Source organism: Carassius carassius, chromosome 40 (genome assembly GCF_963082965.1).
Source record: "Carassius carassius chromosome 40, fCarCar2.1, whole genome shotgun sequence".
Taxonomy (NCBI): Eukaryota; Metazoa; Chordata; class Actinopteri; order Cypriniformes; family Cyprinidae; genus Carassius; species Carassius carassius.
In genome coordinates, this window is record NC_081794.1 from 20,833,558 (window position 1) to 21,121,915 (window position 288,358).

Consider the following 288,358-nt stretch of genomic DNA (forward strand, 5'->3'; position numbering starts at 1 on the left):
TTGATTTGTAAATATAAACTGCCACAGCTTGCAATAGGCAGACAATGAGTGATGGGAAAAGGCATGGCAACCTCAGCGGTAGCTACTTACTCTGAATACTGATGCCAGCTGATGTGGCTGACTCAGAAAATGGCCTGATCTGTGGCTGTCCTGGAGTCACCTGATCAAATTTGCTGATGAGAACACAGTATTAACAAAAACATAAATTAATTTGAACTAGATCTGTACTTTGTACATGTGCAAAACCCTTTCCTAGAAGGTTTCTTCACAGTCAAAAGTTAAAACGTGAAAAGGGCCTAGATAAAGAATCTAAGATATGGTTTCTGGATATGACTTGGAAACCTCCTCCAGAATAACTTTGCAGGATTTCATGGGAAGAAATTCCTGTAGGTATTTGTAAGAGAGAATTCCACTGGAGATACCACATGAGCATCTTGTGTCTTTGAAGCCTAACCTTCCCCTTTTCCAAAGACTATGAAACAAGGATAAATGTTGTTATACACACTAGCATAATTAAAGAGGAACGTGTCCAGAATATGTATGCAAATGTTCTTGTTCCTTTGTGAATACACAATTAAGACCCAGCAGGATGTCTGGACAAGACTTAAAAAGATCTTGCTTGGAGACATCAACTGCATTCAGATTAGTGAGCTGAATTAAATGCAAATAGTTTTCTTTAGTAGTTCTACCATGGAGCTAAATCTTTATCCAAAGATCAAGCACATGTAGTGATCATCTGCTAGGAAATGTAGTCATATAATCTGTATTGCAGACTTAGAAGCATTATGCTCCTTATGGGATAAAGTTTTGTTACGTTGTTTCAAGCTGTTTATCTATACAGATAGCATTAATTTAGCAACAAATCAACTAAATGAATAAACAAACCTTCCTGTAACCCAACATTTATTTTTGTCAACTTATTTTTACTAATATCTCCGAAACCTTACATGGAACTGGTTTACAAACGGCATTGTAAAGAACTCTAGCCATTTTGCGTCAAACTCACGCTCTCACTCTAAACCCCTCCTTCTTATTTCATCTCATCCAATGAGATGTCACCAAACTGGACGGTGAAAATGATTGACAAGGCAGAGAGCATTTATGATTGGCTACTTCTCTGACTGGCTAAAAGCGACAATTACTATTTTACTACCACTTTAAATACAGAGTCAATCTATGATAAGTCATTATTACGATAAGTTATCATTATTATTATTATTATTACATAGAGGAAAAATGTAATTACAATGAGATTTTATTATAAGGAGACGAAAGTCACGAAGTTTCATATTTTTGTGATTATAATTAGATAAGATGTTGAGAAAATTACAGAATCACGTTTTCAACTCAACTGTGGTGGAAACAGATCCCATACAAACGTTATTTTTTATGTATTATTGTTGTTATTATTTTTTATTATTATTATTTTGCAAGGTGCTCGATAAAATCTGTACTTAACAATTTACATAGCAACTTCACAATTCCCGTTTGAGGTATGATTAAATTTATGTTAATGTCTCTTCAAGTACATTAACCTCACTATCACAACCTGACCCCTAGTGGCTCTATCCAGAGTTACAGCACTGCCGTGACAGCGTTGGGCAGCTCAGCTGTCATACATCTTTCCCCTCAAGTGCAGTGCTGGTGTTGTGGGCAGTTTCAAGGACGAGTTCTGGTTTCCAGTAACGTTACGCAAAAGACGTCAATTTCATCAGTGATGGCGCAACAAAGGCATTTTATTGAGGTAAAAATTTCCACGTTGTATACCACGTTTTATCCCAGGATTCCGTTTCGTTTTGATGCACGGTGAAGGTGGGCGCATGGTTTGGTTAGCAAGCTAGCATAGGAGAAAGGGGCAGCTCAATGAGCCCAAAGCAGCCAACCGGCGAAACCATATGACTTTAAATCTAAATTAAAATGTATGATTTTGGGGGGATTAACCGCTTACAGTCAGTAGTGTTGTTATCGGTCTTAAACTAATTTCACATAAAACCTTAAATAACGTTAACTGTTTAACGTTAACCCCGTGTTTAATTAAACACACGTTTCTCTAAAGTGTTTGCCAATGCAGTGCTTTCAGGGCGAAACGTCCTGACTCTGCATGCGGCTCAAGAGATAAAACTGATCTTGGCAGTTTGCTCGAGCTCAACGTGGTTGAGTTGACAAAGACTCAAAGACTCAGTCAGTCAGACTAGCATGCAGCTACATTGGCGAGAGAAAGGACATCCGTGGAGACGCGTGCATTCAGAAACTGCGCTCAAGTCGCGAATACGGTACAACGTAAGGCCTGCAACTCTTACATCTTAAGTATTTTTTAACAAATGTTCCGTGAAAGGTGCTTAACCTTCAGAAGATGGCGATGACCGACCTTTAGGAGGTCAGACAGAAAAGAATGTGAGCTGTTTTATCTATTAATTTTTCATAGGTTTTGCCATTTACTACCATCCTGTGTTTTTTTCCTGTAGTTAACATTAAATACACATCAAAATTAAATATACATAATGTATACTTTAAAAAGTTATATTAATGCAACCTGAAAAAATGAACTCAATAATAAAATCTGTGCCTGAATGGTAGTAGAGTCTAACAGATCCAGAAGCTTTCACTTAGATTAATGAAACTGATGTCACAACAGTTTGACATTTGTCAAATTTGTCTCGGATCTTTAAAAGGGGACACACATATTGCATATTGACACAGTACCTTTGAAGTTTGGTCTTACCAGTTTTATTTGATGATTTGTACATGCTTGATAAAACTATTAATATAGCCCTTGTCCATAGTGCATTCAGTTGAAATGTACAGTTTCTAGTCGCTCTCATGGAAGGAAACAAATCTATACAACCAATAAATGCTAAATAACATTTAAATAGCAAATTTGGTATGTATACTACTTTAAATGAATTAGGTCTGCAACTGACGATTATTTTTATAATCGATTAATCTGTCGATTATTTTTACGATTAATCGATTAATCTTTATGTACTTATATTTTAGTTTTGCCCATTTTTCCAAATTAACTTATTAACAAAGGGTCTTTATCATTCAATACTTTTAGAGATTTTAACCATTTTGCATTGTCATATCCTCATCAAAAACATACCTGGAGTTTTGTTTTATTATGTGTTAGTAATCCTTTGTCAAACTCTTCTGCAATCAAAACACTGACCCATACTCTAGCAAATTTCACAAGGAGATTTCAAATAATGTTTTCACAATGGCAGTCCTTAGGGCTCCTAAAGTAGTTTAACATCCTGAACAAAGCTTATTAAGGAATATTTCAGAAAATATTTTCACGAAGAATAAGAATAAAACAGAATAAATTTGCAATATATTGCATTTTATTATTTTTTTCCTGTAAGCACACAACTTATACCTGGGAAACAGCTTTATAGCTTATGCTGTGAAATTGTAAACAATCCTTCGAATAAAGTGCCACATTTTAAAATAAAATCCATCAGAAGGTTGTACAGAAAAAAAATAAAATTTGACACACACAAAAAACCTGCTGTGTGAAAAAGAGCAGTGAATACTTCAAAAGTAGAAAAATATGCTATAATAGGTTTTGAGATTCTAAGCTACTTTAGTGATAAATCACAGGACAGGGCTGATAAATAGTTTTTACATTCCTCTGTGCGCGCGATCTTCACAGCTACTGTTTATATGAGTGTTCGTGCCGCAATGCAGCTGTGCAAACATGGTAGCTCGATATAATAATACACATCCGATCATCTAATCGCTTAAATGTCCAAACCATAAAACAAATACAACTGACAAAGTTTAGTGAAGATGCAAGGCTCTCCGCTCGCGCCATCACTATGTGTTGAACCGACGTTCACCTCCGTGTTTTGCTTTTATGCCACTGACTGGAGAGCGGAGTCATGTGGTTACACATGCGGTAGTATGCTTTTAAGGGGGAAGTATTAGGATTAAAAAACCGAAATAACCGACATGGGAAAATTAAGTCGGTTATAGGTTCTAAATTTCGGTTTCGATTACTTTTCGATTAATCATCCAGCCCTAAAATGAATGCACATTAACTAAACATTATGAAGCTTATACTATTGAAACTTAGACTAATAATGTTATTATGGATTCTATTTTTTTATTTGTACTTTATTTGGACAAATTTCTAAATTCATCTGTTTAATTTAAGTGTGACACTTAAAGCATGAAATGAAAAAAAAATATCCTATCGATTTTCTAAATGCATGTTCTAGATCTTGGGACCAATAAAAAAATGTGTTGACCTTGTTATGTTCAATCAGAATGTCATAACTGGATCTTAACTTCATAACTTCTCTCTCGTGACGAATGCTGGACGTCTCATTTAGTCTGCTTAAACCTGCCCCGTCAAGTTCACGTTTATCGTGGATCATCATTGCCTTTGTGTGTGTGCACATTCTTGGTCTTTTTTTTCCCCTTGTTTTATAGTTCAGATGAGCAGATTGCGAGACAGATTAACCCACTGCCCTGCATTGCTGCTGGATTTACTCATCAGATTCGATTATGTTTTAAAGCTAGTGGCAGCAACTCTGGCTTACAGCACCATTGACATGGAGTGTGTGTGTGTGTATGTGTATGTGTGTGTTTGTTGGAAGTATAGATGGCGTTTTATTACTCCATAACCAACTGTAAGGAAAAATGCTCGAATCCACAATAAAAACAGTAAGATGCAAAGCTCTAGTATGGTACAGTAGGTAACCTAATTTGGCAAATATGATTTATAGGGTCAGTTTGACATTTGAAAGTAGTGAAGGATTGCTTTAAAATTGTAGATAATACAGCATTATTTTCAGAAAGGGCTCATTCAGCAACTTTAAAAAGTTTCACAGTCCAGGGCAATTTTTTACTTTGTCTCTTTGAGCAGGTCTCCTCTCTGTGGGCTTTGACCTCCAGCCACGCTTTCTCAGAAAACATTGTCGTCTTTTCTCCTTTCTCATCAGTGTTGTGTTCTGGTTGCCTATTGGTCTAGACCACATCAGGCAATGCAGGCAGGGCTTCCTGAGTTCAATGAACTCTCGTTTAGCAGCTGCATTGTTGCTCGCCGTACACCTCTCTCTTTCTCTTTTTCCCCAGGCTCGTTCAGCATGTGCTCTGCGTCTTGCTTGGGATTGTAATTCATTTGTGAAAGAGATTAGCCCATCTTTTCCTCCCTCCCTCCTGCCAGCTTGGTTTGCTCCAGTCATTCATTCAAAGACCCACTCTTCTGCTGACCCACTTCCACTCTAATGAGAGAATGTGATTGAGTCATCTTAATTACATTACTGTCAACCAAGAACTATAGACAAAAGTGATTAAAGTATATTATGATTGGAATATTAAACAATGAGTTTTCAAGCAGTTGGTAACCACTTTTTTGGGGGGGGGCAATCATTTATTTTTGGGGGGGGGGGGTCATTTATCTTTTGGAGCTGAATATGTTTAAGGCATGGTTATGTCCAGACATGCACAGTTACAGGCTGATATTGTAATTTTCTAAAAGTTTATTGGTGTTATTTTTAACAGTCTATTGGATAATCAACTGTGCATTCTATATTTATACTTGGATTACTTTGCTGTCATCTAATGCTCACTTAAAATTAATATAACAAACACTTGTAATTTAGTAGTTAAATGATTGTTGAATCTATGAATGTGAAAATCTAGATGCATATTCTGTTAGATGCCAAATTAAGATCTGCATATGCACATAATGAAGTAGAGCATGCATATAATTTCTATTGTAGCCATTGTCATTTTGACCTATTGCAATATAGAAATAATCAAAACCTTAAAATCTTAATCCATTTTTTCTACCCATGATACATAAAAGATTCAAGAAAGATTCTCAGTGTGTTCTAGAAATATACTAAACTGTCCCACTGCGCTTTCTGTAATGCCCTTGTGTGCTGCTGATGGAGTGTTTTGAAGAAGTGCAGTCACAGAGGAAATAAGAAGAGCCCATAATAATAGAGACAACAGTAAACTGTGTTAGACCACAAGAGGAAATGAAAGTCAGAGCCTTTAAACGTCATGTCTAATTTATTGATAATTTATGAAGTTCCTCCATCTCGCCTTGGGCTTTTATGCCACAACCAATTGTTAGTTAAAAGACAGACATATGTAAGTTTCAAATAGCTTTCTTATGCATGTGCAGATCTCTCATGTGGTTTTCAAAGGGTACATTCTGCACCCTTGATTTAGCACAAGCTTTTTTTCCACCGCTCATCTTCCATAAATATACTGCTTTGCAGGAGCACAAGCACCGTTTGGTTTTGCTGTGACTACCACCCTTCCAGTTTACCTCTGACCTGAACAGCTGCAATATATTGTGTGCTTCATCAGCCGATTTTTATTTCAGCATGTTTTCTGCAGGCGGGAGGCCTTAGCGGTGCCTTTAACATGACACCGGAGAGTACACACTCTCATTCACGGGTCAGCAAATCAGCAGATAAAAACAAGAGATTATGTAGCCGCAGGTCACCCAGGACATTATGATAGAGATGCAGAGGTAAGAAGAGCAACCGTGTCTTCTTACTTCACACGTGCGCTCGGTTTTGGCAACTGTGAGGTTAGCTGATGGTGTCTCATGTGTTTTGAGCTGTTGTCAAGCCTGATAGTTTTCTTTCAGGATCGTAGACTGCCATTATGCGCTGATCTTCGAACAAGCTCTGCTCGTTTTGTTGCCTTTCTTCCTGAAATCTTTGTCAGGATGATCAGCTCACCTGAAACCACCGCAGCAGGTTTGGCCAACCTTATTTATTTGCTGTGATTGGCTGAAACGCATCGTCTGACATTCCTGGTATTCATCTGCAGCTGAGCTGGAGGTGCCGTGTCGAATAGAAGACACAATGGTTTCACATTCTAGCTTTCTGTGGAATATTTTGCTGGCTGCGGTGATCTATTGTGAAAAAAGCTGTAACCAGAGCTTGTCCTGCTTTGAGCTACATCACAGAGGGCGGCAATGGACCTCTGCTTATTCTCTGTTTTTCTTTCCTTCCCACAGTTTTGTTGTTGATGTGTGCTTTGAAGAGAGGTGATGGATGTCCACATGGTTCTGGGGGGTCCAGATAACATTCTTCTGGCCAATAATCCCGACGCAGGAAGTGATTGTCTGAAGCATCCCTGTGAGGACCAGGTGAGTATGGAGAAACTAGGGCATACTAAAGAAAGCATCACTGTTGTTGCTTATGCTTAAAAGATTTTAACAAACCCTTAACCTTAAGTATTAAATCTTGTCCTGTGCTGTTTGTGCTAAAGACTTGAATGATACCTCAAATAATGAGGCCTGTTGAGGGTAGTTTGTAATCTTGTGAACATGCCTACGTTTATAACCTCATTGACAATAAAAAAATCCAAAATCCCATAGACTTGCAGTAAAGGAGGGATTTGAAACATGCCAAGGATTAAAATGTTATTGAGATTTAAGTGGTGTGGGTTATTTTGACTTGGGCCAGTAAGGAACCACTCAGAAAAAAAAAAAAAAAAGATTTCATTTGAAAAACGGGCATTCGTTCTTTCTTTCCTCCTATGTATTTGTTTACTTAGTTCACGGAAGTAATTTTTACGGCTGCAATTTTTATTTATTTCCTACAGTCTTGGAAAACCTGAATAAATGAGGGAATAATTAAAAAAAAACATTTTTTTAAAATAATAACTGGAACTCTACAATTGCAGATTTTTATTACTTTCATTATATAAAATATCTGATTCAATTTTTCAATGCATTACTCTGTTGAATAATATAAAGTAAAAAAAAAACAAAAACAAGCAGATTTGTCATAACTGTAGAAGTACCAGAAATGTCAATTGAAAAAGAAAAGAATTTGAAAGACCATATATTACACCTTTTATTTATGTAGGTTATTATTATTTTTACAATTAAAGTTGTTTAAATTAATAATGACATGTATAAAGAAATAGCAGTAACTAAGATTGATACTTGCTGTAAAAATTATATTAATCGTTAGTTTCATGATAACTAATACATAACTAATGTCAACAAATGGAACGTTTTTGGAAGGTTAGGTTGCTGTGATCTTTTGTACAATACATATTGTATTTGTCATGTAGGACAGAAGCTCCAGCCCGTCTGTCCTTCGTTCTGTGACCACCACGTGGAAGGAGGGTCTGTTGAACAGGAAGAGACCGTTTGTTGGAAGATGCTGTCACTCTTGCACACCCCTGAGTCAGGTTAGTTTGTTGAAGCTTTGGCATATTGAACGAATGCACGTGTAGGAAACATCTGTAGTTACTACAGTTATGTGTTCCAGGAGAGGCTGTTCAATCCCAGCATCCCTTCACTAGGGCTCCGTAATGTGATTTACATCAATGAAACGCACACAAGGTAAACCTCAACCTCCTTTGGCTATAGACCTGACGGCTATGAATACATTACTCATTATTTATCATAAGAATACTCCCATTGCTTAGTTGCTTGCTGTATAGTATAATTCATTAACCTAATTTAGTTTGCGATACGCCATTAATACCATAGTTGGGCAGATGTAATTTCCCCACCAAATGACCCGCCATGTGTTTACATTCAAATGTCAAATAGAAGGTTGTTAGGTTCCTGTGAGGAGTGGAAAGTCAGGAAATAAATTATTAACACTGTTTGTCAGGGGATATTATGTACCTAGATCACATGTCAAGGACCAAAGGTGGTCTGAGCTGGTACTGCCACTCAGGGGAGGAAGTGGACTGTGCGTAATACAGCAAGAATAATTTGATATTGCCTATCAGCATGAAGAACTCTACCAAATCGCTAAAAAAATTGGACAAAAAAAATGAACTGTTGAATAATAATAATTGAGTCAATGAAATCAGTCTGATTCAGAAACAAATCATTAAGGTTTTTCCATGATTTTATCTAATTTCATGTTCTGTAGAAGGAGCAACATGAGAATGAGTTGGTAAATAATGACAGAATTCTTAATTTTTTGTTGAAATATTATTTTAAGTTAAATATACTATACATCCTATACATTAATACTCTTTAACACGTTCCATATTTGGCTGTCTTTTATTTTGTATACTGCAGGCACCGAGGTTGGCTTGCACGGAGACTGAGTTATGTGCTGTTTGTCTTGGAGAGAGATGTCCGTAAAGACATGTTTGCTCGCAATGTGGTGGAGAATGTGCTTAACAATAGCAGGTACCACGTGTTTAAAAGCAACAAGGAACAAGTGCAATGTAAAAAATCTGTTTTTAAGCAGCAGGAATGCATCACAGCATCTGGATTGACTGTGAGTGTTGTTGCTGTAGGCTGGAAGGTGCTATCATGGAGGTCGCGTCCGAGGGTGCTAGCGCAGATGCAGATTCTGGAGTGGATTCCAAAGCTGTCAGTAAAGTTAGACGGAAGGCTAGAGGATTCCTGCAGGATATGGTTGCCAACATCTCACCTGCCTTCATCAGGTACAGTTTTCATGTAATGAAAAGCTACTATTTTTAAAAGGACAACTACAACTGATGAATCTAAATGCAAAGAAACAGCATACAACCGCTGAGGGCGGAAACTAAACTTCAGCAATCCAGGGCTGTCAGTCAGTCTCTGTGGCCCTGCCCGATGCAATGTGCATTGCGTTAGCAGTGCAAAAGGTTTTGGGTTCGATTCCCAGGGAACACGCTAGGTAAAAAATGTTAGCCTGAATGCACTGTAAGTCGCTTTGGATAAAAGTGTCTGCTAAATGCATAAATTTAATGTGATACCACACTGCGTGAGAATCAAAACGGCAGGCCTAGTGAGAATGACTTGGTTTAAAGGGGATATAAATATAAGCAGTCGGTGGATTGTATCATGGTAGGGTGGTTGTGTTCACACACTGACAACACACATTTATCCAAACACCATGTAAAAGTGGATTTTGCATAATGGGTGCCCTTAATACAGATTTGTATATTATATATTAGAAAAAAATCCTAAATTTTCTCTTTCTCTTTGTCTCTATCAGATTAACAGGATGGGTGTTGTTGAAATTATTTAATGGATTCTTCTGGAGCATTCAGATCCATAAAGGTCAGCTGGAGATGGTGAAGAAAGCTGCATCTGAGGTCAGACATCTACATCCAACCCAATTTGGGCATTTCTTCTCATCTGCACTACCACATATATTGTAGCTACTCCCAAAACAGCCATAGATAAGACCATCAGTTGTCAAACTCACTTATTACAAGAAGATAAATGGTTAAATAACAAGCAATGTCTATCCACCACTTTTTCTTTTGGTATATTTAATGTTATATAATGGGTGGACAATAACAGGTGAGAGAGAGAGAGCGAGCGAGCCCCAGCCGCACACTCACCGTCTTCAAACAACATGAGCGCTGTCTTGCTCTCTCTCCCTCGCGCATATTAATCAATTGACACGATGGTGTCTATGTTTAAATCATTTAAAATGAGAATGTAAGTATGCTCACCCCATTTTTGTTTGTAAGAAAAAATTTGATTAGATTTCATATCGCAATATATATCGCAGAAAAATTAAATATCGCAATGTCATTTTTTTCCAATATCGTGCAGCCCTATAACAAACATTTTATTGTGTGTCTTCCAGTACAATGTTCCCCTGGTCTTCCTTCCTGTTCACAAGTCCCACATAGACTACCTGCTCATCACCTTCATTCTGTTTTGTCACAACATCAAAGCCCCTCACATCGCAGCTGGCAACAACCTTAGCATCCCCATCTTAAGGTACAAAGTCATGATGATCTTGTCATAAATTTTTATATATATATATATATATATATATATATATATATATATATATATATATATATATATATATATATAGTATAGGCAAACTGATAAATGAATATATCACAGGTATTTATACATTGTACTTCCTCAGCACACTGATACGGAAACTTGGAGGATTTTTCATTCGTCGGAAACTGGATGAGACTTCAGACGGAAAGAAGGATGTGTTATACAGAACACTGTTACATGCAGTAAGTTCACAGAGATTTCAGATCAGCGTGTTTGTATAGTGGTGTTAATAGGGTTGTAACGATATACCGGTATGACGATAAACCGTAATATAAATTGTACTATTTAATGATAATGTACGATTATCATACCATGTACATTTGCTTATCTAAGGTATTGAGAGAAAATAACAAACACAGAATCTTACCTGCGCCTAGCCAACAACGTTCCACCTAAGGGGCCGTTCACATATCGCGCCTAAAACACGTGGAAAACGTTAGAGGAGCTGCTTTCTGATTTTTTCCCAAAGCCTTCTGGCACTTGCGCTCTTGAGGCGTCTGCCGTTGCTAAGCAACAATGACCCACTCTCTCCATGAAGACGCGGAAATTTCAGCAATGGATAAATTAATTTGCAGCTCTAAAAATTGCTTGCAGTAGCTCTGCTACTTGATTTATTTAAAAATGGCAATCCATATACAGCTATGATCAGCTGTTCCTTCATCTTGGCTGAGCTTTCAACGTTGTTACGGGAAAGGTGAGGAAGCTACATGACCTGCGGTGCGCTTGCGGCATTATGAAAAGTTGAGATATTTTTAAGTCGATGTGGTGCAGAGGCGCCTGGAAAAAACGAGCACGTTTGCTACATTTGAAATAACGAACTTGAGCGTGCAAAGGACGCGATATGTGAATGGCCACTAACTGTTCTCTTGCTTCACCTACACGTACAGCGCAGACAACATCAGAGACAGAGGCCGTTATTTCTAATCTCTATCCCACTTCAAAATATGAGTTAAAATTGGCACTAGTAGGTCTATGGGAATACTTTTTGTATAGAAAAGACGAATGCTTATTTGTCCTTGAAGGTAGACACAGTTTGCAAAAACTGTGGTCGGAAAGCAGCTGCAAAATGAGGAAACGCATCAAACATGTTTACCTATTCAGAACATCATCATCCCGTGCAGATACAGCTATGTCCCATTTATAATTTAAGGTTAATGCATTATGATTTCTGTGATGCGGAGTGAAGCTCAGATTACAGTCATGACAATGAATTTACAGTAGCTAGCTAATTATTATTTTATTTAATTATTAATGATAAATATAAGTTATTAAACTAATAAATAATCAATGGTAAAATTTTCTTGTTTTTGATTAATGAAATTTTTATAAAAACATGCTTTCAAATAATTGTCGATAAGAGATTGATCGATTAAGGCTGATAAAGGTTAACTGATGTAATGTTGGGCTGCGTGCGGCTCATGCGCAGAACACGTGCGAGCGGCTGTGAGTTACATTGACCGTATCATCATTCATTCACAGTGTACTAATTAAGCTTTTAATGTGATTTAAACTTTAAAAGTACATAAAATAGAAACAGCACAAAAGTCCTTCAACATGAAAAGCAATAGAAATGTAGTAGGCTAACTAAGTCATTTCATCAGATAACTGCACTCTGCAGGGCTGCGGGACACAGGACAGATAGACTATTCATTCCCTTCCCATGTTTACCACACACAGTAAGAGATGCGATTAAAAGTGAAAGATAATAAAATAAACCTGCGAAATTAGAAGACTTGAGAAAAGAAACCGGTAAACCAGAACAAATTAAGCCACATTAATGAATGCTATATCCCGAACGGCATCCAGAGGCACGGTCCCGATCTAACATTTTCCTAACCATGTGTTTTTTTTCTCTCTCTCACTGTCTCAGCTGTTTCGATCGCGTCGGAGCCTGGAGCACACGTATATTCTTGCGATTCAAACTTACATCGCAGTCTGTTCATTATCAAAATAAAATACAGTCAACTAAACATTTAAAAGGTTACACTGGTCAGTTTAAATAGACCGTATACCGGTCCTCTCTGCTGTTCCAAGGATGTTTTTGCTCATATGAAGAGGATCATCTTTTCTGTGTATGTGCAAATGTGTAAGTAGTTTACATTATAAATAATAGTTAAACATTCAGATACATTGCGAATATGGAATATGGAACATGAGCAGTAATCTCCAAATAAATGTAGTCAAAGCCGCGCTCGCTTGTCCTCATCTGCACGCACGCGCTGTCATGACCTAATGCACTGTATGCTGGATTTTTAAAAACAAATAGGCTAGGCCTACCGGAACGCAAAAATTCTAAATCTGACATTTTCTAGAACAGAATCCAGCAGGATCAAATTAATGTGAGCAACAGTGTTTTGCTGCAACAGCGCCGATGGATGCGGTTCACTGAATGCATAGCGCAGTCACATGCGCGCCACAGTTACATTTGGGATCATTTTATTTTAAATGCCATAATGTCAGTTGAAAACATTGCAATTGTGTTTTAAAATACAACAACGAGCACCACAAAACCATTTAAAGAGGCGCGTTCAGCGGTCTCCGTGCGGGATAGGAAAGTCAACAAAGTAAATTGATCTCAAATGTATGGCGCTCTCTCTTCATTTGATAAAATAATCCTAATCACATCTATTCATTTTATAATCCTTCTACTAGCATTTTATTCAGACTAAAACCCCCTTTAAGTCAAGTGAGAAAGCGTTTTGTGTGAGTGGCTTTTGCACATCCTGTCATGCCAGTGACTGCTGCCTGCAATAGATCCACTTTGCAGCATTATGGTTAACGATTCATAGATATATTGATTGTTAATTTAAACCACAATCGATTATGGAATTAATCAATATTTTGCATCCCTACTTTCAAACATTTGTTCAACACCCCCCCCCCCCCCAAAAACAGTTTTGATTGTTTAATACCGTATAACCGCGGTATTTTCTGAGACGATTATCATACCGTGAAAATCTCATACCGTTACAACCCTAGGTGTTACGTTTCGAAGCAGATTCACAGAAAGTTGTACTTTAACATCCTAAAGCCCACAGTGAAAACATGGCAAGGAAATTACCGAAATTTTAGGTAGTGAAGGGTAAAAAACCTTCCTCTGCAAATCCTCCTCTGCTATTACCATAAGTGCGCATACATTACTGTTCAAAAGTTTTGGGTCAAACCTTTGTTGCTTGCTCTTTATTTCAGAGAAAATGGCTTGGAGTTTTAGTTTGGTTCCTTTGCAAACATAAACTGTGCATGTAGTAGCTGTGTGTGGTAAAGATTAGGGCTGCCCCTTAATAGTCGAACAGAAGACCTTAGTCGATCAAAATTTCACTTAATTACAGAAAAAAATATTCCACAGGAAGTGGCAAATTCATGCAGTATGAGAAGGACAGATTACTAACAGCTGGTCTGTGTGGTGATAACAGTACATTGGTCAGGAAACACAAACTTTCGTTACGATCATTATCCTCAAATGTGGATTATCATCTGAAATATGTAAGTAGCAACAGAGTGTGGAAGATGAACACTTTTGAATTCCATAACTTTTGCTCATAGAGATAAGAGTAATACAGCTTTCAAATCTGTAGAAGGTATACAGATTTTTATTTGTGTGCACTCACAACAAGCATAACAAAACTTTGTGCTTTTGTAAAATAATAAAAGCAAGAGGGCACTTTCTGCCGTCTAGGTCTCTGTGAATGGAGCACATACTAAAAAAAATAAATAACCGTAAGCCTCCCAGATATGAAAAATATATCTATAGACGGTTTCATCGGGCGCACCCGCCTGGACCTTAGTTAACTTCCGGTCTGTGTTGTGTATATCGGTCTGGCTGCAGTGCCTTCTACAAACGCAGTTAAAGTCAAGGCGATGAGTAGACTGAGGGCTCAGGTGGTTGTGCTGCGGGATGTGTTTCCCATACATTTATTTATTTTTGGAAACTCACCACAATTTTAAAACTGATCGATTTTCAAAAAGGCTTCGCTGAATAAACATGAGTAACGTTATGTACTGCACGTTTAGTAATAATAATCCCTTACATTTATATGTTTAAATATCAAAACGAGGCACAGGTGTTTTTTTATATCGCTGTATTTCTGAAGGAAGACTTGCATGTTATATGCCTGATAAAGCAGCGTGTGAGCGTGCCACCTCTGCTTTGTTTACAGCTGTTACTGGGGAAACCTCCATTTCTCGCGCTTTATGTCTATGCTTTAAAACATCTCTTGCTGGCAAAGAATGGATTTGCATTTTCATTAAGTCCGCCTGATCCATGCAGCAAACATATTTTGTTTGTTATCAAAAAATATCTACTGTAGAGGGACTTGGCTGTTGTTATTGATTCTATTTGGAAGTCTACCGGAAGTTAAGTTAGGTCCGCAAAAGCGCGCATGTTTATGTTGTTGCCGTTGAAACCGTCTATAGAAAATGTCTACTTTTAAAAGAACTAATTCAAATGGAAAACAAATACTTTCACGTCCACTGCAGAAAATACAGAAGACACTTATCAATGGATTTATTATTAAGCTTATTAGTCGCTTGCATTTTTTTTTTTCTGACGCATTCATAATCATTATTTTTGCTAGTGTTCTTTACGTGTGCGATTGAGTAATGATAGGCTAAAGGCAATTAAAGGCTCCTTAATTATATGTTTTTTTTAATATAATATAAACGTGCCCTTAGTTGACTAATCGCTTAAAATGAATGTCTACTAGTCGACCAGAAAAATCTTTATTTGATGGGTAGCCCTTGGTTAGGATATTATCTTGTGAGCGACAGGTCTGCTGTAGTGCTTTAGTTAAAATGACATATTGATTGTCATTGCAGCGACTATAGAGAGGCTTGTGATTAGAGGTGGCTGTCACAGGAAGCTGATGGATTTCTCCTGCATTATTCATGCTGTCTCCTGTTGAAAACCACATTACCACAATGGGCTGCTTTAATTACAGGGAATTTACAAAGGGAGGGAGATGGATCTTAAGGATTGTAATATTCGTTGTGGGTTATTCTTCTGTTTTCCTCTCAATTTCAGTACACGGAAGAGTTGTTGCGGCAGCAGCAGTTTTTGGAGGTGTATTTAGAGGGCACACGCTCTCGCAGTGGGAAGCCATCTCCAGCACATGCCGGCATGCTATCAATCGTAGTTGACGCACTCTGTGCCAACAGCATCCCTGATGTTCTGATCGTGCCTGTAGGCATCTCTTACGACCGCATTATAGAGGGAAACTACAACAGTGAGCAGCTGGTATGTGGTGATATCCAACAGAAAGTCAATATTAAGTTCACTCATATTGGCACTCATAGTTTCTTGAATCAAAAACAGACACAAAATGTGTATGTGTGTGTGTTATATATTATATATATTTTTTATATATATAACCATTATAGGTTCCATTATAGATTATGGTATTTTTATTTTAGTGCAATTTCTTTCTTTTTTTATAAAAAAATAAAATCTAAAAGATTTTTTAAAATATATATATTTTATGGAACATACACAGGTTTTTTTTTATTATTATCTTGCATTTTTTACATAATAATAATATTAATGATAGTCATTATTGTTTTTATTGTTACTAATATAGTATTGGTAAAGTAGTGTTCACAACTAAATATCCCAATATAACTGATATAATTGTGATTTTTTTTTTTTTTGTGCAACTCTGTTCATAAGCCGATGTTTAATGCTATGCACCTTTTAAAAAAACTGTTATATTTGTGTTCACTGCCAAATGTTCTTGGTCACATTTTATTTTGAGCTCCAGTTCTCTCTATTAACAAACCATTAACTACAACTTTTGTATCAATAACCTTCTAATTTGCTGCTTATTAATAGTTCATAATGCAGTTGTTAAGGTATTGGGTAGGGTTAGAGATGTAGAATATGGTCATGCAGTATATGGCTTTATAAGTACTAATAAACAGCCAATATTTAATAATAGGCATGCTAATAAGAATCTAGTTAATAGTGAGAATTGATCTCTATAGTAAAGTGTTACCAAGTTTTTTTTATTTTTATTATTCAAATTCTGTCATCAGTCTTTGTTTAATGTTCCCGCTGTTCTCCTCACTTCAGGGCAAACCTAAGAAGAATGAGAGTCTTTGGGGAATAGCCTGTGGTGTGTTTAGGATGCTCCGGAAGAATTACGGCTGTGTGCGTGTGGATTTCACACAGCCCTTCTCCCTGAAGGTCAGAGGAGCTCATCTGTTCTTAGATTGACTGAATACATAGCGGATCTCTCCCCTAGTGTCTGGCTTTTCCTTATCCATTGCTTTAGGAGTACCTGGACTCACAGCACAGTCGCCATCTCCAGGCGTCTCTCACGCTGGAGCAGATCCTTCTCCCCACCATCATCGCTGAACAGTACGGCCTTTAGACTGCCAGCAACCAACATAATCATGTGGACTGCTGTTCATTGGTATGTAGAAAGATGTACGCAGCTAATGGGATTATGTTCAATTATGTTTTTTCTTTGCAGACCTGATCAGGCTGTTTTTAATGGAGGAAATGAGGATCATCTGAATTCTAGAGACCTGTCAGATGAGGCCTGGAGGAGGCAGGTCATCGCTAACCTGGCCAAGCACGTTCTTTTCAGTAAGGACACTTAAACGGCCATGATACATGAATACTTTCTTAGGCACTGGGGAATTATGAAGCCAGAATTATGAATTATGGGGGTGTTAGATTGGGGAAAATCGCTGTTTATATGTGGTCAGCAATTGTATAATGAAAAATGACTGCTCATTTATCATCTGCCTGGACAACTTGCTTATATATCATGGCCTACAGAATCGCTGACATACAAAATAAAAATCTGAATGATGGGCTAATTTTTTTAAAGTTATCTTGGGTCAGATATGTTCCAGTCATTTTCTAAGTGTTTGAATGGCCTGTTTGTGCTGATTTATGAGGACAGGAGGTGAGAGGATCGGCAGTCTGAGGTGGAATTGCAGCTTGCTTTTAAATGTTTAATATAGACACTGTCATGAACCCGGTTTTCTGCTCCAAAGTCACCTTTTTCCTTCATACAGCACAGGCTATTTCAGATACTTTCAGATATTTTTCAGCTCACAGACAATGTCTTTGAGTTTTTAGATCATGCAGTTATGAATTTAAATAGTGTCCTTTCATTTCCCTTCATCAGAGAATATAAGGGGGAAGCGTTTTAGCCACAGGTTTATAATTCTATCTAAGGTCCTCTCCCAAATGGTTGTTTATGTGTGTCTCTACATATTAAGACTGTATTTTGACATTGAAAAATGGCAACTTCATCCATGAAGGTCAGATTTTTGGCATCACTTGCAGCTTTGGCTCAGTTAAACCACTTCCATGGTCCGTCAGTCTGATTACTGCCTTCTGTGTTTCCTGTAGCCGCCAGCAAGTCATCTGCAATCATGTCCACTCATATCGTAGCCTGCCTCCTCCTGTATCGGCACAGACAGGTAAGAACCGTCCTCACTTCTTATGCTGGACACATCATGGCAGCCCTTCTTTCTTTGGTCCATTTTATTGGTTTATAATCATTCTAACACATGCTTGTGATGGGACAGGGTGTACTGCTGTCTAAACTGGTGGAGGATTTCTTCAATATGAAAGAAGAGATCTTGTCCCGGGACTTCGACCTGGGTTTTTCTGGGAACTCAGAGGACGTGGTCATGCATGCGCTCAGCCTTCTGGGAAACTGTGTGAATGTCACCAGCACCAACAGAAACACGGAGTTCATCATAGCCCCTAGCAACACTGTACCTGCACTCTTTGAGCTCAATTTCTACAGCAACGGCCTTTTCCACGTCTTCATTGCTGATGCCATTATAGGTATAAGATCTAAGATTCCACAAGTCATAATTAAAAATCTTTAATTTAACTACTAATTTATACAAGTATGTTTGTATTTGAAATGTCAATTCAATTCTGTCTAAAAATAGTTTCACTGGTATTGGTATCAGCTATCGAGGTATTGGTATTGGGACCCTAAAACACACACACACATAGACATTTAAGTTGAGGTGGGCTATATGACCAAAATCTTATGTCACTATGAGTAATTTTGTTTCACGCTAACGATATAACTCACAGTATTGTTGTTTTGTGCCTTTACGATTTCACATTTTTGATACCATAGAAATTTCATAATTCTTGTCACCTTAAAAAAAAAAAAAAGTCTAGCTCACTGAAGACAAGTAAAAATTAAACGATTAAATAAGAATAAGAAACTAATTATAAGCAATAGGACAAAAAACTACGTTAGAACAAATAAGAATGCTACATATATTGTATAAAGTAATCAAATAAATAAGAGCACTGCATATTCTTCACTGTGTAAATTAAATATATATTTCTTCTTTTTAAAGTTTTTTTTTTTTAAGCAAAAGTTATTTAGTGTGTTTAGAGCTGTAAAAGGCTTCCTCTCTTTTGTTGTTTGATTAACATGAATAACAGACAACGGGAATATAAAAACTGCGGTCAATTTAAGAGCTGCCCAGATCCATTATACAGTTACACATGTTTTCTTTCTTAGCTGTTTGCTTTCACTTAAGACCTTAATTACTATGTTTATGAGGATACTTGCAAAGACAGGCATTTTGACACAAGTGTGTGTATTTATCTTTTCAAGTGGCGAAAAATAACTTGCTACGCCGTGCTTTATGAGACCCTTCTTCACTTCTCTGACAGCACTCAGACATTGTGCATCTAACGAAATGAGTTCTGTTTTGCTGCTGATTGCATTTCAACGGTTTAAAATCACTTGTCTACCGGTTAATCTTGTCGCCCACCCCTAATACCCCCCCCCCCCCACCACCACACACACACACATACACACATTGGATGCATACATTTTTTTTTACATAGACTGATTACTGTTAATGATTACATATTTCTTGTCAAAAATTGCACTTAGTAATGTAATTTGAACTATATAAGAATGAGATTCTGTATGTGCCCTGTAACTATGTATGTGTGCTAGCTTGCAGCTCGCTGGCCCTGTTGAAAGAGCAATCTGCAGCTTCAGTGAGTGAGCAGAATTCTTCATCTACGCTGCTCAGCCAGGAGAGACTGATCCGCAGAGCTGCAGGCCTCTCCCACTTTCTGTCCAATGAGGTGGCAGTAGCGCTGGTACGCCCCCACACCACTGTCCCATAAGCAGCACCACCATCTAGTGGATTATTATAATATCAAGCAAAACTTGCTGACATGCAACTTTTGACGACAATTGTAGCAATCCCTTGGATTCAAAAGCCTCGACTGCTGAGCAAGTTTCCCTTAAATTCATCACGACAGTGCGATGTATTCAAACAGCATCTTTACTGAAGCGACTCACAACACCCCACTGCACCGTGAAAACTCTATTAACACATACAAATGACAAAGTTAATAATTCAAGCATAAACTCATAAACGTTGAATTGCATGAATAAGCATCAAAACGTGTATTCATACCTGTATTACAATCAACATACGCTCACCAAGAAATGCGAATCAGATATAATAATCCTTTCGTCATAATCAGACATGTCTCAAGTTCACTTCAAAATGATGCAAAGTATTAAACCCACATTAAAACCATGTAGGCTCAAACAGTGAGTGTCTCACATTCATGTCTGCCCGCCATCTTATCAGGTTTACAATATCAGCACAAGTATTTGCAATTTCCCTGAAAGGCTTTTCATATGTCTGCACAGGAATCACTCCAATGCATATTTTAGAACAACTTTACTAAGCTGATTAAGAACAGTTTGATCTCTTGAAGTGAATATTTATCACATAGCTAATCGCATTTTACTTGCATTTCCTTATGTATATATAAATACTAATTTATATATATTTATATATATATATATATATATATATATATATATATATATATATATATATATAAAATATCAGGGCTTGACATTAACGCTTGTCTGCTTGCCCAGGACAAGTGGATTTTGTGGAGGGGCAAGTGTAAGTGAATTTTACTTGCCCGACCAGACAAGTTAACCTGATCAAAATTTTAATGAACAATATTAAATACAATAACAGCACCGAAACTTTGGTGAGAATGATTCTAGTTTTATTACTTTCAGTGTAAACAGTGACTAAAGTTTTGATAGAATCAAGGTCTCGTCAGATGAGGCTCGTGCTGCCTGACTGATTCGCGGCGAAATCAAAACTAGATGTGCAACAGACCACACAGGGCTCAACTCATGGTGGTGTGATGTTGCATATATTATATAGAATATACATTTTTTTCTACCGCAGTATGTTTGTTCATGTTTTTTTCTTTGTGTGTGTGCTGTCTCATCTGACGAGACCTCAATACTGTCAAAACATTAGTCACCATTTCTTTTTAAAGCATAGTTTGTTATTCACGTTATTTTATGTTATTCTTGGTCTTCTTTGATAAAGTGTGTGGATATGTGAATATTTTGTTAATCCTTAAAATAAATATTATAGGCAAAATGGCAAATGTTAAAAATATGCTGATTAAAGTAATACGTGAATGAATTTTTTGTTAATTGTCCTGAAAATAATGTCACATAAAAAAAAATATATATATAAATGTTAAAAATGTCACATAAAAAATATTTAGGGTCCTAATAGTTAACAAACCAACAACCATAGATAAATAAATGAATAAATATTTGTTTATTTAGTTATTTCCTATTAATGTAATTTAACAAAAACTGTGTAAAAGAAATTCATTCGAGTGTATTTGTTGTCTTTATTCTCTATAGCCTTGTCAGACGCTGTACCAAGTCTTCCATGATGCTATCACCAGGTTAATCGAGTACGGTGTGCTCATTGTTGCTGAGGTAAGCTGTGTCCGCTCTTATTTGACTTATTTCTCATTTGAGACTTTTGCGGTTAGCATGATTGGGTTTTAGGTAAATTCCTGGAGAACTGTGATCTCATTATTGCCAATTCATTACTGACTTTCTGATTGAAAGTGAGTACTGTAGTGTAGGAGTGTTAAATAATTTGATGCGGACGTGGATGATTCTACATCGATTATAGCCTTCTGACATCATTCACATTAGTTGCTGCTACATTTCTCACTGCACTTGATTATGGTGATCTGCTCTATAGAAATGCGCCTGATAAATGTTTATCTTTATTGGATACTGTCTTTCATAGTGCACTAAGATTTGTGACTGGATGTAAAGCATCAACACATCATTGTACTTTGTATAAAATGACAAATTGGCCTTCATTATCAATGAGGAGGCACATTCATTGGCTTATGTTTATTTATAAGTCTATGTTGGATATGCTCCCTTCTTATCTTTGCACTTATATGTCTCGCAGCAGCTGTTCCTACAATTTGCGCTCAATTTAAACACTACATGAAATCTTTAGAAATGGATGCTATAAATCGTTGTCACTGCTTTTAATATGTATTTTTAAGTAGTCTAATGTTGTCTAATTTTTAAGTAGTGTAATGCACACTGTTTATTTTTATGTATGTGTGTTGGTTGTTCATATTTGTTACTGTGCGCTGTCAATGCACTGTCATCTTGGCCAGGTCTCTCTTGGAAAAGAGGTTTTAAATCTCAATGAGATCCCCTGGTTAAATAAAGGTTAAATTAAAAAAAAAAAAAAAAATTTTGATTATGCAAACTATATACAGGCAAGCAAATGAGGTCAAAAGAATGCAACGCGCTGCATTTTCTTTATAATTGATTTCCATTACCACTGATCTATAAAGTCGACAGTCCCACAAAGATATCAATACCATGATTAGTTTTAACAATATGCAACCACTTTATATTAACATTAAAAAATGAGTTAAAAACAATATAGGTATGTTAATTCTGAAAATTTAAACTGAAGAAATTATTGACGTGCTACCGCACATCAAGCGACCATCTGACAATTCCACTGACTTGGTTAAAAGGTCCAATGTGTTGTAATTAAAACGGTCAATACATTTCTTTAAAAAAAACTTTTTTCATGTTTCACAGGTTGTAGTACGTTGTTAGTTATGTAGTTCATACACTGTTTTAGTGTATGTGCCATTCACAATTATAAAAAAAAAAAAATCTGTAACACCCCAAAAGGGATTTTTCATGTTCCAAAGGTTGTATCATAAAATAATGATGTACTTTATGTACAGCAAGGAAGGTATTAACAGAAAAGTACTGATAGTATTGTCAATTTAGTCACTAGGAAAGTACTACAACCTTTGGAAAAAAATGGTTATAAAATTAAAAAATAATTATGTGAATTACAGTAATTTCTTATGAATTATTATATACTGTATTTACAGTGAGGCAGATATTGGCAAAATGTAAACTGTAGCAAGTCCGTCTGGTCACTAGTAACATACTAGTATCATATAACATTTTGAATCAAGTTTTTTAAGTATTGTAATTTTTTCTTTAAAAATATTTGTGTAGTGTCCATACATAGGGAAATGAATGTCTAAGGCGAGTTATTGGCCATATATATTTAGTCAGTTTGAGTAAATGATTAATTTACTGTAAACTGATTCATTTTAATAAATTATTGTACTTAGTTTCGTTTTGAGGTAAATTTGCAGACAGTCCCTAAAGCATCTTAGGTGAATATGCAGCAAATATCAAACATAAAACTACTGCGCTTGGTTTTCTTTTTACGAAAAAATGGTTTGGTGAAACTTTGTGGGTTGTGGAGCTCATATTCTGGGCTCATCTGCTTAAATGTACATAATATAAAGTAATGTATTAATTAGATGCCAAATTTAATATCTTAAGGCTATAAAAGACGTTAATGTTTATATATTTAACATGCAGTTTTTCTTGTTCCGTGACTTGTGTTCATATCCTCATCTGTCTGTTTATAGTTTGCATCATCAGTAAGATCTGAGTTTGATCTTTTAATCGCTGTCATTGCGTTCTTTAACAGTTTTCTGAGGGAAACTGCATGAAACCTTGAGCGTTCATTCATATTTTACATCTGCTAAACTGTCTATATAGTTTGCATAGTAAAAAATAAAGTGTATTCTGAGATCTGAGGTATGGAAGCATATGGGTTGCAATATTCAATTTGGGATGTAATATGCAAAATGGAAATGCAATTTGTAAAATGGCAATGCATTTCTGTATTTACATTTACATTTTCCAATAAATTTGTGCAACGTTTGGTGCAAAATGAAAATGAAAATTAAATGACATAATTTTCATTTGCCATTTCACACACCAGTTTTAATATGTAAAATGAATACTAATTTGAACGCTTTATAAGTTCCAAAATGAAAATGAAAATGTATTACAGAAATGATTAGATATGTATAACATGTTCAAGCAAAAACTGTGGCAAAATGATCATTTAAATGCTATTTTTCTTAAATGCATTAACACTCACAGTCAAGCACTTACGATTGCATTTTCATTCAACGTCCCGCAATGAATGTAGCAAAATTCAATGTGCACATTGAAAATGCATTCCGAGCCGATCACGTGTCCGCCCCCTCTCGCCATGTCAATCACTGCGTGAACAAGGCGGGGCTTGCAAAAGGTCAGAGACTCAAATGTCAAGAAGAGGATTCAAGTGAGAGAACATGGACAAGACAGTTGGCCCGTGTACGTTTTGATCATTTCGGTTTATGGCTTCAATATTTCATTCTCACTTGTGGGCGGAGCTGAAACGCTGCTTTCATCTGATTGGTCGAATTGCTCCACCTTCAGCTTGGTCTTTTCATTCTTTCAGACAGAGTCAGTGCGAGTGAAGCACTGTAATGTCTGAAACTACACTCACTGTTAATTAGCATAATATTTAAACCAGATGTAGCTGGGCACATAATTCGTGCTGCTGAGACCTGCAAATTATTTCTAGATTGTAGTATTGTATAAATATTGTCCCACTGATAAATACAGTGCAAATAGTTCTGTGCCCTTGGATAACAGTGAAGTGGAAATAAATAGTTATATTTATTAAATAAAATTAAATAGGATTTTTTGGGAAGGTAAGTCTGGCCAGTTATACAGCAACACGAGTCAGACGAGTCTGAAGATCTGAGCTGAATTTGGTGAAACATTAAAGTTCTAGTCTGTGTCAATTACTCTCATAATAAATAATAATAAAAATATTACCTGTATTTTTCGGTGTTAGTTGCATCATTCCAAAAATACGTCATGACGAGGAAAAAAAAACATATAAGTCGCACTGGACTATAAGTCGCATTTATTCAGAACCAAGAGAAAACATTACTGTCTACAGCCGCGAGAGGGCGCTCTGGGGTAGGCTACAGGAGCACTGAACAGCATAGAGCTAATTTTACTATTTTTATTTCAGAAATGTAACTATATTAATTTATACAATTATTTATTAATGTCACACACACATACCTAGTGCCTTATGACTTAAAAGATGAGAGTGGTAAATGTTACAGACATGGAACTGTTCAGTCTATTATTGATTTTTATTTCCACTTCACTGTTATCCAAAGAGACAGAACTATTTGCACTGTATTTATCAGTGGGACAATATTCATACAATACTACAACCTAGAAATAATTTGCAGGTCTCGGCAGCACGAATTATGTGCCCAGCTACATCTGATTCAAATATTATGCTAATTAACAGTGAGTGTAGTTTCAGACATTACAGTGCTTCACTCGCACTGACTCTTATTCTGCCTGAAAGAATGAAAAGACCAAGCTGAAGGTGGAGCGATTCGACCAATCAGATGAAAGCAGCGTTTCAGCTCCGCCCACAAGTGCGAATGAAATATTGAAACCATAAACCGAAATGATCAAAGCGTACACGGGCCAACTGTATTGTCCATGTTCTCTCACTTGAATCCTCTTCTTGAGATTTGAGTCTCTTGACCTTCTGCAAGCCCTGCCTTGTTCACGCAGTGATTGACATGGCGAGAGGGGGCGGACACGTGATCGGCTCGGAATGCATTTTCAAAGTGCACATTGAATTTTGCTACATTCATTGCGGGACATTGAATGAAAATGCAATCATAAGTGCTTGACTGTGAGTGTTAATGCATTTAAGAAAAATAGCATTTAAATGATCATTTTGCCACAGTTTTTGCTTGAACATGTTATACATATCTAATCATTTCTGTAATACATTTTCATTTTCATTTTGCAACTTATAAAGCGTTCAAATTAGTATTCATTTTACATATTAAAACTGGTGTATGAAATGGCAAATGAAAATTGTCATTTCATTTTCATTTTGCACCAAACGTTGCACAAATGTATTGGAAAATGTAAATGTAAATACAGAAATGCATTGTCATTTTACATATTGCATTGCCATTTTGCATATTACATCCCAAATTGAATATTGCAACCCATATGCTTCCATACTGAGGTCTTTTATCACAGTATTAATTGATTGAGGAGAAATTTGCCTGTCGAATATTATACATCGTATTTTTAAAACGGTTGAATATTTTGGAAGTGAATTCTGGAATATGAATATGAATTATTGATTTTTTTTAATTATGAAAAGGTGTGTGAAATATTTTGAATTGAAATATTTCACAGCTTAAATGAACAACTATGTTAAATTTCAGAACCTAAAAATGCAAGCCCTGGAAATATAAGGCATTAAAATGCAAGTACTGTTAATGCGATGCATTATTTTTTCAGTTAGTGCTATTCAGCATGCTTTTTTGTTTCAAAGACATATGTCATTATTTTACTTCCATAGTAGCCTGTTTGTATAATTTACTAAAAATGCACAAAATAAATAGTTTGAAATAAAACCGTGATGCACCGGGTAATCGAATCGTTGACATGATGATCATGATTCGAATCGTGAAACCTGTGACGGTTCACACCCCTACTGTACATACCTGTACAGCTTTGCTTTATTGAAAAATGCACTACACATTAAAAAATGATTGTGCCTAATCTTTTATTGTTTGTAGGTCAGTCATTAATTAACCATAATAATCAATAGTAATTATTTTAGAAAAGTATTTTAATGAAAAATGTTTCTTGTTTTCAGGAGGACCAGGAGGAGTTGAGCCCTTCTGAGGAGCCTTGGCCCAAGAAGTTTCCAGAGGCTCTTGCTTGGCGAAGTGATGAAGAAGACGAAGACAGTGACTTTGGAGATGAACAAAGAGACCGTTACCTGAAGGTCTAAAACTTATCAATCTATAAAAGCATGACAAAAAAAACATTCCTTTGTAGAATGATGTTCCAGCAGCCCACTACAGAACTGATGCAGAGTTTCCCCACTATTTTTAAACCCCCTACATCAAACGTCCCAGTAGAAATATTGCCATTACATGTTATTAAATCCTAATGTACTTTTTAATTTAATTTTTATTTTAGGTGAGCCCATCAGCTGAGCACCAGGAATTTTATACTTTTCTGCAGAGGATTCTCACTCCGGTGATGGAGGCATACAGTGGTGCAGCTATCTTTGTACACAGCCTGGGTTCGCCCATGTCAGAACGAGAATATACACACAAGCTTTTCAAGTATCTTCTGACACGTACAGAAAGAGGAGTGGCTGCATATGGTGAGCCACAGGCACTTTCCGTTTCTCTGTTAAAGCGTGTTTTTCCTCTACCACCATAACGAAAACCCAAAACAAAGTATTCCCCTCAACTATTCTTTCCTCTTAGTGTCACCTTTATCTTTTAATCAATGTTATTTTTATCCAATTTGCCATTACTCATTCTTGTCCTGTATTAATGGTTATTTTAAAGTTCTGTTTATATGAATGTATTTATATTGATGACACTGATTATGTGCTTTTTTTGTTTTTCTTAGGAGAGAGTGCCACACACTACCTTGTAAAGAATACAGTGAGAACATTTAAAGAGTTGGGGGTGAGAGAGCACTCTAAACTTTAATAAGAACGCCTACAAGTGGGCGTTAATTCAAAAGTCGTCTTCAGATGTGACATTGCACGTGTTTCTCATCCTCCATTTATTGCATCATCAATGCAGTCATCACTTATTATCAGTGAATAACAAATTGAAATTTAAATCTGTTCATATGACTTCAGAAATTGCTGTATGGTGTTTTTGGCATACTTTTAGGGAGTTTTCTAAAGTTCTAAACTATATCCTTTTTTCCTTTGGGTTTCATAGATTAAAACAATTACAGTAAACAACATATGAGAGTCAGTGTGTTGTAATTATGTTGAACTAACCCTTGTAAAGCAATATTGCAGTTCATTTTATTAATTTATCTTAAAATATTTTAAAGCCATTTTCTATTTTTAAAATGCTTATGTACTTCAGAGATTACAGAACAATGTTGACATGCAATGCTCTTTCCTTTTTTACTCATTTTCTATTTTTAATAAGTGAAAATGAAACTGCAAAACTTTAAGACATTTTTGAAAACTAGAAGCATTGGTGTAAATGATTAAAAAGACAAAAACATTAATTGAATGTGCACATACTATTCTTTCCTCTCCTTTTTTCTTTCTGAAGAACTTTCTGTGCAAGTACTGACAGAAGCATGTTTTATGTGTTTCCCAGGTGCTTAAAGAGAGACGAGAGGGTGGTGTGTGCCGTCTGGAGCTGAGCAGCACTTTCTTACCTCAGGCCAACAGGAACAAACTCCTGCAGTACATTCTGGGTTTCAGTCTGCTGTGATACATAAGGACCACCTTCACGGCTGTGCGGCTTTCCACCCCACTCAAGGGCTTTTTACTGGCTAATCATGACTGTCAAAGGTGCTATACTAAGTAAAGCTTTACCTGGAAGTGCCTTCACCAAACGCCTCATACTAGACTTTAGTTCGTCTTCCTTTCACTGTAAACCTTCCACTTCCACACTACTCAATGCTCAAGTAGTTCTCTCAGCCCTTTCTTTTACTAAAAGCTTCCATTCACACAAAACCGTACACGTTCCGCCAGTGAAAGCCCTTGGTTTATATGCCGTTTTTAACTCTGATCAGTATATGAGGTCAGTTTCAGTTTTAACAAACACATCACTGGGATGACATTTAAAAAAGGGCATTTGACTTTCTTTTTAACCACTATCACGGTCATGTAATAGACATGTAATAGACAATACTGAGCATGTACAGAAGTTCTCTACATTTTCCTTGTGAGAAAAAGAGATTAGAATGATAAAGATGATTGTGTGGAGCATCTTTTGATAATAAGTGAATGACATAATGGAAATATTGACTCATTTTTGAAAACCGTGCAGCAAGTATTTACTGAGAAATTTGAGCCTTTAATGTTCGAATCATGTAGTTTAGGTCATGTTTATTAACTTAGTCACGACACTTGGGTGCAATTGGATGTCCATGAATGATAGTTACAACAATAATATTGTGTAATGCAGCAAACAGTAGATACATGTAATGGTTTTAGCAGGCCTTGAGGATCATGTGGGGGAAACATGAGCTTGAATGCTTCTTCTCTGCTGACCCTTACAAGATATGTTTGTAATATTTGGAGGAGGTTCTCTTGCTGCCAAGCACTTTAATTCCCTCCTCAGTTACTTATATATTTTATTTTGGAGTTAAGATCGTTGGCAGCGAGTCATCTGTACTGTGAGCGTGTGTGCATGTGTGCAATATGTCTGTAGTATGTGAATTAAACTGTATGTATGCCACAAATCTGTCTCAAAGCACAATATAACCAGAAAGGCATGTTGCCTTCATAACCTCTGGAATATTGTGTATGTTGTGGAATATATCAAGAGCCTGTGAGCAGGGAAAGTTAAGGATACGTTGTAATGTCCCAAAACTACAATTTACCTAATTTTCATTCCATTTTTATCATCTGCTCATTAGAAGCCTCTTCTGCTGATTTATCATTTCCAACTTTGTTTGTAATGTGTTTTGCATTGTCCCGGCCCATGCTTGTTTTGACAAGTTGTTAAAGAAAACTCCTTTGTGTGTCAGCGATTGACCTGTTTTTACTGTGCAAGAATGTAGTTGGAAGGCATTTACACTTTGCGTAGGCTACTGGGAGACTTTGATTAAAAAGAATACAGGGTGTTCCCATGATCACGGAAACATTTGAAAGGATCCAGGTATTCCAAGGCTGCAAGTTCCAGGGTTTGGGAAGTTGTGGAAATTCTCTTCATTGCATATCGATTTAGTTATGCTCCACTCTAAACTTAAAAAAAAAAAAAAGAAATCTTTTCCAGTAGTCTTAGGCTGCGTTCCAGTTCGTTTATTTTTTATTATGCCTTGCACAGTCCCAAACTTCCCTCTGCCTCATTTACTCGGATTTACGTCATTGATTATGTTGCATGAGTGCCCACTTCTGGCAGAATCCTTGCAATGGGCTGAATTTGTTTGCTGCAGCATTCTATATGTATATAGGTATGCTTAGACTTATAAATTGTGTAGCATTGTGGTCTTTGGAGTGGCCTGATGGGTGCATATAAAGCAGACTCGATCCCTCAAAATTGAGGGGTCGAGGCTCTGTCCGTATAAATTTCTCTCGTCCACTTCAATAATTAAAACGCACTTCAAAATTGCAGCAGGTTTTATCCCGAGGGGAAGTTCTTAGGAAAGTTTGCGAGTGCGTGTCTAAATGTGGAGAGGAACGCAGCCTTGAACTACAGGAAAAGTGGAGGAAATTCATTGGTCAAAACATGTGGGAGCCTTGGTAGAATATATAAGCTTATTTATGTCACGACTTACGATAGCAGCTCAAATTGCTAAATTGTATATTAGATTAGAAGCGAGTGTTTTTGCGACTGAATAAAAGCTGTTAAGGTTTGTAAAGTTACACACAAGAAATATTTTTGCAGTTTGCACAAAATAGTTCTCTTTGTGTCAATAAGGCCGCAAATATTCAGGTTTAAATGGCAATAAAACCTCTGTTTTGCTACTTAATAAATGCTGTTCAGTAAACACATACTTCCTGTAATTTGAATCGCTTGGGATTATTCCACATTTTAAAAATATGTTGCATTATGAACTGATTTTTTTTCTCAAATAATGAATTAATAAATATTAAAAAGCTGATATTATTTGTTATTCATTTGACATTAGTAACGCAAGTTCAAGCGCATTGCATCGTGAGATGCAGTGCTTCATGCCGAATAAGCTTTCTCAATGCTTATTTACATAGCTGAATTAATGCTGCTCTGTGGCTGCTCATAATTCTGTATAAAGATGTAATGCAGAATAAAAGTCAGATTATGCCTGCTTTGACCCACCTCAGTTGTATACAATTGTCATTTTTGTGTAAATGCATTTATGCCACCTATGAGTGGCATTAGACAGTCTGTGTAAAGACACCTAAATGTCACTACAGAAACACTTCAATGCTGCCTCTGCAATGTAAATTTGGCATGTGGTATAATTAAATTTTTTGCAAATAGCTCATCTGTGTATTCTATGTGTATATCATATGTGCACATTATACCTTGGTCAAATATAATGGAGCAATAGTATGCCATTCTAAGAATAGCCAACGTTTTTGAGTCTACGGAGGCAGAATAATAGACAAAATGTGATTCCTCACTCTTCTCTACATGTGTGAATGTGTTCAATCAGCACTGAAGATTGTATGTTTGAAATTCTCTTGAATATAAATAGCCATATGCATTTCTCTCTCCCAGCAGACAGCAATATGTTTTGTTTTTTTATTAGTTACCTGTCCATTAATGCAGTCATGTACTCTCATCCCAAATGAAGTGGGGTCAGCAATCGATCAGTAGCTCTTTTATGAACAATATATATTTGAGGTGTTACTTTAAACCATTCTCAGAAGTCAAAGATTAAGGCAGTCACATTTTATGTTCTCATATCAAAATAGTGTATGTTTTCCTCAACATTTTTTAATTTACCTTGTGTATATAAATTGAGATCCTACAATTGTCTTGTGGGATTGTGAAGTTTACTATATTATATTCTGTTCACTTATCTGAAAGCTGTAATTCTATAAGAAAGACTTTATGCTGGTGAACAATAATCAGAGGTTATGGTTAGCAATGTGAAATATGCTATTCCAATCGTGTTTACCTAGCCCCCTATAATTAATCTAATTATATAACAACTTGAATATAGTTAGTCAATAACCAGAGGTTATGGCTAGTAGTATAGAATATGCCCAAACAATGCTAATACTCCAATAGTATTTTATCTAGCCCCCCATTGTTAATGCAACTGCATAACAACTCAACTAAAGTCAAGCAGTTAGTCTATAATCTATAATCTCACTTGATGTGCCTCGTGCTACATCTAACCTGAGATTTACTAATCCTGTATGCAGATTTGTGGTAAAATATGCCTTCATTAATCTCCTTGAGAAAATAATTTCAGAGTAATTCAGAATAAATCAAATTTAACTGTCATTTATTATCAGTCAGGTAAGTATTACACCAATTGCACAGCCAATTCAAAGATATCAAATCAATGCAAGACATCAACTTCTCAAAAGATGATAAGAGTAAAAGATGCATACCATATCCTGTATGCTTTCTGGCTACAGAATTGCCTAGATCCTCTTGCAACATTTCCTTAAGTACTTCATACCAAGACAAACATCCCCCGATATAGAGACAGGAACTAACAATTGAATTTGCATTTGCATTGATCATGTAGAGTTATCACCTCTTGAGATAAAAGGCATTTTGCATGAAATACACCGGCACAGCCTCTACAGTGAAGAAAATTTCTCTTAACTCTTAGGATCTTTATCACATTTTAGTCTTCTTGTAAAATTGAGACCATTGTACCAGAGAAAATTCAAATGACACCAAACATGACTGTAAATATTACTTGCATTCATGTATAACATACTGTTGATCATTCTGAGTGGGATGCGTGAGGGGAAGAAAGGTGATGAGGGGGAAACCAGTGCAAATGTGAGAGATGTTTTTTGTATGTCTCAGATCAAAGTTTCTGAGGTTATTTCATCCTTTTTTCTTTTTTTTTTGTTGATCTTTTTGGCATGTCTAAGTGATGTGTCATATAGTGCAAGGTTTCCGAAACTGTGTTTTGTGAGATGATGGAAAGTGAATAATTCAAAACTCAAACTTAACAGTAATGGGGAAAATTGGGGAATACCGGTTTTATTACAGTAATTATGAAAGGCGAATGACAGTGAGGTAATTTTTTTCTTTGAAGTGGTTTTATGCAATGTTTCAGATAGGAAATAAATGAATGTTGACAAACAGTGGACTTAATATTCTAAGTCTAAGCAATGCTATTTTCTATTATTTAATATACCAAAATTCAGACTTGAACGTAACTAAATGTGATCACACAATATTGTGTACATCTATTATCTTTATTGTTATTATATTTATTATCCCCACAATAGTCTAGCTGTCAGGTCTCCCAGTGTGAACAGCTTCCAAGACATCCTCTAAACTCAGCAAGGCTGTAAGAACAGCTAATATTGGCAGCCATTTGGGCTGGCTTAAGCCGTTTTTTTTCCAGCAGGGAATATAAACATGCAGAGTTTCAAAGGGAGGGCATTAAAAAAGAGACGCAAACTCTGTTCACAACGATAGCAGCAGTTTAAAAAGAGGGCACTGAAGAAGAGGACCTCAAAGAGAACACTTCCACAATGAAGAACCAAAGCAGACGTCTGTGTGTTATTCTGCCCAATAACAAAGAACTGAGTTTGACTGTTGGGGTGAGTAAAATAGATTTATACTTCATAATATCACAATATTTGAATATCTGACATGGAGTGCCACTTTAAGAGTTACAGCCTCTTTTGATTTTGTTAAAAAGTTATATTAAGTATGAATGATGTTGGATGTTATAAAATCAATATATTTTGCCTTTGTAATGAACGTTTATTGAGATTTCCAGCAATGTATAAAACAGCCTAAACTGGCTTTCTGGTTCATTTCTTTTATACGTTGCTTGCCTTACTGTTTAGCATCTCTGTATTACAGCTTAAAGACAGAGGTCAAGACGTGTTCGAACAGCTGTTTGAGCTACTCGGCACCTCAGATCTTACCTTCTTTGGTCTGAGTGTGGTAAAGGGTCTGTGGTTTCCTTTTTTTGTTTTTGTATGTAAAACTGCTGACTAAGCCCCCTTTTTTTTTTATAACGATTAAACTAAAGGCTGAGCTTTGCAAAAAAACAAGATTGAAGGGAGTACCAGCTCTGTTGGTCTAAACAAAGGTAGCCTTTACAACTTATCTTGTTCATTCCATTTCATTTAGACAATCAACCCCTGTTTTTGGATTTGGGGCAAAAATTGTCATTGTACCTCCCAAAGTCCTGGAGAAAGAATACATCAAAGGTAAAATCAAGCACAAATAAAACTGTCATGTGAAAAATTTGGACACCCTATTGAATCCCATGGTTTTCTGTATCAGCACAATATAATGAAAAACAATTCTGACAATGCTTTTCATACTTTCTTCATTTCTATTTCCAATTAGATAACCAATTTTTAGCAAAAAATCACTCATCGTAAAGCAAAAGTTAGACACGAAGGCCCTGATTTTAGAGACCTCGTCACAAAGTTTTTTTTTAATTTCTATTACTTTTGATACTTTTGAGTAGAGAAATAAGTCTCCTGGCGAATTTCTCTCAGGTGGTTCCATTGCTGCCAGGCATTAAGTCTGAGAATAATTCAAAGAAAGGAATTATTTGAATTAACAAAGATGCATTAAATTGATAAATATGGCACTTATTCACTTGCATAATAAAATAGAAAAAAATACAACAATTTACATAACAGTACTGTAAGAATTAGATCAAAACAAAATAAATATTAAAAAATAATTGAAAAGTGTTATTGTGCTGGATCACTTTAAAATAAACACATGCAAATGTGAAAAAATCAGCTAGAAAAAATCTGTAGGTGTTGGGATTTTTTCTGGTTTTGATTCAGTAAGTATTACTGTAAATTGGTTGTGGGTTTTTTTTTATATATATAATCCCATATGACATGATTGCATAACACGAGATGTGATGTCATCCTAATGCAGTGATTTGATTGTGCATATGTTTTCATTTTATAGGAGAAAGTGATTCTTTCCCTTAAAGTGCAGTACTTTGTAGAAAATGTTCAACTAATTTTGTAAGTACAATGTTTGTTCCGTTTCCTCTTCTTTTGTTTTGTGTTTTTGGGAAATTGTGAAAATGTTTGGGGGTGGGGGTGGTGTTAGCGCAGTGGATAAGACGCATGCCTGTGGTGTGGGAGACCCGGGTTCGAATCCACTGTGAACCGCCAGTGTGTCCCTGAGCAAGACACTTAACCCCTAGTTGCTCCAGAGGCGTGCGACCTCTGACATATATAGCAATTGTAAGTCGCTTTGGATAAAAGCGTCAGCTAAATGAATAAATGTAAATGTAAATGTTTGTCACCTCACTTTTTGTCAGTGTCCTCGATCGCTCTGGCTTATTTGATTTAACCCCATTAAGCCTGATATATAATAGTCCGAATATTTTCAATGAATAATCAAGTAAACCTAAGTTGATTCGATCCAGTAAGTGTTCATCTTGAAATATCCTAGTTAACATCATGGTTAATGTTCATTTCCAGTTAATGTTAATTCTAACATTTCAGAATGTTAGAACTAAATTAATTAATATAAGGTAATGTATTATGAATTACAAATTAATGATAGTTAATATATAAGATGGAATTAATCATGATCAATAAATGCTATTAAAATGGTGGTTCATTGTTAGTTAATGATAACCAAATGTATAAACCAATATTAACAAACTGAACCTTATGAAAAAGCATTACTGAAATAATGAGTTTATTTCATTGAATGCAGGAAATGGGTTGCCTGGAAAACGGTCCGTTATATAGTTTGAGACATTTACAAAAATACTTGACCACAAAATTCTGTGATTGACCAATCAGAATCAAGTGAGCCATAGTAAGTCAGTTTAATAAAGCAGTTTCCGAGACCTAAATATTAGTATTGGGGATTGTTTTTTTTTTTCATTGTAGATAATTTAAGTAAAAAAAAATGTTTAAGCATCATTTGATCTGCTAATTTCATTCTCAAAGAAACAGTGATACCCGTCAGCTGTATTATGCTGAGGTGAAGGGGAGAGTTTTGAGATCTGAGTGCTTTGAGCAGGAAGGACTGTACTTCCAGCTGGCTGCCTACGCCCTTCAAGCTGATCTTGGAGATTGCGAAGAAAACTTAGCATACTTTAGCCCACAGGGATTTTTCCCTTTTTGGGTAAGTGTTCTGCTATTTTTCTATTTGCTTTTTGCTGGTTTTCTCCTTCAGACTGCAAAAGTAAAAATTAAAACACCTGTTCACCTGTTCTTACCATTCACTATGGTGTTATACATCTAATGGTGTTTTCATTGTGGTATTGTACAGATTGTACAGAAGCATGGGAATGATTATATCCTGAAGCACACCCCAGCCCTGCACAGGGAGCTTAAAGGAATGTCATCCAGCGAGGCTGCCTTGCTTTTCATTCAGGAAGCGTTTACCTTGAGTGATGTGCCTCTCACCATCTATAGATTGTCCAAAGTTAGTGTTGTTGTTGTTGTTGTTTTTTGCGCTCCAGTTCAGAAGTGCAGTAATCAAGGCCAGTCAAGCTCTGTTTCAGAGTTAAGTCTGAGTCCAAGTCAAGATCACATTTTATGTAGCATTTAGTTTTGTCTGGTCGTAGTATATATGTTCTTGGACTGGAGACAGACTTTTGTCCAAACTGGACTAATACAACACTAGTATTCAGTCAAACCAGAGTTGTGAATTATTCAGAAGTGAACTGAGAATGCCTTTTACATTTGAATTCAATTCCTGAAAATTGATTATTTTACGCAATAATCCAAGAGCCAATGGAATATTCCTGTTGGGTTTTTGTTGAGGGTGATGCTAACTTGCAGGTTGCCCTATAAAATATATAATCTCTGCTGCCAATTCTTCAGTTCAGAATTTTGCTCAAACATCCATTTTTACCAATATTTGTCACATTTCACTAATACAATTCTCTGTCTCTTTCCATTCCTGGCCTCTTCTGTATCCCTGCTGTCTCAGGAAAAGAAAAAAACACAAGGTTGTGTCCTCGTGGGTGTGACATCTACAGGACTGCAGATCTTTGAGGTAACTCCAAAATCATGGCCAATAACATCATCCATGCCATATGTCAAAACCCAGCACGAAACCAGCTTTATTCATATTGGTTCAATCTAGTCATTTCGCTCATAGCAATGTCACACGTACGGTTATATGTGTCTCATTTCTCTCTCCAGGTGCTGAATGGGGAACAGCAATCTGTGTCTGATTTTCCATGGCCCTCCATTCATTCCATTACTTTTCAGGTTCTATTGATTTTAACGTTTACAAATTCACCCAGTCAACTTATGATTTAATAGCATCATTTTAAGAAACTACCTGTTGTTCTCAGCATGTTTAACGCTCTGTTTAGTGCTTTCAGTTATGGTCTTGGTTTCACTACAGGGCAGGAAGTTTGACATTCGTGCTGACTGTTTTTTTGAGAAAAAGCTGGTGCTTTATAGTCTGTCCGTCCTTCATGCCAAAAACCTGCTGCAGCACATAAGCAACAGTCACCGACTGCATCTCAACACAAAGCCCTTGGTCATGAAGCTCAAGGAAAAAAACGGTCAGAGTCCAAAATATCAATAATTCTGTGGAAGAATGTAGTGCATCTGTTGTGGTATCTTTAGTGGTCTATCAATCTTCCTGTTTTCCACCTTAACATTTTAGATTTATTTTGAAAGACGTCTTGCATTTGCATTTGTTTGATGATAGATACAGGAAAAACGGCAATATTCTGAAATTTACACACACACACACACACACACATACATATACAGTGTGTATATATATATATATATATATATATATATATATATATATATATATATATATATATATATAATATTTTTTTTTCATTGGTGCTGTATGCAAGTTTTTGACTCTATATTATATATTATACTAAAGCATATATATATATATATATATTATATATATATTATACTAAAGCATATACTATACTAAAGCATAACAATACCATACGTTTGCAGATATTTAAGAAACATGCTAGGTTAACATACTTGTTTATCTGAAAAACAATGCTACAGTCAGTTATTCTCCCTTGAAAATGTGCGTTCCGGGCCAGAATGTCGGTCTCTCTTTTAGTTTGTGTAACCCACCCACTGCAAGTTTACCAGTTTGTATTTCTGCACCCAGGTTGCCAGAAGGCAGAAAATATAATGCAATTCATTTCATTCATTGTCATGTGCGCTTTGTTTCTGCTGGTGTCGTAGATCTGGCAAACTGCGTGTGCGTCAAGTCTGAGGAGGGGGGGCTGGGTGAAAAAAAAACCCTCTCTGAAATTTTTACTGCAATCCTGCGTACAGCACCTTTAAAGTAATTTATTCCTGTGATGGTAAAGCTGAATTTTCAGTTGTTTTTCAAGAAATCCTCCAGAAATCAATTTAATATACTATTAACGAAGTTGAAAACCGTTTTGTTGCTTAATATTTTTTTGGAACCCATGATATATCATTTAAACGACTAGGGCAAAATAAAAGCGAGAGAGAGAGAGAGAGAGAGAGAGAGAGAGAGAATTTAGAATTTTAACCAAACATTTATTTCACAGCTTCAAAACTATTCTAATACAATAATGACTCAAACAAAATTGACATTGGGATCAATGTAACGAACAAGAAAAATATAAAAGTTCATCAACAACAGAGCAAATTGCATCATTGTAACACCACTGAACCAAAAAGAACATCAAATCTTTCATCATCTTATAAAATTTTAAATCAACCCACACTCTTGCTTTTATCCGATTTTTACAAATAGATACAACTTCACATCCTTCTGACCCTTGAATTTTATTCCTCCTGCTTTTATATACTGCCATTTTTGCTTCTCCCACAATGAAATTTAAAAGTTGACATTTTATCTCGTTTTTTGCTGAATATCAATATCCAAGAATAAAACTCTAAACAGTAAAGATATAATCTAACTTACCAAACAAAAATGTAAGAAAATCAAATAAATAGCACAACCTTGTACACTCCATAAATTTTTTTTAAATTGTCTCTTTCTTTTTTTTACACAGAAAGGACATAGATTACAAACATTAGGGTTAATAACATGTACAAAAGAATTAACAGCAACAGCGCCATGTAAAATTCTCCATTGGAGATCCCCCACCCTTTTTTCCAAAGGGGGTTTATAAAACACTCTCCACACAGGTTTTATATTCTGGTAAAAACGTCTGTTTTAAAAGATCTAGTAATTTCCCTGCTAATCTTACTGATCTAACTCCAATGCAAGAAGCAACCTTTTGTGAGTTATCTAACTCGGGCCCCCAAGCAGCACACAATTTAACTTTTCTTGTTCTGCACATTGCATTTTCAAAACCCCATGCAGCTTCACTTGAAACATCAAATCTAGCTCCAAACTATGGAATGATATTCCAGAAATTATTCAAAAGGAATTGCAAATTGTATTTGCAATTGCGTTTTCAATTTGTGGACGCATAAAATGTGACATAATCCAAACGCAAATGCAAATCGCTCATTACTGTTTGCATTTTCATTTAAGCGAACGCACAGTTTCTGCCAAATTAAAAATGGAAATGCAAAGTCCATTCGCAATTGTGTTTCCCTTATCTTACGAGCTATGAGTCTGTCATATTTAAATAGCAATATTAATTACCACATTTGCCTTTTCACTCTCTCTGCACTATGCATGTAAACTGCCAAAACTCAAATGGAATCGCAATTCCTTTTGCATTTGAGTTTCCAACGTCTGCACGGAAACCTGTCAAGTGACAGGGGTGGGGCCTTTTTATTGGGCGTGTTTGCATTGGGAAGTGACGTCACTCACAGTTATTTAAAATCATGTAAAATTGTCTACGCAAAGTAACTACCTGCCTAAGTTGTGCAGATTTACAGTTTAAAGTAATCTTTCTAATCTGCGATACAACTTTGCCATGCCTTCTCTTTCAATCAATTCGTCTATGATATATGGTGGCACATTTGACAATAGGATTTTTTTTGGGCTGCATCAAAGGCATGCATATGACTCATTTATGACGATTCCACTCACAACGATCTCATTAACTTTATTCACGTCATCTAAGAACAAGAATGCTGACAGAATGCTTTTGTGGCCAACAACCTGTGCGGCTGCTAAAATACCCTTTTCCACAAAGCGGCTGTGACGAGTGGGGCGGGGCCGAGAGAAGTGGGAACAGAGCGAGGCCGGTGGAGTGATTGGAGATGAGCGACCCCTGCTCGACCCACCTGTCTCGAGTCCCACGGAGGAGATGGAGGGATATAAAACCGGAGCGACTACAGTGACGGACGAGAGAGGACCAGGCCTGGGTTTTAGTTTGTTTTGATTTTTATTTGTGCGCGTCAGTCGTCCGTGAGGGGCTGACGTGCTGTTTTGTGTTTATTTCTCAGAGAGAGAGTGAAGTGAAGTGACATTCAGCCAAGTATGGTGACCCAAACTCAGAATTCGTGGTCTGCATTTAACCCATCCAAAGTGCACACACACACATACACACACACACGGAGCAGCCATTTTTGTTTTTAGAGGGAGAGAGGGAGAGAAAGACTTCAATTCAGTAAAGATACATTAAATTTATCAAAAGTAACAGTAAAGACATCTACAATGTTACAATATTTCTTAAGGATCATGTGACACTGAAAACTGGAGTAATGGCTACTAAATTTTCAGCTTTGTCATAACAGGAATAAATAAAATTTATAAATGTATATGGAAAACAGTTATTTACATGATAATAATATTTCACAATATCACTGTTCATGTTTGATAAAGCTCGAAAGATAAAAGATTATATATATATATATATATATATATATATATATATATATATATATATATATATATATATATATATATATATATATAAAACGTAATTATTTTATTTTGACCTTTTGAGCTTCTAACCTTTGACTGATCATGCATTATTTTTATTATTTTTACGATTAATAAATAGTAAAAGTAATAATCATGTAAGTGTGTGTTAATAGTGAAAATGTACACAATCATACTGTAAGGTGTTTATAATTTCTTATTTGCTTTGTTTAAATATCTTTAACTAGACATTATCTGTTTGAATAAAGGTAGACACAGAGAGATGTACATCACAGATGGAGCTGATCTGGTCTTTGAGGACAGTGATGATGATGAGCTTCCACCAATGAAGTTCCTCTTAGACAACATCCAGAAGCAAACCACTGGCACCACTGACTGTAGAACTGTCATGGGTAAACAAGACTGAAGTGTGTAACTTCACCTGCATTAGCGGCACCACACTAAATCAAAATCACATACTTACCTACAGTATTTAACAAAAGAAGTATGTCCAGCTTTTTAGTATTCATAAAAGACTAAATGATATGATCGGGCCTGACTCCATTGCTTAGTCTGACACAGGTGACACACACCTTTAATTTAACCTCCTTAATTATTACCTGATAAATAAGTACTATTAAGGCCACTTCACCTTTTTAAATAAGGCACTGATGTTTTTGACTCGAAGATGTCTCATAGATTTAGATTGACAATTATTCAGTCATTAATTATTCCTTATTTGTTCATTTATGTGCAGGTAGTGATGCTTCAAATGGCGCTTGCTGTTTAGAGATGAGTGTTGATGAGCCTGAAGAAATGTTGGTAGATGATCCTGAAGATGTTCTGCGTTTAATTGAGCTGGTGGAGGGTGTATCTGTGGATGGTCCTTTATTGTTGCCAATTTCTCACTGGGAAGGTGAGAATAGGAAAGTTTGGGTCAGCAAGATACACATTCTGTACACACACACACACACACACACACACACACACACACACACAGAGGTGACAAACAAGTATAGCTATCTTTGTGAGGACATTGATTGACATAATGCAGTCTCTAGCTCCTTACCCTTAAGTGCCTCTACCAAACCCTTATCCTAACCCTACCCTTTACCCAGTTATAACCCCTAAACCAAGTCTTGACCCTCAAACAGACCTTTAAAGGAGGTCTCATAAAGTGAGGACCGGCCAAAATATCCTCACTTTTTTGTCCTCATTCCGAAGGTCTAAAGCTCAAACCGGCCCTCACAATAAAAGACGTACAAGTTCACACACACACACACATATGTATGTATATATTAGTGCTGGACAACGATGAAAGTTTTTAATCGCGATTAATCTCATGATTGTCTGCAATTAATTGTTTGTTTTCATGACTATGAAAATTGTAGAGTCACACTGAAGGCATCAAGGGCTATTTGACCAAGAAGGAGAGTGATGGGGTGCTGCGCCAGATGACCTGGCCTGAACCCAATCGAGATGGTTTTAGGGGTGAGCTGGACCGCAGACAGAAGGCAAAAGGGCCAACAAGTGCTAAGCATCTCTCGGGGAACTCCTTCAAGACTGTTGGAAGACCATTTCAGGTGACTACCTCTTGAAGCTCATCAAGAGAATGCCAAGAGTGTGCAAAGCAGTAATCAAAGCTAAAGGTGGCTACTTTGAAGAACCTAGAATGACATATTTTCAGTTGTTTCACACTTTTTTGTTATGTATATAATTCCATATATAATTCCACATGTGTTAATTCATAGTTTTGATGCCTTCATTGTGAATCTACAATTTTCATAGTCATGAAAATAAAGAAAACTCTTTGAATGAGAAGGTGTGTCCAAACTTTTGGTCTGTACTGTGTATATATATACACAGCACAGACCAAAAGTTTGGAAACATTACTATTTTTAATGTTTTTGAAAGAAGTTTCTTCTGCTCATCAAGCCTGCATTTATTTTATCAAAAATACAGGAAAAACAATAATATTGTGAAATATTATTACTGCTAGAAAACACACACATATATATATATATATATATATATATATATATATATATATATATATATATATATATATATATATATATGTGTGTGTGTGTTTTCTAGCAGTAATAATAGTATATATATATATATATATATATATATATATATATATATATATATATACATACGTATACATTTATATATGTGTGTGTGTATATATATATATATATATATATATATATATAATATATATATAATATAGTCTTAGTGAAGAGAATAAATATAAATCTTACCAACTATAAACTTTTGAACACTAGTGTACACTTGTTGCTTTGAAATCACTCCTGTAGTTAATTTTTTTTTTTTTTTTTACGTATTTCCATCAAGGTGAAACAAATCAAATCAGTTAATTTCCACTACTCTCCACCCTGCTAGAAAAACCGCTTGAAGCATCTCTATCTCCATTGTGGGTGTTAACCTGGAAGTGACAAGCAACCACAAGCCATGGAGGCTTTAGAATGTGCATTTGTACTTTGAATGAACTAACTTTTTTTCACATTATGTCCCTAAATATGCAACATATAAATGAACAGAAATTGTTTGCAAAGCATGCTGAAGTTATTTTTACATGCGAAGACACCATATAATGTTTTTTTGTCGAACTTTGATCTTTACCAAAAAACCTACGGAAACCACTGTGTACAAACATAAGTATTGTGAAATATGTGGTGGAAAAATGCCACATAATAGACCGTGAGGACATGGAAATGATGACATGCTAACTTTGGACATTATTTGACATATTGTGCCATGCTGTCATGGTTTAAAATTCTGAGTCATCAGTAATATGCATTTTACCCCCCCTTTAAGGAAGACCATTACAACGAAAAGAAGGGGTGGGTAGGCAGGCATAAATAAGGTGGGCTGGCTTTACGTGGTTTACCAAGTTTCATTCAGTATCACATCATGAATGCGTTCGGATTGGTGAGTTTGCTTGCTGTGTTCATTAGATATTTTTAACACCCAAAAGGGGTTTTCATTTATGTTAATGTATGTTTTTTTAATGTAAGTTTGAGTCTTTAATATGGTACTGATGATAATGTAACAGAGATGGAAAGCTATGATTACATCTTCATATGCAAATATTATATTTGCACATTTAAGTCTTGGGTGATGTTGAGTCAGACATATAACAGATAATAGATAAATAGCGATACGTGCCAGTATACAGTAATTTTGGAAGAATTCGTTTTAGTTTTGTTCATCAAATCTTCTTCCCAGTATGAATACTGGTCTTAGAAGTCATTTTAGTCTAAAAGTATCACTTTCTTTCTTCTGTGGACACACCAGGACGAAGAAACACTTTACAGTATTTTCAGTTTTGTTCCACAGAAGAATAGTCTCGCAGGTTTAAGAGCAAAGAAGTGAGTAAGAAAAGTTGTTGCAGTCATTATGACCATTCAGCTATGATTTTTTTTCTTTCACTATTGATTTAACAAACAAGTAAAAATGTCCTATTATATTTTCCATTTCTTTTAATTTATTAATAGAAACCATGAAAATTTGAATCTAGTAAAAGTTGTGGGGATGATGCAACGCACAATGCATAGAAAAGTTTTTGTCTCTCTCTCTTTGTCTTCTTTAACCTCAAACTTAAAGATAATTATAATACATTACAATCATATTTACAAGCTTTTGTATCATGCTGTCCTTTATTTTTATGTGCATGTTTTTTTGTTTGTCCTTTTTCGCAGACCTGGAGCTATTCATACCTAATTATTCAAATTCATATAAAACCGATCAATAATACAAAAGTATGATCATCTAAACTGAGTGAAATAATCATGAACCAATTTCAAGATTTATTTTATTTTTAATTACATGAGGTGTCATTCAGATTATAACCAACTATTTTTTCAATGTACTGTTTAAAATGTTGGGATATGAACGATGTTTCAGTCTTTTTAAAATAAGTGACTTGTGCAAAAAAAATAGTTAAATACAGTAAAAACAGTATTGTTGTGGAATAATAAAATTTTACATAATGGCTTTCTATTTAATTTGTAAAATCTTAATTATTGCTTTTTTCTGTGATGGCAAAGCTAAATTTTCAGCATCATTACTCCAATCTTCAGTGCCACATGATCCTTCAGAATTAATTTTTAAGATTTATATTTCAGGATTCTTTGATTTTTATATATACAGTATATATACATATATATATATATATATATATATATATATATATATAGAGAGAGAGAGAGAGAGAGAGAGAGAGAGAGAGCGAGAGAGAGATTAAAAACACCCTTTATTTAGTCACTTTTGATTAAATGCATTTTGCTGAATAAACAAAATAAACATATTTCTCTTTACAGCATATAAATAAATAGGAATTAAGCATCAATAGAAACCTTTATCTTGTTACCAGTTGTTGGACATGTCCTGGCATGCCCACTACCAATGTATATGTATTTCCTGATAATGCTAAAAATGCTCAACACATTAACACTTCGCTTCACTTTAAAATTCCAGACCACAAGAGGAACTAGTAACATCATTTTTTTATTTTCTTTCATCTGCAAAATGATTGCATTAAGTTAGTTACACATTTCAGGGCAGCTTCAAAATGCACAAACCATGTTATATGGTATAAGTGTCGTGAGGTCAAAACATAGTATTGTGCAAAGAACTGTGCAAAAATAAAACATTGATTCATATTAATTGATAATCTGCCATGTAATCATAATTTTAGGGGAAAGGAACAAAAGTTGGTAGCTATGTGTGTGCATGTTTGCAGTTTTTCAGAAATGTTGTCTGAGTTGTGTATTTCCAATGAGCCTTGGTTTGTAAAATAAATTTTCCAAATCCTTTGTAATATTATAACTTTTTTTTTTTTTGGATTTTTGTTTTTTTACTTTTTCAATTAAATGCATTTTTGCTTAAGTATTAATTTCTTTCCCACAAAATGCAAATAAAAAATTAAGTATTAGGAAGATCTTGTGTGTGTGTGTGCGCGCGCATGTACATATGTATGTGTGTGTGTGTGTGTTTAAAGTCTTTTGTATATTTGTTTACAGATTCTGATTGTTTGCCTGCACCTTTGCTGCAATGCACTACAAAATGGTAATTTCCTTGTGCTTTTTTTTTATTGGCCTATGTAATTGTCATTAATAACACATTCAATAATTAATAATAATCAAAAACCCAAGACAATTTGTGTTTCATTGCAATTAACATTCTCAGAAAAAAAAGAAGAAAAAAAAACACTGGGGCAGTACCAGCACTATTATGTACTTTTAAAGTACTGATATATATAATTTAGGGGTAAATAAGGTACAGATATTTAGATTTGTACCTGAGGAAACTGCCCCAGTGACAGGTGTTTTTTTTAGGCTGGGTTTTACTGTTTACAGAAAAACATCATAACCCCTGAGGGGCATCCCCTGATAATGAATGGGGTATTATATTAACAGACTATACAAATGTTAATAAAACAATAGGCCTATACCTTTAAAATCACAGAAGTGTTTGTCACTTTAAAGCTATGGTTCACCCAAAAATTACAGTTTTGTCAATTTAACTTTTTGCTGTTAAATTGCATTAGCAATGTCAAATTCTGTTTTGTTTTTGTAGGAACGTGCAACAACTTCACAGTGGCATTTATAGAGACTGCAGAAAAAGTGTCTTGCTTTAAGGTGATGGATGGACATGGTGCTATTTGTTGGACTGGCCATCCAACCCAGTCATGTCAGATAGACTATAGAGATGGCAAGACATGCATCAAGTGGCCAGTAGACACTGCAATCTCATGTGTGAAGGAGTCTAATGAGATGCTTAATACAGGTAATAATTGTCCATTTTTTTCCAACAGCACTGACAATAAATATATCTGATTTTGGACTTGTATATCAGAATACCTTTTTCTCTTCTAGAAGAAGAAAAGAAGTGTGCCCGTGACCAAGAAAGTGAGTCAAAATCAGTCATTTTTAATTAATTTATCATTTAGTAGGTATTTATTAAATATTTATTAAATTGATTTTTTTTGTTCTTTTTTAAGATATCAGTTGCAATGGAGAGTACAAACTTGGTAAGTTTATTTAATTCAAGGTTTAATTATTATTATTATTATTGGTAAATGAAAACAAATCAATGGCTGCTCCCTAAAGTCAAGTCTTTGTGTTTATCCCAGACTCAGTCTCAGAGCCTGGAGATTCTGCATCAACTCCATCATTGAGTAAGAATGCAAAACTAAACCATTAGCTGCTACATGTTTGCATCCATCATTAAATAATTCCACATATTTATGTTTTTAAATTACTGTTTTTCTTTTTTGTTGTTTTTTTTGCAGGCATTCAACTAATTATGGCTGCTATTACCATTGTCTACTGGATGTTTCTATGACACTACTAATAGTGTTCTGAACTGCATTAACGCTCAAACAAAATCCATTGAATTTATATATATAAGTACATTGGATGCACATGTTTATATTATTTTCTCAATATTACTTACCTCTGTTTATGCAACCTAACATTTTTCCAATTAATTATTTTTTTATGTTTTGTATGATTTAACATGATTTTTGTTTACATGAACTTTGAGTTATAACCACTATATGCAGTGGTGTTTCAAATAATTATATAAGCTGCTTTTGTAAATGAATAGTGTTTTAACAATCTTTATATTGTAGATTTTTAAGGCAATGTAAACAAAACAAAAATTATTGGAAAATGTTTGCAACAGTACACAACAGTCCATACAGATTAAAAATATAGAGATGCATGTTACACACAAAGCTCAGTTTGAAGTGCATCAATTAAAATATAACATAATCCCAAATAAAAGCAAAATCCAAAACTAAAAATCTGATCATATTTCATCTCCATTCCACCCCCAACGCCCCCCCCCCCCCATTTATTTTTAAAGCATGACCTGAGACTAACTGCAGTGTTTCAGCATTGTGCCCCCTAGTGGTCAGGAGATATGAAATGCATATTTCTGTTCATAACTTCTGAATGCTTTGGCCAAATATAACAAAACTGGTATCTTTAGATTTGGTGGGTCATGTTGAGTCGAATGAAATCTAATTAGCGTTTCGTTACAAAAGTAATTAGAAAAATCTTCAGCTCCATGCCCTGATATACTCAAAAACTTTTGGGGGCAGCGCCACCTTAGGTTTTGATGAAATTTAGAAAAATGCTAATAACTTTTGCTTACATTAACCTATTGTAATTGGACTGATGTTAATAGATTCCTTGCATCACGCCGACAACATCGATACCAATTTTGCCATAATTGACTGAACTTCCTGTCCGCCATTTTGATTCATGTTAAAAACATACTTTTTCAAACTCCTCCTAGATTGTTTGTCCAATTTTCACCAAATTTGTCTCTGATCATCTTCAAACCTAGCTGGCAAAAAGTTATGGATTTCGTGTCGATATACGAAACGGTTTTCATTTAGCATATGAACGAACTTGCTGGAAAGATGCCAAACTGAATCTGAGGGCTGTATCTCTGCAAAGGTTTGACATATTTATCCCAAACTTTGTATGTGCCATTGTCACCTCACACTGACCATGGCACATCAATTTGGTAAGAGTAATAAACCAATCATTAACCTTTAATTATGACATTTCCAAAAATGCTAATAACCTTTGATTGCATTAGGCTTTTGCAATGAAACTAGTCTCAAAATATTCCTTGGGTCATGTCGACAACAGCCATACCAATTTTTTTATAGTAGGAAATCTGAACTGCCTGTCCGCCGTTTTGATTTATGTTAAAAATTGACTTTTTCTAACTACTCCTCAACTGTTGTTCAGATTTTCACCAAAATCGAGTCAGATCATCTTGCAATTTGTATCGACTGAAAAAACTGTTTTCATACAGCACCATTACAAATTTTAGGCACAGTGCCAAAATGATTCCGAGGCTTTATCTCTGCAAAGCTTTACATGTTTGCACCAAACTTTGTATGTGTCATTGTCACCTCACACTGACCATGCCACATCAATTTGGTAACAGCGCCACTTATTGGTCGAGTAATAAACCATTCATTAACCATTAATAATTACATTTTTATAAAAATGTTAATAACTTTTTATTGCAATGAAACTGGTCTCAAAATATTTTGTGGCTTATGTCAACAACATGCATACCAAATATGCCAGAGTAAGCTGAACTTCCTGTCCACCATTTTGATTGATGTTGAAAACCTACTTTGTTGAAAACAAATTTTTTTTGAACTCCTCATCAGCCGTTGGTCCGATTTTCACCAAAACCGAATCAGATGATCTTCAGACTGTGCTAACAAAAAGCTATGGATTTTGTGTCAATATACAAAACCGTTTTTGTGACGAATTTGAGGCATGATGCAAAAATGGCACTTGTAGCTAAATCTCTGCAATGCTTTGGCACATTGACACCAAACTTTGTGTGTCATTGTCAGCTCACACAGAACACACCGATTTGATCGTGTAAATTAATCAATAAATCATGCTACTAGAGGTTGTATTTATGATTTTTCAGCCATTTTAATTAAAATCATCCTAAAATTGCTTTTATTGCTCATTGTTGCATTTGGTCTGATGCTCAATGCCATGCTTAGCTCCTCATCTTGCCGCTGGAGTAATTGGCCCCGTAATTGCTGTTTGCAGTTATAATTTATATATATATATATGTAACCCTTTTCGTCTGTGTGCTCCCCCAAAAGGCTCTGCGTTGTGATTGGGTGATGATTGAATGAGGAGGACACAAAGATCGTTGTCGTCACAGCGGTGAAGCTTATTTATTGGGCTCTTTATCTGCATCAGCCACTTTTCACAAGGAAAATAGAACTGTTAGTTACTAATATCAAAACTAAAAATGTATATAAAATCATAAAACAAGACAATATAGTTTTAGCTGTTGTTATATTAAACCTTAAATCAGGGGGGTTCCCAAAGACTGGAAAAATAACTTTCCACATATGACAAGTGATGTTGAATACCACATGCATCCCAAATACAAAGAATAAAACTCAAAATACTCAGATAAACGTTAAACACAATACAATATAAAGAAAAATATACCCCACCACATGGAAGGTACAACCCATGCAATAATATCAGAAATACAAAACCATCTTTTACCAGTAAGTGCACATATATGTTAGTTAACATATTTAACAGCAATATATATCTTCAAATAACATGGATGGCCAATATAATTAAAGAAATATAATGGATGTAACAGAGAACAGTGAAAACCATCCTTACCTTTTCACAAGGAAAATAGAACTGAATTAAACAACAGCTCCACCCATGTGAAGAAGGGCTCACTTACACAATGATATACTCCTAAAACACAGCTCCCCCCTAAGGCTGGGAGAAACATATTACATCTTGCCTACATCCACCCCCTCTTTCAATGATGCCGTCCCAGTCATCACTAAAAAAACGAAATTAAGTCAGTTTAAATCTTAATATTAACTTTGAAGTGTCTGTGTGGGGTGTGTGTCTGTATAGGTATTGCTAAAGTAGAGCTGCTTCTTCGCCTTAGCCTTTTCCCACACTTTCCTTCCTCTCTCTACCTTCTCCTTATCAATCTCGCTTTGGAGGCCATGTATCTCCAAGGAGAGTCTTTTTGGTGGGCGCCTTTTTCGCTCAGGATATCTCCTCTCTGGCCTCTCAGGATTGGAGACTTCCAATGACGTCTGCTCCCCATTCTTCTCCTCTTCGCTCACAGTCTCTTTTAATTGACTTCCATCCTGTCCATGCTCTTCGTCCACCACATCCTGCCATTCCACACTTGTACACTGTGTAATAGTGCCACTGTCTACACTTTCAATTGGCTCCACTATTTCCTCTTCTTCCTCTGAAACGCCTGAGTCCATTCCAGACACTTCCTCCATGTCAGGCTCTTCTCCGGCAAGGTACTTGGAACTTACCGGGAAAAACATGCACTGGGACAGAAGATTTCGGTGGATGACTCTTTCCCTGTCACCATCTTCTGGACGAACCACATACACTGGAATCCCTGGCTGTTTCTTCACCACAACATATGGACGTGGTTCCCACCTATCAGCCAGCTTCTGTTTCCCCTCGACATAACACACTTTCACCATCACTCTGTCACCAGGTTGGAACATGTGGCTTTTGGCTTTCTTGTCATAGTGCTTTTTCTGAAGATCCTTAGCATGCCTTGACATTCGATCTGCCTCATTATAAGCATAGGACAAGCATTCATGCAGAGTCTGGACATATTCACTGTACTCACATGGCTCTTTTGCTGTTGACAGGCCAAACATGAGATCAACAGGCAGTCGTGGATGTCTGCCATACATCAAGAAGTATGGGGAAAAACCAGTCGAATCGTGTTGAGTGCAGTTGTAAGCATGTGTCAGTGCGTCAATGTATTCATGCCACCTGGGTTTTTATCAGGATCAAGAGTGCCCAACATATTCATAAGAGTTCTGTTAAATCTCTCTGTGGTCCCATTTCCCTGCGGATGGTAGGGGCTAGTATGAGTCCTTGTAATTCCCGTTAACTTACACAACTCCCTCACTACTGTACTCTCAAAATTTCTGCCTTGATCTGCATGGAGTCTTGCTGGAAAACCAAATCGACAGAAGAAATTCTTCCACAGCACCCTTGCCACAGTGACAGCCTTCTGGTCTTTTGTGGGGTAAGCCTGGGCGAATCTTGAGAAATGATCGGTGACAACCAGGACATTCTCTATTCCTCCCTTAGACTTCTCCAGGACAAGAAAATCCATGCATATGAGTTCCATAGGGGCATTAGTGTGAACGCTCACCAGCGGAGCCCTATTTCCAGTGGAAGTTTTCCTCAGACAACATCTTTCACACTGCTCACACCATGACTTTATTTCACACTGCATTCTCGGCCAAAAGAATCGTTCCCGGAACAGATTCAAAGTACGCTCAAATCCCAAATGACCAGAGTCGTCATGAAGACTTGTTTTAGCCAAAAGTCGCATTTTCTCTGGCAAGACCAGCTGAGCAATGGACCGTCCCTGAACATCCTTAACTTGCCTGTAAAGAATTCCATTTTTGACCACCAGCCTCCTCCACTCTTTTAAGAGAAACCGTGTATCTTTCCCCTTTTCCAATCTTTCTCCACGTCTTGGCTTTTTGTTTAGTGTCTTGTAATGTAGGACTGGCCCAATGACAGGGTCCTCCTTTTGACATCCCCTGATCTCCAGCTTTGTCATTGCAGGCAGTGCATCAGTACCCGCTCCATCAAATGAATTGGCTAGCCCGTCAACCTGGTCCAGAAACTCTCCCTCTGTGCATACAACAGTTCTCTCTGCTTGCTCACTAACGTCTTCCTTCCTCCCTGAGACATCTCCACAGGAGTGGTCTTGCAGCGTGGAGGAAATGCACTGTGGGCAGGACTGAAGAGTTTCTATGACCTCTTGATTAGACATCCTTGAGAGTGCATCAGCATTAGAGTTGGACTTCCCTTGCCTGTACTCAATTCCAAAGTCAAACATGGCCAGCTGTGACACCCAACGCTGACCTGTGGCGTCCAACTTCGCTGTACTCATCACGTATTTAAGTGGGTTGTTGTCAGTCAGCACAGAAAACGTATGTCCATAAAGGTGATCATAAAACTTATCTGTAACAGCCCACTTTAGAGCCAAAAACTCTAACTTATGTGCAGGGTAGCGGGTCTCAGGTGGTCTCAAACCTCGGCTTGCATACGCTATTACTTTTTCCACACCATCTTGAACTTGTGCAAGGACTGCCCCAAGACCCTCACCAGAAGCATCCGTTTGCAGTACAAATGGTAAGCTGAAGTCAGGGTAGCCCAGAACTGGTGCTGTAGTCAGTCTCTCCTTCAATGCTTCAAATGCTCTCTCACATTCATCTGTCCACACAAACGGTTTAGAAGTTACAGAAGTTCCTTTCACCCCTCTTTTCTTCTTCTTTGGGTCACCAGAGGTAAGTCTATACAGAGGTGCCGCCAATGTTGCATATCCCTTGATGAACCGTCTGTAGTACCCAGCGAAACCAACGAACCCCAGCACTTCCTTCACACTTGACGGTCGCTTCCAGTCTCTGATTCTGCTTATCTTCTCAGGATCTGTATGAATACCCTCTGCAGATACTACATGGCCCAGATACTGAACTTCTTTCCTCAGTAGACTACACTTTTGAGGCTTCAGCTTCAAACCATGTTTGCGGAGTCGGCTGAACACTGCTTCCAACCGCTCAAGATGCTCTTCAAAAGTGCTAGAGAAGATAATTAAGTCGTCAAGGTAGATAAGGAGGCTCTCAAAGTTCAGATCACCAAAGCAGCAGGTCATCAATCTTTGGAAGGTTGAGGGGGCATTCTGCAGACCAAACGGCATCCTGTTGGCCTCATATAACCCCATGGGGGTGCTAAAAGCAGTTTTGAGCTTGTCGTGTTCAGCCACCTCAACTTGCCAGTAACCAGAGGTAAGATCAAGAGTCGAGAAGAACCTTGCCTGTCCCAGTGCCTCCAATGCTTCCTCTATTCTTGGAAGTGGAAAAGCGTCTCTGGTACTGCAGGAATTCAGTTTCCTGTAGTCCACACAGATCCTCAGGGAGCCATCTTTTTTAGAAACAACAACGATGGGGGATGCATACGGGCTTTTGCTTGGACGAATGACTCCAGCTTCTTCCATCTCTGATATGGCCTTCCGCACTTCTTGGTACTGAGACGGGGGTATTTTGCGATAAGGTAGGCGGAAAGGTTTTGAGTCTACCAGAGGTATCTCATGTCGCACAGTGGTGGTATGTCCGTAGTCCATAGAGTGTTTGGAGAAGACGTCAGTATTTCTCCTCAGCAAATCCTGAAGCAACCCCAACTGCTCCTCTCCTTCTACTGCTGCAGCACTAAGATCAACTCCACATGTTACACCATCAACCGACTCAACACTGGTAGTCTGCTGTTGACTCTGACAAGACGCTGTCACTGAATTCTCACACTGACTCTGACACAAGAACTGGTTTTGGCACAGCATTTGGCACTTTTCTTCCCCTTCAATGACATTCTGAACCAGGAAAGCATCTGCAATCAGGGTCCTTGGGTTGACAATAACATCCTTTCCAGACATATTTAAGAGTCGAATGGGAACACAACCTTTTTTAACATTAACAAGCAGCCTGGCAACCATAAGGCCTTCTGGAACCCTTTTGGAGGACTGGCTCTCCACTAGAACTGTATAGTGTGTTCTCTTCGGTCCACCCATCACTCTGCCAATAACATCCTGCTCCTTACCAGCTGGTATTCTTATCCTGTGACCAGCATACTGTACTTGACCAACTTTACCTGCAGCTCCACCAGGTTCACTTTTACTCACAGCAACCATTGCAGAGTGCCACTCAGGATTGGTCAACTTCAATTTGGCCAGATATCTTCTGCCATATGATGCTTGAAGGTCATTTCTGGAAACCCTTATTACATTAGTTCCAATGAGCAATGGAACACTGGATCGGTACTCAGTAACAGGGACAACAAAAGCAGGAACATTTGAGTAGACCCTTCCCAAAAACTTAAGGTTGATACAAAGCACACCAACATAAGATACGGGTTGGCCTGCGGCACCTTCAATGGGGATGTCTGATGGCTGCAATTCCTGAGTACATAAGAGAGGATGTTGTCGCCAGAACTCATCAGTAATTGTAGTTACTTGAGAGCCAGAGTCAATGAGAGCCTTACACATTTCTCCATTCACTCCAACCACCCCTTCATTACAGGGACCTACCAGCCAGTGCATACGTCTTTTTGGCCTTTGGCTGTGTCTGAAACTTCCTTGTCTCACGAGCAAGGTTACGAAGTTCTGCTTGAAGTTCACGAAAACTTAGAAGTCTAGGCTTCATCGTTGCTATCCTGTGAAAAACCTCTTCGTCACTCAATCCTCTCATGAACTGACGAGTCAGTTTGCTGTCCCGGTCTGGAAAAGGCTGACCTTCATATTGAGCATCTTCCACTGAACGTAAAGTAGCCTCCAGAGCAATGGCGTATGAGCATGCTGATTCGCCAGGGCGCTGGTATCTCTCATAGAAATCAGCTAATGGATCCAGGGACGTCTGCATATCACTATACTCAGCTCGTAGTTCTTCAAAAGCTCTGCCGGCCGTCTGCTCATTAGGAGGGAGATTCAGAACTAGCCTCCTGGCTTCACCACTCAAATGTCGCACTACTGTAGCAAAGGACAGATTTTCAGGCATTCCTCCAGCCTCAAGGAGGTACTGCATATCTCTTATCCAGTCTTCAATAAGTATCCTGCAATCAGGACCACCACTGAACACTTGTACATTACGAACTTGATGTGTCTGTGTAAAGCTGGGCTGTGGCATGGTCATTCTAGAAGCAGGGATGTATGCATCTTGGTGATGAGCCACGGTCTGAGGTCTTTGCACTGAAATGGGTTGTTGTGCATACATATGTGAACCATGAGACACCGGCACCGTCATAGGAACATACACAGGTGGTGAGAAGGATGACACAACAGCACAATGCGAATGTAAGGTGCGCTGTCGATCATTGGAATTTCTGTGTGTTTGAACGGAGTCTGTTTTCTGCAAAAAGTTGGTTCCAGACAAAACAGGAGGTGCAGGCGTGTCAGGTGGTTTTGAATACATGGAATTTGGCACACTATAACAGAAAGGAGAAGGAACCTGAGCGGCCGTTGGATGACCTGGCAAGTTGGCTTGGGGTGAACCAGCCATTGCAGCAGGAGAGTGCAGGCCATATGGAGAAGTGTACATATTGGGTGTCTGGATCATACCTGGATAAGTAGAAATATAAGTTTTAGGTGGCACAGTCAATGCTGGGGGCAGGTATGGGTCATTTGGAGAAGGGGACACATCAGTTGGCATTTTGTTGGCCATGCTTGGTGAAGCCTGTATGGTAGTGACATTGTCATGCATGTTAGTTTGAGAGAAAACAGTGGGCACATTAGATGCATGTGGGCTAACTGAAGACATGTGCATGGTGGTTGGAAGTTCATTGAATGGGTTATCTGGGCCTTGGGCATCAGCTGAGGGCTGATGTTGCACAAAAGTGCTGGGGCAGGTGCCCAACTGGTGCCAGCTCACTGCAGAGGTGGGCAGATTCTCTGTATGTGCAGCTAGCTGCCTTGTCTTTGGCCTGACAGACTGTTGGGGGTTATCATTTGGCTGGGAAACAGTTTCAGTACTCACATCGACCGGCATGCTTATTTCATACTGTTGGATTTTGTCCTGCTTTACTGGTAACCATGGGGTGGCCTGGAAGGGCTGCCTTAGTGGTACTTGGGGATGAGGAGGTGGTCGATGAGGGGTGGTTTCATGGAGCCCCTGCATTTCTCTTCCACTTGGTCAATTCTCTCGTCTGTGCAATACACAATGTGTAGGCTGTTGTGTTTGAAATTTTAGAAATATGAAAAGTGTAGTAAAGTGAAAATTACTGCTGTTAGTGAATGTGTTGTATATATCTAATATATATCAAATAATCATAAATTAAGGTAAATGGGGGAGAAAAAAAAACAAAATTACCCACTTCAAGAGATTTAAATACACTCGAATGCACAAAAAAAGGGATATTGCTTTAAAAAAAAAACCACACTGCAATTCACAAATTTGTTACTCAAATCAACAAATTAAGACTCCTATAGCACAATATCAAGAGTTCAGAGACAGAAAAAAAAACAAATCTTTCTTAAGCAAAGCTCAATTCAGTCCAACAATATATTTAACACTGTCACATTAAGACAAATTAAAGTAGGTGAAATAATGTTGCTGGGTTTTTTTTTTCCTTCTTCTTTTGATTTTTTTTTTTCTTCTTTTTTTTTCACTCTACTCACACTTCATATTTGTCAGATTGCTTCTGTTGACGTAAAAACCAACGATCCGGGTCACGGCACCAAAGATGTAACCCTTTTCGTCTGTGTGCTCCCCCAAAAGGCTCTGCGTTGTGTTTGGGTGATGATTGAATGAGGAGGACACAAAGATCGTTGTCGTCACAGCGGTGAAGCTTATTTATTGGGCTCTTTATCTGCATCAGCCACTTTTCACAAGGAAAATAGAACTGTTAGTTACTAATATCAAAACTAAAAATGTATATAAAATCATAAAACAAGACAATATAGTTTTAGCTGTTGTTATATTAAACCTTAAATCAGGGGGGTTCCCAAAGACTGGAAAAATAACTTTCCACATATGACAAGTGATGTTGAATACCACATGCATCCCAAATACAAAGAATAAAACTCAAAATACTCAGATAAACGTTAAACACAATACAATATAAAGAAAAATATACCCCACCACATGGAAGGTACAACCCATGAAATAATATCAGAAATACAAAACCATCTTTTACCAATAAGTGCACATATATGTTAGTTAACATCTTTAACAGCAATATATATCTTCAAATAACATGGATGGCCAATATAATTAAAGAAATATAATGGATGTAACAGAGAACAGTGAAAACCATCCTTACCTTTTCACAAGGAAAATAGAACTGAATTAAACAACAGCTCCACCCATGTGAAGAAGGGCTCACTTACACAATGATATACTCCTAAAACACAGCTCCCCCCTAAGGCTGGGAGAAACATATTACATCTTGCCTACATATACATTTACTAGCAGGTACAGGGCACTATCATTTATTTATGTAAGTGAAGATAGCAAAATAAATTATAATTTTACATATTATACACACAAACTTTTTCATACAGTGGACTACCAGTGAAATTTATTCAAATTTGGGATCAAAAATGTGATTTGACACTTTGACCAGACCATGTTTTGTTCCATACCTTTCTATCAAAGTTATCTGACAATATCAAGCTGAATTTATGACACCGTTTAACTCGTGAGTTTTTTTGCCATATGTTATTAACATTTTTTAAACTACAGTATAGCAAATAAACTTTAATAATGTGAGAAATATTGAGGGCGTCTGAATAACTTTGTTTAACTGTATATGACTGAACATCTACAGAATAAATACATGGTACATGATTCAAACGAGTTTAGATGAGAAGCATAAATGAATCATGTTCGAAATGCATATTTAAAAATTCAACAAGTTCCCCATTTTATTCAGTGTACTTATACTTAAAAAAAAATGATGTTCAAATAAATCATTCATAATTAAAATGGCAAAATTCAGCAAAAATGTAGGGCCTATGCATCTATACTGCTGTTTAAAAGTTTGGGATCAGATTAATTTTTTTTAAAAAAATGTAAAAGAAGTTAGTATTTATTTGATAAAAAATACAGAAACACAATTTTGTACAAACAAACTGTAATGATAAAACCTTTCATATTCATCCGGAAGAAGGAGGCGGGAACCGGCGGACAATCAAATAACATTTAATTATTCAAAATAAACACAAAACAGCGCACCAGCCCCTCACGGACGACTGGTGCGCACAAAATAAAACCCAAAACACAACTAAAAGCCCAGGCCTGGTCCTCTCTCGTCCTTCACTGTCGTCGCTCCAGTTTTATATCCTTCCATCTCCTCCGTGGGCCTCGAGACCGGTGGGTCGAACAGGTGTAGCTCATCTCCAATCACTCCACCGGCCTCGCTCCCATGTCCCTCGGCCCCGCCCCACTTGTCACATACCCCCATCGCCCCTCGCAGGCCGGGGGGTACTCCCGAGACGCTCTACAACCCCCCCCCCCTCCCTCCGGGGGGGACCGCTCACGGGGACCTGCGGGAACCTGGGGGTAGGACAGGCGAGGCGAGAGAAAAGGAGATGGAAGGAGGAGCGACAGAGACGAGAGAGGAGAAAAAAAAAAAAAAAAAATCCGGTTCCCAGACGCACCGCTGCTCGGCCCTCCACCAGCTGGGTGATCTCCTCCGCGGTGCCTGGCGGTGGCACTGGACGGCCCTCGGCGGACGGCACGACACTCCTCCGCCGCCCGGTAGACGGCGACGGCTCCTCCGGTTTTGGGCAGCCGGCAGGAGTCCCCCGTTCCCTGCTCCTCCCCGTTCCGGCGGATGGCAGCAGGCTCCGGCCACCTGGCGAACGGCGCCGACTCCTCCGCTCCCTCACGGACGGCAGCCGTCTCTCCACATCGTGGGCGGCCGGTAGCGAGCTCGCCCGTCCCCGGCAACTCGCTCCAGCCCACCGCCTCGAGCGTCCATGGTGGCACACTCCTCGCCTGCTCGTTGGCACCGCGGATTCACCACAGCGGTGAGGGATCTTCAGCAGCGCGTCCCTCCTTCTCCCGGGCTTCAGCACCACTGTAATGATACAAGACTTCCTAGTCATCGGGAAGAAGGAGGCGGAACCGGCGGACAATCAAACAACATTTTAATAAAGCAAAATAAACACAAAACAGCGCACCAGCCCCTCACGGACGACTGGTGCGCGCAAATAAAAACCAAAACACAACTAAAAGCCCAGGCCTGGTCCTCTCTCGTCCTTCACTGTCGTCGCTCCAGTTTTATATCCTTCCATATCCTTCCATCTCCTCCGTGGGCCTCGAGACCGGCGGGTCGAACAGGTGTAGCTCATCTCCAATCACTCCACCGGCCTCGCTCCCATGTCCCTCGGCCCCGCCCCACTCGTCACACAAACTAATACAAACTAAATACAAACTAATTTTGTGAGATATTATTGCAATTTAAAATATCAGTTTTCTATTTTAATATACTTTAAAATATAATTTATTCCTGTGAAGCAGCTGAATTTTCAGCATTATTACTCCAGTTGTCACTGTTACATGATCCTTCAGAAATCATAATGCTGATCAATGTTGAAAACAGTTTGATTATTATTTTTGGGACCTATAATTTTATTCAGGATATATGTTAGTGTGTGTTGATGGTGAAAATGTACACAATCATACTGTAAGGTGGTAACTATTATAATTACGTATCTATTATAATTATATGTATGGCATTTTTATGTCTACGGTCAAAAGCAAAATTGTAAAAGACAATAAGATTGTTTACATAGAATACATCCACAATATGCTTATTCCATAAATGCTGTATCCAAATATGTATACAGATTTTATAGCATATTTCCTTTTCTTTTACTGGAGTTTCTATTACATTGTCTTGAATTCATTTTTTTTTTTTTTCTGTCCTTTAAGTCCGTTGTAAAGCCTAAGTTTCTCATTGGGGTAAATATTTTCATATATGAACTTTCCTACGTTTACTTAATTTTTTCCACTACATTTTATGATATTTATACTTGAAACAAAAAACTAAAAAAACTAACTAAAAAAACTAAAGAACACATTCCTTTCCAAACACTTATGTCAGTTTTTAACAGACCTGATTCTTTTGTTTAGTTTACAGGTTTTTTTTTTTTTTACTTTAATTTAACCTCCTTAATTATTATCGAATGAGATTTAAATACAATTAGAGTTACTCTAGATTCTAATTCAGTTTTGCTTCTCAAATAAATTGATCTTGATACAAGACAGAAAAATATTAATAAGACCGCTTTACCTTTCAAATAAGTCACTGGTGTTTTTGACTCAAAGATAATGTCTCATAGATTTAGACACATATTCATGTATTTTTTTTTTTAAGAAATTAAATAATTCAGCAAGGATTCATTTAAAAAGTTATAAAAATGACAGTAAATACATCAATAATATAAAAAAAAATTAAATACCACGGCACTTAAGCATAGTATCGATAATTAGAAATGCTGTGCTGTATAAGCACCAAATCAACATATTATAATGATTTCTGAAGAATCAACTGAAGTAATGATGCTGAAAATCACAGGAAACGGAAATAAATAGGAAAGTTATTTTAAAATTGTAAAATATTTCACGCTATAACTGTTTTACTGTATTTTTTATAAAGTAAATGCTGCTTTAGTGAAGAGAAAATACTTCTTTCAAAACATTTAACAATCTTACGTGTAATTTGAACATTCACTTTTTTCTATCTGCGGATTGCTAGTAGAGACTGACATCATGGCTTCTTAACCAGTCACATGTCAACAAGGAAGTGGCAAGCAGTCCCGGGCAAACAGCTTTGAAATGTAATGTTTAGAATGAACTAGGATTATGTAACTTCTTAAAACTCATTGCGAAACTTTTGTCAAAAAAATGACACATACAGTACATATCTGAATGGTTAACCTTTTGGTCAAGTTTTAGGTATTTACCAGTGATTCCTATAGAGAAGTTGCATAGACCATGAGCATGGGAATGCTGATTAAACATTGATAACTTTTAACATTCGAACAGAAGGATATAAACACCTTTTATACTAGCAGAATTGTTATGATGCATGTCACTGCATTCTATCTTAAGAAAAAAGCTTGGGCTCACCGATGAGGAAGCTCTTCACGGTCTTCACGTCCTCTGCACACCTTCTTTCATTACTTCATTCATAAATCATGCAGCCTCCGCTCTCTTCTGCATTGGTGAGTTTTTTATCTTTCTTTGCATGCTCTGTTCATCAGTTATCTCTCAACACCCAAAGAGAATGTAATTTTACAGCATTAATCTAAGTTTGAGTGGAAGGTTCATGTTGAGACAAAAGCTTTAATTACATCTACTCACAACGAAGTCTATTTACATGTGCATTTTTATGATTATTTTGAATATGGTTTCTATTCTCAATTCTCAAGTGTCCAAAAAGTGTGGTTTTGGTCTTGAGTCAGAGATGATATAATAGACAATAGCGATCTGTGGTTTAAAGTCATTTTAGGGGATGGGGGATGGGGGCTAAGAAAAAAGCACGTGTTTGTAGCAGAATATGTCAAGAATGCAGTCTTCAAAATTTCTAATTTTCTAGTCTAATTGCTATTTCTTCAAAAGCATCTGCTTTGTTCCACAGAAGTAAAAGAAAATCATACAGATTTTGGAACACAAGAGTGAATTCTAAAACAGGTTGCAGCCATTAAAGGAAATAAGCCACTACTTCCTGTTAAATTTTCTTAAATCATTTAGTTGAAAACCCTAAGCATTAAATCCAGTGAATGTAATCATTCTTTCTTGATCTGTCATCCCTGTCGTTGTGATTTGGGTAATAACCAAAACGTAGTCTACACGTCCATCTGCCTCTTTCATTTTGAATCAACTTTCATGTACAGCTTCTGTAATCTAGTAATAATATAGCGATTGACATATATTTGATTGATTACAGCATATAGATATATAAAGATAGACATCTTTCTTTTGATACCATTCGTGTGACATGCCCTAACATGTCCACTACTATACTGTGATGCTAGTACAGTAATGCTCAACACAACTATTCTCTAAACAATCAAATGACAAATGCATGCTTGCTTTAAAGTCTAATAAATTTGAACAACTAATTTTGTACTTCACACACTTTAATTTTAATAAAGTATATTGATGAAGTATAACTTGAGATATACTGAGGTATATTTGATTGCGCTAAAAGGGGAACTTCAAAAGTGGTACACTTAAAAAAATAAAATAAAATCTTGTATTTAAAGACATTAATAGTGACATTAAAATACATTTAGGCTTAATACTGAGAAATGTGCATTGTACACCCACAGTATTCCGGATAAAGTTTAATTACAATTCTTATATCAGTAAGTATCAGGTGATATATCGGTAAATAGACAATAAATAAAGTAAATAAAATATTAATAGGTTTGAACTAGTATGAATATGTGTCATAAAGAACGTTTCAGGTGGCATTGTGAATTTTACTTGAAATAGTAGGCTACTCTGACTGGGTGACTTGAAAAGCTCGGTAGAAGTCAACATGAGACTGTTTTACTCACTGCATTTCTTGTATCGTTTCCTCAGTCATCTCCTTTGTCTATGTCTGTCTGTCTGGAGTACTACATGTGCACTATGCCCATTTCTCAACATTAAGACTAAAATGTGTTTTAATGTCACATTGATGAGGATTGTTAGATCTATTAATAATATTGTTTCTTTAAATGCAAGATATTTAAATTGTACCTGAAGTATATACTTGCAATAGTTCCCCTTAACCACGATCAGATATACTTCAGTATTTCTTCAGTTGGACTTCAGCACTATTTTCTTACAATGCATTAAGCACAACATGTAAAATTAGTTCCAATTCAGCAGACTTTACGTATACCAGTTTACTATATCTATATACTATATAACATTCAATTGCATTGCACATTTTTTTTAAGCACATAAATATGTAAATGTATTTTTAGTATACTCAGCATGAAATAAATTTCCAAATACATTTTAAAATATTTATTTTTCATTAAGGACATACCATCAGAATGTACTTTACTGGTTATAACCCACTAGCTAGACCTCACTGACTATGAATTCTGGATATATTTTATTTTCTCCCCCATCATCCAGCTCTGCCAAAAAATAGGATTATAATAATAATAATAATACATCTTCTAATACATCTTTGACTTAAGTGCTATCCACAAGCTTTACCCACAAAACATTTCTTATTGCTAAGGAGACATAAGTGCAGTTATGTCCTTTTGGCACCAACTGGCTTAGTATGTACGTATTACGTATTAGTATGTATGTTTTTTATCAGGTTACTTGTCCGGTTGGGCAAGTAAAATTATCTTTCCCTTGCCCCTTCACAAAATCCACTTGTCCCTGACAATCAGACAAGCGTTAATGTTGAGCGTGTAATGTTTAAAGTGTTTTGTATATCTATTCACAGATGCTGATTTTTTCCCTGCATCCTTGCTGTAAAGCAATACAAGATGGTAATTTCATTTTACTGTCATAAAAAAAGACACTTTGTGTTTCACTGCATAGAACCAGCTGGAATGTGCGAAAGCGTTATTCTATAGCTCACATTTTCTGTGATTCTGTAATGAAGTGTCTGTATGTTTTTCCACTTGAAAGCCATCTCTGCATCGCATAATGGTTAATTTTACATCATCTAATGTCTGATCTGAACAGACTGCACTGTAAAAATAAACAGTAAGCTACTGTATATAGTAAATTGAGGGCTTTATGATAGTGTGACTTTCGTACAAGCTACAGTTTTGAAAACCTTTTGCTGTTAAATTGCTTTTGTACTTGAGGGAACTGCCCCAGTGACAGGTGTTTTGTTGTTTGTAGGCATGAAGGTAAGAGGTTTTATAGACCGCTGGATTAGCATTAGCAACTCTCAAATTCTGTTTTGTTTTTGTAGGAACGTGCAACAACTTCACAGTGGCATTTATAGAGACTGCAGAAAAAGTGTCTTGCTTTAAGGTGATGGATGGACATGGTGCTATTTGTTGGACTGGCCATCCAACCCAGTCATGTCAGATAGACTATAGAGATGGCAAGACATGCATCAAGTGGCCAGTAGACACTGCAATCTCATGTGTGAAGGAGTCTAATGAGATGCTTAATACAGGTAATAATTGTCCATTTTTTACCACCAGCACTGACAATAAATATATCTGATTTTTGACTTATATATCAGAATACCTGTTTCTCTTCTAGAAGAAGAAAAGAAGTGTGCCCGTGACCAAGAAAGTGAGTCAAAATCAGTCATTTTTAATTAATTTATCATTTAGTAGGTATTTATTAAATATTTATTAAATTTATTTTTTTGTTCTTTTTTAAGATATCAGTTGCAATGGAGAGTACAAACTTGGTAAGTTTATTTAATTCAAGTTTTTTTTTTTTATTATTATTATTGGTAAATGAAAACAAATCAATGGCTGCTCCCTAAAGTCAAGTCTTTGTGTTTATCCCAGACTCAGTCTCAGAGCCTGGAGATTCTGCATCAACTCCATCATTGAGTAAGAATGCAAAACTAAACCATTAGCTGCTACATGTTTGCATCCATCATTAAATAATTCCACATATTTATGTTTTTAAATTACTGTTTTTATCTTTTTTGTTGTTTTTTTTTGCAGGCATTCAACTAATTATGGCTGCTATTACCATTGTCTACTGGATGTTTCTATGACACTACTAATAGTGTTCTGAACTGCATTAACGCTCAAACAAAATCCATTGAATTTATATATATAAGTACATTGGATGCACATGTTTATATTATTTTCTCAATATTACTTACCTCTGTTTATGCAACCTAACATTTTTCCAATTAATTATTTTTTTATGTTTTGTATGATTTAATATGATTTTTGTTTACATGAACTTTGAGTTATAACCACTATATGCAGTGGTGTTTCAAATAATTATATAAGCTGCTTTTGTAAATGAATAGTGTTTAAACAATCTTTATATTGTAGATTTTTAAGGCAATGTAAACAAAACAAAAATTATTGGAAAATGTTTGCAACAGTACACAACAGTCCATACAGATTAAAAATATAGAGATGCATGTTACACACAAAGCTCAGTTTGAAGTGCATCAATTAAAATATAACATAATCCCAAATAAAAGCAAAATCCAAAACTAAAAATCTGATCATATTTCATCTCCATTCCACCCCCAACGCCCCCCCCCCCCCCCACATTTATTTTTAAAGCATGACCTGAGACTAACTGCAGTGTTTCAGCATTGTGCCCCCTAGTGGTCAGGAGATATGAAATGCATATTTCTGTTCATAACTTCTGAATGCTTTGGCCAAATATAATAAAACTGGTGTCTTTAGATTTGGTGGGTCATGTTGAGTCGAATGAAATCTAATTAGCGTTTCGTTACAAAAGTAATTACAAAAATCTTCAGCTCCATGCCCTGATATACTCAAAAACTTTGGGGGCAGCGCCACCTTAGGTTTTGATGAAATTTAGAAAAATGCTAATAACTTTTGCTTACATTAACCTATTGTAATTGGACTGATGTTAATAGATTCCTTGCATCACGCCGACAACATCGATACCAATTTTGCCATAATTGACTGAACTTCCTGTCCGCCATTTTGATTCATGTTGAAAACATACTTTTTCAAACTCCTCCTAGATTGTTTGTCCAATTTTCACCAAATTTGTCTCTGATCATCTTCAAACCTAGCTGGCAAAAATTTATGGATTTCATGTCGATATACGAAACGGTTTTCATTTAGCATATGAACGAACTTGCTGGAAAGATGCCAAACTGAATCTGAGGGCTGTATCTCTGCAAAGGTTTGACATATTTATCCCAAACTTTGTATGTGCCATTGTCACCTCACACTGACCATGGCACATCAATTTGGTAAGAGTAATAAACCAATCATTAACCTTTAATTATGACATTTCCAAAAATGCTAATAACCTTTGATTGCATTAGGCTTTTGCAATGAAACTAGTCTCAAAATATTCCTTGGGTCATGTCAACAACAGCCATACCAATTTTTTTATAGTAGGAAATCTGAACTGCCTGTCCGCCGTTTTGATTTATGTTAAAAATTGACTTTTTCTAACTACTCCTCAACTGTTGTTCAGATTTTCACCAAAATCGAGTCAGATCATCTTGCAATTTGTGTCGACTGAAAAAACTGTTTTCGTACAGCACCATTACAAATTTTAGGCACAGTGCCAAAATGATTCCGAGGCTTTATCTCTGCAAAGCTTTACATGTTTGCACCAAACTTTGTATGTGTCATTGTCACCTCACACTGACCATGCCACATCAATTTGGTAACAGCGCCACTTATTGGTCGAGTAATAAACCATTCATTAACCATTAATAATTACATTTTTATAAAAATGTTAATAACTTTTAATTGCAATGAAACTGGTCTCAAAATATTTTGTGGCTTATGTCAACAACATGCATACCAAATATGCCAGAGTAAGCTGAACTTCCTGTCCACCATTTTGATTGATGTTGAAAACCTACTTTGTTGAAAACAAATTTTTTTTGAACTCCTCATCAGCCGTTGGTCCGATTTTCACCAAAACCGAATCAGATGATCTTCAGACTGTGCTAACAAAAAGCTATGGATTTTGTGTCAATATACAAAACCGTTTTTGTGACGAATTTGAGGCATGATGCAAAAATGGCACTTGTAGCTAAATCTCTGCAATGCTTTGGCACATTGACACCAAACTTTGTGTGTCATTGTCAGCTCACACAGAACACACCGATTTGATCGTGTAAATTAATCAATAAATCATGCTACTAGAGGTTGTATTTATGATTTTTCAGCCATTTTAATTAAAATCATCCTAAAATTGCTTTTATTGCTCATTGTTGCATTTGGTCTGATGCTCAATGCCATGCTTAGCTCCTCATCTTGCCGCTGGAGTAATTGGCCCCGTAATTGCTGTTTGCAGTTATAATTTATATATATATATACATTTACTAGCAGGTACAGGGCACTATCATTTATTTATGTAAGTGTAGATAGCAAAATAAAGTATAATTTTACATATTATACACACAAACTTTTTCATACAGTGGACTACCAGTGAAATTTATTCAAATTTGGGATCAAAAATGTGATTTGACACTTTGACCAGACCATGTTTTGTTCCATACCTTTCTATCAAAGTTATCTGACAATATCAAGCTGAATTTATGACACCGTTTAACTCGTGAGTTTTTTGCCATATGTTATTAACATTTTCTAAACTACAGTATAGCAAATAAACTTTAATAATGTGAGAAATATTGAAGGCGTCTGAATAACTTTGTTTAACTGTATATGACTGAACATCTACAGAATAAATACATGGTACATGATTCAAACGAGTTTAGATGAGAAGCATAAATGAATCATGTTCGAAATGCATATTTAAAAATTCAACAAGTTCCCCATTTTATTCAGTGTACTTATACTTAAAAAAAAATGATGTTCAAATAAATCATTCATAATTAAAATGGCAAAATTCAGCAAAAATGTATGGCCTATGCATCTATACTGCTGTTCAAAAGTTTGGGATCAGATTGATTTTTTAAAAAAAAATGTAAAAGAAGTAAGTATTTATTTGATAAAAACTACAGAGAAAAACTAATTTTGTGAGATATTATTGCAATTTAAAATATCAGTTTTCTATTTTAATATACTTTAAAATATAATTTATTCCTGTGAAGCAGCTGAATTTTCAGCATTATTACTCCAGTTGTCACTGTTACATGATCCTTCAGAAATCATAATGCTGATCAATGTTGAAAACAGTTGTGATTATTATTTTTGGGACCTATAATTTTATTCAGGATATATGTTAGTGTGTGTTGATGGTGAAAATGTACACAATCATACTGTAAGGTGGTAACTATTATAATTACGTATCTATTATAATTATATGTAGGCCTATGGCATTTTTATGTCTACGGTCAAAAGCAAAATTGTAAAAGACAATAAGATTGTTTACATAGAATACATCCACAATATGCTTATTCCGTAAATGCTGTATCCAAATATGTATACAGATTTTATAGCATATTTCCTTTTCTTTTACTGGAGTTTCTATTACATTGTCTTGAATTCATTTTTTTTTTTTTTTTAAATTGTCTGTCCTTTAAAGTCCGTTGTAAAGCCTAAGTTTCTCATTGGGGTAAAAATGTTCATATATGAACTTTCCTACGTTTACTTAATTTTTTCCACTACATTTTATGATATTTATACTTGAAACAAAAACTAACTTTGCAAATATGGTAAGAAACCAAACCGTAATTCAGTTTATTCTCTGAAAACACATCTGAGAGTGGAATAGCCATTTCACAAGCCATGAGAAGCACTGCATTCTATCTTAAGAAAAAAGCTTGGGCTCACCGATGAGGAAGCTCTTCACGGTCTTCACGTCCTCTGCACACCTTCTTTCATTACTTCATTCATAAATCATGCAGCCTCCGCTCTCTTCTGCATTGGTGAGTTTTTTATCTTTCTTTGCATGCTCTGTTCATCAGTTATCTATCAACACCCAAAGAGAATGTAATTTTACAGCATTAATCTAAGTTTGAGTGGAAGGTTCATGTTGAGACAAAAGCTTTAATTACATCTACTCACAACGAAGTCTATTTACATGTGCATTTTTATGATTATTTTGAATATGGTTTCTATTCTCAATTCTCAAGTGTCCAAAAAGTGTGGTTTTGGTCTTGAGTCAGAGATGATATAATAGACAATAGCGATCTGTGGTTTAAAGTCATTTTAGGGGATGGGGGATGGGGGCTAAGAAAAAAGCACGTGTTTGTAGCAGAATATGTCAAGAATGCAGTCTTCAAAATTTCTAATTTTCTAGTCTAATTGCTATTTCTTCAAAAGCATCTGCTTTGTTCCACAGAAGTAAAAGAAAATCATACAGATTTTGGAACACAAGAGTGAATTCTAAAACAGGTTGCAGCCATTAAAGGAAATAAGCCACTACTTCCTGTTAAATTTTCTTAAATCATTTAGTTGAAAACCCTAAGCATTAAATCCAGTGAATGTAATCATTCTTTCTTGATCTGTCATCCCTGTCGTTGTGATTTGGGTAATAACCAAAACGTAGTCTACACGTCCATCTGCCTCTTTCATTTTGAATCAACTTTCATGTACAGCTTCTGTACTCTAGTAATAATATAGCGATTGACATATATTTGATTGATTACAGCATATAGATATATAAAGATAGACATCTTTCTTTTGATACCATTCGTGTGACATGCCCTAACATGTCCACTACTATACTGTGATGCTAGTACAGTAATGCTCAACACAACTATTCTCTAAACAATCAAATGACAAATGCATGCTTGCTTTAAAGTCTAATAAATTTGAACAACTAATTTTGTACTTCACACACTTTAATTTTAATGAAGTATATTGATGAAGTATAACTTGAGATATACTGAGGTATATTTGATTGTGCTAAAAGGGGAACTTCAAAAGTGGTACACTTAAAAAAACAAAATAAAATCTTGTATTTAAAGACATTAATAGTGACATTAAAATACATTTAGGCTTAATACTGAGAAATGTGCATTGTACACCCACAGTATTCCGGATAAAGTTTAATTACAATTCTTATATCAGTAAGTATCAGGTGATATATCGGTAAATAGACAATAAATAAAGTAAATAAAATATTAATAGGTTTGAACTAGTATGAATATGTGTCATAAAGAACGTTTCAGGTGGCATTGTGAATTTTACTTGAAATAGTAGGCTCCTCTGACTGGGTGACTTGAAAAGCTCGGTAGAAGTCAACATGAGACTGTTTTACTCACTGCATTTCTTGTATCGTTTCCTCAGTCATCTCCTTTGTCTATGTCTGTCTGTCTGGAGTACTACATGTGCACTATGCCCATTTCTCAACATTAAGACTAAAATGTGTTTTAATGTCACATTGATGAGGATTGTTAGATCTATTAATAATATTGTTTCTTTAAATGCAAGATATTTAAATTGTACCTGAAGTATATACTTGCAATAGTTCCCCTTAACCACGATCAGATATACTTCAGTATTTCTTCAGTTGGACTTCAGCACTATTTTCTTACAATGCATTAAGCACAACATGTAAAATTAGTTCCAATTCAGCAGACTTTACGTATACCAGTTTACTATATCTATATACTATATAACATTCAATTGCATTGCACATTTTTTTTAAGCACATAAATATGTAAATGTATTTTTAGTATACTCAGCATGAAATAAATTTCCAAATACATTTTAAAATATTTATTTTTCATTAAGGACATACCATCAGAATGTACTTTACTGGTTATAACCCACTAGCTAGACCTCACTGACTATGAATTCTGGATATATTTTATTTTCTCCCCCATCATCCAGCTCTGCCAAAAAATAGGATTATAATAATAATAATACATCTTCTAATACATCTTTGACTTAAGTGCTATCCACAAGCTTTACCCACAAAACATTTCTTATTGCTAAGGAGACATAAGTGCAGTTATGTCCTTTTGGCACCAACTGGCTTAGTATGTACGTATTACGTATTAGTATGTATGTTTTTTATCAGGTTACTTGTCCGGTTGGGCAAGTAAAATTATCTTTCCCTTGCCCCTTCACAAAATCCACTTGTCCCTGACAATCAGACAAGCGTTAATGTTGAGCGTGTAATGTTTAAAGTGTTTTGTATATCTATTCACAGATGCTGATTTTTTCCCTGCATCCTTGCTGTAAAGCAATACAAGATGGTAATTTCATTTTACTGTCATAAAAAAAGACACTTTGTGTTTCACTGCATAGAACCAGCTGGAATGTGCGAAAGCGTTATTCTATAGCTCACATTTTCTGTGATTCTGTAATGAAGTGTCTGTATGTTTTTCCACTTGAAAGCCATCTCTGCATCGCATAATGGTTAATTTTACATCATCTAATGTCTGATCTGAACAGACTGCACTGTAAAAATAAACAGTAAGCTACTGTATATAGTAAATTGAGGGCTTTATGATAGTGTGACTTTCGTACAAGCTACAGTTTTGAAAACCTTTTGCTGTTAAATTGCTTTTGTACTTGAGGGAACTGCCCCAGTGACAGGTGTTTTGTTGTTTGTAGGCATGAAGGTAAGAGGTTTTATAGACCGCTGGATTAGCATTAGCAACTCTCAAATTCTGTTTTGTTTTTGTAGGAACGTGCAACAACTTCACAGTGGCATTTATAGAGACTGCAGAAAAAGTGTCTTGCTTTAAGGTGATGGATGGACATGGTGCTATTTGTTGGACTGGCCATCCAACCCAGTCATGTCAGATAGACTATAGAGATGGCAAGACATGCATCAAGTGGCCAGTAGACACTGCAATCTCATGTGTGAAGGAGTCTAATGAGATGCTTAATACAGGTAATAATTGTCCATTTTTTACCACCAGCACTGACAATAAATATATCTGATTTTTGACTTATATATCAGAATACCTGTTTCTCTTCTAGAAGAAGAAAAGAAGTGTGCCGGTGACCAAGAAAGTGAGTCAAAATCAGTCATTTTTAATTAATTTATCATTTAGTAGGTATTTATTAAATATTTATTAAATTTATTTTTTTGTTCTTTTTTAAGATATCAGTTGCAATGGAGAGTACAAACTTGGTAAGTTTATTTAATTCAAGTTTTTTTTTTTTATTATTATTATTGGTAAATGAAAACAAATCAATGGCTGCTCCCTAAAGTCAAGTCTTTGTGTTTATCCCAGACTCAGTCTCAGAGCCTGGAGATTCTGCATCAACTCCATCATTGAGTAAGAATGCAAAACTAAACCATTAGCTGCTACATGTTTGCATCCATCATTAAATAATTCCACATATTTATGTTTTTAAATTACTGTTTTTATCTTTTTTGTTGTTTTTTTTTGCAGGCATTCAACTAATTATGGCTGCTATTACCATTGTCTACTGGATGTTTCTATGACACTACTAATAGTGTTCTGAACTGCATTAACGCTCAAACAAAATCCATTGAATTTATAGATATAAGTACATTGGATGCACATGTTTATATTATTTTCTCAATATTACTTACCTCTGTTTATGCAACCTAACATTTTTCCAATTAATTATTTTTTTATGTTTTGTATGATTTAACATGATTTTTGTTTACATGAACTTTGAGTTATAACCACTATATGCAGTGGTGTTTCAAATAATTATATAAGCTGCTTTTGTAAATGAATAGTGTTTAAACAATCTTTATATTGTAGATTTTTAAGGCAATGTAAACAAAACAAAAATTATTGGAAAATGTTTGCAACAGTACACAACAGTCCATACAGATTAAAAATATAGAGATGCATGTTACACACAAAGCTCAGTTTGAAGTGCATCAATTAAAATATAACATAATCCCAAATAAAAGCAAAATCCAAAACTAAAAATCTGATCATATTTCATCTCCATTCCACCCCCAACGCCCCCCCCCCCACATTTATTTTTAAAGCATGACCTGAGACTAACTGCAGTGTTTCAGCATTGTGCCCCCTAGTGGTCAGGAGATATGAAATGCATATTTCTGTTCATAACTTCTGAATGCTTTGGCCAAATATAATAAAACTGGTGTCTTTAGATTTGGTGGGTCATGTTGAGTCGAATGAAATCTAATTAGCGTTTCGTTACAAAAGTAATTACAAAAATCTTCAGCTCCATGCCCTGATATACTCAAAAACTTTGGGGGCAGCGCCACCTTAGGTTTTGATGAAATTTAGAAAAATGCTAATAACTTTTGCTTACATTAACCTATTGTAATTGGACTGATGTTAATAGATTCCTTGCATCACGCCGACAACATCGATACCAATTTTGCCATAATTGACTGAACTTCCTGTCCGCCATTTTGATTCATGTTGAAAACATACTTTTTCAAACTCCTCCTAGATTGTTTGTCCAATTTTCACCAAATTTGTCTCTGATCATCTTCAAACCTAGCTGGCAAAAAGTTGTGGATTTCGTGTCGATATACGAAACGGTTTTCATTTAGCATATGAACGAACTTGCTGGAAAGATGCCAAACTGAATCTGAGGGCTGTATCTCTGCAAAGGTTTGACATATTTATCCCAAACTTTGTATGTGCCATTGTCACCTCACACTGACCATGGCACATCAATTTGGTAAGAGTAATAAACCAATCATTAACCTTTAATTATGACATTTCCAAAAATGCTAATAACCTTTGATTGCATTAGGCTTTTGCAATGAAACTAGTCTCAAAATATTCCTTGGGTCATGTCGACAACAGCCATACCAATTTTTTTATAGTAGGAAATCTGAACTGCCTGTCCGCCGTTTTGATTTATGTTAAAAATTGACTTTTTCTAACTACTCCTCAACTGTTGTTCAGATTTTCACCAAAATCGAGTCAGATCATCTTGCAATTTGTATCGACTGAAAAAACTGTTTTCATACAGCACCATTACAAATTTTAGGCACAGTGCCAAAATGATTCCGAGGCTTTATCTCTGCAAAGCTTTACATGTTTGCACCAAACTTTGTATGTGTCATTGTCACCTCACACTGACCATGCCACATCAATTTGGTAACAGCGCCACTTATTGGTCAAGTAATAAACCATTCATTAACCATTAATAATTACATTTTTATAAAAATGTTAATAACTTTTTATTGCAATGAAACTGGTCTCAAAATATTTTGTGGCTTATGTCAACAACATGCATACCAAATATGCCAGAGTAAGCTGAACTTCCTGTCCACCATTTTGATTGATGTTGAAAACCTACTTTGTTGAAAACAAATTTTTTTTGAACTCCTCATCAGCCGTTGGTCCGATTTTCACCAAAACCGAATCAGATGATCTTCAGACTGTGCTAACAAAAAGCTATGGATTTTGTGTCAATATACAAAACCGTTTTTGTGACGAATTTGAGGCATGATGCAAAAATGGCACTTGTAGCTAAATCTCTGCAATGCTTTGGCACATTGACACCAAACTTTGTGTGTCATTGTCAGCTCACACAGAACACACCGATTTGATCGTGTAAATTAATCAATAAATCATGCTACTAGAGGTTGTATTTATGATTTTTCAGCCATTTTAATTAAAATCATCCTAAAATTGCTTTTATTGCTCATTGTTGCATTTGGTCTGATGCTCAATGCCATGCTTAGCTCCTCATCTTGCCGCTGGAGTAATTGGCCCCGTAATTGCTGTTTGCAGTTATAATTTATATATATATATATGTAACCCTTTTCGTCTGTGTGCTCCCCCAAAAGGCTCTGCGTTGTGATTGGGTGATGATTGAATGAGGAGGACACAAAGATCGTTGTCGTCACAGCGGTGAAGCTTATTTATTGGGCTCTTTATCTGCATCAGCCACTTTTCACAAGGAAAATAGAACTGTTAGTTACTAATATCAAAACTAAAAATGTATATAAAATCATAAAACAAGACAATATAGTTTTAGCTGTTGTTATATTAAACCTTAAATCAGGGGGGTTCCCAAAGACTGGAAAAATAACTTTCCACATATGACAAGTGATGTTGAATACCACATGCATCCCAAATACAAAGAATAAAACTCAAAATACTCGGATAAACGTTAAACACAATACAATATAAAGAAAAATATACCCCACCACATGGAAGGTACAACCCATGCAATAATATCAGAAATACAAAACCATCTTTTACCAGTAAGTGCACATATATGTTAGTTAACATATTTAACAGCAATATATATCTTCAAATAACATGGATGGCCAATATAATTAAAGAAATATAATGGATGTAACAGAGAACAGTGAAAACCATCCTTACCTTTTCACAAGGAAAATAGAACTGAATTAAACAACAGCTCCACCCATGTGAAGAAGGGCTCACTTACACAATGATATACTCCTAAAACACAGCTCCCCCCTAAGGCTGGGAGAAACATATTACATCTTGCCTACATCCACCCCCTCTTTCAATGATGCCGTCCCAGTCATCACTAAAAAAACGAAATTAAGTCAGTTTAAATCTTAATATTAACTTTGAAGTGTCTGTGTGGGGTGTGTGTCTGTATAGGTATTGCTAAAGTAGAGCTGCTTCTTCGCCTTAGCCTTTTCCCACACTTTCCTTCCTCTCTCTACCTTCTCCTTATCAATCTCGCTTTGGAGGCCATGTATCTCCAAGGAGAGTCTTTTTGGTGGGCGCCTTTTTCGCTCAGGATATCTCCTCTCTGGCCTCTCAGGATTGGAGACTTCCAATGACGTCTGCTCCCCATTCTTCTCCTCTTCGCTCACAGTCTCTTTTAATTGACTTCCATCCTGTCCATGCTCTTCGTCCACCACATCCTGCCATTCCACACTTGTACACTGTGTAATAGTGCCACTGTCTACACTTTCAATTGGCTCCACTATTTCCTCTTCTTCCTCTGAAACGCCTGAGTCCATTCCAGACACTTCCTCCATGTCAGGCTCTTCTCCGGCAAGGTACTTGGAACTTACCGGGAAAAACATGCACTGGGACAGAAGATTTCGGTGGATGACTCTTTCCCTGTCACCATCTTCTGGACGAACCACATACACTGGAATCCCTGGCTGTTTCTTCACCACAACATATGGACGTGGTTCCCACCTATCAGCCAGCTTCTGTTTCCCCTCGACATAACACACTTTCACCATCACTCTGTCACCAGGTTGGAACATGTGGCTTTTGGCTTTCTTGTCATAGTGCTTTTTCTGAAGATCCTTAGCATGCCTTGACATTCGATCTGCCTCATTATAAGCATAGGACAAGCATTCATGCAGAGTCTGGACATATTCACTGTACTCACATGGCTCTTTTGCTGTTGACAGGCCAAACATGAGATCAACAGGCAGTCGTGGATGTCTGCCATACATCAAGAAGTATGGGGAAAAACCAGTCGAATCGTGTTGAGTGCAGTTGTAAGCATGTGTCAGTGCGTCAATGTATTCATGCCACCTGGGTTTTTATCAGGATCAAGAGTGCCCAACATATTCATAAGAGTTCTGTTAAATCTCTCTGTGGTCCCATTTCCCTGCGGATGGTAGGGGCTAGTATGAGTCCTTGTAATTCCCGTTAACTTACACAACTCCCTCACTACTGTACTCTCAAAATTTCTGCCTTGATCTGCATGGAGTCTTGCTGGAAAACCAAATCGACAGAAGAAATTCTTCCACAGCACCCTTGCCACAGTGACAGCCTTCTGGTCTTTTGTGGGGTAAGCCTGGGCGAATCTTGAGAAATGATCGGTGACAACCAGGACATTCTCTATTCCTCCCTTAGACTTCTCCAGGACAAGAAAATCCATGCATATGAGTTCCATAGGGGCATTAGTGTGAACGCTCACCAGCGGAGCCCTATTTCCAGTGGAAGTTTTCCTCAGACAACATCTTTCACACTGCTCACACCATGACTTTATTTCACACTGCATTCTCGGCCAAAAGAATCGTTCCCGGAACAGATTCAAAGTACGCTCAAATCCCAAATGACCAGAGTCGTCATGAAGACTTGTTTTAGCCAAAAGTCGCATTTTCTCTGGCAAGACCAGCTGAGCAATGGACCGTCCCTGAACATCCTTAACTTGCCTGTAAAGAATTCCATTTTTGACCACCAGCCTCCTCCACTCTTTTAAGAGAAACCGTGTATCTTTCCCCTTTTCCAATCTTTCTCCACGTCTTGGCTTTTTGTTTAGTGTCTTGTAATGTAGGACTGGCCCAATGACAGGGTCCTCCTTTTGACATCCCCTGATCTCCAGCTTTGTCATTGCAGGCAGTGCATCAGTACCCGCTCCATCAAATGAATTGGCTAGCCCGTCAACCTGGTCCAGAAACTCTCCCTCTGTGCATACAACAGTTCTCTCTGCTTGCTCACTAACGTCTTCCTTCCTCCCTGAGACATCTCCACAGGAGTGGTCTTGCAGCGTGGAGGAAATGCACTGTGGGCAGGACTGAAGAGTTTCTATGACCTCTTGATTAGACATCCTTGAGAGTGCATCAGCATTAGAGTTGGACTTCCCTTGCCTGTACTCAATTCCAAAGTCAAACATGGCCAGCTGTGACACCCAACGCTGACCTGTGGCGTCCAACTTCGCTGTACTCATCACGTATTTAAGTGGGTTGTTGTCAGTCAGCACAGAAAACGTATGTCCATAAAGGTGATCATAAAACTTATCTGTAACAGCCCACTTTAGAGCCAAAAACTCTAACTTATGTGCAGGGTAGCGGGTCTCAGGTGGTCTCAAACCTCGGCTTGCATACGCTATTACTTTTTCCACACCATCTTGAACTTGTGCAAGGACTGCCCCAAGACCCTCACCAGAAGCATCCGTTTGCAGTACAAATGGTAAGCTGAAGTCAGGGTAGCCCAGAACTGGTGCTGTAGTCAGTCTCTCCTTCAATGCTTCAAATGCTCTCTCACATTCATCTGTCCACACAAACGGTTTAGAAGTTACAGAAGTTCCTTTCACCCCTCTTTTCTTCTTCTTTGGGTCACCAGAGGTAAGTCTATACAGAGGTGCCGCCAATGTTGCATATCCCTTGATGAACCGTCTGTAGTACCCAGCGAAACCAACGAACCCCAGCACTTCCTTCACACTTGACGGTCGCTTCCAGTCTCTGATTCTGCTTATCTTCTCAGGATCTGTATGAATACCCTCTGCAGATACTACATGGCCCAGATACTGAACTTCTTTCCTCAGTAGACTACACTTTTGAGGCTTCAGCTTCAAACCATGTTTGCGGAGTCGGCTGAACACTGCTTCCAACCGCTCAAGATGCTCTTCAAAAGTGCTAGAGAAGATAATTAAGTCGTCAAGGTAGATAAGGAGGCTCTCAAAGTTCAGATCACCAAAGCAGCAGGTCATCAATCTTTGGAAGGTTGAGGGGGCATTCTGCAGACCAAACGGCATCCTGTTGGCCTCATATAACCCCATGGGGGTGCTAAAAGCAGTTTTGAGCTTGTCGTGTTCAGCCACCTCAACTTGCCAGTAACCAGAGGTAAGATCAAGAGTCGAGAAGAACCTTGCCTGTCCCAGTGCCTCCAATGCTTCCTCTATTCTTGGAAGTGGAAAAGCGTCTCTGGTACTGCAGGAATTCAGTTTCCTGTAGTCCACACAGATCCTCAGGGAGCCATCTTTTTTAGAAACAACAACGATGGGGGATGCATACGGGCTTTTGCTTGGACGAATGACTCCAGCTTCTTCCATCTCTGATATGGCCTTCCGCACTTCTTGGTACTGAGACGGGGGTATTTTGCGATAAGGTAGGCGGAAAGGTTTTGAGTCTACCAGAGGTATCTCATGTCGCACAGTGGTGGTATGTCCGTAGTCCATAGAGTGTTTGGAGAAGACGTCAGTATTTCTCCTCAGCAAATCCTGAAGCAACCCCAACTGCTCCTCTCCTTCTACTGCTGCAGCACTAAGATCAACTCCACATGTTACACCATCAACCGACTCAACACTGGTAGTCTGCTGTTGACTCTGACAAGACGCTGTCACTGAATTCTCACACTGACTCTGACACAAGAACTGGTTTTGGCACAGCATTTGGCACTTTTCTTCCCCTTCAATGACATTCTGAACCAGGAAAGCATCTGCAATCAGGGTCCTTGGGTTGACAATAACATCCTTTCCAGACATATTTAAGAGTCGAATGGGAACACAACCTTTTTTAACATTAACAAGCAGCCTGGCAACCATAAGGCCTTCTGGAACCCTTTTGGAGGACTGGCTCTCCACTAGAACTGTATAGTGTGTTCTCTTCGGTCCACCCATCACTCTGCCAATAACATCCTGCTCCTTACCAGCTGGTATTCTTATCCTGTGACCAGCATACTGTACTTGACCAACTTTACCTGCAGCTCCACCAGGTTCACTTTTACTCACAGCAACCATTGCAGAGTGCCACTCAGGATTGGTCAACTTCAATTTGGCCAGATATCTTCTGCCATATGATGCTTGAAGGTCATTTCTGGAAACCCTTATTACATTAGTTCCAATGAGCAATGGAACACTGGATCGGTACTCAGTAACAGGGACAACAAAAGCAGGAACATTTGAGTAGACCCTTCCCAAAAACTTAAGGTTGATACAAAGCACACCAACATAAGATACGGGTTGGCCTGCGGCACCTTCAATGGGGATGTCTGATGGCTGCAATTCCTGAGTACATAAGAGAGGATGTTGTCGCCAGAACTCATCAGTAATTGTAGTTACTTGAGAGCCAGAGTCAATGAGAGCCTTACACATTTCTCCATTCACTCCAACCACCCCTTCATTACAGGGACCTACCAGCCAGTGCATACGTCTTTTTGGCCTTTGGCTGTGTCTGAAACTTCCTTGTCTCACGAGCAAGGTTACGAAGTTCTGCTTGAAGTTCACGAAAACTTAGAAGTCTAGGCTTCATCGTTGCTATCCTGTGAAAAACCTCTTCGTCACTCAATCCTCTCATGAACTGACGAGTCAGTTTGCTGTCCCGGTCTGGAAAAGGCTGACCTTCATATTGAGCATCTTCCACTGAACGTAAAGTAGCCTCCAGAGCAATGGCGTATGAGCATGCTGATTCGCCAGGGCGCTGGTATCTCTCATAGAAATCAGCTAATGGATCCAGGGACGTCTGCATATCACTATACTCAGCTCGTAGTTCTTCAAAAGCTCTGCCGGCCGTCTGCTCATTAGGAGGGAGATTCAGAACTAGCCTCCTGGCTTCACCACTCAAATGTCGCACTACTGTAGCAAAGGACAGATTTTCAGGCATTCCTCCAGCCTCAAGGAGGTACTGCATATCTCTTATCCAGTCTTCAATAAGTATCCTGCAATCAGGACCACCACTGAACACTTGTACATTACGAACTTGATGTGTCTGTGTAAAGCTGGGCTGTGGCATGGTCATTCTAGAAGCAGGGATGTATGCATCTTGGTGATGAGCCACGGTCTGAGGTCTTTGCACTGAAATGGGTTGTTGTGCATACATATGTGAACCATGAGACACCGGCACCGTCATAGGAACATACACAGGTGGTGAGAAGGATGACACAACAGCACAATGCGAATGTAAGGTGCGCTGTCGATCATTGGAATTTCTGTGTGTTTGAACGGAGTCTGTTTTCTGCAAAAAGTTGGTTCCAGACAAAACAGGAGGTGCAGGCGTGTCAGGTGGTTTTGAATACATGGAATTTGGCACACTATAACAGAAAGGAGAAGGAACCTGAGCGGCCGTTGGATGACCTGGCAAGTTGGCTTGGGGTGAACCAGCCATTGCAGCAGGAGAGTGCAGGCCATATGGAGAAGTGTACATATTGGGTGTCTGGATCATACCTGGATAAGTAGAAATATAAGTTTTAGGTGGCACAGTCAATGCTGGGGGCAGGTATGGGTCATTTGGAGAAGGGGACACATCAGTTGGCATTTTGTTGGCCATGCTTGGTGAAGCCTGTATGGTAGTGACATTGTCATGCATGTTAGTTTGAGAGAAAACAGTGGGCACATTAGATGCATGTGGGCTAACTGAAGACATGTGCATGGTGGTTGGAAGTTCATTGAATGGGTTATCTGGGCCTTGGGCATCAGCTGAGGGCTGATGTTGCACAAAAGTGCTGGGGCAGGTGCCCAACTGGTGCCAGCTCACTGCAGAGGTGGGCAGATTCTCTGTATGTGCAGCTAGCTGCCTTGTCTTTGGCCTGACAGACTGTTGGGGGTTATCATTTGGCTGGGAAACAGTTTCAGTACTCACATCGACCGGCATGCTTATTTCATACTGTTGGATTTTGTCCTGCTTTACTGGTAACCATGGGGTGGCCTGGAAGGGCTGCCTTAGTGGTACTTGGGGATGAGGAGGTGGTCGATGAGGGGTGGTTTCATGGAGCCCCTGCATTTCTCTTCCACTTGGTCAATTCTCTCGTCTGTGCAATACACAATGTGTAGGCTGTTGTGTTTGAAATTTTAGAAATATGAAAAGTGTAGTAAAGTGAAAATTACTGCTGTTAGTGAATGTGTTGTATATATCTAATATATATCAAATAATCATAAATTAAGGTAAATGGGGGAGAAAAAAAAACAAAATTACCCACTTCAAGAGATTTAAATACACTCGAATGCACAAAAAAAGGGATATTGCTTTAAAAAAAAAACCACACTGCAATTCACAAATTTGTTACTCAAATCAACAAATTAAGACTCCTATAGCACAATATCAAGAGTTCAGAGACAGAAAAAAAAACAAATCTTTCTTAAGCAAAGCTCAATTCAGTCCAACAATATATTTAACACTGTCACATTAAGACAAATTAAAGTAGGTGAAATAATGTTGCTGGGTTTTTTTTTTCCTTCTTCTTTTGATTTTTTTTTTTCTTCTTTTTTTTTCACTCTACTCACACTTCATATTTGTCAGATTGCTTCTGTTGACGTAAAAACCAACGATCCGGGTCACGGCACCAAAGATGTAACCCTTTTCGTCTGTGTGCTCCCCCAAAAGGCTCTGCGTTGTGTTTGGGTGATGATTGAATGAGGAGGACACAAAGATCGTTGTCGTCACAGCGGTGAAGCTTATTTATTGGGCTCTTTATCTGCATCAGCCACTTTTCACAAGGAAAATAGAACTGTTAGTTACTAATATCAAAACTAAAAATGTATATAAAATCATAAAACAAGACAATATAGTTTTAGCTGTTGTTATATTAAACCTTAAATCAGGGGGGTTCCCAAAGACTGGAAAAATAACTTTCCACATATGACAAGTGATGTTGAATACCACATGCATCCCAAATACAAAGAATAAAACTCAAAATACTCAGATAAACGTTAAACACAATACAATATAAAGAAAAATATACCCCACCACATGGAAGGTACAACCCATGAAATAATATCAGAAATACAAAACCATCTTTTACCAATAAGTGCACATATATGTTAGTTAACATCTTTAACAGCAATATATATCTTCAAATAACATGGATGGCCAATATAATTAAAGAAATATAATGGATGTAACAGAGAACAGTGAAAACCATCCTTACCTTTTCACAAGGAAAATAGAACTGAATTAAACAACAGCTCCACCCATGTGAAGAAGGGCTCACTTACACAATGATATACTCCTAAAACACAGCTCCCCCCTAAGGCTGGGAGAAACATATTACATCTTGCCTACATATACATTTACTAGCAGGTACAGGGCACTATCATTTATTTATGTAAGTGAAGATAGCAAAATAAATTATAATTTTACATATTATACACACAAACTTTTTCATACAGTGGACTACCAGTGAAATTTATTCAAATTTGGGATCAAAAATGTGATTTGACACTTTGACCAGACCATGTTTTGTTCCATACCTTTCTATCAAAGTTATCTGACAATATCAAGCTGAATTTATGACACCGTTTAACTCGTGAGTTTTTTTGCCATATGTTATTAACATTTTTTAAACTACAGTATAGCAAATAAACTTTAATAATGTGAGAAATATTGAGGGCGTCTGAATAACTTTGTTTAACTGTATATGACTGAACATCTACAGAATAAATACATGGTACATGATTCAAACGAGTTTAGATGAGAAGCATAAATGAATCATGTTCGAAATGCATATTTAAAAATTCAACAAGTTCCCCATTTTATTCAGTGTACTTATACTTAAAAAAAAATGATGTTCAAATAAATCATTCATAATTAAAATGGCAAAATTCAGCAAAAATGTAGGGCCTATGCATCTATACTGCTGTTTAAAAGTTTGGGATCAGATTAATTTTTTTTAAAAAAATGTAAAAGAAGTTAGTATTTATTTGATAAAAAATACAGAAACACAATTTTGTACAAACAAACTGTAATGATAAAACCTTTCATATTCATCCGGAAGAAGGAGGCGGGAACCGGCGGACAATCAAATAACATTTAATTATTCAAAATAAACACAAAACAGCGCACCAGCCCCTCACGGACGACTGGTGCGCACAAAATAAAACCCAAAACACAACTAAAAGCCCAGGCCTGGTCCTCTCTCGTCCTTCACTGTCGTCGCTCCAGTTTTATATCCTTCCATCTCCTCCGTGGGCCTCGAGACCGGTGGGTCGAACAGGTGTAGCTCATCTCCAATCACTCCACCGGCCTCGCTCCCATGTCCCTCGGCCCCGCCCCACTTGTCACATACCCCCATCGCCCCTCGCAGGCCGGGGGGTACTCCCGAGACGCTCTACAACCCCCCCCCCCTCCCTCCGGGGGGGACCGCTCACGGGGACCTGCGGGAACCTGGGGGTAGGACAGGCGAGGCGAGAGAAAAGGAGATGGAAGGAGGAGCGACAGAGACGAGAGAGGAGAAAAAAAAAAAAAAAAAATCCGGTTCCCAGACGCACCGCTGCTCGGCCCTCCACCAGCTGGGTGATCTCCTCCGCGGTGCCTGGCGGTGGCACTGGACGGCCCTCGGCGGACGGCACGACACTCCTCCGCCGCCCGGTAGACGGCGACGGCTCCTCCGGTTTTGGGCAGCCGGCAGGAGTCCCCCGTTCCCTGCTCCTCCCCGTTCCGGCGGATGGCAGCAGGCTCCGGCCACCTGGCGAACGGCGCCGACTCCTCCGCTCCCTCACGGACGGCAGCCGTCTCTCCACATCGTGGGCGGCCGGTAGCGAGCTCGCCCGTCCCCGGCAACTCGCTCCAGCCCACCGCCTCGAGCGTCCATGGTGGCACACTCCTCGCCTGCTCGTTGGCACCGCGGATTCACCACAGCGGTGAGGGATCTTCAGCAGCGCGTCCCTCCTTCTCCCGGGCTTCAGCACCACTGTAATGATACAAGACTTCCTAGTCATCGGGAAGAAGGAGGCGGAACCGGCGGACAATCAAACAACATTTTAATAAAGCAAAATAAACACAAAACAGCGCACCAGCCCCTCACGGACGACTGGTGCGCGCAAATAAAAACCAAAACACAACTAAAAGCCCAGGCCTGGTCCTCTCTCGTCCTTCACTGTCGTCGCTCCAGTTTTATATCCTTCCATATCCTTCCATCTCCTCCGTGGGCCTCGAGACCGGCGGGTCGAACAGGTGTAGCTCATCTCCAATCACTCCACCGGCCTCGCTCCCATGTCCCTCGGCCCCGCCCCACTCGTCACACAAACTAATACAAACTAAATACAAACTAATTTTGTGAGATATTATTGCAATTTAAAATATCAGTTTTCTATTTTAATATACTTTAAAATATAATTTATTCCTGTGAAGCAGCTGAATTTTCAGCATTATTACTCCAGTTGTCACTGTTACATGATCCTTCAGAAATCATAATGCTGATCAATGTTGAAAACAGTTTGATTATTATTTTTGGGACCTATAATTTTATTCAGGATATATGTTAGTGTGTGTTGATGGTGAAAATGTACACAATCATACTGTAAGGTGGTAACTATTATAATTACGTATCTATTATAATTATATGTATGGCATTTTTATGTCTACGGTCAAAAGCAAAATTGTAAAAGACAATAAGATTGTTTACATAGAATACATCCACAATATGCTTATTCCATAAATGCTGTATCCAAATATGTATACAGATTTTATAGCATATTTCCTTTTCTTTTACTGGAGTTTCTATTACATTGTCTTGAATTCATTTTTTTTTTTTTTCTGTCCTTTAAGTCCGTTGTAAAGCCTAAGTTTCTCATTGGGGTAAATATTTTCATATATGAACTTTCCTACGTTTACTTAATTTTTTCCACTACATTTTATGATATTTATACTTGAAACAAAAAACTAAAAAAACTAACTAAAAAAACTAAAGAACACATTCCTTTCCAAACACTTATGTCAGTTTTTAACAGACCTGATTCTTTTGTTTAGTTTACAGGTTTTTTTTTTTTTTACTTTAATTTAACCTCCTTAATTATTATCGAATGAGATTTAAATACAATTAGAGTTACTCTAGATTCTAATTCAGTTTTGCTTCTCAAATAAATTGATCTTGATACAAGACAGAAAAATATTAATAAGACCGCTTTACCTTTCAAATAAGTCACTGGTGTTTTTGACTCAAAGATAATGTCTCATAGATTTAGACACATATTCATGTATTTTTTTTTTTAAGAAATTAAATAATTCAGCAAGGATTCATTTAAAAAGTTATAAAAATGACAGTAAATACATCAATAATATAAAAAAAAATTAAATACCACGGCACTTAAGCATAGTATCGATAATTAGAAATGCTGTGCTGTATAAGCACCAAATCAACATATTATAATGATTTCTGAAGAATCAACTGAAGTAATGATGCTGAAAATCACAGGAAACGGAAATAAATAGGAAAGTTATTTTAAAATTGTAAAATATTTCACGCTATAACTGTTTTACTGTATTTTTTATAAAGTAAATGCTGCTTTAGTGAAGAGAAAATACTTCTTTCAAAACATTTAACAATCTTACGTGTAATTTGAACATTCACTTTTTTCTATCTGCGGATTGCTAGTAGAGACTGACATCATGGCTTCTTAACCAGTCACATGTCAACAAGGAAGTGGCAAGCAGTCCCGGGCAAACAGCTTTGAAATGTAATGTTTAGAATGAACTAGGATTATGTAACTTCTTAAAACTCATTGCGAAACTTTTGTCAAAAAAATGACACATACAGTACATATCTGAATGGTTAACCTTTTGGTCAAGTTTTAGGTATTTACCAGTGATTCCTATAGAGAAGTTGCATAGACCATGAGCATGGGAATGCTGATTAAACATTGATAACTTTTAACATTCGAACAGAAGGATATAAACACCTTTTATACTAGCAGAATTGTTATGATGCATGTCACTGCATTCTATCTTAAGAAAAAAGCTTGGGCTCACCGATGAGGAAGCTCTTCACGGTCTTCACGTCCTCTGCACACCTTCTTTCATTACTTCATTCATAAATCATGCAGCCTCCGCTCTCTTCTGCATTGGTGAGTTTTTTATCTTTCTTTGCATGCTCTGTTCATCAGTTATCTCTCAACACCCAAAGAGAATGTAATTTTACAGCATTAATCTAAGTTTGAGTGGAAGGTTCATGTTGAGACAAAAGCTTTAATTACATCTACTCACAACGAAGTCTATTTACATGTGCATTTTTATGATTATTTTGAATATGGTTTCTATTCTCAATTCTCAAGTGTCCAAAAAGTGTGGTTTTGGTCTTGAGTCAGAGATGATATAATAGACAATAGCGATCTGTGGTTTAAAGTCATTTTAGGGGATGGGGGATGGGGGCTAAGAAAAAAGCACGTGTTTGTAGCAGAATATGTCAAGAATGCAGTCTTCAAAATTTCTAATTTTCTAGTCTAATTGCTATTTCTTCAAAAGCATCTGCTTTGTTCCACAGAAGTAAAAGAAAATCATACAGATTTTGGAACACAAGAGTGAATTCTAAAACAGGTTGCAGCCATTAAAGGAAATAAGCCACTACTTCCTGTTAAATTTTCTTAAATCATTTAGTTGAAAACCCTAAGCATTAAATCCAGTGAATGTAATCATTCTTTCTTGATCTGTCATCCCTGTCGTTGTGATTTGGGTAATAACCAAAACGTAGTCTACACGTCCATCTGCCTCTTTCATTTTGAATCAACTTTCATGTACAGCTTCTGTAATCTAGTAATAATATAGCGATTGACATATATTTGATTGATTACAGCATATAGATATATAAAGATAGACATCTTTCTTTTGATACCATTCGTGTGACATGCCCTAACATGTCCACTACTATACTGTGATGCTAGTACAGTAATGCTCAACACAACTATTCTCTAAACAATCAAATGACAAATGCATGCTTGCTTTAAAGTCTAATAAATTTGAACAACTAATTTTGTACTTCACACACTTTAATTTTAATAAAGTATATTGATGAAGTATAACTTGAGATATACTGAGGTATATTTGATTGCGCTAAAAGGGGAACTTCAAAAGTGGTACACTTAAAAAAATAAAATAAAATCTTGTATTTAAAGACATTAATAGTGACATTAAAATACATTTAGGCTTAATACTGAGAAATGTGCATTGTACACCCACAGTATTCCGGATAAAGTTTAATTACAATTCTTATATCAGTAAGTATCAGGTGATATATCGGTAAATAGACAATAAATAAAGTAAATAAAATATTAATAGGTTTGAACTAGTATGAATATGTGTCATAAAGAACGTTTCAGGTGGCATTGTGAATTTTACTTGAAATAGTAGGCTACTCTGACTGGGTGACTTGAAAAGCTCGGTAGAAGTCAACATGAGACTGTTTTACTCACTGCATTTCTTGTATCGTTTCCTCAGTCATCTCCTTTGTCTATGTCTGTCTGTCTGGAGTACTACATGTGCACTATGCCCATTTCTCAACATTAAGACTAAAATGTGTTTTAATGTCACATTGATGAGGATTGTTAGATCTATTAATAATATTGTTTCTTTAAATGCAAGATATTTAAATTGTACCTGAAGTATATACTTGCAATAGTTCCCCTTAACCACGATCAGATATACTTCAGTATTTCTTCAGTTGGACTTCAGCACTATTTTCTTACAATGCATTAAGCACAACATGTAAAATTAGTTCCAATTCAGCAGACTTTACGTATACCAGTTTACTATATCTATATACTATATAACATTCAATTGCATTGCACATTTTTTTTAAGCACATAAATATGTAAATGTATTTTTAGTATACTCAGCATGAAATAAATTTCCAAATACATTTTAAAATATTTATTTTTCATTAAGGACATACCATCAGAATGTACTTTACTGGTTATAACCCACTAGCTAGACCTCACTGACTATGAATTCTGGATATATTTTATTTTCTCCCCCATCATCCAGCTCTGCCAAAAAATAGGATTATAATAATAATAATAATACATCTTCTAATACATCTTTGACTTAAGTGCTATCCACAAGCTTTACCCACAAAACATTTCTTATTGCTAAGGAGACATAAGTGCAGTTATGTCCTTTTGGCACCAACTGGCTTAGTATGTACGTATTACGTATTAGTATGTATGTTTTTTATCAGGTTACTTGTCCGGTTGGGCAAGTAAAATTATCTTTCCCTTGCCCCTTCACAAAATCCACTTGTCCCTGACAATCAGACAAGCGTTAATGTTGAGCGTGTAATGTTTAAAGTGTTTTGTATATCTATTCACAGATGCTGATTTTTTCCCTGCATCCTTGCTGTAAAGCAATACAAGATGGTAATTTCATTTTACTGTCATAAAAAAAGACACTTTGTGTTTCACTGCATAGAACCAGCTGGAATGTGCGAAAGCGTTATTCTATAGCTCACATTTTCTGTGATTCTGTAATGAAGTGTCTGTATGTTTTTCCACTTGAAAGCCATCTCTGCATCGCATAATGGTTAATTTTACATCATCTAATGTCTGATCTGAACAGACTGCACTGTAAAAATAAACAGTAAGCTACTGTATATAGTAAATTGAGGGCTTTATGATAGTGTGACTTTCGTACAAGCTACAGTTTTGAAAACCTTTTGCTGTTAAATTGCTTTTGTACTTGAGGGAACTGCCCCAGTGACAGGTGTTTTGTTGTTTGTAGGCATGAAGGTAAGAGGTTTTATAGACCGCTGGATTAGCATTAGCAACTCTCAAATTCTGTTTTGTTTTTGTAGGAACGTGCAACAACTTCACAGTGGCATTTATAGAGACTGCAGAAAAAGTGTCTTGCTTTAAGGTGATGGATGGACATGGTGCTATTTGTTGGACTGGCCATCCAACCCAGTCATGTCAGATAGACTATAGAGATGGCAAGACATGCATCAAGTGGCCAGTAGACACTGCAATCTCATGTGTGAAGGAGTCTAATGAGATGCTTAATACAGGTAATAATTGTCCATTTTTTACCACCAGCACTGACAATAAATATATCTGATTTTTGACTTATATATCAGAATACCTGTTTCTCTTCTAGAAGAAGAAAAGAAGTGTGCCCGTGACCAAGAAAGTGAGTCAAAATCAGTCATTTTTAATTAATTTATCATTTAGTAGGTATTTATTAAATATTTATTAAATTTATTTTTTTGTTCTTTTTTAAGATATCAGTTGCAATGGAGAGTACAAACTTGGTAAGTTTATTTAATTCAAGTTTTTTTTTTTTATTATTATTATTGGTAAATGAAAACAAATCAATGGCTGCTCCCTAAAGTCAAGTCTTTGTGTTTATCCCAGACTCAGTCTCAGAGCCTGGAGATTCTGCATCAACTCCATCATTGAGTAAGAATGCAAAACTAAACCATTAGCTGCTACATGTTTGCATCCATCATTAAATAATTCCACATATTTATGTTTTTAAATTACTGTTTTTATCTTTTTTGTTGTTTTTTTTTGCAGGCATTCAACTAATTATGGCTGCTATTACCATTGTCTACTGGATGTTTCTATGACACTACTAATAGTGTTCTGAACTGCATTAACGCTCAAACAAAATCCATTGAATTTATATATATAAGTACATTGGATGCACATGTTTATATTATTTTCTCAATATTACTTACCTCTGTTTATGCAACCTAACATTTTTCCAATTAATTATTTTTTTATGTTTTGTATGATTTAATATGATTTTTGTTTACATGAACTTTGAGTTATAACCACTATATGCAGTGGTGTTTCAAATAATTATATAAGCTGCTTTTGTAAATGAATAGTGTTTAAACAATCTTTATATTGTAGATTTTTAAGGCAATGTAAACAAAACAAAAATTATTGGAAAATGTTTGCAACAGTACACAACAGTCCATACAGATTAAAAATATAGAGATGCATGTTACACACAAAGCTCAGTTTGAAGTGCATCAATTAAAATATAACATAATCCCAAATAAAAGCAAAATCCAAAACTAAAAATCTGATCATATTTCATCTCCATTCCACCCCCAACGCCCCCCCCCCCCCCCACATTTATTTTTAAAGCATGACCTGAGACTAACTGCAGTGTTTCAGCATTGTGCCCCCTAGTGGTCAGGAGATATGAAATGCATATTTCTGTTCATAACTTCTGAATGCTTTGGCCAAATATAATAAAACTGGTGTCTTTAGATTTGGTGGGTCATGTTGAGTCGAATGAAATCTAATTAGCGTTTCGTTACAAAAGTAATTACAAAAATCTTCAGCTCCATGCCCTGATATACTCAAAAACTTTGGGGGCAGCGCCACCTTAGGTTTTGATGAAATTTAGAAAAATGCTAATAACTTTTGCTTACATTAACCTATTGTAATTGGACTGATGTTAATAGATTCCTTGCATCACGCCGACAACATCGATACCAATTTTGCCATAATTGACTGAACTTCCTGTCCGCCATTTTGATTCATGTTGAAAACATACTTTTTCAAACTCCTCCTAGATTGTTTGTCCAATTTTCACCAAATTTGTCTCTGATCATCTTCAAACCTAGCTGGCAAAAATTTATGGATTTCATGTCGATATACGAAACGGTTTTCATTTAGCATATGAACGAACTTGCTGGAAAGATGCCAAACTGAATCTGAGGGCTGTATCTCTGCAAAGGTTTGACATATTTATCCCAAACTTTGTATGTGCCATTGTCACCTCACACTGACCATGGCACATCAATTTGGTAAGAGTAATAAACCAATCATTAACCTTTAATTATGACATTTCCAAAAATGCTAATAACCTTTGATTGCATTAGGCTTTTGCAATGAAACTAGTCTCAAAATATTCCTTGGGTCATGTCAACAACAGCCATACCAATTTTTTTATAGTAGGAAATCTGAACTGCCTGTCCGCCGTTTTGATTTATGTTAAAAATTGACTTTTTCTAACTACTCCTCAACTGTTGTTCAGATTTTCACCAAAATCGAGTCAGATCATCTTGCAATTTGTGTCGACTGAAAAAACTGTTTTCGTACAGCACCATTACAAATTTTAGGCACAGTGCCAAAATGATTCCGAGGCTTTATCTCTGCAAAGCTTTACATGTTTGCACCAAACTTTGTATGTGTCATTGTCACCTCACACTGACCATGCCACATCAATTTGGTAACAGCGCCACTTATTGGTCGAGTAATAAACCATTCATTAACCATTAATAATTACATTTTTATAAAAATGTTAATAACTTTTAATTGCAATGAAACTGGTCTCAAAATATTTTGTGGCTTATGTCAACAACATGCATACCAAATATGCCAGAGTAAGCTGAACTTCCTGTCCACCATTTTGATTGATGTTGAAAACCTACTTTGTTGAAAACAAATTTTTTTTGAACTCCTCATCAGCCGTTGGTCCGATTTTCACCAAAACCGAATCAGATGATCTTCAGACTGTGCTAACAAAAAGCTATGGATTTTGTGTCAATATACAAAACCGTTTTTGTGACGAATTTGAGGCATGATGCAAAAATGGCACTTGTAGCTAAATCTCTGCAATGCTTTGGCACATTGACACCAAACTTTGTGTGTCATTGTCAGCTCACACAGAACACACCGATTTGATCGTGTAAATTAATCAATAAATCATGCTACTAGAGGTTGTATTTATGATTTTTCAGCCATTTTAATTAAAATCATCCTAAAATTGCTTTTATTGCTCATTGTTGCATTTGGTCTGATGCTCAATGCCATGCTTAGCTCCTCATCTTGCCGCTGGAGTAATTGGCCCCGTAATTGCTGTTTGCAGTTATAATTTATATATATATATACATTTACTAGCAGGTACAGGGCACTATCATTTATTTATGTAAGTGTAGATAGCAAAATAAAGTATAATTTTACATATTATACACACAAACTTTTTCATACAGTGGACTACCAGTGAAATTTATTCAAATTTGGGATCAAAAATGTGATTTGACACTTTGACCAGACCATGTTTTGTTCCATACCTTTCTATCAAAGTTATCTGACAATATCAAGCTGAATTTATGACACCGTTTAACTCGTGAGTTTTTTGCCATATGTTATTAACATTTTCTAAACTACAGTATAGCAAATAAACTTTAATAATGTGAGAAATATTGAAGGCGTCTGAATAACTTTGTTTAACTGTATATGACTGAACATCTACAGAATAAATACATGGTACATGATTCAAACGAGTTTAGATGAGAAGCATAAATGAATCATGTTCGAAATGCATATTTAAAAATTCAACAAGTTCCCCATTTTATTCAGTGTACTTATACTTAAAAAAAAATGATGTTCAAATAAATCATTCATAATTAAAATGGCAAAATTCAGCAAAAATGTATGGCCTATGCATCTATACTGCTGTTCAAAAGTTTGGGATCAGATTGATTTTTTAAAAAAAAATGTAAAAGAAGTAAGTATTTATTTGATAAAAACTACAGAGAAAAACTAATTTTGTGAGATATTATTGCAATTTAAAATATCAGTTTTCTATTTTAATATACTTTAAAATATAATTTATTCCTGTGAAGCAGCTGAATTTTCAGCATTATTACTCCAGTTGTCACTGTTACATGATCCTTCAGAAATCATAATACTGATCAATGTTGAAAACAGTTGTGATTATTATTTTTGGGACCTATAATTTTATTCAGGATATATGTTAGTGTGTGTTGATGGTGAAAATGTACACAATCATACTGTAAGGTGGTAACTATTATAATTACGTATCTATTATAATTATATGTAGGCCTATGGCATTTTTATGTCTACGGTCAAAAGCAAAATTGTAAAAGACAATAAGATTGTTTACATAGAATACATCCACAATATGCTTATTCCGTAAATGCTGTATCCAAATATGTATACAGATTTTATAGCATATTTCCTTTTCTTTTACTGGAGTTTCTATTACATTGTCTTGAATTCATTTTTTTTTTTTTTTTAAATTGTCTGTCCTTTAAAGTCCGTTGTAAAGCCTAAGTTTCTCATTGGGGTAAAAATGTTCATATATGAACTTTCCTACGTTTACTTAATTTTTTCCACTACATTTTATGATATTTATACTTGAAACAAAAACTAACTTTGCAAATATGGTAAGAAACCAAACCGTAATTCAGTTTATTCTCTGAAAACACATCTGAGAGTGGAATAGCCATTTCACAAGCCATGAGAAGCACTGCATTCTATCTTAAGAAAAAAGCTTGGGCTCACCGATGAGGAAGCTCTTCACGGTCTTCACGTCCTCTGCACACCTTCTTTCATTACTTCATTCATAAATCATGCAGCCTCCGCTCTCTTCTGCATTGGTGAGTTTTTTATCTTTCTTTGCATGCTCTGTTCATCAGTTATCTATCAACACCCAAAGAGAATGTAATTTTACAGCATTAATCTAAGTTTGAGTGGAAGGTTCATGTTGAGACAAAAGCTTTAATTACATCTACTCACAACGAAGTCTATTTACATGTGCATTTTTATGATTATTTTGAATATGGTTTCTATTCTCAATTCTCAAGTGTCCAAAAAGTGTGGTTTTGGTCTTGAGTCAGAGATGATATAATAGACAATAGCGATCTGTGGTTTAAAGTCATTTTAGGGGATGGGGGATGGGGGCTAAGAAAAAAGCACGTGTTTGTAGCAGAATATGTCAAGAATGCAGTCTTCAAAATTTCTAATTTTCTAGTCTAATTGCTATTTCTTCAAAAGCATCTGCTTTGTTCCACAGAAGTAAAAGAAAATCATACAGATTTTGGAACACAAGAGTGAATTCTAAAACAGGTTGCAGCCATTAAAGGAAATAAGCCACTACTTCCTGTTAAATTTTCTTAAATCATTTAGTTGAAAACCCTAAGCATTAAATCCAGTGAATGTAATCATTCTTTCTTGATCTGTCATCCCTGTCGTTGTGATTTGGGTAATAACCAAAACGTAGTCTACACGTCCATCTGCCTCTTTCATTTTGAATCAACTTTCATGTACAGCTTCTGTACTCTAGTAATAATATAGCGATTGACATATATTTGATTGATTACAGCATATAGATATATAAAGATAGACATCTTTCTTTTGATACCATTCGTGTGACATGCCCTAACATGTCCACTACTATACTGTGATGCTAGTACAGTAATGCTCAACACAACTATTCTCTAAACAATCAAATGACAAATGCATGCTTGCTTTAAAGTCTAATAAATTTGAACAACTAATTTTGTACTTCACACACTTTAATTTTAATGAAGTATATTGATGAAGTATAACTTGAGATATACTGAGGTATATTTGATTGCGCTAAAAGGGGAACTTCAAAAGTGGTACACTTAAAAAAATAAAATAAAATCTTGTATTTAAAGACATTAATAGTGACATTAAAATACATTTAGGCTTAATACTGAGAAATGTGCATTGTACACCCACAGTATTCCGGATAAAGTTTAATTACAATTCTTATCAGTAAGTATCAGGTGATATATCAGTAAATAGACAATAAATAAAGTAAATAAAATATTAATAGGTTTGAACTAGTATGAATATGTGTCATAAAGAACGTTTCAGGTGGCATTGTGAATTTTACTTGAAATAGTAGGCTCCTCTGACTGGGTGACTTGAAAAGCTCGGTAGAAGTCAACATGAGACTGTTTTACTCACTGCATTTCTTGTATCGTTTCCTCAGTCATCTCCTTTGTCTATGTCTGTCTGTCTGGAGTACTACATGTGCACTATGCCCATTTCTCAACATTAAGACTAAAATGTGTTTTAATGTCACATTGATGAGGATTGTTAGATCTATTAATAATATTGTTTCTTTAAATGCAAGATATTTAAATTGTACCTGAAGTATATACTTGCAATAGTTCCCCTTAACCACGATCAGATATACTTCAGTATTTCTTCAGTTGGACTTCAGCACTATTTTCTTACAGTGCATTAAGCACAACATGTAAAATTAGTTCCAATTCAGCAGACTTTACGTATACCAGTTTACTATATCTATATACTATATAACATTCAATTGCATTGCATATTTTTTTTAAGCACATAAATATGTAAATGTATTTTTAGTATACTCAGCATGAAATAAATTTCCAAATACATTTTAAAATATTTATTTTTCATTAAGGACATACCATCAGAATTTACGTTACTGGTTATAATCCACTAGCTAGACCTCACTGACTATGAATTCTGGATATATTTTTTTTTCTCCCCCATCATCCAGCTCTGCCAAAAAATAGGATTATAATAATAATAATACATCTTCTAATACATCTTTGACTTAAGTGCTATCCACAAGCTTTACCCACAAAACATTTCTTATTGCTAAGGAGACATAAGTGCAGTTATGTCCTTTTGGCACCAACTGGCTTAGTATGTACGTATTACGTATTAGTATGTATGTTTTTTATCAGGTTACTTGTCCGGTTGGGCAAGTAAAATTATCTTTCCCTTGCCCCTTCACAAAATCCACTTGTCCCGGACAATCGGACAAGCGTTAATGTTGAGCGTATAATGTTTAAAGTGTTTTGTATATCTATTCACAGATGCTGATTTTTTCCCTGCATCCTTGCTGTAAAGCAATACAAGATGGTAATTTCATTTTACTGTCATAAAAAAAGACACTTTGTGTTTCACTGCATAGAACCAGCTGGAATGTGCGAAAGCGTTATTCTATAGCTCACATTTTCTGTGATTCTGTAATGAAGTGTCTGTATGTTTTTCCACTTGAAAGCCATCTCTGCATCGCATAATGGTTAATTTTACATCATCTAATGTCTGATCTGAACAGACTGCACTGTAAAAATAAACAGTAAGCTACTGTATATAGTAAATTGAGGGCTTTATGATAGTGTGACTCTCGTACAAGCTACAGTTTTGAAAACCTTTTGCTGTTAAATTGCTTTTGTACTTGAGGGAACTGCCCCAGTGACAGGTGTTTTGTTGTTTGTAGGCATGAAGGTAAGAGGTTTTATAGACCGCTGGATTAGCATTAGCAACTCTCAAATTCTGTTTTGTTTTTGTAGGAACGTGCAACAACTTCACAGTGGCATTTATAGAGACTGCAGAAAAAGTGTCTTGCTTTAAGGTGATGGATGGACATGGTGCTATTTGTTGGACTGGCCATCCAACCCAGTCATGTCAGATAGACTATAGAGATGGCAAGACATGCATCAAGTGGCCAGTAGACACTGCAATCTCATGTGTGAAGGAGTCTAATGAGATGCTTAATACAGGTAATAATTGTCCATTTTTTACAATAATATTCAGTATATGATTTTTGATTAATATATCAGAATACCTGTTTCTCTTCTAGAAGAAGAAAAGAAGTGTGCCTGTGACCAAGAAAATGAGTCAAAATCAGTCATTTTTAATTAATTTATCATTTAGTAGGTATTTATTAAATATTTATTAAATTTATTTTTTTGTTCTTTTTTAAGATATCAGTTGCAATGGAGAGTACAAACTTGGTAAGTTTATTTAATTCAAGGTTTTTGTATTATTATTATTATTGTTATATGAAAACAAATCAATGGCTGCTCCCTAAAGTCAAGTCTTTGTGTTTATCCCAGACTCAGTCTCAGAGCCTGGAGATTCTGCATCAACTCTATCATTGAGTAAGAATGCAAAACTAAACCATTAGCTGCTACATGTTTGCATCCATCATTAAATAATTCCACATATTCATGTTTCTAAATTATTGATTATTAATATTGTTTTTGTTTTTTTTCAGGCATTCTGGCTCTAATTACAGCTGCTATTACCGTTGTCCACTGGGTGTCACTATGACACTACTAATAGTTTATGATAGTGCTGTAAGGGTGAACAGTTTTTTAGCCTTGTTCTCATAACGGCACCTGGAGATTTGGTTTGGTCTTCACACTTCACATAGTGTGTGACCCATTAAATATAACTATTAAAAATAGTTAATAATAGCAATGATAATATTATTCCTTTTTATTTTGTTTAGTTTTTTAAAGCAAAATATTAATAAAAATAATAATACTATAATGTGATAATACTATAATGTTTTAAATCTTTATTTTTTATACTAAACATCAAATAAATACTAATATTTAAATTTATAAATATTCATTTTCATCATTTTCGAAATTCAAATCAACAAGCTTTTATGGATTGAAGCACGTCAGTGAATGACTCATTGTGCTTTGAGAATGGCATTGAATATGAATATAAATCTTACACATGTACAGTATTACAGTTTGTCTAACTGTGCATTAACAGTTGTCAACCATGTCTGTACGCATATTACTATACTATGAAAATTGTCGAGTCACACTGAAGGCATCAAGGGCTATTTGACCAAGAAGGAGAGTGATGGGGTGCTGCGCCAGATGACCTGGCCTCCACAGTCACTGGACCTGAACCCAATCGAGATGGTTTAGGGGTGAGCTGGACCGCAGACAGAAGGCAAAAGGGCCAACAAGTGCTAAGCATCTCTCGGGGAACTCCTTCAAGACTGTTGGAAGACCATTTCAGGTGACTACCTCTTGAAGCTCATCAAGAGAATGCCAAGAGTGTGCAAAGCAGTAATCAAAGCTAAAGGTGGCTACTTTGAAGAACCTAGAATATGACATATGTTCAGTTGTTTCACACTTTTTTGTTATGTGTATAATTCCATATATAATTTAATTCATAGTTTTGATGCCTTCAATGTGAATCTACAATTTTCATATTCATGAAAATAAAGAAAACTCTTTGAATGAGAAGGTGTGTCCAAACTTTTTGTCTGTACTGTATGTATATATATATATATATATATATATATATATATATATATACACAGTACAGACCAAAAGTTTGGAAACATTACTATTTTTAATGTTTTTGAAAGAAGTTTCTTCTGCTCATCAAGCCTGCATTTATTTTATCAAAAATACAGAAAAAACAATAATATTGTGAAATATTATTACTGCTAGAAAACACACACATATATATATATATATATAATATATGTGTGTGTGTGTGTGTGTGTGTGTGTGTGTGTGTGTGTGTGTATGTCTGTAGTGCTGTCTCAAATCATTGACTCAAATGATTAATCGAGATTAATCGCATCCAAAATAAGTTTTTCTTTACATAATATTTCTATGTATATGTATTATGTATATATGAATACACATACATGCATGTATATATTTCAGAATTTTTTTTTTATATCAAATATACTTATTTATAATATAAATTATATGAATATAAAAATAAACATGTAAATGCATATAAATATTTTTACATTTTATGTTTTTTTATATATTCATAATAAATAAACACCGAACACACACATTTAGTATAGTAATGAGTAGGGACACAAACACATGGGCAGTTGATTAAACATCCTGCTTGTTTGGTCGATGCAATAGGTGTTATATTTCCATCGGTGGTGCTATTGAGAACAGAGATAAATTCAGTAACAAAGCAACCTACTCACATGCAGGTTTTAGTGAGTGTGACTGACAGCAGCTCCTGGGGTTTATAGTAGAGGTGACTGGGGGAGAGGGCCTCAGGGGGACAGTTCCACAACCCTCATTCGAAACGTTTGGTCCCCCATGGTCTGTTTTCCCAGAATGCCCTGTAGTACCTCTAACCTCTCGGGCTCCGAGTGTGTTTACTTTAAGTTAATGAATGAGCTAGTGTTGGACTGAAAGTAGGTGAATAAATGCTAATCACATCCCTTTCCCCCAAATTAAAACCTCCATTTCGCCCCTTTCCTGTTTGCTTTTATTCCCCTTTAGTTAAATCACCAGAAAGCATACTTTTAAAAGCTAGACAGAGACAAACCACAGATCAGTAATGAAATGCTCAACTAGAACTGCCAGAAAAACAAGAGAGGGGGAGGTTTAGTGTGCAAGAAGCGTAAAGCCAAAGTTGAGGTGTCATATGTGATGTCAAACTCTCACTTCTCTAACAATGCCAATTGAGTAAACACACACAAATGGTACGAGTGAGGGAATCAAGAGAGAGAGAGAAAGGAGGGGCCGTCCTTACTTGCTTTTCTAAGCGGGAGTGAGAGGAGGTCCAGAGGGAGGAGGCAAACGGGGAGAGCAGGATCAAGAAAGAGAGTGAGGGAAAAGAAGTGGCGCTCTGTTTGCAGAGCAGTCTGGGACCATGCTGTCAGGCAGCTCTCTGATCTGGATTGGGGCACTGCTTCTGGGGCTCGAGGCTTCGCTGACCAGGGCGTCAGACTTCCAGCACCATGGTTATGAGGAGATGGTAAGGGCTCTTTTTGCCGTCCAAAGTGATTGCCCCTACATCACTCGCATCTACAGCATCGGTCGCAGCATAGAGGGACGGCATCTATATGTCCTGGAGTTCAGTGATAACCCTGGCATCCATGAAGCACGTGAGTCTTTTCTTTACTTTTGTACCAAGGCATTAAATTCCTCACCCATATAGCTCAAGCAAACTCTATAGCATGGTCCTATTCCTATAAGCTGTAGGACTGCCAGAACCGATTGGTGAAGTAATAATTTGGGTTTGATTACATAATTTGGGTGTTTGCTGAGAACAGCACTTAACAGAATAGTTGATACAAAGCTTTGGCCGGATATTCACTGGGTTGTCTGGCCAGGTAATGTTGACCGTCAACTTGATTTATCTCGTTGCTCCTAAAAACGCTTGCATACGGTAAATTGCATGTAGGAATGGACAGTAATGGGTTTAAGTGGGGAGTACGTGCCTGGAGATGTGGTGAGTGTTATATGTAACTGTTGCAGGCTGGAGCAAACATCAGTCTTATCATTGATCTAAAACAAGAACATTCCCACAGGATAGACTCTTTAATAGCTCAATTGTTTCTTCTAGAAACGGAGACACTTCTGGACACTTCTGCTTCTTCTCAGATGATTCTATTGAGAACAAGACCCCATTAATCTTGCATGTGTCTCTTCTAGAGTTCCAGAGGAGAGCAATCGCTCAAACTATTCTCAGATTGACCAAAGTTTGGAATTAAAAGTCTTAACATAATCTTAAACATTTCTGATCAAGCTCTCAAAGAAACCAAGTTATCTAGGCTATTCTATTTATATAAATGTTTTATGTTGACCATTGTACTTATTTTCACAAATTTTTAGAAGACTCATCTGACACTTCATAAAAGATATCTCAGAATTCCAATATATCTTACAAGATATGAAAAAGCAACTGCTGCATTAAAATTTTTTCTTTTTGTTCTTGCCTCTAGACCTGTGCCTTTGTACACTCAAATTTAAAACACATTCCACGCTCAGCTACTGGAAGTAGTTAAGATCCATCAACAAAAGGAGTTAATAAATCAGCTTACGAAAGCAAATGAATCTTTGCCATCAGATGTAAAGATCTGCTTCTCTTGGCAATATGAGTACAAAGGTAAAACCTCTGAGAGAATTGCAGGATGTATACATGTTCCTCACAGAGTACAAAAACAGGAACCGGTACAGCAGAGTGGGCAAAGTCGTTGTGACCTGACCCTTTAGATCCCAAAAAATGTTTGCGCTTCATGCATTCATGTCAAGGTCACTCGTTTAGTGAATCTTTGAGCAGAGGCACAGCACTGTTAATTGAATTATTTGATGATTAATGGGAAGACCGTGATGAGTTTGCCTGCACACAGTGGCTAATTAGATTTGCGATCTTGTCGTCACTCACTTCCGCATCAAAAAAGAACAAGATGAAATCTGCTGGTACTTGTTAGAAGAGATAATGGTGAATAATGAGCTGACAACTGGCTGTGAGACAGGAATTTCGATGAGCGTGGCCTGCTGCGCTGTTAAACACTCAGAAAGCTTTTGTGGGAGAAAAAATTATGAATTTGAATTCATTCATATTTGATACTAGCATTTATGGGGTCATCTTACTCAAACACTTGCACATTGTAGAATGATTCTGTCAATATTCTGCCATGATTTACTCACTCTCATGTCGTTCCATACTTTTCTGTGAATAAGTAAGGTCTTTTCCTAAAAAACAAAACAAAAGAATGTACTGTAATGTTTAAGTTGCATGAACTACTTCTATGGTGCTTTCTGGAGACCATCTCCATTTGCTTTCAGTTTATATAAAAAAAAGTCAATTTCTTGTGTTGCATTCCACCAAAGGAAGTCATACAGGTTTGGAACAAAACAAAACAAAATTATGACAAACACTCTTTATATTTTTAGTAGGCATCACATTGAGCTCAATATGCTATGCTGGCTCTCAATTTATGCCATTGTTGCTCTTGAACTGCTTCATATGCATGCACAGAACTTGTTTGCCTTCATGCTATTCACGGATGTGACCCTATGACCTCATGACTTCCTGACTGGTGGTCACCTGACCTATGTTTTTTAGTGGAGCCCGAGTTCAAGTACGTAGGGAACATGCATGGGAACGAGGTGCTCGGCAAGGAGCTGCTCATCTACTTGGCCCAGTTCCTGTGCGAGGAATACCGGGCAGGAAACGAGCGAATCACGCACCTCATCCATGACACACGGATCCACATCCTTCCTTCGATGAACCCGGATGGATATGAGGTTGCAGCCAGGCAGGTATACAGCACTTAGTAGCTTATCTACATTGAAAAACAAGTGTACTAAAAATGGCACATGGTGAGACGGGACCATGCATATGTATACACTTATTTATTCAGTATGGCAGCTGTTGCGTGGGAGTGTTGTAAGTCTCTAATGGCACCCAGTTTGTTATGAAGGAATCAGCCATATCCCATAGTGCATTGCTGACTTTCTTCTGAGACTAATTACACCAGAAGAACTCACAAAAATAACATCCAAACATAAAACAATGCTCACAAAAATACACACAAATTTCTTTTTTTTTCTTGAACAAAGCATCCATACACCTACTGTACAACATTCACACATCTAGAATGCAAAATTACAGTAATACAGACTCCTCCTTGATCTCAAAGGCTAATTATATGTCCAGCAGTAAATGGTGGTTGAATGTGGCCACACACACCCTGTTATCAAGTGTCTCACCAGACATGAACTAGCAGAGAAAAACCACCTCAGCATCAGACAGGATTTTTTTAACATCGCCTAGCTCGCTTACGCAATACACACAAGCACAATAAACCACTTTAGGTATAAGTTTCAAACCTGACATATTGAGAATGTTAAAAGATAATATCTCTCCCCAAAGGTTACTTAGAGGATAGGAAATGATTTACTGTTTTCTTTGATTTACAGGGTCCAGAGTTCAACGGCTACTTAGTGGGACGTGGAAACGCAAAAGAGGTGGACCTGAACCGCAACTTCCCAGACCTGAATGGTCTTATGTATTACTACGAGAAGCACAACGGCCAAAACCACCACCTGCCACTGCCTGACAACTGGGAACTACAGGTGGGCATCAGTGTCACATTCACTGCTATTGCTGTCTGCTCAGAATGAGAAGAGTGGGAGAGAACAGTCAATTAATTTAGTCATAGAGCTTGTGTAGCAATTTGAAAGTGTGGAAAGATGTTTAGACAATGTAAAATACACTTTGCAAGTTACTATAAAACAGAATGTTTGTATATATTAAAGGACATATACTAACCATTTATGTACACTACTGGTCAAACATTTGTGGTCAGTGTGATTTTTATTCTGAAGTAAAATACAGGATAAAGCCAGTATCCTGCATTTTTGAAGAAAAACTTTTTTGTTTTTACAGTTGGGCAGCAGAATTAAGTTCTCCATTAATCTGTCAGTAACCCACCCAGCTCTCGTTCTGCTATCTATCAACCGCCAACAGGTCCACCTTTCACAAAACCGAGAGCTTTGGCCTTTCTAAATGACTTTTTTAGCCTGCAATGCTGTTAGTCTTCATGAGCTCTGGATATTTTGTTAAGCCTTTCACAACTTGCTGAGTAATATAAAGTCTGGGAGGATCCATGCTATCCATCATGACTTAAGAATGTTACAAAGAAAATCTTGTGGTTCAGGGAAACGGAAGCATTTGACTTTTAGCACAAATTGGTTCTCAAATATGCTTATTTGAAATATAGTACAGAATTTGAGTTTATGTAATAACTGCCAGACTTTTGGAGCCCATCAGATTATACAAACCATTTAAACAGCTCTTTCCAGGAACAGCTCTTTATTTTCCTCAGTCTAGAATGAGAACTCCAGCTTTGGAGAAGTAAGTATGTTCACTGGCTGCCAGACATCCCTCAGGACAACAACAGAAGAACTGTAGTTGGAAGATTACGACACGTTCCAATCATTTCTCTTTGAGTCAAGTGCTGTCACTCTCACATCAAACCCCGCTCGTGACCCTCTGACCTCAGCATGGGCTTCACACTACACAGAGCTAAGCAGGGAGAAAAAACATCTGTGTGAGTTCACAGCATGAAACCAGACTCCTCAATGACAGCTGAAGCCAAAGGGACCCTTGGATGTTTATACTGTATATACAGATCCATGCATAATAAATACAAGGTCTCCTAAAAACTGGATCAATACCCAGCAGCCATCTCTAAGGAGCTGGCCAGACTGATCTTACTTAATACAACAGGGCCAGGTGAATGTTTATTATCCCTTCAACTCTTGTGGGATACATTACCACAGGATATCAGATTTCTCAGATAGCAGCTTTGAAGGAATATTCCAGAACGCTGTGTCATGGCACAAAAACTTAAATCAAAGCCTGAAATAATGCACACAGCATGCACGTTTTCTAATCTTTTTTTATTTTTTTATCTGTATTCTTGCTTCTTGCAGGTTGAGCCGGAGACCTTAGCGGTGATAAAATGGATGCAAAATTACAACTTTGTTCTGTCGGCTAACCTCCATGGTGGTGCTGTAGTTGCTAACTACCCCTTTGATAAGTCTCGCGAACCCCGGATAAGAGGCAAAACATCATACTCTGCTTCCCCCGATGATAAAATATTCAAAAAGGTATGCTGTTGTTTTTTTTTCTTTCTAAAAAGTTGAATATACAGAAACAGTTAGGAAAAGCAGGGTATTTATACGTTCATTTTCTTTCAAAAATGTAATCACTGTAATTCTGTGGCACTATCAAACCATTTCAGAGGCAACACTCAATCAGTGGTGTGTTATCTGGGGTTATCTGTTAGCCTAACCGATAGCAAATGGAGGGAGTGTTTGTGAAACCTGTTTGAAATCAGTCATTATTTTTGCAACTACATTTCATGGTGCTGGTTTAGGATGTCTTATCAGCTCCCAGAAATACCAGCCAAATTAGATCAATTTAGACAAACTGCACAGCTTAGACTGTTTTAAGATGATTTTTTTTCCAGCAGAGTAATTGCACAGAAATCATACACTTTAACTAATAAAGAGTTGGTTGTTGTTTTTCCCCAATTTTCTGGTGAATATTTATAGATTTTTGTGTTTATGCACTATGTGTGAATAGTTGGCAAAGACATACTCCTACGCCCACAGCTGGATGCATAAGGGCTGGAACTGCGGCGATTACTTTGATGAAGGAATCACAAATGGAGCCAGCTGGTACTCTCTGTCTAAGGGTGGGTAATATACCACAGTTCTCGTTCAATTACTTTGGGAATTACAGGCACTTTTATCTTAAAAGAAACAAGATTGTTTTCTAGTTTAGAACTATATGCCAGTCATGAAATAATTTCTTCTTGGGGCAACATTCCAATTGATTTTAAAATGAATTTATAGGGAGTAGTTTTCTTTCATTTTTACATCAAAAAGATCATATTACAAAACTTAAATTAATATTAAAGGAAACAGACTTTTGCATAAAAAAATGAGCATGTGAACAGTACTCTCATATTTTGTGTACACAGTGGAGGTTTTTTTGTATATGAGTGATCGTTTTTCTTTAAAATATAAATTTAGGAGCATAATACAAATATTATGAAATATTTGATTTAAAAAAACAGTGAATACTTAAGATATGTGCATCTTTTTCATATTTTGTAGCATTTTTGACTCCAACACTGGTTAATTTCTAGCCCTGGCCAACACTGAAGAATGTAATGTATATTTAATGTGTGATTTAAAGGGATACTCCACCCCAAAATCAAAATTTTGTAATTAATAAAAGCTTCATTCGTCTTCAGAAAACAATTTAAGATATTTTGGATGGAAAACTGGGAGGCTTGTGACTGTCCCACTTACTGCCAAGTAAGTTACACTGTCAAGGTCCAGAAAAGTATGAAAGATATTGTCAGAATAGTCCATCTGCCATCAGTGGTTCAACCGTAATATAAGGTGATGAGAATACTTTTGGTATTCTCTCCACATCACTCAAACTGCCTACGCTCTTCTGTGTCAGCCGCGCCACAAGGATGCGCTGTTTTCTTTCAAATCAAAGCACAAATACATGTAGAAACAGCGCATCCTTGTGGTGCGGCTGACACAGAAGAGCGTAGGCAGTTCGAGTGATGTGGAGAGACACAGAGGAGACTATTCAACAATTCCTTGGTTAACAGAGTCGTTATTTTTGTTTTATTCACGCACCAAAAGTATTCTCATCACTTCATAACTTTACGGTTGAAACACTGATGGCAGATGGACTATTTTGATGATGCTTTTCATACTTTTCTACGGTGCCTGTAAGGTGACTTGTTCGGTTTACTTAGTTTTGTCGTGGTCACGAAATAATAACTCGTGGGAACGTGATAATATGTCGAGGCCACAAGATATTAATATGTGGGAACGTCATATTAACTCGTGGGATCATCATATTATGTCGTGGCCACGAGATCATTTTGTCGAGGTAACGACATCCTTATGTCGTGGCCTCGAGATGCTATGTTGAGGGAACAACATCCATTTCTCGTGGCCACGACTTCTTATGTTGAAGGAACGACATGTTTTTCTCGTGGCCACGAGTTTAATGCGTAAACAAACCTGCGTGCCCATAACAACCCGGGATTATCCCATCAGAGATGGATTCATTCATATTTTATCTTGAATTAAGTAATTATTATATTAACCGTATGCTTTGGCTACCAGGCTGTATTACATGCGATTGTCAGCATTCAAATTAAGTTTATCATAAATAAATATTACATGAAGTGCATAATAAAATATAAAAACTTTTTTTATCCATCCTACAGTCTTGTAAGTCCATTAACTTATAGTCTTTCCCCCGTAATATGTGTACATTATTATTATTATTAGCCTATTATTATTGTTTTTTTTTGCTTCAACTTCGATCTCTTTACTTAACATTCTGAATACTTTTGTAAATAATAGCTTACTGTAAATGCTCGACATTAACATAAAATGTCATAATGTAAATGCTTAAATTTTATATGTATAAATAATAAAATAATTTCGTAATTCAAAATAAAATATGAATGAATCCATCTCTGATAATCCCGGGTTGTTATGGGCACGCAGGTTTGTTTACGCATTAAACTCGTGGCCACGTGAAAAACATGTCGTTCCTTCAACATAAGAAGTCGTGGCCACGAGAAATGGATGTTGTTCCCTCAACATAGCATCTCGAGGCCACGACATAAGGATGTCGTTACCTCGACAAAATGATCTTGTGGCCACGACATGATATGACGTTCCCACGAGTTAATATGACGTTCCCACAAATTAATATCTCGTGGCCACGACATATTATCACATTCCCACGAGTTATTATGTCGTGGCCACGACAAAACTAAGTAAACCGAACAAGTCACTTTACGGGCACCGTACTTTTCTGGACCTTGACAGTGTAACTTACTTGGCAGTCTATGGGACAGTCACAAGCTTCCTGGTATTCATCCGAAATATCTTAAATTGTTTTCTGAACACTAACTAAGCTTTTACGGGTTTGGAATGACACGGGGGAGTAAGTGATTAATGACAAAAAAAGACGAATTATCGCTTAATGTCTCTGAAGGGATGCAGGACTTCAACTACCTCTACACAAACTGCTTTGAGATTACTCTGGAGCTCAGCTGTGATAAGTTTCCTCCAGTGACGGCTCTTGCCAGTGAGTGGCTGGCCAACAGAGAGGCTTTGGTGTCCTACATGGAGCAGGTGAGGTACTCCTCTTCTCACATTTGACTGTTTCACTGCTCTAGTCTCAGGTCTGTCTGCCTGTAATGAAACAAGTAGAAGTTCAAACTCCATTTCTGCATTCAAACCATTGAACAAATTGAGAAAGAGCCTTGTATTCAAAAGCAAACAAGAAGGAGGCCAGTATTCTAGCAAATACAAGTAAGAAGGACAAATTGGTTCTCCATGGCACTAACAGGTAATGAACCTGTCCCTAGATACTTATATTGTGAAACTGATATAGTGCTTCAGGGGTCTTGTTGTGAGTTCAAGTAACTCTACACCTCTCAGCAGCACATTTAAAGTAATGGATGGAATCGGTTTACCACTTTGAGTGCAGTGCCTGACCACAACCGAAAGCTAAATTGACACATATCTGGACTGTCTCCTGTCCTCCAGGTGCACCATGGGATTAAAGGCATGGTCTATGATGAGAACAACAACCGAATTAGCAATGCCTTGATCTCTGTGGCTAGCATAAACCATGATATCACCAGCGGTAAGAGTTGTTCTACTTTTAAAAGCTGATTTTGTAGAGAGCTTTAATACTTTATTTAATGTATCTGATGCCGTTTCAGGAACGGATGGAGACTATTTCCGTCTGCTCTTGCCGGGTACCTACACAGTGACCGTTTCTGCACTAGGTTACCAACCTTGCACCAAAACCGTAACAGTGGGACCAGCTGAAGCTGTACAGGTGATAAACAATACACTATTCATTACTGACTTTTTTCAGTAATAGACTAAGATTTTTTGTTCTTCTTTACAGTTGGATTTCTATTTGAAAGTTCAACCAAAAGGGTCAAACTCGACCGTTAAACCATATCCCAACAAGAAAGGTTCACCAACAGCTAAAATTCCTCCAACCAACCTTGGTCCAAGATAAAGAGAAAGAACTACATAGACAAAACAAGTCGTTGCTTTTTAAACCGAAGAACAATGAAGGGAAACATGGACACTCACTGTGTGCACACAAACCTCACTTTACTATGTCATGTAGATTATCTGTTGTTTGTATAAATGCATAAAAGTGTTTTCATTGTGAAATCCATATACTGCTCTCAAATTCTTGTGGAGCTTAAATATAAATGTCTTATTATGGCTTGGATTATAAAGGAATCAGGAAAAAGTAGTTAAAATACTGTAAACAGATATTTCTCTTTCTATGAGAAATAAATCATAGATTAATGGAGGCATTTAGATGGACAAAATTGGAAATTGTCTGAATATGATAAGTGTTTGATCAGTATAAGTTTAATTATCTCATGTGGATAATAATTAAAAATAAACATTTTATCAAATATACTACGGTTGGTCTTTTTATCTACTCTTTGGACAATTTGTTTTTAGGAATATGAACAAGTTTACTGTAATGGGCATGTGTGTATATTTCTAAAAAATGTATTAAAATTTTCATTAAGATACTCAATACACACTGTGATTAAAAAAAAAGTCTAAGGCATATACATTTTCTTCACATGATCTTTAAATTTGAATGCGTTTCATTAAACAAGGCAAATTTTAGTTCACCATTTTCATGCAAAGTACAATATATTGAAATGATCCATGTACTTCCTAAACTCTAATTTGAAGTGAATACTATTAAGCAGTTCAGGTGAAGTTCTTTGCTTAAATTTGAACAGCAATATATATGGTTACTCATCTGCTAACTTGAGCACATCCCTGTCTAAAAATAAAAGACACTAGTACTTTTTCTACAGCTATGCAAAGTGCTGATTGGCAGACTCATTCATAGACTGAGCAACTATCCTATGAATAATATGAAAAGCATATACTTTTAGGTGGATGGATGGATAGATGGATGTGATTATTAAAAAAAAAAATAAAGCTAAACGTCTACATTCGTCTCGATTATGCAAGCTCTTGTTGAGAAGCTTGCATAAAGTGTTTTAAATCAGCTATCATTTGTGTTTTCCAATGAATATACTGTATTCAATGCATATTTAAGAAAAAAATCTCTTTCTTATTAAATCCTAAACTGTAAGCATATTTATGTTTATTGGAGCTACAGGAACACTAGGGGTCAGTGCTGTAGTGGTTCGGTCAGGCCACTGCCAGTACTCTGCTGAAAAGTGTTGAATACACCAAAAAACATGGTAACAAAAGAGGTGGAGCTAAAATTCACTTCAGATATTTTTTACTCTAATTTCCAGTTTCCACAGGAAAAACATCGAAATAAAGAAAATGTGCTCATCAAACAATTTCTTTTAAAACCTGCATCTTACAAAACTATAATTTAATATTTTAATACTAAAAAATGTACTTTTTAGTATTTAGTATGATCTTCTTGAATGGTGCAAGAACAACAAGACCGACAGACTGAATATGTATAATAACCGATCATTCTGCGTTTTAATTCTACAGTGAATGTTTCAATAAACTGGTTCATCAAAAATACATTTGCTTTAGATGCAAATATTTATGTTAAGTAAACAGTGCTAATATTTTCCTGTGTTCCTCCTGGTTATCAACAGAATAACAGTGCCCTCTGAATAACAGGAAAAAGGAAAATGTACTGTTGCGCACACGTATTAGAAGTCTCTGCAGCTGGAAAATATGAGCAACACTTCATCTCTCATAACCAAGAATAATAATAATTATAATGGATAATAATAATAATAATAATAATTATTATTATTATGTTTGGAGAGCTGTGCTGTCAATGAGATTGAAAATAAAGGAAATTTTATGTAAAAAAAAAAAAAGTGCCAGGAAAAATAATGATTCATACCACCTATAAGTGGTTTGCTTCAAATCAGAAGATCAACAATCAAGTGACAGGATTTCATTGTACATGAGAATGCTTCAGTGACACAAAGTTCATGAATACATCAACAAGAATGAATGGCAACAAAAAGCTCAAGCTCACATGATCTTTCTCAATGAAAATGTCACAGTAGGAAAGGACAACAGAAGCTTTTCATGCTTCCAGGATATGACAGATCTGGCATTTTCTCATAGATGCTATAGACATGTTGTGTCAGAGCGGCTTATAACACAGAGCTGAATACGACAATGAAACCCACACAGCAACTTTTACTCTCTGCCCTCACTCTAGTCTAGTGGATGCCCACTTGGCTTGAGATTTGCAACTGAATTTATAAGGGAATCCGAGTCAAGTGACAGGTATTGGTGATGACTGGATTGTGCACAGAATGATGTGTGTGTTATCTAGAGGTTAAAATCTGACATAACTATTCTGCACTACCTCACAAACAAAGGCCTCACAGACAGCTTCCTTTTATTGTTTCTATATATAAGGAAGTCATGGTTAATGCAGACACCGCAAAAAGAACCTTACTTCTGGCAGTGTCTTAAAACATTATGTTCCCTTGTTGCAATAATACTGACAATGATGAGTCTACACAAAGCAATAAAGCTGTCCTTTTCACAAAATATCAAATACATAGTATCTCAGAAAGCCTTGAAACCATAATCAAACAGCATTAGCCTCTGTATCTGAGCAGTAGACAATATAATGGTGTTTTTCTTCAATTTTGGGTACTTTAATGTTCCAAGGACTGATTTAGTTAGAACTGGTAAAACATTTTTTTTCTTTTTGTTATATCATGGTCATATGAAACGTTTTATCTCTACTTTTTGCATGGCTTTTGTCAAATACCCATGTCCCCAGGCATTTAATATTAAAATATAAGTCAGTCACAAATTTTTTTTAAATTAAATAATAAATTGACATAGTATAAAATATACATAAACCATTTCTATATTTGTTAAAATAATTTTCCCCAAGCAAAAGTCATTTACAATGCAACAAGCAATTTTGCCCCATTAAAGTGTTTCCAAGTTTCAAGTTTATTTGTTCATTTTTACCAAATTACTTCCTTAAAAATTAAATAAATTATCATGTGGGGCATGTATGTCCACTATTAGTAGAAAATAGTTTTTTTATTTTGTTATTTTTAAGTTTTTGTCAGTATGAAAAGTGTGTTTTAAGTATTTTAGTTTTTTGTTTTTCTAAAAGTCTACATGCCATGAGTTCCCAGAGATGAACAAATACTTATAATCTTTTGTTCTTTTTAAAGTTCTTGTAACCTACATCATTTTAAAAATCACAAATACTGTAACATAATGTAACAAACCGTTTGACTTCACGTTGCCCTTATATGACGTAGTGTCACTACAGAACAGTAAAATAAAATATGACGATATCCATTTGTTTCAGATTACAGACTGTAATGTCACTGGACTATTTCCCTCATTTCAAAACGCCGAGGAGTCAACGGACACGTAATACCTTGTGTTATTAGGAATTTCCTTCAGGCATGTTGAAGGCAGCCCTGCGCTCGGGGGTGGTGTGTTGATGTTGATGTCAGCATGGAGGGAGTCGAGGATCAGCCTGCTGCTGGGACTTACATTGGGATGACAGCTGATCCCGCCGTGGCGTAGATAACCATCGGGATCGGATCAACTGCAACGTGTGAGCCAAGTAATGACAGGCGGGAGAAACGCCTGTTGCCTTCATCTGATGTTTGATTTCTAAGCAACGTTGAACGATACAAAGTTAATGGCAAAATGGAAACGAGCACGAGCATCTAACGTTACTGAACGTTCCCTTGCTGTCGGTTTTCAGTGGAGCCTTTTCAGCAACGCAGTCTAATCGCATTGAGGGCATTTGTGATCACACAGGTAAATGAAACGTTGAATTTAATCCTGTATGAAGCTCATGGTCTTGCACTGGTTTTAATAGTAGCCTCGGTCACATCCTGAACTGAAGATAAACCGCGAAGTGGTTCACTTATAACATTGTGTCTTTTGTTATACTGCTGTATTTTGCATAAATAACGGTGCTGAGGGAATTTTGTGCCATATATATGTCCAGCATCGACTAGCATGCACATCTATTTAATTTTTTCCATTATAAAACACGCTAGTGTAATCTGCTAGTGTTCTAGTTTCGATTCTTTTTTAGTGATTCGAATCTTCTGAATTGATTCGTTCTGTTGCTCGTTCGTCAGATCACACTGTTACAGTCAATGAGTCTCTTTTGTGATTTATAAGTGAGTCACTAATTGAATCTTCGCTCTAACCGACTCGTTAAAAGTTATTAATAATCAAAGAGCTTAGAGTTATATGCAAAACTTTGAGTAGGTTCAGTTATTAGTTCAGGAAGTCAATTCAGTGAGCTAAATATACAAAAATAAAAAGGAAAAACGTAAACCATCATTAGATATTTTGCTGGTTTACGATGGTGGTCTCACATCCTGGCCAGGCTGAAGGTAAACTTGTTTTATGAGTCTTAATTGGTTGACAACACAGTCTCCTGACCAGCTGAAATAGCTAAAATCAGCAAACAGACAGACCGGATTAAGCTTGGAGGCCAGCAAACCAGCTTAGACAGGGATGTGATTTTAAGCAGGGCTAGGTGTACTTACATTTGCAGGAAAGCATGAATCATTTATTCAAATATGGTGATTCTGTGGCAACTATGGTAAACCATAAATATCCATATCAGTCAAACTGAACAGTAACAGTATATTTTTTGAAGGACCACAAGCCAATTGAAACGGCATGTAGATTTGATGATCTTGTCACCTGTCAAATAGCAACTGTTCAGTCAGTTGTCGCTCTTGCCGTGAGAGCAGTAGTGTGTCAGACTTTGGGACACCATTCATTCACCTAAATCAAACTATGTGTGCTATTCATCAGCGCAGAATACACTTGTATAGGTGTTGGCCAGCATAACGGTGCTGTATTTACCAAAAGATTAACGGAACACTCTTTATTTGTCTGTTTTGAAACCCGATGTACTCAAACATTGTTGTGTTGTTTGTCATTCAGACCTCACTCATACAGTTAGCACCTGTGAAACCGGTTTAGGCCTTTTTCTTTAGAGCTATCAGTAGACAATGAGGTTAAAATATACTTTAACAAGACAAGCAGGATACAAAACTGACTTGCTTTTTTAAATTTCTCACCTTTCACTCACTATGGGCTAGCATCATCAGATACAAAATAATGTTTCAGTTATTTACTATTGTATTTAAAAATAAGTGTTGACAAACATTTCTCAGTGAAAAAATTAAGACTACTGGACGGTTTCAAACTGGTATTAAGCTAAATGTATTGAATTATTATCATAACAATACAGAAACATAAAATAAAACACAAACAAAGTCTTATACTGCAGACAAAATAACCATATTTTTCATATCACACAGAAATTAAATGTTGTACCCATTTTCCTGGTATCGCAAGCTGTTATTTGGACCTAGAATGGCATGTAAAATATTTAAAATATTATTACATACAAAAATATTGTTTGTAACTTTACAAAAAGTAGCTATATTATGATTAGAAAATAATATATATACAATGTTACATACATAACATTTTAATTATAAAGAAAAATAATAAATAGAGAAAGTGTTTTACTGTTAGTGCTCCTTTGAATATATTTGAATACATTATATTTAAAATACCTTAGTGTTTAGGTGTTGATGTAGAGAACTATGTGTAGACTACGTTCCTTGTTGCATGTGCAGGGTATGAATTATTAATTTGGACAGCAGTAGTATTCCCTGTCTATGCTTTGTCATTCGAGCCATGTTATGTTGATATTATAAGAAGAAGCGTGTATATGAAACATGACAGCAGCTAATGCATTAATGCACTGCAGCTGTCTTGCAAAACATCACCTGCCTCTCAAAATTGTATTTGTGATTTTACAGAGGCCGCTGTTGACCTGCCTCCATTACAAGATGTCATTTTGATTATATTCGCTGTAGAGTGCAGGTTATGTTCATAACATGTAGAGACATCACTCCACTGTAGCCCAAAGAAAAGAATTTTGGGAACATTCCTGGCATTCTTTTCCAGCCACAACTGACACTGGAAAAATTACATCTTAATTAATCAGGGAATAGAGATTTGGCATTGTCTGTATGAGAGAGCATTATTATCCCTTGAGACTCTTTGACTCAACAGTAAGCTTACATTGCATCTCTCAGCCCATGTACTGTAATTGATATCAGTTTGTTTTGTCATGTGCACCATTCAGATTCAGTGGATACTACTATTCGTGCAACAACTGATGGCTGCCATTTGTCTAGAACACCAGCTGTGTTCTTGGGACCTTGTGTTGCTCGTATTGCACATGGATCTAAATGACACCTCTCTCAATGAGTCAGTTATAACATGACTTTGTGTTGTCTAATTGACAAAGTCAGTCAAAACATTATTACATGTGGTAAATTGTAAAGTTGTGTATTTTGGTCTCTATAGAGTTGTTTCTGTTTGCTAAACGAAATTTTCAGAAAACTTTCCAGTTACAAATTCTGTTGATTCATATTGGTGTTCATCATGATGGAAACTTGGGTTTAAAATGCTATCATCATTAGATAATGTTTCATTTGTTATTTAAAAATATAACAAATAAAGTAATGACAGAATATGCAGATTAATGCAAACAGTGAGCATCTTTATGCTCTCACAGTTCTCAAAAATAGGCTGTATGGCATCGGAATATTTTTATATGTATAAAGAGTCAAATCATTAATCAAAATCAAATTTCATTTAATTGCAAACATAATCAAATAATTCTGAATTAGCAAAATCTTTCTTGAGTACAACCAAAAACCTACAGTATGACTCGTGAAAAAAATGGAATCAAAATAAATTCCATTGTTGAATCAAGTTTAATTTGAATCAAAGCAAAAAACTGCAAATTTTAATTAAATCCAATCTAATTGAGGAATAGCAATAGACAAAATATTGAATCAAATAAAAAACCTGTTGAATTTCATTGCAAATAGAATCAAATAATTCTCAATTTGCAAAATCGTTATGGAATCCAATTAGGGATGTTCATTGCAGTTATTTTTCCTAACTGACAACCGATGCTCATTAACTGATTATTAATCATTAACAGACAAGATTAGAATTGAATTAAATTAGAAAGGATAAGTGTGTCTGTGACCCATTAAAAATACTAACATTTGTTTCCTGAGAATTATTTTTATATGGGCAAAAATCAGCAAACAATAGAAAATGAGGATTCACATGTTCATCATATCACATCACCCACCTGCATCAGTTCTGCGACCGGAGAAAAACATAATAAAACTAGGCTATATATATATATATATATATATGAATAAATAGGCCTATACGATATATTTTTACTTTACTTGGATATTGAAACACGAGTGAAGTAGCTACATAATAAATAATAATTTGGCATTCAGATATATCGCAAATACGGAAACATTTGATCTTGTGTCGAATGAGAGACCCAACGTTGGTTTCAGTTTTGTTTTAGCCTAAATCAATTTGTTTTGGCTTGTTGTTTATATTGCTATATCTTATATTTTTAATTCTTATTCTTTTATATACTGTTAATTGAAAGGATTGTTGTGGAGTAAGGGGATCTAAAATAGCCTATCTATGTTTACAGTGTTTATTATAATGTTTGTAAAACAAAATTTTGCATCGGCATTATATAATTAGATTGATTTTGAATGAGATCAGAAACCTGTGAATCAAAATTAATCTCAGTTAATCAGGAAATAAAATTGTTCTCTGTTTGCATAAAGCATTATTGAATTGAAAACTTGTAAATCAAACTGGGGTGCATTTCCCAAAATCATCGTAAGCTAACTATGGTCGTTTGTTCCATTGAACTCTGTTGGTAATGAGGGAACTTGCGACCATACTTGCTTTTTGGAAACACACTCCAAAGCTGTTCGCTGTTTATCCAAGGTACACACCTATGGCCAACTAAACATCTTTTATACTTCTGAGTATTTTTAATTGATGTCAAACGATGGCCTAGTCACCATGTAAAGTAATAATAAACTTGTTTCAGATCCTTATTTCACTAATGCAAATTGCTCTGAACTTCATAAACGGTAACAGGAACCATCGCTGTCCTAAAAGGGGCTTCCTCGTGGTATTTTAGGTGTTTCACATTCTCATAGATAAATATTTGATAGTGTTGTCTTTGTTTTTCTTAAATGTTCTGTGGAACAACATTCCTCTTTGCAAATCATTTGAGCTTCTTTAATCCTCAGCGGTAGGCCGTAGTCCAGTAGCCTCATTAGATACGATAGCCTCATTCTTTAGAAGATTGTTTTCTACATAGCCTGTAAATAAAGAATAGCCAGCCCCTCAAGGTTGTGTTTTTGGGGGAAGTGTGTCTGGGAGAATGTGACATTTCAGAAAGTCCTATCTCACACAGGCTTGTGAACCTCTTGGTCTCCACAGTTACCGTGTCCATCTGGGTTGTGCTTCTCAAGACAGTGTTTGTACAGGGAAAGTTCCCAATGCATGGTCTCTTGTGAACCTTGGATTTCCCCGTAAAACTCCATTCGGACCTGCCAAAGATACACCTCCCATCCTCTTTTTTGAGAAGCCAGCTTAGAAACATTGCAACCAGAGAAAGCAATGGAATAAGGAAGTGTGGGTGCTTTGAGAAGTAAAGTAAGAGCCGTGCGAGAGTGTTTATAGATAGAGAAAGCTATTGGTGTCATTTACGTTCTTCCGTAGAACACTGAAGTTGTCATAATCTTCTCCTTAGTGGGCTATTACCACTGTGAAAAAGTTGCTTAGTCATTGTGTTCAACTCGAGGAGAATCAAATCAGATTCAAAACAAATGATTCATATAGTTTTGTAAACTATATCACCCATTTCCTAAAAATAGTGCTACTTCTATTATGTCAAAGCTTCCTGAATTAAAACTTAAATTATGTCTGTTCAGCTTTTGTATCACGTCAGAAGAATATACTGTACAGGTGTCTTATGGACCATTTTTATGATTTTTCATGGTGCTTTTTTTATGCTTGAAAGCTTTATTCCTGTTCATTGCAATTGTATGGAAAAAAGCAGTCTTGAATGATGTCATTTTTGGGCTACTTCTTTAATTTAGAGAATAGAATCATTGTAGAACTAACGTAGGATTTGATCATGTCTTCACCTTGAAAGAATCTGTTTTCTTACATTGTGTCTCATAATTATGTGAGTATGAGTTTGTGTCAAGCTTAACAAATTGATGTTGAATTGAATTGATGTTTTAGTGTCTCAAAAGCCTTGTAAGCGACTTTTAGTAGGTACTGTTATACCAAAAACCCTTTCTATTAAGTAATTGACTGACAGGCAGTTTCGCACACAGCCCACATCCTGTAATAGATTTCCTCTTTCATTGGAGTTGTATTAGCCTTATTGCTTCTTGTTGTTATTACAAGATTACTTCCCACAACCCTGATCCTTTCAAAATCTATTGCATTTTCTCCCATGCTGAGACAGTTTGAGTTAATCTAGAATGATCCTCATTTAGGGCTGTTTTGAAATGAATGCATTTAAATGCATGCAACACACACGTGCCTGACTGTGGGCACACACAATGCCAGTGCTGTAAACACCCAACAGTAATATAAAAAGCAGCAGACCTGTGCCACAATATGGAAGCTTCCAGTCCTGAATGTGTGTTGCAATAGCAGAAAAGGGCAGGGCACGACCCACCTCCCCATATAACTCCCACTATTGTTGGCATGAAATCGGACCTGTTTAATAAATAAAAGCAGTTCCAGAGAGGGAACACTGCAGGAGAACCGGAAAAAGAGGAAAGGGATGGTTTTTAAAGGGAGTGTCTTGGATCAGGAGAGGGATGAGGAAGACGGTTGACGTGTATATATAAAAAAAGGATGTTTTTATTTAGACTCCATCCAGGGTTGGATCACATCTATTCATGACAGTGAATCATACAGAAAGCGAAAGGACAGCGACGTCCACATTTTTATTCGAGTTTGGAAAGGGATGAAGGATATGTACACTTAAAATGTTTATTCCTATACACCAGGACAGAGACAGATATGTGGGTGGGCTTTAGCTGGTGTTTTAAACTGTGCCCTTACTATAATTCATGCAACCGGTTTCCATCACAACAAAGAAAGTACAAATTCTGTGACAACTAAATGAGACAACTCAGTTAGAATATATTGGAAGTTTAAAGTCAACATGAAATGAAAATTGACGCTGTTTTCATCTGAAAATGTATCATTCCATGTTATTCTGAGGTAGGGTTTTCCAAACTTAAGTTTGCAAACCCTTCTAGGTTCATGAGGGAACTGCAGGGGAACTGCAAAATTACAATAAATCAATGAAAATAAAACATAAAATATTCTTAAAGATTAAATATTTTATTTATTAACCTGCATGTAATGTGACATTAATTGTCAATGAGAGATTTATTTATTTTATTTTTTTTATTAAAATTAAAGTAAATTTCATTGGTAAATATTTTAAGTCAAAGTTGTTCAGCTTACAAAAAGTTTGGGATACCCTATTCTGAAGGATATAAAAGTCTTTGGAATCTTAAATCAAAAATGCCTCTATTTTTCAACATCTGTCCTCTATCACTTCAGATGGTCTTCAAAAAGTCCTGCCCTATGTTTTTTCTATCTTTTACATTTGCATTCAGATGAGTTATCTGTTAGTGTTTTTGTTCAGACTTATTCTGACTCACAAATTCTCTCATCACAAGCAACAAAGTGCAGATGTACGTGCAATGTAAGTATAAGAGATTCATTCATGGTAGCACTTTATTTTACAGTCCTGTTCCCCATGTACATACTATGTACTTATTATAGTAATTTCAATAACTATGTAATAACTAGGTACTTACCCTGAACCTACCCCTAAACCTAACCCTACCCCATGTAGTTACCTTGTATTACCAGAACTTTCTTAGATAAATACACTGTAAGTACACTATAAGTACATGTAAGTACACGTACTGTAAAATAAAGTGCAACCTCATTCATCATACAATGTAGATAGCTTCACTAATTAAAATAGGAGTGTTTTTTCAGGCGTATTTACACCTGTCTTGTTTGGTTGGTTCAATTGAATCGAACTCAAGTTAGTTTCCTCTCTTGGTGCAGACATTTTTGGCAGGTGTGAATATAGCAGGTGCGGACCAAACAACTGTACCGAGACCCAACTGAAAAGGTGGTCTCGGTCCGCTTCCAAACGAACTCTGGTACGGTTCGTTTAAGGTTTGAATATGACCCAACCTCAATCTGTACCAATTGCAGAAATCACGCTCAGAAACAGACAGCTTGTGCATATGCTGTTATTTGCATTTCAATGGATTAAATCACTTGTTTTTAAACCACAATGCTTAAAAACATATGCAAATTATGAGTTTTCGTCCCAATGAAGTTGATGATCCTGACTTACCATCTCATCATTGGACTCACCTTTAGAAAGAAATGCATCTTTATAGATTATATAATAATAATAAGAGTTTTTGTTTGGGATTTGAATTAATTTGTTTTGTAGTCATTTAAAGCTTTCAATAGATATATTCATCATGTCTGTAAGGAAAATATTCGGTGGAAAATATGTTTCAGTGCATTTTTGTGGAGCGCTCCTGCTCCAGACCGAGACGGCAGGCGCATCCTATTTATTTTCTTTATTTTAAACACACAACATTTTCTTGATATTGTGAATGCACACAAATAAAAATAGCCTCTTTACAGTTCCGTTACAATGTATTATTCTTACCTTTATGAGCAAAAATGATGGCGTATTTAATTTGTTTCCACTGATGTCCTTAAACACTTTTCAGCTTCAACTCTCCACATTACCCTAAAAACCTTAGCATAACAGTAAAATTTGACACATCATGTCATTATTAATATACAGTTTTGTGGAGCAGGATTTTGAAACAGTGAGATTTAACTCTGATGTCGTCTTGTTGGGGTCACAGGTAGAGGTCGACCGATATTTGTCATTTTTTAAATATATCGGTATTGGCCGATATCCGTGTTTAGTAGCGCCAAAGAATGCCTAATATGGCGAGAAGTTTCACTCTCACTACACTTCCGGCTTCTGAACTGGTTGCAGTTCCAATTTGATTCCATATGAGGGCGCTCACAGGACGAGTGCAGAATGAATGGAGGTCAATGGCGGTATACCCCTCAAAATCCACTTTTCTCAATATAATTTTTTGTCTAGTAATTTGAATGCTGTATTCGAAAGGAGATGCAAAGAAATTACACATTGCTACGTGTTAGATTTTTTAGAGTCACTTATTTGCTTTAAAAAGTCTTTTAAAATGTCAATGACGTCATACACATTCACATTCATTAGCAGAATGCTAGCGTGTTAGGGGCAACAACAACTCAACCTGTAAGAAATCGAAAGGACATAAGTACTCGTTCATTCAACTTTCGACCTATAACCCATGTTGAACTTGCAAAACCTTTAATCAGATCTGAGATTTCTCAACAGCAATCGGGTGAAAGGGACAAATTTAGCCGTATAGCCCTCATTTACATTTAGGTTTGTCATTATTCGATAATTTCTATGATCGATCGTTGTTTAAATTAATGATCAATTAATAGCCTTAAAGGGATAGTTCACCCAAAAATGAAAATTATGACATTAATGACTCACCCTCATGTCGTTCCAAATCCGTAAGACCTCCGTTCATCTTCGGAACACAGTTTAAGATATTTTAGATTTAGTCCGAGAGCTTTCTGTCCCTCCATTGAAAGTGTGTTTACGGTATACTGTCCATGTCCAGAAAGATAATAAAAACATCTACAAATTAGTCCATGTGACATCGGAGGGTCATCGAAAATACATTTTGGTCCAAAAATAGCAAAAACTACAACTTTATTCAGCATTGTCTTCTCTTCCGTGTCTGTTGTGAGAGAGTTCAAAACACAACAGTTCAGTTATATCCGGTTCGCGAACGAATCATTTGATGTAACCGGATCTTCTTGAACCAGTTCACCAAATCGAACTGAATCGTTTGAAACGGTTCACGTCTGCAATAAGCATTAATCCACAAATGACTTAAGCTGTTAACTTTTTTAAATGTGGCTGACACTCCCTCTGAGTTAAAACAAACCAATATCCCGGAGTAATTCATTTACTCAAACAGTACACTGACTGAACTGCTGTGAAGAGAGAACTGAAGATGAACACCGAGCCGAGCCAGATAACGAACAAGAGATTGTATTTGGAGGTTATTGCTTACGTCTCGTTCTGCACATATCCAAATGTTTCCATATTCGCAATGTATATGAATGTCAAACTATAAACTTTTTTATTTTTTTAATGTAAACTAGACAGAAAAGATCATCCTCTTCACATGAGCAAAAACGTCCTTGGCATAACATAAATTTTATATAGAATGCACTTTAGATGTTCTGTGTCATTTATACCAAACACAAATGTTGCTGGTTGCTAGTTTGTTTGCAGCACTACTATTATTTATTTTTTATATATTTTATTTTTTTATATTTTTCAGTTTAATTGATTTTTATTTGTAAAATTGTATTTATTTTATTTAAATGTATATTTAACTTTTCATTTATGTTAGAACAAACATGAAAAATTCTGCTTGATAAATGCTCTAAAACTTTTATGTAGATGATTGACTTTTTAATATATATATATATATATATATATATAATTTTTTATTTTGATACCGTGCAGTGCACAAAATTAAGATTCAAGAGATGGTTCAATTCAGTGCTCAATAAATGATGATAAGTTTAGAAATGTTGTGCATCCACTTATTATTAGTGTGACATTTTAGCATGCAAATGAACGGGGAAAATCGGCAGCACATATCGGCCATCGACTGACCCTGATCTCTAAACATCGGCATCGGCTATAGAAAAACCCATATTGGTCGATCTCTAGTCACAGGTGGTTGGGAGATAAACCTTATCATGGAAAAAGAGGTTTTCTGCCAACAATTTATACCGAAGTCAGCTGATTCAGAGATGAGCAGGCAGCAAAGAGAAATACATTGTATTAGTAGTTGTGATCTAGTGTGAGGGCGGCACGTGACCTGCACAAACAGAGATAAACAATAGCAATGTTACGTCACATTAATCCTCAATACTGAATCTTTCGTCTGATGCACAGTTGCTTCTTTGTCTTAATGCCAGCTGTTTGCGTGTGTGTGTGAGAGAGTGTGTGACCCCTTTGAAAGACTGCAGAGTGAGTGTTTACAAAGCTGTCTGTCGTTATACCACCACTGTCACTCCAGTGCCAAGTGTCTCATTCACACACAAATAAAGAGACCCTCTCTTTCTTTCACTAGTTTGCTTTGTTCATTCATCTTTATTTATTAGCCTGAGATTTGCTCATCATTTCTGTTTCATGTTTTCGATGACCTTAAAATTCAAATGAACTTTTCTTAGCATTGGCATTTGATTGTGTCATTAAAACAATTTCAGCATTGATTCAGCAGGGCATGGTTTCTTATTATTCACGGTTTTAGAATTATAATGAGCTTTTATTTGGGAGATGGACTGAATGGATTGCTGTAGGAAAGTAGAGTTTTGTTCGTTTGTTTGTTTTATCGTATCAGTCAGTACTCAGTAGTATTGTATTTGTTATTGTGCATGTTCATTTCCCATTTTTACATTTAGATTAACTTTTTAAAAATAACATTTTTATACTGTACATTATAATGTGTTCCCTAATTTTTTTTTGTGATAAATCAGGCCTGATCGATCTAATCTGGTCAAGGCAGAAAAAGGGGGAGTCTCATAAGAGAAGATTTTTGTCTGACTAACTGCTCAAATATTAGTTGTGTTTTAGTACAGAATGCATGTAGCCATAATAAACATGCAATGATTGAGTAAGCATTATTGGATTCAGCTGAATTCTGTTGACCAGATTTGTTTTGGAATTGTTGAATAACAAATGAATTTATGAGAAATTATTAAAGTTGAGGGTCCATTAAATTTTTTGTAAACACTGCACAGACTTGTTGTTCTCTCGTAATCCAGTGCAAGCCTTTATTTTGTTTGTGTTTGAGGTGTGTGTCTGCAGATACCTTCCTTCCCCCTCCTGCCTGGACAATGAGTGATCTTTACTAGAGTACTAATCTGGTTTAGTGACCTCCTCACATCGCAGCAGGACCATATGTCTGCTTGTTTCTGTTTTATTGAATGCTCTGTGTGACAGTGGCCAAGAAGCAGAGTGTCCTTCAGTCTTGACTTCTGATCACAGATTCATATTTAAAAAAAAAATCATATTTAGCCTGAAATTATAAATGTTACATACAAGGAGATGATGTAGAGATGTTCTCATCTTCATTAAATGGTCTGTAAGCATATTGGTGATTTTGTTGTATGCATTATTTGCAATATGAGCTTCAGATACACTTGATCATGTCCTGTTTCTGCACTAATTCCTAAAAATGGGTGGGGTGATTTGAGTATGAAGTTCTGCTTCAACCTAGCTGGATTATCACTAGTTAACACCACATAGAATGTAGAAGTTAGTTAAAAAAAACAGGCCATCTGCCACTTTTCTTAGGATTTTTGGGAGCATTCTGGATTGCCCTGTTAGTTATGAAAGTGTTGAGCAAGGAATAACTTGTCACATTTGCCAAATGTGTTAAAAAAAGGCAACCACTGCTTCTATTACTACATTTCCACTCATCTGTACGTAATCATCTGTCTCAGAGGAACTGAGTTTGACAAACTGGGGGAAACCAAGAAGCAACACAATGCTTCTGGATTCAGAAAGCCTTAACAGCATTTTTTTTCTTTCATAATATACTGTAACTAATGCATAAATACAAATACATAAATATATGTATACAAATACACAATTTTATAAAAATGTAAATTTTATATATATATATATATATATATATATATATATATATATATATATATTATTTTTTATACATTATTTTATTATATATTTTTAATTAATATTAAAATATATAGTAAAATAGTTTACTAGTAAATGTTTTGATTAAACTGCAAAGTCAAGACATGATTATTTTTGCGTATTGGATGTTAAATAGTTGTCATAAAATTTCACAATAATCCTGGAGGATTGTTAAATGTCTAGCTGCAGGTAGGCTGTAATGACATGTCAGTTCTCTGCCTGAAGTTCCTACATGATGACTCACATGAACTGACTCGTCAGCTGGAAATATCCAGCTCTCATTGGAATCTTGCTCCGGGATCCCCCCCCCCCACCCCCTCAAAAATAAAGTAAAGAGACATACTGTTACTCATCCACTCATACAAACACAGCCAGTGTTTCTGTGGGTTTGCCCTCATGTCTAAACATGTTCATGTTTGTTCTTCCTTCATTGACAGCAGCTTATTTAGCCTGTTTATTGAAGTGGCATGCAGAGAGTGTGCCGATGACTGGAATCAATTTCTGAGTCAACAAGTTTCTAATTTTCCATTGTTTCAGAGTGTTGATCAGAACAGCAAAATGCCTGAAATAATTTTACCCAGTTAGTTTTCTGGTTTCACTTATTTCCTCTGGTCAAAGCAACAAATACTCTGAATCTTTTGGAGAAACAACGTATGCATGTTTGTATGACCCAACAGTTTTTAGCTGATTATAATGGTTATTTAAATAACCTCAGTAATGTTAAGGATATATTTAAGGTTCACCCTCTCTCGTGAGGCTTAAAGCTTTGATACTTCCTCGTATTCTTGAGTTACGTCAGTGCATTCTTTCTGTAACTGACACACATTGGCTGTGTCCAAAATCAAAAGCAGCTGCCTGTCTTCCTAGTCCATCAGTCACTTAATAGGCAGCATTTTAATATGAAGGGCTTTTAAGGTTTTAGACTTATTTGCATTTTAGACTGGTCTAGTGCTGTCAAACTATTAATCACGATCAATTGCATCCAATATAAAAGTTTTTGTTTACATAATATATGTGTGTGTGCTGTGTATATTTATTATGTGTAAATAAATAAATACACATGCATGTATACATTTAAGAAAAATATTATTTGTATATTAACTTTATTTATATAAATATATACATGTAAATATTTTAAAAAATATACTTGTTTGATTTATCTATACATAGCAAATATACACTAGGGCTGCAACTAACGATTATTTTGATAATTTAGTTGGCCGATTATTTTTTTTGATTAATCGGATTAAAACCCCTATTTTCTTTATTTTAATTTTACTGACAAAAACACACTATTCCACATTCTGCCCAGTGTCCTTGAAGAAAATGTGCCAACTGAATGCTATGAAAACATACAGTGCTTAATTTATTAGACCACCTGTCATAAGACAAAACACAAATCTTTTAGGAATCTGTAAAAAAAAAAAAAATTCTTAAAATGTTATGGTAATTTTTGGACAAATAACAAACTGAAACAACTAAATTGTATTTATTCACATAATTTTTGATAACAGCTTGCATGCTTGCTGGCATTGTTTATGTAATTTTTGACTAATTGGGTATCTGAATAAAAAAAACACTATAAAGCACTTGACAGTTTTTTTTCTGCCTTTAACATATAGCAGCAATAATTATATTATAGCATTAAAAATAGCACTACTGGTACTAAAAAGCTTACACATATTGGAGGTCTAACCAATACAGAAAGCTTAAAAATTCTTTTTTTATCGCACTTGGATCACAATCAGTCTCTTCTTACTGTCATTTCTCTATCCTGTAAAAGCGTCTTATATTTATATTCAGACAATTACACGCTGCTGTCCTCTCAAAGTTCCTACTATTATAAATTACTCACACTGCTTGTTGACTTTTAAACCTAAATATAAATGTTAAAACAGATATTTCAGCACAATGAATGTTTTTGCACTGAATTTGGTCTTCCTTGCCTCACTTTACTCTTTCAGTAAAGATTTAAAACTTAACGCAGATTGTCATTTATGCAAAATTAAAAAGGCTTGCGTGAATTGGTGACATTTACAGATAAGGATATATCAATTTTTCACTCTTTGTTATATTGCAGACATTTGCTAAAATCATTTAAGTTCTTTTTTTTTCTCATTAATGTACACACAGCACCCCATATTGACAGAAAACCACAGAATTGTTGACATTTTTGCAGATTAAAAAAGAACAACTGAAATATCACATGGTCCTAATTATTCAGACCCTTTGCTGTGACACTCATATATTTAACTCAGGTGCTGTCCATTTCTTCTGATCATCCTTGAGATGGTTCTGAACCTTCAGTTGAGTCCAGCTGTGTTTGATTATACTGATTGGACTTGATTAGGAAAGCCAAACATCTGTCTATATAAGACCTTACAGCTCACAGTGCATGTCAGAGCAAATGAGAATCATAAGGTCAAAGGAACTGCCTGAAGAGCTCAGAGACAAAATTGTGGCAAGGCACCGATCTGGCCAAGGTAACAAAAAAATTCTGCTGCACTTAAGATTCCTAAGAGCACAGTGGCCTCCATAATCATTATTCTAAGCGGTATGTGTGGAGAAAACCAGGCACTGCTCATCACCTGTCCAATACAGTCCCAACAGTGAAGCATGGTGGTGGCAGCATCATGCTGTGGGGGTGTTTTTTTATAGCTGCAGGGACAGGACGACTGGTTGCAATCGAGTGAAAGATGAAAGCGGCCAAGTACAGGGATATCTTGGACGAAAACCTTCTCCAGTGTGCTCAGGACCTCGGACTTAAACCTAATTGAGCAGCTCTGGAGAGACCTGAAAATGGCTGTATTAGATCGAAAGGGTGCTTCTACTAAATACTGAGCAAAGGGTCTGAATACTTAGGACCATGTGATATTTCAGGTTTTCTTTTTTAATAAATGTGCAAAAATGTCAACAATTGGGTTTTTCTGTCAATATGGGGTGCATTAATGAGGGAAAAAAATGAACTTAAATGATTTTAGCAAATGGCTGCAATATAACAAAGAGTGAAACATTTAAGGGGGTCAGAATACTTTCTGTACCCACTGTATATATAGAAAGCTATAGCTATTGGCACATTACTGTGAACCTGACAGAGTGCAGGAGAAAAGGGTGTATGTGTTACTGCCTGACTAAAAAGCTTTTTTTCTCTCTCTCTTTTTTTCACCCCCAAATTCTTTGCATATGTACATGAGTGGATTTCACTTCTTTGACTCTAAACATAATGAATACTCTCTCTGCCACAGGGGAAGAGCAGCGCTGTGGGTTAACACTAGGCTTTTGTATCCACTTTTTCCTGCATCATAACAGAAAGATGCTTTATATTTCTGGTCTCTGGTGTTTCTAGTCAAATTAATGCACAACTGAACCCTTTGCACATTTTTATATTTATATATTTTAAAGGTTTCAGTTTAATTAATTGAGTTGAAGTTATAATTTATCATGGCGGTGCTTATCGAATAATTAGGACAAAGGTGGATTGGATTTTGAGTCTCTTTAAGGCTGCAGTATTTTGTATTTTCCTTCTACTTCTTCTATCACACACTGACTTGAACGCAGTCATCTGTCACTTTCAGACACAGTCTTTCACCTGGCAATGTCCTGCTGTGACCCCTGTCACCTTTCAGTCGGGTCACCTGTTACCCCTCACCCCGACTCTTGAGAGGTCCCCAGAGAGACACACACACACACACACACACACACACACACACACACACACAGAGAGCAGACAGAGTTCTTTGAGCTTCTGAAACGTGTGTTTCAGCTCTTATTTCTCTCTCGTATTCACTCTCAGTGGTACTTAATCCTCCATTCAGTTGGGATCGGCTTCATTAGTGTGCTAGAGCAGTCTCCATTTGTTTATCATGGAGGAGGACTGCAAAACAATACTGGCAGAAACAGGCATTACCATAAATATTTTCATATGAATTCAAATTGTTTCAGACTCACAAACACTTGTATAACTCATGCACACAGCACTTCATGACTCATCATTGTCTATTAACTTTGGACCGCACAGTCTCCAACACAAGGCCTCCACCCCATTATTGCTCTCATATGAATGACTGTTTTAGAGCGTGTATAAACACTTTTGAGCTTGTTGAAGGAATGTTGTCCAAAAAAAGAGGTGTACTCAGTCTGTCTTTTTCTTCACCATCTAAGTTATACACATTTATTTAGCCAATCTCCTTAACAATGAGAATTGCTCTGTACCACTGTGATTTGAGTTTTGAATTATGAAACCAAACTATTACTATTACTTGTGTTACGTTTATGCCATCAGTTCTAATCGCATACACATGGAGTTGTTTTTGAATGAGTAGTCTCCTATGCTGGCCAAAGCTTAATGTTTTGTTTGTTTCTTTGAGCGAATCATCGGTACAACCCTCCCTTCTATTCAAGAACTGTACTTATCCAGAGTGAGCAAAAGGGCTGGCAAAATCACCCTGGACTCACATCCAGCACACTCCCTCTTTGAACTGTTGCCATCTGGTCGACGCTACAGAGCACTGAGCACCAGAACAACCAGACACAGGAACAGTTTCTTCCCTCAGGCAATCCATCTAATGAACAATTGATAATAACTGTGGAACACACTACACTTTATATTTATTTTTATATTTATCTAACACACATACTTAATGTACACTTAAATTTTGCACATAATATACCTGTACATACATAACTGCTTTTTGTAATATACCTGCCTACAATTGTCAATTTGTATATTGTCATTCCTTACCTACTTATTTGTATTTTTTGTATTTTTTATTCTTTTATTATGTGTTTTATGTTCTGTCACTGGCATTATGTTGCACTGCGGAGCTTCTATCACGAAAACAAATTCCTCGTATGTGTAAACACACCTGGCAATAAAGCTCATTCTGATTCTGATTCTGGTTTAGAAATAAAAATTTGAACAGCATTTATTTATTTACAAATTAAGTTTTTATGTAATATAATTTTTTTACTGTCATTTTTGAATTTGACATTTAATTAAACATTGCTAAGTTAAAATTAAAATTGTAATTTTATTTTTGGTAACACATTATTTTAAGGTGTCCTTGTTACGCATGCACTTACTATTATAATTACAGTTGTACAGTATATTATTAATTTATATAATTATAATTAATTAACCCTAAGCCAAACCCTTATCCTAAACATAACCTTTTAGTAAGTACATGTAGTTAATTAATGTTACTCAGTACTTAAATGTATAGTTACACTAACAAGGACACCTTTAAGTGTAGTTTTTTTTATTGACCACATTGTTTTGAAGCCTAATGTATGCATGTTCATTTTTAGAAAAATAGAAAAACTAAAGTAAATGTGTATCTTCGTTTAAATCTTGACATAAAAACAACTTGCAGTTTAGTAATTAAGTAAGAAGTTGATTCAGTAACCACTCTGAATTAGGTAGTTATTTCAGGGAAAGATAAATAAAGAATTATTCAAAAAGATAACGCTTGGATTTGTGAATCATTTTGAATTTTTCATTAAAATAACTTAAATTACCTTATTGAGACTGTACTCCTAACTCTGCATGTTAGGATTTCTTGCCATTTATTTTTTTCTGTACAGTGTCTGTTTATCTCATTCAAACTTTTAATGCACCTTCATAAAAAAAAAAGTGTTTTTGTCCACCTTGTTGCTGAAGATTCAGAAGCAGTCATGATGAAAACATGAGGACAACCCTTTAAAGCCAACATGAAAGGCCTGTTTAAACAAATTAAACAAAATGCATATGTAACTCATAATCATTCTTAATACTTATCTTAATGTTTAATGAAATATATGGTTTGCTTCTGATACTTAATAAAAAAATAATATTGCTAGAATAGTAAAAAAACAAAAAAGAAATTTTCAGGCCCATTTGACTGGAAATGAAAAAAAAATCTGTACTACAAAAATAAATAGATTGCAAGGTATTCTTTGGATACTAATAAATGTGGATTCTTGTTTTCCAAACAGCTGTTCAGATTTCATCAGGTTTTCACCTCACATCACTTCAGTATGTGTTATAAGAACACATGAAATACAGCCCTTAAAAGGAAAGGGCATCCAGCTGACAAATGAAACTGTAATGAAAATGTGTTTGTTGTATAGGCCTAGGTGTCATATTTAACCCCTTCTGACTTTTGCTTGTGATGCTCAGGTGATGAGTGAAGATGGAGGCTGGATCGGTGGTGCGTGCCGTGTTTGAGTTCCTTCCCAGTGTCTCTGAAGAACTCCCACTGTTCACTGGAGATGTCATTGAAGTGCTCAGCGTTGTTGATGAATTTTGGCTGCTTGGAATTAAAGATGGAGTCACAGGTAAAGTCATGTGAGGATTCACATTACATTATCTGTCTGTGATAATGGTTTTCATATCTTTTCATTCTTTCTGCCTTCAGGCCAGTTTCCTAGCACTTTTGTGGAACCTGTTACAATCCCAAGCACCAAGACCGGAGAGAATCTGTATGTGTGCATCAGTGATTTTAACTCCGTGGATGCTGGAAACTTACCACTAAAGAGAGGTACATACATTATGCTCTTAGTTATTAAACATGCATGACATTTATCCCGGTTCATTAAAGGTTAATAATACAACAAAAGGAAAATGTTAAAAAATTATTAATTATGCTGATGCAAAATGTACTTTTCATGCTATTCCAAACCTGTATGGCTTTTTTTTTCATGTAACAAGTCAAAGACATAATGGAATCCCCATAATGAGACTTTGGAGATTGCGAAGCAAAATTTTGCATTTCAAAAAGCTATTGTATGGTTTCCAGAAGACGTGTGCTTCACGAAAAAAAAAAAATCATGCAAGTTTGGAACATTAGGGTGATTTATAAATTAAGACAGAATGTTTTTTTTTAACCAGATGTTGTTTTAACATAAAGATGTATAATCTATACATAATGTCAATTTTCAATAGGTGATGAGTTAAATCTCTTTGAACTGCCCTTTTCTCTTTCCATCAGCATAAATCCTGCTTGCTCAGAGTGACGTAATGTCATATTTGAGAGGTAGATTTCATTTTATACAGTAGACAGTAGAGCCCTAGATCGTAGATTACCTTTACTGTAGCCACAGAAACAGAGAAAACACACTTTAAAAGAGGAGTTAGAGGTTTATGTTTGCAGTTTTAGTAGAGATGTTAATCAAAAATGAAAGTTCTGGGTCATCAATTATGTTTTATCATGATGTATCCAGTTTATTGTCTATTTTGATCTACATATGGTCTATACATATCATCAGTTTCCAGAAGCGCTGATCCCAAGTCACCACTAGAGGTCACTAGTTGTGTGTTTACATTGTGTAGAACAAACGAGTCATATTCCCAAAAGGCAATACAAAAAAGTATATTTTTGTATTACTTATCTGTTATTCCTATCTGTTTGGCAATGTTTTTTCTTCTTTTCACTGCTTACTTTGGAAAATGTTTCTTTGTGTTAACTTTGATCTTCTGTATGGTACATGCATCTGTTGCTTTAGATGTTTGTAGTAGTCAGTACTGATCTAATGTGGAATCTGTGATTTGTCCGGCACACACTTTATTTTTATGTAAAAACACAACGGGATGAATTTCGTTTCCCCTATTATGTCAGTGAGGATCATATACGCTGTTCTAGTTTATGAGTTGAACACAATGGGAGGCGGAGCGCGTTTATGTGGAATGTGGCCCTTGTGACCCTAATGGACATTCTGGCTCCTGTTGATGTGTGTGTGTGTGTGTGTGCTTGTGTGTTTGCTAAGTGAAACTGACCACACCAGTGACTTTACCCCCTTGCAAACTGACTTGAGGTCAGAGGTGAACTTCACACAGCACTACTGCTATTTACAATGACAGCATAAAAAAAATATATATATAAATTGCCTTTTGCAGTGGCTGTGAATGTATGTGTCAACACGGCTACTCAGCTGCTAGTTTAATTTTCATTTACAATTAATGCATTTAGCAGATTCCTTAGCATGGATGCAATTTAGAACAGTATGCTAATTATACAAATAAGTATTATCTAATACAAATAAAACTAATACATATAATACAAAACATAATCTGTCTAAATCTTATATAAATAATGTTCATTTTAAGCTTCACAGAAGTCCTGATGTTCTCATATGTAGAGGAAGTTGTTTACACTATTTGGGTGTGAGAAAAGTCAAATGCATAGTTCTGCTGGAGAGACTGTTGGGTGAGGGTGACCAAGGGCACTGTGGTTGTCAGTCAAAGGGGACAGTTCAATTGTTGGTCTGTGTACACATGCAGATGGTCATCTTTTGCATTTGGCTCTTTTTTTTTTTTAAAGGGTCTAGTGTCAATAAGATTGAATTATATGAATAGCGTATTCAGACTTGTTTTCAGAAAAAGTGTCTTTAAAGATATAGTTCACCCAAAAATGATTTTGTCATTCCAAACCTGTATGAGTTTCTTTTATGTTGAACACAAAAGATGATATTTTGAAGAAAGCTGGTAAAGCTGAGGTATTTCTATACCTACTGTGGAAGTCAATGGGGACCAGCAACTGGTTCTTCAAAATATCAGTGTTCAACATAAGAAAGAAACATACAGGTAATAAATGACATGAGGGTGAGTAAATAATGACAAAAAAATAAAAAATTCTGGGGTGAACTACAGTGGTGTTCCTTTAATCACTGCATTGTTTTTAAGTATGAACAAGTTAAAATATGCACATGCTATAAGAAAAATACACTTATTTTCATACTAAGAATTAATTATCTTGTTTATCTAACTATTATCTCTTTTTAAATGTTTATTAATTTACTTATTTTGATTAAGGCAACTGAACTGAAATGAAATGGCCTAGATGCTATCATTTCATAAAATAACCACATAAATAAATAGATATATTCAAGATACTGTCTAGCTAGACTAAGTAAATGTATCATGTTTTTAGGATTTCTATATATTTTTTATAATAGAAAAAACAATAAAAACTCACTATGAAAGCAGCAAGAAGTGTTGCAGTGCTTCCCTAGATATTAGCAGGGCTGCTGCTTTCTGAATACCTGCAGAGGTCTCATTAACATATGCTGGAAAGTCAGTCAGGACAGTTTTGCAGTAGTTGTTACTGAAAGATTCAAAAGAGTGTCTTTGGTTTCTATTACCAGTATTTGTTGAGGATATTTTGATCCTTGTTATCCTGTTGCTTATTTTCTCCTGCTCTCTCCTGCTGTAGGTGATGTAGTTGCTGCTGAAAGCAGTGTGGATGCTGTGTGGATGAGAGGGCATAATGCATGGGGCTCACGTGGGCTCTTCCCCATCTCTTGCGTTAAAGAGTTGGAGCTTTCCGGGCAATCTAGGCAGCTGTCAGAGCGCAGTGCAGCTGCCCAGGCCTCCGAGCTTCCCCCACATGCACTGGGCCAGGCCTTTGCCCTCATGAGCCTTCACGCCCAGCTGGATGAGGAGCTGGACTTTCGCGAGGGTGATGTCATCACCATCATAGGCCTGCCAGAACCCGGCTGGTTCCAGGGAGAGCTGGACGGCAGAACGGGAGTTTTTCCTGAGGGCTTTGTGGAGCTGCTCGGTCCCCTGCGCTCACCTATGGAGGAGCCTGAACCTCAGACCTTACAACAGTATCCAGCTAATGGCATGGAGGAAGAAGAGAGGAGGGAGGAGGAAGAGCAGGATGAGGAAAATCCAGAAATTGAGATTCAACAACGGCAAGAGGAAGAAGAGGAGGAGGATGAAGGAGCTGTATATGGTATTGCGCTTTATGAATTCCGGGCACTTGAACCAGGTGAGCTGGACTTTGATGTTGGTGATAGGATCCGTATCCTCACCACGTTGGAGGACGGATGGTTGGAGGGACAAATACATGGCAGAAGAGGAGTTTTCCCTCATCGATTTGTCAAGATGGAAGGGCAGCTACAGGTTGTCCCACAAAGCGAGACTTTAATTAGTGAACCTGAGAGAGAAGAAGATTGTTACACTCCTGATTATACCTCAACTCAACCAGATTGCACAGTGCCAGAATATGGGCAGGAGTGTGATACGCAGGAAGACCACACAGTGTGGGACCTAGATTACTTTGAGCGCCGGGAGGAGGAAAGAAAGGATGACCATGTGCACATGCACTCCGATCAAAGTTCTCAAGGGAGAGGAACTACTCTAAATCAATCACAGGTTCATCCGGAAGAAAGAAGGCGAGAAAGACCTCCACCCCTTCAGGCGCAACCCCGCAGGGCGAGTAGCTCAGTCCAAAGTACCAGAATGGGCAGTCCCAATCTGGGTAGACCGCAGCTGCCCCCTAGGCCGAGTCTACAAGCCCTCAGCAACAGAAAATACAGCACCAGTTCTCACTCCAGTTTACGAGAACCTCCTCCAGCACCCATCTCAAGGAAACAAAGTCTAAATCCTCCCACCAGAATCTCACCTAATTCCACCTGGACAAGAAACAGTGGTAACTATGCATCTCATGACAGCAGAAACCCTTTCAACAGTAAAATCTCTGCTGAGAAGAGCAGGCAGAAGAAAATAACTCGACACGCAAGCATCAGCAATGCAGACCTAATGTCTGGTGGCCTCGGCAACAACTGGCCATCGCCTCAGGAACAGGGTTCAAATGGGTTACCAACGTCTCGGACACTGGAGACTTTGGCTGTGCCGGCTGGGGATCTTGAAGCCAAACTGTCTCAGCAGCTAAGAGAGTTTGAACGCAGCTTGCCAGGTCGTGGCAATGGAGCCACAGAACAGAGCCAATGGGAGGAGGTTAGTGGTGGAAGGGGCAGTAAAGTTTCCCGCCACTTCTCCATTATGGACTTCAGCAATGAGAGTGACATAATCCGTGGCTCCTCCCACTCCCCGATGGAACATTTGTTGCCCACCAATTCCTCTCCATCTGGCTCCGCCTCATCCTCTCTAGAGAGGCGGAAAACACTACGTCCACCTCCTCCTAGACCACGGGTCCTTAGGCCACCAGCGCCTACGAAGTCGCATCGTCCTCAGACCAATGGACGCATTGCTCCTCAGCCTTACAGGCCTGCACGTCCAGCGCCACGCCCACCTCCTCCATTCTCACGTACCAATGCTGTGATGCCAGACCCCCATCCACCCATCTCCAACCCATTCTATATTTCGCCAGAACAGAATGAGCTTGTTGAAGAAGTGGAAGATGCAGAGGATGCTCTGGAGATGGAGAAAGAAATGGAGAGAGAAAGAGAGAGGGAACAGGAGCAATACAGGTTACTCTTGAGGTTGGAGGAGGTGGAAAGAGACATTGATATGTACTCACACACAGCCCAGGAGCTGCAGGCCATGCTGGAAGAAGAGCAGGATGAGACTTCGAGACAACAGGCTCTTGAGAATCTGGAATTCTGCACCTACACCATGGAGACGCTGACCCTTGAACAGCAGCAGCTACAAGGTAGTCACTAATTCCTCTCTTTACCCTCACATCAGTGTATGCGTTGTGTTTTTACAACTGTTACAGATACAGATTACGTTCAGTATCTGCTAGCTGCTATTTATTTATTTACTCGTTTGTTCATTCTAAATTAGGAAGCATGCAGCATTTAGCAGTTTTATTATTATTATTATAATTATACTGATGCATGTTTCCCCACTTGTTTTTCTCTAGGTAATAATTGGTTTAAGTCTGTTTCTTGACAATAATACATAATAATGCCAAGAAGAAGAAATTATTAGGGACAAACAAGTGACAAACATGCGTAGTAATAATAATGATAATAATAATATAGTAATAATAATAATTATTATTATTAGAAATTATTATTATTATTAGTAGTAGTTGTAGTAGTATAAGTATTATTAGTAGTATTAGTGTTATTACTATTATTATACGTTATAATAAAATGTTTCTCACTTTTGTATGAATGGCAGCTGTGTACATTTTACCTGTTTTACCTGTATTGGACTATTCTGTAAACTTATATATAGTAGCAGGAATCGGGCAGCAAGTGAGACCGATTCTTTAAGCTCCCTGAGGATTTGTATTTCCACATAAACCACTTCTATTTGTTTTATGCAGGTCACACTCTATGACAAAACAGAAAAGCAGCTAACATCATTTCTAGGAAACAACCTGTCAGCTGCTCGTTGTGTTCAGCCATGCATCATTTTGAATTGAATAACTGGATATGTATTTGCATATCAGCATTCTTGCTTGTACAATATCCACAATAATTAGCCACTATCCTCTTTTGAGGTCAGATTACATCTTGAATGTTAGAGGTGTTCCCGATGAGTGCTTTTGATATGCTACTGAATCATCACCCGAGACAAAGTTCACTGTACTGGGTGTGTCGATACTTTTATGTTTATATTCTCCATACCGTGTCTGTCAGTGTCAACATAACTTATTTCCTAAGAAGTCTGTCATCTATATCAATATGCATTGGCTAGTTAGCACATCTCAAAAAAAACGTTGTCAATTACATTAAAATCTAAATGAGGAATTATGAGCCTCTGTTCTTCTAATGCTTTCTCAGCGATGTTATGTAATATTCAGCAGTTTCTCATAAATGGTCTCTGCTTGACCTTCACACCTAACCAGGGAATAGAACACACCCAGTCATAGCATAGGACTGAACACATGATAGGCGGACCTTTTTCATAAAGGATAGAAACTACTTTGATTTTCCAAGTGGAAAGAATCAGTAGACAGTGGCGCTTGGGAGTATCATGTCTTTGTACAGCATTTGTTAATGTCTGAAGAGTGGCATTGTGGCCATGATTCACAGTACATTAGAACATCATCTAATCCCTCTGTGCCAGATCTCAGCCTCTCAGTCTTAGGGTGGAAATTTTAGTGCTGTGTTTGTGCAAGCTTCATCCACAAATACTGAAGTAACAGTTTCGCCCACAATCATAGATTGTCTGATGTTTACGTAATTATCATTTAAATTATATTACCTTATAATTGCTTTAACATGGGTTTATTACCCATGTGTGATATGCTGGTCTTGTTGGCTACACTTTTCCCATGTACATATGAAATACATGGCCTCTTTGCACCCGTGTTCTTGCTCTCTTTCTCTTGCTACATTTCCTTACATTTCTCTCTGCATGTCACTTTACTCCTAGAATCACTGTCTCAGTTCTCCTCGTGTTTTTAGGTATAGTAGTGGACATTATTACCATAGTAATCAAGCTTTTTTTGGAGATCATGGGCAGCAGTAGTTTTAGAGCCAGACTCTGGAGCTCTTTGGTTCAGCCTGTGGTGCGTCTCTCAGCACTTTTTGGCCACGTTCTTAGAACCAGAACCACACATGCACAAGGTAAGACTTAAGCTGAGATAGAGAGGGGTTGACTGTGTATTTCTTAGTATGTGGTATTACAGTTTTAAAATATTTTTTTTCCCTTTTCATGTCATCGATTTTGTAATTAGACACTATTTCAGAGCCAAGACAGTGATTTTTTTATATTTTTGGTATTGTGTTTTTGTGTTCACAGCTCGTGACACCATTATGTGTGTCACATACACTGTTTGCACACAGCTGTGTACACATCTTGCTTGATAAGTGTAACCTGCTTGCTAGTCACAGTCATCTGTTTTCAAGTATAAGGGACAAGGAATTCCATTTGAAACTTGGATCTGGTTTTAGATTTGATAATGAGTTATTTTTAAAGCAAGGAGCTGGATCAGTGGCTCGCCAGGAGTGATTATCAGGCATAGTGATGCATGCCTTTGGTTTGGAGCACTGCCCAAGTCTTGGTGGACATCAGTTGTTTTCTGTGACGCCTGTATGTCTTGGACTAACTGAAGTGGAGCGGCGCAACACTGTTTGTGTATGTGGTTGAATCAGCATTCATTTAAAATTCTTTATTCCTATTAATCATTCTTGCTACACTTACTCTACACAACAAAATTTTCAAATCAAAAGAATGTTTGTGGATTTTAATAAAAATGTATTTACACTACGCAGTAGACTGTTAATTAAATTAGTCCCAGGTTTTCATTTAGGGCTGGACGATATGACCTGAATACAAAATTTATTTATTTTTATCCTCATAGTAAATATTCTCAACTATTAAAGTTGGGAGATATTTTTTCTAATGAAAAGTGCATTTCTTTGTGATAAAAAACAATTGAAGGAAACACAAACTATTTATGGTTATTTATTGAATATTTCAAACAGTTGAAATCAAAGCACACATTTCTTGTAATGTAAAACATTTTATGAAAGTCAAATTTCAGCTTTAATGTAAAAATTATATTTTCACATTAGAAATATGTAAAAAGCATATTTTTACACTGCTTTTGTTTCTCTCTATGCTACTTCCATGCCACTGACTGGACAGAGGTCACGTGACTACACACACGCTAGCATGTTGTTAAGGGGAAAGTCAAGGTTGGCAATTCGGGTTGCTGCTGTGGGTTTTTTTAGCCTGTTTTTTTTAAACAAAGCAATCAAATTTAATTAAATTTAATGGAATTTCTGTTTCAAATAATGTCCCATTTTCAGTGCTTGTTAGTATAGCAATGTGTGTCATATTGAGTCATTGGGTGTCATAATGGTGTCCGTAGCATAATTTCCTTGTGTGTATCTCTTTATTCATTTAGCTAGATGTGATTTGTGTGTGTGTGCGTGTGTGTGTGTGTGTGTGTGTGTGTGTTTACATTTATTATAACAGGGTGTGTTTCTTAACAGGGAGGGTAGAAACAAAGGTTATTTATTGTTACAGTGCAGGGAGTCAGTCAAGAGCCTATCAGCTATGGAGTTGTACTTGCTGAACAGCGGTTTTCTGCTGAAGGGAGGAGACAAGCTTCTTATTTCATCATCTCTTCTGGAATGGAAGAAAAAGCAAAACTGGATTTTGGAGTAAGATAGGATTAAAAGTTCTTTGAAACTGAATTGGGAAAGAAAGAAAGAAAGAAAGAAAAAGAAAGAAAGAAAGAAAGAAAGAAAGAAAGAAAGAAAGAAAGAAAGAAAGAAAGAGAAAGAAAGAAAGAAAGAAAAATAATTTTGTTTCTGGGAACAGTTCTTTCCATTGTCATGTTTTGGAAACATAGAGTTGTGATTTTGGTTTTGACAGGCTCATTTATGAGTGTATTTATGATTAAGTGTCTCATTCTAACCTTCTGTTGCCTTTTCCACAGCTCTTGTTCTAATTGGGATCTGTTTGGGTGCTCATAAAAAGCATCAAGATCTAATTTGTGTCCTGGATCTAATCTCCAGCTCCCAGCTTTTCTGTGTCTGTCTCATGCACGAAAGCCTATTCAGGTTAACAGAAGGCTCTTTTAAGAGCTGTATGTTCCCATCGCCTGCTGGAAAGGCTGTGAGGGATTGGATGGAATGCTAAAAACAGAGATGAGAAGAGTGGCATGTGAGACTTGTGTCCTCACCAATGTCTCGAGCATGCATCTGAATGCTTCGTTGCTGTAATTACTTTTTGAGTCCTGTTGTGTTCTCTGATAGATTCCAAGTAATCAAAATGTATGAAACAGGCACTCATTGAGGGACAGTGGCTGTCTTGAATGCTTTTGATCCACAGGTTTGCGTATGTCCTAAATGAGATTCATGCGTTTTTTCCCCCCCAATGCCAGGATATTAAGAGCCATTAACTACAGAGTGATGTTTAAAACTCCTTAGGGAACTTTTTTCAGTTGCACTTTGTATCTTCTAAATACCTCTCTATGAACCTAAAACAGATTATATTTGGCAGATTTTAGATGTACGAAATGTGTTTTTGATCGAAGGTACCAGGTGCACTATCTTTGAATGTGAGATTAGTGCCATTTCAAAGGGTTGTACTTGAGTAAACAAAGTAAAACAACTCCCATTACACAAGAGGAATGTTGTCTGTGAAGTGAAAAACAACATGCACAGAGTTTCGGTCTGCCCCATGTGAAAAAATGTGAGATCTTAAACACTGATTATAAAAATACCAAAGTTTATAAAGAATAGACGACAAGCCATCAGACCCACAACATCTCTTATTCTCACCTTCCTTTCAGCCTTAACTGGAGACATATTTTATATTTTAATACCTTAAGTAACTATAGCAAAAAAAAACTTGTTTTCTTTTTACCACATTTTCACATTACTAGTATTTGTATTCATTGACATATTCTCAGTACTGTGTGCTGTAGGAAATTCAAGTTTTGTCTTTTTCGTAGGGGGGAGTGATATACTATACTGAAGTGCATGAATAGCTTTTTTTTCTCTTCTTTGCATGCAAAGATGCCCTAGCCTGTGAAACCAGGGGCGGCCCTTAACAATGGTTTATTGTGCAGTGTGCAGGCACTCGACCGTGAACAGTGCTCTCTGAAATAATCGGCCTGTGTCCAACTTTCCCAGGTCAGATTGTTGAAACATGAAAGCAGAAGATTATGGCATTCATGAGAACCTTGCTACTCTGAAACATATGATAGCAAGTTAGAACAGATACAGAATTGATTCTGTTTTTGACAGTACATTCAGTGTGTCAGGTTGTTTTTGTAAGCATATACACCTGCTAAAAACACAAGCAGAAACTGTGAAATAGTACAACTTCAAGAGCAGTGTTCTAGTTGCACAACAGCCTAAAAAGAGCTTTCAAGAAGCATATACAGCTTTGCTCATGAGTAATAGCAAGTTTAAAAACACCTTTTTTTTAAGTTTGTGAAATGAAAGAGGATAATGCTCCCTCCTCTTTTGTGAAGTCCGGCCTGTGTTTTCCTGCAAACAGAGACTTCAGCCAATCACTGCATCCCTGTAATCCATTCATGTGACTAGGTTCAGTGATTAACCCTAAATGCCTCCCATTTGCCTCCTCTCCGTTGTTGCTTCTTCCTTCCCCCACCTCCTTCCCTCTCTTCCTCCCATTGGCTGGGTAGGCGGAGAGAGAGACAGAGAGAGAGAGAGATTGAGTTTCTCAGGTCTGAACCAGACAGTCCTGTTCAGTCGGCCGTCATAGAAAGAGAGTTAGAGCGAGACCGAGAGTTTGAGCATGCCTGACAGGTGGAGTCCTCTACATCTAGACCTGGAATGTGAAATCTGGGGAAGCTAACAAAGCTTGCCCTGTTTGTGAACTCTCACGGCCATTATGAAGGGACAGGTGGTCTTAGGACCCCCTATGCCATTTGCTCCAGTGCCCTGGGACTTCAACAGGCCTCCTCCCAAGAGAGGTAAGAGCGTCGAAGAGTTGGTGAGTGAGGGCTGGGAGAAGGAGAGATGCACACAAATGCTGCATTTTCAACAACAGCAACAACTTCAGCATCAGTCAGTCATGTGCCCTCAGGACTTCAGACCTGCACCGGGACACTGGGAGCACCAGGCCTACCTCAGAGAAGCCAATGGGTACCGTCAACAATGCTGGGAATATGAGGACTGGGACAAGGTCCCTTACCGAGAGGTCCCTCCACAACAGTTCTTCTATCAGTCCCCAGAAGCAGTGTTTCAGGAGCCGAGGAAGCCACAGGAGTGGACCAGCAATCACTGTTTCTATCAGCATCAGGAAGAACTGGATTACTCTGACCACAGAGACTTTGCACAGAGCCCAAGGAGTAAGGAACGTCCTGACTATGTGACCCAGTACCATTCTTGGGAATCAGATGAGTACTGTGAGGAACGAGAACCTTATAGTCGCAGAGATCGATATGCATACGGTTTTGACGGGGACAGCCAGGACTACTACGATAAAGAGCTTGATGATTACAGAGATTGGGACCGCAGGGGTCGGGATTACTATGACCATAAAGAACTAGATAAGTATGACCGCAGAGACAAGCACTATGACAGTAAACATCAGGAACATTACGACTCCAGGAAAAAGGACCGGTACAGATATAGAGAAGCAGACCACTATGACTCCAGAGACAATTACCAGCATGAGCGCTATGATCGTAGAGAGAAAGACCAGAGTGATGACAGAAATAGAGACCGCAATGACCGTAGTTACTGTGCAGAAGACCGTAGGAGAGGTGTAAGCTACCAGAATAGAGACAGGGATTCAATCGACCGAAGAGACTATGACCGGTATTTTCAAAGGAAGGGAGATTATTATGACTACAAAGAAAAGGAAAAGATCCGCAGTGACTTTAGGAAAGATGACAGTTGTGGCCATAGAAAAAGAACAGGAGAAAAGGACTCCTCTAAACTAGATGACAAAGAATGGTACGAGCGTAAAAAAGGTAACCACTATGACCTCAAACTGAGAGACCGATATGATTACAGAGAAAATAGCCAGTCTGAGCAGAGGGATCGCTTTGAACCTAAAGAAAGAGACTCTTATCAGTACAGGGAGGGTGATCAATTTGATTACAGAGAAAAAGATGATCGAAACTACTGGAAAGATGAACGTTATGATAGTGGTGTTAAAGACTGCTATGAAGACAAGGGTTGTGAGAGTGATCAGTATGAACAGAAAAGCAGGGAGCGTTACAGAGATGTAAGGTCAAATTCCTTAGATCCGAGACAAGAGTCTAACCACAACAGTGGAAGACACTGGAAGGAATGGGAAAAGGATGTTTATCAAAAGCAAACACTGAAGGAGAGACGGTCGTATGAGGATTCTGTTAAACTCAGTTATGACCGCAAGGACCAGTACTGTGATCGCCCTGGTTCAGGAAAAATGGATATGGAAAGTCAAGGCCGGACAAGGAAGCCTGCTTATGTTGGTTCACTTGATAGGAACAGCTTTTATAGGAAGACAGCACCCAGCTCTCTCAGGAAGTCAGAGTTTGCAACCAACAGGAAAAAGAAACAAGGTAAGGCACAGTAGTACCAGCAGCACATCCAGTACTATGACGATAAATCTGTGAGGAGCAAAACACACCTTGAGGTGGCTGTGGGTGTTCTTTGATGTAACTGAATGAGTCGACTAACAATAGATAGTAAAAATCTCCATATGAATATCACTTGAGGTTAAAGCTCTCTTTTGACCTTGTCCTAGAGCTCTGCTTTAGGACATCTCCCAATCAATTCAGGAAACCGCAAAGGTGCTGATTGTGCTGTCACCATCTTAATGCATAGGTATGCATGTTTGTGAGACTGCCTATTGAAGCTGTCAGTGTGGAGCAGTGTGGTGTTTCACTTGTTTTTTTTTTTTTCATTCTTGGAGGTGAACTTGGAAACCTAAAGGGAGTGGAGAACTGGTCCAACAGGTTTTGTTAGGTTTTTTTTTGTCCCCCTCTTTTTTGCCTTTCTTTCTTTCTTTCTTTCTTTCTTTCTTTCTTTCTTTCTCTTTCACTCCATCCCTCCTCTTTTGAAACTTTTTTTTTCTTTTGTTTGACAACCACTAAGTATTTTATGATGCCACAGCTTCAGACAAAGAACAAAAACAACAATAAAAAAAAATAATGCACCAAAATGCTTAAAGCTTTAGACGTACTATTTTGCATCAGGATTTCAAAATCCCTTTTGCCACGAACTTTAAATTGGTCTCATTTAGACATTTAAGCTACATCTGTTTGAAAGTGCAATACATAACCATTTTTAATACAATATCTGTGTTTATATTTTTCATGTTTTTAAGTAAAACATTTGCAAAAAGACTTTTCGTTTTTATATATTTTCTTCATAAAGTATTTTCATATATTTGAGCTTGTAAATGGTTAATTTAATTAACTGTTTACTCTGCCTCCATACCTATATCTAACATAATGTTGACACTAATACTTCTACTAAATGAATAAATGTTTAGAAAAGTTAGTTGACAAAAAAAGCTACCATGTTGCCACTTGGTTTGTGATTTAGTTTTTTAATGCAATGACATTCATACATCTTCTGTATGTCAATTACTTTCCAGATTTTTTTGGGGGTCACTCTATAGACTTTATGCCACAGAGAAACAAGTGCGCAGTCATTTTTAAACTTCTGTTTTCGTGGTCGCTCTGTATAGTCCTATAGCATTGCTGTTAGCTGGTAAAGTGGATTTACCTGTTGTTAATAAAAGTAATAATATGCATTGGTAATGGTCAAAGCGGAATGTCAGTAGACTGGGAAGATTATAAAATGAGTGTTTAATTCATAAATTCTTATGGCCTAACAAACTCAGTCCAGGTCTATATCTGTACTATCTACTCCTTCAGGTTTCACTGACAGTCAAGAATGAATGGTCCTCAGCTATAACTGCTTCATTAGTGCTTTTATGCATGAGGTGACATTGTTATTGTTGTCAGTGATTGGTGATGGGTGCTTGGCATACGTGTCTCAGTGGGACATGCGTCTGGCTTGTGTCATGTCCGACACAGAGCAGGTGGTCAGTTCAGCCCAAGGTAATCCTCTATATAGCCTAGTGCTCCAGTCAGCACGTCGGTGTGGAGGAAAAAGAAAAGAGACTCCAGTGCAAATCTCTGGGACTAGCATGTGCCTGGTACCAGAACCCTCCCCCCAATACATGTAGCCTTCAAAGACCTCTTACTATTGAGTTTGGGGCCCCATGAAGAGGAGAGGAGGCCCAGTCTGACTCATAGTATTAGGTTATCTGTTTCAAGCTTCACAGAACTGTACCTCTGTACTGGTTCACATTCTCTTTTTTTCTTATTTTGTAAATGTTGCTGTCCAAAAGCAATTTCTGTAGAGCTACATTCTTATTAGTAGAGTTTAAGAAGTTACTCATTAGTAGAGTACAGTTCTTATAAATAGAGTTTAAGAAGAAATGTACTGTTCATTTTAATATTAATAATTATAATTTGTAATAAAAAAGCCAGATACAAAGTGCTTTGACTCGTGGTTCTCTATTCAACAATGAAGTTTACTAGAAATTTTAGAGGTGATTTGGTACTAAGATCACCAGCCTGTGTGTGTTGGTGTGCCTTAATTTATTTAGTTGGCTGTTGCTGGTCTTTGTAATCCCTGTGCAGCTGCCCATGCCAGTGGGCTAGAAGGGGATTAGGTGGAAACCTTCAACCAACCCTCACACAACATTTGTACAACATTAAGTCAATGGCCAGCTTGGCAGACAAAAGCCTCAAGTCACAAGCTGAGGAGGGAATTATCTAATTAATGTAGGTCAGGAGTTCTTACACATACACTGAAAAACAAATGCTACATTAATTCTCCGTGCCACACACCATTGGTTTTGCCCTTGACTTACTGCATTTTTAACTTGAAACTGAATTTTTACCCACGTGTTGAGAGTAATTTTTCTTCCAACAACTCAAAAAGTGCTAGTTTATCAGTACACAGACCCTTCATGACTGGAACAACACAGTGGGCATGAGTAGCTATGATAGTAGGAAAGCTCTTCTTTGTGTAAATGTAAAGGGAGGGCTTTTGGGGGAGCCGTATATTACGTCTTCCTGTTTGTTCTTAAACCGTTTGTTTTGTCCCAGTAGGCCCCCTGATGACAGACAGTGAGTGTTAGGATGCTTTAAATTACGACATATCTCTGTAATGCTAATCTCAGGGGATTATATTAGATTTAATGACTTGCACTACACCAGTATACACATTGAGTCATGAGCGTGATCTTATCTGATTCTGTGAATCAAGAGTTCTGTGTGAAGAAGTTGTTTTGTGAACCTGATATTCAAGAATACCAACAAGATTAGCCAGAATAATGGTGAGATTTTGATTACTTTATATGTGATGAGTCTAGACAGGTTACACAAAGTGCATGCAGGTGTTCTTAATTGTGTTGAGAAAGAGAAGACGACTGAAATGTTACAGTAGCTGAATATGAAAACTGTATTGCCAGCTGCTCGATATGGAAAAATGTACAAAATACAAGAAAAGGAGTACGGACCATTTTGTTCTTTTGAGAGTGAAAGTTTAAGAATCCACACACCCAGAGTTAGAAGAGTGCAGTTGTTTAAATTTTTGTTCACATTACTGGTAAAGCTTACTATAATACAATTATTTTATTTTATTTTTGTTTTCACAATATATAGCTAATTTAATCTTTTACACTGGAAAATGGACCGTTTTATTGGATTTGAGTGTCAATTTCATTGCAATAATGGATTGCCTCAAAAGAGTCTAAATCTCCTCTCTAGAATTCCACTTTAAATGACATGGACTCACAAAGTCTTATTTGCAAACAATGTCCCTTTATTTAAATTTCCAAGTAAGGTTATGATGTTTTGAAACAAGCATGCGTCTGAGAGGATGTGGAGTGGTAAATGGAATGGTTGCTCACGTTTATTACGGGTGTGTCACATCCCACACAAATCCGACATCTGACTACAACAGAGCACTGGAATGTGAACCCGCAGCCTTCTGCACCGCAAAAAACAAAAAAACGCAGATTTCCGTGACGCAGGTTTCTGCACCAGACTGCAATAGTGTGGTGTAACTAATAATGTGTAAAGAAGTTTTAGCCCTTTTTCTGTTCTTGTATTTGAAATGACTTTTTGATTAATTCCACGTATATATGCAGGATTTCAGCAGAATGTGTACGCCTTGCAAGATTTTGAATGCAACATACTGTCATTTTCCAAGCCGTGTTTACTTCGTTCTTAATTCTGACTAGTCCTATAAATCTGTCTGAAGGGCTGGATTTTTGTGGCTTGCAACATCTTGCAGCTTTCACTCACACACAATGTGTGTCTCGCTCCTACACTTACTTTCATGGCAGTTGTGAAGGGTATCCATGGTAAATGGGCGGTCTTATGTGAACTTTGTCCCTACACACACTGGCCTGATAATTCATGTGACCTTAGACTAGAAAGGGATGAAAACATCTCAGCGCAGTCAGATAGTAAAACAGTTTCACTTGTTATAGTGTTATCGTTTCATTTTCAGAGTCATATATATATATATATATATATATATATATATATATATATATATATGGCAAATGCTTCTATAATGTCATTATCTATATAGTATTGTTCATTATAGAAATAATACATCATATTCGAAAATATTATTTTATTTGTTTGTAGAAATAAAATGTATACAAAATATTATAGTTTATCAATTATTTTATTATGTATTAGCATCGCCTTAGATAAGTAAATAAATAAATATAATAAGTGAAGTATCACTTATCATGTTTGAAATTCACTGGACCTTGATGCACATCAAATAAAATGGGCGCCCACCTGCTTCCCTGTTACACCTGAACAAAGACTATCACTTTAAGCAGAAACAGATTAAGACTGCTGAAAGGCAAAGAGGCCTTGGCATTGAGAGGTCCTCAAGATCTTGATGGAATTTAGGCTCAGTGATGTGGGGCCAGGCCCCAAGTCATTCCCAAAACATGGAGTAGAGCTCCCAAAATGAGAGTGTCAGTGCAGTGTGTGTAACGGCCTCAGAACTCCAGCTCCAGGCTTTAGCGGACGAGTAACTGTCTCTGTGCTTGCTCAGTTGTCTGTAATGGTGCAGGTTCCCATGCATTCAGATGGTAATGCAGGGACAGAATGGATTTTGTGTCTTCTAGAGAGAGCCTTCCCTGTTGATACAGTGGGAATGAGGGATTCTACCCAGCTTTAGAGGAATGCACCGCCTGTGACCTTTGGTGTGTGTTTGTGTGTGGCAGTGAAGATGAGGAGTTTGGGGAGGAACAGGTGGGTGACGTCTTAGAGGCCCTGTTCTTTCTTTAAGCCCTGCTTGAGTCGCCAACTGAAGAGTCTTCTCTGCATAGATAAATTGAATTGTTCGGTATGAAATGCAAATCAGTGTCAGGTTCATGGATTAAGGTGTTTTTGATTAAGTGTTGTGTGGCGGTTTACACTGCTTTACGCCTTTTGACTTGAGCATCATGTTAAGTTTAATTGTCCATGGTTGTACTAAGGTCTTTTCAGATTCAAGAATAGTGGTTTATGGAGCATGAACATTGGTAGATTTATGATCATTTTTTATTTGTTCCTGAGCCTTATTTTAACCAGTAATATTTATTTTTACAGTAATATATACAATGGTGGACACATTTATTGGAACACCAGTATTATAAAAAAAAATTCAAATGAATTAAAAACAATTGGGCAAAAGCTGGTTTAAATGCACCAAATGTTGATTTAATTTAGTTAATAGAAGTTAATTGAAAAAGAAAAACTACTTATGACATTATTTTTGACAGCATCCTCATTTTACAGCATTTTTAAACAATTGCCTAAAACTTTTAACAGGACTGCAGCCATGCAGGTAGGTTTCTTGAAGCATCTTGGAGATGTTGCCACAGTTCTTTTGGATTTAGTCTGTCTCAGTTTGTTCTGTTTCTTCATGTCATTCCAGACAGACTGGATGATGGTGAGATCAGATCTCTGTGTGGAGCAGCGGCTGTTGTCAGACTCTTTGTGCAAACAGTCTCACTGGATTATGACAATTAATGGCAAAATTAATGTTTGAAAATGTAAACTGATATTTCCTACTGCCACACTACAGCAAAAGATAGAAATAGCTGACTTAAAACCATTTGTTTAGCTTGTGAAAATACTAGCATTCTAATAATTGGGGCTACCACTGTATTATTTGCCGTATCATATAAAATTATGTTATATTGTGTATGTCTCTGCTTTCAAATGGAAAAAAAATATTGATACAAATGTCAAATGTCATAAAAATATTTTTTACTATATTGCTATTGAATTAAAAGTCTTGTACAAGCATTATATCATCAGTTTATTTGATCAATTTAACACATTCTTGCTGAATATAATGATTCATTTATTTTCAAATAATTGAAGTGCCTCCAAAATTTTTAACAAGATATTTATACAATTAAATGAAAGCTTTAAATTAGATTTTAAAATCCAACAGGTAAATAATCTTGTCACCATTTTTTATATGTGTTTAAAAAAGTAATTTATGTTTGGGAAACTAGTTCTGAATTGTTTGGGGTACAGTGTTTTCATGACTTTTTTGGCCGTCCCTTGGGTTTGCTATTGTGGGAACTATGTAAGCAACACATAGAACACATTGGCTGGAGCACAACCCTGGATGCAGACCAAACATAATGTCACAATCAATTATGTCCACAGAGACAGAAAGAGAAGCCTTTGTGTATGTGTGTGTGCTTAGTCAAGATTACCCTCTCTGCCATTCACCAGACCATAACACACATACAGAAGCCTATGAGCACAGGAACACACGGTCTTGAAATTAAACCGTTCTAGCGCAGCAAGCTCCAGTCTAGTGTTAATTTCGTCAGACGAGACGAAATATGACCTTTTTTTTCATGACTAAGACGAGACTATGACAAGACTGTCCACACTGTCCAAAAACACTAAGACTAAATTAACATGCATTATTGTTGACGAAAAAGAGGAGATGAAAATGTTTTGTATCAAATAAAAACTAAGATAAAATCTCTCTTCATTTTCGTCTACAATCGTCTCTGCTTTTTCATCAGCTGTTACACCTTTAAAATATTCAGAACGAGTTTGCGGCTTTTCGCTGTTGCTCAAGTTACAGGACTCAAACTGCTGAACACACAACACCCAAAGCGAACACGAGGTACGACCACATGCTAGGTCGAAGGAAGAGGCTCGATATTTGTTATCAAGAAATAAAATAGTGTGTGCGTAGAAAGAATTCGTCCACACGCCGCTCTAAAAAAAAAAAAAATTCCTGAGCGCAAGTCCACCGTCTAGGCAGGCTTTTTGTGTTAAATTATATTTCCTGTCGCTACGCAGGCTCTTTTATTGTACATGACAGCTTATTTCCAGATGACCGGTCTTTGCATTATGATTAAAAGCAGTATCAATAAAGTACAAAAATGTGATCAGGTTAATCATTTGTGAATGTGTCTCCTAAATCAGAAATTGAAAACCAGACACGTTTAACATTTGCGTTCAACAAAAATCATTCAGCAAGTGTATTTTGTCAGGTAATTATGACATTTAACAAATGTTTGAGATATGTGAAACACTATCAGAAATAATGTGTTATAAAAAAAAAAGACTACAATTTTTTGACTAAAACTAGACTAAAATTAAAAGACTTTATCGACTAAAACTTGACAAAAAAAAGATTTGTGAATGACTAAATATGACTAAAACTAACAAGGAAATTTGGCACAAGACTAAGACTAAATAAAAAATAGGTGACGAAATTAACACTACTACAGTCCCGTGCTCAGTCAAATTATCTGCTGTCTGTTTCGGTTTTGGTTTCTCTCCCTACTCCCTGTTTCACACATTTACAGACATTTTCACCTTCGCACATTTAACCTTTCCTCGTAAATCACCAAACACCCACAGACCTGATTCATCTTGAGCTTTGGTTTTATTTATATGAAACCATGAACCATACGCATTAAAGAGGTCTGAGTAAATTTAGTTTAACTGACTAATAAAAAATGTTCAGTATGACAAAGAATCAACCATATCAGATAAACCAAATTTCAGAAAATTCCCCGGCTCAAATTTTGGGAAAAATGTTTACATTACATTTTTGCAAAGTGACCCACATTTGGGTTTTGACCACTGAAAATGTGTACAATTTAATGATTTAACCCTAAAATTCCAGTAACTCCCAAACCAAATAATATAGGGCCTTAAAATAAATATGCTTAAAGGAAAGTTTGTGGAGAGCCAATATCTAAAAGGGCATTAAGATATCTTTAATGCTTCTTGAGTTACAAGCCATGGCAGCTTTGGAGAAAAAACTTGAAAAGTGCTCTTCCCTGGTCTTGTGGGGATCTTGTGGGGTCATTACCACCATAAATCCCCAATATTCATAATAGTTATGCATGATTGTTTTTTGATGCCTGATTCTGAGATTCAGTTTTGAAATTGAGTGTTTTATTGAAACGCTTTTGTTTTAGACTGTCTGAGCTCACAGTAGTTTCATGGATAAGACGAAAACTCTTGAGACCATTTGAATGAATGGATGTATTTTGAGAGAATTGCTCTTTGAAGATCTTCTTGTTCAGAACAATGAATACTCTAGGCCTGTTAACTAGATGTAGGTCACAACAGATTGTGTTATAATGGTAATGTGTTTTCATGTACAGTCTACTGTATGTGAAGTAGAACAGTTAGTACATGGATGAATGATGCTGCACAGACCAAACTTCATTTAATCTTTCATAAGTATTGTCCACACATTAATGGGCTGTGTACAAAGACTTAGAACTAAATTAGAGGGTAGCTATAAATGACCTCCTGTTTTGTCTTCTTACTTTTCGCCAACAGGTTTGACCATACAGAAGCCTAAAGCTATAGAGTCGATGGCAAAATTAATATTATTAGTAGTAGTTATTTATTGTTTTTATTTAGTTAATTATAATTGTTTAATGGTTGTATTGTGCATGATTGCTTTCATTATATCAACATTATATTACTTAAGCATTAATACACAGTTGCCCTGTCTCTCAGAACAGAGGTTCTTAATATTTCATCTATGAACAGTTTCTGTTTTGCTGTAACATTTCAGAGGTCAAATGTGCAGTAGAATTACAAGGCCTTTTGAGTTGCATTCAAATCTCTTATCAGTCTTTACTGAATCAGCAACGTTAAAGGTTTATTATAGCATGATGTCAGTGTGAGTCACCACATCAGATGGCTAAGACGTCTTAAGCCAGAAATAAGCTAAATGAATCTCTTGTTCCCATTTTGACTAACACAAAACTGAAACTCTGAAACTCCCACACACACAGATAGGCATGACGATTATACAGTATACACTTACATATGCACCAATATCTTTGCATCTTTCCTTTAATTTGAAACTTGATGGCCTTTCTATAAAAGCATTATAAAGTTCTTGTTCAAATCCCAGCCTCATCCCAGATGCCTTCCCCTGCCTCCTGAGAGGGTCCATGTCTCACTGCGTGTGTTGACAGTCTTTTGTACTTCCATGAAGCACCATCTAAGGCAGCATTGTGGGGAGGCACCCATGTGTGAGAGCAGATCACCCCCACACACACACTCTCCTGCTCCAGACCCATCTGAGTGCCAGTTTTGACCGAAGAGATCAAAGAGCAGTCAAACTAAACTCCCAACCAATACATCCTCTGGACAGCCAGTGGCAACACGCAGGGCAAACTGCCTTCTCTTTCCCATTCTAACTGGCAGCTTACTTCATGTTATCCCTGTTCTTTCTCATGTTTAATAAATGTGCATAATCCATTCAGACTGGTGTGAAATCTTTTATTATGTCTGTCCTGGCAGGATAAAGGTCTAATGGTGTGATCTTTCCATCCATCCATCCGTCTTTTGTTCATTTGTTTGTTCATTCTATCATTCTTTCTATCATTCTATCTATCCATCGTTCTACCATTCTATTTCTCTGTTGTGTTAGAATGATATAATCTATCTATCTATCTATCTATCTATCTATCTATCTATCTATCTATCTATCTATCTATCTATCTATCTATCTATCTATCTATCTATCTCTTTTTCTGTTGTTCCTTCTTTCGTCTATCTGTCTATCTATCAATCTGTCTGTCTGTCTGTCTGTCTGTCTGTCTATCTATCTATCTGTCTATCTATCTATCTGTCTGTCTGTGTGTATTTTGTTTGTTCGTTCATTAGTTCTGTTGTTCATTAGTTTGTTTATTCTATCTGTCATTTGTTCGTTTATTCTATCGTGAGTTTATTTGGTTGTTTTGTCATATGTTCTGTCAGTTTGTCTATTTATGTGTCATTTTGTTTTTATCTATCTGTCTATCCATCTGTCTGTCTCTTTTGTTTGTTTGTTCATCCATCCATCCATCCATCCATCCGTTGTTTGTTCTTTCTTTATTTCATTCATTCTTTTAGTCTGTTATTTTTTAATCATTCATTCTATATATCTCTATTATTATATCTGTCATTCTGTTGTTTTATCTGGAGGTAAAGGAATGATCTGAAAAGTGCGATGGACACATTTTAAAACTGCCAGGTTTATGAATAATTATTTGCCAGTTTTCGTCCCAGTGGTAACTGGTTTTCTGAATTCTGTTTGACTGCAGCAGCCGCAAAGTTGTTTTATATATCAGTAAACAGCTTCTTATTTATGCTAATGTTGTGTTTCACACCGTTGTTTTTTCAAAAACAATAGTTATCGTGTCAGACAGTGTTGTAAGTTGTTTGTGGTTGACGAGCGCACTTTTCCATTGTCTCTCATTAGAGATGACCCTGCTTGCGTCCCAGCCTAAGTCTCTAGAATCATCTCCGGCGTCATCAACCACCACTGAAGACCCCGAACAAAGGATGCTGGAGAAAAGGTCAAAGGTCATCGAGGAGCTTCTGCAGACAGAACATGACTATATCAAGGATCTTCAGATGTGTGTGAAGGAGATCATTCTACCTCTGCAGAAGATACAGGCAAGAAACCTTCAACAAGCCTGAATTATGTATTTATGTAATAAGAACCATTCAAACTGTCATCTTAAATATCCACATGTCCTATAGGTCCAGAGTATTGATTTTGATGGTCTTTTTGGAAACATCAACTCTGTAATTGACCTTTCCGGTCGACTCTACAAGACCCTCCAGGATACTGACTCAATAGGTTAGAGCAAAAAAAAATCTCTGAACTCACATTATAGATTCAGATCAGTATTTATATTGCTGTTTTACCATATTAATTTTTATTCATCCAGGGCAAGTTTTCCTGGACTACAAAGGTGAATTGGAGGAGGTTTACAAGATCTATTGCCAAAATCATGACGATGCCATCTCTTTACTGGAGACCTATGAAAAGGATGAGATCATCCAGAAGCACGTATTGGAATGTCTAGAGAAGCTCAGGTAATTTTCACTGCTTTTTTTCACGAATCAGACACCTTCGGTTCATTGCATGGTGTGGTTACCACTACCAATGCATGTCCAGATCCAGTTAAGCATGCCAGTCTTGATGTTTAACAGTGTGTAACTGTATGAGAAGAAGTTAAGTGGGACACTAATTGTGCGATATTTAACACTACACATGATCTGTCAGTTTTAATGGTATCTGGGATTGTCTGTCATGTGGTGTAGACAGAATATTATAGTAGTACATCATCAACAGAAACAATGCCGCAGGGTGTGCTGGTTCTAGAGGAACCAGTCTATAATTTTTTTTTACTTGTACTTTGACTCATCTGATTGGACACAGGTTGACTAAAGACATGTGGCATTCCAAAACAGTAAACATCATTGCCCTTCTCTTTATCTGGTTCTGAAGTTTTATTTATGATATTATACTTGAACCTGATTAAAAAGCCAGGTGCCACATGGGATGTTCACTATTTTGTATAAAAGTACAATATTATTCAAAGTTTAGGGTCAGTATGATTTTGCTGTTGCTAAAAAAAAACTGCTTCACATAAATGCTATATTTTTTTTACGTTCTGCTGATCAAAGGATTCTGAAAAAAAATATTATGGTTAACAGCACAACTCTTTTCAACATGAATAATAATAAGAAGTATTATTGAGCCCCAAATCAGCATATGAGAATTATTTATGAAGGTTCATGTGACACTAAAGACTGGAATAATGGCTGCTGAAAATTCAGCTTTGCCATTACAGGGATCAATTTTTAGAGTTTATGATCAAATAAATACAGCCTTGTTGAGCATAAGAGACTTCTTTTAAAAACATTGAAAAATCTTTCCAACCCTGAACTTTTCAATGAGAGTCTATTTGCATAACAGTGAAGCTTTATGTCTTTCAGTTTTTAGATCTTTGTTATTGTGGATTAGTAATGCATAGCGGGAGAGGAATGCACCTTACCTAGTTTCACCACTTTGTTAGTTTCACTGTTTCTGCACACGTTCCTCTAGTGTTATATTTTTAGGCTTTATTTGACCTTAAACACAGTTTGCCTGTGGCAACCACATTTCTTGACTAGTTTCTTATTGTAAACATTTATACTGCCATCTACATCTTTTAAGCTAAGTCGCTTCCTGTTAGTACAGAATTGAGTTTGTTCTTAATATTTGCTTCAGTGCTTTACCAGATCAAGCAAAGAATACAAGGAAATATTCAGCATATTTTCCCAGAAGTCCCAGAAATGTTTTTTTAGTAGGGAGTGGGAACATTTGTCCTGAGTATTGAGACATTTGCAAAATGAATTGCCAAGTCTACGGCTTAGTTTTATCCCAAATGACTCTGATTCCAGTCTAAAAAGAAATTGCTAACATGTTGATTCTCTGGCAGGATGTTACTGTAACCAAGCTAGCCATGAAAAAGTGGAATAAATCCTCTAAAAAAGCTCCTTAAGAATAACGTCTGGTGTCTTTTATTACTTTTGAACTTCCACACTTGAGTGCACTAGACTCTGACTGACATTTCATTTTGGCTCTCAGTGGGAGAACAGAGAGAGGCCAATGGAGGCCCCACAGAGTCTTATTGCTCGCCTAAAGCGGGTCACCCATGGCATGAGTTGCCCCAGCAACAGGCAGCTTATTAATCAAGTGCACAAATAGTTTTTCAGTTTCACGTTTGTCGTCTTGCCCTTTTGCCCGCTGCATTCGTGTTCATTGCAGCATAATGGCAAGACATGACTGTTATTTAAAAAATAAGCTGTGTGAAACAAGGACATTATATGTGAGAAGCTCCTTAGCTTCTTTCTAATAAGAGACAGAGGTGGTTTAACCCGACACTGTGTGTTTTGTTCCCTTTCTCTCCTCTTTCTCCTCCTCCTTCTCCCCTGACAGAGGGATATACCGTGAGTGGTAAGTTTAACACAACTCTACAGCAACTGCATGTGAAGCGCCTGACAGCATGCTGAACATTTATTAACCTGCGCAACCCTTTTCTCCTTGTGTTCGTGTGTGACCAGGGGGCTTTGTTTGCTCTGTGTGTGTGCAGTGTGTTTTGTGATCATTTCTTTGTCAATTCTGAGTCATATTCTGACTTAAATTTGCACAAATGAGTAGGGATAGGTATTGTTATAGTTATAACGCTCCTTTTTCTTACATCATCTTGCATATAAAAATAAAATCCCTTTGTTAATGCTGTAAGTTGTGGAGTAAAGTGTTTCAGACTGATTATTGTTTTGAACTATGTTATTACGAAGTCATTTGATGTCTGAAACCTTGTATTATGAACACTCGTGTTTATGATATATATCCTTTGTCGTGTTATTCATTTTTAAGTCACTTTGGATAAAAGCATCTGCTAAATGAATTTTTAAAAAAAATCTATTAATTTGATTACATTGGAAGTAGTGTATGTTTTTCATTCTCTCAAAAGAACCGAATTGTTCAAATGTAGGTCACGATTATATATGTATATATATATATATATATATATATATATATATATCTATCAGCCCTACAAGTTGTGCAAAGCAATTTTTTGAATCAGAATATGACCCCAGTGGGAAAAGTTTTTGTATTGTTTTCTGGCAGCTGATTTAATGCTTTGTGGTGGCATGATGTGAAACGGTTATTAACACAATCTCTGAGCTCACGATGTGGTACTTGAAGCAATTAAACCAACATAACAGCCGTGTTATTTGTCTAAGGGCACAAAAAAATTTATTTAAACATACTCTAATTTTTATGCGATGTTTCACCCAGATTCATTGGTTTTAAAATATCCTATTCTGCAACATCCAAATCATGCTTTAGCATTTTGATCTCCTCTGTTTTCATCCCATCAGTCAGAAAGTGTGCACTCTTTGTTAGAATGTCTTAGTGGCCTACTGTGTCAACTGTAACCCTTTTTAAAGTGGTTGACAGTGAGCCAGTGGATAACTGATGGATGAAAACAATGTGTGTGTTCAGTGACCCCAGTCTGTTGTCAGAGGAGGGTGAAGAATGTTACCTTGATGAGCGTCTAAATCTCGTTTTTACTTCATCTCCCTCTCTCACCCTATTGTTCTGTCACAGGGGAAAGACAAACTACATTAATCTAGGTTCCTTCTTGATAAAGCCGGTCCAGAGAGTGATGCGTTACCCCTTGCTCCTGATGGAGCTGCTTAACACGACTCCTGAGTCACACCACGACAGGAAGCAGCTCGCAGAGGCAGTGATGTCCATTAAAGAGATCAACGTCAATATCAACGAATACAAAAGGAGAAAGGATCTTGGTATGTGACTGTGTTTATCGTCTGTCTGTCTGATGGGATGTCTGCTATCTAACTGAACAGCACCATCTGTTGTCTACAGTGGTGAAGTACCGCAAAGGCGATGAAGACCGACTCATTGACAAGATCTCAAAGCTGAGTATGCACTCCATCATTAAGAAGTCTAACAGAGTGAGCAGCCATTTAAAGCACCTGACTGGGATCTCACCTCAGGTACATTGGCACTGCCGTTAATGACATCATCATTTCTGGACTTTAGAGATTCAGTTGAGAATAATTGTAAACCAAACTGCCCTTCATTCCTTCTTAGATCAAAGATGAAGCTTTTGATGAAGCAGAGAAAGGATTCAGACTCCAGGAGCGACTCATCAAATCCTTCATTAGGGACATCTCCCTCTATCTGCAGCATATTAGGGTATTGAAATGATCTCTGAATACGTTCTTTATTAATCTTCCCATATTTCAATTCAGTATTTGATGTAATTTTGCCTGACCCCTTTTAAATCCAATAGGAGTCAGCCTCAGTAAAAGTTCTGTCCGCCATCAGTTTCTGTGACATCTACACAGAACGGCAACAGCATATGGACCCTGAACGTTTTCAAAGAGCGCATCGATGCATCAGCGACAATCAGTTCACAGAGTTTGTGAGTAGCAAAATAACCTCACATTACCTTTCACAGCAAAAAAACTTATTAAAGGGATAGTTCACCCAAAAATGAATTACTCATCGTCTAGTCGTTCCAAACCCGTAAGACCTTCGTTCATCTTGGGAACACAAATTTAGATATTTTTGATGAAATCTGAGAGCTTTCTCACCCTTTATAGACAGCAACTGACATGTTTAAGGCCCAGAAAGGTAGAAAGGACTTCATTAAAATAGTCCATGTGACATAAGTGGTTCAACCTCTCGTAAACACGTGTCGAAAGCTGACACGGAAGAAATTGTGGAATTAAGTCATTATTTATTTATTTTTTTGCACACAAAAGATATTCTCGTAGCTTCATAGAATTATGGTTGATCCTCTGATGTCACATGGACTATTACAACAATATCTTTACTACCTTTCCGGGCCTTGAACAACATGGTAGTTCAGTTGCTTTCTATTCTGGGTCAAAAAGCTCTTGGATTTCATCAAAAATATCTTCGTTTGTGTTCTGAAGATGAACAACGTTCTCACATGTTTAAAACGACATGAGGGTGAATAATTAATGAGAGAATTTTCATTTTTGAGTGAACTATCAATTACTTTCATTGGGTGTATGACAAAACTGGTCAAATAGATAGACAGATATCACTGAGACTTGGGGCAGTAAGCAACCATACATACATTTTGATTTGTTTTTCTAGTAGTTATTTCACTTACTGTATTTTTTACACCATTCAGTATTAATTTGAATTAAGCACATGATATACTGGCATGAGATATGTCTCAAATCTTTCTAAATGCATGTCTGTCTTCGAGCAGAAGGAGAGGACAGAAGCCTTAGTCATCACTCCCCTCACCCAGCTGCTCAATATGTTCGCCGGTCCCCACAAACTGATCCAGAAACGTAGAGACAAGCTGCTGGACTACGACAACTGTAAGGAGCGTGCAGAAAGGCTGAAGGACAAGCGTGTGCAGGAGGAGCTGCAGAGGGCGAGAAATAACTATGAAGCTCTGAACGCCCAGCTGCTGGATGAGCTGCCCAAGTTCCACCACGCAGCCGAAGATCTGTTCACCAGCTGCGTGAGGGGCTTCACCCAGGCACAGAGAGATTTCATTGCACTCACGCTGGGAGAGCTCAAACCACTGCTGCAGGTGAAGACATAGCTTTATCATGCTCTGTAACATTCCTGTGAGGTCTTCGGCCGCAACCTTAATTCTTTTAAACTTAATTTTATGTGTTTACATCTGTCTAGCTGTCCGGTTTGGGTGGTACAGAAGGAAATCTGGTGTCCTTGTTCCAAGAGGAGCACACTCGCGTATTGGATTTACTTCAGAGCTTCAGTTTCTTTCCTGATAATCTTCCTACAACAACTGTACGCAAGCCTTTTGACAGGAAGACTCTTGAGAAACAGAACTCAAAGAAACAACAAGGCCCTGTGAGTTTTCCTAATGCAGCCTGATCCAAAACAGACATGTCTTCTTAACATTATCTAAAATGGTAAAAACTCATTTTCATTAATTAATACTAAAATGACAATAAACATTAGATGAAAATCCATCTTTAAAAATGTAAACGAAATTAAGAAATATTGCCTTGGCAGCCAATTGAAATGACATAAATTTAGGTTAAAGTACTAAATTACTAAAACTGAAATAAAAATGAATTAAACTTTTAATAGGAACATTTAAAAAAAACACTTACAAAAATGACAGAAGCGCATGAAATTATTAAAACAAAAACAAGTTCAGATGATAACATAAAAATAAAAGGTACTTTAAAATATTAATAAACACTAATAGTTTATAACACGGTTTCTTTGCAATAACAGTAATTAGTTTTAAATCTGCTTAATCTTAAACAGGCAAGATTAAAAACAGCTTGAACCAAGATGGATAGCTGATCGGCCCAGTTTTTAAGCGGTTTTGGATAGAAACCTAGACTAACATGTTAATGTATGCTGGTTTAAACTGTTTTGGTAGCAGCACCGTCAACCATGGTGATAAAAGACCATGTCCAATTTCTTTCCATTATTTGTTTTCCTCTTTTTCTGTTCCTCATTTCTGTCTGATTTTGCAGCCAAACCAGGTGCAACAGACGGATGAGCACCGCGCAGGTCTTCTAGCAAGATATGGCCCAGAGAAACTTTATCAAGCTGAAAGAAATTTTAACGCAGCACAGGACTTGGACGTGTCTGTGCTGGAGGGAGACATAGTGGGTGTCATCAAGCAGCAAGACCCCATGGGCAGCCAGAACCGCTGGCTAATAGACAGTGGAGGTTTGAATCACATTATCTGTGTCTAATACATGTGTCAACATTTCCTAAAATACAAATGACTCAAACACACTCTTTTTTTTTCTCTAGTTACAAAGGGCTTTGTCTATAGCTCCTTCTTAAAGCCCTACAATCCACGCAGGAGTCAGTCGGATGTTTCCATTGAGAGCCAGTCTTCAAATGAGTCTGGCTACGGTGGCTCCTCTCCCATGTTCTCACGGCAGAATAGTAACAGCACTCTGACTTTCAACCAGGAGACATCAACTGTCAGCTTCTCAACGGCGATGCCTCCACACACTCGCACGAATCAAGAGACCACTCCGAGAAAAAACAGAGAGGCTTCTTCAACCAACAGTCAGAGGGATTCCCTCGAGCCCACCTTCAGAAGCTCTCCCAGTAATAAAGAAGTGCCTGAGACAGCCTGTCGAAATAACAGGGAACACTCAGAGCCCTCCTATCGAAACTCCGCCAATCACAGAGACTCTTTAGACCCTGAGAAAAACACCCCTACCAATCACAGAGACCCTTCAGACTTCTCTGAGAAAGATTCTTGTCCCTCCAGGTATGAACCATCTTCGAGGTCCCACGAATCGCGTGGAGGTTATAGCTCACAGCAGAGACTAAATGGAGACCATTCCCTACAGCAGAGAAGATCACAGTACAGTCCTGAGGAGTATATAGATCCAGAGCCTGAACCCGAGATAGATGGACACCAGGTGAACTAAATCACTCCAGAATTCAGTGATTGCATTCTTCAAACATTAAATGAGAATATCATGTTAATTAGCCATTTTGTATACACATTGCATAAATAAGTAAAACAATTCCAATAATTAGTTATTTTAAATAATTAAAATGCAATTACAACATGAAAAATAATTTGTTGTAAATATAATGTATAATAAAACAAATAAACTGTATCATATTAATAGGTTCGGATTTGTCTTATGTTGAAAAATAATAAGTCATGTCCTTATTAGTTATTGTTAGTTAGAAGTTATTACACCATTTGATAATTAAAAAATTGTGTGCAAATTAATAACTGTATTGTTATATTTAAAAAAGTAATGATTTTGAGTAATTTTATATAATTGTACAAATAAATATAATTTGTAATAAATACAATTTATGTGCAACAAAATAATTAAACCACATTATTTGACATCTGTGATTCTTCAAATTATTAGGTCAAGTTTTTATTTCATGGAGCAACCCTGATATTGATACACCACTTTGTCATCAACAATCAACAATTCTGTATATAAATTAATAATAATTATCATCATCATATATATTATATATATATATATATATATGTAAAATAACTGAACAGGTTTTACTTCGTTAATGATTATGCATATTAATTTTTCTTCTTTATATTTTCTTTCAGATATTTTACGCTCTTTACTCCTTCAGTGCACGGTGTGCAAATGAGCTCAGCATTTCAGCCAATCAGCAAGTCCGAATCCTTGAGTTCCAGGACATGAATGGTAACCAGGAGTGGTGGCTGGGAGAGGCCGGAGGAAGGAGGGGTTACGTCCCATCCAACTACATCCGCAAATCTGAGTACACATGAGCTGGACATTTGAACAAGAACAATCCCCAGACCACTACAGGCAAACTCATTACGAGGAGAACACTACAAAAGGACATTATTGTGCCTTAAATATAGAGGAGATGCACTGATGTGGTGAAATGGTCATTGCTACTGATGGAAAAAAAAAAGCCCTCCATATTGACTACAGTCAATGAATAGAACTCCTGACTCCTACTGGTCATAGAGGATGGTGCAGGTGGGGTTTAAAACAATGAACTAGTATGGACTGAGAGGCAGTTTGGTGTTAAGATTCAATGATCTGACATGTTCTGCTGTTCTTGGATACTCCATTTATAGTGTTAGCGCTTAATTGCTCCATAGAGAGCATTTTGATGTGTAGGAGTGGAGTGGAGGACTTGTATTGGGCATGTGTGATTCACACTGATGGGATCGGTATTCCAGGACTAGCATGATAGTGATGTCCATAATTAAGATTGCAAGAGAGTGAGTGTTTGTTTGTGTGCCAGTGAGTGTGCAGAGTGTTTTGAGATGTTGCCTCCCTTCATCTGACAATCATAGTGCACCTAGAGAGAAAATAAAAGATTCTGCTGGGTTTCAGTGAATGCGAACAAAATATATATGAAGTGTTTGGATTTATTCCCCATTATGGTTCTCAGATGATAACATAATTACCACTGGTGACCATATCTTATTCCTGAAAATATGAATTAAATGCAAGAGACACTTTTTTTAAGGTACAGTGTTTTTTATCTTTTTACTTTTTGATAGCATTAAGTTTGCCACTTGTACTTGAATGCATTTACAAGTTAAAACTGACATGTTTTGAGCAGTTGTGAGATCATTTGATGTGATGCACCAACAGATGAACTCAGAATATTTCTCTCATGTTGTATATACTGAGAATGAACTTCTGCACTCCAGTGTCAACTGATCCATTTCTCCTCTTTTAAATAAAAACACAATGTCGACTTCACTTATTTCAAATATTGTTTTGCTTTTGAATGATGCTTTGACAATACAGATCAGTTACACCCAAATAAAAGTACAAAATAGATTTTTATTCTTGTATTAACATTCATTTTCTTTCAGCATTATTGGATTAAAACTGTCTGAAAGATAATTAAACATATGAAAGATGCAAGAAAAAAATGCATAACTAAAACCTTAATATTAAACATGTTGAAGCATGCAATGTACTTTTCAGTAATTGTCAGAATTAGTTTGGGTATTTTTCAGTTTACTTTACGCACAAAAATAAAAGCAAATTATAGAGCCTATATATTTTGATGATACATAAATGTAAATATAGATTCACTGTAGTCAACTGTCTAAAACAGTAGAAAAAAACAAACATTTTATGCTGGGTCCTAACTGTTTGTAGGTTGGGCTTCTCATTGTGGTAGTTGCATTAGGTCTATGTAACATTTGATCACAAAACTCTCACTTTGATTTTATGGTGTCTCTGAAATACCATTTCTATTATATTTTTCCTTGAATAGTACTGGTGATTTTGTACTTGTTTTACAGTAATTTTACCTTTGAAAATTCATATGCAACAGTTTGATGAACTGTGTTTACATGATCATGACAGTGATTCGAACGAGGAAGGAAAAAAGGTTGGAAATGGGTGGTGTGAACCTGAAGAAAGATGATCCAGCAAAAGCTTCTTGAGGTAGAGAAAATCATTGTTCATGAGAACTATACAGACACACCTGAAGCCCTGGATAATGATATAGGTCGGATTCATTTTCATTCAGACTCGACATTAAATTACCTCAGTGCTTTGGTAGACAAATGTATGTAGATATTTGAGTGTAATGGATAAGAAAAAATATATATTAGTGACTGGATTTGATTTCAAAATGTGGGCACTGCACTCAAAAGTGAAGGACAGTGAACTTGAGTTTGAAAGGGTGTGTTTAAGCAGACTAAATGATTAGAGAATTCCAATTATGGCATTTTGAAAAAAATAAACCAAATGGATGAACGCTTTACAAAAAGACCTAGATGCGTTTAAATCTTTTTTATTATTACTTCATAAAGACTTCATTAGCTCGTTACTTTTTGACTTGTGTTTTAAGACTATGGTAACATTTTCAAAGTCTTAGTCTGTTTGTACACATATCCAAGTAAAAATGTTTGGAGGTCTTGACAAATTTACTCTGGAATAAAGGTTCATATTAAATTTCACCAAAAGCCATAGTGTGAGAATCCATGAATGAGATTACACATGTGCCAATACTTTCTGTGTATCACAATTTATTTCCAGTTAAGGAAGGTTTAATTTGCTTCTTTACACCAAACATTAGACTGACAAATTAGTAAAAGAAAAAAAAAAAAAAACCCCACAATCTGTATACATCAAATCAGCCATGCTCAGAGAGAACACAAAAAAAAAAAAACACACCTTAATCATTCACATGGAAATTACGACCAAGTGAGCATGTGACAAATGATAGAACTTCCGGAGATGTGAAATAAGCTCAGATATCGGCCTTATTAGTACTCACAAAAGGACTTTCACAGGAGCTTTCTGCAAAAAGAATAAATGCTGAAGCCAAAATTTTAAGAATCAAATCAAGGCATTACACAGGAGCAATCAGGAGAATACTGGAAACAGCCAAGCACTCTGCACCGCAACACGCCACCTTAACAGCTAACCAGCAAAACTCAACTGCTACGCAACTGCGCCTAGTGCATAGAAAATACACAAGAGAGAATATTAGAATCATGTTGTGAAATTTTCCACTTAAACCATAACACCACCTGCTCGGTTAGCAATCTCTATGATGTAAAGGTAATACATGGCAAGATTTTTTTTTAAGTGGCCAAAATACAGTCTCTACCCAGTCCTTTAAGGTCAAAGAAATATTGACGACATCCAAAGTTGTCCATTAATAAATGTTTATTAAGAACAAAAAACTGATTAAAATGAACTTACTTTAGTCTGGGAGAAAAAAAAACTATCAAAAATGAAGAGAAGTGATTTCACTTAGTAGCCCAATTTAGGCATAAAGATCATTTAATATCACATGGAATTCAAATGTAAGATACAAAAACAATTGCGGGCAACAGAAAAGGAAAAAAAAAAAACCCATCATTTAAAAGATTGACCAAATTACAATAACCTTTCGGTCTGCTATATGGATAATTTGGGTATCCTCAGACGGACATCTGTTCGACGCGATCCTCGAAGATTCAACCAGCTGACATCATCTAGAAGAAAAGAAGAATTAAGTTAGTTCCAAAGAGCAAAACAGAGAAGGTTCTTCAGTAGTCGTCATAAAACGAGGCATTGCATATTACGCAACGCTCGATAGCTGGTCCTCAGTTATACAGAACAAACAGGCACTTTTCCACACATAACGAGAAACTAGCCATATTTTAAATTTTATGGACCTCATTTTTGTGCTGCAAGAAACCTCATGTACCTGATGTTTGTTCTGCAAGAAACCTCGTTGATAGAGAGCCAACAAACCTGAGGGTGAAATTCATTTCTCATAGCCACTTTAAGTGTCGGCAAGCTGAGGTATAATTTATTGGCAGTTAGAACAAGCTAACCACTTATTAAACTTACTAAAGTACTAAATTACAGGCCTGATTAAAATCAGACACCCAGCAGCCTGACAGCTTAGACTAGCTCGGAGAACACACCCCACATCCATCCCGCTTTTGCCCATGCCACGATAGACATGAGTTTGTGACAAGGATGATGAAAGGTCTCGGTCCATTGTCCTGCAGACGTACCTCAACACCACCTCAACACTCAATGAGACCGACCTGCTCCATAGCAACCGCCAATCAGCAGCAGGCAGCCAATGGTCGGATCACACACTAACTGCTCTCAAACTGCCCCAAACTCCTCTTTTGCAAACAGGAATCAGCAGCTTGGAGGAAAGAATTCCACATTTAGATGAAATCAATGGATTTTGGCTGGTACACGTTTCAAAACAAATATACTTACGGTATTATACCCACGACAGCTCCAAATCAAATATCCATTGTGAGGCTTAGGATGTGAATTTAAAAAAAACCTTAAGTCATGCAGAAACGGAGATACCAGACAAATGCTGTGAATAACGGCTCCAAACTAAATTTGGGTAAAACCTGAAACCTCCTTTAAGGTGATGCATCTATCACATCTGCAGATTTCTTGAAGGACTTTGAGAAAAAGAAAAGTAAAAGGTCGAAAACAAATTTTTAAGAAACCTTAAGCAGCATTAAGCGATAAGTGAGCTATGCATGCCTTCACTTTACCCCACTTCGAGCACGAGTTATATCGGGGTGATTAGTTGGTCTGCTTAACTCAAAAGTTCAGGACTACTGGGGATATTACCTTAAAAACTAAAAAAAATTGCACTTGTTCCTACAATTCTTGGATGACAAACTCCTGAAGTTGCAAGAAAATTACAAATATAGTTGTATACAAAACATTAGGCTCGCCTACATTTCAGGATTCAGCAGTGGCTCCAGTATCCTCAGGAGATTTGGGTCTGCTTCGCGATCTGGATCGTGATTTGGATCCTTTGTTGGATCTAGGAGTATGGCTCCTGGAGCGAGACTTGGATTTGGACCTCGAACGGGACCTGGAAGCCGATTTGGACTTGCTTCTGCGTGGTGTGCGGGTTTTAGAGCGGGAACGGGACCTAGATCGGGAACGGGAGTAGGACCTGGATCGGCTGTAGCGGGATCTGCTACGGGAACGGCTCTTGCTCCTGGACCTAGACCTGCTGTGCCTCCTGCGCCGAGGACTACGGCTAAAAACATCAAATAAACAAATTAGTATAAGGATTGTTTGCACAGTGAAGAACAGTTGGTATTACAGCATCACAAAACACCATTAAAACTTTAGAATTAAAATGCGAGTAGCTTGTACACGTTTAATTGTGAAAACACATGAACGCAGCTATTTGCATGTACTTCCATTACATTACAGAACGGTTACCAAGGTTTCTTGTCTTAACCAAAACCAGTAATTCAAGTATAAATCACCACACGTTACTGCATTCAAACCACAAGACCCGTTTTTTTTCCTTATCCTTATTAGATTTAAGGCGTTTAAAGCAAGTTAAGTCATCACGTGGTCTCAACTTACTAAGAATGTCTACTTTATTAAATAAATGTGCTGTAACAAAAATCGTTCGGAATGTTTTTTTTTTAAACGGCTAACGTTACAACAGATTCAAAAGAACCGACTCAAAAGAACCACGTGACCGAGAATCACAAAGTTGTGCAATTGTTTGGTAACGTAACTCACTGCGCCACAAAACGACAAAACAATACCAATACTCTAAAAACGGAAACGATTTGAAACGAAATCAAATTCCTTAGCGGTTTAAGATGATTAAACAAACGCATTTAGAAGTAAAACAAGGATTTACGTCAAACACATGGTGTTGAGGCCTAAGGCCTCAAATTTAAGGCCGCAGGTGTGATGTTTCAACATGAATCGTAACTAAAAGTGGTTTAAAATGAAAATATTAAAATAAAAGACTATATATGGGCCTTACCTTCGGCTTCTCCGTCCGTGTCCCCCGTACCTCCTCGGCGCGGCTCCGCGGCGGCTATAATGCGAATCTGGCGGGCGCCCGTATCGCGCCATTTGCACGCGCAGTTCGCGCCCGTCCAGCAGCGCGCCGTCCATGGCGTCCATTGCATCTTCGGCGTCCCGCTTATCATGAAAACGGACAAAGGCAAACCCGCGGCTCTCTTTTGTGTACCGGTCTCTCGGGATGTAGACGTCCCCGACTCGGCCGTACTTTTCGAAAACCCGCCGCAGCGTTTCAGGAGACGTGCGGTACGTCAGATTGTCGACTTTTAAAGATGTCATGCCCTCGACGTCGGGCGGAGGTCTGCCGTAACTCATCTTGAGTCACTAACTCTACTGCAGTACGTTATGCGAAAAATAATAGAGCTACTAGTTAGATTTTCAGGGAAAATAGCGAACCATTCGGGAGCGTTCAGAGAAACACGCCGAGAGCAGATCACTCTCTAAAATGGCGGTAACCGGATGTCGGCGGATGGTGGAGGTTGGCTTTTATTTGCAAATACCCAACAACATCAGACTCCATTCGCAAAAATACGGCCACTTCTGGTATTTAAGTGACACTACAGGTTACCTGATCCATCTCTCCATCTCCGCTTGACTGGGAACAAAGACCTGCAAATTCTCTTGCAAATTTAGCTCGAGTTTGTAAAAGATGTAGCCTAATAACCAAGATAATTTATTTGACGCCTCAATACACTATTGGTATGTAAGTTAGTGCATTTATCTAATTCCATTTAAATTTCCAAAATTTAAGTCAGCAGCCCAGTGTAACAAACACTGGTTTCCTAAACACGTAGTGTGAGGTCCATGGACAAGTGTAAGGGGAAACTGTAGCTTATAAAACAGTAATAAATAACTAAATAATAAAATAAAACGTAACCTTAACTTGTTAAAATTAACCCAGATTAAAATGAATGAGTAAATATATAATGAACCATAGCCTATAGTACTATAATGATGTAATAAACACTTGATATTTTAGACATAGTTAAAAAAAAATTGAGTGTTAAGGCCTATTCAAGAAACTATGGCTGTTAAATGTTAGATTGGGGGTCCCTTGTGTGAAAATGATCATATTTGCAGATCTGTGGAAGGGTTTATTGAATAATTTTATTTGTGTATGTTTCAGTGTTAAGACCTGTTTTTATACAGTCTATGGTTAAGACTTTTTCTAATCAGCACAAATACAAGTGTTGCTGCTTCCAAATGACATCAAAATGAAATTGTGACATTGTGAACACACACACACACACACACACAGAGAAAAATTCAACGAAACACCACAATCATAAGATTAAGAGCACAGAACATAAGTTATAAATAAATACCATAAATCAATAAATATAATTGTATAATTGATTAAGTGATAACTGGTATAAACTATCAAATTATAAAAACATAAATAGTTTAGTGATAATGATAAAACAAAATTAAGAAACTACAGAAAATCAAATAGCACAGTTGCTCTCCTGAAGCAATACACAGGTTGCTCCTGAACTAACTGCTGCTGGAACTTATATATTAAATGTATTTTATACAATTGCTAATAATATAAATACTAATAGTACATTTCAATTTCAATTGAAACATAGCTGACACAAGGGCCACTAAATAAACACCAGCTGAGGTTCCCTTACTGCACTGCAGTGAATCGTTTCCAAAAAAATTCGTGGAAGGTCACGTTTGGCGAGGCAGTATTTGTTTGTACTGCGCTAAACCTCACGTCTGGATTTAAACCTGACGTCAGGGTGGCCAATAGCGCTTCTGATGACAGTAAAACAGCACTGAACATTTAGCAGCAAATACCACTAGCTGAAATGTTTTGTTGTTGTTGTTTTTAGAAATAATGTTAACTTCCAGCAGGGGGCGCCGGGCGGCTCAGAGAGCTAATACTCGACTGACATTCAGAGCTCAGAATGTTTTTATACTGGAGACCTTTCTATACTTAACATATCAACTTTTAAATGTATTAATCACAAAGATTGATATATGACATATAAATTCAAATCCGTCAAACCAATCTCTGTAAAACGATTTTTAAAAATCCTTAGGCTATATTCTAACCGCAAACGACTGTGATTGGTCTCTTTTGGGGGTAAGGCATTACAAGTGACGCGAGTGACGTTATCAGGTTACTTTTCAAGTAACTAGTACCAGAGAATGTCTAGTACTAAAGTAATGCATTACGTTTTAATTTACAAGAAAATATTTATTTTTCAAATAAATAACGCCAGTTTCTTTTTTCCCATTTATTGATAGAAAGATTCCGTCCACTTGCTGAGAGAAATCGGGAGTAAGATGTTACTTTAGTTCTAGAATAAATGTGAACATGTATTCATTCATCTCACACACTCACAAAAATAAAAATCAGATTTAGTTTTCCTCAAAATTAATAAAAACTGTTAAAAGCAACTCAAAATATGACTCAAAGCTGCAATAATTAAATATGTTAAATAATACAAATATATTTTATGTATTTAATCCCAATTTATTAACCAATTTGCTTCTGACCGTTGATGATCCAATTCAACCAGACTATTAAATATAAATTACACAAGATAAACTAACTATTTCTTTTTTTATTGCTGAAGAGTGTTGAACTTCTGTGTTCTACCATACAGACGTGAATTTACATTTCCTTCATCCTGAGGCTTTTGGTGTGAAAGGGCTTTTACATTTGCCAAAAATATAACTTTTTATATTAAAAGCAAACAAGCAAGCCCAGCCCAGATTTAAAAAGTAATGCAAAAGTAACGTAACGCATTTACTTTTAATTAATATTTAAATCTGTTTTAAATATTTATTTAACAACAGAATTATCTCATATTAAGTCTGATTTTGTGGTGGTTGTGCTTTAAAATTAAATTATTATAATCTTAATTCAAGCGATGAAGGATTTCGAAAATGACAGTAAAACTAATCAGTGTACTGTAAGGTTAACCCTGCCTGGTTTACATGTCTGAAAATGATTAACAGTTGAAAACATTAGAAATTCAGAGAAAAAATCTAAAAGTAATCAAATTAAATAAGTTATGCCACACTACTTTAATAAAGTAATTGAAATAGTTACACAACTTATTACATTTTAGATAGGGTAACTTGTAATCTGGAACACATTAAATTTAAGAGGTAACATCCGGGCCTCTAACCCCCGCCCATTTACAAACTATTGTTAAAGTCCACTGCAGCTCTACTCTTCCTCTTATTCTGTTTCTGCATCATATAACTCAAGCGCTTGGAGAACAGAGGATACAGGGATGATGATGATGATGATGATAAACATACAGATAAACTGTGTCATTTAGAGAGCACCTCACTCCGCTTTACACCTTAGCTAAAGATGCCGAACACGGAGGCAGGGACAGCCTAATCATAGGGCTACAGTCTGCAGGACGCAAAGAGCAGCTTGTGTCTGCGGACAAAACAACGAGGGACTCTGCGAAGCTTACAGGGCATTAAGAGCACCAACTAATCCTGTGCATGGCCAAAAATATAAAAAGCGAAGAGCAAAAGAACGGGCTTTTGCATGAAGTAGGAGATGTTCGGACTAAAGAAATCGCAGCAGCAGCAGTAGGATTGCAATAATTCAGTGTTATTTCAGTTTTTAGCTTTTGGAAATGGGAGCTTTGACAAGCCGTCAGAATGCAGGAGTGGAGGAGGTCGATATTTCAACCAGTTCTGTTTACAGATACCCACCCAAATCCGGTAAGAAAATTGTATATTAAATTATATTATATTGTATTATATCGTATTTTTATTATAATAAAATATTGTTCTTGTTCTTTTTATATTCTATTCTATTCTATTTCCAAATTTCTTTCTAGAAAAACTGGCCCAGATAAACACAAGCTTGTTCAGACTGTATACTCTTATAATTTTGGGGGAATATTGTGTAAAAATGTAGTTAAATATTTGTCTTGGTTCTTGTAATTGAACTGTTCATTTGAACTACAGAGGGCCTGAGCCACCACCCGCTGTTTCTTGGTCAGCAAGTTTGTCTCTGAAAATCAGAGTAGGCCCATAAATGCTTGTCTTTCTATTGATATGGGGCTCATCATTCCAATGCTGCTGTATCTACAGTCTACCGACATGGTTTTGTGCTTAGCATTAAACTGATCTGAAATAAGAGTGTCCACTGTATGTTAACAGAATTTATTGTGACTATGTGGTTTACATGGGTTATGCTAGATTAATGTATTAATTTACTGTTAAATTTTAGATAACAGTATTCCTGTATGTTTAGAAAATGCAGCGCTCATCATGTTAATTTTAGAATGATGTTTTGAGAAGACAAGTGGATGAGAAGATGCCAGTGTGTTAACCACAAGTCACCAGATACTCTATATGTACAGCTTGGGACTTGTGCCTGATTCTTGCTGCCTCCTGCTCCAGTTTCAAGCTCGTTCATCTATCTACCCTTGTATCTTCCCATGGCGGTGGCTATCCTCTGTCTGCCCTTGAGCTTGTCTTTCTTTAATCAATTTGTTCTCCAGTCTGCTATACCTATCTTTATTTTCATTTGGAACCTTTTACTTGTCTTGTGCCCAATAATCACTTTGGAGGAATGGAGGTTTTTGCATTTATATATTTCATACACCATTTAATAGTCAGCCTTTTGCTAAAATTTTAAATATGTATCTTTTACATAAAAGAACCAGCCTATTTCTGCCTGATCTGATGATAAAATGACTTGGTGTTGTTGTTTTTTTTTCACTTAAAACCAGTTCATTTTGAATGGTTCAGTATCTATAACATTTGATCTGTTCCTTGTCATTCAGGGAGTTATTTTGCTAGCCATTTCATTATGGGAGGAGAGAAATTTGATTCAACTCATCCTGAAGGCTACCTCTTTGGTGAAAATACTGACCTCAACTTCCTTGGCAACAGACCAGTAGCGGTAAGATTTCATTTCGTTTTCTGGTAACATAGATGCAGCAATTTTGCCTGATGTTTATATTCATTGATTTTACCTTGTGTGATCAAATTTCCAGAAATGTTCAGCAATATGCCTCATGACTTATTTTGTTTAAATACATATTAATGACAAATATTTTTAAATGTATAATTCTCATAATGATTTGCATCTTATATTATGTGTCATTTGTGTTTTTTTATAAGATTTTATAATATTAACATATTTGAAGACATTTTAAAATAAATATCTTCATTAGAAGAGGGAGAAAAATTTATAGTTTCATACATTTACAATATACGTATAAATCATTACATTTATAAATCTATTCTAAAACAGTCTTTACAATAGATATGACTCATATTTGAGCCTTTACTGGTGAATCTGCTTGTTATTTGAACTAATTATTTAGGTTAGTTTAATGTAAATTACTATATGTTGGTGGAGGCTTTTATAATTCACAGGATTATACATGAACAAATGTCACATGTAATTATATAGCTGTTTTTATACACTGCATTATCCAGATTTTTATCCTGATATGTATGTGTGCAGAGTTTGTTTGCTTTTATGGAACCATACATGTATTTCTGTATGAGGTGGGTCTTTTATTTACACTGTATGCATTAGCTGTTAGCCCCTTCTTTAAACAGACAGCCTAGTGATGCTGTGAATTTAAGCGATGGCTTACCGTAAGTAATACAGAAAGCCACAATCAGCACAACAGCTTGTTTGGAGATCAGTGTGCATCCACTTCCTTTTAATGTGGCTTTGTTTCCAGATTATTTTTCAGTTTTGTACGATATCATATATGGGTATCAGATATGTGAGCTGATACAACAGAACAAAGTGCTTGTCAAATTTTATTCTAATCAGTCATTTTACCCTCTCTCTTGACTCTTGTTATTTGTAGTTCCCGTACAATGCTCCCCCTCCACATGAGCCGGTCAAGACCCTCCGCAGTCTCATCAACATCCGTAAAGACACTCTGCGACTTGTCCGGTAAAAGATTGTCATGGCTAATATCTTTACTGTACCTGACAGAGCTCTTAAAGAAATCATTTGATGAGTTCCTGTTTTGGCCATATTTGATAAAACAGTACATTTGGGTGGGACATGTTGAAACGTTGTATCTAGGTTGTCTCTTTTTTAAATAGCTAAGCAGGCTTTAATTATATTTAGTTGTTGTTTGTATTTTGTATCTTATTTTATAGAGCATCTGATTAGATGGAAATCTGTGTAGTGCAAGATGAGCCATAAGTTTTCCATGTGAGAAAAATGTCAGTTCTAAATGCATATTTCAAATAAAGGTACATTTTTAAGTTTTTTAGCTGTGCAGTAGCATTTACATAGCTTCAAAGCTTAAAGAGATTGGCCACAAGATTATTATATTTAATATATACCGGTGCATCTAAAAAAAAATTCGAATATTGTGAAAAAGTTATTCTTTTTTTTGTAACATTTCAAAAAGTGAAACTTTTTTTGAGTAACTGGATTTTTGACTTTCATGAGCTGTAAGCTCTAATCACCAAAATAAAAATAAAAAGCTTTTGAAATGTTTTACTTTACATGTAATGAATCTAGAATATATGAAAGTTTCACATTTTGCAATGTTACAAAAAAAAAAGAACCTTTTCACAATATTCACATTTCTTGAGATGCACCTGTATATGTGTGTGTATATATATATATATATATATATATATATATATATATATATATATATATATATATATATATATATATATATATATATATATATATATATTATATATATATATTATATATATTTGGTTTTATACTCTTTTAGATGATGCATTTTTTAAATCTATTATTTATCTTTCTGTGCATTCGCATTTTTTGCTGAAATCTTAGTAGAGGTTGTCATTTTGCAGATGTAGTGAAGACATGAAGCTTCCTGGACAGGAAGTTGGAAAAAGCCAAAGCTGCTATAATATTGAGTTTACCTTTGATGCCGACACACAAGTTACCATCACCATATACTACCAAGCCATTGAAGAGTTTCACAATGGTGTGCCAATGTAAGTTGAGCATTAGACACACTTTGAGTATTCCTTTTTCTTTCTTTATTAATAACACACTTCAAACTCAGCCTTTAACAGTTGGAAATGACATCAAAGCTTGGGTTACATTGCTCTGTTCGTTGTGTGTTGTTGACAGATACTTGCCGCAGGACAGCTCTCTGCAGTCAGAGACGGTGCACTTCAAACGCGGCGTCTGCCAACAGTTCTGTCTGCCCTCTCATTACGTCAACTTATCAGAGTGGGCAGATGAGGAGGTAACACATCTGTTAGCGGTGACCTTGTGTTTTTAGATAGAGGTTAAAATAGGTCAGACTGAATTAATCTGTCTCATTAATGAAATTATTGAGCAGTGCATAATGCGTGTCCTTAGAGTACTTTGGGTAAACCTGGTAATGTGGTTTATTGTTACACAGCTATTGTTTGACATGGATAAAGACATCTACCCCATGGTTGTACAAGCAGTAGTGGACGAGGGAGATGGTAAGTTTTACGTAATTGGGTATTTATTAATATATATATATATATATATATATATGTAGAAATGTATATCTTGAAATAAATCTAAATATATGTGTCCATGTTTTTTTGTGCAGAACACTTGGGACACTCTCATGTTCTTCTTGCAACGTTTGAGAAAGTATGCTTTTTTGTGTAAAATGTTTTTAATATTTTGTTTAAATTAGTTTACAATTAAAGTGTGGTTGTACTGTTTCTACCTGATCTAAGACTAAAATGATCTCTGTTGGTGTAAACTAATGTAATTTGATTCAGTCATATTAAATAATATTATTGGCATAGTCAAAACAAGTTTAGTTTATCTAACTAAAATAACTTCACTTGTGATGATTAGTGATTATATAATGCCGCTGTCTTTTTCTCCTAGCATATGGATGGAAGTTACTGTGTAAAACCTCTGAAACAGAAACAAGTGGTAAGGGCCCTCTTAATATTTATGTAATCTTATAGTTTACAATAAGGTCAACTGACATTAAATGATTTTTGTAATATAAAAATCTTAGATTTTTCTAAGTGTCAAATTTTCAATAAACCTCTTAATCATATCGTGATTATATCTTAGGTGGATGGTGTTAGTTACCTGCTGCAGGAGATCTACGGTATAGAGAACAAATACAACAGTCAAGAACCAAAGGTAAATTATCATCAGATTGAATCAGATTCAAATACAGTAGAATGATTTAAATTAGCAAAATGATTGATATATATATAATAAACTTCACTTCACTGTGATATAGTTGTCAATGCTCTCTCCATATCAATTTAGAAGGACAACATCTGTTACTTCTAAGCATTCATTCATGTATTAGTATCAATATATGAAAAATGGCACACTCCTGTTTCCAGGTGGCAGAAGATGAGATTAGTGACAACAGCGCGGAATGTGTGGTGTGTTTGTCGGACGTGCGGGACACACTTATCCTGCCCTGCAGACACCTGTGCCTGTGCAACGCCTGCGCAGACACACTGCGTTACCAGGCCAACTGTTGCCCCATCTGTCGACTGCGTAAATCGATATTATTATATTTATGAAAATGATTCTATTTCTATCTATAGTGTCTTATACATAAATGTTGTGGCGGGTATGTCATTAAATAAAACTTTGGACATACTGACATTAGTTGATGCTGTTCTTTTATATTGTTTCAGATAAAATATTTGACTCGTTTCAAATTTCTCCTTTTAATTCTTATAGCGTTTCGTGCCCTCCTTCAAATTCGAGCGATGAGGAAAAAACTGAGCCCACTCACACCTACTGGATTCAACCCTGTCATCACCTCACAGACATCAGATTCAGAGGAGCACTCGGTAACAACTATGTTTGTTTCAAAATGTTCTTACAGAGCCCTATACAAGACAAAACTATTTAAAGCTAAATAAATGCATTTATACAGTTGATCTAGCTTTACTGAGACCCAAATGTAAATGTCAAAAAAGAAAATAGCTGATAAGGGGTTTAATATGAATACTTTCCTGATTTTGGTTGGTTGTGATGAGTACATAAAACTTTGCTAGGAGCGTTAACTTTAACCCTCTAAATCTTGACATATGATTTTTTTTAAATGTAACAGTTTTGTTGAACCTTAAATCTAAAAAACATCATATTTGAGGAGAAAAGATCACCTATGAAGAGACACAACTTAAGCAGAAGTATGCAATTTGGTACAGTTGCTGATATTTACATGGTCAAAAAGTAAGATGAAATTCTGACTGGAATGTAAATCAGTGAGATCTTAATATCAGCAAAGAAGGCTACTTACATAAAATTTAAACAAATATCATTAATCCATCTATATCTCTCAATATTATTAGTTATGATGCTATTCAAATGTTTCGTTTTTATAATCAAACTCTGTAGTTTTAATTAAGGGGGGAGGAAATCATAATGCAATGCAATACAATGATGATATACAAATAAACGTTCCACAAATGCCTGGTGTATCATATCTGATATTTATATTTTAACTTTTTTTTTCTTTTTTTTAATGCTTAAACTTAATTTGCATCAGTTCAGTCAGTGTACAACAGTTGTTTCAGCAAGTTTTGTTCATGTTGATAATTTAGAGGCCTTTGCATATTAAACACAATGTATTAAGGTTAATGGTTTAAGTAGTCAAACACTCCCTGATACAAGTTAGTTGCACAGTTGAATGCAAAAATACACTAATCATCTGAATGCACCATCTATTGATACAAAAAGATGTGCTTTACTGTTGTTCACAGCCACATGTATGTTTACTACAGGCATCAGAGCACATCCCACCAGGCTATGAAGCTGTGTCCCTGTTGGAGGCCTTGAATGGGCCCCTGAACCCATCGCCATCTGCTCCTCCACTTCAGGGCCATGTTTCTGGATCTGTGCCCACATATGGCAGTGATAGCTGCCTCACGCCCGCATGCTCCCTCTCTCCGCTAGAACACTCTGTCAGCTCCAGCCAGAATGTGAAACACAAGAAGAGTGCCTCTAAGTGAGTGAACCTTAACTGAAGGATTGAATGGTGTAGTATTTTGGAATTACTGTAAAAAACCTGTTGTATAATGTCTACAGAACATTTGCTGGGTGTTACTAAAACACGTTCCTGTCACTCAGGTTAAATTATGGGTTTAGGAAGCTGGCAGATAAATGAGTTGTTGCTAATCATGTATTCTGGGGACTCTGTAGATCCATCTCCCAGAATTCTTCAGTGCTGCCTGAGGAGGAGGATGAGAAGTCATGCAGTGAGTCTGAAGTGCAAACGTGCAGGAGAAAACTGCATGCAGAACAGCAAGAGGTGCAGGCTTTATAGTACCTGTATATTTTTTGTATACATATTATTTTATGCATAATATTGGGGTTAATAAGAGTTTTTAAATGTTTTTTTTGAAAAACTGCAGTTATTTGACCAAATATACAATAAAACACTAATAATAATTTGAAATATTATTAAATAAAAATATATATATATATTTTAATATTTTTTAAAATGTAATTTCTTCCTGTGATGGCAAAGATGAATTTTTACCAGTCATTACTCCAGTCTTCAGTGTCACATGATCTTCCAGAAATCGTTCTAATATGCTGATTTGCTGCTCAAGGAAATTTCTTATTATTATGAATGTTGAAAACAATTGTGCTGCTTAATATTTTTGTGGAAATCATGATTGAATTGAATTGAATTGAAATTTATTTGACAAGTTTATAAAATTGTACAAAATACAAGTATTCCATACACTTTAGAAAAAACTGTAGAGGATAAAAACACAATAAAGCCCTTGGCTTGTTTCCATTGCGGCCCTCGATGTTAAGTATAAAGGTTATGTGTACGCGCAGAATAGACAGAACAAACAGTATCTCCTAATCATAATTTATCACATCAATAAAAATCTACTTTTAAACTATATAGTAGAGATAATTCACCAAACATACAAATCACAACTGACAATAAACATCCCACTAAATGACACAATTTACAATAAAATCTCCACAAAACACACTAACTACCCTCACCAAACAGCCATCTTTTTACCATTCTTTTAAAACTCAAAAAATCTTTTTCCATGCTATAGCACTAGTATATAAAAAAGAATTTTTCCCCACCAAACTCTTAAATTTACATGGACAAATATTAAAATCCCTACCCCTAGTTTTATATGAATGCTGCTGACTCACCATATAAAAATAATTTTCTAAATACCTTGGAACCACATTATTGACAATCCTATGTGTCAGACCCATTTTTAAAAATATCACCCTTTTTTCCACAGTCAATATCCCCAACTCCTTAAAACTTTCACTATGTAAATGCGCCCTAGAATGTACTTTTAAAATTATCCGAACAAATTTATTTTGAGCCTTTTGCAATTTATTCTTCAAAACTTGGGAACAACCATTATACCAAAAGGAGGAAGCATAATCAAAATGAGGTTGAATCAAGGCACCTGCTAATAATTTTAAAGAGTGAATGTCTAATAGACCGGCTTGCCTCGCTAAAAACTTAATTTTACCACATATTTTTATAAATGCCTTTCTAGCCATCAAATCACCCGTTAATTTATTATCTATTAAACAGCCCGAATAGTTTACTACAGATTTTACCTCTATGGCCTTACCATTTATCTTAATTAAAAAAGTATCATCCTTATTTAATTTCATTTTAGATGCAAAAAGAATGGCCTCAGTCTTTCCTGCATGTAGGGATAGTTTATTATCTAAAAACCATTTAGACATCACCTCTAGCTGAAAAGTCATCTTTTCTTCAATGACCCCCTTATCCTGATGAGATATTAAAACCGCTGCATCATCTGTGTACAGAATAAGTTCCTCTGAGCATGCTGCATGCTGCTTTAAGATCAAGATCATTGCTTTAAGAAAAAATAAGGGACCTAAAATACTCCCTTGAGGAACTCCAGAGTTAATAAATAAAGGGCTAGACAAAATACCTTTAATGTCTTCCCTCTGGCATCTATCATCAAGGTAGGACTGAACCCACCTAAGAGAATTCTCATCAAAACCAACTGCCTTTAACTTGTACAGTAAAATTGTGTGGTCTACAGTATCGAATGCTTTCTGTAGGTCCAACATAACCATTCCACAGAATTTACCATTGTCAACCGCTTTCCTTATTTTATCAGTAATATATAATATACAAGTCTCAGTTGAATGTAACTGCCTAAAACCAGACTGTAAATCATATAAAATATTGTTTTTACTAATATATTTTCCAATTTGGTCATAGACAACTCTTTCCAATATCTTAGACATTGCACCCAAAACAGAGACATGCCTGTAATTAGCCATATTTAACTTACAACCCTTCTTATATAGTGGTATAACTCTATCACTCTTAAACTCCTTTGGTATTATTCCTTGTTCAACTGATAAATTTAAGATATATGATACATACGGAGCAATTACTCTAGCGGAGTCCCTAAAATTTTTTGCAGGAATATTATCAATCCCAGAAGCTTTATTTGTTTTTATTTCATTTAAACATTTAAAAACCTCACTTTCAGTTACTGGTATCAACTTAAAAGAATCTTGAATAATTCCACGCTTCCCATAAAAAGATTTCACTTGTGTCTTGTTATAAAAATCAGGCCTCTCTGGAAGTTGGTTATATAATTTATTAGCTAATGATATGAAATAATGATTAAAAGTTTCAGCAACCTCCTTTGGATTAGAAATTAAAACCTCCTCCACCTTTAGGTTGATATATTTTTGATATACCTCCACCTTTAGGTTGATAAAATTTAAAAGAACAGCATTACAAGTCTTTACTCTCATATTTGGTAAATTTAATTCATCCAAAATGTTTATTTGAAATATAATTGTTTTGTCTTTAATGTCACTTTTGATCAGCTTAAATTATTCTTGCTAAATGAAAGTATTCATGTCTTCCAAAATAGAAAATCTTACTAACACCAGACGTTTGAATGATCATTTCAAATAAATATATGAACCAGTATGATATGAAAGACTACAGAATACTCACAAAATTTTTGAAAAAATATTTAATCTCATGTATTTATAATACAATGTCCACTAGTGATGATGATGGATAATAAACATCAATCTGATCATCATTGTTGTATTGTGTATTTTACTGCAGTCTGGAGTGACTCCTGAAAGTGACAACATCACCCTGTCATCCTCTGGGGCCATAGATCAGTCCTCCTGCAACGGGACCCCTCTGTCCTCCACAATCACCTCCCCAGAGGGTACAGCATTACAGTTAAATCTCACTGAAACACACACCAGAGCTCCTTTACATGTATTTGTCTTCCTGTTTACTTCCTGTCCTGTTCAGATCCAGTAAGCAGCAGCCTGGCCCAGTCTGTGATGTCAATGGCATCCTCTCATAGCCAGCACTCTCAGATCAGCACAGACACACTCTCTTCAATGTCCGGATCCTACATGGCTGGTGCCGAGGGAGAGGAGGCAGCTGAGACCCGAGCAGAGAGCCGAGCACCTTCCCAACATGAGGGTGAGGTAAGACATTTAGATGGCCTAGAATCAGCATAATTTGTTACTTTTGTTTTGTTTTTTATATTCAGATGCTTTAGTTCATGCTGATATTAGGAATAGGTTATTAGGTTTTAGCACCTAATAAATTAAACAGTGTTGGTAGTGGTTAATATTTTGTTTGTTTTTTTAAGAATTAAGACATAACAGCTATGCTGAGCTTTAAACTGTATCTAATGCATATTGTAAAGTAAAAATTATTAGTATTTCATACTAAGTATAGTTCAAATCTATTGACATATTTACTGACATGTCACTGAGACTGAGAATTATTATTATTTTTAATTATTTAAAAAATTATGATAACATTTTATTTGGAGTACTACTTGTATAAAATGCACATTTCTTCATATTAAGCCTGCAATGTGTTTTAATGTCACTATTAATGAGGACTGTATGATCTTTGAATAATATCAATCTTTAAAAGCTTGATATATTTAAAATGTACCCAAAATATACTTGCAATAGTTCCAATTTAGCACAATCAAAAATACTTTAGTATATTATTAGTTGGACTTCATTACATCTGCACAGTTAAAGTGCAGTAAGTACAAAATTAGTTTTTATTGAAAAAAAAAAATTATGTAAAAACATTTTATACAAAATTTGCAATATGAATAAATTTGCCTTGACTGTTTCATTGGCCAAGAAAATACTCTTTGTAAATGCAATCTCTATTAAAGGTTTTTGTTTTTTTTTAATTGAAAGGTCATCGGGAGGTCATGGAATTTCATTGGTCAAAAGTTATCACAACACTGTAACCAAAACTTGCTATATGTTATAATACCACCATTGCACAAACATTAATACATTTATGCCAAGATCTATTCCTAAAAAATCATATATTGTGTCTTACAGAGAACATATTTACATGTGTCCACAGGAAATCCCCAACGGGGCAAAAGGGCATAACTTTGTGGCTGTCATTCTTGAAGAACGGGATTCAGAGGTTAAAACATTCAAACAACCAAGCGTCTTAAATCAGCATTTTATTTTATTACTTATTATTAACTCAGATTCGTGGTTTCCTTCTTAGGGTAATGATGTGACTGAGGAAGATTGCGCATCTCCCACCAAAGAACATGGTAATTGTAACCTCAGCTATTGGCTGTACTTATCACAACACTGTACACTAGATTAAGGAGAAAAACACTGCAGTGTAGGTGGTACTTAATCTACAAGAGCTTCTAAATCTGCCTACACACCTGCTTGATGAATAACTTGTGTTTGCAGGTGGGCCAGAGGTCGCTCACTACAAATATAAATATCACATGACTCATTTGAGGCGAATACAGTTAGATTTTCATGTTTCATTTAATCAGCCCACATACAAGCACAGAGTATCCAGGTTCTACCTGTTATTTATTATAAGAAGTGTGCATCTGTATTAATGCTATACTTTCTTTTGGCCAACTAATTGAGGGCAGCTAATTAAGGTTTTGCTTTTGTTTTTATTGTATTGTAACTAACTGCCATTTTGCATGGACATTTTTAATCTGTTTCTTATTTAATGTGATGTATTCTTAATAATGTGAAGAAATGATTGCTCTAGTGTCTGTTGGATGTGTTCTTGTGCATGCACCTTGCATCTGCTTGCTTTCACATGAGTATGTGTGCATCCATCAACCGCAGTCATCACTAAATAGCTGGCGAGTAGCATCCTGCACTCCATCGCTCTGACCCCTCACTGGTGTACTCCACTCGGCTGCCATGCCCCGCCTCGGCTGCTCTTGTTTGACCTCTGACCTCGCTTGCAGGTGGGCGCAGGAGGAGCGAGGTACCTTGTCCAGAGTTTGACAATAACAATCAGGGGCAGTCTGACACCCACTATATGACAGGCCTGGACAATGAGCAGCCTCCTGATGGCCAATTCGCTGGTGAGTGGCAACCTCTTGAACATTGGGTGAGGCGGATTCAAGGTGTCCCATTAAAACCACAACTGGCTCTAAAACACTGTTGGCTTTGTCTGCTCATGCACGTCCTTACTTTGACCCTGCTGTAATTTTGTGTAGTGTTAATTGGTACAATGGCCATGCTCTTTAACCCCCCTCTTTTGTGTGTGTTTATGTGTGACTTGTTTCTATCTCTCTGGGTCATACTAATAGTTAAGTTCATGTTCAGTGTCTGCCAGCTCAAAGTAGCTTTGCGTCTCCCTTCATTTCTATGTTCATCCCTTCATTTTTCAGCTCATCTTCCCTCTTATGCCAGCATATTCTGTTAATCTCCAACTCTTGGTTACTTTCATTCAAAGAAACCATTCTCTCTGGAAGGACACAAATGAAGCTTTTCACATGATAGACTGTAAAATATGATTCACAATCATCATCGTTTTTTTTTTTATTCATCATGATTAGTACACAGTCCAAAATATCCAATTGGCTCGAAAAGTATTATATATATATATATAGATAGATAGATATATAGATATATATATAGATAGATATATAGATATAGCATAAAATAATTAGGATAATCTTATGTTTTGCAAATGAATGGTCAAATTCAGTAAATTTAGGGCCAGATTTACTAAATCGGGGCATGAAATAGTGCCACAAATACCAGTGAATTGACAAGTGCAAATCTTAGTAAATTGCATTTTTATTTAAATACTTTCCTCCCAACAATTTTCAGATCGTAAGGGAAGCTCCTCATTGCGTGTCATTTGTAAATCCTGACAGTAGTTTTTAAGCTGATAGTCAATTTGGCCCTTAAACTTTAAACACTTAAACTGACAGTATGTATAATAATATAATATAATATACATTTACTTATAAAAATTTGTTTTTAAAGAAAGACTATTTTTCACTAAACGTTTTTGAGGAGGGTCCTTGAAATTAAGTTATTACATTATTGTTTCTCCTTTATGCCCCGCGTTTCTGAAACACGACGTTTTTACAAAGCTCTTCGTTCTGAAATATGAGGTGTGCTCTGATTGGCCAGCTATCCAGTGCATTATGATTGGCCGAATACCTCAAGCATGTGATGGAAATGTTACGCCCCTAAACACTGTGATGATGTGTTTGCCTGACGGGTAGGATAAAATGTCAGGACACCTGCGAGATGAGACAAAACCAATAAAATCCATTACAAACAAGGCATTTATTGCATCCAATTGGGACATAAGCACGGAATAAATGACTTATACTGTCTTTTTACACGTTGCGTATCATGCTGCATAAACATAAATCCATGTCTGCATATGTGATCAAAGAAAAGACAAACAACAAGCTCTAACAGTTAATCTATACTGATCAAAACTCGTGTTTTGAATCATCAGTGGCAAATCCTTGAACGTTACATATGTAAACATACTTACAGGCTGTGAGTCAGAAGCACCAGACTGTCCTTGCAAAGTTAGAATTTCCCCACTTTATAGAAACAGACACTGGCATTGTAGGCTACTCTACAGTCCTTGTCCTCCGCAAAATCCGCTGCACACATTTGAATATTTGGGTTGGACTGTTCTGGAACAGTGCTGTAAATAAAGCTTAACCACTGATTTCTAGTTGTATCCTCTTTGGGAGGCCAAACAAAGTAGCTTTGCTGTCACAACAAAACACAGTATCATCTTCTTTCTTTGCGTGAACATTTGGGGGGCATTAAGCAAATCTTCCCACCTTGTGAAGTAAACATGTGGGGGCGTGTCAGAACGATCCGTTTTAGGAGGGAGTGGTTAACTCTGAACTTTTATAAAGAATATCTCTTTGGATTTGAGACTTTAGTTTTTGCAACTTTAAAGATCTTCTTCATGCAACAAGAGCTTGTAACATTCCAAAGAGAAACGAAAAATTGAAATCGCATCATATAACCCCTTTAAAGATAAAAGTTTGCAGTGAAAGTGCAGTTTTTTCTTCAAAAGGACCCTATCATCTTCTCTCATTATCTCTGCAAACCAAGCTTCTCCTCCCTCTCTCAATCCGACTTTCATTTTCTGTGGATGGCTGGTTGATTCTCTTGATGTGCTGTAAATGTGCTGTGTTCTCTCTCTTTTCTGTCTCTGTTTTCCCTTCCGTCATTTCCCATCTCTCTTTCTCTCTATCTTCCTGGATGTCTGTGGAATCGACAGATGAGGACTCATGTCCTGTTCAGATTGAAGAATAGGTATGGAGCAAGGTAAAAGGCAATGCACAGAGGTCATGGATTTACAAAGACGTTTCAGCCTTTTTGCCATTCACTGTTGTCATCAGTAGGATTCTTTATGCATTTGCCTTTTGACCTCTGAGGGTTAAAAGAGCCTTTTCATCATTTACTTAGGATGCATGGTGAATATTCAATGCGGGACATTTCAGTTCACAGAAATCTTGGAGAACAATCTTGGTTTGCATGACAGACAATTCAGCCAAAGTTTGAAGCAAAAACATTCTGTTCCTAAAGAATGTTATTTAAACATTGATCTCCAAGATTTGGGGAAAAGGTTTAGTGAGGTGTTTTTTAGTTTTTTCCAAATCAAGTTTCCACAATCCCATCATTTTACCTCATCATTATACCTTCTCATTTGTCTTCTTTGTTTCATTTGTGTCTTTTCACATTTATTCTTCTCTCTTGTCAGGTCTGTTATACCTCGATGTCTATCGTCATGGACGGGATCCTTTGACTCACCATGCGTCCACCAGCAACATCAACCTGGAGGAGCAAGGGGTCTCCAATGAGGTGGCGAATCCCAAGAACAAATCTCATCGTGGACCCCTAGCTGTGTAAAATCCTCAATCCACCCAGTCACAGACCTACTCCACTCCTGAGAGGAATATCTGTCTCTTTCTTCAAGCTAACCTCCACGCAAACTCGTGCCCACACCAGTTACTCATGGATCAAATCCTAAATGCAAACCAGGGAGAATTGACTGTGTGGTTTCTCTTCTCCATGGTGATAGATGTCATGTTTTAGCGCTCTTTTGGCACCACGTTTACACCAACGCCCATCCATACAAATGAAGAGATGACTCAAGCAAGCTCTCCTGATGAAAAGCTGGAAAACGAGAACATGATGAAGAATCCAACCTCTGATATAAGCATTTTATGTCAAATTTCTTGTCTAAATTGTGTTACACATCTGGCCACGGAGACACTACTGAACTGCTTACTACCAAGCATTATCAATCATTTTGTATAGGATATGGAAATATTGGGGAAAACTTGCCTGTGACATCCACATCTGTGGTCGTATCTCAGATTGCAACTGTTGATGGTATGTTAAATATCATTAAGCTACTGTCAAGCTTTTTGTGTGGTTTGTTTAAAAAAAACATGTTAATTTTATGTCTGAGATACAATTTAGCGTATGCTACATTTAGTCAATTTGTAGCCAAGTCTTGGCTAAAGTAGCTCTTCAGAAGTGTGTTGTCGGACCGATATGGATCGCTATGCCAGGTACTTTGGGATCCTTTTAAAAGTCCTTTTTGTTATGTATTCCTTTTGAAAAGTTTTGCACTTTCCTATAGGGATTCTCAACTGAAAGTGTTTACTTAGCTCCAGCAGTCATTATACAGTGAAAATTAAGGAAAGTGTGCCACTAACTTGAAAAACAATAACTTTCAGTTTCTCTGCAGTTATGCCAAACCAAATTTATAGCGTTTAAGCTTTGCACTTTGTTTTTACCAGTGGTACATTAGTGATTATGTTACTTAACAAAAATCTTCTACTGACCTGTGGGTTCTCTTTCCAATCCTTAAAAGCGATAGTTGACCCAAATATTGTAATTCCCACAATGGCATCGGACATAGTTGATTTTTATTGTGTTCCACCAAAGAAAAAACATCATGCAAGTTGAAATGACATTAATAAGTGAGTAAATAAAAGTAATTGAATGTTTTAGGGTGAACTATCCATTCTTTTACTATTTTTCCCACAATTCCTTTATCTGAGCCATTTTTGTTTTATTCATCAACACTTTTCTGGAATATCTGAATGAAAAAAGGATTCACAGTACAATCAAATAGTCTCTTATAAATCTCTAAAATTTGTCTGTTGTACTTTGAGAGCCAACAACACTTTTCTTTTTTGTTGAAAATTTTTATTTATTTTACTGGTTATCGTTGTAATAGTTCAATGTATTGATTATTGTACTGTATGATTGGTGTGAAATTTCTCCTAATGGGATTGTATAATTTACACATGCACTAGTAGATTTTCCCTTTACTGCAGATAATGCGGTGCATGTGGTAAGTGCATTGTAGTTGCAGTCAGAAAATAGAAATCCTCCACCTTTTACATTTGCACTATATGTCTAGCCCTTCCGCACTGAGCTTACACACTGTATAAGCAAGGTATTGAGTCACAAAACAAGCAATACAGAAGCATAATAGCATGTTGTTGTCTGCAGGCAATACAGATAAACTTAGCCACTGAATGTTTTACAGCAGAATGTCACAATTACATGCAAAGAGAAACATCTGTGGAGTAACATGGATAAATTCAACGGTATTTTCTCCAGTTTTGTTATCTGTATTGCTTTTGTTCTGTCCTCTTTCTACACCAGGAGGAGTAGTCAATTCACTTTTGTAGAATAAAGATTACAAAATGTCAAAAACACTATAAACCTTTTCTTAAAAACAAGATTTGTTTGAGGCATTTTACTCTCTCTTTTTAAACTCAATTTTTATTCTCTCTTTTTCAGATTTACAGTTCAAGTGTAGTTGCCAGATATTTACAGTAAAAATGATTGTGATAGACATGGGATGTCATCTTATGCCTGTATACTTTGTCAACTGATATAAAAAAACAATCAGATTCGTAAAATACTCAAATCTACTTTGTATCTTATTAATTATCAACATACTTGTACAGGTGGTAAAATAGAAGGCTGTTATGACCTAAAATTGATCTTTTCATGACTAAAAATGTGACAGACCGCTGTAAAGAACATGTACATTCATTAAAAATAAATACAGTAAATCAAATTAATTGGAAATTTGATTAACTAAAATTACAAGGAACCTTCACTATACGGCATTCTCTGTTTGTTTGTATGTATATATATATATATATATATATATATATGATTATAATCATAATTATTATTAATGCAAATATGTCTTTCTTTCTACACTGATAAAAAAAATTTTTTTTCAAAGTTGTAAATAAAAAGAAAATACTGAAATATGTTTTTAAAGAAAATAATATTTTAATCTACTTCAAAATGTCACATTTCAATGGTGTTTCTTTGTAATAACCTGAAATTTTCTAGTAATTTCACAGTAAAAATTATAGATAGATAGATAGACAGACAGACAGAGAGAGAGCGAAATGATTCAGTGCCAACACAAATCAATAACATCAGAATATCACATTTGTGAGGGACAATGGCCTTTATTATCCTACAAAAAATGTTTTATGGTGCTCGGGGGAACAATGTTCTCCCATATTATAGCTAATTTCCCATCCATTTTCATCTAATACTTGTACATCTTGTTATATAAGCACAGGCAGTGAGATTTGCCAGTCATCTGCTAACCAGAGGTGGTCTCTCACCGACAGTTGGATATGAGTTATTTTCCTGTCTGTGCTATCTGTCTACTTTTTCTAGCAGGTGAGTAAAGCTTCAGTTATTTCTTTTATGCACAGACAATCGTCAGTTTTTCTAAAGATAAATACCCTGTTTTCAGACTAAATTAGTTTTGGACATCTAAAACAGTATTAATATATTTCCTGGCTTGCAGATTTAGTGTTCCCTAAACAAGTGTGCAGTAAGCAAGATGTACTGGAATATTTAAATCTTACCAGAGACAATGAAAAATTCACAACTTGCCGTCCTGCATTGGACTGGAGAAACGCCACAATTGTGTATTTTGATATTTACCTCTACGGCATCCTTTCTATGGTATGAATGCAAACAGCTGAAAATGTTCAAGTGGAAAATTATTCTGTGTCTGTTCCATATAGATGTATTTATTTTTTTATTTTTCCGCAGATTGAAAAGTCTCAAATCTTTGTACCTCTTATTTGGATGTCCATGGTAAGTGTTAAACAACACAAAAGTTTTCTTTAGAATTTAAGTTATTCTGAATTACGCTGCATAATTGAAAAAATAAATCATTAAAAATAATGATATTATATATATATATATATATATATATATATTTTTTTTTTTATTTTTTTTTATTTTTTTGTAACATTGCAAAATGTGAAACATTCATATATTCTAGATTCATTACATGTAAATCTTATGAATTCAAATAATTTACCACTTAAGGGATTTTTTTATGAATTTATTTATTTATGAATTAATTTAGAGTTGGAACAATGAACGAGTCTCTTGGGATCCTAAAGATTTTTGTGGCATTAAAAGTGTGATTTTGCCAAAAGAGATGCTTTGGAAACCAGACCTTTATATTCTTGAGACGTAAGTATATAAAAATGATATATCTAGATAACCATCTTAATTGATGATTAAAAAAGGAATTAGCAGAGGAGAAATTAAGAATTGAGAGAAATTATTTATGTGTGGGAAAATCTAAAATGCATGATTTGTCTGTTTCTATTTTCTTTGACACAACTAATTTTACGTGGCATGGATAAAACTTATCATCACTTATCATCGTTAGTGCAGAAAAGGAAGATGGACCACTGAACCCATATTTGTATATTACTCATGATGGAACTGTGACGATGGAGGATGACCATAAGATTGTCAGCACCTGCGCAATGAATGTGCACAAGTTTCCTTTTGATACACAAACGTGCCACATCACAGTATCTTCAATTAATTACTCAGGTGAGAGCACATTCAAAAAGTAAATATTCCTTGAAAATAAAGATGCATGCTATTCAAATCTGGCCAATATGATAAGCTGATCATAATCTTAATGTTGGCAGACTATAAATGTCTGATATTGGTACCAGCATATTGTGCATCCTCTTACTGTTTTTAAACAACTGCTATGATAAACATAGCATACTTAATTGTAGATTTATTGCATTCAAACTTGTATCTTTCACTTGCTTGTGTACATTGAGTGTCACACTGTGCCATGCTGCTTTCCTTTATGTGAAACAGATAAAGAAATAAAGCTGGTTCCTGCCTCCAACTCATCAAAGGTGACACAGGTTGCTCGAGAAAGCATATTAACACAAGGAGAATGGGAGTTCTTGAACATATCCATCTCACTTAAGAATGAGAGCTATGAGGACCAAACATTCGACAGCATAAAGTACACGGTACTAACTCATCCAAGAATGAAAAATGCTAAAATGTACTGACTCTCAGGCCATCCAAGATGTAGATGAGTCTGTTTCATTCCTGGAACAGATTTGGAGAAATTTTGCATTACGTTACTTGCTCACCAGTGGATCCTCTACAGTGAATGGGTGCCGCCATTAGACTTTAAACAGCTGATAAAGACTGGACAATAATCCAAGAAATCTACACACAACTCCAGTCTATCAATGTCTTGTAAGAAATAAATACATAATTAAGGTATTTTAACTTTAAACCGTTTATATATATATATATATATATACATATACACACACATATATATATATATATACACACACACACATATATATATATATACATATATATATATATATATATATATACATATATATACATATATATACATATATATACATATACACATATATATACATATACATATATATATATATATATATATATATATATATATATATATATATATATATAGTCCATAATCTATAACAACACTTCAACCAGTAAAAATTTCTCCTGATCTGTTCTGGTGTAGAAACCTAAGACCGAGGGTGAGAACATTTTCAGCAAATTTTCATTTTGGGATGGACTATTCCTTTAAAAACTATATTTCCTCTTCCATTCCAGAAATTATAGCCTCAGATTTTCTCTCTCGTCTTTCCTCTTTAGATTTCAGTCAGAAGGATGCCCCTGATGCATTTCATCAATTTTCAGCTACCTATATTGTTTTTCCTTTTTTTGGACCTAGCATCTTTTTTCATACCAGAAAGAGGGGAAAAACTGTGCTTCAAAGTGACTGTGCTACTGGGGGTCTCTGTACTTCTGCTCATCCTAAATGACATTCTGCCATCCAAATCTCACAGATGTCCTCTGATAGGTAAAGGCTCAGTTCAAGGACAACTTTCTTAATATAGAGACGTCTTTTCATATATGAGAGATATGTTTGGTTTGTCAAATAAACTCCCTCTTCTGTTCTGTGCAGCTGTGTATGTCATTGTCATCTTTTCTTTCATGTTGCTGAGTCTTCTGGAGACAGTTTTGGTGATATACTTGATAAATATGAACTCTGAACTAGACACGAAGGAGGATCAGAGACCTGAAGATCACAACTCTGACACAGGTATACACATCTTTCAAGCATCACAATGATAAGGTTCTGACTTTGTAGTTATGGGACTGGGTTTTTCTTTCAGATAACTGGAAAAGAGACAGGAATGGAGTCGAAGCTCCCCTTGAGTCTCTGATGTTGAAGAAAATATACAGCAAAGAAAAAATGAATGACGTGCAGCTATTAAGGCTGATCCTAGAAGAGCTTCAGACTATCAGACAGACTCATGATCCTGAGACTTTAAAAGCCAAGCCTGCTCAGATTTACTGGTTAGGAATCGCTAAATGTATTAACAGGGTTTTCTTTATGGTTTATCTCATCTCAGTTTCTCTCTTTCTTGTCTTTATCTTTCGAGAGTGGAAAGCTGAGTAATTTCAAATACTAAAATTGTGACGAATGCTTAAATTAGGGATCAGTATTACATATATTGCATTATATAACAATATTATGTATGTTTCTTCTTCCTGTTGAAAGCATTGTAGAAGGAGCTGCTGCAGCATATAATTCAATTGATTTTCTGGTGCTTTTCTACAGTCATTCTCTACTGTAGGGCTAAGCCCATCCAAGTGTCTGTCTTGCTCATCCAATCCGAATTTAGGTAAAGACTGTGTTAAACTTTTTGTGCAATGATTAGATCAGATCTGGGGTGGAGTGTATTTTAAAAAAGTTTAAGAAGAGCCGAAGACAGCCCCACTCATTTTTCTTTTCGCAGCATTTTTCTTCTATAGCAGAAAAGGCTGATGGACAGAAATATTTACGGGGAGTTTAATACGTATCTACATTAATACACTACTGTATGTGTCATAGCAGTCATAGTCTACTATTATAGTGCATTTATGAAGCCAGAACATTGTATAAGTGTTTAAAGTCCATTTATACTTGCTGTTAATGCTGTTAAATTGAATGTAAGAAACAAAATGTGATCCAGGGATACAAACTATCCGACTTTCTTTATCAAATTTCACCATTTTCTTTTGAAAGTGTACGTATAAGTCTGTCATTTCATGTTGTGCAAATGATAATAGATAGAAATAACTGGCTTAAAACCATTATTTATTTGTTTTTATTTTTTGGTGAAAATACCTGTGGCCTAACACTTTTGCACCGTAGTTTATATATATCAGCAACACTGAAATAAAGTTCCAAATTAACAACATTTTAAAGCTGTCCTGTCCATAACTGGGCCTGCGCCTACCTCAGCATAAGCGCTTTGTAATACTTAATATTTTGTGAAATAAAGCATGTTTCACGAAATCACTGAAGAATGTTGTGACAAAAACTGACAAATATAATGCAATCTCTCTGACAGAGCTGGCAGGGAACCGTGTTTAGCATCATACTATAATGGAGTGCATCTTCAGATTTTCAGAGCTTTACAGATGTTTGTTACCAATAATATTCATAAGTAGCTATGACGCAGTCCTCCAGACGCTAGGAGGCGCTCAGAGCGAGCGCTCATCCAGTCACGAGACACGCTGTCAGCTGCACCTCCTGGCACACGCGAGCAGTGACGTGGATTTTCATCCATTGCTGTGGGAAACCAGAGAAGTCACTACATACATACTCCACTGCATTGGGTCTTGACTGTTTTCATCATCTGTAACTAGGTAATAACTTTTATTCCTTACATTTACGCATAATATCCGAAAAGGCTGATGTTTGAGGTTAACTTTAACAATGAAAGCTCTCTTACTTTGTCTAAACTATCTACGTTAGCTGTCAAAACCTGCTTTCATTTGAATGCATTGATGGCTTTGATTGCTGATCAAAGGTATTTCTATTCAGTGTCCAGTGAGGAGCAACACATCAACATGATTAAAGGCAAAGTTGAAAACATTAAAGACAAAATTGATGGCAATGAGCTTGATTTGAGTCTCAGTAATCTTACTGAAGTGCCAGTCAAGGAGCTGGTAAGTGATTATTAAGATTACAATTTATTTACAATTATCATGAGTGTACTTGGTTTTGTTTAAATTTGATTAATTCAGCCTATAAACGTTGCAAATTGAAAATATTGATTTCTGTGCAGACTGCATTTCCAAAGGCAACGGTTTTGGATCTGTCCTGTAATAATCTTACAACTCTGACTGTAAGTTACAACTGTAAATTTAAAAAAAAGAAAAAAAGATTTGCTTTAAGTTGTCGTTTATTTAATGTTTCTGTTCTGTTCTGTTTCTGTTACTTCACCAGTCTGACTTCTGCAGCTTGACTCACCTTATAAAAATTGACCTGAGCAAGAATCAGCTCGTCTGCTTGCCAGAAGAAATCGGGCAACTCAGTAACCTCCAGCACCTGGATTTATACAACAACAAACTGAAAATGCTTCCCATTGGCTTCTCACAACTCAAGGTGGGTTTAGGATTTCATAACTGCAACTTCATAACATTCTCTTTAATATTAGAAGATGCTATTTTCATTTTGGGGCAGCTGTGGCCTAATGGTTAGAGGGTCGGACTTGTAATCCAAAGTTCGTGGGTTTGAGTCTCGGGAACTAGCAGGGATTGTAGGAGGAGGAGGTCTCTTCCACCTTCAATACCACAACCCTTAAGCAAGAGTTTGTCTGTGTTTGCTCACTACCCAATGCTGTGTGTGTGCTCTTGGATGGGAGAAATGCAGAAGACACCATGCTTGGCCACACAATCTCTCCTCTCCTCTATCAGTATTGGTAGCAGTTGTTAATTAAGGGCATTTGTTTTTTACAGAGTCTAAAATGGCTGGATCTGAAGGACAACCCCTTGGAGCCAACCCTGGCCAAGGCTGCAGGCGATTGCTTGGATGAGAAGCAGTGCAAACAGTGTGCATCCAGGGTGAGTTGAGTGGTCTGAAATATAAATAAGCTTATTTATCACATAGTCAACGCTTTGAAGCAATCACAAATGAACTTACTAAACAAATGATTTACTATGTCCAGGTTCTGCAGCACATGAAGGTCCTACAGGAAGAAGCAGAAAAGGAACAAGAACGTCGATTGTTTAAAGAGAGAGGTAGGGAGACCAAAACATCGACAGCCTTTTCATATTAATATTTTTTTTCCATTACAAATGATATTATGAGTGTTACAAGTTAAACATAACATTAAGTTTAGAATCTAGGACTTGAAATTATTATTATTTAATCATTTTGCATTTAATTATAATTTTTTTCTATTTAATGTGGCTCTATTTTTGTGTTACTTTTTTATGTGTGACCTAGACATAGTATAGTATCGAAATATTTATTCCACATTCTACATCATAACAGTTCTTTGATTTTTAATTGTTTTTCAAAATGTTTAGATTTTTTTTCATCACCTCAAAATCTACTTAAATATGTTTATCACTTGAGACTCCTTTGTGAACGTCATGTTGTTATAGTACTTAACGTTTGAACCGTATTTGTGTACATACATTAAGTATTTTTTAGCTGATCAGCTCTGTAACATTTGCAACACTGTTTCGTCCCACTTTCAATGCATTTGGCTTCCCATATGTACGACTAAACACAGTTCTCACGCTCTGTTATGTTGCTTCACCGGCTGTTTATTGCTGTAGATATGCAATGCAGAGAGATGTATAAGCAACGCCCTCTTCTGGAGAGGGGGTGGGAATATGCAGCTCATTTGCATTTAAAGTCATACACTCCAAAACAGCTTTTTTGAGACGCACCCCAAAAATGACTTTTTCCAGCTGTTATAATAAAAGATCTGTAGGATATTTTGGGCTGAAACTTCACAGACACTTTCTGGGGACACCCAAGACCAATATTACATCTTGTAAAAAGGGGCATAATAGGTGCCTTTTAATCCCTTACAGAGCTTGAAAAGAAAAAAGAAGCTAAGCAGAGGGAAAAGGAGGCCAGGGAAAGAGAAGCGCAAAAAAAGAAAAAAGCAGAAGAGAAGGAAAAGAAAAGAAAGGAGTATCAAGCTCAGATGGCTGCTCTTGCTGCACAAGAACAACAGAAAAAGAAGAAAGAAGAGAAGAAAAAGAGAGCTGCTCAAAATCAAGGTACAATTTTCTTACATGAACTGAGACATTGCATACTCTCTACTTTGCTTTGTTGTTTAAAAATGTTGGAGTATTTTGATCTACACTACTGTTCAAAAGTTTGGATTTTAAGATGTTTTTAAATGTTTTTTGATGTCTTTTATGCTTACCAAGGATGTTGATAAATTCAGTAATATTGTAAAATATTATTACAATTTAAAATAATGGTTTTCTATTTTAAAACGTAATTTATTCCTGTGATGACAAAGCTGAATTTAGCCATTACTCCAGTCTTCAGGGTCACGTGAACCTGCGGAAATCAATTTAATACGAGGATTTGGTGCTCAAGAAACATTTCTTATCTGTATTTGAAACAGTTTCTCTTTTAGGATTCTGTGATGAATAAAAAAAAAGTAAAAAAAAAAAAAAAGATCAGCACTTATTTGAATTTTTTTTACATTATAAATATCTTTACTGTCACTTTTGATCAATTTGATGCATCCTTTCTGAACAAAAGTACTAATTTATTTTTTAAGAAACCATACTGATCCCAAACCTTTGAGCTGTAGTGTATGTCAGGTTGATATGTTATACACATTGTGTTCCTGTATATATGTAGAGTACATGTTATATGGACAGCGTGTTTCTTGTCGATGTTTTGAGTGTAAGTTCTACACTTCCTTCACTATAGGTAAAAAGAAAGCATCAGAGTCGGTGCCCAAAGCCAAGCGGTCCATCTGCTCCCTTTTCTTCTCTCTGCTCCTGAAACTCCTGCTCCTGTTAATTGTAGGAGTAGCAAGCGTAATAGCAGTTTGTCAGTTGACTGATCTGAGGAAGGAGGCGTTCTGTGTTCCACTCAACGTGCACTTTGAGGAGACGGTGAGGTGGGCTCAGGGTCTGGAGGTTGTGCAGCAGGTCATTCAGAAAATGTCTGATCTCAGATCATAAGACTGTGTCTGATATTGCTCCATCCTGCCGCGGATCTGAGCCTCTCAGGTGACGCACTGGGACCAAGTCACTGACCTGTCTGCAGAAATTCCTATGGAATTGTTTTTCCCATTGCTGCATCTTTTTTAGAAATAATAATAATCCATGTCAGAACTATGGACCAGTCTGTGAATGAAAATCTAGCTTGTATGTCTCTAAACTGCCAAATCGGGAAAGGAAAATGGACTTCAAGAATCAGTTGATGAATGATAATATTTGTGACCTTTGGAGTCTTGCGTAATATGTTTCATAACATATTATAATAAAAGATTTGATCGATTTTGATTAGCTTATGTTTGCTGTCCCTGTGTTACAGTTGGTAGCAAAACTGAATTTGTAAGAAACCTGTTTATAAGTTTCTACAATAACTGCTCTCTATATCTGTTTTATGTAAGTTCTACCTAAAAATTGGAAAACTGCTTATATTCTTTTAGCTTACCAGGACTTTAAACTATTCCTTTTTAAAGAAAGATATCATTGAGATCGAAAGACAATTATAATTTTTTTATTGTCAGTTGGACAACCAACTTAGTTTCACGACTGTATTTTTTATTGTTGCAAGGACGATAAATGCCATAAATTTTCTACAACACAAATAACCAACATGAAAGACAAACTGATTAGTATCTTGTGTATAGTCACAAAGATTTACAATATTACAAGCAACAAAAATATAACAAATATAATTTCTATCTGTTTTCTTACATAAATTATTGCAACATGCAGTATGCAAATTAAAAGGTCTAAATTAGATTTTTTTTTAAATAGTACAGTTTCTTGATTTCCATGCCTTAAGAAGTTAAAATCACAATACAATATTATTTCTAACAATACAGTATTGAATGATCAGTGTTGAGTCATCACATTTAATTCTGAATTAGAAAAATTCAGAAATATTTAGTCACATAAGAATGTGATAAACGCTACTAGAGTTGCCTCAGCTTTCTGTGGCACGATGAGTGATTAATATTTCATATTGAGATGCACTGTGGGGTTTTTCTCTTTTCATATAATCTTCTACAAACCATCATCACAGAGATAATGGTGTGAACGGTGCCTGCCTGCTGTCCCGTGCCTTCCCATACTCCCTCTGCAGCATGAAGTCCATGTTTCCAAAAACATGCTTCTGTAAAGCCTCATTCACAGTGACCCCAAGAATAACCTCCTGAAAGACCTCACTGATGGAGAGCTGCAGAGACACAGCAAACAAACCAAAAAAAGCATATACATTATATATTATATATATATTTTCAAATAAAAAAATACAATTTACAATCACAAAAATGTTAGAAAAAAACCTAAGGTTAAGCGGTTAAAATTATTATAATATACTATACTCATTTTTGGATGTTTTTGGAAGAATTCTCTTATGCCCATCAAGTCAAAATTCAGTAAAAACAGTTTGCTAATTGAATGTATTTTTAAAATGTCATTTATTTCTGTGATGGCAAAGCTAAATGTTCCACAGCTGTTACTTCAGTCTTCAGGGTCACATAATAAATTATTTTTAATATATCACGGTTTATATTGATAATAATAACACTGATGATGATAATGAAATGTTTCTTTAGCAAATCAGCTTATTAGGAGTATAGGGATTTCTGATAAATACATTTAAAAATAAATTAATATAAAAAATTAACTTAAAAATTGTAAATTTATTTACATTTTAAAATGTAGTAATATTGATATATAATTTGTAATAATATTAAAATCTTAATTATTCTAAACTTTTGGTAGCATGGGTCAGAATTCAGGAAAAATATTACATTTTTTACTTGGGAATTAAAACCATTCCTGAATGGATTCATTTGATTCATCCTCACCTCTCGGAAATGGAATTTCTTGAACATGGCAATGCTGATTTTGTTATCCAAACCAATCTTGACTTCAAACTTTTGAATTCCAAGTTTATGGACACCTGTTGAGGTAAATCTCACACACACACACACACACACACACACACACACACACACACACACAGAAAATACGTACATATAAAGTAGTCACTACTAATAATAGATCTTTAAACACCTGCTTTGTCCTACCGTAGCACATCATCATGCGTGTTACTTCTTTCCCAAGTCCCTTTCCTCTGTAGCAGGGAACTAAAAAAATTATTTGATGTTACTTACAGACTCAAGGCAATCTGAATGAAATAAAATGCGCTGCAACCTCTGTAACCTGCAATCATGATCTCCAATTCAGCCAGGGAAGGATCGCTGGGGTCAGTGAGGAAAATGTTAACATCTCCCACCATGCACTCTTGCTCCGGTATACTCGGATCTGCCCATTTCTGTTTATCCAAGATGATGAAGGTGCACTCTAAAGGACAAAAGACACATGAAGAATAAACACAGAAACAGATCAGGGATAATATTGACTATGTGCTTGAATGTCAACAGGACAAATGTTTATGTGGAAGGTGGAAACGCACTGTCATCATCTTCTCTCCAGCATCTTTGCATGTCATATTCCTGCTCCAGTGTCAGGGGATCTGATGAAGTCAGCTTCTGCAGTTCAGGAGAGCACATCCACTGATGATACCTAAAAAAAATAGAGGTTAGACGAGGTTCAAATGAACCGAGACTACAACCACCAGCCCCAAGATTTTAGGCTGGATCTACTTATTAATACCTGGGAACATGATCTGCATTGTAAGGTACTAATACAACCTTCTCCCCCTCCAGTAATGTATCTTCATTAATCCTCATTTTAAGCAGCCTGTAAAATAAAGTGTTTCGAGGTACACATCTTAATGTTCTTACTAGCAGTGCAGCATTTTTGTAACCATCGTACCTCAGATTCAAACTTGAATACAGAATGGTCGCTTAAATTATGTCCATCTGTTTAATTTACGTGTATAATCAACGTGTCGTAATAGACTAAACAGATAATATCACAACAGTACGATTTTCGATGAATTTCAACTCACATAAACAGCGGCGCATGTGAACTACGTCATCAGCAGGCGTACAAAGTCAAACTGACGCGCATTTATATTTTGAAACGCGAGAGGGCGCAAGGTTACAGCTTTTCGTTTAAATACATTCAAGATATTTCATATATAATTTTGTTTTAAGATAATTTTAGGATTTAAAAAAAGCCCACACACAAAGTATGTATTAAAGTCAATGGACAAGAGTATTGATGTGCATATTCCTGTAATAATGGTAAACATTTAGAAAAGTTTTTTGTCTCCGTGTGTAGGCCTACTATCTATCACTTTTTCATATTTGCAATATAACGTAATGGAATTCATAATGACATCATTGTTTAAGAAGTGACATCAACATTTTGGAAGGAAGCAACATGGAAAACAACAGCACCGGTAAGTAAATTTACATTCAGTAATTTAGCAGACGCTTTTATCTATCCAGAGCGACTTACAAATGCCATGGATACATTATGTGCTATTTTGTGCATTTCGCCGTTTTCCCTCACCTTTTCAAACATCCCATCCTGAGAAAATATCTGGAAATAGGATGATGATAGCCTATCAAAATTTTAAAAGATTTTAAAAGAAATTCAGACAATCAAGCAACACTGCATATAAATTATAGTCTATATCTGTGTATTTTACAAACATAAAACTAAAGTGAACACATTTGATTGGTGCATTTAATATTTGTTATTGCAGTTAATAAAAGATGTACAGTATGTCTATAGGCCCTAAAGTTTCAGCTCATCAAACATGTATGTATGTATGTTTTTCTTCTTATATTGCAGTTCAATTGCAGTGATATTTATTTTTTCTATCAAATTGTCCTCTCACTTATGTTGCTCTCATGTTTTTCTTTCTTTCATGAAACACAAAAGGAGTAGCCTAAATTATATTGCAACTATTTTCTCATAAGTGAATGAGAACTAAATGAGAAAAAAAAAGATTCCCTGACATTTTGATTGTTTTCAGATCTTGCATATTTAATCATTCTTGATGTAACACACGAGAAGCAATAAAGTTTGTGCACAATTTCTTCTCCTATAGTGCAAACAGCACTTCTGGTTTATGTAACCTGAGAAGGTCCTGCTATATTGTACTGTATATGTCAACATCACTGGCTCTTATGTGTAGGTGCAGCAGATTTTAATGTGCAAATCCATTACATGGCTTCATGAATTCCAAGAAAATAAAAATAAATAAATAGGTCTATCTGTTTTAAATTTTGTATGTCAATTTCTGCTATTTTTTCAACTATAAAATGAAGCATACAGTTACAATAAAATTAGAAAAATTAAGTAAAAAGATTTATATAAATTATAAATCATTATATAAATGAAGCCAGAACATCCTAAACTCAAAACTTTTACAAATTTACAGTTTACTACCCTTAATGGAAATTTATTTGCTCCTGTCCTAACAGCTGTTGTTTATATGTTAGTGAAGTTCTAATTGTCTGAGAAGGTTCTCGGTGTCCCACACCCGGTCCCATTCTCCAAATGGTCACCATTTGTTTAGAACGTGATCCTCCCAAATGATCTTAGAAACAACATAATTGTTGACTTTCTTGATCGCTATAATAATTAAGATATTTTGGCAAATGAGCATGATCAGACATCTATTGTGGAGTGAGATCTGGGTCGGGGCAGACTAAAGTTTCTTACACAGATAAGGCACCAGAGCAAGCAGTGTTGGAAGCTAACTTCACTTTGAAAAGGGCAGTTTGTCATGTATATGAGTGAGCAGGGCAGCTCTTTTCTCAAAGTGACCAGTTCATCATATATATTTCCCTTCACCCCTGTCTAATGTGACACCCCTTATGGATAAGTGGTGTGTTCGCCACCATGTTTCTGTCATCACCCTCGTGCCAGTCATCGACGGCGTGACGTGACGAGCCATCAGTCAGTGCTAATGAAAGGGATTCATTCAGCTCACTCACTGAGAAAGCGTCTATCTTTCCTCTTCTCTAAAATTAGTCTAATGGAGTCCCCTCGGTCTGGCTTCCTCTGCGGTAATGAATTAAGTGACAGTGAAGAGGCCATAAGTATGTGGGGTCCTACGGGAGCCGCCTGTGAGATAGATGCTCAAGCGGACAGATCGATCTGTCTCTCTATCATCACTGTCTATCTTGTTTTTGTGTATGTATAGATACAAATAAGCACATACAGTCGATAGGTAGACAGCAGTATGGAAGCCCGTTTCCGCCACTAAATAAAAAATTAAAAAGGTAATTGCGACTTTTTAATCTCACAATTCTGACGTTTTTTTTCTCGCAATTGTGAATTTACATCTGACAATTCTCACCTTTTTTTCTCAGAATTGCGTTGGATGTAAACTCGCAATTCAGACTTTATTCTTAGAATTGTGAGATATAAACAGAATTGGGAGATTTAAAGTCAGAATTGCGAGATATAAAGTCGGAATTGCGAGATATAAACTCACAGTTGTGAGAAATAAAGTCGGAATCGTGAGATATTAAGTCGGAATTGCGAGATATAAAGTTAGAATTGTGGGATATAAACTCACAGTTGCGAGAAATAAAGGCAGAATTGTGAGATATATGCTTGCAATTGCGAGTTATAAAGTTCAATTCCGAGGAGAAAGACTGATATGTTGTCAGAATTGCGAGAATTATATCACGCATTTCTAAGAAAAAAAACTAAATTGCGCCAGTTTAGATCTCACAATTCTGAGTGAAAAAGTCAGAATTGAAAGTTCGTATCTCACAGTTATGAAAAAAAAGTAAGAATAGTGAAATGTAAAGTGAAAAGTATGCTAGTTTTTTTTTTTTTTTTTTTTTTTTACAAAAGAATTGTAGGATAAAAAGTCGCAATTACCTTTTTTTTCAGTGGTGGAAACGGGCTTCCGTACAGCAGAGTTTAGGAGGAGCTAAGGAAAAGATGAAAAAAAAGAAAAAAGAGGCATGAGGTTATTATTTTTATAATTAATATTTCCCATCTTAATGATCCTTCCCAACATGTCCTGTTACGCTGCAGGGAAATACACAGGAGAAATCAACTGAATATTTGAATGGAGAGTCATGATTGTTGACTGTCCTCTCTTGTAATTTCAGGAATCTGCTGACGGTGTGTCATTTATTGTGATGGCTTTATAAGCAATAATACATGAGCATCTGTGATACAGGCATTCTTGTGTCTAACAGTAGGCAAAAGATGATTTTATTCAGTTTAAACATGTCAGTACTCCCATAGACTCTATCATTACCTGCTAAGTGGGGTGTCATGGCTGGATAGCAACACATCAGTTATACCTGCTTTATTTATGTGAATGAATATACCTTTTATCAGTCTATAAACTGGACAGAATTGCAAACATTTACGCACTTTACCTTTTGAATACACTACTGTTCAAAAGTTCTCTTATTCTCATTTGCATTTATTTAATCACAAATACAGTAAAAATACAAATATTATTACAGTATAAAATAACTGCTTAAGTCTTTCTATTTTAATATATTTTTTAATGTAATTTATTCTTATGATGGCATAGCTGAATTTAACTTCAGTCTTTAGTGTCACATGATCCTTGTGATCCTTGCTGATTTGGTGCTCAAGAATTTATTTTTATTATTATCAATGTTAAAAATAGTTGTGCTGCTTAATAGTTTTACAGTATTTAATATTCATAAACAGCTTTTATAATAGATATCTTTGGTAACATCATAAATGTGTTCACTTAAATTTGATTAATTTATCACTTTCCTGATTAAGAATTAATATATATATGTATTCTTTATTTTTTAATATTAAGGCAAGTTGTCATGTATTTCACTTGCTACAGTGTTTTAATATATGACACATTGGTTTTTACAATTCCTCTTAATAAGTTTAATATTTAATCTGATGCCTTTTATAGAAATATTATTATATTTTAAAACATGTTTTTTTTATGGAAATGTTCTATTACTTTTTATGAAGTCAAGACTTAAAGGACCATCCTTGTCCAGAAATTGAATTTCAAAAATAAACCTACCCTGAGAAATATGAATAAAAAGTATAACCACTAGCCCCGGAGTACTTCAAAACACTTTTCATTTCCTTGTCAGAAAATACGAACAACACTGAATAATAAGATAATTACTGTTTATCACATCTAACCTTCATAAGCCTCTTTGCCATTGTCGTGCTTGAAATCATGCCCTGAAATATCCCCTCAATTTATTCCTTCAGGAGATGAATGCAAATGTTAACATACTCTGATGTGAATTGTAATTTTCTCATTTCTTGTTGTTCCTATTTTACATCATGCAAAAAAATGCACTACTCATTTTTGCCCTGAAACCGTATAAAGGAATAAATGCAAGGTGAATTGGTGTGAAATGTGGTCCTCAAACTTTTGGAAGTTATTATGTTTATGAAAAGCTGCTGTTGTAATTTTAGGATTTTTAGGCTTCGTTGATTTTCAGACGTGCACCACTGTTGGCTGCTTTGAACTTTCTATGTCTAAATCCTGTCCAAAGGTAGAAGCAAAACCATTGCAAATACTAGAGACAGCTCAGTGCTTTTGTGACATCTATCACATATACAAAGCAGGCCTATTCTATTCTGTGTGGGAAATACACGATTCACATGTGCTGGAGCTTCATGCACTATAGCAAAACTACAGCAAGAAATCAGGCATGATTTAAAAGTGAAATATAATGGTTCTTCTGTTAATTGATTTTCCTCCTGAAATGTTCCCTTATTATGTTTAATTTAAGCTGGAAAATTTTGTTATACCACAACATTCATTTAAAAGCCAAATTAAACTTTGTGAAATATTTAATTATTTTTGCCACTGTTGACAAAAATGCAAATGAATCCATTAAAGTTTAATAGCCTAAAACTATTGCGAACCTTCTCAGAGAACAGCTGAACATAATTACACTTGTGTTTTATTATTGCATATCTGATTCTTGTCGCAATAATTTCCATAACTCCGATGGCATGAGATGTTTTTCCCCCTCATAAAATTAAAGTCAGTTCAATAGAGTACAAAGTTGATCATACATGTTATAAGGTTTCTAGGCTTTGCATGTTTACATTATTTTAATAAGCTCCACATTCAATATTTAAACTAACAAACAAGATGTGCAATAATTTCAGAATATCAAAGCTGTATGTTTTTTTTTTTGGGGGGGAGGGGGGGGGGGTAATTAAAAAAGCCCATTAAAACTCAAACTTGCGTCAGATTTTATTAACAGTGTTAATTCCTTAACATACCGTATGCTATTATGAATTTAATTAAATCTCTGGAGACGGCAGGTTCATCGGAAATAGGTAATACATTTTCAGATAAATTAAGAACGCTTTACAACATATTCTAACATTCTTTATATATCAAACATGTCTATTGAACCTGCTGTTGGAGCTTACATCAGGTGGCAGAGACTAGATGACTTTTAATATATTTAATTAACTTCAAGAAGTAAAGTACAAACACTTTGAACATATGAGACTACAGCACATTTGACCCTGAATATTAGCAACAGAATATGATGTCACGTTCTTGGCTTCTGTTTGTAATTCAGTTCAAAATGTTAAAACAATAGATATGGCGTGACTTAGGTTGTTTGTTCGTTCACAGACATCATCCGCTTTCGCTCTGCATTTGTCCTTGAGATATGATGGTACTTGTTTAAATATTAATTACTGAATATAAAGTCTGATTGCATGGACACTTTAATTGAAGAAGCTCTGCGTTAGTAAGAGTATGTGTCAGTCTTTAATCGTTCTGCTGTTCCATCGGAATGATATGCTCTGATATTTTTCATATTGTCATTTCTGTAATGTCTCATGACATACTTGTACAGCATGGCTGGGTGTGCTGCGTTTAAGAGAGGTTTTTTTAGGTATTGAGGTATCGTGTTGGTGTAGTGGGAATGCAGCAGGATGACGTGGCAGATGGTTTATTAGAGCTGATCTCAGCTTGAAGGCTTGAATTACTGAGGGGACAGTGACACTCTCACAGCCTGTTGCAAGACACACAAGCACACACACACACGTCGTGGACACAACTTGGCCACTCACTGATCCCATAGAGCGTTTCCAGATCACACAGTGATCTCAATGACCACATATGCTGGACACATATTCATCATGCACTAAACATGATAACCACTGTTCATTCACGAAAACTTAGGAAACAATCCTGAGCTTTTCTTGCATAGAAAGTTATATTTTACATTTTGGGTCTCCAAATAATTCATTATGATATTCCATATACTGTAAACTACCATTCAAAAGTTTAGGATCAGTAATTTTATTGTATTTTTTTTACACCCCACAAAGGCTGTTTAGAAACAGAAATGTAATTAAATATTACAATTTTAAATATCTGCTTTCTATTTTAATATATTTAAATATGTAGTTTATTCTTGTGATGCAAAGCTGAATTTTCAGTGGCAATTACTCCAGTCTTCAGTGTCACATGATCCTTCAGAAATTGTTTGTTATTATTATTATTATTATTATTATTAATATAATCAGTGTTGAAAAATGTTGTTCTGCATTTATTTTTTTGGATTCTTTGAAAAACCTATTTATTTGAAGAGTTATTTATATTTATATTTTTTTTTACATCATGCCTTTACCGTCAGTTCTGGTCAATTTACATCCTTGTTTACATACATCCTTGTTAAATTTACATACATTTACATCCAATTTAAATAGATCCTTGTTAAATAATAAAAAACTTTTTTATATTTAGAAATGTCTTTACTTGCTGAATAGCAAAAAATCTAATTCAAAGTCTTACTGCCCATTTGTGAATGCATGTGAATGTTTTTGCAGCCAATGACATAAGAGGATTATTGAGGAAACCTGTTTGAAATCAATTATTATTTTTTATTGTTTCTTCAGTTATATTATTGGCACAGAAACTAGACACTTCAGCTTTGATTCTAAAACCTTAAGGATTAGTTGCTGATATACACTGGTCTCCAATGCCAACCACTTACAGAGACTATGATTGGGTGACCTCTGAGAAAAGGACAGATGGTGGTGAGGGAGTGGGGTCTTAAAGTGATCATACTGTTCACCCAGGATCACAATATCAATGGTGGCCCATAGCCTCTATGATATGCCAGGCATAGTTTGTCTTTGGGTTGTCTGACGTGTCTTTTGGAGGACACTCGCCACAAACACAGCTAATTAGAGGTAATAAAGACTCACACATCAGGGAGAAAAACACACTTGTGAAAATACACGCTGGTTACAATATTGCAGTGCATGTGAAAAGCTGTCTCTGTCTCACAGTGGCAGGGCACAGAGGTGAAGTGGACAATCTGAGCACAACCATTTATTCATATATTCTTGCTGTATAGGGATAGTTTAATGCTAGTTGAAATGAGTTATATCTCACTTACAAATTCAAAGCATTTCAGTCAAGCAGACATCATTACTGTGCAGTATAAATACTTTAAAATTAGTTTTTTAACTGACATAACTGCATCTTAGACATATTATTCACAGCCAGACTGGCAGTCATGTCAAATAATTATTCTCATTGGAGTCATAGGTGATTGATTACATTTTCCTCATTGTTAACTAACTCACTAAACTGAAACCTTTTTTTTTTAATCCAAGTGATATCTTGCAGTAATTAGATTGCTCCATTTTAAATTTAATCAATGATGAAGAAAATGTACCGGTTTCTAAAACTCGGAAAACTCAAGTAGAAATTATTGTGACAGTAAATTATTGTGGCAGGACAAAGTATGTGAACCCATTTAAATTGGTTGTTGATGTTGTTGTTCGCATATATTGGTCATAAAATAATATCTGATTTTCTTCGAAATCACAAGTACAGGCAAACACAATGTGCAATCTACATTCTTTTATTTTCACACTAAGGATAATTAAGAGCCAGGAATTGTAAACTTTTTTTTTTACATAATAATCAGTGATGATGATGATGTTTATTATCATATTGTTTTATATTTTTGTTTAAATGTACACCTTTTTTATTTTATTACTGTCATTCAGAAGCTACAGAAGATACATACAGTACATGAAAAAATAAATACAAATTACCCAGATCACCATTTTAAAGCCATTTACATCCCCGGCTGTTAATGAATTGTTTCCTTTTGGGTTTATTTGAATGTTTTTACCCTTTAATAGTTGTGTGTGAGTCCATTATCTGCCCTCAGTGTGAAAACAAGAATATCAAAATCCCCCAGTAACTGTTGTAAATGTTTGAAATATGCAGAATATGCTGTAAAACCAAATAATGTGCAAGATCTGGAGGAAGTTGTGGATCATCTAGGACAGCAAGGTGAAGTTCACTTACTTTTTCCACAGCTCTGTGAATGTTTATTGGGATGTGTTCAATAAAAACATGAAAGATTAGAAATGTTTGTGTTGTCATCTAGAATTTGTCTATACCTGTGACTTTGATGAGAAATGAATGCAGAAAACCATCTGATTCCAATGCGTTCACATTCTTTTTCTTGCCACTGTAATTGGAAAGAAACATGTTTTTTTTAACACAATGATGAAAATGTTTTTACGCTGATTTTTAGGTTTCTTTCTTGTTAAAATATACTCTTCCATGTACAAATCCAAAAAGGGTACAATATTGTTACACATAAGAAAAAAACTTGTGTGAACTATTCATGCATTATTCATTGCATGGTTCATCATAAGGGATTGTCAATAGAGGGCTAATCTCTAACTAAGGCTTAGTTCTGGGGAAATGAGGTCCATTTAATGAGATATGTAAAAGATAATTATGATTATGACCCCGAGATGCAGAATTATGAAGATAAAATTGCAAGAGGAGACATTGTAGCCCAGAGGCAAGACAACAAAAGACCAATGAGGAGAAACGATTATTAGATAGGTGGTTACAGAACCGTGACTCTGCATTTTTCAGGGATTAAACTCCCTAAAGTTCAGTTTTTGTCACACTTAATGCTGTTGAATTATTTATGTACAATAATTATACTCAGTGGGTCATATACTGGAATACTGGACACATTCAGTATTCAGTATTCACATCAATACAGTTATGTAGACGAATACAATAAAATGAAAGAGTACCTGTCTAAAGATGACTTAAATATAAATGACCTTTTAAATATAAAATTATATATATATATATATATATAATATTAAATGTAATATTCTAAAATATGCTACTTTATACTTTTTTAGTTTCAGAGAATGTGCACAGTGAACCATCAGTTTTCTTTACATGATTGACTTGGATTTTATAATTCATGACATAGATATGCAAAACTGGTTTTAGTATTTTATTATTTAGAATCAAGTTAAATTACATTTATTGTCAAATAATTGCTTATGATGCAAGGCTGACAGGTTTCGGCTGCAACTAAATAATTGAGTCAGTAAATTGAACCAAATCATTGTTTCATTATTTAATGAACAAATTATTCAGTAAACTGGATTCACTAGATCATTGTAATTACTGAAAAGGAAGCTATTGTCTGATTTGTTAACAGAGTCAGATCTTCAAAAGGATTTGTGGATCCAATTTGTTAACAAATTGTTCATTTGAGTCTGATCTTTTCAGTGAATCTGATTTCACACTAGTCCAATGATACAGTATGTTTATGATTTGTCCTTACACCTCAAGATCCTTTCAGTTCTATGGATTTCTTTAATTAGTTCCCTTTCCTTTAATCAAAGAAATGTTTCCATGTAAGATGAAAGAAAGTTGAAAAGGAGTCTCTTGTAAGCCCTTTTCCTGTTTCCGCCAAGAAGCTGAGCACTGCTGACAGAACTGACAGTCCATGTCTTGGACAACAATTACAACCTGACATAGACCTGCTTCTGGATATAAGGTTCAACCTTTTCTCCTGATGAGTGCCATCTGATGGAATTCAAATGGGAGGATGAGGACAGTGCTTGCAGGCCATATACGGTCACAGAACTTAAGACTGATGCTCTATGACAGTGCCAATCCTTTTTGTTCCTCATCTGATGGACCGACTGGATCATTTATTTATACAGTATATAGAGGTGTGACTATGTTTCTCTGTTCCAAAATTTATAGTGTGCTGTCTATCAAGGAGACATATTAAAGGAATAGCTCAGCCAAAATTGAAAATTTGCAGAACGTTTCTCACCCTCAGGCCATCCAAGATGACTCTGTGAGTCCAAACAGCTGATAAAAACATCACAATAATCACAATTAAGTTGTCAATCAGTTATTTTAAGTGTAAAGCTGCACACTTGCAAGAAACAAATCCATTATTCAGGCATTTTACCTTTAATCCATAGCTTTTGACCAAAATATGAGTCCATAATCAATAATCCATTCCTCCAGTGAAAAAGTCCAAAGCCCCAGTGAAAAACACCAAAGCCCCGTTTTCCCCTTAAAATTGATGTGGATCATATGATGTGATTTACATTTTTCCTTTCTCTTTGGTGTTACAAGCTCTTGGTGCATAAAGAAGTTGCAAAGACTAAAGTCTCAAATTGAAAGAGATATTCTTTATAAAAGGTAAGAGTCAACCACACCCCCTTAAAATGGCTCGTTCTAACACGCCCCCACATGTCTACGTCATTATGAGGGAAAATTTGCATAATGCTGCCCCAAAGGTTCACGCAAAGAACTTTTATTCTCTCTGTTGCTGCCGCTGCCATGTTGTGGAGTCACTGTGTGTTTCATTGTGAAAGCAAAACTACTTTGTTTGGTCTTCCAAAAGAGGACACAACTAGAAATCAGTGGTTAAGTTGTATTTCAACACTGTTCCAGAACAGCTCAACCCAAATGTTCAGATGTGTGCTGCGCATTTTATGGAGGATGAGGACTGTTTCCTGAACCAGTAGCCTGCAATGCATCTGTGGCACAACGGCTGTTTCAATAAAGTCAGGCAGTTCAAACTTTGCAGGGACAGTCTGGCACTTCTGACTCACAGCCTGTAAGTAAGTTTTTTTTTATATTTAAATAATTTGCCAATGATGATTCAAACGTGAGTTTTGAGCAGTAGAGTAGACTTGTTGTTTGTTGTTTCTCAGATCACAAATGCAGACATTGTTTTATGTTTACGCAGTGCTATATGCAACGTAACACGTAAAAAGACAGTATAAGTCATTGTAATCAGTAATTAAGTCCCCACTGGATGCAACAAATGGCTCGTTTGTAATGGGTTTTATTGTTTTAGACTCGTCTAGTGATGTCTGGATCGTGAACGAATCTTTCTATTTAACCGCATCTTCTTAGTAAATCGGTTGAACCAGTTCATCATATCGAACTGAATCGTTTGAAACAGTTCGCATCTCCAATATGCACTAATCCACAAATTATTTAAGTTATTCGGTTCATAAACATGCCCTACACTCCCTCTGATGCGAAATAAACCAATATCCCAAGTTATTCAGTTTCTCCTAACAGTACATTGACTGAACTGCTAAAAGAGAACCAATGATGGGATGTGCATGAGAGCAACTGGACTGAGTCTCGTGCTGCTGGCCTGGGAGATGGCATAGTACGTTAAGGGGCTTAACATTTTTGTCACATGCTTAAGGCTTTCGGCCAATCACAACGCACATGTATAGCTTGCCAATCAGAGCACACCTTGCTTTTTCAGAATGATGAGCTTTGTTTCAGAAAGGCAGGGCTTATACATTGCATTACACCAAATAATGTTCTTTTTAGCAGCATCATTTGACCCCTTTAAAGGAAAACAGGCTGAAAATAGAATTTGAGTTTAAACAGTTGAGTTTTTCCGTTTTCAAATCCATTCAACCGATCTCTGGGTCTGGTAGTAGCACTTTTAGCTTAGCCGGAAGCATCTCACTCAAAATGACCAAAGAGTTTCTATATTTTTCCTATTTAAAACTTGATTCTTCTGTAGTTACATCATGTACTAAGACCTACGGAAAATAAAAAGTTGCTATTTTCTAGGCAGATATGGCTAGGAACTATACTCTCATTCCGGCGTAATAATCAAGGAACTTTGCTGCTGCACCAATGGTACAGCAGCAAAGTTCCTTGATTATTTCAAAATATTTTATATATTTAATTTATAAATTATTTAATATATAAAATATTATGGAACATCACTATACTTCTATAAATATTGTAAAATAATATTAGATTTTTTAATTATATTTTAAAACAAATATTTCCCTTACATAGCTTATTAACTCATTAGTTCTATAGCTTAGCAACATGATGAGGTTAAGTTTTTCAAATGCTATCTGAGAAGGCAGCTCGTTAGGTTTTGGAACACAGTGTTGTGTCAGTCATAAAACAGGTGGATTCAGAGCGTAAAAAAGGTTTACCTGTCTCATGATTTAATAATTCAGTACCGACTGCTCAGTATATCCTCGCTTGACTGGATGGGATTATAGTCCCAGCGATATCTGCCACTCTACCAAGTGTTCAAGCACCATGACAGCCTCATAAACATGCTCATTAAAACCAGGTCAGAGGCAAATATAGTCATAAAGTTTAACGACTCTCATTTCTTCATTAATGGCGGCACGAGTTTGAAAAGGGGGGCCCTGGAAGCGGAAAAGCAATATTTTGCACTTGTGCATCCATTTCTGCTCTAATTAATTTAGCTTTTTAATTATGCTGGTTTGATTGTAATGTATTCAGTTGATTAATGATGCTAAAGGAAGGTTTCACTCTCATCTGGAGAGCAATTATCAGTGCACCCGAGCTCTAGTGCACCTGTCAAGCTCTGAACTCAACTCTCTTATAGTCTTCTTCTGTCAGATTGCTTTCAGAAAGGGCCCAATGGTTTTGGCTCAAATGCACAAAGACTTTATTTCAGCCAAGTCTTTATTGATTGAATGAAACCTAATTACAATTGGTTTTTAATTAAATTGGGGTGTAGACTATAAATATGTTTAACTAATAACAATGTGCTTGATCCATTCAGTCACCAGCAGTGGATGTTATCCTCTCTTAGTCTTTATTTGTGTGGTGCTTTTACGATCAATTTGACACCTAGTAGAAAAAAAAATCAAAATGACCTGTAAGTAGCATAGTAATTGGTTATTAACAAATATCTCAGTCTCTATTTATGGATGGTCATGCATTTGTGTCTACGTGCTGAATTAAGGGAGCTTGTTTGTCTGGGCCGGTTTACAGAAATAGATGCTAAATGTGGATGGGATGAAAGAGGAAAGAGGATGAAAGACTCGTCACCACTTTTTTTTTGCCTTTTTCAATATTTTTCTATTGTGTGATGACACACTCGCTCGTCAAATAGCAGACCTAACACCCTTCAATCCACTGAGCTACAACAAGTGACAGCAACTAAAGACAGACAAACTCTGTTTTTCCAAACCTGTTTAAAAACACATCTTTACATTTATTTCCCATACAACAACAATTCATAATGTCCTCAAGAGGTCAAGTCAAAAAAAAAAAACATTCAAAAACAAAAATAATTTCTGTAAAGATACATAAATGTATCAAGAGGGACAATAAAGACTAACGCTGTTACAAAAAATTGAAATGAAGATGAATAAATAATGACAGAATGTTTAGTTTTGGTGTCTAATGTCATTGCACGACTCTTGCTCTAAAATGACATTAAATCAGTGTCTCAACAGTGTGAAAATGTGTTATGTGCATGTATGCGTGATGGGCAGTGAATAACTCTGCAGGCTCTCTCCTTCCTTGTGGCGTTCAGATGTAATCAGGGCGTCTCTCCACAGGGGCGTGATGAGCTCATTAAGATGGATCAATCTGAGGAAGCAGCGCCTGCTGAACTGATAACGCCACATCCATGTCTGATACCTGTTCCTGCCATCCTGGCTCCCCATCGACCTGACATCAGGGCACACTGACATCCAGAACTTTTCAGCATTACTTCTCCCCTGGAGGGATCACAGGAGTCTTTCATCTGAGCACTGACGACGGTGGAGCAGCACTTTGATCAGTGTTATTATTTAGACGATTTGTCATTTTGATGTGTGGTTTAGTATGTGCCTCTCACACAAGTTGGCAGGTTTCACTGTGAGTTTCCTCGAGGTAAATAACCCGTTGGAGAAAGTCCGATCAGAATATCCAAGATCAATGGTAACAGTTCGATCCATATTTTTAAGTGTCAACTTCATGGTTCGGTTTCAAATTGTAAGTGACACGAACAATAGCATATGTCAAACACATGCAGAGACGCTACTGGCAGAGTGATAATATGGAGTCTGTTTCAGGAGGGAGAAAAAAGAAATAACATGTTAGCAGATGTATTAATTCCTCCACAGCTGCGGCTATTTTTAGGCCACAGTTAAACGTTTCATCCTACATATTTGACAGATCGATGGGAAAATAAATAAATAAATAAATGGGATAGACATAGCCAACGAACCTATCTGTGGGTTTTGGTGTCTGTTGTGAGTTAATAGGATGTCAGTGAAGATTGATGGCCGTGCCGTAGGGGGAAAAGAGGCTTGGAGCTGTGTGCATTTATGAAAATGGGCCGAAAGGAGAGAGGTGTGCATTATTCTCAAACGGAAGAGCGCTGGAATTCTAATATGTTTAGACATTATCTGTTCTGGTAGAATTGGAGCTTTATTTATTCATGGCAACAAAAGTCTGTTTGTATTTGTGCTTTTTAAGGGTGTAGAAACAGTAAATTTTCAGTGTGTACGTGGTTATAGCCCAAAATGTATAATAGGTCAAAGGTCAACATCCTAACAGTCAATAACCACCAGGAAACTAATTCAAATCGATAAGCAAAAGGGCACAAACAGGAAAGAAATCAGTAACATAAGAGCCAAAACTAGAGCAAGGCACAAATGAAACCTGGATGGATTTTTTTTTTGGGGGGGGGGGGGGGGGGGGTGGAGGGGATGGGTGTACCATAAAGCAGACAAGATGTTTATACAAAAAAGACAAAAATGTTTATACCACCAGCTCTCAAATCAGTTAAAACATAGATGGATTCCTTAAAAACCACGAAGGGTTTTTCATTGACTTTCCACTGGGTTATTACAGAAAATAAGCAACTATACATCCAATAAAAGTTTTGTTCATCACAATAATCGTTACAAATGAAAATGAAATACAATCACTGGAAGTAAAAATCTAAACAAAGATTATAAATGACCCTTAAGCTCCAGCAACTCTTTCAGTCTTTGTACACAATACATTTGGTGCAACATTTCTGCAAAAAGATATTATGTTGCTCATTTTTAACTGCCACTAGCGTTAATCTCAAGTGGAAATTATACTTAATCATATGCATAGGTATGTTTTTGGAGTTTTGCAGAAATATATGTTGCAAGATTCATTTCATGCTGTTCCTCACACAAAGCTATCATATGACTTCAGAAGACTTGAAATATAGCACAAAAGTCTACGTTTATGGTGTTTTATGGTGTGTTTTTGTCCTTTTAGGATGTTGATGGATCACCGTAAACTGTTACTGCATGCAGAAAAATTCTTCAGCCACAGAAAATATAACAGCATATGGGTTTGGAAAGACATGTGGGTGAGTAAGTAATGAAAAGAATATTCATTTTTGGATGAATTGTTCCTTTAAGAAGTGAGTTAACGGTTTCATGTCGCATCTGAAAGAAGTTTAAGATCATAACAAACCATATGTGATTCATAGCGCAGACTCAATTTTAGTGCCACAAGATAAATTTAGCATTGACTTTGTGTCATAATCAGGGGTGTTTGATTATTTGTAGTGATTTGAAAAATCTCTGTAGAGCTCTAAAGCACTATTTACCTGAGACTGACTGGGCCGCAGAGTGTTGAATGTGACCCTTAGCCTTAGGTGAGGTGTAGCAGGAGTTTTTCTGTGCAAACCTGACATCTTTTCTCCAGGGCTTCCACACCATCTCAGTTTTCTCAGATTAGCTTCTCTCCCAGGAACTGTCAACTATTGAGACTGGACCTAATTCTGCTCACACTGGGAGTGCAGTCTCAATCGCTCTTTTTTTATGTATTTTTCTTTCTCCTTGTCCTCTACTGCTTTTGCTTAAGAAAAACCCATGGAGACTCTCTGTCGTTCTGAATCTCGCATCCATCAGTCAGCCACTCAAGCGGAATGTTGTGAGCATGGGTATGGATGAGATGAGTACTGTGTGTGTGTGTGTGTGTTGATACCTCAGACTGTGGTCCCTGGGCAGTCTCTCACACACATCAGAAAAGAAGCCATCTGCTCTCTTCTGAGGATTTGCTTCAGGTCAAGCTCAAACCGAATGTAGGAGATGCTTCTGGAAAGCACAATGAACCTGGTTTCGTTTTACAATAAAACAAACAGCTCTTGTCGGCGGGTGTGTGTTTCGATAGTTGTCTGCTATATCAAAGCTATAGAGAGTAGCGTTTTTACAGATGGGAGGTTGTTAGGCACCTCTCAAGACACAGACACCTGTGTTTCATATATCTAAACTGGCTTTCACTCATTTCGTCTGTCGGTCCATCAGTCACATGTCTGACGTGAACTCCCATCCCAATCTCCCCTCATCCTTCAACCTGACAGCCATGACAGCCAATCCCATTCTTGATTGGGCTGAGACTCGAAACGAAACAGACGAATGGAGACCATCACACTTTCTGGTGCTGAGACACGCTATCTGTAAATCAATGATACCCATTCCACATTCAAAACCTGCTGGACAGACAGAGAGACACACACCCGCAACAAAAAGTCAAAGCAACATCAACCAGAAGATTTACAGTCTTGCACAACTGCTTTCCCCGTCCCGGTGAAGACTATGTGCACTTAAATCTTCAAGCATGTGGTTATTTATTCAGGATGTTCACAAGAACAATCCATAGATATTATGGGAAAAGAAACATAGTTACTTATGAGAAATTACTACTCTTTGAAACTAAAAACTATACTAAAATATAATTTATCAATAAATTAGTAAACAAATAAACTTTTGTATTGTATTTATTTTAATATTTAATTAAATGTGTAATTATATATATATATATATATATATATATATATATATATATATATATATATATATACAACCCGAATTCCGGAAAAGTTGGGACGTTTTTTAAATTTTAATAAAATGAAAACTAAAGGAATTTCAAATCACATGAGCCAATATTTTATTCACAATAGAACATAGATAACGTAGCAAATGTTTAAACTGAGAAATTTTTACACTTTTATCCACTTAATTAGCTCATTTAAAATTTAATGCCTGCTACAGGTATCAAAAAAGTTGGCACGGGGGCAACAAATGGCTAAAAATGCAAGCAGTTTTGAAAAGATTCAGCTGGGAGAACATCTAGTGATTAATTTAGTTAATTGATATCAGGTCTGTAACATGATTAGCTATAAAAGCTTTGTCTTAGAGAAGCAGAGTCTCTCAGAAGTAAAGATGGGCAGGGGCTCTCCAATCTGTGAAAGACTGCGTAAAAAAATTGTGGAAAACTTTAAAAACAATGTTCCCCAACGTCAAATTGCAAAGGCTTTGCAAATCTCATCATCTACAGTGCATAAAATCATCAAAAGATTCAGAGAAACTGGAGAAATCTCTGTGCGTAAGGGACAAGGCCGGAGACCTTTATTGGATGCCCGTGGTCTTCGGGCTCTCAGACGACACTGCATCACTCATCGGCATGATTGTGTCAATGACATTACTAAATGGGCCCAGGAATACTTTCAGAAACCACTGTCGGTAAACACAATCACCATCAGCAGATGCCAACTAAAGCTCTATCATGCAAAAAGGAAGCCATATGTGAACATGGTCCAGAAGCGCCGTCGTGTCCTGTGGGCAAAGGCTCATTTAAAATGGACTATTTCAAAGTGGAATAGTGTTTTATGGTCAGACGAGTCCAAATTTGACATTCTTGTTGGAAATCACGGACGCCGTGTCCTCCGGGCTAAAGAGGAGGGAGACCTTCCAGCATGTTATCAGCGTTCAGTTCAAAAGCCAGCATCTCTGATGGTATGGGGGTGCATAAGTGCATACGGTATGGGCAGCTTGCATGTTTTGGAAGGCTCTGTGAATGCTGAAAGGTATATAAAGGTTTTAGAGCAACATATGCTTCCCTCCAAACAACGTCTATTTCAGGGAAGGCCTTGTTTATTTCAGCAGGACAATGCAAAACCACATACTGCAGCTATAACAACAGCATGGCTTCGTCGTAGAAGAGTCCGGGTGCTAACCTGGCCTGCCTGCAGTCCAGATCTTTCACCTATAGAGAACATTTGGCGCATCATTAAACGAAAAATACGTCAAAGACGACCACGAACTCTTCAGCAGCTGGAAATCTATATAAGGCAAGAATGGGACCAAAGTCCAACAGCAAAACTCCAGCAACTCATAGCCTCAATGCCCAGACGTCTTCAAACTGTTTTGAAAAGAAAAGGAGATGCTACACCATGGTAAACATGCCCCGTCCCAACTATTTTGAGACCTGTAGCAGAAATCAAAATTGAAATGAGCTCATTTTGTGCATAAAATTGTAAACTTTCTCAGTTTAAACATCTGCTATGTTATCTATGTTCTATTGTGAATAAAATATTGGCTCATGTGATTTGAAAGTCTTTTAGTTTTCATTTTATTAAAATTTAAAAAACGTCCCAACTTTTCCGGAATTCGGGTTGTATATATATATATATATATATATATATATAGGCGTGTGTGTGTATTTAAATAAAAAGTTATAAAAATGACAAAAATGCAATTGTAATTATTTGAATTAATTCAATTTAATAATTGATTTAGTTTATTTATTTGCAACATTTGTGTTTGTTTATAATTAAGTGAATGTATGCATTTATTAATGTATATATTTGAACTATAATATATTTATTATTATTATTGTATAATGTTTAATTATAAATATGTGTATAATTCATATATATAAAACATTAATAAATACATAAATGTTTTACATAAATTGTATGTTTCAATTGAATTAGAATATAACAACTAAAATAATGAAATTTGTAAATATATATTTATTAATACATTTATTAATAAAAGTATATAACATATGTCATATACTATGATAAGGACCACAAAATGAAGAAATTGCAATATATTAAAAAATGTTAAACTAACTGTTTTATAACTCCAATACGGACCTGGAAATCAGACCCTTGTAAGTTGGATATCAAAAGCTTGGAAACTATCAGATGTTCTGCTTTTGGGATTTTGGTGAATGTGATTTTGGGCTGAAAATAGAAAACTGTTCAATGTTGTGCCCAGAAGCCCCCCAAACTGGTCAGCATCCAGCGTGGTCAACATGGCTGCGTGCAAAGATACCAGATGTCACCTTGCTGCCTGTGCTGTTAGCTGGAGAGTCTGCAGATAGCGCAACGCAAAGTCAACTCTTTCTGTATATTTGTTTGATGGCGTGACAATGGTTTTGGCTGCTCAAATCAAAAGGTAAAAAAAATAAATAAACCGGTTGAAGGTTAAACGATCTGTGTTAAAACAAAGAGACCTTTGATCTGGATTATGCTACTAGCTTCTATCTCTCAGCCTGTTATGCATCTCTGTGGCACTTTAAATTGGATTTAAATTGCATTTGCTTTTAGTCATTTATTGTTCTTTTGATGTTAATGAACAACAGTTCATTTTAGCCAGTGATTTGAAATTGATCGCAAGACTAAAGTGCAAATCAATTATCAAATCAGCCTCAGAATCAGGCCAGAACGGTGTCATAACACAGATTGTTAATGATGCACATCATCTGGGGCCCAGTAGTGAGTCAACAGCCGTAATTATGATCCCACTGTGCTGTTAATTCTGAAAAGTGTTGAGATTTACTGTGATATTCCCTAGATGATGAGAGAAACTCTAATTAAACACAGCAACTGAGGGGATTAAAGGACCTTGAAGGGTTTACTACCTGTGGCACAGTGACTGAATATCAACAGAACTAACGACAAGCTCAGCGTGAACACTGTGTTGGCTTTAGTACTTCATTCATGACCTGTACAAATGGGAGTTTGCCCCAGTTATATAAAAGATGACGTCATCCCTATAAAAAAGCTTCACTGATGGCATTAGTGTTGTCACGGTACCAAAATTTCAATATTCGGTACCAATACCAGTGAAAATCCACGGTTCTCTGTACCAATTTCGGTACCAAAGCAAAACACAAAAATATGCTAATTACACACTTTTTATCACAAAAAAATAAAACCAATGCCATTCATTATACTTATTTACAATTGTGTTTTTCTACAAGTAATATAATTATGAAAAACCGTAAACACGTTTCACCCAAATTTAATTTGTCTTTTAATTAATAAAATTTAAACACATTTTATTTTTTGGTAAATAAGGGGATTTGCTATTAAAATTAAAACATGGAAGAAATATTGTGTGATTTATTACTTTAAAAAATTAAGTTTTATTAATTTTTTCAACAGTAGTAGCAGTATCACATCCATTCTACTAAATAATAGTAATATTTCTAGTACAATCGCTTAATGGAAAAATTAACTTTTATTTTGATGGGTTGCCATGAATACCTTTAAATTAACACTGGTTTTACTCAAATGAAACGGTAAACTGCTTGTGAAGTGACTCCGAACAGTTCTGGTGATGTTGTTTATGTATTTATGTCCTCATTGAGACGGCAGATGCTGAAATTCCTGCAAAAGTCATGTGCTTCAGTATATGTAGTAAACAAACCCGCACGTCTCTGCCATTCATTCATTCACAGAGAGACACACAGAACATGAAGGATTCATATTTCAACCAACTTTTGCGGCTTAACATTTACAGATTCTGGTCCATATGGAGATTTGATTTGATTAATTTATGCTAACTTTGACTAATTCCTTGACTGTCCATATTAAAATGTAAGTTTAATTTTCATGACTGGATTTTGAGATTCCGTCCGCGTTTTCTGCTTTGCGGAAATCATAGCGCTGTATACGTCAAGAACCGGGTTGACCGGGCACTCGGTGCCACCGGTACTTAAAGAAACCTGGTACCGTCACATTTTAATTTTTTTAGTACCGACTTGGTACCAAAGTACCGGGTCTTTTGACAACACTAGATGGCATATTCATATGTAAGCGTGATAATTGCATTTTTAGTCTGAATATAGCCAGTGTTTGGATCTTTTGAGAAATCAGTTTACAAGCAGCATGTGACCTTTAACCTCACATGTGTGAGCATCGCAGACCTGGTACAAACTTGAAGATAGATTATCTCTGGAGTAATCCCTGATTAAATCATCAGGTCCAGCTGATACCTGTCGCTTGCCAGGTCAGTGGATTTCTAGTATGGGCTGGAATGATATTTCTCCATTTCAACTCTGCTGCAGCTATCACCCTCCAGAACAGAGTTTTAGAGGACATTACTCATATTTAAAACTACAGATACAGCTTTAGGCTACATTCACAATGTGCTCTAAATGTCTGAGACCACTTGTAAAAAATATGTCTATTATGTATTTTTGAACATATGTCATTGGAAATAAGGCTAAACACTAAAGGCAAAGTCATTGTTTTTTTTCTTTTTTTTTTCTTCATACACTGATCAATTTTGAAATTTTGGGTTATTTTGCTTGCATAACATGTCTTCATCCAAAAATACACATCTACTTTATTACAGTTTATATATTTTATATTAAAATTTTACATAATATGTTTCCCAAAATTTATATATTTTTTTACTCTAATATGTAAAAAAATGAAACGTGTTTGTTGTACTGTGTTTAATTTGGAATTAATGTACTGTGTTTAATTAACTGGGGAAGTGTGGGGATATCTATAAAAAAAAAAAATGATAAAAAATGTTTACCCAATTCACCAGTGTTGTCTTGCCTTAAATTATCAACCTAAAAATTTGAAAGAATAGATGCATTGGAAACTTAAAATGAATTTTTGAATTTCTTTGGTTTGGTTTGTCTCTTTTGCTTTCTTGGCAGCACACAAGCTGCATGTACTTCACTGTAAAACCTGATGTGATCAGTATGATTTGAGAACGATCCAGCAAGCAATCTTGTAAGCATCTTTAATTTGCTTGGGTTGATTATTGACCAAAATATAGACCTTTCTGTGTATACAGAAGTACAACAAATGAATAGTTTTAGTTTTGGTTCTAAACATCCAACATAACATCTATATATAACATATGCTTTGAATTAAATCATGAGAAAATAATGAGAAATAACAAGAATGAGAAAGGTTGCATTGCCTTGTGTGACTGTTATATTTGTTAGTTCACTTTGTCCATGTCTGACACAGTGAAAGTTGCAGTGATGAGAGGTGATGGGTACCTGAGTGTGGGCCTGTCATCCTGAGCTATGTGTAATATCAAAAGTATATCCTTAGTGTCTCCTAATCATCAGAGACAAAAGGAAACTCCTTTTGACAAATATGCCCTGTCACATCTTTCCCCCAACAGAAGTGCAGCCTCTATTCAGGAGTTTGACGTAGAGGCTGGTAATACTGCGGAGTGCCCTCTGGATAAAAACATATTAGTGTTGCTTGCAAGGTACTTCACTTACAATGCTTTAGGGATATTTTTCTGATGTATGTCCGTGAACTCATTTAAGAAAAGGAATTTGTGAACTAATTTAAAATGATAATAAGGCTCATTTAGAAACCTGTGAATTCACAGCTGCCTAAAGGAAGCCTTTAGGTATGTTTCAATAAAATAAAAAAGCCCTGGAGGTTGCAATGACAAGTTGAGAAATGACAAGAGGCATACGGCATAATTTCTAGATGGGCTCCACCCAAAAATGGTGATGTTAAGCATTTCAATCAATCAATCAATCAATCAATCAATCAATCTATCTATCTATCTATCTATCTATCTATCTATCTATCTATCTATCTATCTATCTATCTATCTATCTATCTATCTATCTATCTATCTATCTATCTATCTATCTATCTATCTATCTAGCTGCATCATGGATGAGTGAATTCGTTTTTTTTTTGACCAGGAACTCCCTCAAGCTGAAATGGCTCTATGTCTCTCAGGTCACTTCCAAATGTCCAAAGCTGGCTACAACCTAATCATTATAGACTCTATATAGTGGCTCTTGACCAAGAGGTCAATTTGAGTTAGTTTTTCTTATGTTAAACTAGTCAAGATTAGGTGAAAACAAACTTTTGCTATCATAAGATCAATGGGCAAAAAATAACGCATGGCCTTTCCAGGGCTTCTTTAGAATGGAGCTACATTTGAATGTGGCTTTGTGCAGAATTGAATTGCTCTAGACATGCAAATTTAATTATAATATAATATAACATGGCGCATAACACTGTAAGGAGGCGTCAGGGGCTGTGCGAGTGTCTCATATGCCAGCGGTAACGACCTGTGTTAACCAAACTCACTTTCAAGAAGATCATCACCCATCTATGAAGAACTGAGACCTCCATATGAACCTGTAATACTAACACATGTACGAATCCATGAGAATTCAGTGCCATTTGTCTTCATATCATGCGTTCTGAAAGGATCATACAAGCGATCCTGAGGCCGTGATGCCTTTTCTTATAGGAGCGGATGAGTGATGTGTGAAATGGATTTTTGTGCTCTGCTGTGCTCCTTTCACACTCTCGGCTATCATAAGCTCTGCTAATTCAGCTGCATTGCCCCAACCCACGTTAATTATAGACTCATTGACAACAGCTCTTACTTCTGTGCAATCTACCCACCGCACCAGCTTATTGAGGGTGGACTGAAATGAGATGGAGTTTTATGAAAGCCCCCAGAAACTGCAGCAATGTCCTAAAGCAATGCTGATGATAATTAGATCCTGTGGCAGAGCTGGAAAATGAAGTTAACGCTTTATTTGAACCCTGTAGTCATGAGACATGCCAAGGAATGTCGACTTTCTCTTGTCACAACATCATGATATTAATGTCTGCTACATGACAGAGCAGCTTGAGTCTCCGTGTGGAATATTACAACAAGTGACAAGCCTTATAGATGCTGTTTTACATCACGAGTGGCATGAACATTTAAACAAAGGGGAACTAACCATTTATTAATACATTATTTCCTGCATCCCTTTTCACAGTTTTTAGAGTTAATATTTGTTTTTTTTAATTTTTCATAACAGGTTTGTTTTATGCAAACAACATCAGAAACATGTTATGATGGATTGAACTTACTATAGTTACTTTAAAGCTGGGCTCTGTCATTTTTGTCCTCCATAAAACATTTTAAAAACAAAGAAATAAATTGTATTCTTGAAAAGCATTAGAAACATGTACACTCCCTTGAGAACACATAACCTGCTAAATATTGTTCATTTTGTTTCTGTAGGGCCCCTGATATTAGATACCTTCGCTTGTGGATGAAAAAAATTAATAATGGCTGACTGTGAAAAATAACTTTAATAACTGTATATATAGATACAGCTATATATATATATATATATATATATATATATATATATATATATATATATATATATATATATATATACCGTTCAAAAGTTTGGGGTTGATAAGATTCTTTAATGTTTTTGATGAAGTCTCTTATGCTCATCAAGGTTGCACTTATTTGATCAAAAAGTTGTAAAGTTGCAAGAAATAACTGGGTATTTTGAGATATAAAGTCAAACTGAGATATGAAATCACAATTATCAGTGGCAGTTGTGAGATATAAGGTTACATTCTGGTGTATAAAATGAGCAAATATGAGGAATTAAGAGGAAATAAGTTAAATATTATTAGAGATAGTGATAAAAGTTACAATTATGAGTTATACTGAGTAGTCACAAAGACATTTTTTCAAATCTGAGGCAGATATATATATATATATATATATTTAGAATCACATCAAAACTGCGAGAGTGTGAGTGAAATCTATAGCACTCTGATGCAATATAAAGTATCAATCATTTCATGTCGGCCTTTGGGATCAAAGTAAAGGTGTCCAATATTTGAGAGGCAATGTATTACACTTATCTTTTGGCATATTGATTCTTAGCTGGAAAGGCAAACTCATGTTTCCTGAGGTGTGCTTTGCTTCAGTCACATTTGTCTTCATCCATGTCAGGGGCTGACCAAATAAGAACACAGCAAGCAAACATATCTGCCAGATTTCTTTTCTTGCTAAAGGAATTTGCCTTAGTTTTCAAGTCTTGTGACTCTGAGGATATTTATTTTTACAGATAAAAAATGGACTCAAAGGAATGAACTGCATTACAGAAACATTATGGAGCCGTTAAGGCCTCAAAATCACTTGGGCAAGTTAACAGGAGATGAAGTTTTGTTGCTTATTAAGTTCCTTAATCTTGCTTTGGTGGGCAATAGTGAACGTCCACAGAGAAGTTTCAGTTGGCTGTTTTAAGGTCTTTCTACCAAGGGTGAGTTGATCCAACAGCTCTGTGATTGAAGTCCTTGGTGTGTCCGTCACGGCTGATGAGCAGCCTCTGGCTTATGAAGGACCATCCAGTCAGGTCTCTCTTTAATTAACTCAATGACCAAGACCAGAGGAGCAGAAATCCTCATCATAATCCTCAATTAAATAACAGAGGAGTGACAAAACAGCTGCATAGATAATTATGTTTTGACAATCAGCCCACATAGGGGTTATAGGCACTGAAGGGTCCTTCTGTAGTAAAGATATAAAGTCATACTTTGGAGATATTTTGTCTTTCCTTCCAAAATGGGAAAACAGCAGTTAAGTGTCCCTTTGTGATGCCCCCCCCCCTCTCTTTTTTTTTTTGCTAATAGCTTGATGTCTAAGGATGCTTCACTTTATTCCTGGATTTAAGGTTGAGCTCGTCTAACCCTAGTGACGTGCTTTTCTTGGTAAACTTTGAAGAGTTATAACTTTAAAACCGAGCTTTTGTCTTTTTCTCAGCTCTAGATATATCATCCGTCTGCAACATTCTGTAGCATACTTCCATAGATCAACACCACCATGTTAGAATCAATATAAAATCAAAAGTATAATATAATAATAAATATATAAATAATAATAAGTATAATAATATATAAATATAGCATTATTGTGAATATTTAGCAGTCTTCCAAAGAAAACACCATCATAATACTTCATTTCTGCCCTGAAATTAGTAACTTGTTACTTTACTGAATGAATCAGTGGATTTGAATGATTCAGTCGTAAAGCTTGTTGCCACTTACCTGCAGTAAGAGGCACTGATAAATCATCACAAAAACATGGGAAAAACAGTGAGAAGTCACAGGAAGTAGTTCTATACAAGTGTTGTTTATTGGTAACTAATACTATTAATAATATTTTTTCTTTATTAAAATGAAGATAAATAAAAAAAAATATTACAATTAAAAACTGGAAAATACAATGTTAGAAATTTAGAAATTAGCAATGTTTCCCTGGCAGCCAACTGAAATAAGTTTCGTAAGTTCCCTATCTGTCGGTCACTACGAGTTGTGTCGAACGACATATGGGGTCTCACTTGGGAGGCCAATCATCTCTGAGTTTAAGAGAAAACGCCAATGAAAATTGGCTAGTGGATTTAACATACCTGAGCCACTCCCCGTGCCAACGGGTATAAATAGGGCAACAGGTGCATCCACTCATTAGATTTTTTGCTTCGGAGCCGAGTGGTTGTATGAAAGCTGTTATACTCCACAAAGCCATTCATCTGCTGTGTTGGGAAGCTGTTCTGGTTGGCGGTACGGCGCAAACAGTGGTGTCCCTTTCAGCGATTCCCCTGGGCACTTCAACTAAGAGAGCAGATTTCCTAAAATAGCAAATCGCGGACGATTCGCGTCTTTTTAAAGACGCCGTTTCGTCCGCGTCCTTCTGGATGCGGTCGTTTCCTGTTCTCTGACAACGGCCACGATCGTTGTCTTCCGTGTCTGGGCATTCAGCACGCTGAAGGCACATTCGTGGATGGTTCATGCACGCACTGCGTGTGTGACCATGGCAACGCTGTGATCGCGTCTCCCCTTTCTTAAAGGGAAAGGAGCAGACCCCTTTTGTCACTACCCGTTCCGGTTTCTCTGCCACGAGCAGAGGATCGCCGGCTAGTGCTCTGGGAGATTTGAAGGTGACAGTGAGAGCTTCTCCGCCGGGCCACGCCCCACGGACCTCTTACCCCTTCCGCAGTGTTTGTCCTGTGCGGCTGCAGGGTGATTTTGCTGGGCTGTCTTATGGCAGTCCCAACGGGTCATTCAGTTTGCCGCCGGGGATCAGATGTCGATTGCAGCATCGGGGATGGGCTGTTGACCTCTGTGGATGAAGATTCGGCAGGGCTGCCCCCCTCGGGTGTTGTCGCCACTGCCGAATTGGACCCAGAGTTGACAGCCGTGCTTGCCCGGGCAGCTGTGAGCATCAGGATGGAGGTGGCCGCCCAGCCCTGAGTGCTCATGGCTGTTTGGTTGGTTCTTGGTGTAGAGCGCGGCTCACAACCGCGTTTTGCTCTGGTTCCTTTCTTCCCGGATGTGCATAGGGAAGTGATGTAGTCGTGGATGGCCCCTTTTTACGGCCGGAAGCAGCTCATTTTGTTCCTCCATCCTCACTACCCTCGATGGCGGGGCAGCTAGGGGTGCGTCGCCATTCCCCAGCAGGAGAGTGCGTTTGCGGTGCACTTGTGTCCGCAAAACGCCGCCGCTGGGAGGAATAGTCCGCGCCTCTCACCCAAGGCCTGTAAGCTGTCGGCCGCTCTCGCTGCCAAAGCTTACAGTGCGGTAGGCCAAGCTGCCTCTGCTTTGCATGCCATGGCTATCCTGCAAACTCACCAAGCCAAGGCTTTAACAAATGCACGAGGGTAGAACCAACCCGAGGTTGATGCAGGAGCTGCGCACGGCGACTGACCTCACCCTTCTGGGTGACGGAAGTCACGACGCAGTCCCTCGGGAAGGCGATGTCCACTCTGGTGGTCTAGTAGTGCCGTTTCTGGTTCAGCCTGGTCTGAAGAGACGTTGACAAAGTGCACTTTCTCGACGCTCCCATCTCCCAGGCTGTCCTGTGTGGCGACGCTGTCAGGGGCTGTGCCCAGCAGTTCCTGACAGAACAACAGCAGACTGAGGCCATACAGCACATCTCGCCACGACGTGATCCTCCGGTTGCCACCATTCCGTCGCGGGCAGTGACTCAGCCTGCTCGTCGCCGTGGGTGCCCCCATGCGTCCTCCACACCAGCTCCGCCCCGTGCTGAGAGTTCTTCGAGGCCGGCACGTTGAGCCCCGCGCAGGAGAGCGGCGCCCCCCATGTCACTTCCGCCTGCGAAGTCCTCTAGGAAGACGACTAAGCGGCCCTGACACGGGCAACTCGGAGATGTGGGAGACTGCTCTTCAGGAGCTAGCGGAGACAGAGCCACTCCTTCCCCCGGGGAGAGAGCCGGGTGGAGAATCCTCAGTTTTTGTTTCTTTCTGTTCCGCCGCTGGTCCAATGGCTGGCGGCACCCACTTTTTCGGCACCCACTATCACTCAGGCTAGAGCCCCTCTACGAGGCAGGACTATGCTCTGAAGTGGATTCTGTTCACGAATTGGTGTTCTTCTCACCGAGAAGACCCCCGGAGATGCTCGGTCAGAGTCGTGCTTTCTTTCCTGCAAGAAAGGTTGGAGCGTAGGCTGTCACCCTCCACCTTGAAAGTGTATGTGGCTGCCATTGCAGCCCATCACGATGCAGTGGACGGCCGGTCCCTGGGGAGGCATGACCTGATCGTTAGGTTCCTGAGGGGTGCCAGAAGGTTAAATCCTCCTAGGTCACCCCTGATTCCCTCCTGGGACCTCTCTATCGTTCTGGCCGGACTTCGGAGGGGTCCCTTTGAGCCGCTGGATTCAGTCGAGCTTAAGTTCCTGTCTCTCAAGACAGCGCTCCTGGTCGCGCTCACCTCCATCAAGAGGGTCGGGGACCTCCAAGCATTTTCGGTAAGTGAAGAGTGCCTTGTGTTCGGGCCGGCCTACTCTCACGTTGTCCTGAGACCTCGGCCTGGATACGTGCCAAAGGTTCCCACCACTCCCTTCCGAGACCAGGTGGTGAACCTGCAAGCGCTGCCCCTGGAGGAGGCAGATCCAGCCTTGGCATCGCTGTGTCCCGTAAGAGTGCTTCGCATATACGTGGACCGCACCCAGAGCTTTAGAAGCTCTGAGCAGCTCCTGGTCTGCTTTGGAGGTCAGCAGAATGGGAAGGCTGTCTCTAAGCAGAGGTTGGCCCACTGGATAGTGGAGGCCATCGCCTTGGCTTACCATTCCCAAGGCGAGCCGTGCCCCCTGGGGGTGAGTGTGGCCTCCTCCTATGCGCTGGCGCACCGCGCCTCTCTGGCAGACATCTGTCGAGCTGCGGGCTGGGCGACACCCAACATCTTTGCGAGGTTTTACAACCTCCATGTAGAGCCAGTTTCTTCCCGTGTGTTGGGTAACAGGTAACTGGCGGGAAGGGCTGGCTAGGTGTCAAGCTTGCTGCGCCATTCCCCCTAACACGGGGATGTGAGCGCCTTTCTTCTCCCAGTAGAGTTCCCCGGTTGGCATACCCTAATCGAGCATCCTCCAGCACCCTCGGCAGTAAGACTTGGCGGAGCAGTCTGTCGCCAGGCCCAGTACTGGTGTTAGCATGCCCGGAATTCCGGTCAGCCCCTGTACTGGGCTAGGTGTTCATATGGCTTGGTTCCCTACAGGTAATCCCATATGTGTATTCTTCCACGGTAAGGTTTCCCTCTTGGCAAACCCGTGTCTTCCCTTGACAGACCCGTTCTGTCAGTCTCTTCTGGCAGCCGGTCCTCCCCTATTCCAAGGTAGGACCTGCCTCAGAGACCCCTTCCATATGTAGTACTGCCCCCTGGGTCAGTCCATATCAGTATATCCACATGTCACCTCCCTATGGGTAGGATGTGGTCTCCGTAGCGACCTTTTTCTTAAGGCTCGCTTCCCCATTGTCTTGCCAAGCTGAAAGAACAAATAGGGAAGATTTGAAGCAATCTTTCTCCGAAGGTTGAAATCCCTTCCATTAACTTTATGTGGGCGGAACAGCAGCGTGGCCTTCTCCAGCAGCGATGTACTCACCCTTTGGCCCCTTCGGTACCAAGGTCAGTGAATTTGCGCTGGGGCTTTGGGAAGGTTATGACCTTAAGCGCAGCTTTTGTGGCACGCCAGGGCTTGTCAACAATTGCAGCGCCACAGGGTTGTGACAATGTTCAGGTTGTGGCGTTTTCCATAGGACCCCATATGTCGTTCGACATAACTCGTAGTGACCGACAGATAGGGAACGTCTCAGTTACGTACGTAACCCTCGTTCCTTGATGGAGGGAACGGAGACGTTATGTCCCCATGCCACAACCTTGAACCGGTCGCTGTTGCCGGGACACGTTCTCGGCTCCTCAGCGTAAAACCTAATGAGTGGATGCACCTGTCGCCCTATTTATACCCGTTGGCACGGGGAGCGGCCAATTTTCATTGGCATTTTCTCTTAAACTCAGACATGATTGGCCTCCCAAGTGAGACCCCATATGTCGTTCAACATAACGTCTCCATTCCCTCCATCAGGGAACGAGGGTTACGTACGTAACTGAGACGTTCTTAAATGACTAAAAACTGAAATTGTATTTAACCTAATAGAACTATTTAAAATTATAAAAATAACAAAAGCACATAATAGGCAAGGCAAGTTTATTTATATAGCACATTTCGTACACAATGGTAATTCAAAGTGCTTTACATAAAAGAAAGTAAAATAATAATGAAGAAAAATAATAACAAGAATAAAACAAGCAATTTTAAAACTTTTACAATTATTTAAAAAATCACTTATTTAAAATGATTTTACATAAAATAATATAAAAATAACAGTGAACAAATAGTGCAATCAGTTCAGTTCGGACATTGGACATTGCTAATTGCTCATTCAATAAATGCACAGCTAAACAGATGAGTTTTAAGTCTAGATTTAAATGTGACTAGTGTTTTAGCTCATCTGATCTCTTCTGGAAGCTGATTTCAACTGCGGGTGGCATAGTAACTAAAGACGGACTCCCCCTGTTTTGTGTGAACCCTTGGGATTTCTAACTGATTCGATCCTAATGATCTGAGTGGTCTGTTAGGTTTATATTCAGTGAGCATATCTGAAATATATTTCGGTCCTAGGTCATTTAGTGACTTATATACGAGTAAAAGTACTTTAAATGTAACCGGAAGCCAGTGTAAGGACCTGAGGACTGGTGTGATATGCTCAGATTTTCTGGTTCTAGTCAGAATCCTGGCAGCAGCGTTCTGGATGAGCTGCAGCTGTCTAATGGTCTTTTTGGTAAGGCCAGTGAGGAGCCCATTACAATAGTCCACCCTGCTGGTGATAAAGCATGAACAAGTTTCTCCAAGTCTTGGCTGGAAACAAAACATCTAATTCTTGCAATGTTTTTTAAATGATAGTATGCTGATTTAGTTACTGCTTTGACATGACTACTGAAACTAAGGCCTGTCTCCAGAATCACACCAAGATTCCTGACTTGATTTTTAGTTGTTTGACCCCTAGAGTCAAGGTATGCATTCATAAACTTAATTAATAAACTTAAATCAAAACTGAACATTTTAAAATAAAAGCTAATTCAGAACATTAGTAAATACTGTAATACTGTAGTTCATAAATAATACTAATAATACACTATGTGGGACCATATACAGAATTTGAGCTAAAAGACAGACTGTCTTTTTTCAAATCCCCGAGTCTTATGATTATCAGCATAAAATGCTCTCCATTGTCTGCCGGAGGTTTAGGTCTGGTTTAGGTCTGCAGTCGTGATATTGAATCTGCAATGTGACTTTAATGTGACGCTTAAACTTTTATCTCCTTGGCTTTTCTGGATGAGCTTTTCTTTAAGGTTTAATCTCACCTATGTGTGAGAGCAGGGGATGAGACAGAGAGAAAGGAGAAGTCTGTGCTTTATCCCTCTCTCATCACTGAGTATCTTTTCTTCAGTGCAGTACTTCACTTTTGTGGTGTTAAAACTGGTTTCTTGGTCTTATCCATTCTAGACATGCACACGCTGTCTGTCTGACTGTTTCTTATACCAGACACAATATTTTTTGGCTGTCTGGACCTCTGCCCAATCAGTTTTCTGGAGCTAGATTTTTCATTTTCAACATTTTGGTAAAAGGACATTTGGCGGCCCAAAAATTAGATCAGCTAAAATCTATGGATCCCAGAATAACATTCCTTGTTGTCATTCTGCCCTGATGGCGACCCTGTCTGTGAATATATATATAATAGCAAAGCTGGTCATCTAGAGGCCTTTGAGGCAAATCCGGCCTGTGAATAATTTTTTTTTTTATGATTGATGAAATTGACAATTAATGTACACTGTGGCGTTCAATTAAAATAATGATTCTAAACTCGTTTTGCTTTAAGACCCAGATTTTATATTGGACATCAATATGCGACTCAGTGCTACACCAAATAAACAACAATGTCTTTAAAAACAAATACAAAGTGCTAAGATCTGATAATTATTCTGGAGAATGTGTGGTCCTATTCAAATTTTTATTTGTATTTTCAGTCTAGCTTGAAAGAAAGTATTTGAGGCGCTCTGGCTTAGACTGCCGTGGCTCTGTCCCAAATTGCCCACTTCCAAGTCTACATTTTGCCATATGGACTATAGGGTAATTTTGCACCTCACGAGTGCAGGCTCGGCAAAAGTAGGCACTCTCGAGCCCCCATCTGAAACCTCAAATGATAAATGAGACACCTTACGGTTTCATGGACTTCACGGATGTGCAAACGAAGGCCAGAGACTGGTCATCAAGTTCGCCATTTAGGACAGAGTCTGTATAATCACCCCATTTAAAGGGATAGTCCAACCAAAAATGATAATTCTGTCATCATGCACTCACTATTATGTTGTTAAAAACCTTTTCTCTGTGGAATACAAAAGAAGATATTTTGAAGAATGTTGGCAACCGTTTTGTTTCCCATTCACCTTCATTGTATGGACAAAATAAACAAAACTAGGAAAACATGGGAAATAAAACTGTTTGGTTAAATCTATTCTTCAAGAATTTTCTTTTATGTTCAGCAGAAACAAAAAATGCATAATGTTTAGAGCAACATGACTATACGTTTACTAGAGCTCCACCACAAGAGGGTACTGAATTTCACTTCTACAATACTGATTACATATTGATAATGCTTATCAATAAACGACTGATCAAATTTTATAAGAATTATATATAAGCTGCATCAGTGAAATTAGCTCTAACCAAACTTTATTATGCTGTCTCATTCCTCTATATATTTAGTGTGCATCACAAACCTGTGGAAGTTGCCTCATTACGCTGTAATGTTACTTTAATTGGTCTTGTAATTTGGTTCTGTGGCGTAGCCAGCAGCCGTGGCTGGTTTGGGGCAGTGCAGCGGCAGCCCTCTCGCAGTTTCTCAGGTGGCAGTGTTTATTGCGCCCACCTATTTGCTTTCAATCTGTCAGCAGCAGGGCAGAGCGCAAAAGAGAGGAGCGGCATTTGGCAAGCCATCTTTCACATGACACCCAAACAGTGTGTCCCATCTGCCAGACAGGCGTCCAGGCCGGGACCAGCATTTGGCAGAGTCCTGTCTGAGACATAGTCCCCCCCCCCCCATCTCTTTTTCTTTCCTGTTTGAGGAATGATTTTATTTTCCCTTTTTTGGGAGACTTTGGAGAGATGAGGGCATGTGCTTGTTGCATGGCTGAATGAACCTCTGGGTTTTATCTATTTTCAGCTTCACTGAACTCCCAGGGTCTGCTTTTCTTTCTATAGAAGGACACTGTTTTCTTTTTAAACAGTGCCAGTGGTTTTAAATGGTACAGCTCAGTGGTTCAGATTTATCTTTTTATTTGGGGAAGAAAAAAAAGGAGCAAACACAAAATTAACCTGAAGCGACAAGAGGACTGTAAAATAAACTTCAAGGTTTAATCTAACCACAAGGGCTGAAAGGGACTCAATTAGTTATCATTTTCGCCTTTCACAATGCTACACACAGCCATCCCTGGGCCCCTGCAGGCTTGTGGATGGAAACGTCCTAATTGGAGGGTGATTATCAGGTTGTCACCTGTCCTTATTAGAGGTGCGAGAGGCCTGCCTACCAACCACGGTTTTCCTGACTCACCCGCAGTCAGAGGCCTCTCTGCCTGGAGCAGGATTATTTTCAACTGTCTGTATCAGGCTGCATTTCACATCTTTCCTTTGAACAACCTAATTTGTGATGTGATGAGGCAGACAGGCATTTTTCTAGGGCTATCTTGCACTTTTAGGCATATGTGCTCAAGAGCACCCAAAAAAGGGTTAATTTACTCTCTATGTCATCTGTATGTTGTGGTGACACATGATCACACGACACAATTGTGTAATGTTTATCAAACCCATCCTTACATGGACACATCTTTAAATTGTAAATTTACAGCACCTACATTTTTACTTTTCGTAAAAAGTACATTTATGCATGTATTGATCCACACACACACACACACACACACACACACACACACACACACACACACACACACACACACACAGACACACACACACACACACACACACACACACACATAATTTATTTCTCCAACAGAAAACATTTGCCTGAAATGACACATTTGCAGACCTCCTGCTAAAGATCTTCGCTTTATACTTTTACAAATTCCAAACGGATAACAGTTACTTTCTGAAATTGATTTGCTTATTTAATAATAAACATTTCTACAATTGTTATATGTTTCCAGTCCTTGTTTTATGCATTTCTCCCTTACCTAACATCTACCTTTAAACTCTCCAGGGCTTTTCTCTCTCTCTTCTCAGTCTCACTCTGGTCTGCCGACCTCCTCCTTCATTTCCATTTCCTTTAAATAGGACTTTCTCTTTGGCGTTTTCTTTTTTATAATCAGATACTTTCTTTATCCCTCTTTGTATGACCTTTTAGAGGGAGAAGCTGATGTCAACCAGGACAGATGAGAGGTCCACCAGACCAATAACATGACCGCCACTTTTTTATCTGAATTCCTCTCATTAGACTTTTCAATCACATAAATAAAAAAAGATATGTGTGTGGTAATATTCAGCATTGGTATTTGAGTGGTTTAATTGAAAGACTAAAATCCTAACACTGTCTCACGTCCTGATTTTGCTGAGTTAGATGTGTTCCAGGGTCAACGTATTTTGTTGACCCTGGAACAACATTTTACTCCAAAAATGTATTCTTGACCATATCCCTACACCTAATCCTAACCTTAACCATGACTAATCCCTAAAATCAGAGGAAATTATAGATTCATGACACTGATGTACAAGCACCAAACAGTGATTTTAAGCATAAACTTCACAAAATCTATAAACTGGTTCTTCAAATCTGATTGGTTAATCACAATGTTGTTCCAGGGACAACAAAGGACTGTCATTTCCTTTTTTTTTTTTTGGTGTCTAGTAAATACAAATTGAGGCAAAAAAGAGACACTGTGTTAAATGCCTTGTGGTTAAAATAAACTAAACATCCTGGTGTAGATTCTCGCATGTCCATTGACATCCAGTCTGTTCCCTGTTCACTGATCTGATCCGAAGGGACTCTAGGCAAAACATTCCGGAGCTACTCATAAAATATGAATGTTTGATGTCCAGTATCATGTGAAAACCACTAAATCAAAACATCATCCTGTCTAATATTGAATTGAAAGAGACATTAGAAACATAAGGAAGACTTTATTTAATATAACGTCCCCTCTTACTAGTCCAAATTACATCTGATATCACAGAAACGTGAGCTTTATCATAGATTGCATATCCTAACCTTGGAAGCTGAGCTGCATTTGATTTTTTTTCAGTATATTCTGCATCTATGCAATGGCAAAAAATGAGCTCTGTCTCATGCACATCTGTAAATATAGCTGTTCTGTATGTGGGCCTGTCGGACATTAAAAACAGGATATGCAGTTTGGGTTATGCTGTGATCTACTTATCAGTGCACTTCCTCATAAGCTCTTTAATTCAGTTTGCCATCAGGTTCCCCGTGGACTTCTCATCAGTTTTAATGACACATCATAAAATGTCCAAGGAACAAAGTTGGTCGAATTAGGGGATGTGTTTTTGGACTGTCCCCCCCTTGGGCTCCCATCTGGTGAAACACTGGAGTAAGTTGTTCGATGTGATAGAGCAGAATTAACTGAGAGTCTTTAGATGGATAGGGGGAAACGTGGGGGGTTGGACAGCTCACGGCGCCGTGGAGCTTTTGCCACTCGTGTTCTGAATACAGAGCGCCACTTGACTTGATGATGATATTAGATGACAGACATGGCATATGAGTGATGGAGACAGACACAATGAGAGAGGGTATGCATATGTTTCTTGGGGAAAATTATGCTTGATGGGTTGTTGATGAATTTGAATTCCTTATTTAAATCATTGTGATAGATGGCTGCTCATATGCTTCACATTAATGTTGACAATGACATTTTAAAGGGATAGTTCTCTCAAAAAGCACATCATTTACTGTCCTTCGTGTTGTTCTTTTGTAAATAAGGACAAATGCTGAAAACTCCCAAATGCCAAAAAAGGGCTTTTAATGTATCAAAACGATTCATACTGTATGCAACATTTTGTCTTCATTCACTGAATGGAAAAGGTCACCGTAATGATCATGATCAAATTTGTCCTTTCGTGTTCCACAGAAGAAAGTCACATTCGGAAGCAGATTAGGGTGAGTAAATTATGACAGAAATACATTTTGGGTGAACAATACTTTTAAATGACTGTTTTCAATGTTTCTTTAGCACCATATTAGCATATTTGAATGGTTTCTGACGAATCATATGACACTGAACACTAGGGTAATGATGCTGAAATGTAACTTTGCCATCACAGTATTAAATTTCATTTTAGGCTATATTAAAATAGTAAACAGTATTTTAAAGTGTAATAATATATCTCAATATTACTGTTTTTACTAAATTTTTTGATCCAATAAATGCAGCTGAATTTTTCACAGAAAAGCATGTTCCAGTTGCATATGCTGTTCAGAACATCAAGCACTGTGACACATGATGCAGTTGAAATTGTCACCGAATGACAAGGCTGTTCAGAGATTCATTGATTTCTCATGTCCCACATATGACAGGCCCTCTTTTCTCTCATTGGTGCAATGGGCACTTGGCTGATGTCACACTCATTGATCTGTGCAGTCTCAATCACATCACTGACAGAGACAGCAGGTCTATTTTTTGCCTGTGCTTTAGGGACTTATACTCTCTGCATACGCTGGCACTTCATACGTCAAAACCGCCTGGATGATCTCAGCTCAGTGGACAAAACCTTCTGAGATGACCATTCTTATGCATTTGCCTTACAATAGATTCTCTTTTGAATTGATATTCCACCCAAAAATGAAAATTCTTGTATCGTTTACCTTCATGGCACCGAATGTCTTTCTTACTTTCATAAAACACAAACAGAAGTTGTTTAGTTGTTAGTCTGAGATGCAATGGAAATAAAAGTGGACCGGGTGCTTTTTAGCTTCAGAAAGCACCATAAAAGTTTCATAAAAGTACGTGACTTGTACATTGTATTTCAAGTCGTAAAGAAACTTTAAGTGAAAGGAAAAGAGATGCTTGGACAATAAATATACAGTAGCTTACTCCTTTTGTGTTCCATATAGAGGACGCAAAGTCACAGGCTCTGAAGGACGTGTGAGTAAATAATTTGTGAGTGAAGCATTCCTTTAAGATCAGTTCGCCTCAGAGGGGCATTCGTTCACAGACTTACTGTACATCTACACAGATGTGGCATCAGTTTCTGTAATCTCTTTCACTGCAGTCTCCTTCAGGTTAGGCTAGAGGTTAGCAGTCTAGTGGACTCTTAGTCCTTGTCTGTCCTTATTTGTTCCCTGTCCTCTCGTGTCACATTCGAAAATTGATTGCTGTCTGATGTTTTCACATTTAATTAGTTGTGTGACACAACCATGTCCACCACCTATTGCCCTCCGCACAACGACGGCATGGGCAAAGGAGAGATGCAAAGCTGTCGCAGGACAGGCTCCTCAAATTCTTCATAAATATTATAATAGTCCCCTGCATCTACAGTCTGCTCTCTGTCTGTCAGGTGACACAGTTATTAAAGCCTGTTTAGACAGTCTGTGTGTGTGACTGGCATAGCAGTTCAGAGGTCCAGCACAAACAACACAGTTCATTTCCACCTTCTGAGTAACTGGGTTAGAGGGGTGTTCAGGTGCCGAAACAGATTTTGCCTTTTATCCTGAAACAGCGAATGTTTGTGGTTTCCCTCAACATCCCAGCCATTTTGGCTCAGCAGAGCTGGAATGAATATTTCTTGGCTAAGGTTTTTTTTTTTTTTTTTGTTACATGAAGGTCACATTAAAACTGATTTGGAAATTATTTATTCTTTTTACAGATTTTTATTTTGAAAACCTGGGTCTGGGACAAGGGAAATACAATACAAAAGTTTTAGACTCAGCATTCCAATCCTAAAATATGTAAATTCAAATATATTACTGAATTACAAATATTAAAAAATTGCTCGTATAACTTTAGCAAATATACCAAAAATTAAATGTACATTTTAAGCTATTTTAAAATGTGTTGTTTGAAATTGAATATATATATTAAATTGACTATCCTTTAGTTTGCACAGTGACCAACGAACATACAAAATCTTAGGTTATGTGGTTACCAAGAAATATATAATATATGAGAAGCACATTTTGAAGAAAAGTCCCTAGTGAAAAATAAATATACTAAAATGTATTTAAAATGTATTTTATGCTACAAATACATTTAAATATTTATGTACTTAATAATAACACCTTACAGTTGTACTTTTGGTATACTAAACTGCTGAATTGGAACAACTAGTTTTGTACTTAACGCACTTTAATTGTGTGAAAGTAATGCTGAAGTCCAACTAAAGACATATTGAAGTATATTTGATTGTGCTAAAGTGGAACCAGTGCAAGTTCAAGTACACTTTAAATATCTTGTTTTTAAAGACCAATATTATTTAAAGATACAATCCTCATCAATAGTGACATTAAAACACATTTTAGGCTTAATAGTAAGCAATGTGTTGTAGTACTACAAAAAAAGTTGAGTTATAATTTTTATATCACTAAGTCTCGAGCGATATGTCAGTAAATATGTTAATAGATTTTAACTACTTAGTAAATAGTAAGTAAAAATATTTTAAATATATTACTTGTTTTTTTTTTTTTTTTTTACTAGGGATCACTTTTTGTATTGTGTCATTTCCAATGAAGTAATCAAGTTCAAATGTGCAATTTAATTAAATCAACTAGTGAGAGTGTGAAAAGTGTGTTTTAATGAGTTTAAGTTAGTCCAGTCAGTCCACAAGGCCAAACGTTAATGTACCCATAGTCAAAGAAAATGCTATTGTTTTTAATGGTCACAGTTTCAATCGTAGCATTTTTGTCCGTTTGACAGTACAGATCTAATATATTTATTGTTAAACCATTAGCATCTCTCTTGGAGGCTGGGAAAAAGCTCAGTATGAATTGTTTTGAAGTTTAAAGGCACTGAGTAAAGCAAGATCTTTGGAAAAGAGAGATGACAAAGGGCAAAGCAAAAAAAAAAAGAGCTCAGACTCCGACCTTCCTTTGGCAAACTCAATAATAATAAAAAAAAAAGTTAATCTTTTAGTTTCTGAAAAGCTTAGAACATTTCACTTCATCCACCATAGTAAAACAAATTTATCGCTGTCTAATCTTTTGTCTGTCTGGGTAAGAGCAATTGAGATTTTCACATCTTCAGAACTGATACTTCACATTGCATTGCATTAATTGAAAGCCCTCACTAATCCTCCAGTCTCAGCTACAAGTTTAAGTAATAAATCTATTCTGTTCAAAATGTAATGGCTCATTATTTTTCCAAGTAACTGAATAAATGAATATCAAGCAAGACGCTCTTGGTCCTCCAGCACAATTAAGGATAACACAAGTCGATTTATAAAAGGACGATTGACTTCTCTTTAGTTAATTCCTAGTGGCTATTTACTAAACTGCTTATATCAGTCACGCACGCTGCACTTTTTCAGAGTACAAAGTGCATAAAGCTGTCAGAAAGAAGTGATTACATGCAGTCGTCATCATTTAAAGTTATCTTTCTCAGTTATACAATTAAAGGGAGAGCTCACCTGAAAAATTGCTGAAAGTTACTCACTCTCAGGACATCCAAGATGTAGGTGAATTTGTTTCTTGATCAGAACAGATTTGGAGAAATTTAGCATTACATCACTTGCTTACTACTGTAATGGATCCTCTGCAGTGAATGGGTGCTGTCAGAATGAGAGTCCAAACAGCTGATAAAAACATCACAATAATCCACAAGCAATTATTAAACCACCAACCATCCACAGACCAGTTAAAAGAAATGCTAAATGCAGTGACAGTTAAAAGAAGTAGTTGTCATTCTTTTCATGCTTCAGTAAATCGGGTTTATTATGGATTGTGATCTGTGCAAATTGCATTCACCGTTAAATGTTTCATGAAGTAGGCGTGTCTGTAATGTTTGCTGATTTGCATAATTCCTTTAGTGAATTGGGTGTAATTCTTTTAGACAGAGTGTGCAAATAAACAACAGTATCAGCAGGTGTAGTTTCCAGTGCCACTCTCACTCCTCTTCATTTCCCCTCCCTTGTATCTTTGTATCTCTGGTCTAGTCTCACCTGACCACCTTGCTCCATTTGGGGGACAGTATTGCTGATTGGGCCCCTAGATATACATTACCCAAGTCCTCTTTGGGAATGCCTTCTTGCCACAAATGCAATCTAATATTGTGTTGGAGGTGCTGCAATGTTCCCTTGGATATATATCTGTATGGCAGGAGCGAATGGATCTTAAGCTGCACAGTCTATTATATAGTGTATTAGGGCTGGCAAGGGCTCAGGCCATCAGAGCCTTGTGCACTTTATCACGATAATGAAAAATCTGCTGAGAGGCTTTGGACCGCACCTTGCTTTTTGTACATCTCCTGAATTTCCCACACTGGGACAGCACAGGGTCCCTCCTGGGAAGGCTGTTGTAGAGGCAGGTGGCATGAGTATGCAGTAAAAACAAAAATCGTATAAATAAGACATTGGTATCACAAGCTTTTGATTTGTAACATGAATAAAACCTAATCATCCAATAGAGATGCCCTGGAAATCAAATTTCTGATTTTTTTTCTCCTATTAATTCAATTTTATTCTAGTCTGTTCTATTCTATAATTTATAATAAATATTTACACTACAGCAATTTATTATTATTATTATTATTATTATTATTAACAACAACAACAACAATAATAATAACAGTAATAATGCTTCTATTAATAATAATAATATAATAATAATAATAGTATTATTATTTATAATAATAATAATAATAATCATTATTATTATTTACAATAATTTCTTCTTATTTTTTAACAACAACAACTATAATAATAATACTTCTATTAATAATAATAATTATTGCCCTTAGCATTCCTGTAAAATTTGCCTAAACATGCAGTGTACCGCAGGTAGTACAGTGGAACACTAACAAGTTAAATAATAATAATAATGTAAAAATAATTGTTATTGTTATTATTGTTATTATTATAGCAGCAGCAACAACAATTATTATTATTATTTTAATATCTCACTTATACAAACAAACCAAATAAATAAAACATCATCATCATCATCATCATTATTTTGACTGTTGTTGTTCCTAATATTAAAATATGATTGCTAATATTTTATATTTTATAATATGCTTCATCAAAAATTGGCTTAATTAACAGAAGTGAGCCTGCTCATGTTTCAGAATGCTTTATTTGCTTCAGCAGAATAAAAATTGCATTAATGTACAGATCTTTAAAAACTTGGGAGACGTGACTTAATAGCCTTTTGTGCTTTTTAAGTGAATTTATAAATGAATTTAAACATTATTAAATGCATGTGCTTCAGGCTTCCACTGGGCACACTTATATTCAGGACTGGGCTGCAGAGTCAAACTGTTTTTTGCAATTAAGATAATGGAAATAGTGCTATCTAATGTAATGATGATGAAACGTCCAAAAAGTCATTTTATGATACCAGACACTATTCTTTTAAATAACCAAAATGGGCTATTTTAATTGTATCTCTTTATACTACTGCATGTATTCCTGTAGCTCAACTGGTAAAAGTATAGTGCTAGTAATGCCATGGTCATGGATTTGATTTTAATTTTAAACGAATGGACTGATAAAATGTATGCATATTTATATGTATATAAAACATCTGCAAAATCTACATTATCTGAGCGAATAATAGGGAAGTCGTGGCCTAATGGTTAGAGAGTTGGACTTGCAATCGAAGGGTTTGAGTCTCGGGCTGGCAGGAATTGTGGGTGGGGGGAGTGCATGTACAGTTCTCTCTCCACCTTCAATACCACGACTTAGGTGCCCTTGAGCAAGGCATCGAACCCCCAACTGCTCCCCGGGCGCCGCAGCATAAATGGCTGCCCACTGCTCTGGGTGTGTTTACAGTATGTGTGTGTGTGTGTGTTCACTGCTCTGTGTGTGTGCACTTTGGATGGGTTAAATGTAGAGCATGAATTCTGAGTATGGGTCACCATACTTGGCTGAATGTCACGTCACTTTTTTTTTAAAATGCTTGACCGAGCAATTTCAGAACTTTGCTTTGCCAACTGTAAACAATCACTGACATATATTTGTATTGTTTGAGCCTACTTTAATCAACCTATCCCTGCATTTCTGTCAGTGATCAGGTGGAATTTCTCTCTCTCGTGACCCAGGATTGTTCATCTACATTTAGTTCCACAGGGTTTTACAGCGCCAGAAAATGGGTCAGATTTCTGGAGCATGACTGGATCCAAATTGTTCCTGGACTCTATCATTTATGACTATGCTGCAGGCAAATAGTGCATTTTGGGCTGTCTCTGTGGCCATATACATAATTATTTAGTCCATTCAGGCAAACATTGTACTAGTGTGTTATTTAGACACTCAAAGGTCAAAAGTATATGCGGGATGCCATATCATGATACAGGTCATTTAATCTGTAATTACTCCTTTTTTGAAAAATGTAATCAGAAGAAAAACAATTGTAGAATCACAAAATAAAACAAGTTCATCGATAACATCATAATTAATGTAACTATTGTGAAAAAAAGCCTTAGACTGACTCACAAACAATGGCACAATACTGAGAGTAATGTACCAGTTTTTAAACCAATAGAAGACTACATTCTTAGAATTGAATTGTCTGGTTGCACAGACAGATTTTTACAAAACTGAAGAAGAGAAATGGGACCGTAAAAGAGAGAGAAAGTGATTAATTGAACAGATATGAAAAACTAACAGAGTGAAATGGTGAATTAAAATGGGTGTGTGAGAAAGAGAGAGTTCGGGTTGAATAACGGCTTCTCTGAGTCTATTTTCTGTTTGCCTCCACCTCCCCTTTCCATCTCTCAGCTGAACGGTAATCAAAGGAAGTCTGTCAATGGCAGGCCAAGATGAATGGAAGCCTCTGAAGTCCACGTCAAGACAAAGAGCAAGTGAATGGGTAATAATTAAAACAGAAACAGAGACCTTACCAACATGAAGCACAGAGGCTGGTGGTGTGCGGCAAATCTTTTCATTAACCTTACAGAAACATCATATTAACCCTGATGTACCGCAGTGAAGATGAAACCTGATTAGCAGCACTCAAAATGAGTCAGAAATGAAAAACTGGATTTTTCAGTATTGTGCTGCAGCATAACAGGATCCAAATTTTTTTTAAAAAGGAAAAAGTTCTAATAATTCATTCATTCATTAAAATTAGAAAAAATCATTAATCATTAAATTTATTTTTCTGCATTTTCATTTAGATGGAAAAAAGCAACATAATATGCATTTTCTTTAGTGGTTTGATCATTGTAGACCCTCACATCATGCTTTCTTCTCAAATAGAACAGATCAGACACCCAATTTCAAACATAAGCGTCATGAACCAGATCAGGAATAAGCTATTGGGGCCAACGTCCCCCCAAGTGTCTTATGGATCCAGCCCCCATGGTCTACTAATTTATTAAGCAGAATAATAAAATATCTCTGAAGCGTTACATCTTTGGGTGATTTTATGCACCAGATTAAATTAAGTGCTCATTTGATACCTAGTTCATTAGAAACATCATCCTGACCAGCTGATGAGATGGGACAGCGGCAAACCATTTCTATGCTTTGAATAATAAACTGAAATTAATTTACAGGAATTGCATGTGCTTCCTAATGGTTGACTAACTCTGTCATCAGACTATAGGATGATAATTATCTCATAAATTAGAGTATTTTTGTGTAGAGCTTGTACTTACATACTGCATATAAGTTATAACAAAACATGATGATTGGTTTGGCTTGGTAATAGTGCTATATTTTATTGACATGAGTACAATACATACATGTCAAGACTGAATGGTGTAGAAATTAACCTGCGTATATTAATATGACCCATCATGTCACATAACAGCTAGAACAGGACATCACATGATCCTAATTTACAATGCCATAGAAAAATCCATTAGAGCTTTCTGTTCTCTGAGAGATGGATATGTATAGACCAAAGGTTATTCTGCCTTTGTTCTGTCAAGGACATGGGTAACCTGACTTGATTTCATAGATAATTTCTACAATAGGCAGTGCTGGCCAGTCTAATGGATCCAGCCTCCAAAACTGATTTCCTTTAGGACTGCCGAGTCGTCTCTGTGACTCTAGAAATTAAGACCCTCTCAATAAATGTGCTGTGGGTTTCTTGTTTCCACTCCGAGTGTCCCTCATATAATTTAGCCTAGTATTTCAGTCATTCATACCTTCTTCCAGCCACAAGGTTTAAATAAGGTGTGAAAGAAAAACATCCTAATATTAGACGGGACTGTCTGCAATTATGTTTTGTTTTTTAAAGAGATGGTGACGCCAAGCATTATTTGTGGTGTAGATAAATGGAGGGAGATTCTAAGAGAAATCTAGGCCCATTCATCACACAAAACTATTGTAGTTCTTTTAAAGTCTTGGAATATAATGCATTAGAGAAAAAGTTTACCCAAGAATGAAAATTTGCTTAACGTTTACTCATTCTGATGTAGATGAATTTGTCACCAGAACAGATTTGGCGAGATTTACTGCCAGTGGAACCTCTGCAATGAATCAGTGCCATCAGATTGAAAGTTTAAAGTATTAAAACATCATAAAAATCCACAAGTAATCTACACAACGCAAGTCTATCAATTACCATCTTGTGAAGTGAAAACCTGCATGTTTGCAAGGTAGGCGTTTAATCTTTAAACCGTTGCTTCTGGCCAAAATGCGAATCCATAATTCATAATAATTTTTCTTCTAGTGAAAAATCTATCCCCTGTTGTCTGCTCACATCAAAATCCTCCAACATTTTTGTTTAGAACTGTTTTAGACCATTTTCATTGTAAATAGTACCTATATGAAATGTGCATGTTTCTCTCCTGATTCAGACAAGATTACTTTTTCACTGAAGAAAGCAGTATTATGGATAGAGGACTTGTATTTTAGCTACGGGTCAGTACATTTTCATTTTTGGGTGAACTATTTCTTTCAGCATTTATTGTGCCAGGATATTTGTCAATATTTCTCATCATTTGTTTCACAGAAGACATTAAGTCACATGAGGTTTGGAATGGCATGAGGGTGAGTAAATGCATTTGCTGCTTAAAGAGAGGCTTTTATTGTAAACTCAGTCGGTGGTTCAGACTCAAGCCTTTCTTAATTAGAAATGAATATGTATCCAAGTGCTCACTGGCAAGCTGCTAAAGTGTAATCTCACTCATACCAGGGCCTATGGCATGGCAACCTAGGGGATGTTAATTTGCTGCCGTGTTATGAGCCAAGCCTACTGCTGAGACTGTCACCTTGGAAGGACAAAATGAACGATGATAAACAATGTTGGATTTATTCAGGCTGTTTTTATTTTAACCTTTTGACAGGAATGCACACTGCCATTTGTCTGTCATAATTTAAGGAGAGAATGACATTTTTCTTTCCTTTTTTTTGTGTTGAATACTGTCACAGCGCACTTTGCAGCTATATTACGAGTAAAATGTATTTTGGAGAAATAATGAAAAAATACTTTGCTGTTTATCTGTATGTTCAATTCCAAATGCAAGAACACAAGTATACTTATTATTTACATATTTAAATTATAAACATGTATAATTTAATTGTGTAAACGAACAGCACTTTAAACTAAATTGTGACAAAAATTCAATTAGCACATTTTGTTGCATTAGCATATTTTAAATAAAAGTTGACAAACGGCAAAAATCATTTATTTTGAGTGTACAATGCTGCTGTCCTTAGTGAAATGTATGAATTTAGGAGGGAAAATGAAAAAGTTTCCAACTTCGCCGTCCATCCATATGTTCTAATTTCATGTCTGGAGGCAAAAACACAAGTATATCCATTTCTTACATCCTATATTGCTTCATTCTCCACTGCCCATACAACCGATGATCTATTGCTTATATATGGCCCTGTACCTAGCCAGGCCATTCCTGACACAAGATGAAATTGGTCTTGGCCAACACATTTTGAACTCCATCTAAAGATAGAACCTCTGGCAATTTCAGAATGCTTGCAAACAGTAGAACTGAAATATCATTTTACACAGTTTCCAGCACTATCAACATTCTCATTTTAAACCATCCTTTAGATGTTCAGGCCAGAGTCAATCTACATGTACACCTGTATTTCTCTCAAATGATGTTAGATTATCTAAAAGTTTCTGTCCTTTAAGATCAGCCACATCCTGTTTAATTATGAAGGGACAAAGATAACCAGCCTCTAATCACAAGAACATTGCTTTATTATCACAGAGCTGTCATTCAAACACAGCTTTTAAATAATTAGCCAGTGCTGTGTACCTTTGATTCAATGGAGCCTTCTCAAAAGAGATGGTTAACCAAAGCTAATAACCCCACAACCTCTCCCATGGGCTCAAGCTCAAGCCTCGGCAGGATTTGGGTTAAAAGGCCAGCGAATCAGGTCAGTTAGAAATGAGTGTTTGTGACCCGCTGTCGTATCATGAGATCCCTTTGAGCAGAGACGAGAGCTAGAACAGATGATGAGTACAAAGGTTGGGAACTGTTAATTCACACGGCACAGGGTTCCTTTAATTAAAACAGTGAGCACTAGGTCTCTTCATAAGTACGATATGACAGTCAGTAAAGACAAAACATTTGTAGAGCTAGACCCAATTTAAATGGACACATGTAAACTTATACAAACCATTGCAATAACCAGCAACCAGCTCATCTAGAAACACTTGATATATATATATATATATATATATATATATATATATATATATATATATATATATATATATATATATATATATATATATATATATATATATATATATATATATATATACTGTTGGAACCCATTTCCATGTAGTGATTCAAATTAATAACACTATATTTTTTGGATTAATTATCTTTAATGTGCAACGTTTAGTAACAGCTCTTCAATTATAGATTTGATAGATTAGGATAGACCCTGGATTCCTGATATCACTGCTACTCTTCGATGCGATAAAACAGACAGAACAGTATAGTACACGTAATACTCATAAGTTAATTAACATTGTGCTAGCAACTTGATAAAATCACCTCATTTGATTTGGATATGCTCAGTGCAGACAATGTACTTGTGATTGTGTCAACTTACATTAACTTACATCTTTCATTCAGTACCGCACTGATAGGCTTGCAGAGTATAACAACGGATATACATTTTCAGTTGGTCATTGTTTGCAGGCAGGCAACGAGTTAACATACGTGTTTATTAGCCTGTTCAGTTGTTAATTGATGGAATTTCAGATTGCCAGCTTCTCTGTGGTGTCTTTCTTCATCGCCTTTCTCCCTCTCTCGCCAGGCTGTGAAGCCCTTGGCTCAAGGTGACCAGCAGCATCTGGGACAATTTGCAACCCTGAATTGATGCTTCAGAGAAATGCAATGATATGAAGGCGTGACAGTGCAGGTGTGAGTAATTGTTTTATTGTGAGTGTGTCTGTAAATGTGTGCATTTTCTTTTCCCCTTCAGTACAGTCTTTTCCTTTCTCTTTCAATAATGCCACTGTGATAATATACTGTAAAAAGTTATAAATACAGATTATTGGGGGTCGGGGAAATACTATTTCAGTTTTCTACTTCAAAATATCACATTTTTAAGAAATAGTTCACCCAAGGGAAAAAAAAGTCTAATTACATCATGGTAAGCATTACATCACTTGCTCACCAATAGATCCACTGCAGTGAATGGGTGCCGTCAGAATAAGAGTCCAAACAGCGGATTAAAAACATCACAATGATCCACAAGTTATCAATACGTCTCCAGTCTTGTTAAGCAAAAATCTGCATATTTGCAATAAACAAATGCACTGTTAAGACATTTTTAACTTACTGTTACTTTAGATGAACAGATTTTAGATTTACTTTACAAAAACAGCCCAAAACAGATCTAAACAAATATGTCATAGGATTCTGTTGTGAGAGCACAACAGGTGATAGATTTGTATTTATTTGTTTCACTGGACAAAGCAATATTATGGATAGAGGACACATTTTAGCCAGTAGCAATGGTTCAACATTAAAAATGTCCAAAAAAGTTTATTGCAAAAATTCAGCTTTTCACTTAACAAGACTGGAGATGTATTGATTATTAGTAGATTATTTTGATGTTTCTTAATCAGCTGTTTGTATTCTTATTCTGATGGCACCCATTCACTGCAGAGGATCCATTAGTGAGCAAATGATTTCATGCCAAATTTCTCCAAATCTGTTTCAATGAAGAAACATCAAGTATCAATCATCTTGGATGACCTGAGGGTAAATTTTCAGCATATTTTCATTTTGGGTGATCTATTTCTTTAATTTGTTACTTTGTAAATATTTGTAAAATTTACTAGCAATTTCTGTTTGAAAATTGTTCAGTTATGTCTTATTTAGTGTAGTGTCTACAATAAAATCATAAAAATACCACTCTTATTATTACTTGAGTGGAAATAGATGCTATGGATGATTCCAAGGGGGCTGAATGGCAAACAAATCCTTAAAATGATCAAACACATTCAATTGAACATCTGAATTATTAATGTTTCCAAAACACACGTCTGCCTAGTTATTCCATTCCATCTTTTTCATGGCTGTATGAGACCAGGCCCCCTTGACTCTTAAATGCATTTCATTTTTCACCACAGCTACCTGTGGCGTTGATATATTGTTGCTTATTTCTACCAGAGGACGACCCCTAGCCTCCCTTGATGTTTTTATATGCATGTATTGAATCATTCATCAACTCACAAGATCATTCAATAATGTGCTTTTCAGGAACACAGAGAAATAAGACTTTGCTTGGATGATGATGATGATGGCTTTAGCCTCTCCTCTCCTTTTTTTTTTTTTTTTTTTTTTTAAATGAAACGTGTGTCGTTCTACAGCAGGCGTCTTTTATGATGTCACAGAACTGGCAGAAACATTATGAAAGAAGTACAATTATCCTGCCGTACATAAATCTATCTGTGCACGCTGGCAATATTGAAGATTGAATCACTGTTGCCGCACTGTGAACTGTAATACGGCAATAACAAAGAAAAGCTTGTGATGAAAAAATGTAAAGTTTCTCGATGTTTAGATTCTCAATCGCTGCTCGCAACTCGCTGCTTGAAAAGAAGGCTCCTTATCAGGAGATAACAAAAGCCTTACAGCATAATTACCCCAGCCTAGGTCACCTCGAGAACGCCGTGCGGTGGAGACAGCCGACATAATGAAATCCTAGAGTAAAGGACACTTTTTGGTAACGTCCTCCTGTATAATCACTCCACAGAGTTGCTTTAATGAGACTATTATGACAACCTCAAATGAGCCTCATGAGCTCATAAACATTCAGATATTGTAGCTTAAATCCCAACTGAAGGAAGTGTGGTTTCTCATTTCCTTGTTGTTTCTCTTCTTTTCCATCTGTTGCGCCATCCTTCTCTCGCTCTTTCACACTCTGGAGCATTGCAAGTTTATTTTGAGGCACAGACAGATTTCCTCGTGGGTATGAGGTTCAGTATGCAGGTCAAACAGACTTGATAGCAGTGGTCCATCGCCAACAGCGAAACTGCCCTAGACCTGATCTTATGGGTGACAGGCAGCAGACTTTTTTTGTGTGCGGATATTATTAAAGTAATGTGTCTTTCCGTCGTGTCACAACTACAAACAGCCAATCCCTGTTAAAAAATATGCCATGGCTCTGCATATAAAAGGCAGTGTTCAAAGAGTTATATCCGTCAGCCATCTAAAGAAGACAGCAGTTACAAAGGACTAACTGATGGTCCTTTGTGATTTATTAAAGTGTGAAGATCCTTGATGATGCTAATATTAGAGTACCATTTAATTTGCTCTTCTTCAAAAGCCCGCTCACAGCAGAGAGAGAGAGAGCGACAGGAGATTGGACATTGAACGAGAGACGGAAAGGGAACGTTAGAGCCTGAAAAATCCACTTATATAGCCCTGCTGTTAAAATAAAAAATATCGGACACTATGTCTAAAGTGTTTACAAAATCAGTATCCTAGAGAATTACATAGTGTATAATACCAAATGTACTTCAAAATGAACACTTCATATAGTTTAGTATCTTTCCTACAATCTTTGAAGAAAAAAATATTTCATCCAGTTAGTACGGTAGCAATATGTTGCATTTTGTGGACTAAGGAGATAAGGACGGCTAATCATTTACAGTTCTACATGTCCATTCATTCATCCATTCAAAATTTAGAATGGATATGACTATTTCCTTAAATACGTTCTTCAGTTATTACATTATTGCACTTTAAAAAATTCAATCTTAAATTAATTTTAAAAAAGAAAGAAAGAAAAACGAAAACCAGTAACATGGTTTGTGTTTCTGCTCAAGTTAAAGGCGAAGTCATTTTATTGGTAAGTAGAAGCTTGTAGGCCAAATAGTTTCTAATTGGCACATGGAAGAAGTTCAAACCTCTGATTCCAGACTGGAAATTCTGCCCCATGTCATGGGCACAATAGGACTGCTATGAACCACCCTGCTGCCTGGAACAGGCACTAGATGGTCATTCTGTTGGTGTGTGGGTGCCCTATACCCTCCATATACACTGTCACTGGGATGTCCCATGCATGGGAAGATGTTGCATAATTCAGCAGGTCCATATGACAGTGGGCTCTGGTAGACTGGCAGCTCTGGGTAGGAGTAGGGTCTATGTACCAAACTGGATGCCCTTCTGACAGCTGCCACGTTGTGGAAAATCGCTTCTTTGTAGGAGGGAAGCCTTGTGGACTGGCTGTGTCTGAGCTTCTGGCTTTTCCTGGGGTTTCGCCGGAAGGCGTGAAGGTAGTTGTGATCCATCGGTTGGGTGTAACACAGGGTGTTCCTCACCCGTCCATGTACGTCCACGCAAGGGAACAGGTCGGGTATAGTTACTTGTGGGGAGGCTGTGGCAGTGGGTCTGTCACCTGGGAACCGAACTCTGTCGGGACCCCAAGTGGCTTTCAGGAATGAAGGTCTGCGATGAAGCTTCCTTTTCCCTATCAGAGGTATGTCATCAAATGTGGGGTCGAAGTATGTTTTGATGCAGGTATTACAAGCTGTGTCTGCGGCTGCAAAAGGATTTTCCCTGAAGGATGAAGACAGGTGGTTTTCAGCAAAACTGTTTGCTTCGTTATGACATGTTGATTGGTTTTTATAATCATGAAGCCCCCTCAGATCCATGGACTCCACCAAGAGATTCTGGGGTCTCTTTTTCCGCCTGACGGCATCTGAAAAATCGCTGTGACAAGGCTTGTGGTGTTCGGTGTATATGTCTCTATATGGGACAAAGGAAGAACCAGGATAGGCCAGGTTGGATGGAGGATCATGCATGGCTAGATGAGGTGTGCTCATACTGGACACAGGAAGCATACCGTCATAGAGACCCCTAGTCCTGGCAGGAAGCGTGTAGCGAAGTGGAGTGGGCCGCGTTAAGACTCTCTGGTTTACCATTGGTGGTGGGCTAGAAATTTTGGTGTGTTGCGTGAAAGGTGGAGTTATGGAACGCTGCATGTGAGGTATGTGGTTCTCTGTGACATTAGTGATGTAAGAGAAGTGACCAGGAACTTTTTCAGTTGTGGTCACCAATGGTATACGTGCTGGCAGGCTGCCACTGTGTCGACTCCAGTTCTCAATGGTCTTGGTGGCGTTATCCAATGAGTTTTCCACTTTGGCTGAGGAGACAATGTCCTTGGCTGTCTGCAGCATTTTCAGCATGTTGGCCTGGGCGTAATTGGCCGTGATGTCTGGATTCTGTATGCTGGTAGATCTGCCAATATCTTCGACGCCATTAAAGCAGCTGTATATGCCCTGAAATGTAAAGTATCATAATGTCCAGTGAACAGTGATTGTGGATTCCTACAGTGAAATGTTATTTTGTGAATTCATTCATGTCACTGAGATATTTTTCTCCATTATAATAATATATATATATATATATATATATATATATATATATACTAGATGTTTTTGTGAAAGAAAGATCAGTTGAGTGTAGCGAAGTATATATATATATATATATATATATATATATATATATATATATATATATATATATATATATATACACATATACATATATTTATATATATTTTGCCTGTATAAAAAATAGCACAATTCTGACAATATAATCTAATGAGTTGTTTAAAGTTTTTTTTTTAGTTTGAATAAAACTGACACACTGCCCCTCACAATTTGCAGCATTTGCAGAGAGATCATTTTTTTCTATCAGAAAACATTTACATTCATGAAACAGTTCTGATTATCAATGTTTGATGTAAAGAAATTAAAGTACAGGTTTAATTTGTAATAGAAAGCTTTTGTAACATTATAAATGTCATATTGCTTCTTTTGATCAACTTTATGCATCTTTGCTCAATAAAAAAAACTATTTTGAAAAAAATATTTTATTGAAAACAAAAACTTTTGAATGGTAGTGTATGTAAGAAAAATGAACATATATTCAAATTTACTGAAATCAAACTGAATCAAGTTAGAATCTAAAAAAAAAAAATGTAATGAAATGTAAATCAACAATGAAATCTTACCCTGCTAATAGCCAGCAGGAAGTCTAAGTGATCAGACTTGTGGACAGAGTGCCTCAGTTTCCAGTAAAGTAAATGTTCCCAAGCAAAGACCAGCAGGCTGAGGCCCATGGCCACGAGCAACATGTAGAAAACACCTGCCATGTTGTCTATGTCTAGTTTGGAGCTCATGACCTCGTTTTTCTCATTCTGGCATATTCCAGACAGCCATACTGTCTCCAGTCTCTGTGTGTCCCCTGCATGAAAGGAAACAGGGTCAGGAATAATGCCAGAAACAAGTGGATACTGTAAGAACCACATATGCCCTTGACCCTGCTCCAAAACCTAGTAAGCTGCCTACCTAGACATAATGTTAAGACATGATATGTGTTTTGGCTGTTCCAAAAAAAAAAGCTAACTTTAGGCAATATTGCATGGGCTCTTCAGGGTGAAGGCCATTGCAGAAAGCATTGTGTTAAATATGAAAAAAAAACAATAATAAAATACAATTTAATAAACAAAAATGCACTTGGCAGCAAGGTACAGTAGCTCTCTAGGTTTTGAAACAGAGTCTGTTTCTACTGTTCAGTGGAGGCTCTATTATGTCTGTAGCTTGCATTGACATTTCATATGTAACCCCTCAATTCTTAGCACTTTTTTTTTTTTTTTTTTTACAGTGAGAAGGGATTGTGATAGCTTCCATGCTGGGGCAGAGGATATTAAGTGTGGACCAGTTCCGGTCCCCCAAGTGCAATTTACCATCTCCCAGGAACTGGAGGAGAGCCAGGTCTATGGGGCGCTTCCAGCGGGAGTCCTTCTGCAGAGCAATGCCGTAGCCGGTGGTAGCAAACACCTTCCCACTACCAATGGTGACCAGCTTGCACCCCTCATCCTTGCCAGCCATATAATTAAGAACTGCTGCATCATATATGAAGGCATCCAACTTCCTACACAGAGGACAAAAATGAGCCCAAGGCAAATGGCTTAATAATTACACCTAATTATGTCAAGTAAATAATTAGCTCTTGTTAATTTATACTCCTTTTTTCCTTGACAAATGGGGAGCGATACATTATTAATGCTTGGCTGTTTTCCACCAGTGTTTCACTGACCTTAGATCTCTGCACCTCAAAAATAACCAACAAAATTGCTTCTAAATGAATGATAACTATAATGACCAGTGAAATTAATCTTAGACTATCAACCAAACATTACACTGACATAAAAGGACAATGTTTTTTTGACATGTGCTATGTATGGTAGTACCATGGTTTTCTTGAAATACCATGAATATGGTACCATTATCTTTCACACAATCACACACACATAAAGTGTAATTGCTGAAGCCCACCCTGTCTTGAGGCTGTTGAGAGCTTCTTCCACACCCTTCTGGTTGTATTTTATCATGTGGGTGTGCATGTCAGGGTAATTGCTTCGAATGTTTCTCTCTGTGCTGCCGTTTGGGACCGTCCCAAAGCGAAAAGGAGGATAATGTTCCTGGGGTTTTTGAAACTGAAACAAAAAGGAATAGATGGCATTTCAGTTGTTTAGCTGAGGCAGGTTGTGGCTTAACCTTAATAGTGTAGATCAACACAGATTACTTGGACTTTACACAGAATCACCTACTGGCAGGGTGGTAGTGACCTTGGGGAAGGATATCAGAATTATCGCTCTTATATTTTTCTACTCACAGATTCTTGCATTTATGCACATTAGACTAAAAAAGGGATAAGGTAATTCGCACTAAATGACTATATGAAACAATACTTATATTTTTCTTCAAAGCTTCACAAATTCTTCCCTACAATGCATGAGATTAAGCAGTCAGAAGGCAGGATGTTCAACAACACAGAAACTACTATATTATGTTGGTTCTAGCATCTATTAGTAAGGCTCCGAGTGCTTGTGTTTGTGTTTTTTAATCTAAGAACGATTAATCTACTGTTTTTCTTCCTTGAGATCCGATTCTCAGTTGCATAATTTTATGGATTTCTGTCGCCTATAGTGTTTTCTTATGAAAAACAATGAACAAAAATGTTATTGATCCTGAGATTATCTTTGAGACATTGGAACTTTGAAAGGTGCCAATTTACTGATTTCAATCAAGCTTTTGTCTTGATGCTGAATTTTCCTCATACTTTGACAAAAATGAATTGATTGGCTTATGAACAATTTAAAAATTACTTCGCCACGGAATTAGAAGTTGACAAATGATCACAGAAAGACATTTTATTTTAAAATCTTGTTTAATATTTAACATACTAAATATGGATAGTAGGTGTAACCAGTCCTTTCCTTTCAACTTTCCTTCAGAACTTTTTTTAGCACATATTGCACACACAAAACACATCAAAAGGTATCCAAATACAGCCTCGCTGTCATACAGCTCATTTACAATTATATAACACTTACCTTTTTGTCACTAAGTCCAGACACAGTGTCAATGTACTGCTCTTGGATCATGAAGGCAGCTAAATTGGCTGTGTAGCTGGCGAGGAAGATGACAGCAAAAAAAGCCCAGACCAGGACCATAATTTTGCTGGTCGTGCCTTTGGGGTTTTCAATAGGAACAGAGTTGTTGAAGACGATTCCCCACAGAAGCCAGACAGACTTCCCAATGGTAAAGGTTGGACCCCCAGGGGCTATAAGAGAGGTACATTAAAATATGACTATTAAATAATATGATGAAATTAAATACAGTCAAGGAAGTCAAGGTTTTCATCAAGGATGCAATAAAACAAAAGTGATAGGACAAAACATTTCTATTTCAAATAAATGCTATTCATCAAAGAATCCTAAACAAAAATATCATGGATTCCACAAAAAAAGCGACACAACTGTTTTCAACACTGATTACAAGAATTGTTTCTTAAGCGCCAAATCAGCAGATTACAATGATTTATATAATACACATATGTACGTCCTATATAACAGATGTTCTGGCTCTTTCGATTGAATTAGCCACAGATCAGTCCACATGGGCAAACTTTCTTTTCTAGTTCCACCTTGACATCAGTTCTTAATGTGGTTCTTGTGTCTCACACACAGCCACAGAAAAGCCAAGCAATCAATCAAAGTCAAATTAGCAAAGCGACAAACGTTAATTAAACCTCCGAAAAATGACCTTTTACACTAGGAGACAAGTACACAGCCTGTCAGGTCGGTTTATGTGGATTGATTAGGCTGCTTCCACAAGTATTCTTCCTCACCTAGAACTTTGTGTCTGATAGAGAGAATACTGAGAAAACCAAGGCTGACCTTTGGCACTGACAAGGCTCCGGTTGTAGCCAACAGGGCTGAAGTACTCAAACACGAACACGGTGACTGCCACAACAGTCAGGCACATTACAAACATCATAACCCACACAGCTGGACTGTAAGGCTCTGCAAGACAGAGAAAGACACGTTTCACTTCACAGAAGACAAAATACAAAAATGATCTGATTAACTGACTAAGATCTTGTACATAACTTATAACTTGTTTTTCTTTGTGATGTAAATGCTGTGCAGGTAGCATAAATAATGAACAAATTATCAGTTTAGCAGAGACTAAATGCTTTTTGTGTGCAGAGTTTGCAATTCAGTAGAGAATGTTTTATTCTTGATTTAATTAAAAAATTGAATCTAATCACATTCGAATCAAAACCACCACTGGAAGGAAATATTTAACACTGCCTGCAAGCATCTCTCATAGTCTATGTGAAAGTGGTCTTGGAAATAGATGGCTTATGATGACTTCTCACCCAGGAAGGCAGAAGGTGAGACTGTTCCATTGCTTCTGGCCACCATAACACTAATCCCAGTCTCCACGAACGGCACTGAAAAGTCAACAATCTCTGATCGCTCCTCATTGATGGTAAGCGAGCCAATTGCCATATCTGCACGCTTGTAGAAGACCTTGAACAAGGAGAAAGCGAGTAAAAACTTTAGGCAGTCACCAGTGGCATACCATAATATTTAGAGGCCTCCGTAAACTGTGAGATGGGAGTCTCCCACAAATTTGGGGGTGATTTATTAAAAACTAAGTTACACATTCAATGGAGAACTTACTTGTAGACAATTAATAAAGTACTTTTGTCACTTTTCAGAAAGAAAACAATAAAGCTTTATTATTAAGGCAACGTTAACATGGCGGATAGAACGTCTAGACTGTATTCAAACTATTAAGTATGAATAAAATCTGGACAAAACTATTCCCCACATTGACGTTACCTCGTGGCCTACAGCTTTATTGTTCCCTGCCATTTACAATTACAATGACTCTGCCGTGGCCTTATGGGAAAGTAAAGTGTCCATACTTCAGAATTTCAGTGGAAAGAGTTGGTCATACATGTATTTTTCATTTTTCATACATAATACTCATTTGACACTGCTTTTCACGTACTATATTGTAGACATATTTTAATGTTGAGAATGTCTCCATGCACTATTAAAGTCAAGTAAAAACAATGTACTGTCTAATAGATAATTTGGAGTAAATTGAATAAAACTGCTTATAATGTAATGTAATATAATATAATAGTTTGGGGTCAGTAAAAAAAGAATGGAAGGATGCATTAAACTGATCAAAAGTTCTAAAGACTTTTACATAATTAGAAAAGTTCAAATGAATGCTGTTGAACTTTCTACTGATCAAAGTATTAAGCAGAACAACTTTTTGATATTAATAAGAACACTGACATTAATAAGAAATGTAATTTGAGCACCAAATCAGCATATTAGAATGTTTTTATCAGAAGGAGAATGGGAAACTGAAGACATGGATAATGGTTGTTGAAATTCGCCTTTGCCATCAAAAGAATTAATTAAATTTTGAAAATATATCAAAATATTAAACATTTCATTTTAAACTGTAATAATATTACTGTATTTCTTATTTTATAATATTACTGTTTTTACTGTATATTTGATCAAACAGATGCAGCCTTGGTAAGAATAAGAGGCTTCTTTCAAAAACAAAAACATATGTAAAGTATACTGGCTCATAAGAGTGAAAAGGCCTCTGTCTTATCTGTCTTGTACGTCAGTGTCAATACCCACTATAAATGTGGTTTCCATGTTCCAATTTCTTCAAGGAATAGAAATGGACACGAACCACTATCCCTGTCATCACACAACTTGTAGCATCGTAAATTAGTGTTGACAGATTTGTTTTGCCGTCACCCGCAATCCACCTCATAAATGAAAATTCCTGATATCACAGTCATGTCAGTCCGGAATTACTATGTAGCTATTATATAATCAGTATTTATCTCATTTAATGATTTATTTTCATGCAGTGTGAAAAGCATTTAAGCCCTGTATGTGGAGCGAGGGTTTGCTATCTTTAAACTCATCGGCGTTTGAGCAGATGCAGGTGATGAGAACCGATGAAGTGATCAGCAGCTGCGGAAGACACTTAACCACCGGATTAAGTGACACTACACGCAGCAGGAGGTCACAGGATGAAATGTGTCAAGATCGCATTTTAAAACGAGTTATTGCTCCATTAATGCCCTTAACAACTTTAGCTGCAATAATTGGAGGTTTTCAGAGATCTGTTAAATACAGAAAGAAAACAGGGTGTGAGTAATGTTAGGAAAAGTGCGTTGACACTGTCATAGGAAGCCGATTTATTTTTTGTATCATGCTGTAAATGGTTTTATTTTTATATTCTCAGATGTTAATTTAGCTCATTTCCCATGAGCTCTGAACTGTTGACATGTTTGAAGTGTGAGTGCGTTTATGTGAGAAAAAGAGAGAGAGAGAAAAAATGTGCCATTTCATACCTCTCCAATCATGCCATTCCAGATGCCACGGACCATCTTGCCATGTTTCCCATTTGTGACCAGATAAAGGTCGTATGAAAACTTGATGGTGCGTGAGAGCTTCTTTAGGATGTCTATGCAGAAACCTTTGCAGCAGAGTTTGGTGTAAGGCTCATTATGACCTGTTACACTGCACATATGAAAAAAACAAAAAACAAAAAGAGTTTTAAAAACAACAAAGGTAAATGAAGCCAAAAGATAGCTTTACATAACAAATTGTCTCAAAATTTACACACAAGTCATATGGACCTATTTTATGTCACTACTAGGATGCTTTTCAGTCAATGTCCCTTGTAACCTTGTTCTTTGTTTTAGGTGACTATTCCTTTAACCCAATTAGGAACCATAGTCTCACATGCTTCCATTCAACATTTGGTGAAGATGATCAAAGCTTATGGTTCTAGGTCAAAACATATGGTGTGACACACATCTGAAAGAAAGATTAGAAAGGCTAAATAATTATAACTGGAATAATACAGACATGAATACAGAAAGAGGAAATGATCTGTGCTGCCATAAGAGGATATGAAGAACATCAGAAGGCTTCATATACAGAGATAAAATGCTATCTATAGTACTGTACATCTGAGGACTTTTCTCTTACTGACCTGAGAGCTTACATAATTATGTTTACCTTATAACCCTAAGCACATATCTTTGTATATATATATATATATATATATATATATATACAGTACAGACCAAAAGTTTGGAAGCACCTTCTCATTCAAAGATTTTTCTTTATTTTCATGACTTTGAAAATTGTAGATTCACACTGAAGGCATCAAAACTATGAATTAAATTATATATGGAATTATATACATAACAAAAAAGTGTGAAACAACTGAAAATATGTCATATTCTAGGTTCTTCAAAGTAGCCACCTTTTGCTTTGATTACTGCTTTGCACACTCTTGGCATTCTCTTGATGAGCTTCAAGAGGTAGTCACCTGAAATGGTCTTCCAACAGTCTTGAAGGAGTTCCCCGAGAGATGCTTAGCACTTGTTGGCCCTTTTGCCTTCTGTCTGCGGTCCAGCTCACCCCTAAACCATCTCGATTGGGTTCAGGTCCGGTGACTGTGGAGGCCATCACTCTCCTTCTTGGTCAAATAGCCCTTGATGCCTTCAGTGTGACTCTACAGTTTTCATAGTCATGAAAATAATGAAAACTCTTTGAATGAGGTGTGTCCAAACTTTTGGTCTGTACTGTATATGTGTATATATATATATATATATATATATATATATATATATATATATATATATATATATATATATATATATATATATATATATATATATATATATATATATATATTCTGGTGCAAAAATAAGCTTCCATACATAATAGTATATATAAAAAAATATATATATACAGACTCAAAAAGCAAATAAAAAATGTCTCTAAATTACTGCTGTAATTTAAAAACCTGTAGCCCAGAATCTATAGAAACTGTGTCTTGGTTGTGAGCATTCTCAATAAAATACTTGAAACAAAGCGATGGCCTCCATTAACCGTTAGATGCTGGAGGCACTCAGCAGAGAAACTCTGAGAGCAATAATGATACATCACCTCTAACCTCCCCCAGACCTCCAGTGTAATGAGCTGTACGGGGATTGGACTTGGGGCGGAGGGATGGCAATGCAAGGTGTGCGGCACTGGCAGCAACCATAACAAAGAAAGACAAATGAAGTGTTTGGAAAGATGAGAGTCTCCCTCTGCAAGCGGTCTGGACGTAACATAAACAAGCCTGCCTCTGTTCTAGTCTGTCTCACCACCTGGAAACGGTGCTGGTGCTTTGGGTTAAGTGGGCTGTGAATTGAGGATTAGCTGTTTAATCAGTCAAACACATACACAGACATAAAGCACAAGGGACAGAGATAAATAGAAAGTTGGTGTCAAAGAGCAGCAGTCTGTTTCCTGGCATAATGGACACAGGCACATGAACCAACTGTGTGACTAGGGAGTGCCAATCAATTATTTCTCTTTTAAACAAAGTTAATTACAGTACAGTACATTGAGTAATATGGATCTCGGTTATCATTGGCGTACAGTCAGTTATTGTGAAACCATCGCAGCTGGATGAGACAGTGGCTTGACCTATCTATTCCAGAAATGGGTGTAGCACATCGATCTGGTTGTAGTGGACCAATGCATTTCATATTAACACAGTGCCACATTAGTGCCGCAGTCTGCTGACCTTGATATATATGTGGCATTATAAATGCCAGTGACTGCAATGGATGCTCTGGTGGTGCTGAATTTAGAAAGAATATACAATATTTAGTGGAGACCTAGTTTACACTATCAATAAGAAGTTAAGGGGTCGGTAAGAAAAGTTTACTTTGCTCACCAAGGCTGCTTTTATTACATTTAATTTAGTTTTATTACAATTTAAAACAACTTTTTTCTACTTTTTATACAGTAGTCAACATTTGAACTGGATCAAAAACGTTAGTCAAAGTTTTCCTAAGACAAGAATGCATTTTGGTTTTAGGTTTTAGAACAACATTGCAAAATATAATAGTCAACAATTGGAGTGGATCAAAAACTTTCATCAATGTAATTTATTCCCGTGAGGGCAAAGCAGCCATTATTTCAGTCTTTAGTGTCACCTGATCCTTCGAAAATTTAATATGCTAATTTGGTGCTCAAGAAACATTTTGTATTAACAATGTTAAAAACATTTGCACGATTTAATATTTTTGTAGAAACCGTGGTACTTTTTCATGATTCTTTTGTGAAAAAAGTGAATTACTTGCTAAATAAAATTATTATTATTTTAATCAATGTAGTATAGGGACCAATTCTCACTATTAACTAGTTGCTTATTAACATGCCTATTATTAACATACTGGCTTTGTTATTTGCAAGAATCGGACCTTTAAATAAAGTGTGACCAAAAAAATCTTACTGACCCCAAACTTTTAAACAGCTGTGTGTGTACACAGTATATAGACTTTATATTTAAATACATCAATTATAAATAAATTATAATTATAGTATATTATATTGAAGGTTTATGAAATACAACAAATGAAAAAGGTAACATTAAACTGCCACCAGAAATTATAATTGATATATTCTATAAAATAAGAGCATTATTAAACAATGCAATCTGTTGATAAACAAGCTAAATGTGAAGTGAAGTGACATTCAGCCAAGTATGGTGACCCATACTCAGAATTTGTGCTCTGCATTTAACCCATCCGAAATGCACACACACAGAGCAGTGAACACACACACACACTGTGAGCACACACCCGGAGCAGTGGGCAGCCATTTATGCTGCGGCGCCCAGGGGGCAGTTGGGGGTTCGATGCCTTGCTCAAGGGCACCTAAGTCGTGGTATTGAGGGTGGAGAGAGAACTGTACATGCACTCCCCCCACCTACAATTCCTACCGGCCCGGGACTCGAACTCACAACCTTTCGATTGGGAGTCCGACTCTCTAACCATTAGGCCACGACTTCCCTTAATCTTATCTTAATGTATGGCAGTGACACATTAAGACAAAATGTTGAAATTTAAGCTGAGAGAGAGTGTTTGAAACCAACATACAAAACCACTGCTAGAGAAAACTCGTGCTTTTGAACTTTTGTCTCAAAACCCTAAAGTTACTGAGACAAACTGTTTGTGGCAACAAACCCTGGTCCCCCCAACCATATTTTGGCATTTATACTTAATGCCAAATCCAGTGACTAATTAACATATGTAAAACACATTTGTAGACAAGATTTGGGACTCATTATATAATAAGCTCATAAATTCACCCACACATGAAATGCCTATAGTTACCTCAGGTCCAATTAAAAGCAGTTGTCACACTTTCCAGAACTTCCTGAACACCAGTGCCAATTAGCATGAAGGTGTGTGATGGGCCCACAGCAGAACGTCACTATTATGGTTATTGATCATTGTTTCCCCCTCAGCCATCACACGCTCCCCAAGGGGTGATTACTCTGCTTTATGATTTATTTACACTCTCTCCCCTCAGCATGGAGCCATAATGAGCCTGTCATCTCTATTTCTCTGGGTGCGACACATTCCTCACTCACCATGTGTTACCTCCAGAGCTGCACAATTCACTGAACCTGCTTTCATTCACCTGAGGGAACCAAAGACAAAACTTTTTGAATTACACTATTTTACCATTCACGTCTAGGAAATCCACGGACAGAAGAAAGCAAATTACTGTGATCAAGGAGTCACAGATTTTAAATTGCAAGTTTATGCCTAGGGCAAGAAGGGTTGAGGGATTAATTGCTGGAGTGAGCAAAACAATTCCTAATAATAGGTTTGGGGTCTTCAATCCAGTGAGCTTGTCTAAATCATTAAGCTCTCTGGTAAATGAAGATGAGACTGGTTTCATTCACAAGCGCACTAAAATTTAGTAGCCGAGTTTGGAAGCCTCTGAGATGCTTAAGTTGGATCTCATTTCCATTTTTGGAAACACTAAAAAAATCCTAGCGACTTTTTAACAAGCTTTTGCTCTAAGGTGATGTTCTCAAGAAAAAACAGGACTCAGTTCTATCTACACAAATTACATAAATTACCCTTTTAAGAGAAATTATTGACTCAATGATCCGATCATACCATTTCTCAAGCTTTTTGAAAGCATGTTAACCGTTTATGAATAAGAACTGTATTAAGATTCTTCTAAGATATGCCAGTAACTTTCTTTTCTGTGAACTACGCCTTTAAGTAATACTCTTGAAAGGTAATTAGCTGCATCTTGAACTCTCTACAAGCTCGCGTATGCAACACCCCAATAAAGTGTGTAATAAGCTTGCTGGACTGTAACAAGTTGCATATGCTAAGTGACTCTCACAGCATATTGCTAAATGGGGATGTTTGCCAATTTTGTGCAGGCTTTATTAGACTTTTCTTTTTAATTAGCAGACTCTGTTTTTTCTTGTTTTCTAATATCATAAAAAGATGGCAAATATATAACACTGAATGTTAGATGTTTTTACCTAAAGTTTAGCTTTTGTTTGTGTTTGTACAGTGACTCATTCTAGAAAGTGAAAAGGTTACTGTTGCTTATTTTATAATTATTAATGGGTACCTATTATCGTCGTAGTGGGTACAATCCATCCAGTGGACACTCTTTATTGTTCCCTTTAATAAGAGACCATTCATTTTTAGGATCAATGTAATCAAATTAGTACGTTTGCATGTGCAGCAGAGAGAGAGGATGATCTAATGTTGGGCCTGTGCTCTTTATGAAATTTTCTAGATACTGGTCTCATAAACAAGCCCTTTGAGGAATACCTTTATAAACAAAAGCCACAGATGTTGACCTTTTGAAGTCACATTCACAGATGTACCTTTCAGTTCTGTTGGACTGTCGACGACATGGCACAGTATTACGCACACAAGTGCCTGTGGCAGGATCAACACTCTCCACGATGACAAAAGGCCTCTCCTCCAGCGTGGCCACAGTCAGGTGCCGGTTGTCAGACACGGGCTCCAGGAAGCTGCCGTAACGGGGCCATACAGGGTATCGCATCTGCAGAATCCCTCCCTCGTAGCTTCCTACCTGTGGAGGGATTCAGAAGAGGTTTACATGTGGATTAAAACATACGAACTGCAAACAAAGCATATGTGTTCTTCATTGACTTGTATTGTTTTTATACTGAGCTAATTATATTTTCTACCCCTTAAATCTAAAGCAAGCCCTACATTTTTATTTCCATTAACCCTGTAAAGCCTGAAATATGAACTAATTGTCAGAAAAAAATCTACCTTTTTTAAATGGCAAAGTTTACTGAACCCTTTAGAGAAAAGTTGAATATCATATTTTATACATCAGGCTTCTACGGGCTCATATGCTATAAATATGGAACTCCTACTACACCTCAATTTCATTTAGAGGCCAAAATTTAGCAAAAAATATGCATTTGCAATTGTTGATATTTATTTAACCAAAATATTCTGAGCTTAGGATGTAAATCAATGAGATATTTAGAACAGTATTGCAGATTTCTTGGATAACATGCATATAAAAATCACTTTTCACTCTGTAACACCCAAAAATATGTCTTAGTAAGATTATATTTAAATGCTTAGTTTTATGATGAAAGCTCTGTAGGTTTCAGACAACAGAAGGCATGGAAGGTTTTTTAAGCAAGGTTTGATCAACATTTAGAAGACATTTGCTTCTATTTCATCCTTGTAAAGACCTTTCGAGAGGCAAAACCACACACAAACATTCAAGTGAACGATAGGAGCGATAAAGGAAAATGTTCCAAAGTCCAATTCATGGTGTCTTCCTCAGGGCTGTGTTGTATTTCTCATCTACACTCTCTAATACGATACGTTATTCGTTTGTCACACCATCAGCATGATGTATAATCAAATATCCCAAAGCGTTCTTATGTTATTCTCTTTTATTGCTCTTATTGTTTAGGTTTTTCCTCTGAACTAGGAATGAATTTGTAATAATGGTTAGAATTTATACTACTCCAGTAATGAAGGTGTTGCACAAAGCCGTAAATCTTCCAGGGCTCAGAGGCTCACAGGGAATCTTTACAGAGCTGTTTGTAGACTGTGGAAAAGCCACATTATCCAGAGAGAGCTCAACCCACTGGTCCAGCTCAGCTTAAAAGAGACTATGGAGAGCTGGTTGCAGAAATGCCTCCGCTAAAATTTCCCAAGGATTTATGCGTCACACCCAAATACCAAAGGGGGCAGAAGAACAAATCTGCTGTCCATCCCTGGGACCCTGTTTGAGAGAAGAACATACTCCTAAAATCTAAAAGCTGCAGTCCATTAGCTGGTGTTGTTATTACCTGACTACTTCTTGAATGTGTGACCCCAGTTGCTCGATTTGAGCAAAAAGTTTAGCATCTGTATTCCCAAGCCATTTTTGGTTCTTTTTTTTATTTTTTTAGAAAAACATAAAAGAGCCCAAAAACGAGTCCACAGCTGCATATCCTTTTATGACAAAATGCAGGAAAGTGTTGCCACTAATTGTGCAGCAGCTGTTTGACAGCATTTTCCAAATGCAGCGGAGGCTTTTTGGATTGGGAATTGTAATCCATGTTTGGTTATGGTGTTTGCTGTGAGGGGAAGTGAGCGTGATAAGCCTCGGCAACAGGGATTTATTGAAGAATCATTCATAAACTTCAGCAGAACAAATAGATTCAATCACTGGACTCCAGGTGTGAATAACATGACAACCAGGTGGCACATCATCTGATCATTAGCAATGACGACAAGAGCACTAAAGAACATTTTATTTGCACAGGGTGTTCTGAAACTGTTCTTTATATGTAAAGAATGAATCCAGACAAAGCCCAGCAGTTATTTCTGCCTGTTTTAGTGAGCAATTTCATCCTGAAATAGAATGTGTAGTGAAAGTGAGCGGTATAGTAATTCAGCAGAATATAATGGCTGTAATAGCAGGGTATTCTATTCTTGTTCTAAGGTGCAAACCAGATCTCGGTTGGAGTAGATATCTGTTATTTGGAATAGCCTATTTCGTTTTACAGCTGCCTAGCATACCTGGGATGCTTCAACAGAGATTTTCAAAAGCCAATGTCTGTCCAAACAATAAACCAAGTCATCATGTACTTAAACTACAACAGCATTTTGTCTATTGCAATGATTCTCAACCAGCAAGTCGCAACTGAAAATGTATCGCAGGTCTGTTCTAAAAGGTTGCAGACAGTAGGGATGGACAATTTTTGAATTGTGAAGATGCCCACGTTTTACTTTTCAAAGTACATTTAGCTTGAATAAAAATCAATGTATATTTTGTTCATGCAGTGTATTTTACATTTGATTACTTTATTCAATTTCTTTAATATTTCTTACCTGAATACCATTAGAATGGAAAAAGCAAGGTTTGTATCTTTGCTCTGTTGTATTTATTTGCTATGTATCTTTTGCTTGTCATTTGTGTCTTTGCTTGACTTAAGTTTAAGAACTTTTAAGTTATAATAGCTGTAGGGCCTGCCAGTTATAAATGCTTAGTAACTTGCAAAATAGTCTTAAAAATTGAAATGAAAAAGAACTGATTGCTGATCGTGCGCCTTCCTTTTTTCCTAAAAAAAATGAGATTTTTTTGCCAATTTCCAACTCTTGGTGGACAGTGGGAAGTAAAAAACATTCAATGCAAATATAAAATGCAAAAAGCCATTTAGTTTTGTAGTTAAACTGCAAAATTACCTTTTTTACCTTTTAATACAAGTAGAAAATAACATTACAATACTTCCCATATGCTTGGTTGTTGACGTCAAAGGCAGAGCATCCCATCAAGCGCTGCTTATTTGTCAGAAGCAAGGCAAATTAGGCAGAATTCTCAAAAGATGGCATTGTTTTTGTTTACTTTTGACAACAAACAAGCTTCATACTGTTTCAGGCTGCCACTTAAGGACCCAGATGCTTTGCATTGGACATCAAGAGAAGCCACTGTTCTTACATTTCCTTCAAAATACACTAATGACACAGATGTGCAAGGACATTTTTAAAACCAGCGTTTTCCACAGATTGATCTGCGTCACTTGGGCTTTGTCTGTCTTGGAGATACTAACATGGTACCAGCAGAGAAACACAGTCTCGGTGCTGTCAGTATGCCTATACTTTACAATAGAGAAGCAATGATTCATCTCGCTAATGATTTCAGCACACAACATGAGCAGGATGTGCACAGCATGGGAAAGTGAGGCAGTGCAGAGAGTGTCAATGGGAGCGTTAGAGGGGCTACAGAGCAAGGTGACCAGATATAGATAAACTGTTATGTCACACAGAGGGGGGTCAGGTGAGCCGTTAAGGCCAGAGAAGGGAGTTAAAACTAAAAACTAGAAATCTATCACATCTCTTTGCAGCTTCTTCACATGCAACTCAACTTGTCCTGAACTTGTTAACAGGGGTACAAATTACTCTCACTAATTGCACAGTTTATTTGCACACACTATCCGCATTTATGCTTAATTTACTAAAGGAATTATGCAAATTAGCAAACACACCTGCAGAATCTGTGCTGAATGCTATTTGTACGTCACACTAAGTAGAGCAGACTCTAGCATACTCTGCCTGAACTTCTCAGCATCACTCCACCAACGCGATCCAGATGCCTAATTCAGCTCTTTAAAAGTGCAAATTTCACTTTTTGACAACACGTGGCTGGATAAATGCCCAGTTATAAGAGTTTTCTCCATCATTTGATAGTCATTTGATGAATTACTGCTGTCATGATCAATAGAAAATGTACTTGAACATCTCTTTTGTGTTAAATTCCCACGTATGTCCGCTTAACCGTGTAACGCTAATTCAGCTGTGCAAAAAGCTTAAGATTTTTGTGAAGAAGGCACGATGTGTAATGAGCCTAGTTTACATAGAAAGAGGCTTGTTTGAGCTGAAAAGAATGGCAGTTACCTCATTAAAATATTTAATTTAAATTGCACCACATTCAGTAGCTGGTTAAACTGAATTGTTGAAATGCCACATATGCTAGTGGCACAAATGGAAAAGGAAAAAGAGAATCTAAATTAAATTTACAGAAAAGGTTCATAAACCTATTCTAAAAATGGTTACTTATCTTATATTTAGTTGCCATCTAGCTACTTGCCATTAACAGGACTGAGATTCTGAGCACATTTACACAGTAATATTTATTTCAGTCTTAGACAACAACACATCCTCTAATATCCGTATCCTCTAATCCACCTAGAAGAGAGTGTGATGACCGGATGTCAGTTTGATCTCTATTTATTCCCCTAATCTCTTTTTATAGTCAGGTGGTGTTCACACATTGCCAGACGGCCTACACATGTCCCTATCACAGAGGCCAAAGTGCTGGAGGGTTGGCCATGTGAGGAATAAAGGACTGTTTCAGAGAGCCAAGTGTAATTGCATCATGACCTGGTATGGATGGTAATAAATCTCTAGCGTTGGAGGAGCCTGAGAAGCTGGCTTTTATGATTCTTGTTATATTAATGTGAAAATCTGTGATCAATAAAAGCTAAAAGTTATTGAAATTGTACCACATATTAGAGAAATAGCTGTCAGTATTTTATAATTAGAGGCAAAGAAGAATTAGAATGACTATATTTTTGAAACAAGTCTCTGGAATAAGGCTCACCAAGGCTGCATTTATTTGATCAAAACACATTTAAATAACAGTAATATTGTGAAATATTATAACAATTTAAAACAACTATTTTTCTATTTTCTATTTTAATAGATTTTATAATAGATTTTTTTTCCTGTAATGGCAAAGCTGAATTTTCAGCTCCAGTCTTCAGTGTAACATGATCCTTCAGAAATTATTTTAACATACTGATTTTCTGTTCAAGAAACATTTTTATTATTGTGGAAACTGTGATACCCTACCAATCCAAAAATTATATTTAAAATAAATGCTGTTCTTTTGAAATTTACATTCAAAGAATTCGGAATCCTAATTTCACAAGCATATTAAGCAGCAAAACACTTTCCAACAGTGATCATTCTAACATTCTAACTTGGTGTTCAATTAACATTTATTACTATCAATGTTGAAAACAGTTGTGCATCCACAAAAATGTTCATATTCCCAGGTATTCAAATCCATAATCTTGGCATTACTAGTGCTATGCTCTACCGCCCAGTCCCACTAAAGTACAATGCAGTCAGTTGACATTTCTGAGTCGTTATATTACCTATAGTGTTACTCTAATAGATGTTCCAGAAATAGAGAGATATGCCTTCCAACCACTTACTTCTATAAAGATGAAATAAAAGACTTTAGGGCCTGCAACCGGGGGCACTGTATCTCCAGCTGTGTGTTTCAACATTATTATTGTTACTTATAATAAGGCTTACCTTGTCCCAGTGTCTCTCTCGATCCAAAGCAATGATCACCATGGAAGGATTGGTGAGATAGCCATCAGTGTTGAAGGAGAGGTCCTTATGCTCCCATGACACATTTAGCATATGCCTGCAGAACAAATTTAGCAGCTTTAAATTAGTAGACCAAAAAAAACAGATTGGATTTTTAAGTGATTGTACAATTGCCTGAATTTTATCCATCTCTGAAATGAGACAGAAGACTATTAGGCAGAGAAAGGAGGACATTTCAAATACAAGCCTATCATTTTTTTCTTCCACTAAGTCAAATGAATATAAATCAGAGCGTACAGACACTAATACATTTACAGTATTCATTCTCTCTCTTTTAATCCTCTTTGTCTCATAGACCTGAACATTTTTCCTAAACGAATTGTTCACTTATAGGACCAGCTATGGGTGGAGCAGAACATGAGGAAGGATTTAACAATGTCATTCGATTTTACTGATGCAAAGTGCAGCAGCAGCTAGCATTATTCAGACACCATTGATAATTCATAATGGCTAAAATCATGACATGACTAAGAACTATCAAAAAAAAAAAAAAAAAGAAACTTGCAGGAGTTCAAATACCGAGCTGTATATCCATCTTATCTACCATCTTTGAGATTTATAACTACTTTGCAAACAACAAAGCTCATAAAAAAACTATTCAATCTCATTGATGCTAAAGAATGTTTTATACTGGATAAATATGCAGTAAATATGAATGGAAATTACTTTAACCTCAATAGTTACTACCAAAATGAACATTTTGTCACCATTTATTCACCCTCATGACTTTTAAAATAAGAAATAACAATTCTATAGAAAAAAAAACATCAATTCACACATTTTTTTTTATATAATGGCAATGCAAAGTTCAATATGAATATGAAAAAACAAAATGAAAAACACCATAAAAGTAGTCCAACTATTTGCATGCCAAACTCCAAAATGTCTGAAGACATATGATCTAACAATGCATGACAGACAGAAATGTAAGATTATTCACTAATAATCTTCCCTTCTTATATGTTTTAAATTTAATGAATGCTGAGATTTGATCAAGTCATTGAGTTGAATTTTGATTTAAGAGCAAATAATTGAAAACACTGATTCATTCAGTGATTTAGTTCTCACTGATTTACTTTAATGAGACTTTTTTATTGCAGGTTTTCGTCATTGTATTGAAAAGAACCATGTGAAGATACATGAAATAACATGAAGGTGAGTAAAATATGTCATTTTCATTTTCATTTACTCTTCTACCCATCTTACCATCTCACCTCAGACCATCCTACTGATAAAACGTTTTTCCAAGATAATTTTTCTGTCTTGCCACCTGAAGAATCCTTTGATATTGCCAACCAGTCACACGTTTGAAATGGACCATGTACTATCTCAAAGCCAGTTCTTTAAAGATTTCTTAACTGTCTTCTGACAGACGTTTCTTTTTATGCTATAGAGAGATGGGCAGACACCTGAACAGCACCAAAGCCTGAGAACATTCCGGATGGAGGACCCAGTCACTCATGTGTCTCTGATACGCTTGATCACAGAAAGCTCGGAGAGGCAACTGGAACACTATTTAATGAGGACGGTGACTCCCAGGTGAACGGCAGGCTTAACAAGGAAATCTGGAGAATCTCCCAGTCTCATTACAACAGAAAAAGACCGCAAGAAAAAGCACAAGAACGCAATGCTTTGTCTGGAAAGCTGTTTATGATGAAATCTCCAGAGGCAAACTAAGCTGTGAGAATGAAAAATGTCAGGATTTTGAGGAATTTTAAATTTGCCACCCACTCTTTCCTGTTGAATTTGATGTGATCAACACGTTTGACAAAAAAATAAATAAATAGGGCAATGCTGGCCAAGGGAGGACTAAATATATGACAGCTTCATAAAACATTACTGGCAGTCAGAGTACTCCAGATATTTCAAAGGGATATCTATGATATACTTTTTTTTCAGGACATGATGTTAATGATGATTATTCTATCATAACTAGGTTTTTAAACACATTTAAGTACGATTTTAAAAACAGTATAATGTCAGATTAAAAGTTTTACTCTAAAGTACATTTTAAATCATGATGTTTCAATAATCGATTGTAAAGCTTTAAAGAAGTGCACTTCTATGTGTGGACATAACATTACATTTCAATTGAGTACTGTGTATTTAAAATGCACGAAACTGCAACATGATCATTACAAATATATTTTACCCTTATGCTGTGCTAAAAATCCATTGCCTAATTTGGTGCTCCCAGTCAAAAATGATTTTATACTCTCATTATGACACATTTTCTTTAAATCTTTAATTTAATTATGTCAACTTGTATTCTTTCTATTAGCACAGGTTTTGTATTTTATTTTTTTTAATTGATTTCTGAGTTTTTTCTCCTCAGTTAAAAAAAAACCAAACAAACAAAAAAAAACATTATTTGTAAATACTTTTGCAAGTGTTCACTCAAAAACATAAGTGCATATGATCAGGCCGAAGTAAAAAAGTAAATACAAAACCTGTGCTATTTTAATGAAAGAATTTATAAAAAAAGGTTGAATCCAATATTTGGCATTCAAGATTTAGCACAACAATAAAATTTATTTTTGTAGGCCTGATGTTTTTTTTTTAAGGAAGCATAATTCATTCTGAAATGTTATTTTCAAATGACAATGCAATATGTAAAATGGCAATGTATTTCTGTATTTAAACTTACATTTCCCATTACCATATGTGCAACATTTAGTGCAAAATGAAAATGAAAATTCAATTATATAATTTACATTTGCCATTTTGTACACTAATTTTAATATAAAGCATTAAAATGTGTTTTTCATTTACATAAGTTGTATTACCCTAATTGATTTGATAAGTTTAACATGTCCAAGCAAAAACTGTAGGAGAATGATCATTTAAATGCCATTTTTCCTAAATGCATTTAGACTTTTGAGTAGGGAACTTGAGATTGAATTTTTATTGTGATACCATGTGATAATTGTAGCAAAATGCAGTGTGAATAAAAAAAAACATTTTGAGCCAAATGTGCAGCAAAATGGTTTACATTACAAAATTAATTTTGCCAAAAAAGTAAAAAACATATATACTTTTTTTTTGGGGGGGGGGGGGGGGTGCTTTAAAAATACTAATAAAAAGCCAATATGTTAATAATATGCATGCTTATAAGCAACTATTAGTGAGAATTGGTCCCTTTACTAAAATGTTACCATAAGATTTAGTCCAATGCAATATTATTTACATTTTCAGGAAAAAGAAAATCCACTCTGGGCCCAAAAGACCAGAACACAACATTAGATACATCTTCAATAGAAAAAACATTTTATATAAGTTTAAACTAGAATACATTTGCATTTTGTTGCAATTAACATGCAATTAAGTGTCCAATAGCATTCCTTTCCATTTTCACTTAAGTATATTATTTTAAAGAATATCCATAATACATTCTCTTTTTAAAACTAAGCAAACTAAAACTATTAACGTCACTTTGTTTCACAAGGGAAGACATACAGTAGGTTTTAATACCTTTACTTAGAAATCAAAAAGTCTTACCTGAAGAGAGAATTGTTGGCGTACGATTTGACAGGACTATTGCAGTCACTGTGACCATCGGGAATGAATCCTCTGTTCTTATAAAAGCTGTGCACCCCTTTTACTATGACTGCGACTCCTTCCCGAACCCTCTGGCGCAGTGTTTTCCTCCAGCGGTCTGTGATAATACTGATGACGCCCACAGGGAAACTGTCAGGAGGGGACACTTCAGGGTTCCCCACAGCCAGGCTGGGGATGACCCAGATGTATCCGGGCCCTAGAAGCCCCACATCAGAGGCCATCCTGAACAAGTACTGTGCCTCCTCATGGGAACAGTACACTAGGTATACCTGCGAGTCCACCTGCTGTAGTAGTCTTCTTGTGCGGATGTCATTGGCCCCCACAGACATCTCAAAGCTCAGCACATCCCGCAGCTCCCACAGGAAGTAGCTGGTGTCTGTGAAGGAGCGGATGTAGTCCAAGAAGGTCTCGTAGCCGGGATACAAGCTGGTGATCACTACAAAGTTACCCCAGTTGTACTCCTCCATGACTTTGAACATCGCATTTATCTGCTGCTCTATAGAAGCTCCCATCTGGAGAAAGGTAGAGCCTTCAGCCTGTAGAATCAAGACAGGAGACACATTCAGTTCTGCATTTGCTGATGAATTTTAATAGCTTAATCAAGTACATATCGGTACCATAAATTTGTTAAGGACATATGTATGTAAGTATATATTTACTGTATATGCAATCATTAGCCTACAAGGAATAATCCTCGAGACATTTAATCTAATTTACACTCAACATTCTAATGATAAATAAGGTAAAATGTAAAACTAGAAATATATACAGTGATTGATCATTTAAAAGTAATGTGGTGAAGTAACTAAGAGAAGCAACGGTACTCAATGTGCCATTATCTGTTTTCAAAGTGAACCCTTTTCAAATAATAAGCAATGGTGAAGTTTTTTTCTCATCACATAAGGGAAAAGAAAGGATGTGTAGCCAAGTATGGTGTCCCATACTTTGAATTTGTGCTCTGCATTTAACCAATCCAAGTGCACTCACACACTCAGCATTAATTAATGAACAAACACACACACACACCATGAACACACACCCAGAGCAATGGGCAGCCATGCTTAATGCTTTAGAGAAGAACAATGCAAAAACAAAAATGGGTTCATTTAAAACACTGAGTCTATCTGTTGTAAAGTTTGGTTCCTTTCAGTGATTGATTTTCCAAAACAAATTTACATAGTAAGGACTTTTTAAAATTGTCAGTTTTTAAACTTATTCAGTCATTTTAGATTCAGCATTTCAAGTCTTTGCCAGAACATTTGAGACAGCGAAATACTGCTCTGATTGATTTAGAAATGAGATATTATATGTAATATTTTAAAAATATAATTATAGTTATATATTTTAAATATATCTCATTAAACAAAGTTAGTGTAAATTAGTTAGCGGCTTAAAATTATGGATTGCTAACAGCAATTTTAATATAGTTACTATATTAATTTTATCAATTTTAAAAGCTACAGATTTAAAGTAGCTTCCACAACACTGCATTTCAAATATGGTAAAATGCACTCAAATACATATATGGAGTATGTACTCCACCATTCAAACGTTTGGTGTCAGTAATTTGATTTTTTCTCATATTAATTAATACAAAAAAAGAAAAGCAACCAAAAGTGACAGTAAAGAAAATTTTAATGTTATCAACATTTTTGTTTCAAATAAATGTTACATTTATTTCAAAACTTTCTATCGATCAAGAATGTTTCTTGGTTTCCACAGAAATATTAAGCAGCACATTTTTTTAACACTGATATTATGAAACGATTCTAGAGCACCAAATCATCACATTAGAACTATTTTTTTAAGCATAATGTGCTTTTAAAATGTAGCCTAATAATATCAAATGTTACAGTTTTTGTTAATTTTTGATCAACTAAATGAATCCTTGGTGAGCATAGAACTTTTTTTCAAAACCATTAAAAAAATTATACCAACCCCAAATTTTGGAAAGGAAAGCATGTTTTAAATTGAAAATGAATGAGCTTCTTATGGCAACCATAACTCACACAGCCCTATAATTTTCTTCTTTTCAGTTTTACAGGTTGCTGAACACATGCAGGGGATCCATAGTAACTCAATCATGGTACATAAGATTTTCGAAATAACATGTATTAAGGAGCAACATTAACCTTGAACACATTCCAACGTATGAGATACGAGAATTGAATTTACTACGCAAAGACAATTCACTAGACTATCGATCCTATCTGTTCCACAGCCATGCTTAGCAGATTTGATTTATTGCCTGACTTTCAACCATTACTCTTTACTGTAATCCCATTGAATGCATTTACACTTGACACCTAATACTAGTTTATTCATACAGCTGTTCAATATTATGCCGATGTAATGTGCTCTTTGAAAAAAATATGCACAACTATATTTTCATATACAAATGTGTGAATCATCACACTTTGTCATTATCAAGCCACAATTGTGCATGCAAAAAACAGTGATCTATTAAGTTCTGTTTTAATTTAACACTTAGTTAACTTAAAATAAGCAAGTGTCCTAATGCCCTACACTGCCAACCGCATTTACTTCCACCGCACAGTATGAGATGATTTAAAGGTACCGGAGGAGGTAGTGTCCAATTAAGTTCCAAAGTGAGAAAAATGGGTGATGAGGTCTGGGAGTGTCAGGAGCCAAGAGACATTCTCCCAAGACTCCTCCTGACTAGAGCTTTCCTCTTTCCTGACAGACTGATCCTGTGTCCTTCAAATAACTTCTGTGGTTAAAGTAGGCTATCTCTTGGAGAGAGAGAGGGCTTGTGAATGTCAGGTGCTCTGGGACTCACCGGTCCTCCTTCTCTGCCAGATTTCTTTCTTTAAGAACTTACGCAATCACCCAGACTCAGCTCTCCTGCGATTAGCACTCACAAGCCTTGACAAGACATTTCGAAGTCATGCCGTAGTAGTAAAAACGTGTTTTATGTCTGGAAAAAAACTTGCACTCAAGCAGTAAAATGGCATGATCCCTTCAGGACTTTGGTAATAGGCAGTACATGTACACTTTGGGCATGAAATTTGTCCCATGAGCCTTTAGTTCACCCAAAAATTAAAATTATGATTTACCCATCCTCAAGTTTTTCCAAAACTGTTTGACTTCCTAGGTGGCAGTATTTTTTTGTCTATACCATCAAGCAAACTTGAGTTAAAACTGTGAAGTCACAGCGAACCAACATCCATAACAAAGATGGTATCACTCACTCACCCACTCATTCAAAACTGTTCAGTCCATTCACATTTGAGTCATCTATTTTCAGTGCCCACTTTTCTTTACTTCACACTTGCCATGTTTTTGATGTCACATCATATATCTACACTGTACGTGACAAAGCATTGCAAATAATTTGAACTTTGTGTCAGCATGTCATAAATAAAAAGAGTCAGCAGTTTTCTCTTCGGGATTTGTCACGCCAGTGTGGACTGCTTTACTGATTATAATAAGTTCTTATTATTGTATTGACACGATGTAAGTTAAGTTAATGACGTTTTTTGATGCTGCCTTTGAATTTGCATGCCACATTATTTGAAATTAGCATGGGCCAAACATTTTTCTCTATTGAGCTGCCTATTGAGGAACCCTGGTCTATACAATGAAAGATCAATTAAACCAAACCAAAACATTTTGGTTGCAAAACATTCATCAAAATATCTTGTTTTGTGTTCTGCAGAAAAAAAGTAACTCAAACATGTTTTGGAGCGACATGATAGTGAGTAAATGATGACATTTTTCATTTTTGGGTCAAATCCTAAGAGAGAGAGAGATATCATTAAATTATATTAAAATATATAGAAATATTATTTAATGCAATTTAATTTCAGGCAATGTTCAGGCTGGAGCTGGCACTCACCAACAAGGGAAGCTCTGCTCTGAAAGCTGATATTTTAAGCTCACTTTATTTATTTGGAAGGCACTTGGTCATTGACACATGGTGCCTCATGCTACTGGGATCTCATGAGAAATCCCACACCAGATGTTTGTGACCTCCAATCCAATCCCTCGTAGAAAAAAAAATCAGGAACAGCTTATTCAATTGCATGGGATTTACATGTGCAATATACATTGGTTTGTCTTGCTATAGAACAACCAGATTCGAATAAAGTAGAACAAGCTGTCGCATATCCCTGACTCCGCCCACCACATGCCTATACAACAGAAATTGTATAATCGCATCAAATTTATGTGATATGATATGCATGCATTTCTCAAAGGGGTTAAATGCCTAATCCATAATCTGGAAGTGTGGTTGTTCAGAGTGCCATGAAATATGGTCCACAGCTTTATGCTACTATTTCTTTGTGGCAGCTTTTCTAATTTGATTGATAATATTAAAGTCAGAATTAATTCCGTTTTCTATTCTTTTTTTAGAGTTCTGTCCAAAATATGTCCAACTGGAAATGATAAATATGAAAGAAGCAACAGATTCAGTTTAGGCTTTTTCTTTAATAGAATAAGAACATGGTCAGTGGGCTGTTAAAAAGATTTGGCAAATTATTTTTACTTTATATTTCACGCTGTGGTTAAAATCATGAAAAACTATACCAAACCAGAATGCTTCATTTAAAGCTAGTTCATACACATTATCTGGCAAATGCATATTTTGGGCTTTCTGTTCCACTTCATACATCTTATCAACATTTTTCTGCACATCGTGCGAGTCTGCAAGGCATTTGAAAAATGACAGCTGGGCAGGAAAGAGTCCTCTACACTCTAGCTGGTACTGAAGATACTCATCTGTCCCATTAAATCAAGGGCTATTGTGTTTCTCATTTAAAGATATACATCTTTTGCCAGTCTGCATGTGTAATGATTGTTTTACTGTCTAAAAAGCGCACTTTTCAGTGCATTGTAGATTTCAGATATCAGATGCTGCAAAATCCACAGCGTGTGGACTAACAGTAAAAAAACGACACAACTATATGGGCCTTTAGTAATAACTGTTCAAATTAAATGATTAATTAATCCAAAACTGAACATTCCGTCATAATTTTCTCAAGCTCCTGTTGTTTCAAACCTGTATGGCTGTTTTCTATGATTGTTGACTGCTGAGATGGAATAATGAAAGTCTCTCAAACGCAAAAACAAAGACATTTATGTGATTGTTCAGATTGCTTTGTGTTTGTTTCTTTCCAATAATACTGTAGATAAGACTGAGTTTTTACTTCATTCACAGTTTAAGCTGCCTCCAGACACTGGTACACAATGTACACAAAATGCCCTCACACGTTGTATGTAACATTACTGTCATAAAAAAGTCTTATATGCAGTTGCCTTAAAACTGCATTTAACAGCTGCAATTTTATGCTATTCAAAAGTTTCCACACCTCAGTAATCAGAGGAAAATGGGACACAACTGTTGGTTGCTGGTTATACATCATAACACCTATTGATTTTCACACCTCATAGAATCACTTTTCCACGCAGCTGTTCAATATCATATCATTGCAGGGGGCTTGCTGAAAAATACACACACAAACCACATGCACATGCTTACAGTTATCGACCTCACAGCATTTATTTTTGACTCGCTGTGTCTAATAAGAGCTCTGAGAACAGCGTTCCTGAAATGATTTCACAAATACCCATTATTAAATCTCGATTTGATATTTGAAATACATATATGATGTTTTTCTGTCATGCTTTGATGTATATAAGGTTTGTCATTTAACTGATTTTGTTGTATTACCATAACTCTAATACATTATTATTATTATTTTATGTACATAGATGATTGGGTAATGTTTATGAACCTTAAGTGTTATTCTGGCACACACATTGAAAGTCATGCATGAAGCAAAAGCCATTTGTAAAATGTTTTGTATGCACAATTAATGTATTTGACTACAGTATGTTACATTTATGAACAAAAAGGTTTGACAAATGATTTCCTGTGTAACAAACACATTTCGGAGTAAATCGTTCAATTTTGAGTGTAAACTGTCTGAATTTAATTCAATGTGACAATTCATATATAAAATGTTCTGCAAATGATTTTCTGCATATTTCGGCATAAATCATTACATTTTTGTAAAGTGTCAAAATTCAATGATTTATGTTCAAAAACTTTTACATAGAAATGTTTTTGTTACAAAGAAAGTCATTTGAACAACTTTTCACAATCACAATTTTCAGTCGCATTTAACTGATCTATGATCATTTTATGTATGCTTTATATTTATGAACACTTTGTGAATCATTGGTACAGAAATTTTATCTGCGTGTTTCATGAATGTGACCCAATAAAATGATCTGTCTTTGGTTAAATATAAGAACAGAAAATAAACCTTATTAAAATATATTTTTAGGTGATCCAAAGGTTCTCAACCTAGTTGCAAGGACAATCCTTTTGTAGTAACTTAAGTGTTGAATGCATTGTGATCACAGGAAATTCCCATTGCTTATTAAACCTTCTTTCTTTAAGCTAACAGATCCCTACGATCTGCCACCTTTCAAACACTTACTTTATGTGGGATGACTACTGCAGAACCTCCACTGATGCCTACGATGGGGATGGACGTCTGAGAGGAGATAAAGTCTAAGATTTGTGCCACAGCTTCTGAGTCCACGTCATCTTCAAACACCACTCCGTGGAGGCTCTCTGCTGCCATAGTCTGACAGATACGTGTGAGTAAAGCCCTGGGGTTAGTGTCATTCACCAGCACGGTGATGGGGTTCACTTCCAGGGGCATGTCTAGGAAGTTTTCTGGACTCAGACGGCCCTTGATCTCACTGTGGTGGGCCAAACCACTAAAAACCACAGCCACGTTGACTGTAGGAGGGCCGAAGAATGGACGTCCCCGGCAGGGAGGCACTACACAGAGTAACAGATGAAAGAAGAGGAGGAGTTGAAGAGAGGGACCCCAACACCCTTGAGGAGTGGCCATTTCAGCCTCCTAAAGCCTGAGAGAGAGAAAGAACAAACAAATTATTACAGAATTGTTACTTGTTTGTCAGACTGAAAAATGTCAGATATGTGCTCTCTCCAAGTAATTATAATTTACAGGTTTTCCAATGATTTTTACTGCAAGGGTTAGGGTTAAGGTTAGGTCCCTAACCCTTGGTTGGTTAAACCCATAAAGTGGTCAATAAAGTCTTGGGAAATTAATTTAAATTTAATTGAACAATTGTTTAATTATTGCAGAGTAGCACTGAAATTTTGATGCACAGAATTTGTGTTAGTTTTGAACTTTCCATTAAAGGAATCCTGAAAAGAAAGGTATCATGGTTTCTTCAATAATATATATAACGTCACATGTTTTTAACAAATCCAAATAAAGCATGTTAGAATGATTTCTGAAGGATCATGTGACACTGAAGTTTAGCTTTGCATTACAGGAATAAATTATATGTCAAAGGGAGGGTCTAATGCTATTTCATGCATTTAGAGTTATGTACACTATTTAAGAGTTGGATTCTCATACTAAATATGGCCAGTTTCAAAAGTAAAAAAAAAAAAATGATTTGGACATATGACAGAGTAATTCTGTGTAAAATACACTCGTTCTGGGTTTGTATAAGTTTTGGAAAGTTTTTTCGAGCATGGCACTTTATGAATTCATGAAGGGTGGAAGTCCTTGCATGGGCACTTCTCCCAGAAGAGCATGCACACACATCAACCAGAATGAGAATATTTTATAAATAAATAAAACTAAAGACTCTTTGGCAATAAGAAGGATGTAATACTACTATATACTCAAAATTAATATAGGATTGGGCTAAACTGTGTTATGTCACCATTAAAATGTATTAAAACAGAAGACAGTTATTTTAATGTAAAAATATTCCACAATATTACTGCTTTTATTCTATTTTTGATCAAATAAATGCAGTTTTGGGCGTAAAAGGATACTCCACCCCAAAATGAAAAGTTTGTCATGAATCACTTACCCCCATGTTGTTCCAAACCCGTAAAACTTAATTCGTCTTCGGAACACAATTTAATATATTTTGGATGAAAACCGGGAGGCTTGTGACTGTCCAATAGACTACAAAGTAAGTTACACTGTCAAAGCCCAGAAAAGTATGAAAAGCATCATCAGAACAGTCCATCTGCCATCAGTGGTCCAACTGTATTCATGTATTTGTATATAATTTATTCAAATTTTTGAATAAAGTTGTTATTTTTGTTTTCTTCACTTTCAAACAGTATTCTTGTCGCTTCATAATGTTACGGTTGAACCACTGATGGCGGATAGACTATTCTGACTATGTCTTTCATACTTTTCTGGACTTTGACGAATGAAGCTTTCACAGGTTTGGAATGACACGGGGGCAAGTGATTAATGACAACCTTTTCATTTTGGGGTGGAGTATCCCTTTAAGAGACTGCTTTTATTAACATTATTAACAGTAAAAAAAACGAATCGGGCCCAAACTTTGAACCATAGCGTAGATTTACATTACGTTAACATTTTTATCAGGGTAGACTTGCAAATGAGCAACAAGCAGCAGTGTTTATTTAGCAATATTGATTTCTGTGTGCAGATGTGATGAAATGAAAATAGGATACAGCGTTGCATTGTTGGGAACAAGAGAAAAGCCTGAGTGACACAAATAAAAAGCACTGCTGCCAAAATCTATGTCTAGTTTCATTTATATACACACATATAACATTCCTCAAGTGTCATCTACTGTACACAAAACTGCTCAAATGACACAAACAAAGCACTATTTTAACAGCTGTTAAAAAGGAAATGAATGCATAAACACAGTAACTAAAAATAAACCGAAATGATTTTGATTAAATACTTGTGGATTTCCAGTCCTAATTTTAAAATAAAACTATAATTTCATTTGAATTTATCTTACTGAAGACAATCGACAGACACATGATCTGAAATTGCACATAAATAAATGTACAAATGTGCTTTAATATATAGTAATCCAAACCATTCACATGGTCTGAATGTCTATTTCTGTCACTCATAATCTCGGATTGCATGCGTTCTGGTCACAGTGTGCATGTGCCTTTGTGACACAACAGGCCATTAACAGGCTGAGTGGGAGGTTTACAATGAATCCAGCAGGGAATCACGTCTAAACTCAGCTCTCAACACTTCACAGGGGCCGGTCCCTGATCTCTCAACCCGCAGATGGTGTGGGCCATCGAAAGCTCACCTTTGGTAACTGATGAATGTTTGTTTGATGACTCCAGTTCACACCACTGCCAGTTTGTGAACCAGAGATATCTATATAGTGCACAGGTCTACATCATATGTTGCTTGTCTTGATCTTCCAAGTGACCATATAGACCTTAAAGTCTATTATTTTCAAGGACAGGCCCCTTGGAGCGACCTCGGGTCAAGTACATTACTGGTATCAGGCATGATAGTGATCTCAATATCTCTCCAGTTTCTGGGTCGCAGCTACTTGGAAATGAACCAGGAACCTTTACCCTGCCAGAGCTGAACTTTAACCATAAGGCTACCACTACACTTCTAAGTGTGTTACAGTGCATACAAATAAAACTGGCTCGTAAAACAGAGCAAGGACTTTCTTTTCAACAACAAGCTAAATCAGAATCTGATGAGATGCACTTGAATTAGAATCTTAAAGGTTAGGCCCATCCATCCATGCCAGCATCTTACAACCATGACACCGCAGCCTATTAAACTATCAGAGCTAGCTGTTGGACCATGGACTGTAATTACTATGCATGATAAATGCAACCGTCACATTGTGACGGCTATCATGTTCCTTAAAATGCTCCCATGAATACATCTGGCTTCTAATAAACCTAATTACAACATTTAGGATATATTATGGTAAGAATGCATGTGGATTTGCTCGCTCGCTCTGATGCTTTGTACTGCATATGTACTTCCTATCGACTTCATTAGCAACGCTCCCAATGCGGGATCACAAGTACTTTCTGCACAAGTGGAAGACAGATGGTGAAGTAAGAAAGAAGATATGCTTTCCAATTGCAAAAGCAACAAAACCAAACAAAAGACTTGCCATAGAGTAAAAGCCGTCATGGTCTCTGTCCTCTCGCTTTTTTTATCTCTCTCTCTCTCTCTCTCTCTGTCTGTTTTTTTTTTAATCCTCATTAAAAAGACGCTGTTCAAACTCAATACTGGCTGAGCATATTTGTATGCTCGTATCTCAACGAAATCCTCACACTTAGCCAGGCAGTGGAGTTAACATAGCAACAGCTGGGCGAGTTTCTAGGGAGCACGACAGAGAAGAGTGAAAAAAAGAGCATCTTTCATTTCAAAAATATACATCTAGGGGTGTCTCTTAACCTAGGCACTCCTGGTCCTGTGGAGTGTCTTAAAACACACTTTGCACAGTCTCATTAGCTTTGTCTACTAACTATATCCAGCAGTGTCCATTTCAACCACAGTGGATTTTTCCAGCACATCTCAAACAATGTATTGTGATTAATAGCAGTAACATTCGGTGTTGTAAATAACATTTTAAACATGGAGTAAAGTTGGCAAAACATATTACTTTTCCTGAATAATTACATTTTCACATTTAATTTCCCTAGTAAAAAAGTAATATATTTAAAATACATTTATTTCATACTAAGTATAGTTCAAATCTTTTGACATATTTACTGGAATATCACAAGACTTAATTATATACAAATTCAACTTTATTTGGAGTACTACATGTGCACAATGTATATATCCTAATGTGTTTTAACATTACTATTGGTGCAGATTTTATGATCTTTGAATAATATCAGTCTTTAAATGCAAGATATTTAAAGTGTACCTAAAGTATACCTGCAATAGGTCTACTTTAGGACAGTCAAATACACTTAGCATATATTTAATTGGACCTCAGCACTACTTCTGTACATTTAAAGTGCTTTAAGCACAAAATTAGTTTTTCCATAACAAAAGTACAATTGCAGGGTATTTTATTAAGAGTATTCATTTATTAATGTAAATGTATTTATAGTAAATTTAGTATGAAATGAATTGTTAATATATTTGTTTTCAGTATATTTATTTTTCTCTAGGGTTGACAAAATTACAGCTTGACTTCTTTGTACAATTACCTCCATTTACCTTCTTTTTTCGTTCCTTTCATAAAAACTAAAAATGAAAAGAAAAAATCATAAAATGAAAACATTAACTGAAACAAAATATGCAATCTTTCTATCTAATTTTTAATATTTAACTAAAATTTAATTTGATGTACTAAAATAACTACAGTGCAAAATTGATACAAAATGTATACAATAAATGTGGAAATAATTTATGATTCAATTACTTTTTGTACTAATTAATATTTTTATAATGCATTTTCATTTTTTTAAAGATACAAACAGAAAATCTAGGTCCCAGGTTAGGCATTTAGAAAGCAGCAAAAATAAATGATGAATGCCTGGTGAAAAGTTTCCAAAACACTTTGCATGTGACCTTCATATAACAGAAAAGAACACTTGAAAACAGTTTCAGTAATAACAAACCCCTGGGACACAAGTGCCAATAGATGAAGAAACACCCCTATATTGGATGTCTTCAGAGTGTGTGTTCACTGGCCTACTGCACATGACACTGTGAACAGCAGTGAGACACCTGCAGCCTTGCTTTGATGACAGCAAATGGAACGCACACCCAGTCAGGCTGTTGCACGATAATATATTCCCACTTCCGTTTTCAGTCTGTTAGATCTGCTGTTGATGTGATCTTCTCATGTCCTTTTCAGTTCCTCAGATCTCTTTAAAAATGGACACTTTGATATGTGTTTGACCATAGATCCTATGGACAATCACATCACACAGCTAGAGCATGTGCTCTTATTTCAAACAAAACAAAAGAAGAACGAAAATGAAAGGGTTCATCAATGTCAGGCAGAAACAGCAGCCATTCATTCTATTTTATGCCATCATTGGACAGGATTGGTCTTCTATTTGAAGCACTTGAGTACATGTAAAAATGTACTTGAGTACAATTTAATTTGTTAAATAGAGAGTATATTTCTCATGATAGTGATCATGTAGGTCTGTGATAACTGCACAGGGGTGTCTTTGTTACTGTAATGCACTTCCCTGGATTCACAGCATTACACATAAACACGACTCGTCGCAAAATTTAATCTGCACCTTCCATGTAGATAATCGCAGATAGAAATATTTTTGAAGTAAAACACCAGCTGTGGGTGCCAGCTGTCCAAGCGGTATCTGATAGGTGAAGCTGATTAAAGCACATTGGCTTTTAATACATTTTGCATCTACAACTACAACCTTCACATCCGCCATTCAGTTTAGACCATAAGCTGAACTGCAATTTAAATAGTACTTGGGCATATATGGGCATAAAGAATATTTGGTTGGACAAAAAAGCAGAAATAATAACAGTCACATTAATATTTCCTAACCCTTACAACAATACATATCGACTTAAAATATTCAAATAACTAAAGAAAAAAATTATAATTATGGTCTCATTTAGTAAAGCGCAAAAATATGGCATTACGTCCCATTCGGCACAACTTCAAATGGTTGTAAATTGGGCTTTGCTCCAAATACAACATAGACATTTGTGGTTATGACTGACATCTGTGAGTATCAAAAATGACAATCTAAGAGCTGTACAACATACATGGACTGTCATACACATCATCCAGATGGTGTGTTATATTGGCACTGAATTAACATCTTGTGTGTTCTGTTGACATATGTGATTTTGAGATAAAATGCTGCCACAAATGGGAGTATTAGCAAGTTTAAAGCTGAATTACATTTGGAGTTACACTCTCGCAACTATTTATAGCAACAATCCCCAACACATTCTCACTTGAGTGATGTTAACTCGCACAAAGCTAATTCATAGTCTCAATGTGGCTTTCAAAGAGCGATCTGTCTGCTTTCTGTAATGTGGGACACGAGCCACTTGCTATTGTATTGGTCTTCAATCACACAGGAGAAGAGGGGGATCATGGTAAGTCTTCCTTTTAAGCTTTGGCCACAAATGTTACGAAAGAATCCAAACTGTCCAGATGTTACCAGCTGCTTTAACCACTGTGTGAGCAACCACAGCTCAAACACAAGCACACAAAAACATTATGAGGAAGCTATTTTGGAAGAAGTTGCCAGCCCAAAACTCAAATTTGTCACATATAAAGGTAATTATAATCTACATCGAAACTGCATATATCACTTGTTTACAGCGACTCTTTTAAAAACAGATCACATCCTTATTTAGTATTCCACACAAACCCACGGCATGCTGTACACATTTTTAACAGTGATCCAAGGTGATAGTGCTTTAAAATGTCATGGTAAGAGCCCACATTAGTGTTCCCCAAATCTGCATGTATTGCATTTCAGCCAGCTTTTCCAAACCTCTGTGATCTCACCAGTTCAGCCATAATCATACAGGTTTCAGCGAGTCTGCTGTAAAATGAAACAGATTATGACATTGAAATACAGATGGTAGTATTACCATTGCCAGCATTTGTAACTGTGTGGAGGCGCAGACAGAATCGATGTTAATAGTGATGTACTGTATTAGTCACACTCCAAACAGTTGTGATTGAACATTAACAGATGAGCTTTTCAGCAACAATCAACTGTTCTGTTTTATGAATGCTAAGAGGGGCCGGACTGTCCATAATAAATAAATCAAAATAACACGTTAGACCTTTCGAGTAGGCTCTCGCTTTCTCTTGAGACAAAACCACACACTAACAATAGCATATCTATAACAGGATTATCGTAAATGACACTTGAGTGATAAATGACTCAAGATGCTTATGAATGTATCTATCACTTTTAATTTATTTACAAGCATTATTATGCCAAACTGAAATGCTTGAATAAATAAATACGCACATATTGCATATGCATCAATGGTAAACCTCATTTTGTCTGTCACACACAACACTTTACAGGACGTCATATTCCATTTGTGAGGAAAATTAATCATAAGGAAGACCTCAAGAAAATCAATTTCCCTTCTTTGACCTTGGGTAATTTCCTGTCTCCAATATGTATATACATCTATAATATTCAAGCACAATTACAGAGTTAAAAAACCTTTGCTAGTATCTTACTACAGATTTAAAGAGTTTAGGATCAAAAACAGGTGTTTTTAACCCCAATTTTTCATGACTGACCTAGTTTGCCTCTTTTTTTTCTGTTTCTGTAATTGTGTGTAAATCACTGACGCAGACCGTGAGCTGATATATGCACACCTCTGACATTCCCAATGCCAAAAAAGTCCCAGTGCAGGTATGTGTGTCAGAAAGCATTCAGGTCTCCAGAATTCCATTCGCTCTGCCGGTTACGCTTTCGAGGACTGTTTCTGCACTCCGCGAGCAAGCAGCCACGAGAGAGAGTGGCGCTCCACCTGTTAACTACGGCAGCTTTAGCCCCGCAGGCATTTCCCCCCGCCACACATAAGACCCAGAGATGGAAAGCTGCTCTCCGTGGACACATGCACAAAGGTCGAGTTAAGCTGTATGTTTGCTGTCAACAGCGGATTGAATGGAAAGGACTTTCTTACCTGTGCCAGCTGGATGCATCCGAGCCAGACTCCAAGCTGTACATTCTTCAGTTGTGCGTCTCCGCCTCCTCTTGTTTCCTCTTCTCCCTTTTACTTCCTCTCACCTCCTTCTGGCCTTTTCTATCTTTCTGTCTCTCTCTCCTTCTCTCAACACTTGTGTGAGTCTACTTGTGTGGCAGCTGAAGACCCTGCCGTGGTGATGGCATTTCTCCCTCTCTCGCTCTTCCTGGCAAAGCGGGTCAAACTGAAGATGGTGTCAGTGACACGGTGAGGAAAATGATGGAAGGAATTAGTGAGAAACAGAGCGACAAATGTCCAAAAAAAGAGGAGAAACAGCTGTTAGCAGCTTGTGACGGCGACGAGAGACAGCTAGAGAGTTGCAGTTGTGATCTCTGACTGAGGAAAGGTGCGAGAGCAGGTGGGGAGCCGCGTGCCAGTGACTCCCTGCACTCTCGGATTGGCGTGCGAATGCGCGAGGTGGTGTCTTACTCTATAAACCTTGAACAAATCTCACGTGGGTCTTGTTTACCTATGCCTGAAGTTGTGATATGCCTGTAGCACATAAACCAGAAACTGAGAAAGTATGTTTAAGAGAGTGCGTCAGTCAAAAAAATAGTTTTTGGCATGGACTAACCCTTCATCTTCAATCAAACCGCTCATTCGTAGCCTCCGCCCGCTCCATCACAACCAACCTAGTTCCCCAACCTTGGGGAATAATCATGATGAAATGAGAAGGATGCTGGGAAGAGAGTACAGCTGATTAAAATAGATTCGAATGAAAGACTGGAGCTGTGTATCTGACCTTTTCCATCTCTGGAGCTGTAGTTTGCTGATTTTGAGGAGGAAGTCCATGAAGATGCCTATCAGTTAGCCAAAATGTGTTGCTTATTTCAGAATCTTTTATATCCGCAGGTGTCACATTAAGATTTAGTCCGGATTCTGAAAAGTTTGGAGTTCGTGTTGGCTGAGAAGAGCATGAAAGCAATCCAGAATAAATACATTCATAAATACAAATTCACAAATGATGTTTGTCCAGTTTGTCGAGCAGATGTGCTGAGCGTCTCATCTGTTTGATGTGATCTGCCTTCTGCTCTCCAGACCACAGAACAAGCTTCTGATACCTAATCATGATGCTGTACAGATTTATCCTGCCTCCCCCCTCCTCTTTCTCTCATGCTTTTATTCTCCCTCTCTCTCTCCATCCTGAGTCCCTTTTCACCATGTCTGATTTTCACTTCCCTGTCCTGTCCTGTTTGTTCTCTCTATCTCTATTACTCCTGCTTCAGTCTGTCTTTCCCACCGTTGTTGTCATTATCCTCCTGCTGCAATTTAAATGCTCTTTCTTTTCAATCCTTTCTGCTTTCCGGTCATTCTGAGACGAGTGGGTCCGACAGACAAGTTCCCTTGTCCTGTTGATTCTCTCTCTCCGTCACTGACACTTCTAGACACTTCAACCTTGCTTGTCCTTCAGGCCTGAGGTTATTATGAATGCGGTTTTGTCCTTTTTTGTCAGGCAGCTATTATGACATCAATCCCTGTCCTCTACAAAAATGTTTGTTTTTCATATCATTTGTTTTAATACTAAGCAAATGACATTTTCTATCCCCTAATCCTAAACCTACCTTTACACAAACCTTTCTAGATTATATAGAGGCATTATTTATTGTTTATTAAGCTGTTTTTTTCATGGGGAAAATGTGGATTTTGTAATAAAACATGAGTTTCATATTTTACACATATATATATATATATATATATAACCACTCAGAATATAATAGAAACCATCCAGAACACCATAGCAACCCCTTAACATCAGCCTTGCAAGCAATATATATAGTATATTATATATAGTATATACTGTATATGCTATACCATACCAATGTATGTATGTATGTGTGTGTGTGTGTGTGTGTGTGTGTGTGTGTATGTATATACATACACATACATACACACACACACACACACACAAACACACACACACACACACACACACACATATATATATAAACTATCGTTCAAAAGTTAGGGTACTCTTTTTTTTAGAAATTAATACTTTTCTTTAGCAATAATACATTAAGTTGATAAATGAAAGATTTTATTGTATTTTTTTTTTTGCATTTTTATTGTAAATTTTATTGTATGCTTTAATGATTTTTATTGTACTGCATTTTTAAATGAATTAAAATGCAGCTTTGGTGAGCATAACGGATGTCGTTAAAAGAAAATAAAAATCGTATTGACCCCGAACTTAATAAACACACATACATATACATTAAAAATAAATTAAAATGTAAGTATGTGCATATTTACCTTTACATATTTACATATTCCCTATTATTAGACGCTTTTACCCAAAGTGATTTACAAAAGCCTTACAGATGAAGAATAAAACATAAGCGATTCTCCCTGAGGAGAAAAGACTGTTCAGAGAACACAAGAACAAAGATGAAAGTCAGAAGCAGTAAAATAATATATTTTTTTCCTGTCTTTCTTAAGAGTTAGTTAAGTATATTAAAAAGATTCGATCAAGTGGTCACAGAAGAAATACCTTGAGTAGCAAAGAACAAAAAAGTTTAATTTGACACTTTGAATCAGTTAAAAGATGAAAGTGGAAAGTTAATTTTAAGATTTGATTTGGTATAATTTCATTACAAAAAAAAAAAAATCTATTTGAGTTTTGTTCAGATGACACTGCAAATTAAACTTTCCACCTGTAAGGAGACAGACTGATTCCACGTCTCATCCATACTGTAACCCATAATCTAGATAAAAGCATTCTGGTTTTCCCATTCATGAGAGCATTAATTGGCAGAACCCTGGTGTTTCAGCTGAAGTAGACTACTAATAATATACGTGTTAAATCAGTGCTATAAGCTACACACAGCTTTTTGTTCTTTGATTGCTGACATATTTTAAACATGATGTCTTTCGCACCTCTACAGCATGCGCAAAACTAAATATATACTACACTATAAAAAATTTAAAAAAGATCAGCCGGGATGCTGTCATGTAACACAAACGTGTTTTTTTCACACCGAGTAAATTTTTTCCCTCCTTTTTTTTGTCCCAGCTTTAAAGATCTGCTGTCTCCTCTCATTTTCCGTCTGCTA

General features: G+C 36.6%; 11 protein-coding genes and 1 long non-coding RNA gene across 29 annotated transcripts; 9 read left to right on the forward strand and 3 right to left on the reverse strand.

Annotated features, from left to right (window-relative positions):
- The first annotated feature begins 1,572 nt into the window (after positions 1-1,572).
- Positions 1,573-28,404, forward strand: gpam (glycerol-3-phosphate acyltransferase, mitochondrial). Of its 5 annotated transcripts, none has more exons than XM_059532542.1 (21): positions 1,573-1,744; positions 6,989-7,120; positions 8,056-8,175; positions 8,256-8,329; positions 9,026-9,139; positions 9,250-9,399; positions 9,936-10,035; positions 10,539-10,675; positions 10,833-10,932; positions 15,771-15,983; positions 16,815-16,928; positions 17,017-17,102; positions 17,218-17,333; positions 18,111-18,181; positions 18,290-18,554; positions 19,705-19,853; positions 21,457-21,534; positions 26,672-26,803; positions 27,001-27,190; positions 27,445-27,503; positions 28,164-28,404. In XM_059532542.1, the coding sequence occupies exons 2-21, from the start codon at positions 7,022-7,024 to the stop codon at positions 28,278-28,280; spliced, it is 2,484 nt and encodes an 827-aa protein (XP_059388525.1). In that variant the 5' UTR covers positions 1,573-1,744; positions 6,989-7,021; the 3' UTR covers positions 28,281-28,404. The 5 variants fall into 5 exon arrangements, with proteins under 5 accessions (XP_059388525.1, XP_059388526.1, XP_059388530.1 ...); XM_059532543.1 differs by lacking the exon at positions 1,573-1,744 and adding an exon at positions 2,128-2,280; XM_059532547.1 differs by lacking the exon at positions 1,573-1,744 and adding an exon at positions 2,277-2,394.
- A 4,697-nt stretch (positions 28,405-33,101) lies between these two features.
- On the forward strand, positions 33,102-34,655 carry LOC132121886 (FERM domain-containing protein 6-like). The gene is made up of 4 exons (XM_059531622.1): positions 33,102-33,244; positions 33,513-33,603; positions 33,786-33,865; positions 34,593-34,655. Exons 1-4 carry the CDS (start codon positions 33,176-33,178, stop codon positions 34,653-34,655), a joined length of 303 nt encoding a protein of 100 aa, XP_059387605.1. The 5' UTR covers positions 33,102-33,175.
- Positions 34,656-35,555: 900 nt separating this feature from the next.
- On the forward strand, positions 35,556-36,655 carry LOC132121795 (uncharacterized). Of its 2 annotated transcripts, XR_009426317.1 has the most exons (3): positions 35,556-35,774; positions 35,922-36,077; positions 36,588-36,655. It is a non-coding gene; the product is annotated as an uncharacterized LOC132121795 (long non-coding RNA). The 2 variants fall into 2 exon arrangements; XR_009426316.1 differs by lacking the exon at positions 36,588-36,655 and having other exon boundaries at positions 35,922-36,078.
- A 177-nt stretch (positions 36,656-36,832) lies between these two features.
- Positions 36,833-46,235, forward strand: LOC132121794 (uncharacterized). Of its 2 annotated transcripts, XM_059531546.1 has the most exons (6): positions 36,833-36,871; positions 37,011-37,173; positions 40,688-40,831; positions 41,176-41,334; positions 45,470-45,515; positions 46,026-46,235. In XM_059531546.1, the coding sequence occupies exons 2-6, from the start codon at positions 37,152-37,154 to the stop codon at positions 46,084-46,086; spliced, it is 432 nt and encodes a 143-aa protein (XP_059387529.1). In that variant the 5' UTR covers positions 36,833-36,871; positions 37,011-37,151; the 3' UTR covers positions 46,087-46,235. The 2 variants fall into 2 exon arrangements, with proteins under 2 accessions (XP_059387529.1, XP_059387531.1); XM_059531548.1 differs by lacking the exons at positions 45,470-45,515; positions 46,026-46,235 and adding an exon at positions 42,780-43,240.
- A 52,257-nt stretch (positions 46,236-98,492) lies between these two features.
- Positions 98,493-107,761, forward strand: cpn1 (carboxypeptidase N, polypeptide 1). Its single transcript, XM_059532548.1, has 9 exons — positions 98,493-98,841; positions 100,809-101,005; positions 101,666-101,821; positions 103,184-103,360; positions 103,839-103,950; positions 106,299-106,438; positions 106,856-106,955; positions 107,035-107,153; positions 107,226-107,761. The coding sequence occupies exons 1-9, from the start codon at positions 98,607-98,609 to the stop codon at positions 107,340-107,342; spliced, it is 1,353 nt and encodes a 450-aa protein (XP_059388531.1). The 5' UTR covers positions 98,493-98,606; the 3' UTR covers positions 107,343-107,761.
- A 2,991-nt stretch (positions 107,762-110,752) lies between these two features.
- Positions 110,753-161,378, forward strand: dnmbp (dynamin binding protein). Of its 3 annotated transcripts, XM_059532549.1 has the most exons (17): positions 110,753-111,124; positions 129,307-129,464; positions 129,545-129,667; positions 132,338-134,524; positions 152,049-152,245; positions 152,333-152,432; positions 152,524-152,671; positions 154,563-154,580; positions 155,742-155,941; positions 156,021-156,151; positions 156,249-156,353; positions 156,451-156,582; positions 157,405-157,737; positions 157,839-158,021; positions 158,663-158,861; positions 158,949-159,574; positions 160,249-161,378. In XM_059532549.1, the coding sequence occupies exons 2-17, from the start codon at positions 129,320-129,322 to the stop codon at positions 160,432-160,434; spliced, it is 5,013 nt and encodes a 1,670-aa protein (XP_059388532.1). In that variant the 5' UTR covers positions 110,753-111,124; positions 129,307-129,319; the 3' UTR covers positions 160,435-161,378. The 3 variants fall into 3 exon arrangements, with proteins under 3 accessions (XP_059388532.1, XP_059388533.1, XP_059388534.1); XM_059532550.1 differs by lacking the exon at positions 154,563-154,580; XM_059532551.1 differs by lacking the exons at positions 110,753-111,124; positions 129,307-129,464; positions 129,545-129,667; positions 132,338-134,524 and adding an exon at positions 139,987-141,811.
- Positions 161,379-162,827: 1,449 nt separating this feature from the next.
- Positions 162,828-166,434, reverse strand: srsf2a (serine and arginine rich splicing factor 2a). 6 transcript variants are annotated; one of them, XR_009426368.1, is made up of 5 exons: positions 165,927-166,434; positions 164,864-165,173; positions 164,164-164,303; positions 163,545-163,632; positions 162,828-163,107 (listed from the first exon to the last, which is right to left on the reverse strand). XR_009426368.1 is itself a non-coding variant. In XM_059532552.1 (3 exons), the coding sequence occupies exons 1-2, from the start codon at positions 166,280-166,282 to the stop codon at positions 164,867-164,869; spliced, it is 663 nt and encodes a 220-aa protein (XP_059388535.1). In that variant the 5' UTR covers positions 166,283-166,434; the 3' UTR covers positions 162,828-163,632; positions 164,864-164,866. The 6 variants fall into 6 exon arrangements, 2 of the variants coding, with proteins under 2 accessions (XP_059388535.1, XP_059388537.1); XR_009426365.1 differs by lacking the exon at positions 164,164-164,303; XR_009426367.1 differs by having other exon boundaries at positions 162,828-163,632.
- A 2,709-nt stretch (positions 166,435-169,143) lies between these two features.
- On the forward strand, positions 169,144-184,473 carry rnf157 (ring finger protein 157). 3 transcript variants are annotated; one of them, XM_059532556.1, is made up of 20 exons: positions 169,145-169,495; positions 169,566-169,669; positions 170,743-170,861; positions 171,790-171,878; positions 172,772-172,918; positions 173,058-173,175; positions 173,335-173,401; positions 173,515-173,558; positions 173,805-173,852; positions 174,000-174,071; positions 174,284-174,443; positions 174,633-174,745; positions 175,682-175,905; positions 176,100-176,208; positions 179,026-179,134; positions 179,224-179,405; positions 180,322-180,387; positions 180,475-180,523; positions 181,196-181,315; positions 183,988-184,473. In XM_059532556.1, the coding sequence occupies exons 2-20, from the start codon at positions 169,582-169,584 to the stop codon at positions 184,134-184,136; spliced, it is 2,073 nt and encodes a 690-aa protein (XP_059388539.1). In that variant the 5' UTR covers positions 169,145-169,495; positions 169,566-169,581; the 3' UTR covers positions 184,137-184,473. The 3 variants fall into 3 exon arrangements, 2 of the variants coding, with proteins under 2 accessions (XP_059388539.1, XP_059388538.1); XM_059532555.1 differs by having other exon boundaries at positions 169,145-169,669; XR_009426369.1 differs by lacking the exon at positions 183,988-184,473 and having other exon boundaries at positions 169,144-169,669; positions 179,224-179,400; positions 181,196-181,270.
- Positions 184,474-186,916: 2,443 nt separating this feature from the next.
- Positions 186,917-190,346, forward strand: LOC132121887 (5-hydroxytryptamine receptor 3A-like). Its single transcript, XM_059531624.1, has 8 exons — positions 186,917-186,962; positions 187,093-187,253; positions 187,666-187,775; positions 187,978-188,147; positions 188,430-188,590; positions 189,276-189,483; positions 189,589-189,726; positions 189,800-190,346. Exons 1-8 carry the CDS (start codon positions 186,917-186,919, stop codon positions 190,084-190,086), a joined length of 1,281 nt encoding a protein of 426 aa, XP_059387607.1. The 3' UTR covers positions 190,087-190,346.
- Positions 190,347-191,180: 834 nt separating this feature from the next.
- Positions 191,181-194,945, forward strand: lrrc59 (leucine rich repeat containing 59). The gene is made up of 8 exons (XM_059532557.1): positions 191,181-191,321; positions 191,500-191,624; positions 191,744-191,803; positions 191,905-192,063; positions 192,417-192,521; positions 192,626-192,698; positions 193,506-193,697; positions 194,368-194,945. Exons 2-8 carry the CDS (start codon positions 191,526-191,528, stop codon positions 194,622-194,624), a joined length of 945 nt encoding a protein of 314 aa, XP_059388540.1. The 5' UTR covers positions 191,181-191,321; positions 191,500-191,525; the 3' UTR covers positions 194,625-194,945.
- A 246-nt stretch (positions 194,946-195,191) lies between these two features.
- On the reverse strand, positions 195,192-197,657 carry nat9 (N-acetyltransferase 9 (GCN5-related, putative)). 3 transcript variants are annotated; one of them, XM_059532558.1, is made up of 7 exons: positions 197,599-197,657; positions 197,301-197,387; positions 197,101-197,210; positions 196,848-196,988; positions 196,636-196,771; positions 196,490-196,598; positions 195,192-195,852 (listed from the first exon to the last, which is right to left on the reverse strand). In XM_059532558.1, coding segments are annotated over exons 1-7 (744 nt in total). In that variant the 5' UTR covers positions 197,601-197,657; the 3' UTR covers positions 195,192-195,693. The 3 variants fall into 3 exon arrangements, with proteins under 3 accessions (XP_059388541.1, XP_059388543.1, XP_059388542.1); XM_059532560.1 differs by having other exon boundaries at positions 196,490-196,584; positions 196,712-196,771; positions 197,599-197,654; XM_059532559.1 differs by having other exon boundaries at positions 197,463-197,605.
- Positions 197,658-247,375: 49,718 nt separating this feature from the next.
- grin2cb (glutamate receptor, ionotropic, N-methyl D-aspartate 2Cb) lies at positions 247,376-286,329 on the reverse strand. Its single transcript, XM_059532561.1, has 13 exons — positions 285,249-286,329; positions 277,245-277,683; positions 270,715-271,310; positions 267,139-267,253; positions 261,657-261,868; positions 256,288-256,456; positions 254,263-254,416; positions 253,778-253,903; positions 252,932-253,161; positions 251,871-252,031; positions 251,279-251,466; positions 250,544-250,776; positions 247,376-249,806 (listed from the first exon to the last, which is right to left on the reverse strand). Exons 2-13 carry the CDS (start codon positions 277,665-277,667, stop codon positions 248,427-248,429), a joined length of 3,987 nt encoding a protein of 1,328 aa, XP_059388544.1. The 5' UTR covers positions 277,668-277,683; positions 285,249-286,329; the 3' UTR covers positions 247,376-248,426.
- Positions 286,330-288,358: the final 2,029 nt, after the last annotated feature.

What these genes read in the sequence shown, in the direction of transcription:
- LOC132121886 (XM_059531622.1), top strand. Translation starts at nt 33,176, where the DNA reads ATGAAGAACCAAAGCAGACGTCTGTGTGTTATTCTGCCCAATAACAAA. An exon ending in TGGTCTGAGTGTGGTAAAGG is followed by an intron (nt 33,604 to 33,785) that starts GTCTGTGGTTTC and finishes CATTTCATTTAG; the next exon opens with ACAATCAACCCCTGTTTTTG. An exon ending in GGAGAAAGAATACATCAAAG is followed by an intron (nt 33,866 to 34,592) that starts GTAAAATCAAGC and finishes TTCATTTTATAG; the next exon opens with GAGAAAGTGATTCTTTCCCT.
- LOC132121794 (XM_059531546.1), top strand. Translation starts at nt 37,152, where the DNA reads ATGAAGCTCAAGGAAAAAAACG. An exon ending in GAAGCTCAAGGAAAAAAACG is followed by an intron (nt 37,174 to 40,687) that starts GTCAGAGTCCAA and finishes GTTTGAATAAAG; the next exon opens with GTAGACACAGAGAGATGTAC. An exon ending in GCCAATTTCTCACTGGGAAG is followed by an intron (nt 41,335 to 45,469) that starts GTGAGAATAGGA and finishes ATTTGTTTACAG; the next exon opens with ATTCTGATTGTTTGCCTGCA.
- nat9 (XM_059532558.1), bottom strand. An exon ending in ATTGGAGATCATGATTGCAG is followed by an intron (nt 196,772 to 196,847) that starts GTTACAGAGGTT and finishes TAATTTTTTTAG; the next exon opens with TTCCCTGCTACAGAGGAAAG. An exon ending in CGTATTTTCTGTGTGTGTGT is followed by an intron (nt 196,599 to 196,635) that starts GTGTGTGTGTGT and finishes TGTGTGTGTGAG; the next exon opens with ATTTACCTCAACAGGTGTCC.
- srsf2a (XM_059532552.1), bottom strand. Translation starts at nt 166,282, where the DNA reads ATGAGTTACGGCAGACCTCCGCCCGACGTCGAGGGCATGACATCTTTA. An exon ending in CACGGACGGAGAAGCCGAAG is followed by an intron (nt 165,174 to 165,926) that starts GTAAGGCCCATA and finishes TGATGTTTTTAG; the next exon opens with CCGTAGTCCTCGGCGCAGGA.
- LOC132121887 (XM_059531624.1), top strand. Translation starts at nt 186,917, where the DNA reads ATGAGTTATTTTCCTGTCTGTGCTATCTGTCTACTTTTTCTAGCAG. An exon ending in CTGTCTACTTTTTCTAGCAG is followed by an intron (nt 186,963 to 187,092) that starts GTGAGTAAAGCT and finishes CCTGGCTTGCAG; the next exon opens with ATTTAGTGTTCCCTAAACAA. An exon ending in TCTACGGCATCCTTTCTATG is followed by an intron (nt 187,254 to 187,665) that starts GTATGAATGCAA and finishes GAATTAATTTAG; the next exon opens with AGTTGGAACAATGAACGAGT.
- lrrc59 (XM_059532557.1), top strand. Translation starts at nt 191,526, where the DNA reads ATGATTAAAGGCAAAGTTGAAAACATTAAAGACAAAATTGATGGCAAT. An exon ending in TTGGCTTCTCACAACTCAAG is followed by an intron (nt 192,064 to 192,416) that starts GTGGGTTTAGGA and finishes TGTTTTTTACAG; the next exon opens with AGTCTAAAATGGCTGGATCT. An exon ending in GCAAACAGTGTGCATCCAGG is followed by an intron (nt 192,522 to 192,625) that starts GTGAGTTGAGTG and finishes TACTATGTCCAG; the next exon opens with GTTCTGCAGCACATGAAGGT.
- dnmbp (XM_059532549.1), top strand. Translation starts at nt 129,320, where the DNA reads ATGGAGGCTGGATCGGTGGTGCGTGCCGTGTTTGAGTTCCTTCCCAGT. An exon ending in TGACTGGGATCTCACCTCAG is followed by an intron (nt 156,152 to 156,248) that starts GTACATTGGCAC and finishes ATTCCTTCTTAG; the next exon opens with ATCAAAGATGAAGCTTTTGA. An exon ending in AGCTCAAACCACTGCTGCAG is followed by an intron (nt 157,738 to 157,838) that starts GTGAAGACATAG and finishes ACATCTGTCTAG; the next exon opens with CTGTCCGGTTTGGGTGGTAC.
- rnf157 (XM_059532555.1), top strand. Translation starts at nt 169,582, where the DNA reads ATGGGAGCTTTGACAAGCCGTCAGAATGCAGGAGTGGAGGAGGTCGAT. An exon ending in TGCATGCAGAACAGCAAGAG is followed by an intron (nt 176,209 to 179,025) that starts GTGCAGGCTTTA and finishes ATTTTACTGCAG; the next exon opens with TCTGGAGTGACTCCTGAAAG. An exon ending in CACAATCACCTCCCCAGAGG is followed by an intron (nt 179,135 to 179,223) that starts GTACAGCATTAC and finishes TGTCCTGTTCAG; the next exon opens with ATCCAGTAAGCAGCAGCCTG.
- cpn1 (XM_059532548.1), top strand. Translation starts at nt 98,607, where the DNA reads ATGCTGTCAGGCAGCTCTCTGATCTGGATTGGGGCACTGCTTCTGGGG. An exon ending in CTGGTACTCTCTGTCTAAGG is followed by an intron (nt 103,951 to 106,298) that starts GTGGGTAATATA and finishes ATGTCTCTGAAG; the next exon opens with GGATGCAGGACTTCAACTAC. An exon ending in GACCAGCTGAAGCTGTACAG is followed by an intron (nt 107,154 to 107,225) that starts GTGATAAACAAT and finishes TCTTCTTTACAG; the next exon opens with TTGGATTTCTATTTGAAAGT.
- grin2cb (XM_059532561.1), bottom strand. Translation starts at nt 277,667, where the DNA reads ATGGCCACTCCTCAAGGGTGTTGGGGTCCCTCTCTTCAACTCCTCCTC. An exon ending in CTCACCTTCTGCCTTCCTGG is followed by an intron (nt 253,904 to 254,262) that starts GTGAGAAGTCAT and finishes TCTGTCTTGCAG; the next exon opens with AGCCTTACAGTCCAGCTGTG. An exon ending in CCTCCAGTTCCTGGGAGATG is followed by an intron (nt 250,777 to 251,278) that starts GTAAATTGCACT and finishes CCTTTCATGCAG; the next exon opens with GGGACACACAGAGACTGGAG.
- gpam (XM_059532542.1), top strand. Translation starts at nt 7,022, where the DNA reads ATGGATGTCCACATGGTTCTGGGGGGTCCAGATAACATTCTTCTGGCC. An exon ending in ATCAATGAAACGCACACAAG is followed by an intron (nt 8,330 to 9,025) that starts GTAAACCTCAAC and finishes TGTATACTGCAG; the next exon opens with GCACCGAGGTTGGCTTGCAC. An exon ending in ACAGAACACTGTTACATGCA is followed by an intron (nt 10,933 to 15,770) that starts GTAAGTTCACAG and finishes TCTCAATTTCAG; the next exon opens with TACACGGAAGAGTTGTTGCG.